The following is a 276,953-nucleotide window of genomic DNA, read 5'->3' on the forward strand; positions in this document are numbered from 1 at the left end:
GGCCCAAAGGAGCCACATCATCAAATGCACACGGGGCGTGGACAGTCGAGTGCCCTTGGCCAGGGGCTGGTGGAGCGCTCACGGGCAGGGCTCTTCAGGTCCCCAGAGGCAGCCAGTCATTTGGTCACCGTCATGCTGGCCAGTTTGCTCATGAGCTCAAGTGCAGTCAGGTTTGGGGTGTTTCACTGGCAGGTGGAGATGACTGTGAAGCTGACTTCCAGAGTCTGCCAAGGGGAGGAGTCCTTCGGTGCACGGTTAGCTACCCTCGCGTCTGTGCGACATCTCACCGTGGCACACACGGCTGGGGGCACAGACCCAGGCCGCCTCCACCCCCAGAGCTGCCGTGGTTTGAGGCTGGCTGGGGTCAGAGTGCGGCCAGGGGAGGCTGTGGGAGCCCCTCCTCAGAGCAGCCCTTGACTTTTCCTGCCTGCCCCACCAGCGCCCGGCAGAGGCCTCGCCCGGCCAGGGCGTGAACAGTAGAAACGGGTCAGAGGTCCAAGTAGGACCTTGGGGAGGATCTCCTGACTCTGAACAAGAATTGAGAAAAGTCACCGCTCTCTCTCCCTTTTCACTTTGGACTCCCACGTTATTTCAGCAGCTCCGAGATAGACGCGTCGCAGGCAGACGTCCCTGCTTAGATGTTTACGCTTGTTAGAAATAGCACTGTGAATGTAAAACTGGGAACCATTCCCCTTAGGAGTCATAGCACCGGGCTCAGCTGAGTTTGGTGGGTCCTCCTTGTTACCACGTGACCTGTAACAGCCAGTGCTTAACGAGGGGGCTTGAGCCCAGCTCTGGCCCTAGGTGCCAACCCAAAGACTTGCCGGTGTGCCCCCGAAGTGGATATGAGTTTATGAGTGAGATCACTTTACCCGTGGATGAGTACGTGTGTAATGTGTTTGTATGTATCTGTATTCATCAAGACAGACAGGCGAGGCCTCTGAGAGTGGCCATCAGTTCTCTGTAGAAGCCGACCTTCCTTAGACCTGCCCTGTGGAGTCGGCTGCATGGGGTCATTAAAATCCCACTGAGAAAACAGTCCACCTTGTCAGCTCTCTGCAGAAGGGACTCACTTGACCAAGTTCCTGAAAGTCTACGGCGAGCACCAGTCCTACTGCCCGTCCACATTTTGTTGAAAGTATCGTTGATGTGATCGTCAGGTTTGTTTTCTGTTTTTTTTGGGGGGTGTTTTTGTTTTCCTGCTGGTGACACAGGAAAGATCTGAGTGAAACCAGGGTAGGGCTGGTGGGCGATGTGCTTGCGCGCCTTCTCGGAACCGTGCCCCCCGGGGCGGCCCCCTGAGCCAGGCAGGGGCTCTCCAGCCTCCTAGTGCCCTTTACCGCGGGCTCTCCCACTCCTGCAGCCTTGTATCCTCTCAGGAGGAAAGAAGACGCTGAGGCGCCTCCAGACACCCACAGCGTGGCGTCAGAGGACCCCCCCTCTGAACCCCAGAGGGCCCCCTTCGTGGCCGGGTGTCACTGCCCAGCCCTGGGGCGTGGGCGGCTCATCCGTGGAGCCGAGGGGAGCCCCTGCTGTCGGCGCGGGTTCACAGCTGCGCGCGGCCGTGCCGCAGGGAAACTCCTCCGGGGCCGCGTGGCGTGGGCCACTTGTCTGTGGTTTGCAGGTGTGGACTCGGTTCCATCTCGATAACGTCTCTTCCCGGCACGTGGCCTCGCTTTGGCTTTTGTCCCTCTGCGCCGTGGCCGAAAGTGTAGCTCCCGGCCAGGGTGAGACTCAGGGCCGTTCTGCCCGCTGGAGCAACAGGCGGGGATGCGAAAACCACCCCGAAGGCCACCAAGGCTCGCTGGGGAGCTCGGGGTGCCCCCGCGAGGAGGGGACCACGGGCCTGGGCATGCGCTCAGGTGGCGGTGACAGCCGGAAGGGGCCTGGAGGGTTCAGGGGCACTCTTTCCCCGTGCCTGGCACCTTCTAAAGCAGCTGAAGAAACCCACTTCCCTCGAGCACATGTGGGAGCATCTGGCCCCACACAGTCACGGCAGGGTGACCTCTGGCCCTGGAGGATTGTGGCCGTCGTGGACCTGCCGAAGGTGGTTGGGCTCTGAGCTCAGTGGGGCCACCTGCCTGTACTCGCTGCCTCGAGCCGCGGCGGAGTGGCCGTCGGCAGGGGTTTGAGCTCATGCTGTGCCACCGCCACTGTCCCCGCCGTCCCTGCCACGCTGGGCACCAGCAGGGCTGCGATGGCTGCGTCCCGGAGCCTGGCCCAGACGTGACTGTCTGCGAGAGGAAACTGCTACAAACATTGTACTTATGAATTAAAAGAGAAGAACTAGGCGATAACTTGCTGGGTGAGGCCTGCTTTGCTTGTGGAGAGCCTAGACCCCGCGGCGGGGAGGCAGGGATTGATACCACACCAGCACGAGCCCAGTGCCTCGGTCGGGGGCCGCCGGTCCGGGTGGCTGGCCGTGAGGGGCTGAGGAGGCGACCCGCGGGCCGCCTCACAGCGGGCCTCCTGCCCGCACACGCGGCCGCGAAGGCTGCGGCGGTTCTGGCGGCATCTCCCAGGGGCCGTGGGGTTTCGCCCGGAGCCCTACCCTGGAGGGGCGGTCAGGGCCGGCACAGGTTCTGGGGGGCTCACTCGGGGGCCGCGACCTGACTTTTGAGCCCCTCACGGTCTAGCTGCCCCTTCCGCCTCATTGGCCATTGGCCCCCGTGCTCCTGGGCGACAGGGTGAGGCGATGCTGCCCTGTCTATTTGAGCCGGTGAGTTCTTCCCGCCTGAAATGCTAGCTCCTCCTGGAAGTCTTCTCCACTCAGCTGAGTGGGCACCGTCCTTCCCAGCCCCCGGGGACCCCGGCAGTGAGCATCTCGGTCATCTCGGGGCGCTGGTGATTGCCCACCAACCTGCAAACACAGAGACCCTGGGCCGCGGGCTGCCCCGGGCAGGCGCTTCACAGTGTCTGCTGAAGTCCCCCCAGTTCTGGGAAGTGGGCGGCCCCGAGCCCGACCGTGGTGGGTGCCCCGAGAGACGGCCGAGCGCAGGTGGACTGGCCCCTGCCTGTGGTCACGGCCGTGTGACCGCACACGCCTGCGGACAGGGTGTCGGGATGTGCGCAGGCGCCGCAGGTGCGGGCAGTGTCGGCAGGAAGCTGCTTGGAGAGCGTTCGGCTGCTGGGCCTTGTGGACGGGCCGCACGGGTTCGTTTCCACCTGAGTTGCTCTATGCGTTTGGGAAGACCATGTCGCCTCCACAGGTGTGTCTCCTCTGCGACACACCTCCAGGGCCCCTTCAGCTCACCCTTCAGAGCTGCCTAAGCTCTACCCGCCCCTCCCTGGTCCAGGCGAGGCAGCCAGACCCTGGCTGGTCCACCTGGTCCACCTGCTGTTTCCAGAAAGGAAATGCCCCCAGATCCCCTGGAAAGAAGCGACGGCATGTCCCCCACTCACCCTCCAGCCACCGTGCACAGGTGCCCTCGGTAAAGGGCAAGACCCCTCTTGTCTTCAGAGGAAGCCCTTGCTTCCTGACCTGACACCTGAGAGCCCTTCTGGGTCTGGGGGTGCCCGGCCCAGCCTCACCCCTCAGGGTAGCCTGGCCATGGGCCCAGGCACCGCCGGACGGGGCATTCTGCCAGGGCCCGGGGCCTGTGGGCACAGGGTGGGCCTGCTTTGTGGGGTCACCAGGGCTCTTGGGAAACCGTGAGGGTGTCCCGCAGTTTCCATGAGCTTGGGGGCCTCAACGGCCTGGCTTCTCCATCTGGACGGCTCATCCCCACTGGCCTTCCAAGCAGGAAACCCAGGGCCCGTCACGGCCACGTTCTCTAGGGGCCTGACACTCCCAGGCCTTCACCCCGTGCTGTGGATGGGACGGACCACTGGCCAGGCCTCCACTCACCCGGCCCAGGGTGTGCTCGGAGGCTGGCTGGCCCGGTGGAGCCGTTGGGTCGGGGTTGGGTTATGCGTGCTGAGGCGGAGGACTGAAAGTTATGGTCTGGGCTCCCGTGCACGCGGGGAGAGGATGGTGGTGCCGGCACGGTCGTCGCCCCCTGGCACCAGGGAGTCCATCCTCCCGACCTGCCCTCCTTCAGCTCTGCCCTGCCTGCGCCCGGGCCTGGACCCATCCCCCACACTCCCTGTGCTTCCCTGCCTCTGCCCAGCTGGGGGGTCTTCCTCGGCCAAACCCCTGCCTTCGGAGACGGGCTCAGCTCACCGCTGCCTGCTCCCAGGAGGTGCTGGAGGCCCCTGAGAGACGCCCCTTCCTGCCCTGAGCCTCCGCGGGGGGAGACGGAGCCCTGTGCCGAGGTTCACAGCCCTGCCCAGCCGAGGGCACGTGGGCCCACCCGTGGGGCCGCTGGGAGCTGTGCCTGCCTTCCCCACCTGCCTGGCCCCTCCTCGTCCTTGGACGCCGAAAGTGAGGGCTCTGCTTCCGGGAGCGTCCCCCGGGCCCCCCTCTCCAGGGCTTCCGGTGCCCCTGAAACCTGAGAAGAGACGGTTGGAGCCCAGCCTTTTACCCTGACTCTCCTGGACGTTTGGCTGGAGGCCTAGCAGGGGGTGTAGATGCCTCCTCCGAGCCGCCTGGCTGCCAGGACCCTGAGCACGGGCAGCGATGCCTCTGGGCCACAGCTGCCCTGCGGAGGCATCGGGACCCGCTGTCCTGGGGCTGACCAGGCCGGGTGCCCTGGGGCAGCAGCTTTTCCTGATGACAATTCACCAGCCCCAGCCAGGCCAGCACATGGGCCTCTGCCCTCTCCCAAAGCTCCAAGGAGGGTTTGGGTCGGGGGAGGGAGGGGGCAGTGGGAAGGGGTCCCAGGGCCTTGGAGGTGCAGCCTCCAGCCGCATGTCTGGCGGTGGATACTTGTCCAGAGGGGACGACTCCTGTGCTCTGAGCTCCACTGTAGGTGAAGACGGGGGCTGGGGGGCGGGGACGACCGAGTCACAACCCGAATTGGTGGAGCTGGGTCTGAGACCCTGAGCCGGCTTTGCCTGCCTCTCCCTTGGTCCCCCTGCCCCTGGTGCTGGGATGCACTGAGGCAGCCCTGCTCTGTTCTTGGAGTCGTGGTTGAAGAAAGGTCCACCTGGAGGATGGTCAGGTTTGGCACACGCTCTGGGGGACAGAGAGCCAGCGCTAGGGCCACTTGGTAGGTTGAATCCTTCGTCTAGGGCGGGGCGGGGGGGAGGTTTCCTGGAGGAGGTGGGACTTGCGGTCACTGGTTCACTTGGCAAGCACTACTGAGTGCTCTGTGCCAGGTACCCAGGCCGGAGGAGTGCAGCAGTTGTCAGCCTTCCTGGGCGGTGCTGTGTGGTGTCCCTGTGTCCCTAGAGAGGGAGGGGCCTCCGCCAGGAGCTGATGGCAGGCCCGGGCCCTGACCCAGGGACCCCTGCTGCCCTCCCCCTCTGCACCCCAAGTTCTGACTGTGGGGGAGGGAGGGAGCCCCAGCCAGCCCACCCCATCCTGAGCACCTCCCCTCCTTCCGCCTAGGGCTTCAGCCCGCCTCGCAGGGTGTCAGAGGGCGAGCTCTGGGCACGTGGGTGCGGGGGTGGGGGCACCTGGGCGGAGACTTGGGGACGCCTCGCATCCCAGGCTCAGCTTCCCTGTCCTGGGACGGCTCAGACCGAGAAGCTCCTGTCATAGTCAGGCCCGAGGAGGGTCCTCTGTTGAAGGTGGAGGTTTTCGGCCTGGACTTTGTGAGCCCTTCCCCCTGAGTTCAGGCCACCCCAGAACCCCGAGGATGCCAGGCAGGTTCACGGATGGGCACGCTGGCCCGTGGGCCTGGGGGTGGGGTGGGGGCACCACGTGGCCATTGCGGCCCGTCCAGCAGGTGTGAGGGCCCTTGCTGGCAAGCCACCTGCTTGAGTTTTACCTTCAAAATGTTCAGTCCCGATGCCTTAGGTGACCCTTCTCTCTGAAGCCCCCGCAGGCTCCACTGCTCTGGTCTTCTGCCCGGCTAAGGCTTGGTCCCCTGGCCAGTCCCGGTGGGCACTCAGTCCCTAGGCCCTGCCGAGGTTGGCGGCCCATCCCCAGCCTGGCTCTCAGGCCCTGCTGTCCTGCCCTCCCCGTTACAGCCCCACCACCTCTCACTGCCCGTCCTGCACGTGCTCTGGGCCGGGCGGCCTTGCTGCCTCTCTTGGCCGGTCCTTCTGCAGAGCTCTCCTTCATCCTACACTGCACCACCTGGCTGGTGCTGGAGGTCCGTGTCCCTGTCCCCTGAGCCTCAGTCAGACACTGGCAGAGGCCGGCTGAGGGTGGGTGGCCGGGGACCCCAGCCAGTGCCAGTGGTCGCTTTGTCCAAGGTCAGCATTGGGGGGCCTCCCATGAGAGCCAGGAAGCAGCAGGGGCGTTTACCCAGGACCATGGGCAGAGGAGGCGTGACGGTGTCCTTCACGGGGAGCCTGCCGGCCACTGCACGACACAAATCAAGCCCAGTCCCGAGCCAGCCTGCCTGGGTTCAGAGCCCAGCTTGGCTCCTTGACCACAGCATGACCTCACCTTTGTCCGTCAGGCTGTTCATCTGGAAAATGGGAATAACAGCAGTGCCAGCCTCCCTCGCAAGGGTGCCGTGAGGATCAAAGTAGAAGACACAGACGTACCAGACATACTGCACTTAGAACAGTGCCCAGTCACCTTAGCAAGCATCACAAAGCTGGAAGGCAGAAAATAAATGGCTGGCTCAAGGAAGGTCCAATTTGCAGGAGGGAAAAAGGGAAGAAGGACCAAAGTGTATTGAATAGGAAGACTTCAGAGAGGAGCTGATGCCAGAACAGGGTTTTGAAGAATGAATAAGAGTTTGCCAGTAAGTCCGAAGGTGAAGTCTAGGCAACCTGCTGGGAAGGGAGGGGATTTACTTGAGGTCAGTCCTTCGTTTGTTCACTCCTTTATACAGCAAGGCTTCCCCAAGCTGTTTCCTGCGGGGTCGTGGGGTACAGGAGCAGCCCACCCAGCCAAGTGGACCAGGCAGGTCTGGGTGTGGATGGTGCTGATTGATGCAGGGCGATCAGGGCTGCGGTGGGGCTGCCCATGGTGAGAGGGATCCACACCACCCGCTCCCAGCTACTCTCTGGCCTCAAGCACTGTGCCGGCTCCTCAGCCCACCCCATGTGTCACCCAGGCCAGCAAGCATCCCGCCTGCAAGGAGGGGAGCAGGCAGACAGTGGCCGAGCCAGGGGTCTGCTCGGGGCCGGAGCCCTGCCCCCGCCCAGCCTGGTGGTGGTGGCGTTTGTACCGTAAGTGTGAGCGTGTTGGCCGGAGGATGGCTGTGTGCAGGGCATGCAGGTGGGTGGGTGTTGGTGCACACACGTGTCTGCGGGTCCCCAAGAGTGTGTTCCTGTGTCAGTCTCCCCGTCTGTCTGTCTCTGCCCCTGCCACCCCTCTGTCTGCCGTCTCTCCTCCTCTGGGTCTCCTCATTTGTTTGCACCCCAGTCCCTTACCCTGGGCCCTCCCTGGGCCCCCGCCTGTGTGAGCCGGGGCGGGGCAGAGGCGGGGGCTGCGGCCTGGACCCCACCTCTCAAGAGCCCGGTCTGCCCAGCGGAGGTGCCTCGTTCGGTGGCCTGGGCCGGCCAGCCTGGTGACAGGGCTGGGGCGCGGGGCGGGGCCGGGAGCCCGGGCCGCCGGTTTGGGGTCTGGCTCGCTCACTGCAATGTTGATGGCCCGTCAGGGCGGCCCTGATTCCTGCGCTTTCAGTTAAAAGGTTTCTGTTGTTGTAGCTTATGCAGTTGCTCTGTTGCTATGGAAACGTGACATCAAAATGACGTTTCCCGTTTAAAAGCTTTTAACTAAATTCCTGCCTGTCAGATGTAGGCCCCATTTTGAGCGAGGAGCTGCCTTCCAGGAGCGGGGCTCCCGCCGCCGTGGTGCGCAGGCCCCACGCGGCCCGGCCCGAGCGCGCTCTCTAAGCCCGCAGGTGCCCCCGGCATGGCAGCGGCCGAGGTGCCCGGCCGCCTCGTGTCCTCGCAGACGGAGAAGCACCGGCGGGCCCGCAACTGGACGGACGCGGAGATGCGTGGCCTCATGCTCGTCTGGGAGGAGTTCTTCGACGAGCTGAAGCAGACCAAGCGCAATGCCAAGGTGTACGAGAAGATGGCCAGCAAGCTGCTGGAGATGACCGGCGAGCGCCGGCTGGGCGAGGAGATCAAGATCAAGATCACCAACATGACCTTCCAGTACAGGTAGGCCCGCGGCCACCGCTGTCGCCGCCACAGAGCCCCAGGGCGCCCCAGGCTGGCTGGGCAGGCGGTCTGCACAGGGACACCGCCCCCCCCCCCCCCCCGCCCCCGCCCTGGCCGGGACATCCCCAGAGCTGAGTCGGGGGGCGGGGGGGAGTCCTGGCTTTGTGTAAGTGAGAGGGGACCTGCAGAAGCCATGGGGGAGGGGAGGGGGGAAACCGAGGCACAGGAGGGCCGGGCTGGGGCTGACCCCAGCTCCCCAGGCCTCGGCCAGGGCACCAGCCCCCAGGCCCACGGGCGACTCCCACTCGGCCCCCCAGGCTTGGCTGTGCTCCACAGGGTGGCGGGTGCTGCTGTGTGGGCGGGAAACTGAGGCCGGAGGAGGCTCAGCCGCCAGGCCCGCGACCCGGCCTGTCCTGCCGCTCTGTCACCTTCAGTATCCGCTGAGCCTGCTGTGAGCACAGCACAGCGCTGGCCTTGGGGCCTGGGCGGGGCGTGGGGGGCTCAGGGAAGCCCTGAGTGCCCAGGAGGGTCCACTCCCGGGAGGAGGCCCCCTGCCCTGGCTGCCGTGGGAGGAGCCCGGTCGGGGCCAAGCGCGTGGCTCCGGCAGGGGAAGCTCTGGCGTCCCGGACGGAGCCCTGTGGCCCCACGTGCCCAGCACCGTGGAGTGTGAGGCCAGGCCTATCTGCAGGGGCTCACGGTGAGGAGAGGGTCACAGGGAGGACAAAGGTCAGAGGTGTGGCGTGGGTCAGGGCAGGTAAAGGTCAAGCAGCAGCTGGGCTCTAGGGGGAGAGTGGCACCGAGAGCATGGGCCCTGGGGGCGGCCTGGGCAGCCCCTGAGAGCCTGTCAGTGTTGGTGGGGGGAGGGTGCCGTCTAGGGGGCCGTGCCGGGACCCAGCTGGTCCCAGCCCAGGCCACCTCTGGCCCTCCTAGTGGCCGCCGTGGGCAGGGGCACACAGCTGCGTGTGGACGAGGCCCTGCAGGTTGGCCTCAGGCACCTTGAGCCACACCGTGGGTGAGAGGACCCTCACCCCGACTCCCATGCCCACCTCGAACAAGCAAGGAGAGACCTCACCCCTCCTGTCCTGACGCTCCCGGCCCGTCTGGAGCCTGGGGACGTGCAGGGGCTCCCCAGGGCCCTGGGCAACCAGAGGCTGTTTCAGTTGCATCCATTTAACTTTTTCTGGTCCTTGGAGCTCCTGAGCCTGGCCTGTCCGAAGGCCCATTTCTGACCCCCAGCTTGGCCCCCAGCCAGGCCCCGGGGTGGAAAACAGGCGGCTGCTGGGGTCCAAAGGCATCCGAGGAGTCGCTTAGGTAAAGTCTGTCAGATTCCAGTCGCCGGCTCCTGACGGAAGGGCCGAGTAGCACGTAGGCGCACCTGCCCCCCGCCCCCCCACCCGCCCCCGCCCGGTGAGGAGGGAGCTGCGGAGGTGACGTAGGCTGTCTTACGGGGCTCCTGTCTGACTCCATAGCTCCAGGGCCCTGACTGGTGTCTAGCCGGGTCATTCATTATTTATCCTGAAAGCTTCTTCAGAGTCCCAGGGGAGGGATTCTGTTCCATTCCTGGAAGAGGGATGTGGGCCCCAGAGGCCACAGGAGATGAGGGTATGGCTGAGAGGGCCCAGGGCCCCCTCGCGGACAGCACTTCACAGTTTAGGAAGCACTTGCACACCGTGGTATCTGTCAGCTCCCGTACACCGATGGGGAAACAGAGGCCCAGAGCAGGAGAGGGACTTGCCCAAGGCCACACAGCCCCTCACAGGCCAACGCTTTAGCTGCACGACTGGTTCTTTCTCCCCCCGCCACCCAGAGCCTCCCACAGCAGAGACTTTATTTTTTCACGACAGCTTTTTTTTTTTTTTAAACAATCCTTGTTTGTTTATTTATTTATTTATTTATTGGCCGCACCGCAGGGCTTGCAGGATCTCAGTTCCCCGACCAGGGATTGAACCTGGACCCTCGGCAGTGAAAGCACGGAGTCCTAACCACTGGACCGCCAGGGAAGTTCCGAGACAGCTTTGTGTGTGTGTGTGTGTGTGTGTGTGTGTGTGTGTGTGTGTGTGTGTGTGTGTGTGTGTGGCATGTGGGCCTCTCACTGCTGTGGCCTCTCCCGTTGAGGAGCACAGGCTCCGGACGCGCAGGCTCAGCGGCCACGGCTCACGGGCCCAGCCGCTCCGCGGCACGTGGGATCTTCCCGGACCGGGGCGCGGACCCGCGTCCCCTGCATCGGCAGGCGGACTCTCAACCGCTGCGCCACCAGGGAAGCCCCGGAGACAGCTTTTTATCTATTAAGATTGTCGGGGGAATTCCCTGGCGGTCCAGCGGTTAGGACTCTGCGCTCTCACTGTCGCGGCCCAGGTTCAATCCCTGGTTGGGGCACTAGGATGCCGCAAGTCGCTCAGTGTAACCGGAAAAAAAAAAAAAAATGCTGGTTAAGGAAGCCTGGGGGTGGCCAGGTTCCGTGGGGGGTGTTTTGTTGGCACACCGTTCAGGTGCTCCCCACGCCAGGGCGGGCCTTTCCTTATTTCTCTGAGGAGTGGGCTGGCTTGAGTTGACAGACCAGGAGCTGGGGGGGACGCCTGCGGAGGGCCTGGGCTGGGCCCCGAGCACCATCGTCCACCCGCTGTGCCCATGTCCGTGTTGCCCTCCGCGGGACGGACGGTGGTCCGTGGTCAGGAAGCCGGAGCGGCCTGCTCGTCCCCACGTGGCCTGTCCCGGGCTTCCTGCCGAGGACAGTCTGCTTGCTGGGTGCTGCTGGAGGGCACGTCCTGCCTGGCCCGCCTCTGCCTGCTGCCCTGAGCCACGCACCTCTGCGGGGGGCCACTCTTTCAGGTGGTCAGCTCGTTATCTGCAGTGACCAGTGTGACCGGCGGCCACACCCTGGCGGGGAGCCCCTTGTCAGAGACAGAGGCCATCTGGCCACGGGGCGCTCTGTTGCTCAAAGGCCTCCCCACAGCAGGAAGAGCGAGGGGCAGGAACATGGGGGCTGGAAGCTGAGGCCAGGGGCCCGGGAAACCCTGTGGCCTCTTTCCTGGCCTGGCTGGTGCTGCCCAGCTGTCTTGCGGCCGCCTCTCCCCATCCCTCACCTCCCAGGGGACAGCCAAGGCCCAGGGACCTTCAGGTTCCGTCTGCAGGGGAGGGGAGCATGGTGCAGGGCCTCGGATGGGCTCAGGCCCACACTGGGCAGAGCTGTGCAGTGCAGACCCTGGGCCTGGGGCCCGAGTGGGGATGGGGGATGCCAGGCAGTGTGGGAAGGGACCCCGTCCGGCCCAGCCCGGGTCCTCCTGGTACCTTCAGCCGAGAATATCTGACAGCTTGCTGTTTGCCAGACACCGGGCGTTGTCTTCTTAAATCTTCCCGAGAGTGACGGCCACGTGAGGAGCTTACTTTGATCATCCCCGTTTTACTGATGTGAAAATGGAGGCTCAGAGAGGTTAATGGACCTGCTGATGGTCACACAGCAAAGCGATGGAGATGAGAGACAGACTCAGATGTGCTGGACACTGAGGCCTGTGCTCTTACCTTCTGAGCTTCTTGCTCCCCAGGGCGTCCTCTTTAGAGAAGCGCGTTTATTATATGACCGTAGTTTACGTTTGCATAACACATCATGTTACATTTTATTCCCATGTTGTTATTATACCATATATTTGGTTATTGCCGGTTAACTTGTTAAAAAGCAGCATTTGTTCATTGCAGAGAGTTTAGAAATTCCAGAAAAGCAAAGAGAGGATGAATGAGCCCAAGGTCCCGGCACTCACGCTGGGGCACGTGCATCCTTTCCAACATCCAAGGTGGTGTAGGTCCCGAGCCCGACTTCTTGCTGAGTCCCATGTCACCTTGGCCCTGGGGCCTGGCCGATTTTTCTGGGGAGGCCTGGCTGCCACGTGGCTCCCCCAGGTCCGGAGCCCCCGAGTGCCCCTCCGCCGAGGGCCGGGCGAGGCAGGGCCGGGAGCAGCTGTTTCTCACCCTTGGCTCTTGTGTCTTTCGTTTCAGGAAATTAAAATGCATGACAGATAGCGAGTCCGTCCCGCCCGACTGGCCCTATTACCTAGCCATTGATAGGATTCTGGCCAAGGTCCCCGAGTCCTGTGATGGCAAACTGCCGGACGGCCAGCAGCCGGGGCCCTCCACGTCCCAGACCGAGGCGTCCCTGTCGCCGTCTGCTAAGTCCACCCCTCTGTACTTACCGTATAAGCAGTGCTCCTACGAAGGCCGCTTCCAGGACGATGGCTCCGCCAGCTCCTCCAGCTTACTGTCCCTTAAGTTCAGGTAGTGTGTGTGCTTCCCTCTCTTGCCTCCACACCAGCGGGGCCGGGCACCCGCCCTCCGGAGAGGGGGCTGAGGGCCGCGAGGGGGCTGTCCTGGCGGCGGCATCCTCTACTGGCCCGGGCCGGCCGCGGAAGCCCGGGTAGTATATGCACCAGCCCCAGGGGCAGGGAGGCCAGAGACAGGAAGGCAGGTGGTTCCCGAAGCTTGGGCTGTCGTGTCCACAGACTGGGTGCATCTCCTGCTCCGTCACCGCTTAGCTGTGTGGAAAGTCCTTGATCTCTCTGGGCCTCAGCCTCCCTCTGTGAAATGGGGATAAATCAGGACCTTCTCCAAGGAGGGCTGGGACTGGAGGCGAGTGCTCCCGCCTTCCCTCAGCTTCTGGCTCTTGCGCTCCCCCTACCCCAAGCAGACTGTGCCCTGGGGTCCCCTTCTCCCTGGCCTGGCCGGGCCGGCTGGTCTCTCAGCACCAGGGAGGGGGTGTCAGGCTGAGCCTCCAGGGTGTGCTCGGAGCCTGGCTGCAGTGGGGGGACGCAGCCCCTCTGCCGTCCACGGCGTCCTGCCAGGCATGTGCTGACCTTGCCTAAAGATACCCTCAGTCAGGTGTGCGGGAGACACACCCCTGTGGTGTGGGGGCCGGGGAGCCAGAGGAGGTGACGTTTGGGCTGGGCTTTCACGGATGAATAGGAGTTGGCCAGTGGGGGAGAGAACAGGAAGAGTGTGGATTTGAGCCGTGGCCCTGCCTCCCCTGAGCCTGGTCTCAGGTCTGTCAGATGGGAGTAGGGTGGGGTGAGGAAGGCATCTCCGGGGGCCCCTCCAGTCTGACACCCCCAGTCTGGGGGGCTGCTGCTCCGTTTGTTCTCAGCAAAGACCCCAGACAGAAATGCCTTTGCTGGTGGCCAGGCCGAGTTGCAGGGAAGTCTGAGATTTACGGACAGTTGTTTCCATGGATTGAGCCCAGTTCCCAGACTGACAGCTGCCTCAGGCATTGCACCAGGACTGGGACGTGGGGCTGTTCTCCCTCTCGGGGCCGAGCTCTGCTCTCTGCCCCTGAGGTTGGCGGGGGTCACGAATCTTCTGCACAGAAGCAGAGGGCCTGGGCTTGGGGACGGGCAGGATCTTGGGGCCTGGTGGGGTTTGGCAGCTCCCTGCCCACCCGTGGGGGCCGGTTAGACCCGGGATGCCCCACCCCCGAGCAGAGAGCCCAGGGCACGCCCACCCAGCTCAGCGGGTTTGGGGGTGCTCTCGTGGCAGGGAACCCCCGCCTCCTAAGCCCGCGCCCCCTTCGTGGTGGGAGGGCCCGGCCCTCATGTGCGTGGACGGTAGCCCAGCACCCCGTGTGCCCGGTGGCGGCCGGGAGGGTCGGGCAGGCCCGGGCTCCGTGGCCAGCCGTCCACACGCTGGCGCTGTCCTTCCAGGTCGGACGAGCGGCCCGTGAAGAAACGCAAGGGACAGGGCGGCCACTGGCAGAGGAAGAAGCTACGGCTGCTGGAGACCATGCTGGAGGAGCAGCGCCGGCTCAGCCGCGCCCTGGAGGAGACGTGCCGCGAGCTGCGCCGCGGGCTGGACCAGCACAGCCTCCTGCAGGCGCAGGGCCTGCAGCTGCAGGAGCGCACGATGAGCCTGCTCGAGAAGATCATCGCCAAGTCCGGGGTCTAGGCCGCCCACCGGCCCCCCGCCGCCGCCGCCTCGGCCTCCAGCGTTAAAGCCCCCCGGGCACGCGGCCGGGGCCCCGGGCTCAGTGCAGGGCAGCTCCCGGGAAGAGCCTCCCGGAATCTGCTCTCCAGTATCGTCACTGTCGACGGTACTCGGAACGGCTTTTGATGTTAAACGTGTCATTTTCATCACTGCCTGGAAGCGGAGGTCACGGTGCAGCCTTGGAGGGAGGCGCAGGCGGTCCCTCCCAAGACGAAGCGGGTGGACACAGCGCGGGGGCAGGTGTGTCCCCCTCCCTGGGTCTGCTGCGTCGGCCCTGAGAGCCTCGAACACCCGGGCCAACCCCAGAGGCCCGCACCGCCTTCGGCGGCCTTTTCATCTGTCCCCCCGGGACGTCGGGCGTCCCGACGGCGCTAATAACAGCGGTGGCCCTGCCCGCTGGGGACACCCTGTCCTGTTCCACCATCTCTGCCCAGGGATGCAGCAGGGATGAGACGAGGCCCAGCCTCAGGGAGCTGACCCTCGGGGGGCAGGCAGGCGAGTGAGTGGAGAAGCCAGGTAAGAGCAGCTTGTGGAAGTGCTGGCAGGGCAGGGCCGGGCTGGCCGTGGGCACACATAGCCGGCAGCCATCCAGGGGCTGCCTCCCCGGGAGGGAGATGGGCTGGGGGTGGGAGCCTCAGCACTGCGAGATCTGCCAGCAGGAAAACCCTTCCAGAGCGCCCCCCCCCCCCCCCAATTCCTCCTGAGTCTCATCCGGGCCCAGGTGGCTGAAAGAAGGCACCACAGGAGAGCTGGGGGTTACGTTTTGTTCAGGGCCTCCCTGGGGACGTAGCCTGGGACGCTGCCACTCCGTAGCTCTGAGGACGCTCTTCCAAAAAAGTGGGGAGAAAGAAGCCTCTTGATATGTGACTTTTGGTAGGAGATATGGCAGTCAGGTCCCAGTGAAAGGTCACAGCTAGTCACAAAGAACAGACGTCTCAGTTAATGGCTGTAGCGCTTTTCTCTGTATGGGAAGAACCGGATTCATTAAAACTTGCTGAGATACACGTCTACCTGTCCGAGGGCCTGATTGTTTGTCCAAAGCACAGAGTACCCCGTCACGGTCTTCACGTCCTCTGTCTGGAGTGTGGAGGGCTTCGTCCTGTCACCTTTTTTGGGGGGTGGGGGCCACGCCGTGAGGCGTGGGGGCTCTTAGTTCCCTGACCAGGGATCAAAGCCGGGGCCCGTGCGGTGGAAGCGCAGAGTCCTAACCACTGGACTGCCGGGGGAGTCCCCATCCTGTCGCCTTGATCCCCTCGCAGGGTGCACTGCGGCCCCACCCCCGTTGCTCTCTGTTCTACAAGGAATGCCTGGTTCACCCCTGAACTAGCAAGTTGCTGCCACACAGCAGGGTTCTGAGGAGACACGGTGGGTGGGGTAGAAAAGCTCCTCTGACTGTCGCTCAGCAAACTGCTGGGATTTTTTGTGGGGCTGAGGGGTGGGGAGTGGAAGCCGGGGCCCTGCAGGGGGCTGCCGCAGTCTCCCTGTGTGACAGCCACCAGCTCATCTGAACCTCCATGACCCTTGAGGGCAGCCAGCCAGTAACCAGGGCTCTGCTGGTGTCAGAGCACCCCCGGTGAGCCAGGCGGTGTAGACGCCTCTCTGCTGGAGGGAGGGGCTGGGTGTCCTGTGCAGCGTGGAGGGCGGGGACGGCCCAGCGGGATCCCCTCGGAGAGCACGTGCTGTGGACTCAAACCATTGCACTTTGGGACTGAAGAGGTGGTGTGTCTGGGGAATGTTTACCCGGCTCTGCAGCAGGGGTGGAGCCCTGCCGTGTCAACTTGCAAGTATTCCCACGAGCCCCAGCTGCCGGGAGTGCGCTGCCGGGTGTGCACGGTGGCTCCCGCATCCACCACAGAGGCCCAGAGCCTGGAGGCGCCTCATGTTGAAGGCCTGTGTTTGGGGGCTGCCCTGGCGAATTTCTAGCTCTTAGACAAGGCACCGGCACGAGAGCTCACTCAACTGACACTAGGCCCCGGCCAGGCTGGGCCTGAGAGGGTCTGGACTGAACCCCGACAGGCAACCGACCCCACGAGGGTGGTCATGCCCAGAAGCCCTCCAGGAGGGGTGGATCGAGTCATGGGGCAGAGTCTTCACCTTAAACATCTTTGCGTTCCTAGAATCAGGGTCACGAAGTATCAGTATTTCAGAAACCGCGAGGCCTCAGTTACAACATGTAATTTTGCTTTTTTGCATTTGTATTTAGAGGTAATCTGGTCTGTTTTCTTTTCCCTGCTCTCTCCATCAGAGTTTGTAATTAATGTCCCTTCTCCGTCCTCGGTGGAATCAGCTTATCCCTGTCCTTGGTCTGGACAGAGCCATTTAGGGTCCAGCGGAACTCAGCTGAGAACCGCCCAGGTCGCGCCCTTCATAAACAATGTGTCTTCAGCCACTTTCCAATGTCTTCTACAGGTTATTGGTCCGTTAAGGAAGGAAAAGTGGCGATATCAGTAAATGCTAAAACATGTGATAAGATTCAGCAAAACAACATGTTAACGATGACAAGTAAAATCAAGAACCAGACAGATGTGCTCACTTTCACCATTATTATTTTGTTCCTTGACACTTAGCACTAATGCATTAAGACAAACAAAATAAGCAGGATAAGAGACGAAAAGAAGAAATTAAAAATACCTTTATTTTCAGATCACGAAAGTATAGAAAAGATCAAGAGCACATTAAACTACCTTAAACCCGTTAAATATGCGGATGGAAAAATTCACAGTTACGATTCAAAGCTATAGAATATCTACAAGTGGATTTAAGCAGAAAGGTATAGGATTATATGAAGAAAAACTATTCGGTCTCATTGAAAAATGTAAAACAGGCCTCCGCCTTCTGAGATGGCCCACACTCTGTATGTGAAGTGTGTTTCTCCCAAGGCTGTCTTACCACTTTTTTTTTTTTTTTCTTTTCTTTTTGCGGTACGCGGGCCTCTCACTGTCGTGGCCTCTCCCGTTGAGGAGCACAGGCTCCGGACGCGCAGGCTCAGCGGCCGTGGCTCACGGGCCCAGCCGCTCCGCGGCATGTGGGATCTTCCCGGACCGGGGCACGAACCCGTGTCCCCTGCATCGGCAGGCGGACTCTCAACCACTGCGCCACCAGGGAAGCCCTGTTCTCACCTTTTGAGACAGACTGCATTATGTCTATGGAATGTGTATCTCTCTAAATAAATCCACTTCTTACCTATCCAAAAAAAGAACATTTAAGACAATATCTGAGCATGTGGAGAGATCCCAGAAACTCCAAAATATAATATAATTTTATTAATGTAATCCCAACTCTGCTCTCAATAACACTGCACTTCTTTGTTTTGAAATGGGTGGAATTATTTTAAAATTCACATGAAAATGGAATAGGGCAAAATCTCCGAGGCCGATAAAAGTGGGAAGACGTGCTCAGCTCCAGGAGGCATTGGGAAAATATGAAATTAAATGCGAACATGCATTTCACACTCGTGAGATGGGGAGAACGTCAAGAAACGACTCGGACACGGCCGGTGGCCATATAGACTGATGCAACCGTTCCGAGGAGCCATCTGGCATTTCCTAGTAAAGCTCGTCAGCCGGGCCGTTCCCACACGTGCCAGCCCAGGGCTGAGTTCTCAATCCGGGGCCTCAGGACCCCCATAAATAACACTCTTCAAAATTATTGAAGATGCCAAGAGCTTTTCGTTTATGTGGGTTCTAACTGCCAATATTAATACCTGTTAGAGTACCTTATTAGAAATTAAACCTAAGATTTAAGAAATATTCACTTCAAAATAACAATAAACTCACTACCATGGTAACCTAAGTAACAATTACATGGAAAATATGTTTTCCAAAACAAGAAGTTTTAGCGAGAAGAGTGGCAGCATGTCACATTTCCTCAAATCTCTGGCTTCAGAGAGGTCAGCGTCCTCTGTGGCACAGGCTTGGTTGGAAAATGTGAGAGAATCTGGGAAATCCAGACTCACACGGTTACACGTTTGGGAAAGAAAGGAAGGTTTAATAACATCTTCAGGTCACGGACCTTCTTCCTCGTGACGACACCCAAACTCAACAAGCGGTGGTCCCTCTCAGGCTGGTTGCAACGTGGAGTCTGAAATCATATCGATGAACTTTCACTACTGTCTTACTGGCATCCATCTGTCCGTCCTGCGCCTGGACCAGTCCTTATGCACACTTGTTTCCTGTGGGATCACACACTGGGCATTTGGAAGATAACGGATCACCAAGCAATGGAGGTGACAGTCATGTATCAAAGTGTCACTTTTGTGAATGTCACCATCGGTCTCGGCAGAAAAGTCTTTAGTTTGGTAAGTTGGCGAGCTTATGGTGGCGGATGCAGGTTTTTCACAATCCCAGTCTTTGCATGAAAGTTTGAATTTTATTGTTGGTCACAAACACTCCGTTTTCCTTGAAGGGACAGGCTCACTTTGTCGTTTTCAAGAAAATGTCTGCCAGGTCTGAATACTCGGAGCTTCTATCAGTCCTTCCTTCAAGTAAAAAGTTGTTGCATTAAAATGTGTGTGTATTTTTTCAGCCAGCAGCTCAAACAGCGGCACACGTGCTTTTCCCCAACCTCCCCTCAGGCCTGGAACTGAAGTGCTTTGTGTGTATCTGCCATTTGGTCACACGGCAGATTAAGCCATGGACTCGAGGGCCAAGATTTGATAGAATTAACCCTTCTCCAGCAGGTGCTGCCTCTGAGGGCCCCAGGCAGCTGACACTGTCTTCTGGAGTGTTCCATTGGAACCGTGCTGGCCAGAACTCCTCACCCGATGTGGTCCCAGGGTCCCAGGGTCAAGGGTGAGGTTGTGTGAGGCTGGGAAGGCGGAAGTGAAGGGGAGGCCAGGATGCTCTGAAGGCCGCAGTGGCTTGCGGTCGTGGGGGGTTAGGGGCATCGACGCAGCAGGGGAGAGACACAGCTGTCTCAGCTGTTCCGGTTTGTCTGGTGCAGTGTAACCGGCCACGTGAGCCATTTCGGGGAACCGGTTCCACGGCATTTTGGGGGCACCTGCTCAGGCTCAGGTGCTGTGATGCTGTGTCCCTGCCCTTGAGGAGCTGAGGACAGACCTCGATTCCTTCATTCAGATCTATGCTGTTCGGTGTCAAGGTTGATTCAGGTCTTCCCCTGTAACAGACGATGCACCGAAGACCCTCCCTCCCCTCCCTCGTGGCAGAGCCTGCTAAAGGCCCGTCAGTATCCATGCTTTCCTTCCTCAATGGCAAAATGCTTATATTATTCTGGGCAACAATGTTCCAACTAAATCTGACCAAAGTCCCTTGCAATTTAGGGTGGCAAGTAAGGCATCTGAGGAAGTTAGGTGCAAATTCTAGGAAACCTCCTTAAGAAAGTAATAGGCAGGTATGTGGGTTTTTCTTGCCCTTTCCCCACTTTCTCCTGCTTCCTGCCCAGCAACAGGGGAGATGGAGGAGATGTCTGGCTCTCCAGCAGCCTTCCAGGACTATGAGGCCCTCTTGAGGATGAAAGCCACAAGCCCAACACAGCAGAAAGACCGAGGGCCCTGGCATCTGTCTGCACCGTGAAGCTGCTGTGTGGGCCTGGCTTCTCTTATGTGAGAGAGAAATAAAATTCCATCCCATGTCAGTGTTATTTCCAGCCTCTGTTTTTGCAGCCAAACTCAATTTTAACAGAGAATTTAGTACCAGAAAGGGGAAAGGTATTGGCAACAGCGGCTCCTAGAACCATGTACCAGCCAAGTGGAGGCAGCTGACTGGGGGGCAGAGGGGTCACGAGGGCCTACCCATTGCCTCTGGAAAGCCGTGGCACGCGCCATGTCACGGGGATCGTGGTGGCCAGACTGCCACCCACCTGGCCCACCTTGGCAGGCAGACACACACAGGCATGATGGCAGCGCTGGGGGGATGGGGGGAATACTGTGCAGAACCCTGGTGAGAGCTGGGCCCTCTTGGCACCCTGAGCAAGGCCCCAACAGCAGAAGGGGAGCCCGGGGGGTGCGCAGCCTCCTAGGGCCAAGGCCCCTCACACCATGCGTGTACGGGGTCCCCGAGTCGGGATAGGGGAGGCCAGGAGGGCCGCAGGTGTGGGCAGGGCCCCGGGGACCTGGGCTGCTCTCAGCTCAGAGGCCACAGTCAGCGTGGGGGCCTCGCTCCCCGGGGAGGGCCTGGCACACAGACCCCGCCCTCCCTCCTGCTTCAGCTGCTGTCATCATTTCACATCCACAAAGTGCCCTCAATGCCTGCCTCGCCCCCCAAGCTTTCCACCAGCTTCTGGAACTTTCCCATCTTATTACACCGGTGTGTTACTACTCCTCCACTGCCGATTCCTCGTTAATCCGTTGCACCCACCCTCCTCCTGTCAAGCCCACAGCTCAGGCTGCCGGCGGGTCTGGGGGCCCGCCTCTCCCCAGCTGCTTGCCCCGCAGGCCACGAGCTCAGCTCACAAAAGCCCATTACTGTTGAAATTTAGATTCCGGCTTCATGCCTGACCCCCACCTCCCTTATTTTCCAAAACGCCTTCGTCTTTTCCTGTTCAGAGAACTTCCAAGAGACCTTCCACGTTCTCCGGGAACAGTGCGGCTCCCCAGGGTGCCAGCTGGTATCTCCTGCAATTATCCTTAAATTATAGGGACAAGTTTAATTTCACAATAATTAGAAATATCAACTACAGCTCAAGCCTTCGAAACTAATGGAATTTTAATGGGCAGCTGCTCAGGTTACAGCCAAGGATAGTAACGCTCCACCACTGTGCGGAGGGGGCGGCCGCAGGCGTCCGTGCTGGGGGGCGCAGGGCGGGCTGGCCGATGCTCTGGGGCCGCCCCGGAGGCTGGGAGGTGATGGGCGTACCCGGTCCTGTGGACTATAGCCTGCATCCCGGACTTTGGGCCCCAAGCTCAGTGTATTTCCCTCCTGAAGATGCATCCCGGGCCCGGGTCCGCCCACCGGCAGCCCCCGACCCGCTTGGATCCGAGCTCCTTCCCCCCCAGGCCAGAGCCCACCCCACCCTGGCGCCCACAGGGTGGGCCACGGGGAGCTTCCTCTGAGGGATCTGGGTGTCTCTCCTCTCAAGGATTGCAGTCCAGTGTCCGAAAACGATCGTTTCACGTGTTTGGTCCAGTTTTCAGTTGTTTGAAGTGTGTGGGCGCGGGTGGGGGAGTGATTCCATCCAGACCTGTGACACCACCGGGGTGGAAAGTATAAGTCAATGGTGCCTTTAGGTAGGCAGAGGTTTGCTTTTGATAAATCAAAATAACCTAACGTTTTTCTTTTATGGCTAGAGTTTTTGTGGCGTAAGAAATCTTCACCAAGGTCATGAATTTATTTTCCCACATCCTGTTCTAGCAGCTGTGATGATGTTTGGATCTTTGATCCAACTCAGATTAATTATTGTGTATGATGTGAGTCAGATATCAAGGTTCACTTTTCTCCATGGTTATCCAGTTACTCAACACATCCCCCCACGGAATTTTCCTGGTGCCTTTGTCAAAAATCAATTCACTGAACACGAGTGGGTCTAATTTCTAGACTCCGTTCAGTTCCGCTGGTCAAATGTCCACATCATCGTGATTACTGACTGTAGTTTATAGAAAGTCTTGAGGTCAGATAGTGTGAATCTTCCTAACTTTACTTCTTTTCTGAAATTGTTTTGTTTACTACAGGTCTTTTGCGTTTCCTTATACATTTTAAATCAGCTTGTCAGTTTGTATCCACAAAAGAAGCCTGCTGAATTTTGATTGACACAGCATAGATCTATAGATCAACTTGAAGAACATTGACATGTTTACCAATCAATATTGAATCTTGCAATTTTTGAAAGAGATATATCTCTCCCTTTGGAGAAATCTAATGCATACTTTATTAAATCTATTCCTCAGTATGTAAATTCTCCAATTATTTGTTGGTAGTATATAGAAATACAATTGTCGTTTGTATCTGTAGCTTGCAACCCTGCCAAACTTGCTTATTAGTCTGATAGCTTTTTAAATAAGTGCCTTAGGACTTTCCAGGTTTATAACCAGGTTTTCTGTGAATAAAGGCAGTTTGCTTCTTGTCCTGTAACAGGTATGCCTTTTATTTTTGTTTCTTGCTTTATTTCTCTGGCTGGGACCTCTAGGACAATGTTGAAAAGAAGTTATGAGAGTGGCATCATTGCCTCATTCCTGAGCTAAGGGGGAAAATTGTCTTTTACCCATGAGTATGATGTTAGCTATAGGTTTTTCATAGATGCTCTTTATTAAATTCGGGAAATTGACTTCTATTTTTAGTTTGTTTAGAGTTTTGAATCACAAATGTGTACTGAATTTTGACAAGTGCTTTTTCTGCATGTATTGAGATAATTGCAAGATTTTTTCCCTTTATTTTGATAATGTGGTGAATTATAAGGGTTGCATTTCAAATGTTAAATCAACCTTGCATTCCTGGGATAAGCCGTACTTGTTCATGGTTTTATTTATAGTAATATTTTGCTGACGATTTTTATATCTATGTTCATGAGGACATGGGTCTGTACTTTTCCTCTTCTCATTATGTCCTAGTCAAGTTTTGGTGTCAGAGTTATGCAGACCTCACAAAATGAGTTCAAAAGTGTTCCATCTTTCTTTGTTTTCCAAAAAAAGTTTGTGTAGGAATGGTGTTATTTCTTCCTTAAATATTTGATTCACTCCAACAACATATGTTTCTGGGATTTTATTTGTTGGTATCTTTCTATATAGAAAATGCTGGCTTTTTTCCCTAAAAACTTATTATGAAAATTTCAACCACTCAGAAAAGTGGACAGAATTGTATAATGAACAGTCATATCCATTTCCTAGGTTAACATTTTGCTGTACTTTCCTTAGCAGGTATCTATCCATCACACCATCTTATTTTTTGATGCATTCCTAAATCACAGACATCAGCACATTTTCCCTTAAAGATTCTTAATTCTTTGTTCAATTTATTTAACTGATATAGGGGTAGTCAGACTTTCTACTTCCTCTTGTGTAATTTTTGTTGTGTTTTTAAAGGAATTTTTCTATTTTTATATAAAAATTTATTGGCAAGTTTATTGTCATCAAGTTGTTCATACAATCCTCTTACTATCCATTAGATATCTGTGGGCCCTGTCATGATATTCCTGACATTAGTAGTTTGTGTTTCCCTCTAACCTTCATTTGTCTTACTAAGGTTTGATAAATTGTATTAATCTCTTTGAAACACCAACTTTTGGCTCTCTTGTTTATTTGTTTGTTTTCCCTGCGGTTTGGCTCTTCTGTATCTCACTAATTTCTGCCCTTATTTTTTTTTTATTTTTTTTTTCTCGCGGTACGCGGGCCTCTCACTGCTGTGGCCTCTCCCGTTGTGGAGCAACAGGCTCCGGACGCGCAGGCTCAGCGGCCATGGCTCACGGTCCCAGCCACTCCACAGCATGTGAGATCTTCCCGGACCGGGGCACGAACCCGCGTCCCCTGCGTTGGCAGGCGGACTCTCAACCACTGCGCCACCGGAGAAGCCCATCTGCTCTTATTTTTATTATTTCCTTCCTTTACTTCATTTCCTTTAGGTTTAATTTGCTCTTTATTTTCTTGCCTCTTAATGTAAGGCTTACATCATTAATTTCAAACCACTTTTTGTCTGTTTAAACACTTGAAGTTGAAACCACAATTGTTGATATACTGAGTTTTTTACAATTCAGTTTGATATATTTTTCTAATTTCTCTTGTGATTTCTTCTTTGACCTTTGGATTATTTAGAAGCGTGTTACCTAATTGTCAAAAGTTGAGTGATTTCCTAGGTATCACTGTTGATTTCTGTTGTCAGAGAATATATGCTCTATGACTTCAGTCCTTTAAAATTAACAAGATTTATCTTACGGCCCAGCATATGTTCTCTCTTGGAAAATGTTTAATGGACCCTTGAAAACAATCTCTATTCCGTAGCTGATGGGTGTAGTCTCCTATACACTTCCTGATTATTTTGATTTTTCATCAATTTATGATAGAAAAATGTTAAAATATTGCTGTAAATCTATTAAATTATTTGTCTATTATTATTGTCTCCTCTTAGTTCTCACAATTTTGCTTCGAATATTTGAAGATGTAGCCACTCCAGATTTCTTATGGCTATTTTTCCATGGTATTTCTTTTTCTATCCTTTCACTTTCAATCTAAATGTGTTTTTCTATTTAAAGTGTGTCTCTGCTAAACTAGAATATAGCAGGTTTTTTTAAAATCCAGTCTGACATGTCCTGCCTTTTAATTGGAGTGTTTAGCCTATTTATATTTAATGTAATTAGTGATATTGTAGGTTTAAGTCTACTTGTAATCTTACTAATTGTTTTCTGTTTGTCCTATTGGTTCTTTGCTCTTTTGTTTCTCCCTTTCCTATCTTCTTTTGTATTAACTGATTTAAAATTTTTAAAAATTTATCTCCTCCATTGGCTTTTTAGCTACAATGCTCTTTGAATTATTTTTTTAGAGGTTGCTCTAGGGATTCCAATATGTATCCTTAATCTACTTTTTTTTTAATCTTTTTTTAAATTAATTTTTTAAAATTTATTTATTTTTGGCTGCATTCGGCCTTCATTGCTGCGCATGGGCTTTCTCTAGTTGCGGTGAGTGGGGGCTACTCTTCATTGCCATGTGCGGGCTTCTCATTGCGATGGTTTCTCTTGCTGCGGAGCACAGGCTCTAGGAGCGCGGGCTTCAGTAGTTGTGGCATGTGGGCTCAGTAGATGTGGCTTGTGGGCTCTAGAGTGCAGGCTCAGTAGTTGTGGTGCACGGGCTTAGTTGCTCCACAGCATGTGGGATCTTCCCAGACCAGGGATTGAACCTGTGTCCCCTGCATTGGCAGGCGGATTCTTAACCACTACACTACCAGGGAAGTCCCCCTTAATCTACTTTGAAATCATATTATACTACTTCACGTATCATGTAAAGACCTTTCAACATACAATTCCATTTCCTTCCCATCTTTTGTGCTACTGTTGCATATAATTTACATGTACTTTTATTATAAACCTCATAAAACATTGTTATTATATTTGCTTTAAATGTTCAATTGTGCTTTAAAGAAAGGAAAAACAGGGAAATAGGACTTTCCTGTTTACACATATATTTACCATTTCTAGTGCTCTTCATTCCTTCGTGTAGATCCAAGCTTCCATCTGGTATCATTTCCCTTCAGCCAAAGAACTTCATTTGGCATTTCTTGCAGCATGTGTTTACTAGCAACGGATTCACTTTTGTTTACCTGAAAATGCCTTTATTGTGCCTTTATTTCTCAAGGCTATTTTCACTGGATATAGACTTCTCAGTTGACAATTTTTCCTCCCAGTCTTTTAAAAATGTTGCTCTTTTGTCTTGGGGCTTCCATTGTTTCTGATAAGAACTCACTCATTTTTATTATTTTGGTAATGTATGTAATATTTTTTTCTCTAGATGTTTCTAAGATTTCAGTTTTTGTTTTCAACAATTTGTGTCTAGGTATGTTTTCTTAGTATTTATCCTGTTTGGAGTTTGTTGAATTTGGAGATCTATGGATTGATTTTTTTAAAAAATCAAATTTGAGAAAACCTGGCTGCTATTTCTTCTAATGTACTTCCCCCATTTTATCTTTCTGGGACTCCAGTTACACATATGTCACACCACTTTATATTATCCCATAGGCCACAGCACTCTTTTCCTTTTACTCAGTCTTTTTTCTCTCTTTGTGATTTAGTTTAGATTATTCACATTGATCTGTCTTCAAGTTCACTGAAATTTTCTTTTTCAGTGTCTAGAAGCCTAGCCAATCATTTTTTATTTCAGATACTGTGATACTGTAGTTTTCAGTTATTAAACTTCTTTTGAGATTTTAGAATTTCCATTTGTCTTCCCAAATACCCCATCTCTTTATCTATTCTTTCTTTCTCTGTAAATTCTCCTACATATTCATAATTTTTTTAACATTATGTGTCTGTTAATTTCAATTCCTGGATTATCTAGGGTCTACATCTTTTGACTGTGTTTTCTTTTGATTATAGGTCAAGTTTTTCTGCTTTTTCACGTTTCTTAGAAATTTTTATTCTGTTGGAGACATTGTGTGTAAATGAACAGTGGTGACTGATATGTAATGTTTTGTTTTGATTTTGTTCTGTTTATTTCCCACAGAAGGCAAGCTGTTTCCTCAGTTTGGGTGGGGAGCCTATCATTCAGATTCCTACAAGAGTCAAGGTGGCTCTGGAACTGGGACACACCTGCTGTCAAGCCTCTCCTTTCACTTGCTTTACAGCATTTGAGTCTGGGTGGGACTTGGTGATTTGTCATCTAAGACGGCTGGTTTCTCTCCATCCCGGCTCCTCCATCCGCTGCTATGTTGACCAGACCCCTGTGCCAGGTGTGGACATTGCTGCCATAGTCTGTTCTTTATTTTGCTTTCTTTTTTACATTTTAAACTTATTTTATTGAAGTACAGTTGATTTACAATGTTGTGTTAGTTTCTGGTGTACAGCAAAGTGGTTCAGTTTTATATATATGTGTATAAAATATGTATATATATATTCTTTTTCATATTCTTTTCCATTATGGTTTATCATAGGATATTGAATATAGTTCCCTATGCAACTATACAGTAGGACCTTGTTGTTTATCCATTCTATAAAATATTTTTTATTGAGGTATTTTTACTTGTCATAATATTCATCCATTTCAAGTTATCCAGTTTAACAATTTTTTTTTCGGCTGTGCCACGAGGCTTGTGGGATCTTAGTTCCCCGACCAGGGATTGAACCTGGGACCACGGCAGCGAAAGCGCAGGGTCCTAACTACTCGACTGCCAGGGAATTCCCTAATGATTTTTTAAAGTAACTTTACTGAGTGATGCAACCATCACCATAAATTAGTTTTGTTTTCGTTTTTGTTTTTTAATTGAAGTATCGTCGAATTACAGCGTCTCAGTTCTACAGCAAAGTGATTCAGATTTTTTTTTTAGATTCTTTTCCATTATAAGTTATTACAAGATACTGAATATAGTTCTCTGTTCTATACAGTAGGTCCTTGTTATTTATCTATTTTATATACAGTCATGTGTATCTGTTACTGTAGTCTGTTCTTGATAAAGAGCTGTCTTTCTCCGGAATTCAGTTCATAAAAGTTTCCTTGTACCTACTGGTCTACTAACCCCATAGAAAAGTATAATTATTTTTTTCCCTGGATTTTTCTTGTTGTTACCATGGGCGTGGAAGCCTTTGCCACCTTCTGCACCCGAGGTGGAGGAAGCACCATTTTCTTTCCTTATTATGCTCCATGTTGAAAGTGCTTAAGTTAAGATAGAAGACAAATTAACACATTTGTCAAATCCTTCCTCGCAGGTGGAGTGAACGCCATAGATTCTCACATAATAAATGCTGTTTCCCGACAGTGCTGATGTCCGTTTGCCTTGCTTTCCTTCCTATTTCTATTCACGCTTGTTTCCAGAGGTTCCCAGAAGTTAGCAGAGCATCTGCTGCAGTTTCCCTGAGAGCTGAGGGGCATTTGCAACACGGAGTGTCCATAGCCCCGTACACGTAAGTACATGTGGCACGGGACCTGACCGCGACAAGGGACCCTCATTGCAGACCCCCGGCAGGGTGGACACTGGACACCAAAGCTGTGAATTGTTTATTTAAGAAGATTCCATTAAATTTTCAACTATCAAATACAGCAATTTTACCCTCACTTAAATACTTTAAAAGATTGTTGGGGGAAGATTGTGAAAATGGTGCTAGGATGACGTATAAAGGAAAAAGTAAACAAACCGAAACCATGGCCAGAAACCCAGAAGCCCTCTTTGTGCCAGCTGTGGCACAGAGTCTGAATTCCTTATCGGGAGATGTGGCTCTGAGGGCGCCAACAGTGACATCACGCTTGGGAATCAGACAACCATTGTATTTGATGGTTTTTGCGCCTGCCCAAAGATAGAGCATCTTGATGAAATGTGTATCGTATTTGACCTTAAAATCACCCTCAGCAACACAAAAAGAACGTCAATTAAATGCTATTAAGGCAATTAAATTGAATGTATATAAGATTTAAGCTGCATTAGAAGAGTTCAATGAAATAGCAGAATATCCTCAGATAAAGATGAATCGTGGTCTTCAGCGGAAAATGAAACTGATTTCAGGTTTGCTCTGTTCAGTCATTTGGTACACTGATGGCTATTGATAACACTAGAAAATGCTTACCAAAAAAGTAAGTAAATAAGGCTATTTCATGTTTAAAAAATAAAAAACTTTTTATTTATTTTTTTTTTGCGGTACTCGGGCCTCTCACTGTTGCGGCCTCTCCCGTTGCGGAGCACAGGCTCCGGACACGCAGGCCCAGCGGCCATGGCTCACGGGCCCAACCGCTCCGCAGCATGCGGGATCCTCCCGGACCGGGGCACGAACCCGTGTCCCCCGCATCGGCAGGCGGACTCTCAACCACTGCGCCATCAGGGAAGCCCGGCAGGCAGATTCTTAATCACTGTGCCACCAGGGAATCCCTAGCTTCTTTCATTTTAGATTAAGAAATGATCTCAATTGAAGAGAGATTTGAATAAATTGAGTAATATTTTGTTATTTTAAAAATAATATCTCAACATGGAAAATTTGAAATAAGAACTTTAGAAATACTCCATGAAGCTAGATGTAGTTTTAAGAGATGGTGAAAATCTTCCTATGTTATAGTGATTTCTATGATGAGATTAAAGTAGTTTGTAATAATTTCTGTGATAACAATAATGTATCGTATGCCACCCCATAATATTTGAACATGATACGTAAAATCTGTGGTTCTTTTCCAACTATAAATATTTGCTCTAAGAATTTTAGTCACAGTTATGTTTGCTTCTGCCTCAGCAGAGAAAAGTTTCTTCAAATTGAAAATACAACACAAATTATGTGGAAACCTGAATTATAGCAACATAATTACAGATTTTGCTGAAATGAAGGCAGGAAAAGTTACTTTTGTAATAACTGTCATTTATGATAGTTGTCATAAATAACGTTTAATTAATCATTCATGAATAGTGTATTTTTTCTGTTATTACTCATCCATTCACAGCTGACCCATCAAAGTCCCTAGACATAAGCAACAATGCATAGTTTTGATAATGTGATATTGCGTGGTCATATAAAAACCATAGCTTTAGAAGATATACAAATGGCCAACAGGCACTTGAAAAGATGCTCAACGTCAGTAACCATCAGAGAAATGCAAATCAAACCCACAATGAGGTACTACCTCACACCCATCAGAATGGCCATAAAAAAATAAAAAACAAAAAACAGAAAATAATATGTGTTGGTAAGGGTGTGGAGAAATTGGAATCCTCGTGCAGTGTTTGTGGGTTGTGAAATACCGCTGTGGAAAACGGTGTGGCGGTTCTTCAAAAAATTAAAAACAGAATTATCATCTGACCCAGCAATTCTACTTCTGAGTATAAACCCAAAAGAATTGAAAGCAGGGACTGGAATAGATACTTGTACCCCCATGTCCATAGCAGCATTATTCACAACAGCCAAAAGGTGGGAGCAGCCCACGTGTCCGTGAATGGGTGGATGGACGGACGGATAAACGAAATGTGGTCCATCATACAATAGGATATTATCCAGCCTTGAAGAGGAAGGAAATTCTGACACATGCTAAACATGGATGAACCTTGAGACATTATGCTCAGTGAAATAAACCAGTCACGAAAAGACAAATACTGTATGATTCCACTAATATGAGGTCCCTAGAGGAGTCAAATTCACAGAGACAGAAAGTAAAGTGGTGGGGCCGGGGCCGGGGGAACGGGAGGTTAGTGTCCAATGGGGACAGGTTCCAGGTTGGGAAGATGAGGAAGTTCTGTGGACGGATGGTGGGGACGGCTGTACAACAGTGAATGCACTTAGCACCACTGAACCGTACACCTGAAAATGGTTACGACGGTGAATATTATATTTGCTTTTTCGTGTTTTGTTTTTTTTTTTTTTTTGGCCGTACTGCGTGGCTTGTGGCTTGCGGGGTCTTATTTCCCTGACCAGGGATCGAACCCGGGCCCTGGCAGTGGAAGCACGGAGTCCCAACCACTGGACCGCCAGGGAATTCCCTATGTTTGTCTATTTTACCAAAAAAAAAAAAAAAAATTGGAGAAAACCCCATAGCTTTAGCTCTTTTTTTTTCAATTTTGTTGTTTTATAGGAATTTTGTCAAGGTGGAAGGACAGAAGGAAGGCATTTTATTGAACATTTTACTGGCTTCAGTTTTAGTATTTATTAGTATTCAGGCAGATGTGGTGTGTGGTTCCCATCTGCACTGTGACTCGGGGGCCCTGAGTATTAGGCATGCTGTGGAAGAGCTGAAGGCTGGCAGGGACCCTGCCCCTGGGTCCTGGTGTCCCGGGAGGCTTTAAAAAACTCCTATAGACTGGGGGCTTAGGCAACAATCATTTATTCCTCACATTTCTGGAGGCTGGACATCTAAGATCAAGGCGCTGGCAGATCTGGTGTCTGGTGACACTTCGTGGCTCATAGACTGTGGCTGTCTTCTTGCTGTGTGCTCACGTGGCACCAGGGGTGAGGGAGCTCCCTGGGGGGGGGGTCTCTTTTCAAAGGACACTAATCCTATTCATGGGGGCCCCACCCTCAGGACCATCCACCTCCAGGACACAAACGTTCAGACCACAGTACCAGCCCTTAGGGTTCCTGCCTACGTATGAGCCACAGCTGCAGACACTCAAGTCACCCACCTGGAAGGTCCCACCTGTCTCAGGACCCTGACATGAAAGTCCAAGGCAGCACTGACCAGTGGGGCTCCGAGAGGGCCCTGGAGGAACCGGGGTTCAAGAGGAGGAGGCCCGGCGACCCTTTGGCCTCAGGTGAGACACTCCCCTTGGTCTCACGCAGAGGGGAGCACAGCCCCCTGAGACAGGCACGCAGGGCCGGGATCTGAACCTGGGTGGGCGGGTGGTCGTCTGATGGGCGGGTGGTTGGGTGGATCCCTTTCCTTTTTAAAGCAAAGGAAACATAGCAGCCTCCCCAGGAGGCCATGTCTCTCCTGGGCGGACACAGCCTGTCCTGGGGCCCTAGCAGGCCCCCTGCTCCTCAGGGAGGGAAGACCCAGAAATGCACCCTGTCACCTTGGACCTGAAAGGGATGAGATTGAAAAGCGTGTGAAAACTCCGAGACTTCCTGCTCTTGGGGGTGCCCAGGGCACCGACAGGGCTTTGTGGAATCGTCTATTCCTTCTCAGTTCTTGCCCTATCGCTGCCATATTAGCAGAGACATCCCGCAGCCCCGGGCTAGGGACTGCCTCTCAGGGCGAGCCAGGAAATCCCATCACAGGACTAACTGGGAAACGTGCAGAGTCCAGATTCCTTTAGGTGTGAGAGGCAGTGCCTTTGTCCAGCCTGGGTGTCTCCCTGGTTATTCGTGACGTCCGTCAGAGGTGGGGGGACTGAGGGCTGCGGGGGATCCAGGGACGCAGGACTTCCGATGCTAAAGCCTGGAATGGCCCAGGTGAACTGGGACAGCTGGTCCTCATAAAAGGGAAAGGTCAGACCTTCACCCCGCAGTCTGAAACGTTTATTTCCTATGCAGGTGGTGGGTGGGAAAAGCATTTCTCACCATAGAACCAAAATGCAACTTTCTTTACTTTCTCCCTCTTTCTCGTCGCAGCCCGTGCAGGGGGCAAACTTCCTAGGTCCCCAAAATTTTTCTGGTGGCATTAGGGTTTTCTGCTCACTCTTACATAAAAGGCAGCTAGCTTTCCATCACTTAAGTGGCAAATATAGTCTCAATTCAGAATCAGTCCAAATCAGTGATATCAAGTCTGAGATACTAATCAAAGTTCCACACTTGAAATCAAATCAAACCCTCCTGCCCTGGGCCAGCTGGAGGCTGGAATCCTGGGAAGGGCGAGGTGAGCGTTTCCCCTTCCCAGTCTCCTCCTCCCACTGTGCCCCAGCTAGTTGCCACATTTTGTTTTTTCTTTGTTTTTTAAAGAAAAAAATTTTTAAATATTTATTAGGCTGTGCCAGGTCTTAGTTGTGGCATGCAGGCTCTTTAGTTGCAGCATGCAGACTTTCTTAGTTGTGGCACGTGGACTCTTAGTTGCGGCATGCAAACTCTTAGTTGCAGCATGCATGTGGGATTTAGTTCCTCTACAAGGGATTGAACCTGGGCCCCATGCATTGGGATTATGGAGTCTTACCCACTGGACCACCAGGGAAGTCCCTAGTCGCCCCCATTTCTGTCCCTGCAGGTGGAATGGAGGGGGTGGGGGAGAGGGAGAGGACTGAGGGAACTTCTGGGGTCTGGGCCTGCTGGTACAACATTCCTCTCTCTGCAGGTACTTTCATGGGTCCTTGGGTGAGACCACGGGTGGACGGGTGGGGACCCCCCGGACACCCCCTCCTTCCTCGGCCCTGAGGAATCAGGGTTCACTCCTGCCCTTGCTGTGGGCCCTCTGCCTCTTGGGGTGGCAGGCAGACAGGACAGTGATGCTGGCACCACGCATGGTCCACGGGATTCCTGGGCATCCTTGTGCACACACAGTCAGGGTGTGGGATGGGCTTGGTGGCCCGGGATGCCTCCCGGGTCCCCAGCGCCTCCTCTGCAAGGGACACAGGACACAGAGTGACACCTGGATGTGGAGGAGGCATCAAGTATCCCCCATGCTGGGTGGGACCCGCAGCAGGACACCCCAAAGAATCTCTCCTCAAACCCTTCTCCACTCCCTCCGGTGGACAAGCGGTCCGGCTGTCTTGCCTTTGTAAGCTCCCCCTCTGCACTTCCCCGCCCCCTTACTCATCATCCATCACAGCTGTCACACTGTCACCTGGATGCAGATGGACCCTGGCTCTGCCCTGCCCGTGGTGCGGCTGGGGGCTTTCCCTCCTGCTCGGTCTCATCACCTGACAGGTGGGATAATACTAATAATACCCACTCCATGAGGCCGGCTGACTAGGTGATGCCCCAAAATTCCCCACGCACAACCCCTGTTGTCTCCATAGAAAACGCAGGAAGCACCCGTCCGAGGGGCGCCAGCACGGGGTGGGGAGCGGGGTGGGAGGCTCTGGGTCCTTACTGAGACGTTACCTTGGGGCTTTGTCGTCCCTGGAGGTGGACGTGGGCGGCCTTACAAGCAGGCGCGCGGTCTTGTTCCTCGGCTGGTGCGAGCGTCCTGGCGCCCTGATCCCACGCGGGGCTCCCCGCAGCCTGAGAAGGAAGCTGTCCTGAGGAGCGCGCCTATCCCCCACCTGCCCCGGACCTGAGCTCGGTGGCGTGGGTCCGAGGGTGTCCGGGTCCCAGATAGAGGAGGGCGCATGACGGACAGGGCGACCCTGCCGGCCTCGCGACATTCCTCCTGGGGAACAGCGGGAACAGCCTCGCGCGCCCCGTGGCCGCGCTCCAGCTCCTCTGGGGACCTGCAGGGCCACGGCGCGTACCGAGCACTCCCGAAGCTCAGAGCAGCTCAGGAGGCACGAAGGGCAGTGCGCCCCAAGGCTGGAGGCCCGGCCCGGCGCTGCACCCTGGAGAAGGCTTGGCACCATCTCCGGGAGCCCGGGTCCCCACCCATGGCTGTGAACGGGCAGAAGCGGGGCCGGCAGAGTAGAGAGGCCAGGCCGGGGAAGCACCCGGGGTGCCCGCGCCCAGAGGCGCCCTGACCTGGTGCTCAGCCTGCCCAGGGGAATTCTGCACAGGCCCAGAGGTCCCCCAGGATGCGGCCTCGCTGCGCCAGGAGCATGGGCTCGTGCACACCATAGAGAGGGATCAGAAAGGGGACGTCGCCGTTCGAAAAGGGATCCTCATCCGTTCCAGGTCCTGGTCTTAAAGGTGAGTTCCAGACGCTGCCTGCTTACCGAGGCCGCCGCCCGAGCAGTCTCGGAATCGCTGTGGGACTCAAAGTGCAGCGTTCAGAAATTACTCCCCCGACGTTTTCCTGTCTTGAGGGGGTGTTTCTGATTTATTTCTTGTCAATTTCCCGTGGAGGAAAACACAATCTCCTGACATACATTGTCCCCCCGTAGGTATTTTTCCAGCAGGAGGGGTTCTGTTCCAGTGTGTTTAGGCGGTTGGTGGAGAAGAGACGTTTCAAAGTGGGGACTGCCCAGGAGGGGACATTCACGCTGCACAGGGGCCTCCCTTTTCTGCTCCGTGAACTCGGCTGAGGCCAGGCCGCCAGTCCCCAGACCACCAGCAGCCCCGCGATCCTTCTGCGGGGGAAGCAGTGTGTTCTGGTTGATTATATGTTCTGTTTCCGGAACAATATGGTCTGTTTCGTTAGTGCGTACTATTTGGTAACAGTGCCCCTGATTAATACAAGTTAGTGACCATACGCTCTATTTAATTAATTTCACGTGTTCTGGTTAAAAACAACATAGTCCTTCACTTGATTTATTTCGTCTGTTCACTGATCCTAATGAATTCCAAAACACAGGGCGCCGAGGGAGGGTGGGTTCTGCAGACCCTCGGGGCTGGCCAGCTTGCCTGCCTGCAAGGGAGGGGCTCACGAGGGCCACTTGGGGATTTCAGGTGGGGACAACATGTGAGCAGGGCCCGAGCGGGGGGGGGGGGGGGGGGGGGGGGGGGGGGGGGGTGGGGGGGGGGGGCGCGCTCAGCCCCATGTCTAACTCGCTGGGGTCCCCCAGCTGCTCTAATCCACTGGGCTCCACACCAGCCTTGCCCCTTGGGTCTTGGCCCGGCGCCCCTGCCCCTCCCTTGCCTACACCACGGCCTCCAGTCTCTCACACCCACTGCTGCTCCTTTCCCAGGGCCCTGTCCCTCCCCAAGGTCGGGGCACTGTCCCCACTCCCCAGCATCACCACCACTGCCCCTTTCCTTTTGTCCTCCACCCAGCCAAGGCTCTTCTGGAAACACAGCTGCCTAGTATCCTGGACGTAGTTCCCAAACTCCTCCTGAAGTGGCCCTGCAGGCCTCTCTGCCGGACGGCCCCCACGGGCCATGGCACCTGCTGGGCTGGTCCACCTGGAGTTCCTGGAGCCTCTCCTGTCCCAGACGTTGTGTCCCCAAGCCTAGCACGTGCCTGGTATGCATGGGCACTCCCACCCTTCTGATGGTCCTTCCTGTCCAGGAGCTCCAGGGTGGAGGGGGGTAGTGGGAACTTGACCCCTTTACAGAATGTTGGGATGGTGGCAGGTGGGTGTATGGGTCTGGTGGGTGCATGGGAGGGGTGTGTGGGGTGGAGGCGGGTGTGACAGGTGATGGGTGTGGGAGCCGCTTCCCAGCAGGCCGGCCAAGGACAGGCAGGCGGGACGAGCACCGGCTCAGGAGGGCGGAGAGGACCTTGGACCCCATTGGAGCTCTGATCTGGCCTTGTGTCTGGCTACACCAAGGGTGCCTGGCTGTAAGGCCCAAGGTCCCGTCCCCTTGACTTCTTGCAAGGCAGGAAGGGGCCTTGTGGAGGGGAGCCTGGAACGCCAGCGTTGGACTCAGACAGTGGATGTCTTCCTGCAGACGGTGGGGTCCCCGGGAGATTCTGAGCAGGGATGGTACAGCAGACGCAGGCTGGGGAGAGCAGCCTGGCAGTATGTGCCCGCCAGACTTCCAGCAATGGCTCAGGGCGCGGGGAGGGGCTGCGTGGCACCGCGTCAGCTCCCAGCACCCTCCGCCTGCTTAGTGGTGACCTGTGCAGGGCCTGCTGGAGGGCTAGACTCACAGTGGCCTTGCAGGTCCTTCTGCAGAAGGGCTCTGAGCCCCTGAACTGAGATCTAGCGGCGGAGGAGGGGCTGCGGCTCTCCATCGGGGCCGCTGCGGCAGCCTCCTGCTCACCAGCCCTCCTTTCCTTTAATTGTGGAAAATGACCAGCACCCAGTGACCCGCCCATCTTTCTTGCCCCAAGAACACCATCACCACAGACCCCCAAGGGTCAGGCCCCGCCAGGCTGCCCATTCCAGGGGCTCCATCACCTTTCCGAGCTGTGACATGAGGGACCAGCCATGGCAGCACCTCCACTGTCAGCCTCAGCTTGCAAGGCAGCCACCGCCAAGCCCCTGGATGTGCTGTGCTCTCCAGAGAACATTTTTTAGGCTAAGTGACCATACGCTTTATCACCCCGCATAGGGCTCCTTGTGGAGACAAAGGGGTTAATAATATAGACTGGGAATGCAGCCGGCAGGTGTCGACGGGGCAGAGTCACTTACCTCTGCCAACCTTGAAAATAAAATACCCAGTCAGTTATTTTACCAGCAAGACAAGTTCATTCATGAACAGCGGAGGAATTTCAGTTCGGGACGTGCAAGCTATGCCAAAACCATGAGCAAGTCTAGTAAACAAAGGAGAGGAACTTTATAGAGTAAAAGGGAGGAAGGTGGGAGGGGCAGCTTTGAAAGTCCATTATAGGAAAGCCGCGGTTCAGGGTGGTGATGGTTTCTCATTGGCTGAGCAGTGGAGGCTTCTCATTGGCTGGGCTATTGCCGGGTGAAGAGAAAAGCTTCCTCCTGCTGGGGAAGTAGTGACCTTCCTGTTGGAGACGCAAAGTACTCTCTTCCTGTATGGGGCCTGTAGTCTCCCAACTGCATGAGAAGTCCCCTTCAAGGCTTCCCAACTCTGTTTTATTTTATTTTTTATTTTGTTTTGTTTCTGTGTGTCTGCTTTTTTTTTGTTTTTGTCGTTTTGTGTTTTTGTTTTTTTTGGCCACACCATGGGGGCGTATGGGATCTTAGTTCTCCGACCAGGGATTGAACCCGTGCCCTCGGCAGTGAACTGCTGGGGAATTCCCCCTAACTCTATTTTTTGTTGTTGTTAATTTTTTATTTATTTATTTTTGACTGCATCGGGTCTTTGTTTGCTGTGTGCGGGCTTCCTCTAGTTGCGGCGAGCGGGAGCTACTCTTCGTTGAGGTGCGCGGGCTTCTCACTGCGGTGGCTTCCCTTGTTGTGGCGCACAGGCTTAGCTGCTCCCCACGGCATGTGGGATCTTCCCAGACCAGGGATTGAACCCGTGTCCCCTGCATTGGCAGGCGGATTCTTAACCACTGGGCCACCAGGGAAGTCACAACGCTATTTTAAATGAGGTTTCCCTTTGCTAGTTTTCACATGTCCCAACACGCCTCGGCCTGCATCTCAGCCCAGTGACCATGAATGAGGGTGTGAGTGGTCACCGTGGAATCGCTTCCTGCTGTCATGCCACTCATCACCAGCAGCAGGGTCCACGCTGTCTTCACACAGGTTGGGAATCCAGTTCCAAAATCCTTTCCTGATGGTCTGCCTTCTGGAAGGGTTATACTGGATCTGCCGGCCTCGGCCGGGGCTCCCCAGAGCACAGAGCCTGCAGGGACGGGTGGAGGCATGCGGGACTGCCCCTACAGCTGGCGCAGCTCCTGGCCTTCTGCTCAGTGATGCAGGTCGTCTCTGGGCTGCCCTGTGAACAGCTCCACTTTGAGCAAGCTGACCCCGGGTGAAACCCAGACCCTTCTTTCTCAGTTCTCTTATTGCCCAGCTGTTGGCCCTTGGGAGGCTGGAGGGGGCCCACTCCCCAGGGCGGGGGCTTCCTCTGAGTCTGGATGTGGGGTCCACGCAGCAGAGCTGTATGGTTCACCCGCCCCAGACCTTCTGCAAGGCCGGCTTGGCCAATGCAGGTAGAGGAGGCTGCAGCAGTGCCGCTCTGGGCTGTCCCCCACTGTTCACGTGTTAAAGCCCTTACCCTCCAGGTGATGGTGTTAGGAGGTAGGCCTTAGGGAAGTGATCAGGCCATGAGGGTGGAGTGCCTGTGATGGGATTAGTGCCCTTATAGGAAGAGAGGTGAGTGAGCTTTTGTCCTCTCTCTCTGCTCTCTGCCATCTGAGAAGACAGCCATCTGCAAACTAGGAAGAGGGCGCTCACCAGACCGGGGATCTGTCCCCACCTTGATCTCGGAACACCAGGCTCCAGAACTGTGAGAAATAAACAATTGCCGTCTAAGCCCCCCAGTCCATGGTATCTGTCATAGCAACCTGAGCCGACAAGATAAGAGGCATCCAGCGCTCTCTGCTGGCTCAGAGCACAGGTAGGGCCAAGTGAATCTAGATACCACATGGAAGACCCTACGTCCACCCTGTTAACTGCTACGCCAATAATACTACAGACTGGTGGCTCAGAAACAACAGAAATTTATTTCTTGCACGTTGGAGGCTAGCAGTCCAAGATCCAGGTGTGGGCAAATTCAGTGTCTGGTGAGGACTTGCTTCCTTGTTCACAGACAGGTGTCTTTGGTCTGTGTTCTCACATGGCCCATCGGGTGAGGGAGCTCTCTGGGGTCTCTCTTACAAGGGGACTAATCACGTTCATGGGTCTCCACTCTTATGACCTCATCATCTCCAAATACCATCACATTGGGGAATAGGCTTCAACATGTGAAGTTTTGGGGGGGACACAGTCCATAGCTGTGCTGTTGTAGAGACCGTTGGTCCCAATGCCCGAGAGCTCACCACTACCTGCCCTCAGCAGAGCACGGCAGCCCTTCTGATGGCCAGCACACTTCTGCCAACACAGGTCCGCATCCCCGGATGCTATCGAGCTATTTCATTTGCAAACATAAGGGGAAGATGCATCCTGACAACATGTCAGGTAGTGGGAAATTTGTCCTCCGCTGCCCTTTTGGGAGCACTGAAGGGAATATGAAGCATAACTGAAGATTTTCTGATTTTCCACAGTCAGCCGAGGGGCTGGAAGTGTGATGGCTGGCGTATTTGTCACGATGATTTAATATACAACCCAGCAGGCTCCAGCCAGGTTTGGGTGCCGGCTGCATAACTGAAAGTCAAGGCCTGACTAGTCAGGAGCCCTGGGCTTGATTTTCCCCACACTTAGCTAGCTTGTACAATAAATGCCCAGCAGACTGTTTCCTGAAAATACTCTGGCCGGTCACTATGACTAACGGGAATAGGACTTCCCGAGTAGTGACCGCTGAGGAAGAAGACAGCTGGAGGGGAGGAGAGCCAGCCCTGGACGGTCTCCCCGGGCACAAGGCCCAGGGTCTGGACAGGTGGGAGGGGAGCAGGCGCCCTGGGGACCACCAGGGCAGCCTGGGCCGTGCTGGGCACCTGCCTGGCCTGCCTGGCCTCTGCCTCCTGTTGGGGGACTAGGGGGCGGCTGTGATCCGCGGGGGACACCACACTCCCTTCCGCAAAAGTAAAGCGATTTCCTGGTGGAATGCGGTCTGATGATCATCAAGGTCGCGGAAGGCAGTCGAGAGGAGGGGGCGGGGTCCTCGAGACGCGGGGCGCGGAGGAAGTCTCAACGCACCTCCCGGGACCGCGGGGGGCGGTGTGGGCGCGGGAGAGAACCCGGTGCGGGAGGGGATCCGGGCCGACGGCGCAGGGGGTCCACGGCCAGATCAGGACCCGCCACGTCTCGCGGGTAGCGGAAGTCCCGCCCCTGTCCGGGGGTCCCCGCCCTTCAAGATCCGCCCCCTCAAGATCCGTCTCTCGTCTCCTTCTTCCCTTGTCCCGTGGAAGCGCCGCCCCCATCCCGTCCACTGGACTCCCCGTCCCAGCTCCATAGACCAAGCACTCCGGCCCCGTGCTGAGAGCCTCCCACGACCTTGGAGGCCACGACCCCGCCCCACCTCCCTCCTGGAGGTCCCGCTCTTCCCACGGCCCCGCCCCCAGGAGGTCCCAGTCCTCCCTCGACCCCGCCCCATAAGCCCCTCCCCTACCAGGCCCCGCCCCCTCACAGGTCCCGCCACAGATGGCCCCGCCCCCGAGGGATACCACTCCGTCCACGGCCCCGCCCGCATTGGCCCCGCCCCCGAACAGCCCCTTAGCACCCGCCCACGCGCTGGTTTCCCCCCCCCCCATCGACCCCGCCCCTCTCCGCGGCCCCGCCCTCTCCCGGCCCCGCCCCTCGGCCCTGGGAGACAGCGGAGGCGACCGTTGGGCGCGCGGGCGGAGCGGATCGCGGCCGGAGAGCGAGCGGCCGGTAGGTTGCGGGCCGGGCGCTGGCCGCCCCGCCTCCGCTTTCTTTCTTCTCTGGGCGCGCGCTCGCGCCCTCCGCGGTCCGCCCCGCCCAGCGGAGCGGAGGGTGCTGGGGGCGGCCGGCTCCTCAGGGTCGGGGCCGCCCGGCCGCCGCCGCCCTCCTTTTGTTCCCGGGCCCGACTCCGGCCGGGTTGTGGGGCCGACGCGCGGCCGGCCCTTGGCGGGACAGGAGGGCCGGGGGTCGGGGCCGGGCTGAGCCGCGGGCCTGCAGTGCCCTCCGCGTTCGCTCGGACGGCGGCCGAGCCCGCGCGCCCCGGGCCGAGTCCGCACGGCTCCCGAGTTTCCTGTCCGATCTCTCGGGCGGCCGCATTGTTTGGCCAGAGGCCACCTCCAGAGACCCCAACTCTGGAAATCCACTGCAGCAACGCAGTGCATTGCCGTGCCGGCTTCCCGGTGCAGGCTCCGTGCTGCAGCTCAGGGGTGGAGGGGTGAGACTGGGAGGCCCAAGAGTTGTGGGTGTAGACAGAGCGGCCCGGAGTTGTGGGTGTAGACAGAGCGGCCCGGAGTTGTGGGTGTAGACAGAGCGGCCCGGAGTTGTGAGTGTAGACAGAGCGGCCCGGAGTTGTGGGTGTAGACAGAGTAGTCCAGAGTTGTGAGTGTAGACAGAGCGGCCCAGCGTTGTGGGTGTAGACAGAGCGGCCCGGAGTTGTGGGTGTAGACAGAGCGGCCCAGAGTTGTGGGTGTAGACAGAGTGGTCGAGTTGTGGGTGTAGACAGAGCGGTCCGGAGTTGTGAGTGTAGACAGAGCGGCCCGGAGTTGTGGGTGTAGACAGAGTGGCCCAGAGTTGTGAGTGTAGACAGAGCAGCCCGGAGTTGTGGGTGTAGACAGAGCGGTCCGGAGTTGTGGGTGTAGACAGAGCGGCCCAGAGTTGTGGGTGTAGACAGAGCGGCCCGGAGTTGTGGGTGTAGACAGAGCGGCCCGGAGTTGTGGGTGTAGACAGAGTGGTCGAGTTGTGGGTGTAGACAGAGCGGTCCGGAGTTGTGAGTGTAGACAGAGCAGCCCGGAGTTGTGGGTGTAGACAGAGCGGCCCAGCGTTGTGGGTGTAGACAGAGCGGCCCGGAGTTGTGGGTGTAGACAGAGCGGCCCAGAGTTGTGGGTGTAGACAGAGTGGTCGAGTTGTGGGTGTAGACAGAGCGGTCCGGAGTTGTGAGTGTAGACAGAGCGGCCCGGAGTTGTGGGTGTAGACAGAGTGGCCCAGAGTTGTGAGTGTAGACAGAGCAGCCCGGAGTTGTGGGTGTAGACAGAGCGGTCCGGAGTTGTGGGTGTAGACAGAGCGGCCCAGAGTTGTGGGTGTAGACAGAGCGGCCCGGAGTTGTGGGTGTAGACAGAGTGGCCCGGAGTTGTGGGTGTAGACAGAGTGGCCCGGAGTTGTGAGTGTAGACAGAGCGGCCCAGAGTTGTGGGTGTAGACAGAGTGATCGAGTTGTGGGTGTAGACAGAGCGGCCCAGAGTTGTGAGTGTAGACAGAGCGGCCCAGAGTTGTGGGTGTAGACAGAGCGGCCCAGAGTTGTGGGTGTAGACAGAGTGGTTGAGTTGTAGGTGTAGACAGAGCGGCCCAGAGTCGTGGGTGTAGACAGAGAGCAGCCCAGAGTTGTGGGTGTAGACAGAGTGGTCGAGTTGTGGGTGTAGACAGAGCGGCCCAGAGTCGTGGGTGTAGACAGAGTGGTCGAGTTGTGGGTGTAGACAGAGTGGTCGAGTTGTGGGTATAGACAGAGAGCAGCCCAGAGTTGTGGGTGTAGACAGAGCCCTTGGGCAGGCGACCACCCTCTCTGTGCCTTAGTTTCCCCATTGCTGGTTTGGGTGTGTAACGGGACCTGCCTGTGAGGCTGCTCAGGGTTGTGAGTGGATCTGCGTGGTCAGTGTCCGGTACTTTCACGTGCTGTGATGGGAAGGGCCCTTGTGAGGCCGGGGGACCTGCAGGCGGGACAGTGAGGACTGCGGGCAAGGCGCCGCTTCCCCAGAGACCCCCCCGCCCCGCACCCAGGTCTGAGACAGGAGCCCAAGTAGGCAGTGGGGAGAGGGTGGTGAGTAGAGAGAATATGTTTAAAGTTTTACTTTAGAAGCATAGTGGTCACAGCGTGAGGTTTCATCAGAACGCCTTCCGACCCAGGGGTCTTGAGGCCTAGAGATAATGGGCACGAGGTGGCCGGCACAGGACCTGGGCTTCAGGGATGCTCAGATGGGGACAGCCCATCGCTGAGGCACCCACAGCCAAGGCGCTGGGTGACCGCCTGTGGGCCGGGATGGGCAGAGGAGGACCTGGGCTGGACGGACGTGTGGAGCTGACCTGTTGGCGGGTGCTGGGTGGCAGTGTCCTGCGCAGGGTCAGGAGGTGAGAGGCGGGCACTGAGTGGGCCTGCGCAGCCGAGAGGAGGGGGCCTGGACACTGCTGCGCCCCAGGGTCAAGGGCAGGCCTCCTTCCCCCTCGTTCTAGAAGGAGGGCATCTGAGAGGAAGGGGCCGGTGGCCAGGCAGAGGACAGCTGCGGGCTGGGAGGCCGGGACCAGTGTGGCCCTGGTGGAGGGGCCGGCCGGCCGGGAGGCGGGGGAGGTGAGGGCGGTCAAGGCCAGCTGCCCAGTGGAAGGAGTGGCCCGTGCCGCCCGCCCGCATCTCCCACAGCAGAGGTGATAGCATGTTCGCGTTCTGATTATATTGTCTTTTGACACTTGTCTTTGTCTGAAACAGGCCAAGCAAAAGGGTCAGGATGAAGGAGAAAACAGTGTGTTAGTGAAGACTTAACACATGCTGTGTAGCAAGTACACAAAACACAGCGAAGCCAGGGCGTCTTACATTTTCTTTGGTGGAGTTCCCATAAACCTTTTACTTTCTAGTTAGCACGTGTATGCGTTTCCCGTGACCGCTGTAACAAATTACCACCAGCTTAGTGGCTTAAAGGGCAGAAATGTACCCCTCACAGTTCTGGAGGCTGTCCCACATGCCTCGGCCCTGGGCCCCGTGTCACACTGCCCTGGCGCCCCTGCTTCCATCCTTGTGTCCTGTCTTCACACCTCCCTCTGCCTCCCTCCCGTGAGGACACCTGTGGTCACACCTGCGTGGGGAACCCAGGGTCCTCTCCCAGCAAGGGCTCTTTAAAGTAATCCCACCTGCCAAGTCCCTGTTGCTTATGAGGTGACATTCACAGTTCCAGGGCCTCAGACCCGATGTCGTTGCGGACCCCCCTGACTACTTTTGGAAGGACTGTGGTCTTTCCCGTCCTGGGCTGGGGAGCAGCCATCTCGTACACCTTCCCCGACTGGGCGCTGCCGCTCCTGCAAGGGCCTCGCGGTGTCCCCTGCTGTGCGCCGGAGGAGAGGCCGCAGCTGTCCCGGGAGAGAAGATGAGCTTTGCTTGGTGTTCAAGTCTGGCAGATCACTCGTTTTTACTTTTGGGGGTGGTGGTTACCAGCTCCTTTGGCCATCTGACAAGAGCTGTAGTCAGTCCTCAGAAGTACACTTAACCCACGTGCACGTGCAATTTTAATACAGACACAAGTTTACCCGTGGCTTTTGGGGGTTCACCAGATTCATCCCCGAGATCATGTACTCCAGGCAAGTAAAATGCCTAGTTTGTCGTTTCTGCTTTCTTTGCTCTCTTTTCCTGTGGCCTTACTGTAATCAGGTGATATCCCGATGTGTCTCCCTCCTTGGTTTTTTTTTTTACACACACCATGCTGCACCATTTTTGTCCCTTGACAGTGGCCATCCTTTTAGGACACCAGATGAAGAGCTAAGCCTACTGATTAAAGAATCAGACAGCAGACACTCTCCTGTCCTGGTTGTCCCCATCTCCAAGGGGCAGTCATCTCAGGCATCCTATTTTCTCGGGCATTTACTGCCCATTTAAGCTGCTAGTCTTAAAATGTGTGTATTTGATTTCTCTCGAACGTGCGAGGGAGGGCTGGCTCTCCCCTCCGCTGCACCACTGCTCCCTCTCCCTCCATTTCCCAACTTCATCACATCGCCTTCTTTTGGTTAGACTAGTGTCCGCTGCTCACGTGTTTGTTACTGAACCACACGGTACCTGAGCACAACTCCTTTCTCACTCAACCCTGTCGCTCCCTTGTCAACCTCTCTCTCCTCACCCCAGCACGCGCCCTGCCACACCCCTCTTGTGGTGGCCCTTGTTGAGGACTTCGCTCCTGGCATCCTGCTTCCTGCCCCACTCTGTCCTGGTCCCCATGGGACCTGCACGCCTGCGCCCCCGTGTCCCCACGCTCAGGACCTCTATTCTCTGTCTGGGCTCACTCCTTGTTCTGTTGAGTGCATATTCATGATAACTAAGAAACATTAGCTAGATTTTTCTTTTGCCCCTGATTCTGAAAGTATCTTTGTTTCACTCTTCAGTTAACTTTTAGTTTAGCTGGGTATAGAATTCTACTGAAATTCTACTGAAAAGTATTTTCTCAGAATTTTGAAGATGTTGCTTCATTGTGTGTAGTTTCTGGCACTGGTGGAAGCTGATGCCATGGTGACTTCAGGTCTCTGTGTGTGATCTGGCCCCACAGGAGCTTCTCTTGTTCCCCATGTTCTGATCTATCAGTTGATGACGTATGTTCTCATCACTGTCCTGGGCCAGCTGGCCCCCTTCAGCCTAGGCCTGATATTTTGTGTTATTCTTAGTTTCCTTTCCTTCAGTTTTGTGTCTCTCTGGAACCCCTTTTATTTGGAGGCTAGAACTCCTGGGCTGACCTTCTAATCCCTGATCTTCCTTCTCCTCTTGTTGATCTCTTTGATGTTTGGTCTGCTCTTGGGAGATTGCTTTACATTGTCTTCTGACTCTTCTGTTAATTGTTTTATTTCTGTTATCCCTTTTATTGTTCAATAGTTCTTTTTTATTTCGATTTTCCTTTTATCTCTTAGAAGGTAATAATTAAGGATACTTTGAGTTTTTATTGTCTTTTTTTTTTAATGGTACAGTTACTTTTTAAAAAAATTATTTATTTATTTATTTATTTACTTTTGGCTGTGTTGGGTCTTCGTTTCTTTGCGAGGGCTTTCTCTAGTTGTGGCAAGTGGGGGCCACTCTTCATCACAGTGTATGGGCCTCTCACTATCGCGGTCTCTCTTGTTGTGGAGCACAGGCTCCAGATGCGCAGGCTCAGTAGTTGTGGCTCACGGGCCTAGTTGCTCCGCGGCATGTGGGATCCTCCCAGACCGGGGCTCAAACCCGTGTCGCCTGCATTAGCAGGCAGATTCTCAACCACTGCGCCACCAGGGAAGCCCTGTTCTGTCTTCTTATCTTTCTTTTTTCCCCCTATTTTTTACTAGACTATATCCTTCATGAGAACAAGGATTATTTTTTTTAAATAAATTTATTTATTTTGGGCCATGTTGGGTCTTTGTTGCTACGCGCTGGCTTTCTCTAGTTGCAGTGAGCGGGGGCTACTCTTCGTTGTGGTGCACGGGCTTTTCATTGCGGTGGCTTCTCTTGTTGCAGAGCGTGGGCTCTAGGCACGCGGACTTCAGTAGCTGTGGTTCACGGGCTCTAGAGCGCAGGCTCATTAGTCGTGGTGCACGGGCTTAGTTGCTCTGCGGCATGTGGGATCTTCCCAGACCAGGGCTCGAACCCCTGTCCCCTGCGTTGGCAGGTGGATTCTTAACCACTGCACCACCAGGGAAGTCCCTTGAGAGCAAGGATTTTTTTTTTTTTCCTCAGTATTATTCATGGCCGAATTCAAACACGTAAAATTGTGCCTGGCACATGGAAGGAACGCTTCAGATCTCCTATATTACTGATTTTTTTTGCGGGGGGTAGGGATTCTGGTCATTGTAATAATTGTTGAGAAAAGTGTTAAAATCTCCAACGTTGACTGTGGATAGTGTATTCCTGCCTTGAGTTCTTTCAGGTTTTGCTTTCTGTATCTGAAGCCCTGTTATTAGGCTTGTACACTTTCGGGACGATTTGTTTTCCTGATGAGCAGAGCTTTTGTTTTGAAGCTCATTTACCTGACACTGATGTGCTCCCCCAGCTGTCTCATGTTTACTGTCTGCACCTTATGGCTTTTCCATCCGTTTACTCTCAGCCTGTTTGTATGCTGACATTCAAAGTTAGCTTCTCATAAAGCCCATTTCATACTTTCTGCTTTTGAATGTGAGTGTTTTTCTTTTCCATTTCTAGTGTTTTAACTTCCCTCAAATTGAAAGTTTTTATTAGCTAATAAATAAACAAATAATAAACACAAACTTTTCCAAAGCAGTTTTGGGGGGGAAGGGGCATAAATAATATTTGGAACACTCTTAATACCAATTTTTAGAAAGTGTTCATTATAGAAATTATTTGAATAGATACAGAGTGAACACCCAGGTACTGTCACTCACCTGTGGACGTTCGGGCCTTCTAGTCTCAGCTTGACTCCGCCCGCTCCTCACTCCTCTTCTGTCGTAGCTTTTCATTTCCGTTCCACGTGCCTGTTAATAGGGCTGATTTGTATCTCCACTTGTCTCCTGTTTGCCCTGTTTTTGGTGGTGTTGCTGTTTTTCCTTTCCTGTCTTGTTTTGGGTTAATTGAATGCATGCATATATGTGTGTACATACACAAAGGTGTGTACATACACAAAGTTATGTACATGTTTGTATCTATGTATTGCATGTACCAGATGTGTATTTATCTGTAGTAAATATACACACCTATTTTCTAGTATTCCATCTTTTTCCTGTCTTGGCTTTTTGGCTGTACCTCTTTGCATTATTTTTTAGTAGTCTAAAATATGTACACTAACTTACTGCAGTCTGTTTAGAGTTAATTGTGTAACACTTTAGAAAAAGTGTTAAGAATTTTATAATAGTAATAAAAGTTCCATTTATCCCCCCTTTGAGCTATTTGCTGTCATTCGTCTTGTATCTACATATGTTATAAACCATACAACACACTGTTATAATTTTTGCTTTAAAAAGTCATACGTATTTTAAAGAAATTAAGAGAAGGAAAATAATATGTCACAACATTTACCCGCATATTCACCATTTCTGTTTGCTTCATTCCCTCTCGTAGATTTGATTTTCCACCTGGTATCCTTTCTCTTCAGCTTGAAACACCTCCTTTAGCATTTCTTGCCTGTTGGTGACAGATTCTTCCAATTTTGGTTTATCTGAACTGTCTTCATTTCCCTTCAGTTTTAAAGGATCTTCGTGCTGGCTGTAGAATTCCGGTTTCTCCTTCCCAGCCCTCTGGTTCGCTTTGTCTTCCGGCTGCCGTTGTGTAGATGTCAGCCTCGCCATTGCTGCCTTGTCCCCGTGTGTCACGTGGCGTCTTCGCCTTTGACTTCTAGCACTTGGACTGTGATGTGCTTATGAGGGTTTTCTTTGTATTTATCCTGCTCAGGGTTTGTGGAGCTTCTTGGATAAATAAGTTGATAATTTTTTTACCAAATTTGGGGAACATTTGGTCATTGTTTATTCAGATATTTTTTCTGCCCCATTTGTTCTCCTCTCCCTCTGGTACTCCTATTACATGTATGGTTGATGTTTGTTATTGTCCTACAGGGCATTTAGGCCCTGTTCTAATTTAAATTTTTTCTCTTTCTCATCTCCTTTTCTTCCATCTCCAGTCTAAATTAAGTCCATTTCATTCGATGAGTTTTAAAATTTCAGTTACTGTAGTTTTTATTTCTAGAGTTTCCACTGGCTTCTTTCCTATAGTTTCCATTTCTCTACTGAGATAGGCCACCTGTTTATTTGACTGTATCTTCCATTAAATCCTTGAACACACTATATTAGCTGCCTTAAAGTTCTGATCTGCTAATTTCAACTCCTAGGTTACCTCAGGATCAGTTCCCACTGGCTTCTCTGTCTCTTGACTGTGGGTCGCACCTTCCTGTTTCTGTGAACATCTGGTAACATTTGATTGTGCACTGGACATTGTGGGTGATCCACTAGCGGTTGTTTTCTCTGAAGAGTGTTGACTCGTCGGGACTCACACTGACCTCTCTGCATCACGTCTGCTGCTGTGCCTGGACTCCGGCTTCCTCCTCGGAGGCTCTCTGTGCACAGGCTGCTCGGGGGCTGGCCGAGGGCCTGGGCAGAGTTTACCGGCAGATTTCAGGGCTTCCTCTCTCCCCAGCTACCTCCTGTCTGAGACACTGAGATGTTCCCCTCACTTTACAGCCACCTGCCATGCCCAGACTCCATCCTGTGACTAGAAGCTGGAGGATTGCAGCTTCCACCTGAGCTCCAGACGTGTACAAACACACACCTTACCCAGTGCAGCCCTCTTCTTATAGAGGATAACTCCCTCCGGTTTCTGCCTGCTTTCATAGCTCTTCAAAGGGTGGGTTTTTATATTTTGTGCCTGGTCGGAACCTGATTCAGCCGCACAGGCGGATGCGTGAGGCTTTCACTTCCCTGACGGACCTCCTGGCACTTTGGTTAGTAGCCAGGCGTTGACCTTTGGGGTTTACTTGTTTCTCATCTAGAGAATCAAGTAATTGGGGAGTGAGCCACTCCAGCCTAGGAGAAAGCTCTTCCTTACCAAGTCCTGGATGAGATGAAGTCCAGGGCGGCTCTTCTAGGATGCCTTCTTAGACACACAAAGCAGTGTGGGGAGCGTGTTGGCCGGTGTGCACCCCTCGCTGCATCTGTCCGACGTGAGCCACCGAGGGGTGAGGACGGGGGTTTTGTCCGCTGACCTCTGGTGGGGGGGCGGTCCTGCTGGTGCGGGTTCCCTCGACGCAGGGCTCTCTTTGGTACCTGCTCTTCACCCCAGCCCGGTGTCTAGCTCGACCTCGGCGGACTGCTTTTCTGTGCCAGTTTCTGTCTGTAAAATAGGGTTAATGATAAGGCTGTCGTGAGGACGAGCTAGAATAACGAGTGCGAAGTGCTGGGGGCCGCATGGCCCGTAGGATGTTCCTGGTGCCGTTAGCGTGGCTGCTGTGACTGGACGTGCGCCTGTGGGCACATCTGCGTCCAGCCCCTACTGCGGGCCAGCCTGTGGCTCCGTGGCTCGTGAGTGCAGTCCCGAGGAGCCCGGCCTGGGACACACTTTACCTGGAGGCATTTGGGCAGCGTGAGGTGCCTAGACCGCCCGCTCCCCAGAGCCCCATCCCTAGTGGCCTGGAGCCCGGCCAGGAGCGTGCACCTAGCGTTTCACAGCCAGTCCACTCCGCACCGCGAGGGTGGGGCGGCCAGGCCCGGGCTGGGGGGCTCCTGGGCCCAACTTGTGTGAGTTTCCCGGGGCCGTGGAACAAAGCACTGCCAAGTGGGGGCTTACACCAGCGGGGGTTTATTCTCGCTGTTCTGGAGGCAGATGTCCACATCAAGGTGTGGGCAGAACCTGGCTGGGCTCCCCCAGGGGGCCCCCGTTGTCGGGAGATCCTTCCCACCTCTTCCGGCTCCTGGTGGCTGCTCGAGGCCCCTACGCTCCTGTCTCTGCCTCCGTCTTCACGTGGCCTCCCCTGTGTCTCAGCTTCCCTCTGCCTCCCTCTTATAGGACACTTGTGATGGCATTTAGGGCCCCCTGGGTAACCCAGCACTGTCTCCTCATCTGAGAATCCTTCACACAAGCCCACCTGCAGAGACCCTTCTTCCAAATAAGGTCACATTTGCAGGTTCTGGGCATTAGGACCTGATGTCCTTGGAGCCACCATGCAGCCCACCACACCCTGTCTGGACCTGGAAGGTGAGGAGCCCTGTGGGATCGTGGGCAGGGGATGCGCCTCCTGCCACGTGGCCTGCTCTGGCCACGCATCCTGCGTTGATTTCTGAGGGCTCCGCCCGCCGCCCGCCCGTGTGCAGGCTGAGCCCGTGTGCAGGCTGAGGCGGGTACTGGGACTCTGTGCGCTTGCAGATTTCTGTCTCCCTGAGAGTGACTGAGAGAGACGCCGAGCACAGAAAGGTTCCCGTCTGCCCCACTGAAAAAGACAATAAGGGCAGTGCAACACCCTGTGGCTTCCTCCTCTTGACTCCTGTAGCGAATGACCAGATTTGTACGTGGCGGGATGTTCTGTAGGAGGCCTGAGAAAAGACCCACTTCTTGGAGAGGAGAGTGGTTCTCCGCCGGTGCCGGCCTTGGGGTGAGCGAGGAGGCGGGGACCAGGCAGCCAGGTGGGCGGAGGGTCTGGCTGTGCCTCCTGTCCTGGCCCGCCAGGAGGGTGGCGGGACAGCCAGGTTCCGGCGGGGGGCTGCTGCCTCAGGACTGGGGGGCTGTCCCTTCATAGATAGATTCCCCGGATAAAAACTGCTGTGCGATATTTGGGACACAGTTATACTAAAAAGTTATTTGTCTTTTATCTGAAATTCAGGTCTAACCGAGTGGCCTTCCTTTTCATTTGCTACATCCAGCAACTTTATTTATAGTACCCCCCTGCCCAGGTTTAAAAACCACAAACAGAAATATATACCAAGCAGAGCTGAAAAGGGAAAGTCAGATAGCAACAGGAATGGAAAATTGAGATGGTTTAACCTTCAGTATTTCAATTTGTAGAATTTGTTTCTGGAATCAAAACTAGCCCCGCAGTTCCATCAGCCGTAGAGCCTGAAACATTGTAGCCCCAGCTTGTCCTGTCTACTTTCTGGAATCGGTATGGCCGGGCTGGCGCCCCGAGCAAGCCGGGAGCTCGAGGGCTGGGTCTGCCCGCCGATGGCAGGGGTAGGGTGTCACCGCTCTCGGGCCCCTCCGCTCAGCCCTGGCTGCGGGGGGCTGGGTGGGGGCGCGGTAGGGCGCCCGGCCCGCCCGAGCCTCTGCTTGGTGTGCGCTCTGGGCAATCGGGATTTCCGGGGCTTCCGGCCTCTGTGTGTTCTAACCTTGTGGCAGGTGGACTCTGTGCTGGCGTTCCTGCCACTCCTTACGGCTGTCTTGTTCCGCTTCCCCTGCCCCCTCAAACCTGCCTCCTGGCCCCTTCTCCCCCACCCCCGACTGTGCACCCACAGTGGCGTGTGGACCACTGCCCAGGGCTGGGAGGGGAGGGGCTGCTGAGCGAACGGCAGGCGTGGCCCAGGTGTGGGTGTCCTCCGCTGGGCTGCCGGGTAGCTGGGGGGTGATGAGGCTTGGGGGAGTTCGGGGGGTCTGGTGGGGGGGCTACCTGAGCCAAGGAGCGGCGGAGGGAGGGAGTGGGAGAGGGCAGGTTCAGGGAAGAGCAATTTTTCAAATGGAGTCAGGGCTACCGTTGCCCTCCTGTGGGTCCCTCCAACTTCCATGTGTGATGGTACTGGCCCGTTGAGCTGTTTTGTCCCCCAGGGTGGCTGGCCCTGGGAGGGCGGGGCCGTCACTGGTCACCTGATTGTAGTTGTCTACCCGGTGCTGCTGTAGAGGCCACTGGACAGTCATTGAATGAATGAATGAGTGAATGAATGAATGGGCGAGCAGGGAGGTCATGGGTGGTGAAGGTGGACCTGCCCAGGGTGAGCGTTGAGGTTTGGACTGGGACCCTGGGCGGCAGCCGGGGAAGATCCCGGGCTGGAGCAGGACGGGCTGTGGAGGTGCAGCCGGCAGGTGTGAGCAGGGTCTGCTGCAGGTGCTGGCAGCCCAGCCAGCCTCTCCCCTGCCCGTCTCCTGCCCCTGTCTCTGCCGCCATCACGCTGCCATCTCCCACCTGGATGTCCGGCTGCCTGCCTTCTGCTGAGCTCCTCCTTTCCTTAGTTGAGACCTTTCTTAAATTCCTTCCTGTGTAGAAAGGGTTCTTATTGTGATGGGAGTTTAAAAGTTACTTCCTGATGCACCTACCTCAGTATCTTCGTTATGCCCATCACACTGGAGAGTGGTGCAAAGTGGCAGCAGAGGGCCCCTGGTCAGCCAGCGATCAGGCCCCACGTGTGCTCGGGAGACGGTTTTTAGGGACACAGGTGCCTGGTTACAACATAGGTGTCTTTTGTGTCCCCTCAGGCTGCAGGGTCTGTGCCCCTCAGTGCCTGTGTGAGCCTAGCTTGTGTGAAACGATGCTGCCTTCTGCTTGTTGGAGGTCTTACGCCTCTGAAAAAAAAATTTTTTAATTTAAAAAATTAATTGTTTTATCGAAGTATAGTTGATTTACAACGTTGTGTTTTACGCTTTTATTTATTTCTTTTAGATGAGAGAGATCTCACGCATTTGTTTCTCTTAACTGGTTATCATTTGGATTTTTCGTGATATAAACTTTACAAAGGATTAGAATCACTCAGAAAGATGTAATATAGTAATATTTTTGCACCAGTAAAATGGACCTTTGTAATTTAAAATAGTATCTTTTCTGCTAAATCTAGACTTTCTTCTCCACACTTTGAGAAAAGGAGAAGTGCTGGTGAGGGGGCTGCTTGGTTGAGGCCTGGCGTAGGCAGGGGCACCGGGGACAGAGATAAAATATTCAAGCCGCCCTGCAGGTATCCTGTTCCCACAGGTCCTTCTGTTCCGAACGCTTCGGGCGCTCGCAGGGGTCTGTGGGTCTCCCTTCCTTGGGGGCAGCCCTCTCCTTCCTCCGCAGCTGAGCTGTACTCGGCCCGTCCCCTAGAGAGAGCTCAGTGCTGTTAAAAGGAACACCCCGTGATGTGTTCTCTTGAAAGAAGATGGAGCTAGATGAGTTTTATTTTTAATTAAAATTCTTTTTTCCTTTTTGCATATTTTTAAAAAATTCGTCTGTGCCAGGTCTTAGTTGCGGCATGTGGGATCCTTAGTTGTGGCATGTGAACTCTTAGTTGCAGCATGTGGGATCTAGTTCCCTGACCAGGGATTGAACCTGGGCCCCCTGCATTGGGAATGCGGAGTCTTAGCCACTGGACCACCAGGGAAGCCCCTGGAACTAGATGAGTTTAAAGCTAGTGTTTTAAGCTTTCTTTGCGTGGTAAGTACGACATCGGCAGAGCTGTGTGTCTTCAAGCTCACATTATGTTCGGAATTCCATTTCCTTTTAATGTTATTAGACTGTGAGTAATAATTCAGTATACATTTTCCTGATGTGTTTAAATGTTCTTAAGGTTGCCAGTCTTTCATTTCCCCTCTTTCTTATTTTTTCTCCTCTTTCCATATTACTTGTATTTGTCGTATTTCCTAATTCTAAGTAAGTTCTTGTCTCCATCGCTAGTCGATGGGTGGCTGCCTCGTGATGACCTAACTCTTGCTGAGGCTGACTTGGGAGCAGGAAGGGACGTGCCCCCGGAGGCCAGAACCCAGGCATCTGCTCCGTGTCCCTGCAGCCTGGCCTCTTGGTTTCTCTGGGCTTAAAGTGTTAAAACCCTAAGAATTGACATTTTGAAAAAAACCCACGCAAAACTCTCTGCATAATAACAAAATGCTGAGCTGGAACATTTTATGTGTGGCGCTCTTCTGTTCAGTCTATCAAATTATTCAACAACCACGCATCCTGATAATTGTAGGGGCTGCTCACCTGCTTCCTAAACTTAGATTAACGTGCAAATTTGGGAGATGAAGCTCCCAAGGAATTGAGATAGACTGTTCAAGAACCAGGTGGATAATTTTTGTTAGCAGAAATACTTCAGGGGAGGCCAGTTTCTACACAGGCATTTGCTCGTGTGCTAATAGTAAAAAGTGTGGTTAAGAGCCCAAACTGGACCTGGTCGGCCTGAGTTTGAATCCTTACTCTTCGGACGTGGTTGTGGGCGAGATGCCTGAGCCTCGGTTTCTTCATTTGTCAAACGGGACTCTGTTATATTTAGCTTGCGAGACTGATTGATTAGGTGGTCATCCGAAAGTAGTCATTTTCACTAGCCAGTTTTTCCCGTTCCTGGTCAGTTTGCCTCCGATTTATGCAGCATGATTTCCTTAATCACCTCATCACAGATTAGATTTGAGGGAAAAATACTTAATCATGCATTGTTGCTTAGAAATTGATATAGCGCTGTATTGTGTATATTTACAGCAGGAATGGTGACAAATCAAGTGATAACATTCATGTTTTGGATCCGCGGTGCATGAGTTATCGCTGCCAGGTAACAGGTCAGCCCCTGGAACGACAGTGTTTTCTGTCTCCCCGTTCCTGTGGTCAGGAACCCGGGTGTGGCTCAGCGGGGTCCTCAGTTCCAGGTCTCACACAAGGTTGTGGTCAGGGTGCAGTGGGTGAGGAGCCACTCCTAAGCTCACTGTCGTAGCAGTTGGTGGCCTCAGAAGATCCACTTCCAAGGTCACAGTGTGACTGTGGGCAGGCCGCACGACCTTGCTGGCTGGTGGCCAGAGACGTTGTTCTTTGCCATGTGGGCTGCTTCTCAGGGCAGCTCACAGCCTGGCCGCTGACCTCCCTCAGAGCGAGGCGGGCAGGGAGGCAGTCTTTGGGTAGCCTGTCTTGGCAGCTACATCTCATCCCTTTTGCCATATTCAGTTTATTTGAAGCGAGGCACCAGGTGGAGCCTGCACTCGGGGAAGGGGGCTGCCAGGGGTGGGACTGCTTGGGGGCAGGATCGTTGGGGCCATCTCAGAGGCTGCCTGTCTGTGTCCAGCCCACGGCCCCAGTGGTTCACGTCCCTCGCACGTACAAAACACACTGCCCCCAAGATCCCTCCACGATGGCATCAGCTCAGAGTCCAGAAGGCCGTCATCCGGACGGGCTCCAGGTGTGGGTGAGGGTCCCCGGCTGTAGTTGCTTGAGTGCAGCTCCGGGGGTGCCCTTCGTCTCCGTCTGTAGACCGGAACTGAAGACCAGCTATCAGCCCCTCCCCAGAACAGTGGTGCCGCGTTGGGACAGGCATAGGGTAACCACTGTAGACGCTCCTCAAAAGGGAGGGGAAAGGGAAGGCGTCAAGGAGTCACAGGCGCGCAGCAGCTCTGTAATCCAGCCTGGAAAATGTTGGAAATCGCTTCACTGGGTCTGAAGATTTGGGGGGTGGCTTTCGCTCTGCCTTCTGCGCACCTTGTTCTTCTCCTTCCCTTTTCGGGAAGGCAGCGCGCGTCTGCAGTTGAGCCATTCTCTCAGCCTCCTTCCCGCCAGCAGGCTTTCTGGGATCCAGTGGCCAGTTTTCATTTTGTACTGCCTGTGACTCTTTCAGCTCAAGCTGACAGTGTTTTCACGGAAACCGTTTTCTTGAAAACTTTGTGGGCCTCCTGTGAGTCTCATTGGTGTTCACGCCATCAGACAAGAGCCATCCCTCAGATCTCTCTGGGATAAGCCCTTCTCTGCCTTGGGCCCCTGCAGGGTGAGGGACGGTGCCTGTGGGCATCCTAGAGGCCCAGATGTTCAATGAGAAGGTCTCTTTATGGGGCGCTGTCCGTCCCTTCCGCCTGTCCTCACACGCAGCAGCCTTCACGCGGCATCACATGCACTAGGACTCTGCCCTGAACAGAAGGGGAAGGGGAGGTGAGGCGTTGGCGTTCGGGGACATTCGGGTTCTTGTGGGTGGGTTGCTCGGAAGAGAGTCAGGTGGCAGGAGGTGACAGTGATGACGAGTTCAGAGCAGGTGTGGAGAGGAGAGGAGGTGGATGCAGGCGAGCTTGCCCAGGGGGACAGCTCAGCCATGCAGGAGGAGTGCAAGTGGGGTGAAGACAGGGCCGCTCTGGAGGTCATCCTCATGGCAGGTCCGTGTCTCCCCTCTCCTGTGTCTCGTAGATTCGGTTAGGCTAATTGGATTTTAATTTGGGGGCTTTCTGTATGCATTGCTTGTGAACATGTGACACCGTATACTCAACAAGTTCCTGGCCCTGTGGTCTGAAAACTCCTGACCGTTGTTTCCCTCCTTAAGTAGAAATGTGTCAGTCCGCTCTGGCACGTGAACCTCAGGACCATCCCTCAGGGTATAGGTCGTGTACTTGGAAGAGGCAGGTGACCCGAGTGGAGAGCGACCTGTGGTGCTGGCCGCCTTGACCCAGCCCACCGTGGCTCCCTGCTTCTCTTGGGTTGGATGTTTGCAGGGACTTGGGTGCCTGGAATCTCTGCGTGTCTCACCTGATGGGCGGTTCGGCTGCCAGCTGTCCTTGGAGGTGTTGGGCTGGATTCAGGGGTTCAGGGCTGATGAGCTTTGGGAATAGGGAATGAGGGTGGGATTCTAGCTTCATTCTAGGGAAGCAATGTGCCAGAGTGGATTTTCGCGTTTTCTGATGTCTGGCTCCCTCGGATCCCTTTCCCTCTTCTGAGCTGGTGCTGATCCAGACCTCTGTTGATGGATGTGGTGATGGGGCGAGCCTCACCTTCTGCCCTGGACTTGCAGTTGGACGTGCTTTCGTGCGACCAGGGCAGGGGTTCTTGCTGAGGTCTCACCCCCTTGCTGATCCCCATCCCAGCTCCGGCAGAGTCTCCTGAGACCCCACAGCAGTGGTGGAGGCCTGCCGCAGGGCACAGGTCTCCTCTGTTTTGTCCCCACGCTGGGGCAGGATTGATGTGGGTCTGGAGAGAGAAGGCAGCCTTCATTTTTGCACAGCTGGGAATTAGGTGTTCCTGATGACGGTGGCCTGTGTAGAAAAACCCATTGCCCTCTTCAGTTAACTCTTTTTTTTCTCCTTACAAAAGTCATATCTATTCTTTTTAGAAAGTTTAGACATTGTGGACTAAAGTAATTAAATTCTAACACTTAGAGACAGCGAGGCCATGTCCCAGACAGTTATCGGCTCAGCAGGTGCTCACTGAGCCTTATTCCCGCTCCAGCGGGCACAGGATGTGAGCGCGGAGACCTCCCGCTGCACCTGCACCCCCCCCCCCCCCCGCACACCTGAACCTGCACCTGCACAGCTGCACATGCTCACCACGTGTCATCTGGGCTAGTGGGGTCTGGGGGGGGGACGTTCCAAAGGGGAGGGTGCAGGCGAGGCTGATGTAGGGGTGAGGGGCTCGAGCCCTCGGGGAACTGCCTGGGGTCCTACGTTGTCCACCGGGCCCTGTGACTCCTCAGACCGTGGAAGAGTTAGGGTGAGCCTGGCTTCTGCCTGCCCCCCAGGAAGGGTGCTCTGTGGTCTCCATTGTACAGGAGCAAGGTCATCATCTGACCAGTGTCACACGAGTGATATGGCTGGGCCCCCAGCCTCCAGCTCCGCAGTCCAAGGGCCCTGACTGGAATGGTCTGCTGTGCTCTGTCTCAGCTATTTTGCACAGGCAGAAGGTAGGCCCCCCAGTGTGGACTCCCCAGGACGGGCTGCCCCCAGGATGGGCTCCCCCAAGATGGGCTCCCCCAGGGTGGACCCCCTAGGATGGGCTCCCTCAGGATGGGCTCTCCTAGGATGGGCCTCCCCAGGATGGGCTTCCCCAAGGTGGGCTCCCCAGGTTGGCTCCCCCCAGGATGGCTCCCCCCAGTATGGCTCCCCCAGGATGGTCCCCCAGGGTAGGTCCCCCTAGGATGGCCTCCCCAGAATGGCCCCCCAGCATGGGCCTCCCTAAGATGGGCTCCCCAGTATGGCCCCCCCACCCAGGATGGGCCCCTGGAGGATGGGCCCCCCCAGGACGGCCCCTCCAGGACAGGCTCCCCCCGGACGAGCCCCATTGTCTCTGTTCCTCTTCCCAGAACAGCACTGCCTGCACAGCAAAGGCTCCCTACGTGTTTGTGGGGCGGACATGGACAGACGGCTATCAGTAGAGCTATTTTAGTGCCTCTGGTGTTCCGGAGAGGGGTGTGAAATTCTGCACGCAGAAGACACTGCCCGACCAGAGGTCCTCTTATAAAGAGCCCTCCCTTCTTTTTTCAGAGGCCAAGAAGTCCTTTCGGGGGAGTGTGGCACGTGCTTCTGGCCTGGTGTATCCGGACTCCGGCCACCGACCAGCAGGCGGTGGAGGGTGGGTCCGGAGCACCGCCCGCAGCGCACCTGTCTGTCTGTCTGGTTGTCAAATTCAGTCTGTGCCTCTGCTGCCGTGTGCGTGGAGGCCAGGGCCCAGCCCTCCTGGGGCCACCCCGACTGGGTGGGAGGCTGTGTCATGGGTGAATAAAAAGAACCCCCCGAGTCAGGCAGATGGGGACTCTGCTTCCGGCTGAGGGGTGTCCGGTCCCTCTTGACGGCTGGCGCAGGGGTGGACTCGCAGTGCCTTGTCTCAGCGCCTCCCTTGCGTGTGCGTGGCCATCACACTCAAATGGCCGGACTGGACGTGCTGCTGTTTCTGGCTACCCTCACCTTTTAGAGCTGCCACAGGCTGAAGATCTGGCCGGGGGTACGTTAATAGTACAGCTCACTCACGTAAGTGCCTGGTGAGCATGGCTGGTGTACCCGCACCTGAACACCCAGCCTTGGCCTCCACCTGCCTGTTGCCTATTCAGCAAGTGTGCGGCAGCCGTAGCACCTTGAGGGCTGGGCTCTGCTGTCCTCAGACACCTGCTGGCAGGTTCTCTTCCTTCATACGAGACCTTTCTCTCTGAAGGTTTGGTGGGACTTCTTCACTTACCCTGCTTAGCACTTGGTGGGCCCTTTGAATTGAAAGGTTCTTGTCTTTCTGTAGCTCTGGGAAGTGTTCCATTAATTTTTGGACCAACAAGGCAGAGAGGTGTTATTGGGCAAACACTGACCACCACAAATGAATTTAGTCTATCTATCCACCCACCGTTCGTCCATCCCCCAATCCCCATCTGTCCATCCCTCCATCCATCTATATATTCATTATCCCCATCCCACACCCACTCATCCATCCCCCATCCATCCATCCATCACCCCATCCACCCATCCATCTATTTATTCACCCATCCCCCATCCATCCTTCCATTCATCCCCCATCCATCCTCCCATCCCCCATCCATCTCCCCATTCCCCATCTGTCCATCCGTCTACCCATCCACCCATCCACCCGTCACTGGCGCTGTGTCCACTGGCGCTGTGGTAACCAGTTTCTTGTGCAGAAACAGCCTGGTTGCAAACCATTCCTTGAGATTCGGCATAACTTGTGGCTTGAGACTTGGCAACGAAACCGCAGTGCTTTTCTCTGTTTTGGGGACCTGAGCACGGTGGCCTGTGTCCCCTGAGTTGTGGGGGGTGGGACTGGGGGGAATCTTACCTTTGTTTAAGCTGCTATTGGATCCCTCTGCTATTTCTTCCAGTTTCTTTCTCTCCTTTCCCACTTATTTTTTTTTTTTAAAGTCAAATGAGGTCAACTATCCCACCAAATGCTAAAATCTGGCTTCAATTTCAGCTGCCTCCAAAGTTCTCCAAAGAGAATTTTGTGTTTTCCACATAAGCTACAATTTAAGTCATCCAACCCCAAATATACCCTACTCGTTTGGGAAAACCCTTTCTGGCTGCCCTGTGGGTGATGCAGTGACAGATGAACAGGGAAGCTTTTCACTGAATTTATCCACTGCTTTCCTTCCCCCGATAGCCCCTGGATCCATCCTCCTGGTCTCTTAGCTTTCCTGTGGTACTCCATCTCCTGGTCCTTCTGTGGAAACTGCCCCGGACTGTCCTCCAGCCCTGGGTTATTGTGGATTTTTTCAGACTCTGTTGCCATGGTTGTTTCCTGTTTGTGATAACCTTTGCTTAAGGCTGCATCTTTTTGTTTTGCTTTATTTTGTTTTTTGCAGGGCAGATATTTTATTTATTTAATTGAAGTATAGTTGATGTACAATATTATATGTTACTGGTGTATAATATTATATGTTACAGGAGTACAGTATAGTGAGTCACAATTTTTAAACGTTATACTCCATTTATAGTTATTATAAAATATTGGCTGTGTTCCCTGTGTTGTACAGTATATCCTTGTAGTTTATTTTATACATAATAGTTTGTACCTCTTAATCCCCTACCCCTATATTGCCCATCCCCACTTCCCTCTCCTCACTAGTAACCACTATTTTGTTCTCTGTATCTGAGTCTGTTTCTTTTTTGTTATATTCACTAGTTTGTTGTATTTTTTAGATTCCACATATAAGTGATACTTATTGTAATATAAATGATATTCTGCATGTAAGTGATAAGTATTTGTCTTTCTCTATCTGACTTATTTCACTTAGCATAATACCCTCCAAGTCCATCCATGTTGTTGCAAATGGCAAAATTTCATTCTTTTTTATGGCTGAGTAGTATTCCAATGTGTGTATATACCACATCTTCCTTATCTATTCATCTATTGACGGACACTTAGGTTGCTTCCATATCTTGGCAATTGTAAATGATGCTGCTACGAACATTGGGGTGCATGTATCTTTTCGAATTAGAGTTTTTGTTTTTTGGGGGGTATATACCCAGGAGTGAGATTGCGGGATCATATGGTAGTTCTATTTTTAGTTTTTTGAGCAACCTCCATACTGTTTTCCATGGTGACTGCACGAATTTACATTCCTATCAACAGTGTACAAGGGTTCCCTTTTCTCCACATCTTCACCAACATTTGTGTTTTTTTTTAATTTTTAAATTTTTGGCTGTGTTGGGTCTTCATTGCTGTGCATGGGCTTTTCTAGTTGCGGTGAGCGGGGGCTACTCTTCGTTGCAGTGGCGGGCTTCTCATTGTGTGGCTTCTCTTGTTGCAGAGCATGGGCTCTAGGCACGCGGGCTTCAGCAGTTGTGGCATGCAGGCTCAGTAGTTGTGGCTTGCGGGCTCTAGAGCACAGACTCAGTAGTTGTGGTGCACGCGCTTAGTTGCTCCATGGCATGTGGGATCTTCCTGAGCCAGGGATCGAACCCATGTCCCCTGCATTGGCAGGCGGATTCTTAACCACTGTGCCACCAGGGAAGCCCCCAACATTTGTTATTTGTGTTCTTTTTTATGATAGACATTCTTTTTCTAGAATTAAATTTTTTTTTTATTGGAGTATAGTTGCTTTTATAATAGCCATTCTGACAGGTGTGAGGTGACATCTCATTGTGATTTTGATTTGCATTTCCCTGATGATTAGCAATATTGAACATCTTTTCATGTGCCTGTTGGCCACCTGCACGTCTTCTTTGGAAAAATGTCTATTCAGGTCTTCTGCTTATTTTTTTTTTTCTGCTTATTTTTTTAATCAGCTTTTTTTATGTTGAGTGTATGAGCTGTAACCCCTGATTGGTCATATCATTTGCAGATATTTTCTCCCATTCAGTAGGTTATCTTTTCATTTTATTGATGGTTTGCTTTGCTGTGCAGAAGTCTTTAAGTTTAATTAGGTCCCATTTGTTTATTTTTGCTTTTATTTCCTTTGCTTTAGGAGACAGATCCAAAAAATATTGCTATGATTTATGTCAAAGAGTGTTCTGCTGTGTTTTCATATAGGAGTTTTATAGTTTCTGGTCTTACATTTAGATCTTTAATCCTTTTTGAGTTTATTTTTTTATGTGGTGTTAGAGAATGTTCTAATTTCATTCTTTTACATGTAGCTGTCCAGTTTTCCCAACACCACTTATTGAAGAGATTGTGTTTTCTCCATCGTATTGGGTTGGCCAAAAAGTTAGTTTGGATTTTTCCATAACATCTTACGGAAAAATCCAAATGAACTTTTTGGCCAACCCAATATATTCTTGCCTCCTTTGTCATAGATTAATTGACCATAAGTGTGTAGGTTTATTTCTGGGCTTTCTATTCTGTTCCATTGATCTATGTGTCTATTTTTGTGACAGTACCATACTGTTTTGATTAATGTAGTTTTGTAGTGTAGTCTGAAGTCAGGGAGTGGGATTCCTCCAGCTCTATTCTTCTTTCTCAAGATTATTTTGGCTATTCGGGGTCTTTGTGTTTCAATACAAAATTTAAAATTGTTTTATTTCTGTGAAAAATACCTTTGGCATTTTATTAAGGATTGCTTTGAATCTGTATATTGCTTTGTGTAGTATGGACATTTTAACAATATTAATTCTTCCAATCTATGAATATGGTATATCTTTCTATCTGTTTGTATTGTCTTCAGTTTCTTTCATTGGTGTTTTATAATTTTCTGAGTACAGGTCTTTTACCTCCTTAGGTAGGTTTATTCCTAGGTTTTTTATTCCTTTTGATGCAGTGGTAAATGGGAGTATGTTTCCTTAGTTTCTCTTTCTGATAGTGCATTGTTTGTGTATAGAAATGCAACAGGTTTCTATATATTAATTTTGTATCCTGCAACTTTACTGAATTCATTGATGAGCTCTTGTAGTTTTCTGGTGGTGTCTTTAGGATTTTCTGTGTATAGTATCATATCACCTGCAAACAGTGACAGTTTTACTTCTTCCTTTCCGATTTGGATTCCTTTTATTTCCTTTTTTTTTTCTCTGACTGCTGTGTCTGGGACTTCTAAAACTATGTTGAATAAAAGTGGCGAGAGTGGACATCCTTGTCTTGTTCCTGATCTTAGAGGAAATGCTTTCAGTGCTTTCAGGAGTCAACTGAGGGGTTTTACTTCTTTTAGGGCTAGAGAGGCTTGGGTGTTTTCAGACCCAGGCGGGCGGTGTCAGCCCCCCGAGGTGGTGGGGATGGCGTCGAGGGCCTGGGGGAGAAGCTGGCCTGACGGAGGGGGAGGGTGTGCACTGCAGAAGGAGGGCCTGCGGGGTGTCTTTCTTCTCTGGAAAGGAGGGGACAGGCCACGAGCTGAGGGCAGGGAGGTGAAGGCCGGGTGGGTTTGGTTGGTCGTGAGTGACCAGAGGAGAGTTGCGGGGTTGACGGGAGTGCTGAGAGCCCCGGGGCTGGGAACGTGGCTTTGGACAGGGGCCCGGGCGCCCTATGTCGTGGCGGCCCCGCAGCACATGCTGTGAAGAAAGCCCAGGCCATTCCTGCGGGGGAGGGGGTCCCCGGATGGGGGCAGAGGACATGAGTCGGGGGACAGGAGCGTCCCTCGGCTGATGCCTGGCGGGCGGGGTGGAGGGAGCAGAGGTGGGCGGGAGAAGCAGGACGGCTGAGGGGGCTGGTGTGACGGGGGGCTCCGGGGCACAGGGGCAGCGTGTGGCCGGAGAGGAGCAGGCTGGACAGGGGTGACCGCGAGAGCGGCCGCTGAAGTGAGGAGGAGGGGGGACGGAGAAGGCGGGGGGTGGGCCGTCCAGGTGGGTGGAAGGTGTTGGGGACAGGGGGACGGTGCGGCGGGGTGGGACGGACGGCCTGGAGGGGGAAGTGGGGATGACCAAGGCACTGCCTGGTGCCTAGAAGGGTGGGTGGGCTTAGGCGGATGTTGGGGCTGAGGAAGAGGAGAAGGGTGCTTCCAGCAAAGGTGTGTTTGGGTGTCGACATGCAGAGAGAGGTGATGGGCGGCTGAGAGCTCAGGAAATGGGTTTGGCGCTCAGGAGAGAGTTCGGGGGTCAGGCCTTGGGGTCACCCATGTGGGGGCTTTGAGTTCAGAGAGGAAGTGGGTCCTCAGGGAGAGGGGACAGGGACAGTGGAGCTGACAGTGCTGCCCCATGCGCGGAGCGCAGCAGCTGGGCTGCCTCCCTGGAGGGTCCCTTGGGAACCGCTCACCAGGCCGCGTGGCCCGAGCAGCAGCTGTGCAGACGCCCTCGGGAAGCTGCTGCCGTCGGAGCCTCCAGGTCCTGGTCCCTTGCGGAGAGGTCTTCACAGGAAGGGACCGTTCCCTCCTGAGGCAGCCCCGTGTCTGGCCCAGTCCCACACACAGTGGGCGCCCGGTGACACCGATGAACAGGTGAAGGGTCTCCCTGACGTCGGTGGGGGGCGTCAGGTGGCAGGCAGTGGAAAAGGGGCCCTTTCAGGAGGAAAGCTTGGCGAGGGCGTTGGTTGTTGGTGGCAGTAAGGGGCCTGGAAGTGGCCCTGCTGAGCGGAGTCCACCCGCGCATCCTCCCGGGTGGTTTGGGCACTGCTGCAGGCGGAGTGGCCGCCTCGGGAGGGCTTCGCAGGGGTCGGGAACGGGCGCTGGAATGGACCGGGGGGATGAGGTGGCCGGAACACAGGGACCACCAGCGTGCATCCTGACGTGTGTCTGCCGGGGGTGTGCTGGGTCCTCCGTGCGCGTGTGTGTCCCTGAGGGTTGTCAGGGGAGGTGGTGTGTGGCGGGTGCTGGCGCTGTGGGCACTGCTGGGGTGGTGGTTGTAGGTAGCTGCTGGGACACAGTGGCTTTGGGGATGGGTTTGAGGAGCAGGGGTCTGCTGCTGGGCGCGTCCCACCACCGCTCCGCTTCCTCTCTGAGCCCCTCTGCATGGGGAGAGAGGAAGCCCAGAACAGCCAGGTTCAAGTCCACCTCTGACACTGATTAGCTGTGCAGCTGAAGACAAGTTACTTCACTTCTCTGTGCCTCCGTTTCCTCATCTGCAAAATGAGAATAATAATCGTACCTACATCATAGCGACGTTTCACTCATATGAGTTATTAAGTGTAAAGCCCCCAGAGCGGCGTGGTGCACGCCGTGGACCGTGCAGCTTCCCCACTGCTGCCGTTCCGGGGCTGTCTTGCCCTTATTCCTGGACTTCCCGCTTCTCCTCCGTGCGCTGGGTGCTTTCTGCCTCCTGGTCCTCAGTTTCTCTCCCTCCCGCTCGTTTCTGCGCCCTGTTGTGGTTGTTCTTTGTTGCTTTGGTCTTTTGACCCCGTGCTCAGCTCGGCCTGTTGCCCCGTGAACATCTGTCGCCTTTGCGGCACAGCCATGAGACCCGCAGCGCTGTCCCCACAGATCGCCCATCTCATGGGCAGAGGTGGAGGCTGAACTGCGGCTGTGCCAGTCGCCCCCTCCTGGGATGGCTTTCCCGGCCCATCTGCCGCAGACTCCTGGGCACCCGAGCATAGGGCCGGGGCTGGCACTCGCCCTGCTCCGGAGTGATGGCTGTTCGCCTCCTCTTGCCCCTCCCTCTCTGGGGACGGCGGGCTGCTGGGCAGGGCTGGGACCCTCTCTGTAGCTTTTTGGTCTGGGGCGCTGCCTGGCCCAGGTAGGCATTCACTCGGTGCCTGTGAGTGGAGAAATTCATCAGGACAGGACTCATTTTGTGCCAGATCTAAACCGTGGAAAGGGGTAGGCACCTGGTGTTTATTTCTAGATCTCGTTGGTTTGAAGGATGAGTGGCTGATGGTGGTAGCGGGGTGTGCAGAGAGGGGAGGCCCTGGTGTCCTAGCTGACTGAGCCATTGGGAGGTGGCCCTTGGAAGAAGCACTTCTTTCCGACCTGGTTACCTTTTCTGCGAAACAAGGAGGCTGGCTGATGAGATGATGTCTTCGTCCGCTCCGCTGCTGTAGCAGAATTCCCTACACCGAGGGGCTTAAACCCCAGGCATTTATTTCTCCTAGTTCTGGGGCTGGAAGTCCGAAATCAAGGCGCTGGCAGATCCGGAGTCTGGTGAGACCCACTTCCTGGTTTCTCACATGGTGAAGAGCAGAGCGCAGGGGCTCCCGTGTCTCCTCTGGAGCCATAAGGACACTAGTCCCATCGTGGGGGCTCCACCCTCATGACCTCATCCAACCTGATCGCTGTCAAAGGCCCCGCCTCCAGATCATCCCACTGGGTTAGCATCTCCACGTATGAATTTGGGGACACAAACATTCAGCCCGTAGCAGACGGTCTCAAGTCGGGGTGTTGCAAGTGCTGTCACCCACGTGTGGATCACCTGGGCCGTGCGCAGTGGGTCGGGGCTGGCCTCTGCTCAGAGCTCGGAAGCCGGGGCCTCTGAGTGCAGGAGCGAGAGCGGGAGCCCGGGTGGCAGACGTGCTGGGTGAGGTTGGAAACTAGCGCCCAGGGGTTTCTTCTGAATTTCACTGTTCCACCAGTTTTACTATTAACTGGTACAGTTTAAGGAAAAATTAACCTGTAGGTTGGATTACAAAATGTGATTATTAGGTATCAAGATATTACTAGTATGAATTAGAAACTATTTTTAATCGATAGAAGAACATGACAGTAAGAGTCTAATAGAAATGTTTGGGTAAACCACCTACAAGACTGTCATTGAATATTGTGTCACACAGTATTGTGACTCCACGGTGGTCGGATGAATCATGGAGTAATTCTGCATATAAAACTGGGAAATTATTTTTTTTCATACAGGCAACATCTGTTACTGTTTGGAAGAGAAAGCCGGGGGTTTTCTGTTCCTGGAGGAACCAGGAGGGCCTCGCTAACCCTGTCCCAGTGAGTTCACGGTGACAGCCTACACTGCCGGGAGCCAGACGCTGTTGTGAGCATTTTTCAGGTGGGATGTGTCACGCGTGCACTGCATCCCCTCTCCCCACCAATAGGGCGATTCCCCTTTTGCGAGTTTTCCAGTGGTTGCTGAAACAAGTGACCACAAACTCAGTGGCTTGAAACAACTCAGATTTACGCCCTTACAGTCTGGGGCCAGGAGTCCAGAATCAGTGCCGGGTGCAGGCAAGGCTGGTTCCTCCTGGAGGCCCCCGGGGAGGCCCCTTCCCCCCCTTCCAGGCCCGTTGCTCTGCTCTCTGACTCCTCCCTCCCACCGCCCTCCCATCTCCCTCTGCCAGGACCCTGTGATCACGGCCCCCCTCCCCGCCCCCGGCGAATCCAGGGTGACCTCCCATCTCGGGACCCTTCACTCCATCACATCTGTAAGGTCCCCTCGGCCACATGAGGTGACAGGTTCCAGGGATCTGGATGTGGCGCCTCTGGGGTGTTGTGTAGCCCACACCCCTTTAGAAGATCCAATGAGAAGACCCTAAAGCATAGTTCATGGCAGACTTTAATATACACATTTTTAATGGTGAATATTAAATAAATTCCAGTCCTAATATTTAAATGATTAATTTAGTATCACTTAGATATTGAATAACATGGCAGTTTATAAATAAATTGTCTTTCCACTCTTACTGTCATGAAATAATTCTACTCAAGCATGCGACCTGCATGTCAGTGTTTTGTCACTTGCAGCTGCTGCTGGAGTCATCGAATAGTATACTTGCCATTTTGTCCAGTTCTTTCACTTTTTGGTGTGTATACATCAGTTACTCTGAGTTACGCTTCTGTTACTGGAAACTTTATCCCAAGACGTGAGAGTTTCTCCTGACAACTTTAAAACAATTATTTAAAAAACATATACTCTTTAAAAAACATGTTCTCTTATGTTTTGGATCTTCACAATACAATCATTCACTGTATTGCTTTTCAAAGTGATCTCTAAAGGGTTTTGTGGGGAGAGGAGTCCTCCCAGCGGGCCTGGCTGCTGCCCTCTGCGAGGCCTGTGTGCGGGGCTGGCCCTGGGCTGGCGTCCGGGAGCTGGGGTGTTGGGATGGGGGGCTCCCTGGGCCTCCCCTGCTATGTCTGTGCTGACACCCTTCCCCCCTCCCCGGGGCTGGAGTTCGGTGTGTGCCCGGCAGAGGGGCCCGCGGAGCCTGCGGGCCCGCAATGAGAGCCCTGGTTCTGAGTCTCTGACGAGCTTCCCTGGGGACAGCGTGTCGCTCGGGGGTGGAGTGTGGCCCGCGTGACTCCACGGGACGGGGTTCTGGAAGCTAGTGCCTGTTTCCTCTGGACCTCGCCCCCAGGCCCTCTCCCTTCAGTGGTTCTGCTTCACAGCTTTTCACTGTGATGGATCAGAGCCTTGAGTATACGTGAGCCCTGCGTGTCCTCCTGTTGGAAACCCAGCGGTGGTCTTGGGGATCCCGACATGGGTTTTTTTTCAGTGACAACCACTACTTTCTATTGTGAAGTCATCCCCCTGGAACAGTTAAGTTTAAATTCCTTTGCTCTTTTTGGTTGTTTCCTCTGTGCTGTCAGGCAGCCTCTATAGTATCAGGTTGGCCAAAAAGTTCCTTTGGGTTTTTCTGTAACATCTTATGGGAAAACCCAAACGAACTTTTTTGGCCAACCCTATATTTCAGACTAATGTGTTTTCTCCACGCGGTGCTTTGTTCAAAATAAATTACTTGAGCGAGGGTGGTGGATATGAGGGAAAACAAGCTGACAACCCTTCCTGGGGGAGAACTTTGCGTGGAGGGAGCTTGTGATCAAAGACGGGGCTGGACTAGGGGTCACGCAGCTGCCTTTCCACCCTCGGCTCTGCCCCTGGCTCAGTGCATGGCAGGGAGCTCCGGGGAGCTGGGCACTGGTTCTTGGACCACACCCTTGAGTGATTAGGGTCCAAGGGCTCTCCTCTTTCCATCCAGACAGGGAGGAAGCAGATTCTGCGGGAGTCCTGTGTTCCTCAAACCCGGGGTGGGATTAGCCTTGGCGAGATCCGAGTTGGGGAGGACAGCAGCCCTGGGAAAGGCCTTCTGCTCTGGAAGATTTCTTCGGCTGACTTTAAGATTTGCACAGAGGTAGTGTGTCTCCTTCACGTTGACATTTGTGTGGCAACGAGAGACTCTTCCTGTGATGGTTTTTTTTTTTTTTTTTTTTTTGCGGTACGCGGGCCTCTCACTGTTGTGGCCTCTCCCGTTGCGGAGCACAGGCTCCGGACGCGCAGGCTCAGCTGCCATGGCTCACGGGCCTAGCCGCTCCGTGGCATATGGGATCTTCCCGGAGCAGGGCATGAACCCGTGTCCCCTGCATCGACAGGCGGACTCTCAACCACTGCGCCACCAGGGAAGCCCCCCTGTGATGGTTTTGTTGTGAGTTATCTTTTTATGTTTGGGTAGTAGCAGTAAGCAGTATAAATATGAGATCTTTAACAACGAGCTCTTTATTCTTCTTCCTTAGGGCATTATTTCAAGGAGAACTATGGTAGCTTCCAGCATTCCCTGAACCACGGATCCGCCGGCGTAGTGAGCTATGCTCCTGGTCTCGGAAGCACTTTGAGATGTACAGAGCGGGGGACCTGGGGGAGCGGCCGCTGCTCGGGACGGCGCCCCCCCGGATGCGGAGCGTGGAGGTGGCCAGAGGAAGGGCGGGGTACGGATTTGCGCTTTCCGGGCAGGCGCCCTGTGTGCTCAGCTGTGTCATGAGAGGCAGCCCTGCGGATTTTGTGGGCCTCCGTGCTGGCGACCAGATACTTGCTGTCAACGAGATCAACGTGAAGACAGCATCCCATGAGGACGTGGTGAAGTTAATTGGGAAATGTTCTGGTGTCCTGCACATGGTGATTGGTGAGGGCATCGGCCACCTGGAGTCCTGCTCCAGTGATGAAGAGGTTGGATTTTATGAAGGAAAAGGCTGGCTGAAGCCCAAGCTCGACTCGAAGGCATTAGGTATAAACAGAGCAGAGAGGGTCGTTGAGGAAATGCAGTCCGGAGGGATTCTCAGCATGATCTTTGAAAAGCCCGGTCTTCGGGCAAGCAGTTCAGAGCCCTTGAAGCTGAAACAAAGATCCCTTTCAGAATCAGCCACTGGGCGATTTGACCTTGGCCATGAAAGTGTAAATAATCCAAATACCAGCCTGCTATCTAAGGAGGAGATACCGGGAGTTGTGAATGATGACTCTGTTTTCAGCGTTGGGCTGGAGACTCACGAAGACTTTGGGGTGGACGCGAGCATTTTGAACGTGGCCATGGTCGTGGGCTACCTGGGCTCCATCGAGCTGCCGTCCACCAGCTGCAGCCTGGAATCGGACAGCGTGCAGGCCATCCGGGGCTGCCTGCGGCGCCTGCGGGCCGAGCAGAAGATCCACTCGCTGGTGACCATGCAAATCATGCACGACTGCGTGCAGCTCTGCACGGACAAGGCGGCTGTCGTGGCCCGATACCCGGCCGAGAGGCTGGCATTCAGCGCCGTGTGCCCAGACGACAGGAGGTTTTTCGGGCTGGTGACCATGCAGGCGGCCGACGACGGGAGCCTGGCGCAGGAGGAGGAGGGCGCTTTGCGGACGTCCTGCCACGTGTTCATGGTGGACCCGGACCTGTTCAGTCACAAGATCCACCAGGGCATCGCCCGGCGCTTCGGGTTTGAGTGCACAGCCGACCCTGACACCAACGGCTGCCTGGAGTTCCCTGCGTCCTCGCTTCCAGTCCTGCAGTTCATCTCCGTGCTGTACCGGGACATGGGCGAACTGATTGAGGGCGTGCGGGCCCGGGCCTTTGCGGACGGAGACGCAGACGCTCACCAGAACACCAGCACCAGCAGCAACAGCGACAGCGGCATCGGGAACTTCACCCACGAGGACAGAAGCAGCCGGGTGCTCGTGCTGGACCTGGGCGCCAGCTCGAGCAGGCACGGCCCCAGCGGCAGCGCCTGGGAGGGTGTGGTCGGGCGGGGCTCCCAGCCCCGGGGCGGCCCCTGGAACGGGGCCTTCGGCCACGACCCCGAGGGGGCCCCGTTTGAGGCCGCTCCGCAGGCCGACAGGTGCCGGGACCTCGGTAAGCACCTGGGGCCCACTCCTCACGTGGAAGGCCCCCCGGCATCCTTGCGGTGCTCGGTTCCTCCTTCCAAGAGGGGCGCTGCGGGCCCCGGTGGTGGCTTTGGCCAGCGGTGGCTCCCGGTCCACGTCCTGCAGGAGTGGCAGTGCGGGCACACCAGTGACCAGGAGTCTTACACGGACTCCACCGACGGCTGGTCCAGCATCAACTGTGGCACACTGCCCCCTCCCATGAGCAAGATTCCCGCTGACCGCTACCGGCTGGAGGGCAGCCCCGCGCAGCCCGTGCCCAGCACCCAGAAAAGGGACTGGGCCAGGAAGGCTCTCGGGATGCAGAACATTTTTGGCCCCCATCGAAATGTTAGAAAGACTAAGGAAGACAAAAAGGTAAGCCTGTTAGGGGAGGGTCAGGAAAGGTGAGCGTGCTCTCATAACTCGGTCAGTTACTGATGTGCGACGGCACCTTCATTGCCCAGCTCCCAGTCCTGCCTTCCTCTGGCTGCCCTGGCGGCCTGTGTCGGCTTCAGGGCACGTCTGCCTGGATTTGCCCTGGCTCTGGGTGGGGCGGGGCGGGACGTCAGGTGGGACAGGTGGTGGTGGAAGAGATGGTGACCCCCTGGCCAGGGGGAGGCCCTCCTCCCCGCTGCCCACCCTTTCCTGCTGCCGTGGGTGCTGGAGGGGCCTGTTCCGGCAGCCCCTTTGAAGCCCACTTCGTCTCTGGCCCCAGTGGCTGAGGCCTCAGGCCCTTTTGAAGTGAGAAAATTCTGAAGCACAGAGACTGGTCGCTTCAGGACGGGGAGCTTCACCTTGGTGTTTCCTTCATTGAGAAAGTCCTGCTACGAGAAAAACGCCAGCTGAAGTTGGCAGTGGCTCGTGGCTTGAGCATCAAACAGCTGGGGGCGGGGCCAGGAGCTTGGTTCGGAGTCGGGGGAGGGACTCAGCACAGCAGGAGGGCTGGCCCTGGCAGGCTGGGGCGGTGCTGGCATCTGTGCTGGCGGGGCAGGCTGAGACGCAGCCGCAGTGAGAGGAGGGCTGGCCCTCAGCTCGGCTGGCTTGGAAGGAACCGTTCTCAGAGGACCTTTGTGATTTAAAACACCTTTTCTGCGTTTGCTCACATTTTTGTTCCCAGCAGCTGAAAATCCCACAGGAAAACCCTCCAAAGACTGGAGGAGCGCTGTGGCCTGGGCTGTGGAGTTTGTTGAACGTTTTGTTCAGGATCCGTCCCCTTCCCAAGTCTTACTATTTTTCATCGTAGAACACCTCAGAGAAAACTTAAAGACGAAGGAAAGGACAGGTCTCCCATAGTTTTAGCTCCCCTAAACGACCATGTAACACTGTGATGTATCTAAGCATAGATTTGTGCTTTTGTGTAAAACACAGTTGTAGTCATGCAGGTTTTGACTGAATTCCTACAGTGGCCGGGCTAGCGGGACTTCTGCCCTTGTGCGCACCTTCCCTCCCGTTCCCTCGGTGGAACTGCATGGGCTGGGGTCTCCTTTCACCTGCGGTGTGGGCAGTGTGGGCGGCGTGGGCGGCAGCTTCGGCCTGGGCTTCCCTGGTTGGGGGAGGGCTTAGGGAGGGAAGGCCCTGGAAGGTGGCTAAAATGTTATCAGAAATTGGGGAATTCACCACCTCTTTGAACAGAACCCACAAATGGGTTTTCTCCATTGCCACTGTGCCTGTGAGTTGTTACACCGGCAGGAATAAATGGTGTTTGTCTGGCAGACTGCGGTGCACCCTCATGCCCGTTCACTTGGTGGCAAGCCTTAGACGCCCCACAAGGGCCTCTGACCTCAGGAGGCCCAGAGACAGGGTGCCGCGCTCCCTGCTCTCCAGGCGAGGTGACCGGTCCTTGAGGGCTGAGTGACTTGTCTAAGGCTCAGCAGTCAGGACGAAGCAGGCTCATGAGTCAAACCTTGGGCTTCGTCGTCTCTCTTGTCTTAAAGACTATTTTTAAGAGCAGTTTTAGGTTTATAACGAAATTGAGAGGAAGGCACAGAGAGTTCTCTCTACCCTCAAAGGCGTGCAGCCTTGCCACCATCAGCATCCCTCACCAGAGGGTACCTTTGTCACAGTCAGTAACCCCGGAGTCCATAGTTTATGTTAGGGTCGCTGTCGCTGGTGCGCATTCTGTGGGCTTGAGCAGATTATAGTGACGTGTATTCACCATTGTAGAATCAGACAGGGTGGTTTCACTGCCCTAAAAGTCCTCCGTGCTCTGCCTGTTCAGCCCTCCCCTGCTCTCCCCCAGCAACCACTGATTTTTTTCCCTGTCTCCGTAGTTTTGCCTTTTCCAGCTGTCGTATAATTGGAATCATACAGTCTGTAGCCTTTTCAGATTGGCTTCTTTCACTTCGTGATATGCATTGAAGGTTCCTCCATGTCTTTTCATGGCTTGATAGCTCATTTCTCTTTAGCACTGAGTACTATTCCGTTATCTGGAGGTACCACAGTTTATGTATCCATTCACCTTCTGAAGGACACCTTGGTGGCTTCCAAGTTCCGGCAACTTGAGTAAAACTGTTATAAACATCTGTGCGCATGCAGGTTTTGGTGTGGACATAAGTTTTCAACTCCTCTGGGTAAGTACCAAGGAGTGGGATTGCTGGCTCGTGTGATGAGAGAATGTTTAGCTTTGTAAGAAACTGTCTTCCAAAGTGGCTGTGCCGTTTTGCATTCCCACCAGCAGTGATGAAAGTTTCTGTTGCTTCACATTTGGGCCCCAGTTTAGTGGTGTCAGTGTTCAGCGTTTTTGCCGTCCTGACACGTAGGTAGTGGCATCTCACTGTTGTTTTACTTTGCATCTCCCCTGATGACATGTGAGGTTGAGCATCTTTTCATATGCTTACTTGTCATCTGTATATTTTCTTTGGTGAGGTGTCTGTTGAGATCTTTGACCTATTTTTAACAGATTGTTTGTTTTCTTACTGTTGAGTTTTTTTTTTTTAAAGAAATAGGCCTTTAGTTCCTTTTTTTAATATAAATTTATTTGTTTTTATTTTTGGCTGCGTTGGGTCTTTGTTGCTGTGTGCGGGCTTTCTCTAGTTGCGGCGAGCGGGGGCTACTCTTTGTTGTGGTGCGCGGGCTTCTTATTGCGGTGGCTTCTCTTATTGCGGAGCACGGGCTCTAGGTGTGTGGGCTTCAGTAGTTGTGGCACACGGGCTCAGTAGTTGTGGCTCGTGGGTTCTAGAGCGCAGACTCAGTAGTTGTAGTGCACGGGCTTCATTGCTCCACGGCATGTGGGATCTTCCCGGGCCAGGGATTGAACTCGTGTCCCCTGCATTGGCAGGCGTATTCTTAACCACTGTGCCACCTAAGTTCTTTGTTTATTTTGAGTAGCAGTCCTTCATCAGATGTGTCTTTTGCAAATATTTTCTCCCATTCTGTGGCTTGTCTTTTCATTCTCTTGATATTGTTTTTCACAGAGTAGAAGTTTTAAATTTTAATGAAGTCCAGCTTATCAATTCTTTCTTTGGTGGATCGTGCCTTTGGTGTTGTACCAAAAAGGCATCACTAAACCCACGGTCATCTGGGTTTCCTCCTGTGCTATCTTCTAGGAGTTTTTTTTTTTTTTTTTTTTTTTTTTTTTTTCTTTTTTGCGGTACGCGGGCCTCTCACTGTTGTGGCCTCTCCCATTGTGGAGCACAGGCTCTGGACGCGCGGGCTCAGCGGCCATGGCTCACGGGCCCAGCCGCTCCGTGGCATGTGGGATCTTCCCGGACTGGGGCACGAACCCGCGTCCCCTGCATCGGCAGGCGGACTCTCAACCACTGTGCCACCAGGGAAGCCCTCTTCTAGGAGTTTTATGGTTTTTTATTTTACATCCGGGTCTATGATCCGTTTTGAGTTAAAGGTCTGTATCTAGATACACTTTTTTTTTTGCATGCGGTTATCTCTTGTTCCAGCACCGTTTGTAGAAAAGACAATCATTGCTCCCTTGTATTGTCTTTGCCCCTTTGTCAGAGAGCAGTGGACTATACTTAGGAGGGCCTTGGGCTTCTTTTTAATGTTCTTTAACCTTCAACAAAAATGTAGTGAAAACGAAGGTATTGGCTGTTATTGCTTATACTGTAACAAAAGAATGAAGTGCTTGACGTGGGACTGATGCTCCCAGTGCTGGAAAGTAGCAGTGTAGCGTTCAGTGTTTGCAGTGTGCTTTATTTCCTTATTTGCCCTATGAGCTCATTATCTTACTGACAAGGAGAGTAGGGTTTATACCCATCTAGCGACTTGCCCACAGCCAGGTGGCGTTCCTTTCATGACGTGATGGGACACATGATTTATCTAAAAATAAGTAGTAATAAATTGTATTGTATTGCGTTCCAGCTCTAATCTCTGGAAGTGTATCCATTGGTCTTTGCTAACTGGGTTCCCCTGCATTATTAGTGCAGTCTAATCCCACAGCCCCTGCTGGAGCGGCAGAAGCTTCCAGGATCCTAAGGTGGGCCTCCTGGTGTCCCTCCTGGCCTGGCTCGAGCTGGCTGGCGGCTTGTCAGGATGAGCGGAGGACAGGCCAGGAAGGGATGAGGAAGGAAGTGCTGGAAATGCGAAGAGGAAGAGGCGTTAGGAGCAGGACGGGGAGGGGCCAGAGGCTGTGGAAGGTCGAGCAGTCGGTGTCCGGAGTTACTGTCAGTTCCTCTCCGTGGTGACAGTGGCTTCAGTGTCTTACTCTGTGCAAAATCAGGCTGTGTCCGCCAGGATCTGTCCAGGAGACAGAAAACACACCAGCGATTTGAACAGGGAGACGTTAGCCTGAAGAATCGGTAGCCAGACCAGAGGTGGCCCACTGCCAAGCGAGTGCTAACGGAACCCCAGGGAGGAAGCGGCAGAGGGGCAAGGGTGGCAACAAGGCGGAGGCTTAGCACCAAGGGGAGGAGGCCGTGGGGCTGCAGCCAGGGCTGCCCGGGGAACAGGCTGCCGGAGAACGATGGCCCTGAGCAGGATGCGGGCACAGCCTGCTCCCGCCGCCCGGAAAACAGCCCGACGGGAACCAGCGCAGCCCCGCTGGCAGAGCCGGCCGTTGAGCCCGCGCCGGCAGAGCACCGTCTGCAAAGCCCAGCTCCAGGGTCCGACGCTGGCAAAGAGGTGTGCGCTGGGCACTAAGAGGCGAGAGACTCGGCCGCCTGGCTCAGCCCAGCATCTGGCGCCCTCTGCACACAACATCTGATCTTCGCGCAACCCAGAAACTCAGCAGGGCGCCCCGCGCAGCGCGCAGCTGTCCCGGGAGCGGAGATGCGCTCTCCCCTCCTTGCTGTTTGTTGTTGTTTGTTTAGGGGCTTTTCTGAGCAAATTCTGTCCGGTGCATTCTTTGTTGTGTGTGGCCACGAGGTCTCGGCTTGGTTCGCTTAGAGGTCAGCTAGTGACGGACGGGGCAGAGATCTCCTTCGATGCCTGGAGCCGGTCCGTCTCGGTCTTTGCCGAGGGGCCTGTGTGTGTGGAGCCTTCAGTGCTCAGCCAGGCAGCTGATGGCCCCGCTTGGGCCTCCACTCCTGCCGGTGCAGCCGCAGCGCTGCGCGTGGGCACAGCCCTCCATGGCCTCGTGGGTTCTGGGGAAACCTTGGAGCTTTTCACACCCCTAGTGGACTTCTCACCCCCCCTCCCAGCTTCTCCTTTTAAGCCAGCCTTGGCCGCCTGTGCCCCTGAGGGGTGTTGCTTGTGACCAGTGAGGGGCAAGCACACCTGACCCCAGGCCTGGGGAGCGGCCACTGCCAGGACGCCCTCCCCATAGCGCCCTCGCTCTCTTCTCTGTTTCTGTCTCTGTCTCTCTTGCAGCCCTAGGATGGTCTTTAGTGGTCTCTGTGTTTATGATTGCTTCCATGTTATACTGACAGCTCTTTGTATTAAACGTTCCCTTTGAACGTCTGGCACGCAGCCTTTCTGTTGTGTCCGCACAAAGCAAGCCAGCTCTCAGAGGGGCTACAGCACTGCACTCAGTCACCAACTGGTCTGAGTCCTACCAGTTCTCTGTCCAGTCAGTCACCTTTGCAGGATGCTCCTTTACGAGGGCTTTGTCACTGTCTTCTTGGTCCTTTATACCCTAGCTCAGGCCAGATCCCGGCTTTCTGGGACCCCTCACTCCTGTGGAAGCCTGGAGGGAAACCGGCCAAAGAGAAGGCCCACTTTTCCCACCTCCTCCCAGTCACATCCAATGCTCTGACTCCTAGTGCGCTGACCCGGGCAATGCTCCTGAACTGTTTCCTCCTTGGGGAGCCCTGAGATATTGGGCTGGGGGCTGGGAGGGCATCACTCGTAGACTTAGCCGAGTGTATGACATTGTTGACGAGAGTTAAATAATGTTTATAAATGGATGCTTTTCCATTTTATTAAGTTTGTTAAGAGTTTGGGTGGGGCTGCCCAGGGCTGGTGTGGAGGCTCCCCGTTCATCAGGAGCCAGGTTCCCCGGCTGTGCCTCCACTTGAAGGTGCAGACAGAGACACAGCTTCCGCTACATTCCAACCTGCAGGAGGGGGGAGCCTGCAGGAGAAGGGGGGAGCCTGCAGGATGTGGGGGGAGCCTGAAGGAGGAGGGGGGAGCCTGCAGGAGGAGGGGGGAGCCTCAGGAGGTGGGGGGAGCCTGCAGGAGGAGGGGGGAGCCTGCAGGAGGAGGGGGGAGCCTGCAGGAGGTGGGGGGAGCCTGCAGGAGGAGGGGGAGCCTGCAGGAGGAGGAGGGAGCCTCAGGAGGTGGGGGGAGCCTGCAGGAGGAGGGGGGAGCCTGCAGGAGGGGGGAGGGAGCGGTGGAAGGGGGAGCCTGCAGGAGCGGGGAGGGAGCAGTGGAGCCCCAGCAGAAGCTGCACAAGCTCTTGCTGCTTCTCATTGTCCAGGCCTGTCACGTGACTGCACCCTGCTGCAAGGGGGGCTGGGAAGTGTGGCTGCACAGGCAGGTGTGCAGCCCAGATGTCCATCACTGAGAGGGGACTGTGGCTCTGGGCTCTGCCATGGGGGGTGGCGCGGGGTATTACCCATGTGGAAAGCTCCCCAAGACGCCCGAAGCGAAAAAGCAGGTCACATGTACATATTTACTATGATCCCGCTTTTGTGTAACGTATTTCAGTACCCTCCAAATAAACCTGTGACATTTTAAAGCATGCATATATTTATATGTAAGTATACAGAAAAAATTAAAAGGAACTCCAAACAGATAGTAGTAGTTACCTCAGGTTAGTAAGTGAAAACTGGGAAGCGTCCAGGACACTATAATTTTATTTTGTGTTGTTTTGATTTTTTTATTATGGGAATATGAACATATTTTACTTACTAAAAATAATGCCTTCGGAGAAACAAATGAAAATTACTTTCTTAATTCTTTTAATGAGAGCAAAGTGAGGATTGGTACTGGAAGCTGTAGTGGTATTTCTATGGCATTGCTAATGACATCATCAGCTATCCAGCCAGGAGAGTATTGGATTCAACAGACAGATCTTGCGCAGTTTTTCTAGTACAATGAGAGGAAGTTTTAAAATAGATTCTAAAAAAATTCTGGAGAATACTAAAAAGGCCAGGTTAGGGCCCCATGATATAATTCCCTCTAAAAACAGCAGCTTTGATCTTCATGCCTTGTAAACAATGCCCTTGGGCAACATTGCATCACTCTCTGCCCAAGCAAGAGGAAAGGAAGCGAACAATGGAGAGAGAGTCAGCGGTCTGGGGAGACAACACCACCGGGCAGAGGGGCCAGGGCCGGGCTGGGAAGGGCACTCTGGGCTCCTTAGCTCCCTATGGGCTCGCTCTGCGCAAGGCCTTCCTTCTGACCACGTGCACTGAGCGCTCTCTGGGGGGCTCGGTGCTGCGTGTGGACCTTGAGACCCAGGCCGGTGGAGGCGCTAGGGGGAGCAGGGGAGAAGCGCTTGGGCCCTCCTGGAATAGGCAGGGCAAGGCTTCCCAGAGCTGGACGCAGTCTGTAGGACAGAGAGTGGGGGACACTGAGGTGAAGGAAACGGGAGCAAAGGAGCAGAGACACAAAGCAATGCCACCCCTTACTGTTCTTTGGTTTTGTATAGTTTCCAGGAAAAGGGAGAATATTCAGAGCTAAGTGGCCACTGCCAGAATCAGAAGTGTTTGAAGTGCTTGAAGCCCTTATTGATTAGTTTTGCTGTTTCTTCAGCTTTATAAAAATGGCTTTAATAACACAGTCTCATGCAACCTGTTTTGAAATCACTGAATATCATTTCAAAGATTTATCCATGATACCATCTGCAGCTGCAGTTCACCATTCTAACTATGTAACATTCCATCGTGTGGGCGTACCACCATCACACACCCACGCGTGTGCGCGCACACACACACAAAATGACTATGATGCGTTGGTGAACATTCTCGCACACATCTCCAGGCGTGTATATGAAGGCATTTCTCAGGGTCTATCCAAAGAATGGAACGGCTGGTTTGTATCAGGGCCGGGTGTTAAGCTTTTGGTCTCTGTATCCGTTCATATTGACAGTAGACAGGTCTCTGGAGCAGACACAGCTTTAACTACTGATGTACAATACGACAGTGGTTCCCCCATGCCCAGTCCTTGCCCTGGACTGGAGCAATGAGAACCACATTGAGTATCACCCTTCAACTCCCCAAACAGGGATCCAGGAGATTATACACGTGCTGCCCCCTTCCCCTCCTTAAGGGGGAGAGAAACCGTTACTCTAAGCAAATCCTCTTTCTAGACAGGGGAAAAATCCTGGGTCTCTCCTCTCACCCTTTGCAGTGCAGGTGGGTGTCTTCAGGAGGGACAGAAGATCAGCCTCTTTGGGAGGTGTTCCAGGCCTCATTCCTTTGAAATGTCAGTCTCACCTGGAGTTCTCACCATCTCTTTGGTCATAATTTAACTGCTGAGTCCCAGGACGTGGAAACTTTTAGTACAGGTCCCAAGTCTCAGTACAATTTGCTCAGAATGCTGTAACTGTGCAGAAACGTGCTGTTTTCCTGGCAGTCCCGTCCCAGCTACTGTAAGAACTCAGATCGCTCCACATCCTTGCCGAAGCTTGCCTTCGCCAGACTCCTCCAATTTTTGCCAATCTATTAGTTGTAAAATGGTATCTTGTTGCGGCTTTAGTTTGCATTCCCTCGAGCACCGAGATTTGATTTCCTCTTTGTGAGGGACCTACTGAAAACTTTGCCCATTTTTCTGTTGGGTTGTCTTTCTCTCTAATTGGTAGGAGTTACAGATTTTGGCTATTAACCTTTGCCGATTACAAGCGTTCCATGAATGCCCTTTCCATGTTCCGTGTGCTGTGGCTTTTTTTTTTTTTTTTTTTTTTTGCGGTACGCGGGCCTCTCACTGTTGTGGCCTCTCCCGTTGCGGAGCACAGGCTCCGGACGCACAGGCTCAGCGGCCATGGCTCACGGGCCCAGCCACTCCGCGGCATGTGGGATCCTCCTGCACCGGGGCACGAACCAGCGTCCCCTGCATCGGCAGGCGGACTCTCAACCACTGCACCACCAGGGAAGGCCTGCTGTGGCATTTTGATGAACAGAAGTTATTCACTTTAATGTCATCCAGCTTGTCAGCCTTTATCTTGCACTTTTGACCTAACACATTCACTACTACCCTGAGGACAGAAAGATTTTCTCCTTTTTTTCCCCTAAAATTTTTTGGAGTTGATTTTTGTGAATGGAATAAGGTGGTGGCAAGTACATTTTTTCCTCTATGTGGACGACCAGTTGTTGGAGCACTAAATTCAGGCTCTCACGAGGCCCAGTGGTGCCCTCTGCCGTGTGCTGTATGTTCACATACGTGGGTCTCAGTTCTCTGTCCTCCACTGTCAATACCCCAACTGCACTTTACCTTCAAGATTGTACCTTTGTAGTAAGTCTTCGTATCTGATAGGCCAAATCACCTTATCTGATCTTGGCTTTGCTTGAGCCTTGCTCTTTCATATAGATTTTACAATCAGCTAATAAATTCTCCAAAAAATAAAATGCTATTGACTTTTTTTATTGGGAGAACTGACATATGTAGGATATTGAGTCTTCCTATCCATGAAAATGGTACCTCTCTTCATTTATTTAGGTTTTCTTTATTTTCGTTCAGTAAAGTTTTATAGCTACCTTCATAAATGTTGTTAATTAGATTTTTTTCTTAGATGATTTGGCCAGATTTAGTCCTAGGTACCTTATACATTTTCTTACTATTGTAAATGGGTACCTACTTAAAAATTGTAAATGTTAACTTTTGTGATATATAAAAGTACAATTGATTCACTGCTTTCTTTGTGCAGCTGCCTTGCCAGGATTACTTCTGTTCGTATTTGTTAATACTTGTCATCATGAATGGGTGTTGAATTTTGGCCTTTCTTTTTTGGTTCTTTTTGTGTTCATTGAGACAATCAAATGGGCTTCCTCCTTTAAAATGCTAGCGTGGTATATTACACTGATAGAGTTTTGAATATTGAACCATGCTTGCATTCCTGAGATAAGCCTAACTTGTGCTTATCTTTTTTTTTTTAAACATCTTTATTGGGGTATAATTGCTTTACAATGGTGTGTTAGTTTCTGCTTTATAACAAAGTGAATCAGCTATACATATACATATGTTCCCATATGTCTTCCCTCTTGCGTCTCCCTCCCTCCCACTCTCCCCATCCCACCCTTCCAGGCTGTTACAAAGCACCGAGCTAATATCCCTGTGCCTTGCGGCTGCTTCCCCCCAGCTATCTACCTTACTACGTTTGTTAGTGTGTGTATGTCCATGACTCTCTCTCGCCCTGTCAAAACTCACCCCTCCCCCTCCCCATACCCTCAAGTCCGTTCTCCAGTAGGTCTGCGTCTTTATTCCTATCTTACCCCTAGGTTCTTCATGACATTTTTTTCCCTTAAATTCCATATATATGTGTTAGCATACGGTATTTGTCTTTTTCTTTCTGACTTACTTCACTCTGTATGACAGACTCTAGGTCTATCCATCTCATTACAAATAGCTCAATTTCATTTCTTTTTAAGGCTGAGTAATATTCCATTGTGTATATGTGCCACATCTTCTTTATCCATTCATCCGATGATGGGCGCTTAGGTTGTTTCCATGTCCTGGCTATTGTAAATAGAGCTGCAATGAACATTTTGGTACATGACTCTTTTTGAATTTTGGTTTTCTCAGGGTATATGCCAAGTAGTGGGATTGCTGGGTCATATGGTAATTCTATTTGTAGTTTTTTAAGGAACCTCCATACTGTTCTCCACAGTGGCTGAACCAATTCACATTCCCACCAGCAGTGCAAGAGTGTCCCCTTTTCTCCACACCCTCTCCAGCATTTATTGTTTCTAGATTTTTTGATGATGGCCATTCTGACTGGTGTGAGATGATATCTCATTGTAGTTTTGATTTGCATTTCTCTAACGATTAATGATGTTGAGCATTCTTTCATGTGTTTGTTGGCATTCTGTATATCTTCTTTGGAGAAATGTCTATTTAGGTCTTCTGCCCATTTTTGGATGGGGTTGTTTGTTTTTTTGTTATTGAGCTGCATGAGCTGCTTGTAAATTTTGGAGATTAATCCTTTGTCAGTTGCTTCATTTGCAAATGTTTTCTCCCATTCTGAGGGTTGTCTTTTGGTCTTGGTTATGGTTTCCTTTGCTGTGCAAAAGCTTTGACGTTTCATTAGGTCCCATTTGTTTATTTTTGTTTTTATTTCCATTACTCTAGGAGGTGGGTCAGAAAGGATCTTGCTGTGATTTATGTCATAGAGTGTTCTTCCTATGTTTTCTTCTAAGAGTTTGATAGTTTCTGGCCTTACATTTAGGTCTTTAATCCATTTTGAGCTTATTTTTGTGTATGGTGTTAGGGAGTGATCTAATCTCATACTTTTACATGTACCTGTCCAGTTTTCCCAGCACCATTTATTGAAGAGGCTGTCCTTTCTCCACTGTACATTCCTGCCTCCTTTATCAAAGATAAGGTGTCCATATGTGCGTGGGTTTATCTCTGGGCTTTCTATCCTGTTCCACTGATCTATCTTTCTGTTTTTGTGCCAGTACCATACTGTCTTGATTACTGTTGCTTTGTAATATAGTCTGAAGTCAGGGAGCCTTATTCCTCCAGCTCCTTTTTTCGTTCTCAAGATTGCTTTGGCTATTCGGGGTCTTTTGTGTTTCCATACAAATTGCGAAATTTTTTGTTCTAGTTCTGTGAAAAATGCCAGTGGTAGTTTGATAGGGATTGCATTGAATCTGTAGATTGCTTTGGGTAGTAGAGTCATTTTCACAATGTTGATTCTTCCCATCCAAGAACATGGTATATCTCTCCATCTATTTGTATCATCTTTAGTTTCTTTCATCAGTGTCTTATAATTTTCTGCATACAGGTCTTTCGTATCCTTAGGTAGGTTTTTTTTTTTTTTTTTTAACATCTTTATTGGGGTATAATTGCTTTACAATGGTGTGTTAGTTTCTGCTTTACAACAAAGTGAATCAGCTATACATATACATATGTTCCCATATGTCTTCCCTCTTGCGTCTCCCTCCCTCCCACTCTCCCCATCCCACCCTTCCAGGCTGTTCCAAAGCACCGAGCTAATATCCCTGTGCCTTGCGGCTGCTTCCCCCCAGCTATCTACCTTACTACGTTTGTTAGTGTGTATATGTCCATGACTCTCTCTCGCTCTGTCAAAACTCACCCTTCCCCCTCCCCATATCCTTAAGTCCGTTCTCCAGTAGGTCTGCGTCTTTATTCCTATCTTACCCCTAGGTTCTTCATGACATTTTTTTCCCTTAAATTCCATATATATGTGTTAGCATACGGTATTTGTCTTTTTCTTTCTGACTTACTTCACTCTGTATGACAGATTCTAGGTCTATCCATCTCATTACAAATAGCTCAATTTCATTTCTTTTTAAGGCTGAGTAATATTCCATTGTGTATATGTGCCACATCTTCTTTATCCATTCATCCGATGATGGGCGCTTAGGTTGTTTCCATGTCCTGGCTATTGTAAATAGAGCTGCAATGAACATTTTGGTACATGACTCTCTTTGAATTTTGGTTTTCTCAGGGTATATGCCAAGTAGTGGGATTGCTGGGTCATATGGTAATTCTATTTGTAGTTTTTTAAGGAACCTCCATACTGTTCTCCACAGTGGCTGAACCAATTCACATTCCCACCAGCAGTGCAAGAGTGTCCCCTTTTCTCCACACCCTCTCCAGCATTTATTGTTTCTAGATTTTTTGATGATGGCCATTCTGACTGGTGTGAGATGATATCTCATTGTAGTTTTGATTTGCATTTCTCTAATGATTAATGATGTTGAGCATTCTTTCATGTGTTTGTTGGCATTCTGTATATCTTCTTTGGAGAAATGTCTATTTAGGTCTTCTGCCCATTTTTGGATGGGGTTGTTTGTTTTTTTGTTATTGAGCTGCATGAGCTGCTTGTAAATTTTGGAGATTAATCCTTTGTCAGTTGCTTCATTTGCAAATGTTTTCTCCCATTCTGAGGGTTGTCTTTTGGTCTTGGTTATGGTTTCCTTTGCTGTGCAAAAGCTTTGACGTTTCATTAGGTCCCATTTGTTTATTTTTGTTTTTATTTCCATTACTCTAGGAGGTGGGTCAGAAAGGATCTTGCTGTGATTTATGTCATAGAGTGTTCTTCCTATGTTTTCTTCTAAGAGTTTGATAGTTTCTGGCCTTACATTTAGGTCTTTAATCCATTTTGAGCTTATTTTTGTGTATGGTGTTAGGGAGTGATCTAATCTCATACTTTTACATGTACCTGTCCAGTTTTCCCAGCACCATTTATTGAAGAGGCTGTCCTTTCTCCACTGTACATTCCTGCCTCCTTTATCAAAGATGAGGTGTCCATATGTGCGTGGGTTTATCTCTGGGCTTTCTATCCTGTTCCACTGATCTATCTTTCTGTTTTTGTGCCAGTACCATACTGTCTTGATTACTGTTGCTTTGTAATATAGTCTGAAGTCAGGGAGCCTTATTCCTCCAGCTCCTTTTTTCGTTCTCAAGATTGCTTTGGCTATTCGGGGTCTTTTGTGTTTCCATACAAATTGCGAAATTTTTTGTTCTAGTTCTGTGAAAAATGCCAGTGGTAGTTTGATAGGGATTGCATTGAATCTGTAGATTGCTTTGGGTAGTAGAGTCATTTTCACAATGTTGATTCTTCCCATCCAAGAACATGGTATATCTCTCCATCTATTTGTATCATCTTTAATTTCTTTCATCAGTGTCTTATAATTTTCTGCATACAGGTCTTTCGTATCCTTAGGTAGGTTTATTCCTAGATATTTTATTCTTTTTGTTGCAATGGTAAATGGGAGTGTTTTCTTGATTTCACTTTCAGATTTTTCATCATTAGTATATAGGAATGCCAGAGATTTCTGTGCATTAATTTTGTATCCTGCTACTTTACCAAATTCATTGATTAGCTCTAGTAGTTTTCTGGTAGCATCTTTAGGATTCTCTATGTATAGTATCATGTCATCTGCAAAGAGTGACAGCTTTACTTCTTCTTTTCCGATTTGGATTCCTTTTATTTCCTTTTCTTCTCTGATTGCTGTGGCTAAAACTTCCAAAACTATGTTGAATAAGAGTGGTGAGAGTGGGCAACCTTGTCTTGTTCCTGATCTTAGTGGAAATGCTTTCAGTTTTTCACCATTGAGGATGATGTTTGCTGTGGGCTTGTCATATATGGCTTTTATTATGTTTAGGAAAGTTCCCTCTATGCCTACTTTCTGGAGGGTTTTTATCATAAATGGGTGTTGAATTTTGTCGAAAGCTTTCTCTGCATCTATTGAGATGATCATATGGTTTTTCTCCTTCAATTTGTTAATATGGTTTATCACATTGATAGATTTGCGTATATTGAAGAATCCTTGCATTCCTGGAATAAACCCCACTTGATCATGGTGTATGATCCTTTTAATGTGCTGTTGGATTCTGTTTGCTAGTATTTTGTTGAGGATTTTTGCATCTATGTTCATCAGTGATATTGGCCTGTAGTTTTCTTTCTTTGTGACATCCTTGTCTGGTTTTGGTATCAAGGTGATGGTGGCTTCGTAGAAGGAATTTGGGAGTGTTCCTCCCTCTGCTATATTTTGGAAGAGTTTGAGAAGGATAGGTGTTAGCTCTTCTCTAAACGTTTGATAGAATTCACCTGTGAAGCCATCTGGTCCTGGGCTTTTGTTTGTTGGAAGGTTTTTAATCACAGTTTCAATTTCAGTGCTTGTGATTGGTCTGTTCATATTTTCTATTTCTTCCTGATTCAGTCTTGGCAGGTTGTGCATTTCTAAGAATTTGTCCATTTCTTCCAGATTGTCCATTTTATTGGCATAGAGTTGCTTGTAGTAATCTCTCATGATTTTTTTTATTTCTGCAGTGTCAGTTGTTACTTCTCCTTTTTCATTTCTAATTCTATTGATTTGAGTCTTCTCCCTTTTTTTCTTGATGAGTCTGGCTAGTGGTTTATCTATTTTGTTTATCTTCTCAAAGAACCAGCTTTTAGTTTTATTGATCTTTGCTATTGTTTCCTTCATTTCTTTTTCATTTATTTCTGATCTGATTTTTATGATTTCTTTCCTTCTGCTAGCTTTGGGGTTTTTTTGTTCTTCTTTCTCTAATTGCTTGAGGTGCAAGATTAGGTTGTTTATTCGAGATGTTTCCTGCTTCTTAAGGTGGGCTTGTATTGCTATAAACTTCCCCCTTAGAACTGCTTTTGCTGCATCCCATAGGTTTTGGGTCGTTGTGTCTCCATTGTCATTTGTTTCTAGGTATTTTTTTATTTCCTCTTTGATTTCTTCAGTGATCACTTCATTATTAAGTAGTGTATTGTTTAGCCTCCATGCGTTTGTATTTTTTACAGATCTTTTCCTGTAATTGATATCTAGTCTCATGGCGTTGTGGTCGGAAAAGATACTTGATACAATTTCAGTTTTCTTAAATTTACCAAGGCTTGATTTGTGACCCAAGATATGATCTATCCTGGAGAATGTTCCATGAGCACTTGAGAAAAATGTGTATTCTGTTGTTTTTGGATGGAGTGTCCTATAAATATCAATTAAGTCCATCTTGTTTAATGTATCATTTAAAGCTTGTGTTTCCTTATTTATTTTCATTTTGGATGATCTGTCCATGGGTGAGAGTGGGGTGTTAAAGTCCCCTACTATGAATGTGTTACTGTTGATCTCCCCTTTTATGGTTGTTAGTATTTGCCTTATGTATTGAGGTGCTCCTATGTTGGGTGCATAAATATTTACAATTGTTATATCTTCTTCTTGGATCGATCCCTTGATCATTATGTAGTGTCCTTCTTTGTCCCTTTTAATAGTCCTTATTTTAAAGTCTATTTTGTCTGATATGAGAATTGCTACTCCAGCTTTCTTTTGGTTTCCATTTGCATGGAATATCTTTTTCCATCCCCTTACTTTCAGTCTGTATGTGTCTCTAGTTCTGAAGTGGGTCTCTTGTAGACAGCATATATAAGGGTCTTGTTTTTGTATCCATTCAGCCAATCTGTGTCTTTTGGTGGGAGCATTTAGTCCATTTACATTTAAGGTAATTATCGATATGTATGTTCCTATTTCCATTTTATATATTGTTTTGGGTTCGCTACTATAGGTCATTTCCTTCTCTTGTGTTTCGTGTCTAGAGAAGTTCCTTTAGCATTTGTTGTAAAGCTGGTTTGGTGGTGCTGAACTCTCTCAGCTTTTGCTTGTCTGTAAAGGTTTTAATTTCTCCATCAAATGTGAATGAGATCCTTGCTGGGTAGAGTAGTCTTGGTTGCAGGCTATTCTCCTTCATCACTTTCAGTATGTCCTGCCACTCCCTTCTGGCTTGTAGGGTTTCTGCTGAGAGATCAGCTGTTAACCTTATGGGGATTCCCTTGTGTGTTATTTGTTGTTTTTCCCTTGCTGCTTTTAATATGCTTTCTTTGTATTTAATTTTTGACAGTTTGATTAATATGTGTCTTGGCGTGTTTCTCCTTGTATTTATCCTGTATGGGACCCTCTGTGCTTCCTGGACTTGATTAACTATTTCCTTTCCCATATTAGGGAAGTTTTCAACTATAATCTCTTCAAATATTTTCTCAGTCCCTTTCTTTCTTTCTTCTTCTTCTGGAACCCCTATAATTCGAATGTTGGTGCGTTTCATGTTGTCCCAGAGGTCTCTGAGACTGTCCTCAGTTCTTTTCATTCTTTTTTCTTTATTCTGCTCTGCAGTAGTTATTTCCACTACTTTATCTTCCAGGTCACTTATCCGTTCTTCTGCCTCAGTTATTCTGCTATTGATCCTATCTAGAGTGATTTTAATTTCATTTATTGCATTGTTCATCGTTGCTTGTTTCATCTTTAGTTCTTGTAGGTCCTTGTTAACTGTTTCTTGCATTTTGTCCATTCTACTTCCAAGATTTCGGATCATCCTTACTATCATTATTCTGAATTCTTTTTCAGGTAGATTGCCTATTTCCTCTTCATTTGTTAGGTCTGGTGGGTTTTTATCTTGCTCCTTCATCTGCTGTGTGTTTTTCTGTCTTCTCATTTTGCTTATCTTACTGTGTTTGGGGTCTCCTTTTTGCAGGCTGCACTTTCGTAGTTCCCGTTGTTTTTGATGTCTGTCTCCAGTGGCTAAGGTTGTTTCAGTGGGTTGTGTAGGCTTCCTGGTGGAGGGGACTAGTGCCTGTGTTGTGCTGGATGAGGCTGGATCTTGTCTCTCTAGTGGGCAGGTTCACGTCTGGTGGTGTGTTTTGGGGTGTCTGTGGCCTTATTATGATTTTAGGCAGCCTCTCTGCTAATGGGTGGGGTTGTGTTCCTGTTTTGCTAGTTGTTTGGCATAGGTTGTCCAGCACTGTGGCTTGCTGGTCGTTGAGTGAAGCTGGGTGCTGGTGTTAAGATGGAGGTCTCTGGGATATTTCCACCGTTTAATATTATGTGGAGCTGGGAGGTCTCTTGTTGACCAGTGTCCTGAAGTTGGCTCTCCTACCTCAGAGGCAGAGCCTTGACTCCTCGCTGGAGCACCAAGAGCCTTTCATCCACACAGCTCAGAATAAAAGGGAGAAAAAGTAGGGAGAATTAGTAGAAGTATGAGTAAAGAAAGAAGGAAAGGAGGAAAGGAAGGAAGGAAGAAAGAAGCAAAGAAGGAAAGAAAGGAGGGAGGGAGGGAGGGAGGGAGGAAGGAAGGAAGGAGGGAAAGAAGGAAAAAAGACAGAAAGAAAGATGATACAGTAAAAATAAAATAAAGTATAATATAGTTATTGAATTAAAAAATATTTAGAAAAAAAAAAAAAAAAAAAAGGGACGGATAGAACCTTAGGACAAATGTTGGAAGCAAAGCTATACAGAGAAAATCTTACACAGAAGCATACACATACACCTTCACAAAAAGAGGTAAAGGGGGAAAAATCATAAATCCTGCTCCCTGAGACCACCTCCTCAATTTGGGGTGATTCGTTGTCTAAAGGAGGGAAGGAAGGAAGGAAAGAAAGAAAGAACGAAGGTAAAGTATAATAAAGTTATTACAATTAAACTTAATTATTAAGAAAAAGAATTTTAAAAAAAAAGTCATGGACGGATAGAGCCCTAGGACAAATGGTGGAAGCAAGAGTATACAGACAGGATCTCACACAGAAGCATACACGTACACATTCACAAAAAGAGGAAAAGGGAAAAAATCATAGATCTCGCTCCTAAATTCCACCTCTTCAATTTGGGATCATTCCTTGTCTATTCAGGTATTCCACAGATGCAGGGTATATCAAGTTGATTGTGGAGCTTTAATCCGCTGCTTCTGTGGCTGCTGGGAGAGATTTCCCTTTCTCTTCTTTGTTCTCACAGCTCACAGGAGCTCAGCTTTGGATTTGGCCCTGCCTCTGCGTGTAGGTCGCTGGAGGGCGTCTGTTTTTTCGCTCAGACAGGACGGGGTTAAAGGAGCTGCTGATTCGGGGCCTCCGGCTCACTCAGGCCGGGGGTTGGGGGATGGGGGTAGGAGGGGCACTACGTGCGGGGCGGGCCTGCGGCTGCAGAGGCAGCGTGACGTTGCGGCAGAGGCCGGCGTGATGTTGCACCAGCCTGAGACCCGCCGTGCGTACTCCCGGGGAAGTTGTCCCTGGATCCCGGGAACCTGGCAGTGGCGGGCTGCACAGGCTCCGCGGAAGAGGGGTGTGGAGAGTGACCTGTGCTCGCACACAGGCCCCTTGGTGGCGGCAGCAGCAGCCTTAGCGTCTCCCGCCCGGCTCTTGGGTCCGCGGTTTTAGCCGCGGCTCGCGCCCGTCTCTGGGGTTTGCGCTTTCAGCCGCGGCTCGCGCCCGTCTCGGGGGCTCGCGCCCTCAGCCGCGGCTCGCGCCCGTCTCTGGGGTTCGCGCTTTTAGCCGCGGCTCGCGCCCGTCTCTGGAGTTCCTTTAAGCAGCGCTCTTAAACCCCTCTCCTCGCGCACCAGGAAACAAAGAGGGAAGAAAAAGTCTCTTGCCTCTTCGGCCGGCCGGTGCAGGCTTTTCCCCGAACTCCCTCCCGGCTAGTCGTGGTGCACTAACCCCTTCAGGCTATGTTCAAGCCGCCAACCCCAGTCCTCTCCCTGAGCTCCGTCCAAAACCAAAACCCGAGCCTCAGCTCGCAGCCCCGCCCGCCCCGGCGGGTGAGCAGACAAGCCTCTCGGGTTGGTGAGTGCCGGTCGGCACCGATCGTCTGTGCGGGAATCTCCCCGCTTTGCCCTCCGCACCCGTCGCTGTGCACTACTCCGCGGTCCCGAAACTCCCCCCTCTGCCTCCCGCAGTCTCCGCCCGCGGAGGGGCTTCCTAGTGTGTGGAAACTTTTCCTCCTTCACAGCTCCCTCGCACTGGTGCAGGTGCCGTCCTTATTCTTTTGCCTCTGTTTTTTCTTTTGCCCTACCCAGTTACGTGGGGAGTTTCTTGCCTTTTGGGAGGTCTGAGGTCTTCTGCCAGCCTTCAGTAGGAGTTCTGTAGGAGTTGTTCCACGTGTGGATGTATTTCTGGTGTATCCGTGGGGAGGAAGGCGATCTTCGCGTCTTACTCTTCCGCCATCTTCAAGGTCCCCCCTCCAGTCAGTCTCTGTGCTTATCTTTTTATACATTAATGGGTTTGGTTTGCTAATATTTTTGTAAAATTTTTGAATCTGTCTTTATGAGTAAAACTGTCTTATAGTGTTCCCTTCTCTCATTGTTTTTGTCTGGTTTTGATATCACGTTTATTCTAACCTCATAAAGTTATAAAATCAATGGTGGCATTTTTCTCCCCCTTTTCCTCCTCTTCTTCCTCACTTTCTTCCTTTTTGGTGTATTGAATCTCTTATTTAAAAACCCTATTAGGGATGAGATCTATTTTGTCTGTTATTAACATAGCTACACAAGCTTTCTCTGAGTCAGCATTTTCTGTCCTTTTCTTTAAACTTTTCCATTTCTCCATGTTCTAGGATTGTTACTATGAGTGGCAGGTAGTTGGATGTTTTTCCTGATCCAATTTGACATTCTGAGATTCAAGAGTAACGCTGTAAAAATTGGCAAATTTAGTCCATTTATATTTATTGGGATTACTGGCATGTGTAGTTTTGGTTCCGTGAGGTTACTGTGCACTTTCTGTAAGTCTGTTTTTTCCTAGACTCTCTCCTCCTTTCCTGCCTTTGTTTGTGTTTTGTTTTCAAGGCTGTTGTTGGTTTTCCTGCTTTCTTCATCACCTCCTTTATTGGCTTGGAAGTTTTGCCACACACCTTGTTTCTGTCTTTTTAAGGTTTTCACTCTTGATGACTGCCTGGCTCTTAGATATTTATTGAATAAACAAACATATTCCTTAATTTTCTGTCTCGAGTTGGATGTCCTTTCCTACATATTCACCCTTTTCTTCCTTGAGCAGGACACCCAGTCTTGGCTTCTTTCTCGAGAAGGTGATTCACTGTGACCAGGAGCCCTTCTTCAGCCCCCACACGTTATTCTAGAGTCACCGCTCTGTGTTTGTCCAGTGTTGTGTTGGAAATGGAATTTTGTTGATTTTAAAATTGATTTGATTTGGGGCTTAGAATTCTTCCTGATATGGAGAGTTTTGTAGCAACCAGATCTCACAAGTTGTGCTTGTTACTCTGCTGTTGTCCCTCAGCCCCAAGCCCGCCTTCTGTGATGGGCTCTGGGAAGGGAGTCTGTGCCCTCTTCCCCTTGCCAGGTGGGTCCCCACCTGGCTCTGCTCCCAGCGGCCAGGCGAGAGGAGGAGGGTCCTCCTGCCGCTGCCGCTGAGTCCAGTTTGCGGTTTCCCCGCCTTGTCCAGGGCCTTGTCACCCCCCAGACACCAGCCATTGCCTGTGCCCCCTCTGAGGTCCGAGGTCCGGGTCCCACCTGCCCCTCATCTGGCTGCAGAGTTAAAATAAGTCCTCCTCTTCCCATACTGTCCCAGCCCCGGGGGTGCAGCCGCTTCCCGTCCTGGCATCTTGGAGTCTCTTTCTGCCCTTTCAGTTCTCTGATTCCTGGTTAGTAGTTCTTTGTGGGAAATTCTCTGTGGACCAGTTGCTGTGGTTTTGCTTTCTGACTGATATGACGGGAGAAGTAAGTATGTCAGCTGGAAATCCTACTCCTCGGCTTCTCTTGGGCAGGTCTTCAGATGGTCTGGTCTCCGTTTTAAGCTAAATGGCATCCCTGGTTAATTTGTTCAGTAAGTGTTTACTGAGCACCTGCTGTGTGCCAGGCACTGTTGAGGGGGGACACAGCCCTTGCCCCACTAGGGCTTCTGGTCTAGTGTTTATACCCTTAAGTTAGGAGTTTCTGGTTCTGACTGTGCTGCAACGAGATCTGGGTCTGGGCCCTGCTGGCCGTGTGGGCCCGAGCAGGCCCTTCACTGGCTGCCGGGTTCTCATCTGTAGGTTGAGGAGGCTGGACTGGCTGGTCCAGGTCACTGCTTGTGCTAAAATGAGACCTCTCCCTGGGCGGTGGGCAGGCGGGCAGGCGTCAGCGGCCCAGTTCTGCCCTCACTCCATCTGCTGGCTGTTTCTCCTCTCGAAGGCTTCCCTCAGGGGCCCCCTGCCCTCCTGTTCTGAGTTGACCATCCAGAGCAGGGTACCGGAGCGCAAGGGGCTCACGCTGAGGTCCATGCCGGCAGCTGGCCCTCGTACGGGGCGCTTGCGGGCAGAGAGGCGGAGCTGGGGCAGCCCTCAGCCCCTCGCCTTCCCAAGCAGTTAAGATGAGTTGTTTGCGATTTAAGAAGTGGAGTTGACTTTGAAGAAAGCGGATTTGTGGCCATTTTTGCCGAATCGCTACTGTTTAGTTCTGTCTGGGGAGAGTGAGTGATGTAGTGCCAGCAGGGGGCGCCAGATCAGCGGGAATTTTCCAGCAGTTTCTTGATGCACAGCCGTCTTCATACACCGGGGTGGGGGGCAGGGACTCTCGCTGAGGAGCAGCCGGAGAAGAGCTGAAGCTTCTCCCTGTTGGTGAGATGTCACCACGGGGTCGATTCACACCTCCGTAGGCGTTATTCCTCCTCTGAGGCCCCAGTCCCGCAACGCGCCCGTGCACGGCCACGTGTAGACGGCTGCTTTCCTTCCGGCCGCGTGGACCCCCTGTCCCCAGTGATGGGCTCCCTGTTACTGGGCGCCCAGGTCCCCACGCAGTTTTGCTCTTGTGCGTTCTCTGAGCAGATGCCACCCGGCCAGGCAGGTGGTTCCAGAGGGGAGCACACACAGAGCAAAGGCCCCTGCTGCTCCGAGGGCATCCAGGCAGCTGGGGAGATGGTGCAGGGGGGTGGTGCTGGGGATCTGTGGTTCCAGTTCCTGCTGAGAGTGGAAGCCTCGGGACCCCCCCCCCCCACAGCAAGGGGCTGAAGCGGGCTCTTGAAGGGGGCTCTTGAAGGGGCGCACCGTGCGGCGAGGAGGGGCCCTGGGGCAGGGGTGAGGGTCTCTAGAGAGATCGCTGGGCTCCAGGTACATTTTGCACATAGACTCAGCTTTGGGCGTATTTTTTGAAAAAGATATTTCTTAGACAAATCTTTCTCGAGAATATGTCAAGTTTAGTGACTTGCTAACAAGGCCCCGCAGTGAGCAGAGGCTGCTGCTCGCGGGGGTGGGGTGGGGGCGGAGAAGGGGTACGTGGACACAGGTGCGGGGAAGGGTGTGGGTCTTCACAAGGCCTGAGTGGGCTTGCCAGTGGTCACAGAGCAGCCCTGTGGGGCGGGGCCTGGGGCGCCTGTCCCCGGGAGTGGAGGCACAACTGGAACCACAGGCTCACCCAGCTCGGGGCAGGGGTGGGGTTCTCGGAGGCCAGGCTCCGAGCCACACGCGCTCTGTAAACAGGCTTTTCCTCAGCTTTCGAGCGGCAGTGTGACCGGTCCCCCGGGCCCATTTGGGGACAGGCAGGTCGTCTGTGCAACTTGATTTCTTAGAGGCATCCCGGCCAAGCCCTAGCCCAGGTGCAGCTTCACCTCTGCACGGCTCCATGGCCATTGTCCCTTTCAGAGTGACGCTCTCGAGCCCGTGGGGGTCTGGCTGTGGCCAGGCACCCTCACTGCCTTCTTCCCTCCGGTGGCCCCCGCCTGCCCTTAGCCCCAGCTCCACGGCAGCCCCGTGGGGCGTCTGTGTTGCCCTCTGTGCTCCCAGCACCCTCTGTGTCACCCTTGTTTTCCGCCACCGGCCTGGGGACTGCGGGTGGGCAGGCTGGCGGCACATCACCGCCTGGTGTGGACACGCGGAGACAGAGGATGCGTTTGCTGGGACAGTGTGCACACGGCTTCTCTCTTGGGCTCTTGCTGGAATGCTAGGGTTTGCCGAACACATGTGGTGACGCGATACTACGCCCGGGGAGCCCTTTGCTGGTGGTGACGACGCATCTGAGATGGAGCCTTGGCTTGTCTCTGTGTCTTCTCTCCCTGAGTCGGCTCCTTTCTCCCTGTGTCTACCGCTCTCTGTGTCTCTGTGTCTCCCTCCCTCCCTCTCTTTCCCTGTTAGTTCTTCTGGATCTTTCTCTCCCTCCGCTTGCTCTGCGGGGGGTGGTGTCTGCGAGGTTGGCTGTGCAGAAACTTAGCCCAGAGAGCTTTATAAGGGAGTGCTGCAAGGTTTTGTCTTTCTGCAAGATGCCCGGGTCCCTACGCAGGTGGGGAGCAGAGAGTGCCTGAGGCCTCGCAGTCTTTAGAAACCCCCGTAGCTTCCTTTATGCCTGAAGCCGGTCATTTAGGATTCTGAGTACCCAGGAAGTCAAAGATTTTCAGCTGTGATGCTTTTTATTTTTAAAATGTGATGACATTTGCTGGAACCACATTTGGGGAGATGTCTGGCGTAGTGACAGTGAATTAATTCTGGTCGTTTCCCAGAGAAAGAATAAGATGTTTTAATGGCTGGTTATTTCATGCATTTGGGTTGGTCTGGTCTTCAGACACCAGCTGAATGTCTAGAGATTCTTTACTTTCCTAAAATGCTTCTAAAATAATGTGAAAGCACGAGCTTGCTGAAAACCAGCCTTTATATTACTAATGATTTCCTCCGCCCACTTGTGCTTTCCCAGACATGCGCACATGTTTTTCCTTTGCCCTTGGACGAGGAGTTTGAGGCTGGGGTTGTCCTCTGGACACATAGTTGGAAGTGGCACAGCAAACACTCGGGGGCCCTGGGATGACTCTTTTTTTCAACTTGGCGTTTTTGGTTGTGGTGACTCGTTCGTAATGTGAGGTTGACCTGGACGGCCTTGAGGCCTCCTCTCCTCCGGTCTCTCCAGGCGGTGTGTCAGGCAGAACTTGTGTCTCCTTCCAAGAGGGTAATGACGTCTTTTTCTTGTTTTAGGGCTCAAAGTTTGGGCGGGGCATTGGACTCCTGCCACCGGCTCAGCGTACCTCTGCCCGGAGATCTTTCGGGAGGTCCAGGAGGCTGAGCATCACCCGCTCCCTCGATGATCTTGAGGTAACTTCATTTTAGGGTTTCTTCTTTCATTTTCCAGGTTTTAAAAAACGATACATCTGAATCTCCCTTGAATCCCACCCATTTTCTACCACCTCTCCCTCTCCTGTAAGCTCAGTCTTCAAGTGGGGCTTCTATGCACACCCACCCCCTCCCCTGCCCCACCCGCTCCTGCCGCATCCGGACCCTCTTCCTCTGCTCCTTGGTCTACAAAGCATCACGGTGTGTCCCGTCCTCTCTTACGTGCCAGATGCCGTAATAGACACAAGAACCCTCTGGGGGCCTATCATTGCCTGTTACCAAACCAAACTTGGGTCCGTTTGCCCAACGCACAGAAAAGCTAATCTACTGACACTGGGTTGTGGGGAAGGAAAGTACAGGCACCAGACAAGGAGAACGGGTAGCTCATGCTCAAAAGACCCAAACTCCCCAATGGATTTCAGGGAAGGCCTTTTAAAGACAGTGTGAGGTAGGGGGTCATGGAGTATGTGGTCAGCTTGTGCACAGTTCTCTGATTGGTTGGTGGTGAGGTCACTGGGTGATGTTTCAGGAATCTCAGCCATCAACCTTCCAGCCGGTTGGGGGTCTACATGCTGGTGGGCAGCCTGCATAACTTCTTCCACCTGGTGGGGGTTTTCGTATCTGCAAAACAGCTCAAGGACACAGCTCAGATGTTATCTAGAGCCCTCGAGGAGGAGCTAGAGCTCCTTGACACTGTTCAGTGGCTAAACTGTTATTGTTTTGTCTTGCTCGACTGTCTTCTTTTGATTCTGCATTTTCTCACTTCTCTGGTTACATTTGCAGTTTGGAATTTGGGGAGGGCCTAGGAGGCTAAAGCTTTGCTACAAACAAGAGGTAGGGGGAGGTACTGGGGGATACGTCCCCAGGAGGTCCCCCAGGGTCCTGCTCTGTTTCATACCCACTTTATTTTTTTTATTATTTAAAAAATATTTATTTATTTATTTATTTATTTATGGCTGCGTTGGGTCTTCGTTGCTGCGTGTGGGCTTTCTCTAGTTGCGGCAAGCGGGGGCTGCTCTTCGTTATGGTGCGCGGGCTTCTCTTTGTGGTGGCTTCTCTTGTTGCGGAGCATGGGCTCTAGGTGTGTGGACTTCAGTAGTTGTGGCACGTGGGCTCAGTAGCTGTGGCTTTTGGGCTCTAGAGTGCAGGCTCAGTAGTTGTGGTGCATGGGCTTAGCTGCTCCACAGCATGTGGGATCTTCCCGGACCAAGGCCCAGACCTGTGTCCCCTGCATTGGCAGGTGGATTCTTAACCACTGCGCCACCAGGGAAGCCCCATACCCCCTTTAAAGATATTATACTGATCCACACATATCGAGAGTATCCTCTTGTGTGGTTCTCTTCTTTGATCTGTAATCCTTAAAAAATTAATAGACTTTACTCTCAGAGCAGTTTGGGGTTTACAGAAAAGCTAAGCAGGAAGTACAGAGAGTTTCCATGTACCACTGTGCTGGGTACATGATTAGTTTAGGTTGCATGGAGGCCACTCCTTGTGCTGTACATTCTAAAGGTTTGGACAGATGGATTGAGGTCACACAGCCACCATCACAGTGTCACACAGAGCATCTCACTGCCCTAAAATCCTAGGTGCCCGCCTGGTTGTCCCTCCCGGCTCACCCTGGACCTTGGCAGCCGTGGTCCTTTCACTGGTTCATTTTGTGTGTTTTAAGATTTTATACACAGATGTAATCATACTGCATGTCTTATTCTGCCACTTTTATAACATTGTATTATACTTTCAAGCTTTACCTTGTAGTTTTAGTTTATTTTACTTGTTAGGTAGCATTCCATTATGAATATGTCACACATTTTTATCCATTCTGCTATTCCGGCCACGCGATAGAAGGTTGGGAACAGACCCCTCAGAGAGGAGCTGCAGCGGACAGTGTCATGCAGGTGCCCGTGTGCACAGCCGGGGCTGTGAGAGCGTGTTCTGGGGAGTCAGTTGCTGTGACAGTCTCATCCGAGCCTCACCCAGGCTCTGGCCGCCAGCAGGACCAGGGGCCTTGCTACCCTGCTCACCGACACTTGGTACCGTCAAACTGAAATTTTCCCTGTTTCAATAAAATGCCAACTCATTTTAATTTGCATTTCACTGATTGTGAGTGAGAGTGAGCATTCCATCACGGGCTCTTTGGCTGTTCAGGTTTTCTCTTTTATTTATTTATTTTTGCGGTACGCAGGCCTCTCACTGTTGTGGCCTCTCCTGCCACGGAGCACAGGCTCTGGACGCACAGGCCTAGCGGCCACAGCTCACGGGCCCAGCCGCTCCGCGGCACGTGGGATCCTCCCGGACCCGGGCACAAACCCGTGTCCCCTGCATCGGCAGGCAGATTCCCAACCGCTGCGCCACCAGGGAAACCCAGGTTTTCTCTTTTTTGAATTAGTAGCCTATTCATGTCCTTCTTGTAGTTTTTAAATTTTTATTTTATTTATTTTATTATTTTTAAAATAGATTTTGTAGTAGTTCTTTACATTTTGGGGATACAAATCCTTTGTCAGATAAAGGTTTTGAAAATATCTTCTTTGTGGCTTTTTTCTGCCTTTGTCTAGGGTGTCAGTAGATATATATTTTAATTGTAGTAAAATAGAGCATAAAATTTACCATTTTTAAGTGTGCAGTTTGGGGTAATAAGTACATTCACATCATTTTGCAAAAATCACCCGTCAACTCCGGAAGGCTCCTACCTCCTACAGCTGAAACTCGGTGCCCATCACTCACTCACTCACTCCCCCTCCCCTCCCTCAGCCCCTGGCACCCACTGTCCTGCTTTCTGCCTTCAGGAATTTGGCTTTTGTGTCTGGCTTTTTTCACTTAGTAGAGTATCTTTGCAGTTCACCCATGTTGTAGCAGGTGTCAGAATTTTTTTCCTTTTTAAGGCTGAATAAGATTCCACTGTATGGATGGACCACATTGTATTTACCCATCTGTCTGATGATGGACACTTGGGGAGCTCCCACCTCTTGGCTAATTGGCTAACGCTGCTGTGAGCATGAGTTTGCAAATATCTGAGTTCAGTAATGTTTTAAAAATTAACCATAAATTCTTACAAGCTCAATAACAATTTTCTGGAATAAATTGACTCGGGGTTTTTTTTTTGCTTAAAACAGTAAGTTAATTTGTGTTCTGATGCTAAGCTGGAATCTTTGGCTGTTAGAGCTAGAAAGGGCCTTGAAATCACCTCATTATCCACATGAGAAGGGGGACTGATTCCAGAGGGTTTTCAGAGAGTCCTGGGTGGGTGTTTTTGTTTTCTCTTGCGGTACGCGGGCCTCTCACTGTTGTGGCCTCTCCCGTTGCGGAGCACAGGCTCCGGATGCGCAGGCTCAGCGGCCATGGCTCACGGGCCCAGCCGCTCCGCGGCATGTGGGATCTTCCCGGACCGGGGCACGAACCCGCGTCCCCTGCATCGGCAGGCGGACTCTCAACCACTGCGCCACCAGGGAAGCCCCCTGGGTGGGTTTTGGGGTGGCGGGGCACATGGTACTGGGAGGTGGGAGCGGGAGCGGCCGTGGGGCAGCCCCCGGGGGCCCTGAGGCCGGAACAGGCCCCTGCTCAGGGCCTTGGGGCTCCGGGGTGCCAAGAAGGGGGGTCCCCGCCAAGCCTGCATTCTCTCTCTGGGAGTTTGGCCAGGTGTCGTCTCTGCATCGTCCTGGGAGAAGGGTCTCTGCAGGGGCCTGAGCCCCTGGGGACCATGAGCCAGCACGTGTGGCTTGGTGGTGGCTTGAGGTCTGCTTCCGGACAAGCGCTCCAGGCCCTGCGGTCACCGCTTACTTCTCGTCACGACAGACACCAGGGGTCTCCTGTTATCTGCGTGGCTGATTGAGAGCAGGCCGGACCTCCCCTCCCCTTTCCCTCTGAGTGTCCCCATTTCACAGATGAGAAGCCACGTGCAGGCACAGTGTTCTTTAGACCACGGACTGCAGGGCACACGATCTTTCTATCACCTGTGAACCTCTTTTGTCAAAATAGTATGTTAGAGACGTGGGACTCAATCTTTGCGACCTTTTTGCCTGAAGATTTCAAAATGTAGAAGCACAAATAACTTTAACACTCGCCTTCGGGAGGCCTGTTGAACTCCCTGTCTGTCTGTTCTTCCCTCTGTTCCACACTCTTCGGCAGGTGTGCTAGGCAGCCTCTGGGCCATCCCCGTTCCTGGGCCTCACACCCTTGTTTGGCCCCCTCCCCAGAGGCACCAGCTTTCACATCTTGCCTTTAATTGTCCCTGCCGGGGCCTCTGCATGCGGCTGCCACCAGCCCGGCTCCTCTGCACGAGGCCAGTTCTGAGTCCATTTCCTGGGCCCTCGGGACACCGTGTCTTAGGCTGAGCCTCCTGGAGCAGACTCGGACGGAGGGCCCTCTAAACGCTGGGCGAGGAGGACCCAGGAAGGACCACACAGGACACGGCGAAAAAGTGGTGAATGTATCAGTCAATCCAAATGAGTGGTGACTGTAAAACAAGAGGAATTGTGTTTTGTTTGGTTTGAAAGTACGTGAAATTAAACTACAGCACGGCAGGATGAGCACTGGCAGAGGGGAATGGAGGTCAGCTGTTTCTGGGAGCTTATCTCCACTAGGAAGAGGACAAAGGTGTGATGAAAATTTGAGTTTTATAAGGTAAGGTTGCATGTTGTAATCTCCAGGGTAACCAAGACAATAAAATAATAAGTAAATTTTAAATTAATAGAAGGAAGAAATGGAATAATGAAAAATGTTGAATTTGAAAGAAGGTGAGACAGGAGGAAAGGAGAGACAAAGGGCGGAGAGCAGGAAGGACAAGTAGGCAGCCTCCGTGAGGGGGTTCAGTCCAGCTGTGCTGGTAGTTACAGTAACAGTAAAGGGGTCAAATATCCCAGTTAGAAAGGAGAGACTGTCAGGGCAGCACTGAAAGTCTGGTTACGCTGTTTGCTAGGGACACATCAAACGCGAATGGAAGAACGGAAGAGGAGACAATGTGCAGTGCTAATCAGAAGGCTGGTAGCGGGGCTGCACTGATCGCAAAGTGGTCTCCCAGGCAGAGCGCCCCACAGATAGACAGGAGCCTTCGTCATAGTGAGGCAGCAGGGAGCTGCAGTTATAAATTTAGTTTGCATTCAGTTACACAGTCTCAACATGTCTACAGCAAAAACTGACAGGAGTAGGAACAGAACTGGACTAATCTGTACTCAGAGTAGGAGATTTTTTAACTCCTTCCTCAGTAACTGGCAGACTGAGCAGGAAAAGTTCAGTAAGAGGTAAAGGATCTGACCAGCTTGACCCGCTGGACTCATGTGTGCGGCACCCAGTAAATCCATCCTTTCCTCCTCGTGGAACATTAGGGAAGCTGACCATGTGCTGGGCCATAAAGCAAGTCTCAACAGGTATGGACATCTCTTCACCCAGAGTCTGTCCTTGGCCACAGGCAGGTGTAGCAGAAACCAGTGGCAAAGAGGAGATACCGCACTCACATCCAGAGTGAGAGGCTGAGTGATCTAGAGTTCAAAGAATCACTGTGGAAATTAGAATATATTCTGAATGATAAAATACATCTAAGCCTGTGGGATGTAGCTAAAAGTGAGCTTAGAGGAATATTTGTAGCTTTACGAGCGAATGTTAGACATGAAGGAAAGTAGGAAGTCACCTCAAGAGGTTAGAAAAAACTGTAAAACAGACACAAAGGAGGTAGAAGCTGGACAGTGATGAAGGTCAAAGCAGAAATTAACGAAACAGAAACCTATCAAAACAATCAGTAAAGAGGCATTACTTCCTAACTCATTTTATGAGGCCTCCAAAACCTTGGCACCAAAACTGAGACACCTTAGAGGAAAGGAGGGTTATGGGGCAGCTCGCTGCCAAGAGAGGTGGGAGGTCCTAAACTACATCATGTCTCCTGGGTCCAGCTGTTCATGTTTGTTCCAAGGACAGTGCTTTTCTAACATTTGAAAATCAGTCAGTGTAATTCACCACATTAACAAAGTAGAAAAATCATATATCATCTTAACAGAAGCAGGAAAGGCATTTGGTAAAATTCAATATCTGTTCATGGTTAAAAAAAACCTTAACAAAATAGGGATTAAGGGGAACGTCCTTAACCTGATAAGGATATGAAAAAGCCTATTGCATGTGTCAGACTTAAGCTTTCCCTTTGAGATCGAGCGAGGAAAGATGTCTGCTGTTACCATTTCCATTTAAATGTTTACTGCAAGTCCTAGTCAGTGTACTAAGAAAGTAGAACAATGGAAGTTAAAAAACGGGGCTTCCCTGGTGGCGCAGTGGTTGAGAGTCCGCCTGCCGATGCAGGGGACACGGGTTCGTGCCCTGGTCCGGGAAGATCCCACATGCCGCGGAGCGGCTGGGCCCGTGAGCCATGGCCGCTGAACCTGCGTGTCCGGAGCCCGTGCTCCGCAACGGGAGAGGCCACAACAGTGAGAGGCCCGCATACCACAAACAAACAAACAAACAAAAACGTGCAAAGGAAAATTCTCCCACGATGTGATCGTAACATGGAAAAATGCAAAAGAATCTATGGATTCTTAAAATTAATGACTACGTTTAGCAAGGTTGCTGGATATATGATCACTATACAAAAATCAGTTGTGGACACAGTTTGAAAATGACATGTAGATTCAATGTAATTTTAACCAAAATCCCAACAGCTGTTTTGTGGAACTTAAGATGATTCTAAAAATTTTGTGGAAATGCAAAGGGCCAAGTGTAGCCAAGATATTCTTGAAGAAGAATAAGGTAGGAAGACTTCCTCTATGAGCTGCTGAAACTTATTATAAAGTTAGAGAAACGTAAAACTGTGGAAGTGGCGGCACACAGATAGATGGATAGACAGATAGACAGCGGAGTGGGAGAGAGAGCAAGAAACAGACCCAGCACCTGTGGACGTCAGGCCGTGTGTGCAGAGCAGGGGTGAGTGTGGTCTTTTCAGTGGTGCTGGGGTAAGTAGGGGTCTACGTGGAAAAAGAGAGTGAAAGAGAACCTGATTCTCCCTCACGCCGTGCAAACGCAGTTAATCCAGCTGTGTCGCAGATCTCCCTGGGAAGGGCAAAACGCGAGTTAGTAGGGGTTAAAGTAGACGCACATGTCCGTGGTGTTGGGGAGGGAAAGACTTTTTAAGCTGAACACAAAAAGCACTAACCATAACGACCAAGGCTGACTCTGACTCAGCGAATACTCGGAACCTATGTTCACGCAAGCGCATCTTCCCTCGAGGGCAAGGACGGGGCGGGGGGACACGAGTGCGGTGACCCACGGAGGCTCCTCACAACACCTACCAAGGCAAAGTGGGCAAGAGATTCAAACAGGCCTCTGATGAGAGATGATCCACAGTGGCAAATGCGGCCTTGGAAAGGCTTCCAACCACATTAGTCACCAGGGGGGCAAGTTGCAGCCAGTGAGGTCCACATCCCAGGAGGTCTGGAGTGGAAGAGACTGGCGGACGGCGTGAATGTTGGTGCAGACGTGAAGCAGCCGGACTCTTGCCAAGCACGGGGGAGTGTTTGCTGTCACTAGGGACACTGAAGACATAGATGTCCCGAGACTCAGCATCCCTCGTGTCTGAGACGGCACCGTGTGGACCAGGAGGCAGGCAACAATTCAAGGCGGCGTTGTCGTGAGGCTCCCAGACGAGGCCACCTCTCCTACCCACAGTGTGATTGGCTCGTGCTAGAACGCCCTGCGGCTGCCTTGTGGTGTGCAGGTGTCACGGGAGCAGATGGACACCAGAGAGCGCGTCTGCACAGTTCCATCTGTGTGGCCGTGGCTCGTGGTGGCATGTCCAGTGCAGAACCGTGGCGAGAAGCGGCGACATGGCTACGCTTTCCCTGTGACTTGGTGGGGCAGCGTCGCGGGGGACGAAAGGGGAGGGAGGGGAGGTGAGCTGGTGACAGGTGGGGGGAGGTGGGGGCCGTGGGGGGCGTCCTCCCTGAAGGGCTCTCGAGACGGGAGGTGTGCAAGCATCGGGTGGGTTTCTGTGAGTTTTGGTCCTGCTCACGGCGGATGGTCGCCAAGGAGGGCGGGACCCGAGAGGCGGGGCAGGAAGAGTGGAGTCTGCACTGCAGGCCCGCCTCTGCCTGCAGTGTGTAGAGCCGGTCTCAGAAAGAGCGCCTTGCGTTTGTGGGACATCTTCAAGGCTCCCAGGGCCTCGAAGTGGGACCCGGGTGCAGGGGTCCCAAGCTGAGCAGTGCAGGCCTAAAAGGGAACAGTGCCCCAGCCCAGTTTCCGGGAGCTGCCCCTCCCCGTCACCCCCTGGAGGGCTGTTGACCCATGTTGTGCGTGGAGCTGGCTGAGCCACTGCTGGCCGTTGGCAGGAGTTTCTCCGTGCCTGCCTCCTCCGGCCGTCAAAGGCAGCCTGTGCTGGTTGCTCTCACCTGAGCGGGCCCAGGGGTTGTTAGCAGGACTGGCAGTGCCCGGCCTGGACAGCAGGGGGCGCTGAGGCCACGCGGTTCCCTGCCTGGCCACTTGTCCAGACTTCTCTGCTCTGGAGGGAGAGGGGGCTTTGGGGGGTAGGGGACTTCGCCTGGTCCCTCTGATGCTGAGGCTGAGGTCGAGTGAGCTGCTTTGCACCAGCTCCCTGAGCTGTGCTGGGCTGGCCCCTGAGACTGACCCCCTACAGCAAAGGCAGCAGGACCCCAAGCTGGGCCTCAGACCTGAGACTGAGAGCCCGGTTGCCGGCTGTGGCCACTTGTCTGGTTTGGTTCACTCCTTCCCACCTCTGGCTCACCTCTGGGACACTCTGGGCGATTTCCAGAAGTCCCATTATCCAGGGTGAAATCTACTCAGGCATTTCAAAACAAGCTCTTTTTACCCCTTTCTTACTTTTGCTGTTTTCCTATTTCTAGGGGAATTTAACTTTGAAGTTTTTGCTTATTTTTTAAAAAATTTAATTTAGTTTTTTGTTTTTGGTTTTTTTGGTTTTTGTTTTTGGCTACACTGTACAGCGTGTGGGATCTTAGTTCCCCAACCAGGGATTGAACCTGCTCCCCCTGCATTGGACGCACGGAGTCTTAACCACTGGACCGCCAGTTTTTGCTTTTTTTGGTTTTTGACATGCTAGTCTACTCTTTAAACTATGCACATAGGAAATTATCTTAATTCTCTTTAAGATCCTATTAACTCAGGGCCATATACTAGGTTTTCTCAGTACCTTGAGTGTCTCCTCATTCGGTGACTGGTTTTTGAACGCCTACCGTGTGCTGACGTTATTCTGGCTCTGTGGACAGCACTGGACAAAACTGACACCAACCCCTGCCCCGGAGGAGCTGGCCTCCCAGCAGGGATGGATGGACATGAGGGGCGGGAGGTGGGGCACGGGTGCTGCGGAGAGTAGGAGGTGGGCAGGGCAGCTTCAGGGTTTGGAAAGGGTCCCTCTGGCTGCTAAGCCGGGAATGAACAGTAGGGGTGTCGGGGCAGGAAGGGGGACAGTTAGGATTACCCTTTGGGCCGCATGGTGGTTCGGGTGAGGGGAGGGGTTGGGGAGTGGGGGGCTTGGGCCAGGTAGATGGCGCATGGTCAGACTTCTCACCTCGGCAGCGCTGTGGGGAGACTCGAGGGTCCCCACCCACAGGGGTCACAGCCGAGGCCCTGAGGCGGCCGCGGGAGGCCTGGGGAGAGGAGCTGGGATGGCAGGTGAGGCCGCGTTTCCTGAGCATCTCCCCATGGCGGTCACCACGGTCGCTGTGCACCCTCCTCCGGTTGTGCCTTTTACCCACTTAGCCTCTTCCTCGGGAAGTCTGGGCATCCCCGAGTGAGGGTGGTCTGGCCCTCGCCGGCGTCCTTGCCCTCGTGAAGGGGCGGGGGGCCGGGCAGGCTGACACAGGCCTGTCTCTGAGCTTGTCTGCGCTCATCTCCCTTGGTTACTTTGAACCTTGAGTAAAGCGCGTGTCTGTCCCCTCCAGGCCCAACTGTGCCCGGGGCTGGGCGGAAGCCTCGGGAAGCCCTGGTGGGTCCAGGGTATTAAGGAGAATGTGCCCTCCCTTTTGCAGCACTGGCGTGGGGCGGGGGATGGTGACTGGTGAGAGGCTCCTGGGGAGACAGGTGACTCTGCAAGGAACCCACAACGAAGAAGGAGCTCTTTGGCCCTGAGACCCCACCCGCAGCCCCTGGCCCTGGGATGCAGCTCGCCAGGGTCCCCAGTTCCCGCTGGACGCCCTCCCCTGCCTCTCATCTGTCCCTTCTGGCCGGAACCCCTCCCCAGCATACTCCCTGAGCTGCCCTGACCCGGGTCTGCGCACCCCACAGGGACTCTCATGCCATTTTTAGCTCAGGACGGACCCCTGGGCAGGTGCGGCCCCAGGGAATAGAGGCCTCTGTGTTCCTCCAGCTGCAGGACTCGCCCGCGGGTGCTGTCGTTGGGCTTCCAGGCCGGGGTGCCCCCCAGACCCCCCCTGCTTTCCGGCCATTTGCTCTCTTGTGGAGGTGCCAACAGGATGGCTGGCCTCAGCTCACAGAGGGGGCTGTCCTGTCAAGGCCGAGCTGGGCAGCTCCACGCCGTCCGTTGCCACCAGCCTTTTCTTCTCCTGCCCGAACCAGCACTTGCTGGGTTTGTCAGGGGCTGTGCTGGGCTTTGTGGCCCCGGGTCTGAAGCCGCCGCCCCCTGGCCCCAGGTCAACACTCCCACCAGAATAAGGAGGATGCAATGGTGGGTGTGGTTGGTGCTCAGAATGTCCTGGTCACTTGTTCCAGGAGCTCCGGGCACCTCTCTTTCCCCAGGAAGTGAGCTGGGCTCTGGGCTGCCCAGGACACCATCTAGTACCGGGGATTCTGTGGCCAGATTCTCGCCCCACCCCTTCCTCTCCTTGCCTTACGGACAGCAAAGGAGGAGACAGAGAAAGCCTGAGGGACAGAAGAACCCAGAGGGGACAGCTGCACCTGGACCCTGATGGTCCTGGGCTGCTTTTTGGGCTGAACGTGATAAACACGCAAAGTGAAATTGTTCTGCTTCTGCAGGGACACATATATTTCTGTCTGAAATGATTAAAATAAAGACAAGTTTGACACCGAAGTGGTAACCTGGGCGGCCCAGCACCTGGGTGCTAGTTTTCCCAGGGTCACAGGAGGTCCTTTGCTTGCCCTGTGGGCGTGGCCTGTCCTGCAGTCTGTTTCCCGTCTTGGTCCCTGGTGGTCATCTCCAGGGTCTGTCTGGTGGGCCTTTGGGGCTAGGATGCTGCTGGCCCCCGCTCTGGCTGGGAGGCCAGCACCTCCGCCAAAACCCTGTGAATCGGAAATCAGCGAGGAGGATAATCAGGTCACAGAGTCACGGGCTCAACTGATCACTGAAGACCCCATGGTTGTCATTCCAGAGCCCTCCAGCGGGTTTTCTCTGGACATGTGCTTATGTGCACGTGTGCACGTGGATGGGTGCATGCAGGTGTGCACGTGGATGGGTGCGTGTGCGCGTGTGTGAAGGTGTGCACGTGGATGGGTGCGTGTGTGCAGGTGTGCACGTGGATGGATGCGTGTGTGCGTGTGTGAAGGTGTGCACGTGGATGGGTGCGTGTGTGCGTGCTGGAAGGGGAGGCTGGGCAGTGGAAAGGATGTCGCTGTGTCTAGCCCCGTGTCTCAGCCCTGCAGGCCTGCATCGCATACCTCACAGCTCCTCCCGCCATGACGTCTGTGTGCCCAGAGGGCCTCGTTTGTAAGGGCACCCCCCCTTTCTTTAAAGGTGAGGCCCTGCCAAGGAGAGGGTTCGAAGCCCCTCCAGGCCAGGCGGGCACCGGGGACCCCGGGAGCTGGAAGGAGTGGCTTCTTACGTCCTGGAGCCCCCCTCCCGGGGTGGGGGCAGCTGCACAGAGGGAGAGGCGGGGCTGCGGGTCCCCTCCCTGCCCCTCCACACAGCCCTCCCCCCCGTCCGCCAGCCGGCGAGGTCTCCCCCACCCCCTCGCTGACTCATCACAGCCCCCGGCATCCGGCATCCCCCGTTGGCCTGTTCCTGTGCTCCGTGGTGGCGGAGAGGGTGACCGTGGCAGCCTCTGCTCCTTCCCCTCTCCTGCTTCCGTACATTTATTGTGTGAGAAAGCCTGTCTGAGGAAGCCCGAGCCAGTGCCCGCTGGTTATCTCTGAGAGTTCTGCCCGTGCACAGAACACTCACGCTGGCCGTGTGCGAGTTTCTCCCACGGAAACAGAGTAAGGTGGGCTCGGCGCGTTCCGGCTGGCGGCCTGACCCCCAGCCCATCATCCCCGCCCGCTGGCCCATGGGCACCACTGCGCCCACAGCCCGGGACAGGATGTGTGCCGAGGTCCTCCCGGTCTAACACGCCAGGAGCGAGGGCCGTTCCTGGAGCCCCTCAGACGAGACCCCGGGCACCTGCTGCGGAGAGGTTTTGACAGGGAAGCACCTTGGGGAGAGCAGTTTATCCCGAATGTCCAGAAAGCTAGCAGGTAGCTCTGCAGTGATACCTAGGTTCTGGAAACAGTTTTCTTTTTCTTTCCTTCTTGCCTTTTAAAACCAGGACCTGCCATGGCCCCCTCGCGTTCAGGTTGTGTCAGGTGCTGGGAGGCAGACGGCAGATCGTGGAGCGGGGGCCGAGGCCCCGAGACAGGTCTTAGGAACACGGCAGGTTCCCAGGGCTGGCCCTGCACACGCGTGCACGTGGAGCTCACAATAGACTCGTGAGCCTCTGTAATTAGCCGGCGCACTGCACCACGCTGCTAAAAACAAGTTCTCTGCAGCTGCTGTGCCGACTGAGCCGTTACCCCATCAGCTGAAGGTTTATTCTTCTGATTTGGTAGAGGAAATACTTTTAAAATGATCTCACAGCGTGATTTATATAAACGGGTTTTTTTTTTCTTTGTACGAGACAATTGAGATAGAGTCTGAATCCCTGGCAAACCACAGCTTCCTGCAGTGTCCTGTTGCCATGGGTTACGGAGGGAGCGGGATGGAACTTCATCTGAAATGTCTTTAAACTTTCTGACGTGCACAGGCGTGTGGCGGGGCTGCATGGTGTGTTTTAGAGCTGCGTGCCTGGTGCGGGTCAGAAGTTCTCCTGTCTTAAGATGAATTTGGAAAAAGGGTTGCCAAAGGAGACTCACGTTTTAAACAGTCAGCAGGTAAGCTACTCCAGATGTTTCTCGTCACTTAAACGGAATTGTTTAAAGGAAACTTGGCATCTTGGTTACTGCTTTATTTTCAGCCTGTTTAGAGAATGGTAGCTTTTAAGTGTAAACTTTGAAAATGTCTTTCTTGTGTCTACATCATGGAGCCTGAAGTGAGTCCCGTGGAGGTAAAAGCCCGGCTCTGGGACCACAGACCAACACCCAGAGCGAGGCTGGGTTGGGGGTCGGTCACACCGGGTCCCCCCCCAACCTTTCGGGGGGACGCTGCCCGCATCCTAAGTCAGCCTTACAGAGAGCATCCATGTTTCCTTGCCCTTACCATCGTGATTGTAATAGATTTTGAAGATGAGTGAATTAATTTTGTTGAGATATTCAGTTTCGACCAGATACCTGTATTACAGTTTTTCTTACTCTTTACTGTTTCATAGCTAACATTTTCTCTTGTTTAAAATTGAAGTGTAGTTTTCTTTTTTAAAATGGATTTACAACGTGTTAGTGTCGGCTGTACAGCAAAGTGGTTTGGTTGCATATATCTAGCATTTTAAAATGTAATGAGCTGGTTCCGCTTCATATACATACATGGGGAACTACTTACCGGCAATCGTGTGGAATGATTGATTAGTATCTAAGCTTATAGAGTTGAACTTACTATAAAATGTTTTTAAAAGATTTGAGATTAAATAAAAAAAATAATTTTTAATTTCCTCTTGTGGCTGTGCTGTGTTGATGTAAAGGCAAACATAAATTTAAATTATTTACAAAAGATTGTTCCCAGTTACTGGGTACCAGTTGAAATTCATTCTTTTCTGAGAGTTGTTTCATCTTAAAATGTTCTCCTGATGTCTAGTTAGAGCCTTCTGTCGAGAACAGCAGGAGGAACTCCTTGCTCAGAAGTGACTGGTTTGGGTGTTGGGTTTAGGAAAATGACTGCATCATTCCCTTTAAATAGAAAATAGAAGTAGGTCTGCTGGACAGGCCAAGAGTCCTGCCTGTGAAGGAAGTGCAGATTTTAATGGATTTTAAAAATATTTACTATGTATTTTGAAAACTCCTTGTACTGATAAAACTCACTTGAGAGGGTGGGCTGGTGGCTTCGATGTTTACGGGAGAGCCTGCTGCCTGCCTGCCTCTGGCCCTCTCTGCGGGAGTACTGACGTTTCCTGTCCATTCCATTTCACGTCCTGGTGGAAGAGGGAACTTTGGATACACTGTGTCCGATATATGCACTAATTGACCAGTTACTAACTTGTACATATATGTAGGCTGCATTTTCGTTCCCATGGTATATAGAAGCAAGTTTTAGAAAATGTTTTTTGAGTGAAAAAAAACATCACTAGAAATCTGCCTTTTCCTTGCCTACATAAACGATTTGGATTCATTTTGAAATTTTGCAAATGCTCAACCCAGCAAATAACAAAATCAGGTTGGTAAGGTCATATTTTAAGCAATAGGAAATGGGCTGGAAGGTGGCAGGGCAGTGTGCAGTCCTCCGGCTCTGGCCGGCTCTGCCCGCGGGCCGGTGGGAAAGGGGGCAGAAAGCACCGTGGCCTCCAGGTCAGTCCTAGTGAGAGACGTCTTGGGGTGAAGGGCAGTAGGGCTGGGGGCCCGTGTGGGAAGGCCGCCCTCCCCTTGCCGGCTCTGTGCCTCCCCCGAGCCTCAGATTGTCCATTTCTACCATGGGTGTGTCACGGGAACCCTAGGGCCCCGTCCACAGTGTGCACGTGACTTGGGAAGGGCGCTGTGTCTCTCGTAGCGCCTTCCATCTTGGAGAGGAGAACCCGTGAGCCTTGAGAGGAGACATCTCCCGTAGCCATCTAAGAAGCGCACAGGGAAGCTGATGGATGCGGACCTGGCAGGAACGCAAGGCCCTCACTGGCCAGATGAACCTGTTGGTTTCCCCATCTTTGTTTTTTTTTTTTGCGGTATGCAGGCCTCTCACTGCCGTGGCCTCTCCCGCTGCGGAACACAGGCTCCGGACGCGCAGGCTCGGCGGCCATGGCTCACGGGCCCAGCCGCTCCGCGGCATGTGGGATCTTCCCGGACCGGGGCACGAACCCGCGTCCCCTGCATCGGCAGGCGGACTCTCAACCACTGCACCACCAGGGAAGCCCTCCCCATCTTTTAGGAATGAGGTCCAACATAAGTAGACTTTGAAATGTATCTGCCCCTTTGCCAAAACAACGCGATCTATCATATTTAAACCACACTACGATGGGCTGTTACAGCCTCAGGGGCTAGTAAGATCGCATATTGAGGAGGCACAAGAAATTGTTGCGGGAAGAAGGAAAGCTTAGTGGGCTCCCGCTCCCTTGGAGCGGTGCCCGAGCGCCCCTGCCGTGTCTGACTGGCTCACTGGGGTGGGGGGCCGCGGCGGTGCTCCGTGCTGTGGCCGGGCTGCGGCCCAGGAGGGCTGCGACAGAATTGGCCATGTGCCGTCCGGCGAGGCAACCCTACCAAGCAGAGGGCCGGGCCGGAGAGCTTGGTGACCCCGCGCCACCGCAGCCCGCGGCAGGCTCCACACCACCTTCTGGGCTGTGGGAGCAGCCCCCCGTGAGGTCAGGGCCCCGGGCACCGCCGTGGGCACCACCTCGGCCGACCTGACCCTGCGTCCCCGCTCTGCTCTCTGCGCCAGACCCACAGTCCGTGTCCACAGCACCCAGTGCCGCCGGGCGGAGATGTCTGGCCTGCTTGGGCGTCCACTCCGGTGGCCCGGCTGCTCCGGGAGGGCGCTCAGCCCTGTGGGTCCCGGGCGTGCATACAGGTTCTGCCGCGTCGCACTTGGGCGGTCTTTGGGAGAGTCGGGTGTGGCAGCTCCGTGCGGCCTTCCCTCTGCCCAGGCAGGTGCCTCTGGGCTCTGGAGTCCCGGGGAGAGAGCTTGCCTGACACCAGGGGCTTTACCCCTGCGTGCGCTGGGCTCTGGGTGGGATTTGAAAATAAAGGCTGCCCTGTAAAAAACGGTACAATAGTCTTTTCTGGGCGGCGCTGAGCAGGGAGGTGTCAGGACCGGCCGCAGCGGGCGGGCTGCATGGCGGTCAAGGCTGCGGGCGCCCGCTGAGGGGATGGCGCGGTCCAGGCGCAGCTGAGAGGATGCGAAGCTGAGCAGTGCGTCCCAGGGAGGAGCCCCGGAGGAAGGCAGCTCCGTGTGCTGGGGCAGTGAGGACCCAAAGCGGGAGGCGCAGGGTGGCCAGGCGTGGGCCGCTGCTCAGGGAGGAGCCCCGGAGGAAGGCAGCTCCGTGTGCTGGGGCAGTGAGGACCCAAAGCGGGAGGCGCAGGGTGGCCAGGCGTGGGCCGCAGCTCCCTTCCCTGCAGAGCGCACGCCAGGACCCCGGCTGGCCCTCTGCTGGTTGCGGGCGGCGTGGGCAGGGGCAGGTCTGAGCTCGCGCCCTTCTGTGGGCTGGCGTGTCTGAGGCGCGGGGCCCGCTCTCTGAACCTCTCCGGGAGAAGCTTGCTGGGCTGTCGGGGAGCCCTTCAGTTGACAAGTTTCTTTTTAGCTCAGATGAGCTGACCTGTGCTCACTGGCCTCTCCCCCCACGTCGGCTTCTCCTGCTTCTGCCGCCCTGGGTGGTCCTGACCAGAGCCGGGGTGGCACTGGGCTGCGTGCCCAGCGGTCTTTGCCAGCGGGCATCCCGTCGTGCTGGGTGCACCCCAGTCGCTCAGGCCTGCTCTGCCCCAGGTCTCTTCACCTGAAAACTGCATGGGGCAGTGGCTTTGGTCTGTCCAGGACCGTCCACTGTACCCCACTTGATCTGTGGGCTGCACAAATTCTTTTCTCCCTTTTTAACGCTCTGATTCTTGTTATCTGTAGAAGAAGAAGGCCTCCTAGTATACTTGAGGGAAATGACCATCTTCCCTTTTGTTCACATCTTCCCTTTCTTCTGTAAGGGGCTGGGTCACCTGGAACTGGGCTTCCCCTGCGTCCTGTCCCTACTTTCTCTTGTTTGTTTGCGTGGCCGCAGGCGGCTCCTTTCTCCCGGGTCCCCTCAGTGAGCGCTTCTCCCCTCGACTCTGAGCACACGGTTCTCATCTGGCAGGTGTGGAAGCTGGGCCCACCCCCTCCTGAAACAGCAGGACCTGTCTGCGTCCCAGCGTCCTGCTGCTACTTCGAGGCTGCCCTCCCCACCCCCCCTCTGCAGATCTGGAGATGCGTCCCTTAGGACGTGCGGGAGGCCTGGGGGAAGGGCCCAGCCCTGCTCCTGCCGGGGTCCCCGACCCCGGAGCCCTGCGGTCAGCAGGCCCCTGGGCTCGACCCTTCGAGACCCTCCAAGTCTGTCTGACCTTATACTTCCTCGCCCGCTGGCTCTCCCGCCTGGGGCCTTGGGGGCCCTGCTCGCTCTGCCCCACGTTGGCCCCCTTCTGTGCCATGCGCTCCGGGACACCTGCCTCCCCGGGACGGTGGGGACTTGACTTTCTGGATTAATCTCCAGCCCCTCGCATAAGCTCCTGGGTTGCAGGTTTGTGGTAGGCACCCTGCGTCTGGAGGAGTGCGCGTTTTGTTGAGTGAGTGGAAGCCGTCTCAGCGCGTTCCCCACTTCCCATGCTCCCTGACCCCCAGGGCCGGCGCCCCCTGCCACTGCCCCTGGCCCGCCTGGGGAGCAGGGGCTCCAGCTCTGCCGAGTAGAGGTTTTCAAGCGGTGGCTGCATCTTGGCCTCCATGAGAAAACGTTTCAAACGTTTCCTGGGTTTCGGCTCCAAGTTCAGAAGAGAGGGGGCTTCGGATTCTGTGGACTCTTTATCCAGAAGGAGCTCCCGGTGAGCGAGCCTGTCTGAGGCTATACTCAGTGCCACTTCCTGCCCAGGGCATCCCAGGAGGCCAGCGTTTACGTTAACTTGACTTGCAGGAGTCCGGCTGTCCTGTGGGGATGCAGACATGAAAGTTGTCCCAGACCCTCTGAGACTTCCCGCCCTGTCTACACGGTGGGGATGCGGATCTTTCTTCCGCTGGGCTGGCCAGTGTGGAGGGGGTCTTCGTCTTCATTTCAGCAGTGAGGCCAGAGGGTTCTCGTGTAAAGTTGGATGCTCACCCCAAACCCCTAGCGTTGGTGTGGCACCCGTGTGCTACCTCGTCCGTGTTCCTTTGGACTTTTAAGTTTTTGTAATGAATGGTCTGAGGCTTCTCCAAGGGCACAGTGGAAATACTTGCTGTTAAATTCTTAGGAAAATGCTGTGATTGTGGGTTTTCGGTTTCTTCTGATTTTATTGGAGATTGAAGAGCTCTTTGGGACACACACACACACACACACGAGACGCACAGCTTGCATTCTGAGCCGGGGCCCCTGCGCCCTCCGACTGCAGGCCCCCACTGCCTGTCCCCACCCCTCACAGGAAGCGCTGTGAGCTGCCTGGTGAGCCCCGGCCCGCCTTGTGTCCGGCCACCCCGCTGGTCGCTGGGCAGCGCTGAACACACCTGTGGTGCTGTCGTCCTGCTGTCACCACAGCCTCTGGATTGCAGAGACCCTCTGCTGTGAAGTCGTGGTTTGAACCTAGAACTCTTCCTTGCTGCACGTGAGCCTTGTGTCCAGCTACCTCTGGCTGAAGCTGCTGGGAAGGAACAGTGCGGGGGGTGTGTGTGCAATGCTGTGGATCCTGGGTGGGCTGGGGCGCGGGCACTGCCCCTTTGGTTCGGGCCCCTCGAGGTCTATGGGAGGTCAGCCCTGTGTCCTGTATGTAACCGGAGTACTGGGCGTCGTGGCTGTGGAAGGCTTCTCTGGAGAAGGCGTGGGTGAAGCTGCAGCCCAGGTAGTGGGCTCTCCAGGTGAGGCTGCAGGTGAGCGCTAGGGACCGGTTGGGGTGCTCCAGGCCAAGGGGAGGGAGAGGTTGCCTCTCTGCTCTCAGAGCCGTTCACACACGGCTTCCCCACGTTTGCACAGGTGCTCTCCACGCACCACCCCAGGACTACAGCCTGCGCAGGAGATGCGTGTCACATCAGGACACACGGGGTGTGTGTGCTCGCGTGCGCGTGAGGCCGGGCTCTAAAACAGCGGAGACCCCGGGGCATTCGTGGTGTTTTGCTTTCACGTTGTTCTATCCCATCTTATCTCATTTCTTCACAAATGCTGCTAACGATGCAGTGAATTGATTTGATAGCTCCTTGGAGGGTCGTGGCCTGCTGTGAAGGCCTCTGAGCTCTCGGAGCAGAGGGCAGGCTGGCATGTGGGTGGGACCAGCAGAGTGGCCCTCCGTCCCTTGTCCGATGGCCCTTCATCCCGCCCCTTGTGGTCTTCCTGCCCCATACCACCTGCTGTCTTCTGTGCTCCGTCCAGCGAGCAGTCGCTTTAAAACTTAGACGATCGGGACTTCCCTGGTGGTCCGTTGGCTAAGACTCCGTGCTCCCAGTGCAGGGGGTCTGGGTTCGATCCCTGGTCAGGGAACTAGATCCCACATGCCGCAACTAAGGGTTCTCATGCCGCAACTAAAGATCTCGCATGCCACAACTAAGACCCGGTGCAGCCAAATAAAAATCAAATAAATAAATATTAAAAAAAAAACAACTAAGAGGATCAAGCTTTTAAAAGGCCAAATAAATATCAATTAGATGCAAATTGAATTGTTAGATTCTTAAGGCTTTTCATCATTGGGATTATCTCTTTTTTTCAAAATGTTTAGGCAAGTTACAAGCCTTTGGTCTCTTATTTTAAGAACCAGAGATGGTTATTTAATATTTCTTATGTTCAAAGTAGGAAATTTTGTCAGTAGCTCAAAATTGAAAATATATATCTGTATATTACTATGTATCGCGTCATTAGAAAATGATATATTCTCATAACTGCTATTGTCAAATGTTACTGACAGACTCGGCCTTGGTAAACCAGAATCATATAGCACTCTTCATAGAAATTATCTAGAACGTTCAAAACATTAATTAAAAATAAAATATCTGTGCACATGTGTGGCCCAGACACATTTCCTGCTGGGAATAGATCCAAATCAGCTAACACTGAACTATCAGGTTTAAGAGGCTGACCTGAGGTATGGAGATTGTTTGAACTTAAATTACGTATCGAAAATACTTTGTAAGCTTTTAAAAGCAAATGTATTTACGTTAGTGTAAACCCCAGTCTTGGAGACATATCATAGACCTTTTTAGAGCTGTTTAGTTATGGTATGTGTTTAAACTGCAAGCACAGAAAAATGCTCACTTTCCGGCACCTTTTAACCGGCAGCTTGTTTTCTGCAGCTGCAGTTTTTGTAAGAAGAGCGTGTGATATGGGAATGTGGGAAGAACCCAAGAAGTACAGGCTAATGAAAACACGTTGATACAAATTATACTGAGTAACAGAACAAACGTTAGGCGAGTTAAGTTTTAGTTTGTGAAAATGTTTATAGTGCTCTAAGCAGGCCAGGAAATTGGGGGATGCCTGACTTTAAAAGCCACGGTGAGCTGCAGTTAGTGCCTCTCACCCTTTGTGGGGGATCTTCTTTGGGAATTATCTATGGGGCTTTCTGAATGTTTGCCATTTTCGATGCTTCCCCCGTCAACCAGGATGTGCTTGAAAAGTGCAAGCCAGGCTCAACAAGGGCAATTGGGTCAGAATTGGACGTGCCAATCCCAAGGTCAATAGAAACGATTTGGGGGTGGCCTGCCTTTCCCCCAAGGCTGTCGTCGGCAGGTTGCTTGCCTGCACCGTCTCATCTGCCCCTACGCCAGGCACTGGCCCCCTCCCCCGCCCCCTCCCGTGACGGCATCTGTCGCCCTGTGCTGCGCTGTGTCACCTCTTTCAGCCTCACCTCCTCTGATACTGAAGCCCCTGCGATGTGCTCCGTAGCCTGCTTCCGTATCCTTCTCAAAACGGCCAAGGAATCAGACGCTGACTAGGGATCCAGCGGGCCCTTTTGGGGGATATCTCATGTCGGTTCACGTGATGGCCCAGCTCTGTCACTCCCAGGTGTGTGCTTATAAATAGAATAAATATTAGAGAGTAAATGGGAGAATTAGGTTAATGATAATTATACATTATTTGCAAATTAAGTAATCTGGTCAGGAAGTCATCATCGACTTCCCAAAAGTATGGAAACTTGGAGGGGGCAGTAGTTTTGTGTCCAGGTGATATTAAGGTGCGTCTCCATAGAGCTCTACTTTCCGATTAACGTCTGGTTGGGATGGAGACAGTTGCCAGGATAACAAGTCGCGAATAGAGAAGGTGGGAGACGCGAGGCAGGGCTGCGTACCTAGTTCCGGTGATCCTTCTGCATTGATTCGTGTCAGGAGCCATCCCAGAGCGAACTTGCCTCTCGTCAAGGATTTCTGTGCAGAGCTTAGGGCCTTGGGTGGGCGGGGATATCCGGCCGCTCGGGGAGAACCCTCAGCACACAGAGGCCACCAGCCTGTGGCTCCACAGATGCCTAGTACTTGGAAGGCACTCTTGGCACAGCTACCCAAAGTGGGGAAAGGGAAGGAAGTACATGCTCTGAGGCTGTGGCTTGTAGACTTTGAGTCCCTCCCGGAAAATGCGGAACAACTGAGACTTGGACCCAGGATGCCTCTTCCTGGTGGGCATCGTGGAGAAGTTCCCGGAGGGATGGCCTGTGGGCAGAGCAGCTCTCACTCCTGAGGGGGTTTCGCTGGCCCTGCTGCAGGCTGGCCAGGATTTCCTCTCTGTGCACCCTCCCAGTGCAGCCTAGTCTCTGCTGCTTGTTTCCTGTGCCTCCTCTCTGTGCTGCCATCCGTGTGATTTCTTTCAGGTCTGTCTTCCAATCCCCAAATTTTCTCTTCAACCTCTAATCTCTGTTAACCTCTCTACTGAGTGTTTAATTTCAGCAGTTGTAGTTCTCATTGTCAATCATTCTGTTGGGTTATTTTTCATATCTACCACCTTACTTCCTCTTTTCTTTATTGCAACTTTTATTTCTTCACAATTTCAGATGGTTATTTGACATCTGTATTAGAACCTTCCAGTGTCTGAGATTCTGTTAATTGCTATTTCTGCTGGTTCTTTCTTGTGGTGGGGTTTCCTTGGGTTTGGGGGGGGATTTTTGAATTGTGAGCTCACGTCTGGGCAGGCTCACACTCTTGGAACTCCTGTGGGCCTTCCCGGAGGATTTGGTTTGTAGCTGCCGGAGTTGGGGCTCTTTGCCCCACGAGCGTCCGAGTGAGTGGACACGCGCCGCTCAGCCCTGCGTCCCGTCCCGCCTGGCGGCCTTGGCGTCTGCCGGCTGCTCTCCGTTCCCTCCCCCTCTCTCCTCCCTCAGGGGTTCCCCTTGCTTCTGTGGAGCAGCAGTACGTTAAAAAGCATGTTTGTTTCTGTGCTAGCTTCACAATGCGTCTATAAATCTAAAATTGCTCTAAAAGCACGTTTGGGGAACTTTACCTGGATCTGTTCACACTGCACCAGAGGGCCCCCCACGCTGGAGTCTGGTGACCCCCCACGCTGGAATCTGGCAGCCCCCCAGCTGGAGCCTCTTCAGATGCGCTGAGCCCGCCCTGCTCGCCGTGTCCACGCTCCCCAGCCCACCCCGCCTCCCCGTGGGCTGCCTGCACTCAGCTGCCACCTCCTTCTTGGCTTCAGGCACACTCCTGTTTCCTGGATCTTGAGTTCAGTTCACTTTGGGGATACGTGTGAGATTTTTTAGTGCATTTTGTTCAGTCTGCTAAAGCCTGAGACTTTAGTTTTAGTCACGATTGTAACATGAAGTGAGCCACGTCCTTCACATTCGTGGATTTTGCATTTTATGACTTATTTTTCAAAATTATTATTGATAGTATTTCTGCTTTTGTGTATGGCCTTGCAGATTTTCTTCTCATAATCTCAAGGGAGTAATTTGCCTTTGATATTATTTAATTACAACACGTTTGTAGGTGATTTGTTGTGAGCACGGGCAGAAGGACAGCCTCCCACAGTGCACTCATCCGCCCTGGGAAGGAGACTCACCCTGCGCTTCTCCGGTGAAAACCAGACCCTTGGTGTGTGAGGGCTGGTGGCTCGCTGGGGCCTGCTCACTGCCTGCCTGTCTGGCAAGATGAAGGTTTCAAAGCTGGACGCACGATAGCCTGTGTGTTTACTATTGAAACATATACGGATAAGGTACCAGGTTATAGTTCCAGAGTATTTCTGACCGAGGGCTCATGATGGTATGAAACGCTGACGAGCCCCATCCTAAAACCGTCAGGAAGCCTCTTCTTCTCGCTGTCAGAGGACAGACCCTTGGGGGCAGGAGGGTAGGTGTAAGTCCCACAAGGTGAGGGGCTGCGACCAAGAGGGTCCCTTGTCTTCCGTGAAGTCGAGGAGGCAAGGTCTGGGGGGCCCTGGCGCTGGCGACGGGAGGGCCAAACAGTGAGTAGGGGATGCAATTGACGTGGTGGCTCTTTTCAAAATTCGGCCACAAATACGTGCTTTCTCTCCCCCCGGGGGGATGGGGCTTCCACCGGAAGCAGCTAATCTGGGGCATCTCTGTCCTCACTTGTTTGGCTTTGGCCTTAGGGGTCTTAAAACATGACCTCTGCTTGTTGGGGGGGCCCAGAACTTGGGAAGGGGCTCCCCGTTCACCCCCGACGCCATGCACTCCGGTCTCCCTTCCCTCTGCAAAGAGGAAGGCGTGCAAGGCCTGGGGGTTCTGCAGTGGGTTTATTCTTAGGGCATGGCTGGGAGGTTTCCTTGCGCCCAGCCCAGCGCTGGGCAAAGACGCAGAGGGCAGCACGTCCGCTCCGGTGCCCGGCACCGCACCAACGGCCCGCTGGCCCCTGTTCCTGCCTTGGGGCCCCGCCTGCCCGCTGCTCTCGGAGCTGTGCCTGTGCTGTGACCAGGACATGTCAACAAGGCAGCAGGTTGCCCTGCACTGAACCCGCTCCCCTTCCCGCAGTGAAGGCTCCCTGGTGTCTGTGCCACCGACACCCTCTCCTGCCTCCGCCCAGCTTTTCCCTTTCCCGACTCCTTCTCTGGAGCCCTCTCCCTCCATGTCCCAGGTGACCTTCCCTAGGTTGCAACCTCAGAACTGTTGACCCGCAGGTGGGTCCCCAGGGGGCCTTGCTCAGCTGTCCCCATCGGAGGATTGCTCAGAGCTCTTTGGGAGCCCAGCCCGCCTGTCGTTCCGGGACCTCCCTCGATGGCCTCCTCCCTCCAGTCCTGGCCTGTCCCCATCCGTCTACTCAGGGTGGCTGGGCCTGGTGGTCGGGGTTGGCTGTGGGCGAGCCCCTACTCTGCTACCACCGGGGCGGTTTCACCCCTGCGCGGGCCGGGCCTCGGCGTGAGAGCGCCGAGCAGGGCTGTGATGTGCCCAGGGCAGCGCCTGGCCCTGGACGGACAGTGGGCAGGGTGCCTGCCTCCTGGACGTGGGTGCGCCTCACGGACTCCAGCCCGGGCTGATCAGACTGAAGTTTGTAACACTGTTCTCACTGAGGTTGTTACTAAGACGGCGACGTCAAACGTGTTGGGATTTGTCCCCAAGTGGAGATGGGCTGCTTCCGCCCGGCCTGCTCCCTGGCTCGCCCAGGAAGCGCAGGGACGCGCCCCAGTGAGGCGGCTGGTCTCCTGGACACCCGCTCCCAGAACGGGGACGGCCAGAGTCTGCTTTTGCTCCTCACGTGGACGTGCTGTCATCTCCTGACCTGTCATGAGGCCCAATTAACTCATGTCTCTCTCTCTTTTCTTTCAGTCTGCAACTGTGTCTGATGGTGGTAAGTCACAATTTCTGATGTATATTTTTATTATTTTTAACAAAGTTTTCAAATGTGGAGTGTATTTGCTGTTGGCTCACTTGTAACGATGTTTTCTTGGCCATTCTGCATCCCTGGGTGGGGGGAGGGTTTAGTCGAGGCCAGTTTGGGGGCAGCGCTCCATTCCTCCCAGTGGCTGCCACCTGGGGTTTGGAAGCAGTTTATGGCAGGGACGTGCTGGGTGTGACAGCACCCTCGCCCGTCCCCTCGCATTCCTGTGCCAGCAAGTAAAGACCTGCTGCCTGCCTTGTAGAACTAGCTTGTAAACCAGCAAGTGGAGATTGTAGAGCTCTCGCTGAATTTGAGCAATTCTGCAAATTCGGGTGAGACGCTCAGTTGCTAAACTTCCCTTTCTTAGGAAAAGTTTAGTAGATAATTGGAGAGGTGTGGGATGAAGAGGAAGCTTACTTTCTGCCTTTAAATGATTTTGTTCAGGGGATTCTTTTAATGGGACTTCCCCGAAAAGCAGATGGCCAGAGATGTCCTACTTCACTTGAGATACTTCTCGATGTAACCCTTAGCATTTTAGTTCCGTGAGTTTTAAAAACCCTCCAAAATGATTTGGAGAGTTTCTTCCAAATGTTCCTTATTTCTTATAATACTCATAAAGGTCCTATGCTCACAGTTTTGGTTTTTTTTTACTTGTTTTTAATTACTCTGTTCTGTCTGTTGAGAGTTGAATTTTATAATTTGTCAAAATGTATCAGCACTTCATTTTCATTTATTTGCTGGCTGTGGGTCCCAAGTACTGCCAGAGCTGGGGAGTCACGGGGTTCAACGTTACCCGCTTTATTGTAAGCTAAAGAGAAATCAAGGCTTTCTGTTGTCCAACAACTACAGACTTCAGTCATGAGCCTTAGACAGGGTGGCAGATATGTGGCGGGGCTCGGCCTGGAAGGTGACGCCAGTCACCGTTCGCCGGCTGGGGTCAGTCCAGCCGTGGGAAGTACAAGAAATGCGCAGATACCTGAAGCTGAGGCCAGACAGATCCTACAGTCTGTGTCTGGGGATTTACTTTTTTAGTAACAGGACTTATGTTGCCTGTCTTATGTACAACAATAATCATGTCATTTAATCAGCTTAGGCTAGGAGTGGGAAAAGCTTCCCTAATGAAAGGAGATAGGGCCTGTAGCCTACTCCAGGGTCAAGTGAGCGGCTTTCACAGTGTTCTGTTCACGTTCACCTTCCTCCTGTGCACTCATTCATCTTTTCTGCTAGAAGGCATTCATTTCTGCAGGACATTTATACATTTGAGAAGTTTATTTAAAATGTTCAATTTAATCATAATTATTAAGCTTTATTCATCTCTAAAGTTTTCTTCTATCAGCGGTAGATGCAGGAACCCCGGGGAGTTTTATTATATGCTTCATTTTACAATTTTTGGAAAGTTAAACTTCCCAAGTGTGGGAAGCCCCAGACTCACAGCGCTGTGTCCTTTCTAAGGAAGTGGTGTCCTGGCTGGTGGCAGTGGTCCCCCTGCCCTGCTGGGGCTCCCCACCCCCAAGTCCCTACTTCTCTTCCTGCCTCAGGCCCCGGGCCACTCAGGATGGGCCCCTCCCTCATTAGTCCCTCTGTGGCAGAGCAGGGAGGGGGCAAGGTCGCTATTTCTTGAGCACGCCTTCAATTTCAGGGACTGCACCAGACAGTTGTATGTGTCCTATTGAGTTTTTCCATGCTTTTATTATTTTCCATCTTCAATTTCTTTTCTGATTACAAATAAGAAGAAAAAGTGATCTCATTTATTTTGCACGTTAGTTCCAGGAGGTATGTATTATATTCAGCCATCTTTACAGGTAAAAGCACGCAGGCAGAAAGAGGGTCACATAGACACCAAGTTAAGAGGCTGGGGCCCAGGCTCTGAGGTCTGCCTCACTGCAGACCGAGGCTCACGGTGCCCTGCTCCGCATCTCAGCCCTGGACCCTCCAGTTCCTGACACATGCTTCCTGGGGTCACCTTACCCCATCCACGGTCGGGGCTGGTGAGAGGATCCAGGCACAAACTCAGAACGTGTGTCCACAGAGACGTTTCATGTTTGTGCTGAGCAGGAGATTCCGGCTCCTGGGGACCTGGGAGCTCCAGGAACAAACTGTTTCTATGGGAAATGAGTCCTGCAGTGACTCAGGACCGGCGTTGGGGAGCAGCCTTTTCACAAGCTGCACGGCCTCACCTAGTCGTCGGCCTAGTTTGAGTGACTAATAAATCACCATTCAGAAATATTTTGTGTTCAGTTAACCTTGTCGGTGAGATCATTTGGACTCATTTAACTGTTGGACTCATTTCACACTTTATACTTTTATTATGTGTGTTCTCACCATATAGTTAGTTTTGTGGCTTTATTTTAAGGAAGTTGGACAATGCTACTTTCGCAATCTTTGTCAACCAGAAGTGTGTCTTTTCGATTTCTCAGGAGAGTGGCCCAAAGCCAGAGACCACCCTGTGAAGGAAGGATTAGAGTTTGGTCTCTGTGGAGGGCAAACCAGGACCAGGAGTGAGTCCAGGGAGGCAGATTCTACCTCAAGAAAAGGAAGAACATCCTAGCACGTGAGAGAGGCTTAAAAATGCAATGACCTGCCTTGTGGCAAATTGTCCAAACGCTTATTCACACCGGATCCCCCAGTGTGGGAACGGAACCCTGGGGAGCTGGTGACCATAGCTTGGTGGCATTGTAAGGCCTTCCCAAGCAGAGGGGAGAGAGCCTTCCGGTCCCTGAACCGGGGGTTTGGCACAAGGCAGCTTTATTGTAATTAAAGTTTACTCTTATTTTCTTTCTTTTTTACTTTGTAGTACCAAGCAACTTCGCCAGGACTTCCCCTCCCACCCAGCTCCCACACCCCGGAAGGGCCAGGCTGTCTCTGCCGATACTGGACCCGCCCTTTGAGGTTGGGAAGTTGGGGCATTAAGGAGCTTTCGAGTAAACGCCTGCACCTGCAGGCACGTGTCGGGCTGTGACCATGGGGGACGTGGCTCTGGCTCCTGGGGTCTGGGGTCTGGGGTCTGGGGTCTGGGGCACGGGGCACGTCCTCTCTAGCTGCTTCATACACATACCAACCTAGCCTTTCCAACCTCGCTCTTTCTTCGCAAGCATGCTGTGGCCCCAGGGTCTCCCCGTGACCGTCCTCCGTCTCCGCCCCCTGCATCCAGGCCCCTCCCACTTCCGCCGCCTAAACTCCGCCCCTCGCGGTTCGCTCCGGCCCCCGGGCTGGCAGGCTTCCTCCCCTAGTCTCCCGCGGCCCCTCAGACGCATGGGGTCTCGGTGGGCTCCCCCAGCACTGTCCGCTGCCAGCGTGGTCTCCCCGGCCTGGGGCAGCGCCCCCCGGAGCCCTGCGCTGACCACCCCGGCCTTCACTTGAGCGTCAGCCTAGGCTTCATCTCCTTGCGACACTGCCGATGACGTACCATCATTTTAATTATTTATCGGTGTCACTGGCTTGTCTGCTCCCTCCACCCGCTGGACAGTGACCTTCGCGCGGTGGCTTCAGCACAGCGATGGCACGGAGGTGTTTGTCAAGTGAATATTGAATTCGGGCATTTACAGTATGGCAAACAGCAGCCAGGGCCTCGGGGCTAAGACCTGCGTTAGGCCGTTAGGGCGGTGGCTTTCAGTTTTTCCTTTTTCGTGAAATCCTCTCAAAAAACAAGCAACAAGCTTAGTGGAATCCCATTCTGTGAAACATGGCAGCAGAGCTGTCTGCTGGACTCGTGGGGTGTGGCCAGGGCTGTAGGATGCTCCTGCATCCGAGGCCCGAGTGTCCACGGGGACACGTGCAGTTTCTTTCGTCTGACAAATCGTTTTGAAGTAGATTTTAAACTCTCTTGCCATAAATTAATAAGCAGTACTTTGTAATATTTCTGATTATTGTTCTAACATAAAAACCGGGACCTTTTGAAATCAGAAATAATATCTGAGATGAAAGACGTGCATTCTTTGATTGTTGTTTGTTTTCTGAATGGAGACGGCCTTTGATTTTATATCTATCTGCCCTGCTTTTCTCCGTCTGCCCCTTTCCAACGAAGTACAACTTCAGCCAAGCGATAGGACATGAGGAAGGGGTCTGGCAGGTTAGGAAGTGACAGGGAAGGCCGAGCGGTGGGGCTCCTTGTCACCTGGCAGCTGAGGAGCCCTGGCCACCGAGCCTGGGTGTCACCAGCCTGGGGCACTGACGTTGGCTCCATAAACTCTGGGCCTTGCCTGAGCCGGCTCAGTCCCGGGACTCAGTACTGGGAGAGGGGGACGGGGGTCTGGTGGAGGCTCTGTGCTTGCTGGTTAGTTCCTTTGTAACTGGTAGCTGAGAGATGTGCTGGCAGGTTAGGATCATCAGTAGTTACAGTCAGCGTGGAGAGCAGCTGAGTATGTATGTGGTGTCGAGCCAGTGGTCCTTCAGTGACCAGGACTACGTCATAAGCCTGGGCTGTGGGATGCAGCCAAAGAGAAACCGGTTATAGGCGAGGCCAGCGCCCTAGGTCGTGCTCGGTACCCACCCGTGCGTGTTGTTCGGACTCACTTCTGATATCAGTAACCGCTTCCTACGCGAGGCTTTCTTTTTCCCTTTTAAAAATTATTTTACTTTTTTCCAGCTTTATGGAAGTATAATTGATAAAAAAAATTGTATGTTTAAGGTATATGGTGTGATATTTTGATGTACATACACATTGTGGCATGATCAGCACAATCAAGCTAATTAACACATCTGTCACTTCACATAGGCACCTTTCGTGTGTGTGGTGAGAACACTGAGATCGACTCTCTTCTCAAATGTCAAGTGTACAAAACACTACGATTATAGTCACCGTGCTGTACTTACTCATCTCACAGCTGACACTTTTCATGCCTTGACCCATGTCTCCCCATGTCCCCCTCCCCCCAGTCCCTGGCAACCACCGTTCTACTCCCTGCTTCTATGAATTGGACTATTTTAGATCCCACATAGAAGTGAGATCATACAGTTTTTGTCTTTCTGTGTCTGGCTTATTTCATTTAGCATGTCCTCCAGATTCATCTATGGTGTTGCAAAGGCAGGATTTCCTTCTTTTTTTTTAAGACAATAATATTCCATTATATGTAATATATATATATATATATATATATATATATATATATACACACACACACACACACACACACACCATAATTTCCTTATCCGTTCCTCCATGGGCACTTAACTGGTTTCCATATTTGTCTATTGTGAATAACACTGCAGTGAACATGGTGATGCATATATCTTTTGAGACCCTGTTTCATCTGGATGAATAACCAGGAATGGAGTTTCTGGATTTTATAGTAGTTCTAGTTTTAATTCTTTTGAGGACCCTCCATACTGTTTTCCACAGCAGCTACAGCAATATACATTCCTACCCACAGTGTAGGAGGGTTTCCTTTTCTCCATACCCTCTCCAGCACTCACCTCTAGTCTCTGATAATAGACAAGGCTGTCGACTAATGGGTGTGAGGTGACATCTCATTGTGGTTTTGGTTTGCATTTCCTTGAGATCAGTGATGTTGAGCATCTTTTCATGTACCTGTTGGCCATTTGTATGTCTTCTGTGTCTAAGTATATATTCACCTCAGGTCTTTTGCCCATTTTTTAACCTGCTTATTTGGGTTTTTGTTATTGAGTTGTATGAGCTCCTTGTGTATTATGTTTATTAATCCTTTATCAGATGGGTTTGCAAATCTTCAGAAGGAGTTCTGACCACGTGGCCACCGTTAAGCAGGTCAGACCCTCGGCCTCTTTGCTCTCACTCACCAGGGAGGTTTCTAAGAGCCCAAGAGTGTTCTCTTCTCCTTCTTTGAGAAAGTCAGTCAGTTATACTCAAAGGCAATTTAGTTGTAAAAGGTTTTTTTCTATGTTATTAATTTGATTTTTCAGACATATCTTGCCTCTTCTTTTACTTTTTATTCATTTTGTAATAGTATTGATTTTGTCCTCAATCTGTTTCATCAACTGTGCTTTCTCCCCTTTCTCTCATAGAACATGAAGAATTTCTAAAGCTTTTTAGGCTGCGTTTTCTTCCAGACCAGACTTTGTGTTTGCTTTTTTCGTATTCTATACCTTCTTTCCTCTGTCCGCCCACTCATCTACACATCCATCTACCTACCCATCCATCCACCCACCCACCCACCCATCCATCCACCCATCCATCCGTCCATCTGTCCATCCACCCACCCACCCATTTACCCATCTATCATGTCATCCTCCCATCTGTGGATGTCAGCAGTCCCCATGGCCCTTATCACTGTGCTTTCTGGCACTGACATTCTTGAGCCCAGAGAGACCACAGTGCTGAGTTCCCGTGTCCTTCCTGCCTGAGCTGACACCCTCAGCACTAGTTGGGCTCTACCCACAAGGGTGTATCCTTGACTTTCCCTGTTTTGTCGGTGCACCTTCCTTCCCCAGGACACCTGCTGGGGACTCAGGGATGGGTTAGACTCAGAACCTGTCAAAACGTTTTCATTTTTTCTCTTTTCTTGGCTTCTTTTCTTCCTCTTTTTCTTGTTTGAAGCTTATGGCATCAGACTGTACCATCTTTTTTGGTTGCTTTTGCTAAGTTTGTGGCTGATTTTTAATCCCCCTGTCCCGCCCCCGCCTGTGCTGGACGTGGGGAAAGGAGAGTCGGTGGCTCGTCTTCACTTTGCCCACACTTACCTGGGCAGCTGCCATGTGCCGGTTTGTTTTGTCTTGTTTTGAAATAACTTTCAGTAGGAAACGAAAGAGCAAAGTAGGTCGTCACAGACTAGAGCCTCCAGTCCTCTCCAACCGTTCCTCCAGGTGCTGGGTGGTGAGTGGTCTCAGGCCCAGCAGATCGCTTTCCAGGGCCCACCAGGGCTCTTTTCCCAAAAGTTTGTACACACCTGGCCAGGGCTGAGCGTAGCTCAGTGGGCATGGCTGCGGGCCCACATCTCCCGGTTCTGCCCGCTCCGTGACCCTGCTGGACACCCGGGGAGCCATGGTGAGCACAATCTGGGTCATCTCCAGCCGAGGGTCCTCATTCCCCACCTCCAGCCTTGGGACCCCTCCCACCTCTCGCCTAAGTCCAACCCTCAGCCCTCCATCCAGGTCTGCCTCTCAGCTCTGTTTCCCTCACGCTTTACTAAAGTTCACAGTAAACTTTGGTTTCCAGAAGTGACTGTTACTGCTTCAGGTGTTTGGGGTTTAGAGGGTCTCTCCCTTACCACCATCGTGTGTGAGAGAATACATCAAAGCACAGAAAAACTCCTGTTGCTTTCGTCATTCTCTGGAAAGAGCTGACTCCCCCCGGGCAGCTCTTGGCTAGCCGCCCGCCCCCAATCCGCTCACACCGTGCGCTCCGCGGCCATGGAAGGAAGCTCACAGGCCGCCGTCCTCTCTCTCTCTGTGTCTTGTCTTTTCTCGAGGCCTGATGGCACCTTCTCTGCCTGCCTGGTGGGGTCGCGGTGCAGGAGTGGGCCCTGCGGTGCAGGAGCGGGCCCTGCGCGTCAGGCCGCTTCCGGGGCTCTTACAGCAGCTGCCTGGTGGTGAGGGTTACGTGCCTGTTAATTGAGGGAGTTAAACTGCACCCTTCTTTAAAATACTAGGTGTTGGGTCTTCCTGGTGGTCCGGTGGTTAAGACTTCGCCTTCCAGTGCAGGGGGTGTGGGTTCGATCCCTGGTCGCGGAGCTAAGATCCCACGTGCCTCGCGGCCAAAAATCCAAAACATAAAACAGAAGCAATATTGTAACCAATTCAGTAAAGACTTTAAAATTGGTCCACAGCAAAAAAAAATCTTTAAAAATGAAATATGAGGTACTATAATCTCTAGTGTTTTTGGCAATGAATTTGCATCCTGTAAAATTATGAAAGAGAAGGAGAAATGTAAAGGTTTCAGAGTGGTGTCATGGGTATTTGTACAGAATTCTGTTGACGCCGTATTTTCCTCATCAGAAGAACAGTGCAGCCTAATTGCACATTTTCAAAAATGTTTGCTAACTAGTAGAGATGGAATGTTAATTTGTTATTTGCTGTGTGAGAGGGGTTGTTTTAACCAGAAGTCTTTATTTCGGTTTAATATATTGTAACATACCTTATGGTCTGCTTTGAACCTAAAAATTATACCCAGAGTTGCATAGTGTATTTATAGGGTACGAAGTACTAAGTATTTTGTAAACACTAGTCAGACTTGGAGTTTAGTTTTTGGAAGGATAGAGACTTGATTTCTGCCAAGATTCTTTGCAGTGTGCTGATTTCCTTCCAGTTCTACAAGATATTTGGAGAGAGTTTTTATTAGTAATTATTTATACTGTGAAATTTTTTTCAAGCAAACAGAAGTTCAAAAGTAATAAACCAGTGACCACGTACCTTCCTCCTAGAAGCCACGCCGGCTAACATTGGGGCGTATTTGCCTGAGGCCTTTCCTCCAAAGCACTGCAGTCACTGTGGAGGGGGGGGGGTCCCCTTTGTGACCCCCTCCTGTGTGCGTTCCTCATCCTCCCCCCAGAGGCCCCACCCGGAAGCAGGTGTGTCTCCTTCCACTCCAAGGGGATGGATTAGTTTGATTCTTGGGGGGAAAGCGTCTCTTAGGAAACCGTAGCATGCAGAGCAGTGTAAAGACTGGTCTGGTAAGCCGTGTGTCCCGTCAGGGGAGCAGTCACCCTGAGGCAGCTCCCGCCAGAGCCCGTGTTCTGCCTCTCACACGAGTTCACTCATGATTTGTGCCCTTTTTTGGTATGTATTACACTTCAATGAAGAGTTTACTAAAATAATATTGTTTTAAATGCTTGAAGCTTTTTACCTAAGGACTTGCCAAATGGCTTGAAAATTTTATTAGATTCACTCTCAGGAGAATAGGTATAAAGCTGCTCAGAGAAAGTATTACACAGATTGGGTTGAAAATCTGATTGGCCAAAATAATTTAGGGGAAAGGTCTAGAAGTCGACCTTGAGGTTGGGGAGGACTCAGTGGCTTTTTGCAAGAGCTCTACCTAAGCAGCTTTTATGCAGATTAAGAAAACTAAGGAGAGAAAGTAGATGCCTTTGGGCCTGCCTTCTCAGCTTGTAAGATTTTCTCTCTCGCTGGTTTTCAGCAACTTAATTATGATGAGTCTTGGGTTGGTTTTGTTGTGTATCTGCTGTTTGGGGCGTGTTGAGTGTCAGATACTGTTTACCCCTCTCCCACTCTGGGGACTTGGGTTTTTCCTATAGGCCACTGAGACTTGTTCATTTTCAGTCTTTTTTTTTTTTTTTTCCTCCATATGCTTCATAGTTTCTTTTGTTCTGTGTTTAAGTTCACCGATCTATTCTTCTACAGTGTTTAATATGCTGTTAATTCCATCCTGTGGACTATTCATTTCAGAGGTTTATTTTTCACCTCTAGAAGTTCCTTTCAGATCTTTTAGAACCCTTCGCTTCTCTCCTGACATATTCACGCTTTCCTTTAAACTCTAGAGCGTGTTTACAACATCTTTAAGCGTCTTCAAGTCTCTCACTGCTCACGTATCCTCGCTGTCACTCCTGGGTCTGTTCTACTGCCTAATTTTTCTCCTGGTCGTGGGTCACATTTCTGCATCTTCTCATGTCTAGTGATTTTCGACTGGCTGCAGGATTTTGTTGTCTTCCCTTGAAGAGTATAAGGCTTTGTTTTAATTGGCAGTTAAGCTACTTGGGGCTTGGCTTGGCCCCTTTGAGGCTTGTTTTTCCGTGTTTTTTTTTCTAGGGCAAATCTAAAGTAGCTTCCACTGTAAGCTAGCTTAGCCCACTACTGCAGCCTGACACATATGGCGTCTCCTTTGAAGGCCAGGCATTCAAGCAGAGCTAGTGGGGACTCAGAAATCTCACAACCCTGTGTGAGTTCTGGGAACGTTCATCCTGCAGCTCCCAGCTCTTCTTTGCCTGGCCTCATGGGTTTCGCCCCGTGTGCACACACCTTAGAATTCAGCAACAGACTCCAGGGGTCTCTTTTGAGATTTCTGGAGCTCTTTCTTCACTAACTTTCCTCCTGGTACCTGCAAATTCCAGCCTGGCCTGGCCTCATTCTAATCTCTGTCTCTTTAACTCAGTGCTCATGCAAGACTTCTGCCCATTTTCCTGCTAGATCATCTACTTTTCCTTATTGGTATGTAGGAAATTTGAAAAATAGATCCTGGATATGATTCTTACATTGGATTTACGTATTCAGGTGAGCTCCCCCACAGCTTACCTGTTCATTCTCTTCGTGGTCTCTCTCTTTTTTTTTTAATTTATTTATTTTTGGCTGCGTTGGGTCTTCGTTGCTGTGTGCAGGCTTTCTCTAGTTGCGGCGAGCAGGGGCTACTCTTCATTGAGGTGCTCAGGCTTCTCATTGTGGTGGCTTCTCTTGTTGCAGAGCACGGGCTCTAGGCGCGTGGGCTTCAGTAGTTGTGGCACGTGGGCTCAGTAGTTATGGCTCACAGACTCTAGAGCGCAGGCTCAGTAGTTGTGGCGCACGGGCTTAGTTGCTCCGCGGCATGTGGGATCTTCCTGGACCAGGGTTCGAACCCATGTGTCCTGCACTGGCAGGTGGATTCTTAACCACCGCGCCACCAGGGAAGCCCTCTTCGTGGCCTCTTTTGATGACCAAAATTTTTAATCTTTGTATCATCCAATTTATCATTTTCCCTTTCTGTGATGCTTTTTATATCCTTTTAGAGCAGGCGTTGCCCTTCCCAAGTTCATGAAGGTAAAGCCATCATTGTTTCATCTTCTGTATTGAAAGCTCTGATGATCTGCAGCTGATATTTGTGTATGATGTGAGTTAGGGGACAAGACTCATTTTTCCTGTCTGGGACCCAGTTGATCCCGCTCCATTTATTGAAAAGGCGATCCTCTCCCCACTGAAAGGAAGCAGCACCTTTATCAGGTAATCGTATATTTGTGGGTCTGTTTCTGGCTTCCAGCTTCTGTTCCATTGGTCTCTCTGTCATTGGATCAGCACCTCGTGTCGTCATTACTGTCGTTCTGTCGTGCGTTCAGAGATCTGGTTGTGTAGTCTCAGGATGGTTTTGCTTATTCCAGGCCTTTTGCATTTTCTTATACATTTTGGAGCCAATCTGTGAGTCGCTGCCAGTTTTCCAGAGTCACCTTTGCTTCTTTCTGTCTGAGCTGGTGGAGATACAGCACTTTTGGAGTTTGTGTATGATGCTTTCACTGGAAGTGTAGCACAAGCCACTAACAGCCATTGATATTAGGGCGGTTGGGTTTTTTCATTGTTTTGTGACTGTACATTTGTGATCTTCATTATGTAGCCACTTACTGTCTTGCTCTTTAAAAATCTTCAGGTCATTCCCCCAGGAATAAATACTAAATCTGGCTTTGTTTGCCTTTTAAAAAACTGTTTCTTTTAGATGAGTGACCTCTTATCAGTATCTAAAACCAGCATTAATCGAGATTACTTCAGGCCAACGTGTCACCCTCAAACAGATGCTGTTGTTCAGAGAAGGGAGGGAAAGCCTTGTAACGTACAAGACTTTGCAGGGACTTGCGTGTAAGGTGACCCGAGCATCCGAGAGAGGCTGGTGGACAGGCCGTGCTCGCCTCTGGGAGACGGCGGATTGTCGCGGGATGTGCTGCTGCTGGTGGTGGGAGAGATGGAGGCGGGCGGCAGGGCCTGGTCCATCCAGAGGCCCGCGAGTCCAGCGGAGCCGAGCCCTGAGATGAGAGCAGAGGCTGTCCCTCATGTGAGTTTGGGGAGATGGGAAGAGCCAGGAAAAAGCCGAGAAGGAGCATCCGGGGTAGTGGAGACCTGAGAGAGGAAGACTCTGTGTCTGTGAGGAGACCTCCACTGGGGGGCGGTCACCACGTCGGCAGGGGTGGGAAGGAGCAGGGTCGGGAGATACAGATAGCAGGGCAATAACAAGAGCTCTGCTTTGGACCCGTGACTTTTGAGATGGTTCGCAATTTCCAGGTGGAGATGTGGTGTAGACAGTTGGGTAACTGAGTGTGGATGCCAGAAACGGTTGGGCCTGGAAAGCATGAGCTTAAGGGTCATCAATCCACCAGTGGACTTTAGTGCCTTGGCAAGCTTGAGTAATTAGAGATCATGCAGAAAAGAGAAGTCTCAAACCTATGAGACAAGTGGGAACTGGAAGACGGCTGGAGACGTGAGAGGTGATAAGACACACGAGTCAGAGCATGGACTGGGTTAAACCCTGACTCCGCCACCAGCTGGCCACCTCAGTTCTCTGTCTGCAAGGCGGGTACCTGGACCCATCTTACAGTGCTACTGGGAGAATGACAGGAGCTGATACCTGTGGTGCATTTAGAACAGTACGTGGCACATAATGAAAAGCTACGCAAATGATAGCTGCCATTATTATTGTCAATACCACTGTTGCTGTTTTAATTGCATTTCCAATATAAATGGTACTAGGAGTGGATAAAATTGCCTAGAAGAACTACATAGAGAAAAGAGCCTAGGACAGGCCCTGAAGAAGATTATAAGAGCAGTGGAAGAGAAAGGACATCAAAGGAGAAAACTCTCCATTTAGATTGTTTAAAATTCAATTTTGAAACAAAAGGACACAGGAAGATTGAAAAAATTAAATGAAATTAATTATTTTCTTGGGTAGATACTAAGGAAAAAGCAAATTGGTATGGCAATATTACCACCAGACAAAATAATTCAAGTGAAAAAACAATAAAAAAAGAGGAAAGCAGGCAGTGTGCACCAAAAATAGAGTCTCTCACTTGTAAACAAAGTTAGATGAACTACAGTAAAAGTGGACAAGTATTCTTAGGGGAAGACTATAATATACCTTTTCAGAAACTAAGAAATCAAGTGATAAGAAATAGAGTAAGATCACAGAATGTTTGAATTATAAAACAGACAACTTAAATTTTATATATATAAAATTTTACATCCAACAGAGAGTACACTTTTTTCCCAAAGATACATGAAGTATTTACCAATGTTGACAATATTCTACTCCAGAAATGCAGTTGCTACAAATTAAAAATATATTTATAGCATACAGATCACATCTACTGTCTGCGGGGTAATTAAATAGAAGTCAATTACAAAAAGACAATACAAAATAAACTGTACATTTGAAAGTTTAAAACTATATTTCTAAATAATTCATGGGTCAAGGAGAAAATTAAGATGGAAATTATAATACAGTTTAGAACTGTTCAGTAATTATAGTGCTACATATTAACACCAGTGGGATATAGTCAAAGTGGTTTTCAGAGAAAATTTTGTAGCATTAAATGTGTATATTATAGAAAAGAAAAGTTGGGAAATACAGCAAATAAGCTTTCAAAATAAGGTAGGGAAAAACATAAAGTAGAAATTAACAAAACGGAAAACAAAACAAGCAGTATATAACTGATTAATAAAACAAAAAAATAAGTCTTCAGTACGTGTGATCAAGAAAAAGAGGGAAAAAACATTAAGAATGAAGAAGAAAGAAGACAAAGATGACTTCAAAGATAACAGAGAACTAAAGTTATAGGAAAATTCTACGAATAACTTTATACTAATGCATCTGATGACCAGGTCAGTTGGACAACGTTTAGGAAAATATGGTTGGCCTAAGAAGAAAAGGAAACTTTGGTTAGATAAATCAACATAAGCAAAAATGATCTGGAAGTCAAAGATCTGCACCGCAAAAGGCAACATGCCCAAACCAATTTATAGGTGAGTATATCGATCAGCTTGGGATAAATGATGTTGCAAATAACAAATAACTCCAAAATCACAGTGGCTCTAAGAAAGCAAAATTTCTTTTTTACTTACATTATACACCCACTGCAGTTTGGCCTTGTTTTACTTTGCGTGTTTTCGCTGTTGCAGCAGTTCCTCTATGGGACACTGTGAGTCTTGTGACAGAGCCGGGCAGTGCTTCCTTCCCAAGCACTACGTGCTACGCTCTGTCACATCACAAGGCCAAGCCTGACACTGAGGTGGGGGGCACGGGTAACCCTCCCGCAAGCAGGGGCAGCAAATATTTTGGACTTAACGTGGTCTACCACACAGGGTATAGAAGATGGGAAGCTACCCTACCCTGCTCGTATCAAGCCAGCATAACCTTGATACCAAAACCGGACAAGGATGGCACAAAATTTAATTACTGGCCAATTTAACTTAGTGAACAAATATGGAAACTTCCTAAATAAAATTTTAGCAAATTGAATCCAGCAGTGTTTTCATTTTTTAAATGCATCCTTATGAAGTGAGGTTTATTCAAGGAGTGCAAGGATAATTTAACATTAGAGGATTTTCCACTCAAGTCACCATTTATTCATTCGACAGTTATTTTTAGAACTCCTACTTTCTTCTAAAAACTGTTACAGGCACTGGGGATACATTGGTGAACAAAGCAAAGTCCCTGCCTTCATGGCGCTTACACTTCAATAAAGGAATATCACGGTCACATAAGCAGATTGTATTATATTAATAGATTAAAGGGGTAAAACTGTATGATTATCACAGTGGAGGCAAAGGAGTATCTAATAAAATTAAGTCCCCATTCCTTTTTTTTTTTAAATTGAAGTATAGTTGATGTACAATATTATATAAGTTACAGGTACAATATAGTAGTCCACGGTTTTTAAAGGTCATACGCCATTTATAGTTGTTACAAAACATTGGCTATATTACCTGTGTTGTACATTATATCCTGTAGCTTATCTTATACACAGTAGTTTGTACCTCTTAATCCCCTACCCCTATATTGCACCCCCCTTCCCTCTCCTCACTGGTAACCACTAGTTTGTTTTCTATACCTGTGAGTCTGCTTCTACCCATTTCATTTTTTTAAAGTTATACTTAATAGTTAAACATTAGACCCAGGAATAAGGCAAAGATGTTTCATATCTTAGCAACTATTTAACATTATATTGGAGATTCTGGCCAACACTATAAGGCAAGAAAGAGAAATTTTAAAACTTGTAAAGGAAGAAACGAAATAATCATTATTTACAAATGACGTTCTCATCTAACTAGAAAACCCACAGCATATCAGTCACATGGCCAGGCCTGACTTTTAGAGCTAATGGAGTTCAGGAAGATGAAAAGTAGCAGCTTTCCTAAACAATATACATTGTTTTGATAGAAACATATATACGTTCGTAAAAGCATAACAAAAAATTTGGATCAACACCAAATTAATAAGGTGGGTTTCCTCTAGGGAGGGGAGATAGGACTAGAATTTTAGGTAATGATCAATAAGGGATTTTATTTTTTATGTTTAAAATTTTTAAGTAGAAAATATTTTATGAATTGTGCATTAAAAGTGCAAGATGTTTATAATTTGAAGTTATATGCCTTTCAGCCTGTGCCATCTCATTAGCTTGTATTTGGAACACGTGATCTATTTATCCAACCAGTATTATTGAATGCCTACTGTGTGCCTGGTACTGCTTGTCACAATACTCTTAGGATGCCAGTATACAGTTACTACTGTGGCTTTATAGAAAGGTGAGGTGACTTGGTGAGGAGTGGAGTTCTCACAGCATCCCTGTGACATTAGTACACGGTTGTGACTGCAGCATTACAGAACAGGGAGGACAGTGTGACTCCAGAACCCACACCGTGAACCACCACAGCTGTGCCAGGTAGAGCCGGGCTGGAGGCTCTGGCTCCCAGGACAGAGCTTGCCACAAAGTAGACCTTCAACAGATGTATGTTGAGAAATGAGGAGGATGGGGTGGCCCCATTTACCTCTTACTCGTCTTAACGGCCCGTCCAGTCTGAGGAGGAGAACATGGAGGCTGTTGGGTTCCCCCGTGTAGTGGAGCCCTGATCTATTATTATTCCATAGAAGAGTCAGGCTCGGCAGACCCTCAGGGCAGGCGGGGGGAGAGAGGGCGCACCTTTATTTTTATTTATTTTTTGCACCATGTAATTTGTTTTCGAAGTCTGAAACTATGTCAGACTTTCAAAAATTGCAGCTGTAGGACAAAGAACTTTTCCTGTACCATTTGAAAGTAAGTCGCTGATATGATACCCTTACCATCTTGAATACTTTAGAGTGAATTTCTTACAAATGAATACATTTTCCTGCATAACCAAAATACAGCCATCAAAATTAGGAAATTAACACCGATACATTGCTACCGTCTTATCCTCACACTCTGTTCATTTCGCCAATTCATAGTAAATGTCATCTTTATGGTAAAAGGATCCAGTTCAGAATTACATTTGGCTTTTAGTTGTCATGGTTCTTTTATCTCCTTCAATGGAACAGTTCCTCCTTCCTCACTTGTTTTTCGCATTCACGCCGCTTTTGAAGATTGCAGACCCCTTAGTTTGTCGATGCTACCTCAATTTGGGTCACCTCTGCCTTGAGCGCCACCCACTGGAGACATCCAGACCAGGGGTGGGGCTTTGGGAGCCCCACCGCTCAGCACCGCCTCCTGCAGGAGAAGGGGCAGGAGAGCTGCCTGCCTTCTTTGGGGGTGAGGTGGGGGCGAGGTGAGGACCCCTCAGGAGCCAGCCTGGTGACCAGAATTTTGGAGGCCAGTCTGGGACAAATGACTTTCTGAATTTGATTGCTTTATTTGGAAGTCACATAAAAGACACAGGTATTACATTCATTTAGTTTTGCACCTGACATATTATCTTCATTATTAAAATTATGTGAAATCATAACTGTTCCAGAATCCCAGGCTATGGATGCCATAGCCAGAAAGTACAGTTTACACCTGACATAAAAGTAAGTCTCTCTTGTGTCTCGGTATTACCTCTTTTCCACTGACAGGAGTGACCTCCCAGTGCCATCCCTGATGAAGGTGGTACCTGCCCCGTGCGTCCTTGATGATCTCATCCCCTTGATCCTTTTCCTTCTCTCATGGTCAGCCCACTAGCCCCCTGTCCTGTTGGGGAGGGTGCCCGTTGCCTGCCCCCCCACCTACACGGTCTCAGTGCAGGCCTGGCGCCTGCAGCTGTGCCTTTAGTCTCATGTGCCTCGTCTGCAGGCAGGGGTGAGCACCAGTTTTGAGTCTTCCTTGTGGAGCCCCCACTTGGGGTCCTTGGGCTTCTGCACCGAGCAGTGGCCTCCAGACAGGGTCAGGCCACAGCTGGAGGGTTCACACTTCACGTGCGGCTCTTGGCCCCAGAATAAAACGAGGTCTTCACAGAGTGTATGTATTTTATTCACTGAGATGAAATACACTAATTCACTAAGGAATTAGTAAGTGAATAATGTGAATTTTTTTTCATTCAAATCAGCATAATAAATGAATTTGATTAGGGCTAATCTTTGAAAAGCGTCCCGCGTCCCTTTCTGGTGAGTCCTGGAGGCCCCCTGTGGTCAGATGCCGGCTAGTGGGCAGCCCACGTGTGGTCACAGTTGCTAGCACTGTGCCTTGAATCCTGAGCAATCATGTGACAAGTGACACGTCCCCTTTGCATGTCGCGTTACTTCCCACGCTGACCCTTTTTGGCTACGGTTCTGCCCACTCACACGGCCTCACGAGCCCTCCCAGCATCTCACCCCCATCTGCTTGGCATTTCAGTCTCCAGAAGGACTTGTGTCATTTCAGACACGGAAAGTTTGTTCTGCTCTGCTCTGCCAGAACAGTTATAAATCGACTCTCTGGTAGTGACTCCAGGAAAGACTCAGCATTTAGGTTTCTGGTGTTTGCGCCCACATTTCCTGTGGCCCTGGGAAGTATATGGAAGGATACTGTACACTGAGCGCTGCCCTGTAGACTTGGGAGGCGTTTGCCTGCTCTCCAGGGCTGTGACATCTGGCCAGGAGCTCATGAACGGTGACACTGGGAGCGTCCCTTGGAGCACATGGACGCTGTCTCAGCACCTTCACCAGCTAATCTCAGGCTGGTCTAGGAGGGCTTCACACTTCAGCAACTTCCTTTGTAAAATGGGCTGATGGATCAATAGTTTGCAGACTCTGTGCCGAGGAGGTGCTGTCAGCCTCCATAGACATTTCATTCTCATCGTCAGAAGGGCTCTGTAAATAGTGGCAGATCTTTCACGAAGGAGGTGCTAGGCTGCCTGCCCAAGGCCGCACCAGGTCAAGCAGAGCGCGGCCGAGGTCTGTCCCACCTGTTCTTGTCTGTATCTTCTTCCTTCCCAGTGGCCCAGCCCACACACAGGGATTCCATATGCGATTGCTTTGAGAAAAAAAAAGGCCTGCTGCTTTAAATTTGTCAAACGTGCCAGGGCTGCAGCTGGGGAATGAAGTGAATACTCTCAGGGAGCCTACTGTGCGGCGTGGGCAGGACGTGGCAGACTTGGACGTGCAGCTGAGCCGGGTAGGGCGGGGGTGGGGGGAGGGCCGGGCAGCCCTCCCTGTGCATCCACCTTTCAGTGCAGAACTCGGGCAAGTTCCAGAATTCTAAGTTCAAGCCTAGACTTCCAGGGCGTTTGAAGAGAGGAGAATGGAATATATCTTACTTAATAGCATGTTAGCTTCTTTGATATTTTTTCAGTATTTAGATGCGTGCTGTAGAGATCTTAACTTGGACTCTTGTGCCAAGCCCTGCAATTGTTAATTTCTCCCCTAGTGAGAAAACCAAGACATAAAGATATCCAGGCCCATGCAGTCTATTGCATTATGCCACCCAGAGCCAGAATGACCTTCATGGGCCTGAGTCTCCACCTGGGTTTTCCCCCAGAACTGAATTTTACCGTTGAAATGGCCATATGGCAGATATTCTCAAGGCCTGCTTTGAAAGGTGGACCAGTTCACTTGATGAGCAAGTACAGGCTTTAAAAAGTAAATGACGTGGGCTTCCTTGGTGGCGCAGTGGTTGAGAGTCCGCCTGCCGATGCAGGGGACACGGGTTCGTGCCCCGGTCCGGGAAGGCCCCACATGCCGCGGAGCGGCTGGACCCGTGAGCCATGGCCGCTGAGCCTGTGCTCCGCGATGGGAGAGGCCACAACAGTGAGAGGCCCGCGTACTGCAAAAAAAAAAAAAAAAAAAAAGTAAATGACGTGACGCTAAAACTCATGGAATCCTGAACCTAAGACTGTATATTTCACTGTATGTGGATTTTATCTCAAAAAGAACTGTAAACAAAGATTAAAGTCTAGTTAGTGGTTTTGTTTTTGGCAGTGTATGCGTTATCAGTTCTTTTTTTAAAATAACTTTATCTGTCTATTTATTTATGGCTGTGTTGGGTCTTCGTTGCTGCGCGTGGCTTTCTCTAGTTGCGGTGAGCAGGGGCTGCTCTTCGTTGCGGTGTGCGAGCTTCTCACTGCGGTGGCTTCTCTTGTTGCAGAGCACGGGCTCTAGGCGCATGGGCTTCAGTAGTTGTGGCTCGCGGGCTCAGTAGTTGTGGCGCATGGGCTTAGTTGCTCCGCAGCACGTGGGATCTTCCCGGAACAGGGCTCGAACCCATGTCCCCTGCATTGGCAGGCGGATTCGTAACCACCGCACCACTAAGGGAAGCCCCAGGCCGGGAGCTTTTAAAGAGACACAACCACTAAGCGATCCTGAATTGGACCCTGGACGGGGAAATAGCCAGAAAGGACATCGTTGGTGAAACTGGAACTCGGACTGTGTCACTTTCTCCAGTTTTGATGGCTGTGCTGTGGTCATGAAAGAAAATGTCCCCGTACTTCAGAAATTCACACTGAAGTATTCAGGGGTGAAGAGGTATGCTGTCTCCACCTTAATCTCAAATAGTTTGGGAAAAGTTACTGGCGTGTGTGTTTAGAGAAGGAGACTGGGAGGAAGGGAGTGAAGGGGAGAGGAGAGAGGATGACACGGCCGGTAGAGCAAGATGTAGACGGCCAGTGAATCTGGGAAAGGGTGTATGGGAGTTCCTTTAACTGTTTTTGTAATTTTCTGCAAGGTTAATTTATATCAAAATTAAAAGCTGCCCCCAAAGGATGGCACGTGTGGCTCTAAGAAAGGGGCAGCTTTAGGTCCAGTGGAGGTGTTTTCGGACCTCGTTCAAAGTCCTGTCTCCCCAGTTTATCAGCTGTGCTAGTAGCTCTGCCTTTCTGAGCACTGCCTGAGTCCCTGGGCAGATGAGGGGCCCGACGCAGAGGGACTGGGACCCCACGTCCCGGCCTGACTCTGCCTCTGCGCGCCCTGAGCTCTGCTGCCTCATTGGCAGATGGCTGCACTTCAGAAACGTGAGGTCAGAAAGGACATTGATAGGAAAGTGGGACCCACTGGGGCTCTGCTGCATCGTTAAGCACTTTTCCTGCATTGTTTTCTTGGAAAATGTTGAGATCGATTTAACACCTTTTGAACAGAAATGTCACCTAGTTGTAGCTGTTTATGCAGCAGTGTCCATCCAAGGATCTATGGCCGCCGGCTCAGCCTGAGAGCCAGATCCAGCCCCCGCCAGTTTTTATAAACAAAGCTTTCATGGAACAGCCACGTGCATGCTTTGCTTTGACCTCAAAGTGCTCCTTGCGGTTTAAAAGTGGTTCAGTTTGGGGTAGTTGCTTATTACTTAGTGAATACTTATTCCTGATACTATGCAATTTTGGTGATCACCTTCTCATTAAAAAGATAAGTTTTATGTTTATGGGATTACAATTTTTTAAATAGGGAAATTAAGAGTTTTCTTATAAAAAGTTTTTTTTTTTTTTCCTTTGCCACTGCTAGTTTAACAGAAAACAAATGCCCAGAGGCCCCCGGGGCTTCAGCCCCAGCATTTGTGCCTCTGAGAACAGCTTCTGGAGCTGTGCTCTGCCCGCTAAATAATTCACATCCGTCGGCAGCAGCAGGCTAAAGGTCTGCTCTAAATTATGGATGCGTCTTCTGTGATGCTTTGTGTTAAGTATACTGGTGGCTCCTTCTCCGTGAGCTCCAAGGGAGAGACTCGCCTTTGTCAGCCTGTGGCCTGGGATCTCTGGAGAAAGTGCACTAATTTACCTCTTTGGGGAGCGTGAGCTAAGCAACAATGTCTCTGTGTGTGGCCCGAGCCTGGGGCCCCGGGGGCTGTGCTGGCTGACCCTGGTATGGATTCAGAGGGGTGGTTTGCGGTGAATGGTTGGAAGTATTTGGTTAAATGGCATCACAGTGGCTCTTATCGGCTCTGCCCAGGTAAAGTCCCTCTGGTCGGTGCCTTGTCGTGGTTGGCGGGGGCAGGCAGACTGCGCGGTCTCCAGGTATGTGTGCCGAGGGGGCCCGTCCGCTTGGAGGCCGGTGGCAGTTAGCCCTATTACCTGACCTTGAGTTGTGATTTAAATATTTAAAGTGCTGGAGGTTATGGTTTGGATGAGATATTCTGGTGAGATAATGATGGGTGAAAGCCTTGAGTTACAGAATTATCTATAAAATGTTAATAGTAAGGCATTCTTCAAGTTATTTGCAACACGGTAACCTGCATGTTTGTCCGGCCAATGTAAAGGTGGTGGCTTTCCTAGTTTTCAGCAGATCTGAAACAGACTTCAAAAACTTTCTCACCAGGAAAGCATTTCTCTGACTTAAACTGGTGAATTGAAAGGAAAAAAAGAAAACCAACTGCAACAACAGAAACCAGGAAACGTTCTCTAAAGTGAAGCTGTAAGGTGGGATGTGGGGTGTCTTCCATGGACGTCTTTTTCTTTGGCTGGAGGATGAGTGTGTTGTTTTCCAAGCACCTGACACCCCAGAGAGACTCAGGCAGTGGCTTAGACACAGTGGGGTTTCTTCCATCACCTGTTCTGGCCTTGGAGTTGGGGTAGGAATCCTGGCGTTCGAAGGAATTTCATTTGTGTTCAAGGGCAGTCCTCCCACACATGTGCACTGTTTTCTGTGTCGAGAGCAATTCCAGAGTGAGTTTAAAGGTGGCGTGAATTATGAAATTCAGAACTTGACAATGGCTGTCAAGGCCCAGGTGACTCTCCGGTGTCATGGACACACGGAAGTGCTAGGATCTTGTCATCCCCGAGGGGCTCTGCACCCACCGCATGGCTCTCCACGTTCTTCTGCAAGAACCTGCCACCTAGAGATTCACCAGCAGATCTCACGATGACAAGAGCTGTGTACTGACGTGCTTTACGCAGCCAGGCATTGTCTCTAGTTTTCCCACTCTGAGGGGTGTGCACATTCCCAGAGATCTGGCCGAGGTGGAGGGAAACGGCCGGGGCCGCGGCCTCAGGCAGCGTGGTCTGGCCCTGGAGCTGCTCCTGCAGGGTCACTGCTGTCCCCTCTCGAAGCTCCTGATGCCCAGGGAGCAGGCATTCAGGTCCCAGAAGCAACAGTGTGGGTGTGTCGGGCAGAAGAAACAAAAGGAGCCTGTGGGGAGGCCCGGGGAGCCAGCGCACGATAACTTTCTGACTTCGTGGGTCAGATGAGAGCTGGGGTCCCAGGCCTGCGTCCCCAGCGGAAATGACTCTTCCCAGGAGAGGCTCTGTCTGCAGGCAGAGCCCAGCCCAGCCCTCCACACCCCCCCACACCCCCGCCCCTTCTCAGGCCCAGCGCATCTTTCTGTGCAGGACACCAGTGCCCCTAAGACTCCACGGCAGGAACCGCCTTGCTCCCACCAAGGCATCAGAAGAGGCAGGCCTCAGGGTGTGCCTGCCGCTGGCCGGCTGAGCCGCGCTGCCCACAATGAGCGGCCAGGGGGGTCCTTTCTGTTTTTAATTGTAATGTTTAACGTTTCTTTACCGATTAGACTTTCAAAGTGTCAGTTATTGGTCTGTGAGTCTTCAAAAATAATTCATATTGGCTAAATCTTATAAAAATGAATTGGTATATGGGTCGTCTTTCCCTTAACACGTGTATTCGGTCAACGTTCATTTTTCCTTCACTCAATCCCTCCACAAACTTGCAGCATTGGGCAGGGCAGGAGTGGGCACCTGGGAAGCCTGCCCACACACCCCCCGCCTCCCTCGTGTCCTGTGTGCACTGGTCTACATCGCTCTGCCTGTTGCGTGTTGGAATCCACACACCTTTTGTTTGACAAGTAAAAGCTGCAACACCCTTGATGGGTTCAGCTGCTGTGTCTGCAGTTTGCCCCCCACCCTGTCCTCACCATCCAGCCTCAGCCGGACCTCTGCTGGCCGCTCTCCACGTGCAGCCAGAAGGACAAAAAGTCCCTTCTTTTTTATTATTGTTATTAACGGAATGTTTTATTTTTAGCATAGATGTGATGGCTTTTTTTCAATATTTTTTATTGAAGTATAGTTGATTTACAATGTCATGTTAATTTCTGCTGTACAGCAAAGCAATTCAGTTATACATATATATATATATATATATATACATTCTTTTTTTTTAAATATTCTTTCCCGTTATGGCTTATCCTAGAATACTGACTACAGTTCCCTGTGCTGTACAGTAGGACCTTGTTGTTTATCCATTCTCTATATAATAGCTTACATCTGCTCATCCCAAACTCCCACTCCATCCCTCCCCCAACCCCCTCCCCCTTGGCAACCACAAGTCTGTTCTCTATGTCTGTGAGTCTGTTTCTGTTTTGTAGATAAGTTCATCTGTGTCATACTTTAGATTCCACATGTAAGTGATATCATATGATATTTGTCTCTCCGTCTGGCTTACTTCACTCAGTATGATCGTCTCTAGGTCCGTTGATGTTACCGCAAATGGCATGGTTTCACTCTTCCTTATGGCTGAGCAGTACTCCAGTGTGTATACATGTACCACATCTTTATCCATTCACCTGTCGATGGACATTTAGGTTGTTTCCATGTCCTGGCTATTGTGAATAGTGCTGCTGTGAACACAGGGGTGCATGCATCTTTTCGAATTATAGTTTTGTCTGGATATATGCCCAGGAGTGGGATTGCTGGATCATATGGTAACTCTATTTTTAGTTTTTTGAGGAACCTCCATACTGTTTTCCACAGTGGCTGCACCAACTTACATTCCCACCACCCGTGTAGGAGGGTTTCCTTTTCTCCACACCCTCTCTAGCATTTATTGTTTGTAGACTTTCTAGTCTGACCAGTGTGAGATGGTACCTAATTGTAGTTTTGAAGTGCATCTTTCTAATAATTAGTGATGTTGAGCATCTTTTCATGTGCCTATTAGCTATCTGTATTTCTTCTTTGGAGAAATGTCTATTTAGGTCTTCTGCCCGTTTTTTGTTTGTTTGTTTGTTTTTTTGCGGTACGCGGGCCTCTCACTGCTGTGGCCTCTCCCGTTGTGGAGCACAGGCTCCGGACGCGCAGGATCTGCGGCCGTGGCTCACGGGCCCAGCCGCTCCGCGGCATGTGGGATCTTCCTGGACCGGGGCACGGACCCGTGTCCCCTGCATCGGCAGGCGGACTCTCAACCACTGCGCCACCAGGGAAGCCCTGCCCGTTTTTTGATTGGGTTGTTTGTTTTCCTGTTGCTGAGTTGTATGAGCTGCTTATATATTTTGGAAATTAAGCCCTTGTCGGTTGCATTGTTTGCAAATATTTTCTCCCATCTTGACATTCCCTTGTTTATCGCTGTCCTCCAGGGTGAAATTCACACAGCTTGGGTGCCCACCTCCCGGCCGCACTGGCCTTGCCTGCCAGCTCTCACAGCCACACGGTCTGTGAGCCGTGTTTCTTCTGCCACAGGGCCTTTGCACGTGCTTGTCCCCTTGTGGAAGGCTTTTCCCGCTTTCCTGAGGTCGGTTAGGTTCTGTTCATCCCTCAACTCTCAGTTCAGCCATTATTGCCTTAAGGGGAAAAAGCTGGAGGAAAATGTTTTGGTGCTCATACTTTACCGAGTGTTTTTAGAATAGACTGTTTCATCTTTTGAGGATGACCCTGTTTATCAGCATGAAACGTAGCAGGGAAGCTTCTCTGCTCGGCCCCTGATGCTGCCCCAGACGCTGGTTCACGGTTCATTCTCTTTGGCTCCGTGTGGGGGTCCCCGGGGCTGGCGGCATCTTAAGCCTCTACTTAGTGACAGATCATACTCCTCCTCCACTTTCCTTTGGTTTATTGATCTTTTTTTTTACTGATGTGTAGGTGCTCTTAAATATAAAGAAAATTAGTCCTTCAGCTGTGTAGTGTGTTACGTGTATTTCCCATAGTTTCTTGTTTGTCTTTTGCCTTAGCTCACAGTGTTTTTCACAGAGATTTGATTGGATTTTTTTGAGGTGTAGTTGACGTACAACGTTTTGTTAGTTTCAGGTGTACAACATAGTGTTTCAGAATCTGTATATACTGTGAAATGATGGCCACAGTGAGTCTAGCTGACTCCCCTCACTGGGCACAGATGCAGAATTCTTTCTTGTGGTGAGAACTTCCAAGATCTCCTCTCTTAGCTCCTTTCACGCGTGCGATGCAGTGTCGTTGCTTACACTCGCCGTGCCGTGCCGTCCATCCCCAGGACCTGTTTCTCTTACGTCTGGACGTTTGTACCCGCTGATCCCTCCACCCACATTGCCCCCCACCCCGCCCACTGCCTCTGGCACCAGCCGTCTGCTCTCACACACAGAGGCTTCAAGTCTGTCTCTGACGGCTCTGGGCGGGAGCCTGCCGGATGCCCTCACTCAGGTATCTCAGAGAACTGTCCCATGCTTTCTTCTAGTATTTCTCTGACTTCACTGTTTACGTTTAAATCTTTGGTCCATGTGGCGTTTATTCTAGTGCGTATCGCAAGACCCCCCACTTGGTCACTCTCCAGCTGGTCACAGTTGACCCTGTAGCATGTATTGAGTGATCCGGCTGTGTCCTGTCCCAGTGGCACGTCTGCTTCTGCAGCGGCATCGTTCAGGATGCGGCGTGTGACGTATGTAACATTGGGTGGGGCTGGCCCTGCCTCCGTGCTTTTGTTTTGTGTAGTTTTCCAGCATTTCGTGTTTGGTTTTCCACGTGAACCTTTACACTCAGTTTGTCTGGTTCTAATAGAATGTGTACTGGGAAGTGTGTTGGGAGGAGAGGTTAATTTGGGGGGATGGGAGTCTGTGGTGTTTAGTCCTTTGTTGCCCCTGTTACTGGACACAAATCACACGTGAAGACGTGGGGTCTTCCAGGACCCCAGCCCCAAGGAGAGAGAGGAGGAGAGTGTGAGCGTATGCCTGCCTGTGAGCGTGTCAGGGTGCGTGTGTGAGCGTGTGTGAGCGTGCGCCTGCCTCTGAGTGTGTCAGCGCGCGTTGAGGAGCGGGTTTCCAGTCACATACGCACAAAACCGAGAGCTGTTCTCGCAGGGAAGTTTTGTGTGTCGGGGTCTAAGCAGAGCATTTCCAGATGGTTCCGTGTGCCCTGGTCCTCAGCTCCCTGCCTGGGCACTGCGGCGCACCTAGCGACAGTGCGTGTTTCTCCGGGTCCTGGGAACCCCACCGGTGCCCCTTTCTCTCTGCTCAGCCCACCTGTCACCCAGCCCTGGCTCCTGGCCCGTCCCGACCTCAGGTGGACTCACTCGGAGCCCCTGCTGTGCCCGCGGCCAGGGCGGCCGCGACCTGTGACAAGCATCCTTGTCGGGTGTGCGCGTGCACGGCCTCAGGAGGTGGGTTCAGTCTCGTTCCCACTCGGCCCAGTACCCAGGGTGCCCAGAACGATGCGGCCACAGTGTGGGCACTCGCCGCACTGTGTCGGCTGAACACACCTCCTGTAGAAGACAGACGGTGAGGGCCCCGTGGGCAGGAGGGGGACAGGCCCGCAGGTGAGTGAGGTCTGTGCTGGCCCCACAGAGCTGAACGGCGCCGACCTGAAGGACTGCGTGAGCAACCACAGCCTGAGCAGCAATGCCAGCCTCCCCAGCGTGCAGAGCTGCCGGCGCCTGCGTGAGCGGAGGGTTGCCAGCTGGGCCGTGTCCTTCGAACGGCTTCTGCAGGACCCGCTCGGAGTTCGCTACTTTTCTGTGAGTCTCATGGGCAGCGGGCACCTCCTGCAGCCGGCCCCAGGGCAGGGCTGGGCAGGGCAGACGTCTCGTCCTCCTGCTTCTACCCCGGGCGCTCAGGCCCAGGGGCTGGAGGGCGCCTCTCTCTGCTGTGAGGGGCATCAGAGCTTCTTGTGAGCCCTTGGTAGCAGCTGCCTGCTAGCCGGGCCGGCTACTAGGAAGGCTTGCTCAGCTTCTAAGGAAACAGCTGGGAAGGCCCAAGTGGTCCCAGTGAGGGCAGCTTTTAAGTTCGCTCCCAGGTAAAGTCTGGAGAGGCGCTTGGCACCCCTGGTTTCTGTGAAAGATGAAAATAAGAATAAAGTGGGAATAATGAAACAGCACAAGAGGAGGGAGGTCCCACCGCCACTACTGACGTACCCTTTTCCAAGGATTGTGTGAAGGTCAATCTATGGTGTTTTTCTTAGGATTTTCTAAGGAAGGAATTCAGTGAAGAAAACATTTTATTCTGGCAGGCCTGTGAATATTTTCATCATGTTCCCGCACACGACAAAAAAGAGGTACGTTTCTTCCGGCTGGGAAGTGGGAGTGGTTAAAGGGCAGGGTGATTTGAGCGTAGGTTCACACATAGTGCAGTTTGAAAAGTCCGTGTAAAAATATTTTCACACGATTAAAAAAATTTTTTTCAGAATGTTTCTTAATATATATGATATTTAATTTTGCCTAAACATAGCTTGCATAAATGGCCCTAAAACTTTCAGCACATGTGCTGCCACTCCGTGTGTGGAAGGGGATTTAAGAGAAAACCCTGGGCCATCCTAAGGATGCCCATCCATACGGCCCCCCTTGCAGGCTGCGCGGGGGCAGGTGAGCCCCCGCTGGTGTGGGTGCTGACCCGCGGCGTGACCCGCTCTGAGGCAGCCTGTGCCCCTCCGTCAGAGGAGGCCTCTTCTGTGCTTCTCACGCTCCGTGCTGCCCGGACCTCCCTCCCACTTTGGCGAGACCACACCATGCGACAGCACCCGCGCCGCCCACACCCGGATGCCCCCGTAGCAGCAGCACAGCCTCGGTCTTTGGAACATTCAGATTGCGCTTTGACAAAATTTGGAGAGGAGCTGATTTATTGAAAAGTTTCATACTGGCTGGTACTTTTAGTTATTATCCAAGCAAGAAATATTTATTAGGCCCCAAGAAAATGTGTCTCCATTGCCTGGACCCGTGTCAGAAAACACGTGTGTGGTCTGCATGTCCCACTCACGCGCTGTCCCGTCAGCTCTCCTACAGGGCCCGCGAGATCTTCAGTAAGTTCCTGAGCAGCAAAGCCACCACGCCGGTCAACATCGACAGCCAGGCCCAGCTGGCGGACGACATCCTCAGCGCCCCGCACCCCGACATGTTCAAGGAGCAGCAGCTCCAGGTGACTGCCCGGGGCACGGGCAGAGGACTCGGGTCCCGGAGAGCACCCCCCGCAGGCACCAGACTGCGAGGAGAGTGCTGGTGGGACCCCCACCCCTACCCCGCCCCACTCCAGCCCCTGGGCTCCATCTCAGAGCCAGGGTTCAGCAGGGCCCTGGAGCAGGACGTCCCCACCGCGGTGTACCTGACTGTTGACACTCTCCCTTATGCATCTGTGTATCATCACAGGTTCGTGGGCGGTGATATACATAGAGATCGATGGACGTTTGGATTTTTTTCAGTTTTAGGACGTCACTGTGATGAAAAGTGTGCCTTGGACTTAATGTGTTTTAGAGCACATGTCCACTGGCCTTAGCAGGGGTTACTTCTGTTGCTGAGTCATATGAATGAGGTTTAAGAAAATGGAGGAAGGTATTTTCAAGACAGGTCTCACTTCCTTTAGGTTTCCAGTTGCCCTTGGTTTCATTCTTATTTAACAAAGTAAAGATTCTCCAAGATTGCACCTTGGCTGTCCTGAGGCCGCTCAGACGCTGGCTCTGTGTGGGTTGTTGGAACTGGCTGATCATAAGCACGGCCCCCGAGGGCTGGCGTGTTGTAAGTGTGATCAGACACAAAGGAGCCTGGGCAACAACTCCAGGGGCGATGAGGGGCTTTGGGAACAGGCCCTGCTGCGCGTGCGGCCCAGTGCCGCCCCGCACCTTCACGGCCAAGTGTCCGGTTCAGTGTGTCACTGGACAGCGCTGTTTCCTCGGCAGATCTTCAACCTGATGAAGTTCGACAGCTACACTCGCTTTCTGAAATCACCGCTGTACCAAGAGTGCATCCTGGCGGAGGTGGAGGGCCGCCCACTGCCCGATGCGCAGCAGGTCCCCAGCAGCCCCACCTCCAAGCACAGCGTCAGCTCCGACCACTCAAACACGTCCACGCCAAAGAAGGTGCCTGTCCCGGCCGTGCTGGCCCCCCCCAGATGAAAGCTGTTCTGCAGAGATGACAGCAGATGCCCCTGTTGGCTTATCCCCTCACCCGCAGGGAATGCAAGGCCCTCTTAGCACTCGCACCTCCCGTGCGTCTTGTCCGAGGCTCTGGTCAGGGCGGGGGTCTCCAGCTGCCATTTCTGGAGAGGCTGGTGGGGCTGCGCCTCTGGCCTTGAGGGACCTGGACCCTCCCGCGGAGCACGTGTCTTGGCGGCCTGCTCCAGCTCCCTTCCCCATGCATTTCATGTGATATTAAATTAACTTCACACTGTTTCAACGACGTTTTCCGTTTGACGGCAGTTGAATGGAAAATCGAAATCAGGACGGTCCCTGAATGAAGAGTTGGGAGATGAGGACAGCGAGAAGAAACGAAAAGGAGCATTTTTCTCTTGGTCAAGGACCAGGAGCGCCGGGCGGTCCCAGAAGAGGAAGGACCAAGGCGACCGTCCAAGCGGTTCGTGGTTTGTCGTGTGAGGTGGTGGTGCGGGGGCGAGGCCCTCTCGGGGACAAATGAGGACGTGTGGGCTGTGCTTGTGACGTGGCCCTTTGGGGCGGCCTGCCTGGGGAAGCGGGGCTCTAGGGCCCTCTGAGAGGGGGCACGGTGCATTCTAAACCCCCAGGCTAGGGCGCCCGACGGGTACCACCCTCTTCTTGCTTGAGCAGTAATGGGTGCTCTTGGTAGAAAATTTGGAAAATACAACCAAGTGAAAAGCAGAAAATACAGGTGTCCTGCCCTCTGTCCACCCAGACTGCCTCTTGCTTTTCTGCCATGTGCAGAGAGGTACACGAGCTTTTGTAATTACTTCAAGAAAATGTGACACCATAGTTTGGGTACCAAGCATTTTCAAAATTGTAATTTTATTATTGTAAATTTTAAAGGTTGCCATCCTAGATCTTCTCTCCCTTGGTTTCTTTCTTGGATGTGGCTGAGAAGACAGTGTGAGAGGGACAGGGACGAGGGCTGGGGCGCGCCGGGAGGGAGGTGGGTGGGCGGGTAGCAGCCTGGGCGGGGTGGGGGGGTGGACGGGGCAGAGAAGGGCGGGGCGCACACTGGGCGCGGGAAGCACGCGCGGGAGGGTTTGGCAGCCTTTTCTTCTCCACAGGCTGTCAGGAAAGGGATTATTTTCTGGGAAATAACCTGCAGGCTCCAGACCCGGGCCCCAAGTTTAGGTTGGGCAGCCTACCGAGGGAGCTTGGAGCACCTGAGGGGGTGGTGCCTGTGCTGTGCCAGGCACTTTAGAGGGTTCATCTCCTGCTCAGAGCCGGCCGCAGGCAGGTCTTATGCCCACTTTGCAGAGGGCAGTGTAGGGAGGCTGTGGGCCTCTGCCAGTGCCCTGAGGCTCCAGGGCCCTGCCTGGGGCGGCCGGTACAGCTATTCTTCCACAAGGAAGGGCAGCCGGAGCTGGGGGTGGGAGCGGTGTCGTCAGTGTGGCCAGGGACCCCCAAGGACCAGAGATGGGGGAGTGCCTGCCTCTCTAGGTCTGTGTCTCCGAGCGGGACCCCAGGAGACCGGGGTCCCCATACCCGGCACGTCTTTAGAGAGCCACCCGGAAAGGCCCTAAGTCCTGACTCCAGGACGCTCCCAGGCATCCTGACTCTCTCGCCTGGCAGTCGGTTGCTTTTGGCAGGTGGGTCAGTGGGGCCTGGGGGCCTCCGTGTAATCAGGCCCCCTGCTCCACCCCCAGGCCCCGGCACAGCGGCATGATCGGGGCCCTAGGCCCTGTGTTTTTAAAGGTCCTTTCTATGTCAGAGTTCTCGCGAGTTTTAGATTGCAGTTAGCTTAGTCAGTGACATCGGATGGCGCGATTGTCAGCTCATTCAGGACTTTACAGGAAGACGGGACGTGAGCCGTCGGCAAAAGATGCCGTAACCGGCTGGCACGTGAAGCCGCGTGTTGAGATGACAATTCCAGATTAAATGGAGGGCAGGGAGGCCCTACACTTGCTTCCGTTTTGACCTGCGATGAGGCAGCGGGAGCCGGGGGGCTGCGCGGCCGCCAGCAGAGCAGAGCGCGGGCCTGGGCGGTGGCTCCCGGCTCCGGCTGTGTGCCAGGGGCGAGGCTGCGCCGCCGAAGGGCCTCCGAGCCTGGCTCCCGTCCTTCGAGCGTGTCTGTTCAGCCTAAAGGAGGTGTGGGGCTGTGGGGGACGTGACCACACTCGGGGGGTTTCTGCGCTTCTGCGTTAAGCGAGCAAGCGTGAAGCTGGTGCCGTTGGGTGTTCTGAGTCCCTGTGTCCCTGCAGACCCCGTGCACACCAACGGAGGCCTGGGCCGTCGGGAGTCGCAGGGCTCCATGACCTCGGCCGGGAGCCTGGACCTGGTGAGTCCCCGCAAAGCCGTGTCCCTCGTAAGGGAGCTGTTGCATGGATGGGGAGGGCGCCCCTTGAGCTCTAAGAATATCTCTGGGTTCATTTCTGAGACCTTTAGTTCCCGTTCAGGCACGTTTCTCTGGACGCCCACGGGAGCAGGCAGGTACTCCTCTTCGTCTCAGCACCTGCACGTCCCGTGAGCTCAGACACCCCTGTGTCTCTGCCTGTGCGCTGGGGGCTGTGCCGACAGGGCTCTTCCCCGCCGGCCCCTGCTGTGGGCCGGGGGCCCGGGTCCTGCCAGGCCCTGCGCTCTCCCCTCACGCCCCGCTGAGTTGCTTGTCTGGCCCAGTTTCCAGTTAGGGGGAGGAGGCACTGGGCTCACCTGCTAGCTGCTTAGCTGTCGTCTGATGGCAATTTTGGAAAACCCTATTGTTGCCGGCCTCCTAGCCACTTGAGACGGTCAGGCAGTAGTGAGTGTGGATGTCATTCTTCTTCAGTTATCACAATACCAGTTAGAGCCGTGAGGGTGGACCACGCACCAGTCAGCCATTGATGCCTGACGAGCATCCCAAAACCCAGTGGCTTAAGACAAAGGACATTCATTATTGCCCGTGCCTCTGTGGGAAGGGCATATTTGGGGCCATTTTGCAATCAGTCTACCACCTGCAAACTAGTTTTCTGAAGTAATATTTGGGAGAAAGAGATTTTCAGACCCTCGGAGGACAGAGTGGTAAGGAAGTGACAACCAGGGCAAGTCGGGCATTAGAAGGAGGCATGCGGGGAGCCGTCTGTAGCCAGGAAGCGGTGCTGTAACTCAGGGACCCAGAGGTCTGGCACGGGGCGCGCGGCCGCGGGCTGGCCCCGGTCTGGCTCCTGCCCCGAGCACGTGGGAGCCCTGCTCCGCGCAGTGGGGAGGGGCCGCCTCCCGCTCCTGCCCAGTCCACCCGCAGCGCAGGCATCACGTCGCAGGTGCTGCCGCCCTGGAAGGCTCGCTTCCCCATCCTGCAGGCGTGTCCCCCGCCGCAGGGCCTGGCAGTGGGACAGGTGGGCTAGGCCACATCCCCCGCGCCGGGCAGAGGTGGTGGGCGTTCTCTGGGCAGAGGGCACCCCAGGCTGCAGGCTGCCTGCAGGGCGCACCCCCTGGCAGCCCCACGGAGGAAGGAGCTGAGACTCCCCCGTGCCCCTCACACCTGGCCTCCCCATGCCGCCAGCTCCTCGTGACCTGGGGGCCAGGGTCTGAGGGGCCTCACACCCTCAGGTGTGTGCCGCTGCCTCTGAGCCTTGGCCTGGCCGTCCCGGCCCCTCTCCCAGCCTCTTCCCTCCGGCCCACCTGCTGTCTGTCCGTCCATTCCTCTCGGAAAGGCCTTGGGCCTGTGAGGTCGGGCAGAAAGAGCCAGAAAGGTGACCAGAAGCAGCAGAGGCTGCCTGCCTTGTCCGTCCCCGGCTCCTAGGCTGAGAGATGGGCGAGGCAGCTCCTGGTCCCCAGATGGCCTCAGTGGGCTCTGCAGGGTGACTCCACGTGCTTCCGGGTCAGGGAGGCCAAGACCGGACCCCCGAAAACAAAAGTGGGAAGGCCCATCCTATTCTAGTAGGAAAGCTAGTTAGCATGGCCCTTGTAAAAGTTTAGACTCAGAGGTTGGAGGCTGGGACTGCAAGGACGGTGCCTGTAGTTGAGAGGGGGTGGCTCTCTCTGTCAACTAGCAGCCCCACAACGTAGCGGCCATGTGCACACAGCGCACTGTGCCTTTATCGGAACGTGTCTGCATTGTGGAGCTGGGTGTGCACAGGGAGCCACACTGCTGGGCCCCCCACGCGTGTGCAAGCTACGATGGCCCTTCCCCGGGGCCTCCCCGCACTTTCCCTGACCTTTCGCCCGCCCCCATGTCTCCCTGCCCCCCAGCCAGAGGCCTGCAGGACCCTGGCGCCCGAGAAGGACAAGGCCGCCAAGCACTGCAGCATCCAGCTCCCCGACGGGACGGCCTGCGTGGTGCTCGTCAGGGCGGGGCTCTCCATCAAGGAAGTCCTGGCCGGGCTCTGCGAGCGACACGGCATCAACGGGGCTGCCGTGGACCTCTTCCTGGTGGGCGGGGACAAGGTACAGGGCTGCGGAGACCGAGGGCGTTTCCTTCGGGGGCGTCTGCCCTGTGGGAGATCCTGCCGGTGGGGGAGCCGGCTAACCTGTGTGTGTTAACCTGAGCGTGCGGGTTCCCTGCCGCCTTGGCCTGTGTTGGGCCTCACGGCCGACTCTGCTCTGTGCTCCATGCGTGTGGCGGGGGTGGGTCCCGAGAGCGCCGTCTCGCTGCGCAGAACCTTTGCGGGCTCACAGCAGCTGGTCAGAGAGCTGAGGCCTTCTCTCCGGCTATGGTGGGCCACGTTCGAAGCTGCACTTTGCTCCGTGCAGCCGTGCGCCCTGGCGCCCACTGACGCCCATCTCTCTTCCTTTCATGTGTTCCGTAGCCTCTGGTGCTACACCAGGACAGTAGCATCTTGGAGTCTAGGGACCTGCGCCTAGAAAAACGCACTTTATTTCGGTAAGAGAAATGCAATTGCCATTTTCGTGAGGTTTCCAGAGCCACAGGCTGTTTCTGACCACTTGCCCCGCTGGCCTCCGCTCTACTGGGGGTGCCGGCACCCCCACTGTGAGCTCAGAGGGGCAGCCGCACGTGGCCCCAGGCACCCCGGGGGCCAGAGGGTCACGCTCCCCGCCTGCCGGCGACCACGGCAGGGCTACACCCGGGGCAGGGTCGACCCGTGGGGAGGGGCCGCTCCTTGTCGGGTGTGACAGTCCTGGCTCAGCCCCACGAGACCCTAAAGAAGCCCCCTGTGGGCTCTCTTCTCGTGCAGAACCTGGGGCTGCCTTGGTGATGCCCGTGGGTGCCATGCTGCTCTGCTTTTGGGACGGAACGTCCACATGACAGTTGCCACGTGTTCGTGGCAAACGTGCTCCTGTTTCTCCCCCTCCAACCAGGCTGGATCTGGTGCCGATTAACCGGTCTGTGGGACTCAAGGCCAAGCCCAGCAAGCCGGTCGCGGAGGTGCTGCGGCCTGTGGCGGCCAAGTACGGCCTGCGCCTGAGTGAGCTGGTGGCCCGGCTGGTGAGTGAGCGACATGGGGCCCCTGGGCCCCCGAGCCGCCCGCAAGCTCAGCGCTGCCTGCTGGGGCCCAGCCTGTCCCCGTTGTCCGCGAAGCGAGCTGTGGCTGGCGTAACGGGAGGACGCCGTGGGGCCGACCCAGCGCCTGTGTGCGGCTTCTGCACCCAGCAGGCCCTGGGGAGGACGTTGCCGCTGCCCTCCTGTTTCCCGCCCTTTGGTGGAAATGCTTGCTGCTTCTTCGTACCTTGGTCGTGCCCTCTGGGATTTGGGTTGGTATTTGAGATTTGGGGGTTTGGGCCCAGGGAAACCAAGAAGAGAAACAAATGAAAACCTTGCAGCCTCCCGCCGTTTGCAAATCTGATCGGATGACGGCACGCGGTGGCGTGCGTGACCCGATCTGCAACAGCCTGTCGGGCATCCGCTGCTTCCCGTGCAGCTTCCCGTAGGCCGTGGGTCTGACAGCTCTCTCTGGTGTTTCGGAGCCGGGCCGTCGGGTTCCTCCGTGCATGGGTGAAGCAGGGATGAGAGCAGAGTCCCCGTTCCTACAGCCGGAGGGTGGTCCCGCACCTCCACACGTTTGCTTTGAAATGCGGTGACTTATGACCCATTGGCCTGTGTTCTCCTTTCTTTAGAAATTATACTTTATCAGGGCTACGATTTCAAGTATTTTAGGATTTTTATTTTCTCTGAAATGGGCTCCAGAATTGTTCAAGACTTCGACGTGAACAAGAGGACCAGTTAAATTGTTTTCAGACTTCCCGAGGGTAACCCGAAGCCCTCCGCCCAGCTCACTGGGGGATGGGGGTGCCGTCCTAAAGTCTAGAATTTGCCGAATGGAGAGGGACGTGGCCTGGGTTCCATGTGGCCTCCCTGCTCGTACTCTGTTGAGATCCTAAGCGATCCTTAGTCCCCGTGCCTGTTTCCCCATCTGTAAAGTGGGGTGAGTCATGGAAGCGTGCTCGTGGGGTCGCTGGGAGGCTTCAGTCCCAAAGGGCTGGCCAGTGGTCGGGGCTCCTTCCCCACTGGGCTGCTGAGGCCTGACCGGGAAGAGTGGTCCAGCTGTCTCAGGGCTCGGGGCCGGGAGAGTCATGGAGGGTGGTACGGGGCGTCCTGTGGATGGGCTGTGAACGTGTGGCTTTCCTTGGACCCTCCTGCTAACCCTCCTTAGTGAACTGTGGGCTGCGAAGTCGTGAGCCAGGCAGGACCCTGCTAGCCTTGGTCCGTTCCGCACTCGGCCAGAGCTCTGTCTGGGCGTTTGGTCGCTTAGCAGTTTAAGAGCCAGGCTACAAGTTCAGATTCTTTCTTCGACAGAGGGTGTGGGTCCTGAACAGCAAGATAGTCTCCCCAGGAGAGAAGGGCAGGATCCCGGGCCTCAGATGCGCCTGCTTCCTGCCCACAGGGGGGCATCTCCCCCCTACTCCCACGCCTCCTAGTGCATTGAGGACCAGTGAGGTGGGCTTGAGGTCCCCTCCTCCAGGTTGGAGGTAATGCTGAGACTCAGACCAGCTTGACTTAACGCCTAAAAGCACCCGACTTGTGGACGCAGGTGGGACCGGCTCCCACCAAGCGCTCCTCCAGCCCCGGGGCCTCGACTCGGCCCAGTGCTGCCAGCAGCCGTCACTTGGGGGACGGCCCCGTCCCGCGGGCTCCTCCCGGCGCCTGCGTTCCGGGCAGGCCTGCTGGCGCTTGGGATCCTGGTTCTTGCATGTCAGGCGTCTGCGGCTGGCCCTGCCGAGGTGACAGGACCTGGGGTCACCTGGCGCGTGACTCCATCAAGCCTGGGATGGTCCTGCTGGCCGATGCGCCACACGCAGTTGTTCCGGAAAGCTCCAGCCTGGGTGAGCCGCTCATTGCACCATCTCTGCCTCTAGAGTGGAGAGAAGGAGCCCCTGGACCTCGGAGCCCCCATCTCGAGTCTGGACGGACAGCGGGTCATCTTGGAGGAGAAGGACCCCTCCCGAGGGAAAGGTGAGCAGGGTGACGCTGCCCGGGTCCTTCCGGCCTCCTGGGTCCCTGGGCTCGGCCCCCCCGAAAGCTCCCGGCCCTGCCGCCCCGTGGTCTCAGAGTGACACTGCAGATGGCCTCACTTGGGTTTAGGGTCTCACGGGGCCCGGCGACCCCCTGCCATGTCCGAGTCCAGCCGTGGCTGGGCGTCTGTCTGCGGGCAGGAGGCCCTGGGACCGGGAGCACGAGGGCCTCTGGCTGGGACCCATGCACGTCTTCTCTGCCATAAGAAGGGGCGCAGGCCCTGCGAACGCCCTGCGGTCGCTCCGAGGGTCCAGCATGCCCTGGAAAGTGCTCTCTTCCTGGGAGGCCTCCCCATCCCTCTGCACAGGGACCCCGGGACCCTGGGGCGTCGCTGCCCCATGTCGGCCCAGCAGCGGCTGAGGTCGGGGGCTGGGGCCCCCTGTGCCTAGTGCACAAGGAATCGGTGGTTTACAGGGCCCTTTCCCATACGCTGCCTCAGCCCCGCAGCCCTGCCCTGGGGACGGGGACCTGCACTCCCAGGTGGGGGCAGCGGGGGCGTGCCTCCTGGAGAGAGCCTTCTGGAGCCTACTGAACAGGGCAGGGAGGTGGCCACGTCAGGAGCCGCCCTTCCCTTCCCCGGGCTGGCTCCGCTCTGAAAGGGGCTACCCATCACTCGTCTCCATCCCCAAGGGTGACCCGGGCTGCGGTCGCCCCTCTGCCCTCCGGCTCCCGTGCCTGCTTCCTGTCCCCCTGTGGGCCCACCTGGGTTCTAGAGGACGCTGTGTGCGCTTCTCCCGCACGGTAACCGGCCTCAGGGGCCGAGCGGCCTGAGCGGGGCATGGGTGCTCAGCACCTCCCTCCAGGGTCTGATAAGGTCGGACCTCCCGGCCCGCTTGTGCGCAGGTGAGTCTGAAGGCACAGTTGCGGGCAGGTGCGTGCAGTGTGTTTGGGACGCTGCTCACAGGCAGGAGAGCTGGGACTCCGCCAGCCCATCCTGGGCCAGGGAAGTGGTCTGTGGACCACAAGGGCCAGCGGGGGCCAGCCTGCAGCCCTGACTTGGGGCAGTGGCCGTATTTGAAGATACATAATAAATGTGAGACTCTCGTACTTTCTAAAGACATTCGTGCCAAATAGTACCCGAGGGGCACTTTCACTCACCACGGGACCACAGAGTCCCCGTGGGCACAGTCAGCCGCGAGCCTTCTCCCCGTCGCCGTCATGCACAGCTCGCCCAGACGCGGCGGGTCGAGGAGGCTGGTCCTCTGTCCCTTGACCCCGCATGGGTGCTCAGGCCTGAGCGCGCATGTAGATAAGGGGCCTCTGATACCTTTGGCTTCTGTACAGCTTTGATCTGGTGATTGTGTTAAATGTTGAGACGGGTCTGCGATTCACTGCAGTTTTATAAAGCTTGTCTCACTATGTTCGGTACCCACAGATAAGCAGAAAAGTGGGCCCACCAAACAGAGCGCAGCCGTAAACGCCAGCTCCAGAAACCACTCGGCGATGGTAATTCCCCTCCTCACCCCGCCTCGCTCCTTGCCTGCAAAGCTCAGGGGCGCGCGGCCCCAGCGGCTCTCTGCCCTGGTTGGGCCTGCACCCTGGGTTGGGGGGGTCTTCTCAGGGTCCCTTTGTGGTGCCTGCTCCCACTAGCCGGGGAATCGCTGGGTGGGTGGGTGTGCCTTGCGTGCTGTTCTTTTTGCAATCCTTATCATTGCGATTGATGTTTCTGCACGCATGTGAAGTCCAAATCAATGCAATCTGTGTTTCAAAGACCCTTTTTATATAACTGATGAACTGTGTTGTCATGTGTCTGAAATGTGAGTGGAACTTTGACTTTCCTTCTGACGCAGGGAGAGGAAAGAACACTAGGCAAGTCTAATTCTATTAAAATTAAAGGAGAAAATGGAAAGAATGCTAGGGATCCCCGGCTTTCAAAGAGAGAAGAATCTATTGCAAAGATTGGGAAAAAAAAATATCAGAAAATTAATTTGGACGAAGCAGAGGGTATGTGTACTTTTTAAAACTTCCACGTTTTTCGTGAATGCAGTGTCAGTTTTCCAGTCCAGTCACTAGAAGCTTCTCTGAGTTACTGACATTGGGGTGGCCGTGACCCGTCACATTGAGCACTCGCCCCTGTGTCTGTCTGCAGCTGTTGGTGTAACTCTACTAAAGCCCCAGTTTTCAGACTGAGAGCCGGGCCCTAGGAGTCAGGGAGCCCCCGTGTGGGCTGCAGCAGGAGGTCTCACAGCCGGGTCCCGGCTAAGAGAGGGGCTCGGGACCAGGGTCCACGTCCCTGAGGGTCCTCGCCAGGAGGAGGCCGGTGGGAGGGCCCGGGCCTCGGTGGCCCCTGCTGTCGGGGCCCTGAGGAAAGGCTGTGCGTTCGGCCATGGGGGCCGGACGCCCGAGCCGCCCCCGGGCCTGCAGGACAGAAGAAGGATGGCATGAGAGACGGAGAGGAGGCGTGGGGGACTTCCTTTTCTTCTGAAAGCTTGTGACAGAGGGAAGCTCTAGGAGCTGTTCTGCGCCTGAGCTGTAACCCAGGGAGCGCTTCCTGGGCAGGTCAGCTGGGCTAGTCACTGCTCCCTGTGGCGTCCGGCCACGGGCCAGAGTAAAACGCACGCCTGCTCTGAAGTTCTCGCGGTTCTGAGAGCCGTTAAGATTTGAGCTTTTAAGCTCCTTGCTGGTCAGAAGCTCAGAGTGTAACTTAAGCCTCGAGAAGGCTCAGTGTAGACACCATCTATTTTGGATGGTGAACTCTAGTTACAACTGAGAATCCACCCAGGTAAGAAAAAGAAGAGCTCTGGGGAGCCAGCGAAGAATCTGGACGTCCCCGGCAGGGCGGAGGTGCCGGGAGGGGGCGGCCTGGGGGGCCGTGGAGCTCCCGGGGCGGGGTGCGCGGCAGGGAGAGGGGTCGAGGGCCGGGCGCTGATCACAGGTCCCATCAGGACCGCCCTCTGCCCCGGCGTGGTGCCCCTGAGAGGCCTCCCACACACGGGTCTAGGCTGGTTCACCAGCTCCGGGCACCAGGGGCTCCTGGCTGTGTCAGGCCGTGGCCCCTGGTCAGCGGCCTCCCTCCTGCTCAGAAGGTGGTAGGTTTCAAACGCGGGCGGAGCGCAGACATGGGCCGCGGGCCGTGGCGGCCCGGAGCCGGTCCAGGAAGGAGCGCAGCTGTTCGCGTGGCCCGCGGCCTCCCTGTGGCTGTGCGGGGTGGCGGGGGAACAGGAGGAAGGAGGGGGCCTGGGGCGGCGGGACAGGGCTTTCCAGATGCGCTTTTGCTGTGCTTGCCGGAGGGTAAACGCGATAACACTTGGTCAACGTGGGTTTTCTTCCAACAGAGTTTTTTGAGCTCATTTCCAAAGCTCAGAGCAACAGAGCAGACGACCAGCGCGGGCTGCTGAGGAAGGAGGACCTGGTGCTGCCCGAGTTCCTGCGTCTGCCACCTGGACCCCCGGGGCTCGCCCTCTCCCCCTCGGCCGCCCCCAAGGCCTTCTGCACGAGACCTGCGACAGGCCACAGCGAGGAGAGCGCTCCCCGGTCCCGCGAGAGCCCGGCCACCAGCCCTGGCTCTGCCGACAGCCCGCCTCTCTGCTCCCCCGGGACCCCCAGCCCCCCGGCGCAGGCGGCGGAGGCCGGGGGCGTCCAGACCGTGGAGGGCGAGCACGTGGCCGACCTGACGCTCACGGGGGAGGGGCACCTCAGCAGCCCTAACAGCACGTTCCTGCCGCCGCCCCCCACCCCGCCGGGCTCGGCCGCACCTCCGAGACCAGGTACCTCTGGGCGCGACGCCCCTGCTCCTCTCTGACCCCCTCCTCCCTGCCCGCCCGCCCGGGGTCGCCTGCCGGTGCTGTCCACCCACTTAGAAAGCGTCAGCGGTGCAAAGTTACCCCTCCGCCCCTTAATCCCTCTAAGGGGGTTTCAGCGTGCCAGCCCCCTCAGGTACTGTGTTGGTCGTGGCGGCCTCTGCCTTCTCTAAAAGGACCCTGCGGCCGCTGAGGTCAGGGTGTGGCCAGGATGGGCGGCGGGGGTCTCGGAGGCGGTGTCGCCCCGTGGCGTGACGCTCGTGAGCGGGGCCCGCACTGGGCCCGGCGGTGCCCTCCCGCCGTCTTTCCCTGGGTCCCCGGCAGTAATGCCACCAAGCAGGGCCCTGGGAATTTCTGCAAAATGTACGTATTACTTTTATTACAATCTGGATAGCTAGCGGTTTTAGTATTTTCATCTCAAGGCTGAAAACAACAGTGTTTGTCTTGAGCAAGTGGGTGAAGCCCGTGTGGCTTAGAGCAGGACGGCTGCGCTGACCCTGCAGGGAGGGTGCTCACCCTTCGCCCATTGGTCAGACAGCGGGTGGGGGCCCTGCACGCTGGGCGCCGGGATCCGCATGGGGTGCCCTGACCCTGGGCGGTCACGGGCGGCCTCCAGACGGAGGCACGAGCGCGTCAAGGTGAGCGGGGCTGGTGGTGGAGCTGCTCCTTAGCTGCGTGAGCGTTAACAGCCGGCGAAGCGGGCCCCGGCCTCCCGGGGAAGCGGCTCCCGCCCCGCACTCGGGCCGCGGCCTGTGCGCCCGGCCCCGAGGTGTAGGGGAGGAGCCTTGTCCGCGCAGGCCTGTGCCCGTGGAGCCCCTGGGTGCCGCCGTCCTCTCTGGCGGGCTCCGTGGTGGGCAGACACTAGCTGTGGCTGCTGTTGGGGGTGGCGGGAGGCCCCCTCTGGTCTGAGTCCTGCCCCAGGACTGGGTCCTGTCGGACCTGCAGCCGCATCTCCGTGGGGACCCAGGGCGGCTCTGTACCTCTGGCTCTGTGCCTGTGGGGTACTGGCGCTTCGGGAACTGGCTCTGCGGGCCGGGCTCCCGGCGCCCTCCCCACGGAGACAGCCCGCGGACGTGAAGCCGGGAGAAGCCGCGGCCTTCCTTGCATGTCTCCTGCACTTCGATCCGACTTCCCCTCTGATCTCCCCGTAGACACCTGTGTGTAGTTTCACCTGTGTTTTGAGTCTGTGCTCTTCCAGGAGAAATAAACTCTGCATCTCCTCACTGGACTGGTTTAAAGCGCTTTCCTTTCTCACTTGAACATCTGTTTCCTCTTTAGAAAACTACAGGTGTATTTTAACCCGGGAAAACATCGCACATCTTAATGGAATTCATTGGGTTTACTTTAATGTACTGGCTTTCGAAAGCAGACCTTCACTCACCAGACATTCTTGAGCACCTCATGCACACCCGCAGACACAGCTGTGTAAGGGCGGCAGTAACAAGCTCCACCGGGAGGCTGGGTGTGACAGTGGGGACACCGCGAGGGGCTGGCATGGAGCGCTCGGGGCCATGGCTCTCCCCTCCCTGAGAGTTCCGGGGTCGGGGGCCGGGTGGGGTGCCAGGTGCTGGTGGGTGAGCCGGCCGGGCCGGATCCCTCCGACTCGTTCCCCGTAAACCCGGAGCCCCGGCTCGCTGGCTGCCCGCTGTCCAGCCGTTTCCTCCGAGCTCCCGCCGGGCTTCTCCAGCTCCACATTCCGGGCTTGGGGCATTGGGCCCACGTGGCTTACCCAGTGCGGGGCTCTGCCTTCCCACCTGTGGCCCGGCAGCGTGGGCAGTGTGACCGGCGAGTTCCTGCATTTCCGGGGTGTGTCGCCGTTGGTGCCCCACCGTGCACTGGTTGTCCCTGATGAGTAGGAGGCCAGGTGGAGACCCTGGATGCTTGGCTCCGTGGGTGTCCTGAGCAGGGAGGACGGCAGGGGGGGCCGTGAGGGTCTGTGATCAGACGCGTCCTCCTGGAGCTGGGAAGGGCCTCCGCTCCTCCTGTGTGGTGCCCGTTCGCCCTGCGAGGCCCTCGGTGGGACGGCCTCCACCTTGGGCTCGCCGGACGGATCCTCTGCTCGTCCTGTGAACCTTGCGTCCACCTTTGTGACGCGGAACCGGACCCGAGGTTCCCCCGCCAGCGTAGGGCGCCGCAGACACCCTTGGGCCAGCGCGCGTCTGGACCCGGCGCTGAGCTGTATCCTCGGGGCCCAGAGGGCAGGTCTCGTCCACACCTCCTGCTGATTCTAGCTGCCGTGAGCTGTTTCCTAGGTGGTGGCCACCGTGGCCCCTCCGTTCAGGGCGAGAGGCACAGCGTGCTCATGCCGCCGGACCCTGGGGCGGGGAGCCGGGGCCACGTCTGGGCCGTGCAGCCCGGGGCAGGTGGGGGGCTGCCCGCAACGCGTCCCCATGTGCGGAGGGTCCCCTCAGAGCCATGCTGCGCCTGCACCCTGGCCCTTGGTCCCCAGCACCCTTGTACGGGGAGGCCTGTGAGTGCCCGATGCGGCCGAGGGATGGAGGTCTTTGAACGGCCGTGTGGCCCAGGCGTGGAGCCTCCGCTGCGGGACGCAGCCTTCCAGTGTAGCCTGCCGTGGATTTGGTCCTAATCCGGGCCACCTTCCCCACTGTTACCTGTTTGGTTTCCAGCAAAACTCTGGGCATTGGTGGGCGTTGGTGGGCATTTCCCGTCCCGGGGAGGACCAGCTGGGTGGCGGTGTGAGTCCTCTGTCCCAGCAGCGCGTCAGGTTCCGAGGTCAGCGTCCACGGCCCTGCAGAGGGCGGAGCCAGCCTCAGGGCTCACTCACCCAGCAGGCGAAGACCCCACGTCCACATAGGCAGACGTGGAGAGGGCGTGGGAGTCGCCCCCAAAGGGCACCTGCTTCCCAGGGAGAGAGAGGAGCTGTCTTCAGGGCTGACCAGTGGGCGGGCGGCCCCGGCCCAGCAGTCCCCCTCCCCCGGCCTCCAGGTGTCCTTGGGCTGGACGGGTCCTCACCTTGGCCCCCGGCTGAGCACTCAGATGGACACGGGAACCCCAAGTGCAGGGCTTGACCTTGTGGGACCTGCTGTCCCAGGAGGTGTCTGGTGCCCTTCCCGGGCCCTTCCTCTGTCCAGTGGGTGACCGCAGCCCCTCAGCCAGGCACTGGGCAGGCTTTCCCTCCCTCTCACTGCCGCCTGGCCGTGCTGGTGTTGGACGCCCGGGTCAGGGTCCTGGCCGGGCCTCTCCCATCCCCCTCCTGCAGGAACGCGGCTGCCAGCAGGGCCACCCGCCCTTCCCTAGGAGTCCTCACCACCAGTCCTGGCCTGGGGTCCCGGGGCCTCAGTGCAAAGAGATGCTGCTCACTGGACGGGGCAGACGTCGCCCGACTTGGGGGCCTCGTGCCACAGTGTCCAGGGTCCCCAGAGGCACGTCCAGTTACCAGAGTGGGGTCAGGAGCCCTCAGCTCGCTTCCTAGCAGGTGCGTGGAGCTGTCCCGCTTGCCGGGGGTCGCTGTAGCCTAGTAAGTTGGTTTCCATGGGAACGGGGCTGGAGTGTTAACCAGAGGCCACAAGCCCAGATAAGGGCCACACCCTTCACCTTGGCAGTGAAGGCAGCCAGACCACGTGACCTTGCTTTGGCCGTGAGTCCCAGGAGCCCCTCTGCACCTGGCTGCTCAGTGGTCAGCCACCCCCCCTTCGCCCCCAGCCTGGAGCCCCAGCCAGTCTCGGCGTTTCACACCTGCTCAGTCCCAGGTGAGGCGGAAGCCCTGGGCTGGGGACAGTAGGGGAAGTGCAGCTGTGCACGGGACAGCAGCCACAGTGGGGATCTAGCTGCCCGTCCCCTGGGGCGTCAGGGCCTCCCGGGACAGGCGTGCGGATCTCCCCAGCCCGGGCCCCAGCCTCTTGAACCTGCATCGCCACCCCACCACTGCCAAGTTTGCACTTGTCCCTTCAGATGTCCCCTCTCTCCAGCAGAGCCCTGGCCCTCCTGTCTGGGCGGCAGGGGGACACCTCCACCGTGCACACCTGCCTTCCAGGAGGATGGGTCAGCCTCCCCAGTGCAAACCGTGATGTGCATGTGGGGGGCTGCCTGGCCTTCTCGGGGTCACGTTGGTGCCGGGGGTCCCGGCGAAGGCAGCCCTCTGCCAGGGCTCTCTCCAGAACCCCCCTTCCAGCGGAGCATGTTCTGGCGCTCTGGCCTTGCCCTGGCTAGAATGCACCTGAGTCCTGCTAGGTGTCTGGGGGCTTCTGCCTGCACCCGGCCCACTGCACAGGCCTCCACGGGCTTCCCAGAGCTGACCCAGCTGGCCCAGCACCCCTCCCCAGACCCCAGCACGGGTTGCAACAGCTCCATCCTCCTGGCTGCTCAGGCCGACGGCCCCCAGGTCTCCCCTCGCGCGTCCATCCTCCTCGTGTCCCCTTCTCCGTACGTCTCCCCCATGTGCCCTGCGGCTGGTCTGCTCCACCCGGCCCCTGGGTCTCTCAGAGTGGAAGCCACGGGCCGCCAGTGGCTGGCAGCGTGGCCTCCCACACCCTGACCTGGGGCCGGCACTGCTGCAGCCGCTGCCCACGTCCCCTCCCCAGGCTCCGCCCATCTGCACGCCTGCATTCGGTATGGCCGTGACTGCCCGGTCACTGCCCGCCTCTTTTACCCTGTACTGCCATGAGCGGGGGTCCTGGCATCCATTAGGTGTTTAGCACAGATCTGCTGGATGAGGAGCTTTGCTTCGGCACCCAGGGAGAACTGCAGATGGCCAAGGGCTCAGGCTGCACCCACCGCCCTGGCTCCACCCGTGCAGCCCTGCACCCGCCGGCCCCAGGAGGAGGGTCCTGACTCGGCCTGCACCTTCTCCCGATGTGGAGCCTTGAGGGCCAGAGCAGACCTGGCCGCTGGCAAGGGGCTGATAGGTGGGCTCTCGGGAGGGGTTCTTGGGGTCCCGATTGCCTCGAGGCTCCAGCAGGGCGCCCTGCGGGAGGGCCTGACTGTGCAGAGTCGGAATCAGCCGGGGGGGGCAGGGCCCGTGGTCCCTGGGGAGACGAGGGGTCAGCAGGGCAGCCTGAGGGGCGGGGGATGCGGTGCTGGCTCCGGCCCCGCGTGCGCGTGTCCGAGGGACGTGGGACAGAGGCCCAGGGGGCGACCCTCATGAACAGGGCAGACCCGGCTCCCTTCGGAATCGGCGGCCCCTGAGCCCTGCAGGGTCCCCCGCGCTGCTGCCCCCGCCAGGAGAGCCAAGGGGAGCCTCGGGAAGCTGGGAGGGCAGGTGCCCCGGGCAGGCCCTGGCACGGAGGCCGTGACGCCCGCCCGCCGCGTGGGGCTGGGTCCCTGACGCTGAGTCACAGGCCTGGGGCTGCCACTTCCTCAGGAGAGCGAGTCTGGGCGGGCAGGCAGGAAGGGCCTGGACTGCAGCCACCCTCCCTGTGACACGCCCGTCCCTGGCCCGGGGACGAGCTTCCCGTCCACAGAGGCAGGCGGCCCTCCGCATCCTGAGTGCACCCGAGCTGCCCAGGCGTCCGAGGGGCCGTGGCTGAGGCCCCTCCCCCTCGCCGGCCTCTGTCCTCCTGGGGGGTCCAGACGGGGCTGGACAGGAAAGGGCCGTGCCCCTCAACCTGCGTGGGGTCACGGGCCTCCTAATGCTCCAGACAAATACCCCAGATGGGGATAAACGGTTGGGGAGCAAAGCCCTGTCTCTCTGCACAGCCCCCATCCAAGCGCAGACCAGCCCCACCCCATCATCTGCTGGCCCTGGGAAGCCGCCAACAAGCAGGGGAGGAGTGGGTCCCGCAGGCCCCGGGAAAGGCTCCTTCTGCCGCCTCTGTTAGATCAGAGAGGACGCAAGGCCCTCTCGCAGGCTCGGACCTGCCCCGGGGGTTCTGGGGGCCACAGAGCAGCTCTTGCAAGGGGAGGTGAGGCTCCTGACCCCCACGGCCGTCCCCACTCCCGCACGTTGGCCTCGGACCCACGCAGGGAGCAGAGTCTTCGCCTCCACCGGCAAGGCCCGGGAGGGGCGGTCACCAGAGCAGGACCCTGTGTCCCTGCGCCTGGACTCCTCCAGCCTGTCCACTGGGAACCTGGGGCTGGGGCTCCCCCTGCACCCCAGGCACCTGAGGGTCCCTGGCTCCCAGGCTCACTGAGAGCACCCCACAGGCATGCTAGCCTCCTGGCTACACCTGCCCACACCAGGGCCTGGGGCTCTGCCTGGCCCCTGGCCCCGGGGTGAGCCCTGGGGGGGCTCGGTGGAGGGAGCCGAGGCTGAGGGCGCCTGCCGAGCGCCCTGTGCCCTGCCCACAGCGACCTGGTTCCTGGGGACTGCACCTCTGTCCCCCAGGGCCCACCCCCGGGACCAGCCAGGGTGACAGCGCAGTGACAGCCTGCTGGGGTGGTTGGCAGGGAGATGTGGCTGCCCAGCCTGGGATCAAAAGCTTCCAAGGCAGTTTCAGGCAGCCTGGAACTCCTGGGGCCTAGGTGGGGACTTGAAGACAGAGGCCTGGCTGACCACTGAGCAGCCTGGGGGCAGGCGGCAGGGTAGGGTGGAGGAAGGGGCACTCGGCTTGGGGTGTTGCTGATGGGGTAGGAGAGCGTGAAGGACTCAGAATTTGTGTGGCTGAAGAGGTAGGCCCGGGTCGACGGGCAGGTGGACAACTGCGTGGCCAGGTCGCGAGGGCCCTGGGGGGCGTCGGTGGTGGGGCTCAGGCCCCTGCCCCACTGGGAGCCGCAGCCCTTAGAGACACCGGGCAGTGAGCTCTGTGGATGGAGACCCAGAGTGCCCTGAGGGTCCGGCCCCGTCTGGGTCAACCCACACCCAGTGCTTGGTCCTCCCTCAGCCCAGCAGCATGCCTCCCCCTGGAGCCCCTCCCTGACGGCCCCTCGGCTGCGGACAGCCCCACGAGGAGGAGTGGAGGCCCGGCCCTGAACCTGAGCCGCAGTGGGGTGCGGGACGAGCTGTGGGGGTGTCTGAGAGGCGCAGCGGAGGTGGCTGGGAGGTTTCCCACGAGACCGTCCCCCATGTGGCCCTCCTCGGCCACCCCCCACCCCAGGGGCGGCTGCATCCCGCTGAGGGGCCCTGGGACTGCCCCCCCCCCCCGCCCCAGCTCCTCCGCCATCTCAGCGCCCGCCGAGGGGCAACACGTGCTCCTTCCCGTGACGCAAACCCACACACAGCCACGCACCCCTCCCCCCCCACCCTGGCGAGGGGCAGTGCGGTGTCGTCTGGGGGCGGGCGCCCCTGATGCCCCCAGGGCATCAGTGGGGAGCTGCAGGGCTCGGGTGCCGGGCTTCTCCCCAGAGGGGGCCCCAGCTGGGCGGACAGCACCCTAGTGGGTGGGCCGTCCCCACTGTCCTGGCTGCGCCGGGTGAGGACAGGGTGCAGGGTGTACCCGTGACAGATGAGGGGCCGCGCCGGTCCCACCACGCGGAACCTGGGCCCTGCGCCCTCAGACCCCTCCCCCAGCTTGCTCCCGTGCAGCCTGCAGCTCCCTCGGCCTGGGACCCTCCCCACTGCAGAGGGCTCCCTCCCTGCGCCAGGCCTCGGGGCCCCAGGTCAGAAGTTGCCTGCCCCTGGGATGCACGTGGGGGTCTCAGGAGCCCCTTGCCACCATCTGTGCCAGGAGGGTGGGGTGGGGTCTCCAGCCCAGGGTGTGGGCAGGTGGGTGACAGACTCTCTCTTCTCCTCGCGGCAGGAGGTGGGGCCCGAGGCAGCCGAGGCCTCCCAGTCAGCACGATCGTCGACGTGGACCGTGTGGCTGGCTCAGCACCTGGGCCGGGCAGCAGCATCCCGGGGGTGTGGACGGGCCCCCGGAGGTCACGGGCCGGCGGGACCCTGACATCAGACTGCCCCGGCCTGAGCCCCGTCCTGGGGGGACCTGCCAAGCCCAAGGCCGGCCCACACCACGCCACCTTCGTCTGAGGCTGCCGCCCGCGCACCCGACCCAGCTGGCCGGCCCTCCCTCCCGTCCCGGCGTCCCAGCCGCCTGCCTGGACACACGTGTGGAGAGCAGAGATCCTGAGGGAGCCGCTGAGCCTATCTCGAGGGCCTCGGACGGGCCTCCTCAGCCACCCCTGGGGGCCGAACCAGCAGAGGGCGGGGAGGGTCCTGGCCGCGGACACTCGCCAGCGTTGGCTCGGGGCTCCCTGGCCCCCGCCCCAGCTCCCGCTCAGCGTCCAGCCTTCCCGCAATAAAGCGTCTTTGAGGACCAGATCGTCGGCCTCGTGCCTGGTCCTGGGGCCCGGACCCTGCCCTCAGGGAGCCGTTGTTCCTGTGGCCCTGTGCGCGTATCGGCAGGGGGCTGGGGAGAACCGGCTCTCGGGGGTGAGGTCGGAGGTGAGCAGGGAAATAAGGCTGGCCTCGCGGGGCGCGAGGCTTAGCCTGTGGGCAGTGGGACGTGGTCCTGCCCCGTCCAGGGCCCTGGTCTTGTCCACGTCACAGCGCCTCGTGCAGCTCGGTGCAGGGTCTCCTCTTGGGGTGGCCGCCGGTGGGGGCAGAGCTTGGCCTGGGGACCCTTCAGGCCACTCTGACCCAATCCCCCGCCCTTGGCCTCATTTAGGGAGGTGGTCTGGCAGGGCCTGTCTCTGGAGGGACCACCTCAGGGGAAGCCTGACTGCCCTGCCCAGAAGGCCTGGGAAAGAGTGTCAGCCTGTACAGAGGTCCTGAGGCTTGAGCGAGCCGGGAGGGGACGGGGTAGCAGGCCAGGCCAGTGGGCAGGGCTGCCGTGTGACGCTGGGTGGGCAGGGCAGATAGAGACGGCGCCATCAGCCCGGGTGCCTCGGCAGAACCCCGGCGCTGAGCAGCTGAGGGGCCCCCGGCACCCCTCCCTCCTCCGAGATGCATGTCAGGTTTGTCAGAAGGGCCCTAGGCCTGAGTGCGCCCTGGGCCGCTGGGCTGCTCTGGATCCTCCCAGGGAGCTGTGCTCTGAGCTGGGGGTGCCCGCGTGGAAGAGAGGGCCCGGCACCCACCGCGTGCCAAGCTGGGTACCCACTCGGTTTCTGCTCTCGCTCCGTCTGCACAGAGGGGAAAACGGGGGCCCAGAGAGAGTGCGATTTGGGGGTGCACAGTGAGACAGCTGCAGTGCCAGGCCCATCCCCAGGCCAGCCCTTCTCTCCGCCCCATGCAGGCAGCTGAGCTGACTCACGGGGACCAGGCCACCCACCACCACCGCCGCCGCCGCCTCCGCGGCCCCTCAAATTGCAGAAGAGGTTCCCGTGGCAGCTCTGCCTGCAGCTGCAGTCATGAACCAGGGGCCAGCTGGGGCGGCACCCCAGCGTCCGTTCACAGACCTGGGCAGGACCCCAAGCCAGGTCTCTGTGGCCCTGGTGCCTGGCCGGGGCTTGGGATGGGAAGGAGGGCAGCCCAGGACAGAGGCGGGATGGCACGGGTGGTCCCGGCTACGAGGGGAAGCCCAGGGGCGAGAGGGCTTCCTGAGGGGGTGCCCCAGCGGGTCCAGGAGCAGCGGGGGCGGGGAGCTAGGACAGCAGGCAGGGGCTCTGGTATTGCCCACCTCCTCAGCTCCACTCCGCCTCCCCCTGGAGGCCCCACCCCAGGCTCGTCCTGGGAGGCACAGGCAGAAGTGCTGTAGAGAAGGGCAGCAGAGGTCCCTGTCCCAGGGGGCATGTGTGCAGCGGTGCACACACCCTCCTCTCTGTGCCTGGCCTCTTGCAGGCCAGGGGCCACATCCCACGCTCCAGGCCTGGGCCCTCAAAAGGGCTCCGCACGTGTAGGTGCTCTGGTTAGTATAGCTCACAAATGACAGTGGCCAGCCCTGTGGCCAGGTAGGGACCGGAAGCTGGGGCTGTGGGGGTCCAGGCCCCTTCCTGCCGTGTCATCCTGGAAGACTTCCTGGAGGAGGCGTCGTAGCTGAGACTCGAGGACATTGTCAGGTCCAGGACCAGCATGGCTGAGGCCAGAGGGGCCGGCTGGCTCAGGCAGGGTGAGCTGGGCAGCAGACATGGGGGATGTGTAGGCCTGGCACGGGAGGCGGCCAGGGTTAATCATTTCCAGGCGGCCTTGACCCCCACCTGCCCTGGCCACTCTGCTCCCGCCTCCTGCTGCTCCTCACGCCAGCCCAGGAGGAGCCATGGGGCGCTGGGCCTGGGTCCCCAGCCCCTGCCCCCCACTGGGGCTGTCCCTGCTTCTGCTGCTGCTGCTGCTGGTGCCTCGAGGGGCTCAGCCCCAGGCTGGCAGGGTGAGCACTGACCCCACTGCACTGTGATCATGGGCTCTCCGTGCCCACTCCGGGTCCTGGGGCTGAGGCCAGGGCAGGGTGTGGGGTGGGTGAAGGGCCCAGAGTGGCGACGGCCAGCCTTCCGGGGGTGAGGTGGGCGTGCTGGGCTGGCCTGGGGGACGGGGGGCCTGGGGATCCAACCTGCTGGCCCCCACCCAGGGGCATGGAGACTGTTCACCTCTCTGGGCCTCTGCTGGGTCCACGTATTTGAGGTGGGGGCGGGGGGGGGGCTCTGAAGGCCTCGCAGCTGCTCTCGTCCGTCCCCCAGAACAGACCCCCAGGGTTCGAGCCTGGAGGGCAGTGGTGCCAGCCTGGCAGACCCTGAGCCAGCTCAGACTGACTCCTTGGACTCGGTGGGAGGGGAGGGGACAGGGTCCAGCTGAGGCCGTGGGAGAGCCAGTGTCCCCTGGTCCCTACTCCAAGACCTCAGGGCCCCAATATGGAAACTGAGTCAGGGCCTGAGTGTGAGCGGGGTCCCTCCCACACCGACCCCATCACAGGCCTCTCGGCTCTTCCTAGAACCCAACGGAACCCCCAGAATGTAACGCCACAGTGATCCCTGGGACTCCCGCGATCCCTGTAACCTCGGTGACCCCCAGGACCCCAGCCACAGCGACAGCACCCAGGGCAGAGGGACCCCATGATGGAGGGCTTACCCACCTGCCCAGGGCAGCCCCCTCCAATAGCAGCCCTGGGGGCACAGGTGGGTCAGGAAGGCTTCTTGGAGGTGGCAGGCTATACCTAGATGGGGGGTCTGGAGGAACACAGCAGCACTTAGGGAGTGGGGTATGTGATGGGGGTTGGGAGGTGACCAGTGCGGGAGCCCTTGATCCCTGTGTCTCCTCTAGCAGTGCTCACCGAGGCCGGGCAGCCCTGCAGGTTCCCCTTCCGCTATGGCGGCCGCATGGTCCACTCCTGCACCACAGAGGGAAATGCCCACAGGAAGTGGTGGGTCCCAGTCCCTGTGCCCCGTGCCCGCCCTGGAGACGCTTCCGCTCCCTGCCCTCCGTACTCCACACTGAGCCTGGCACACAGCAGATGTAGTGAATGAATGAATGAGGGAGTGAATGGGAGAAAGCCCCAGAGTGGTCAGCGTGGGTCCCTGCGTGAGTTGGGGTTAGGGTGGGCGGGTCTCTGGCCTGGGACCCCCACGTCACCACATGCGTCACCCCCAGGTGTGCCACGACTCACAACTATGACCGGGACAGGGCCTGGGGCTACTGTGTGCAGGCTTCCACTCCCCGGGAGGGCCCAGGTGGGTGCCGGGGGTCTGGGCCCGAGCGCAAGCTAGGAGGGGGCTGGGCCGGTGGTGGCGGTGAGCTTGAGGGGCGTCAGAGCTGACCTGGGGCTGGGGTCCTGCCTGGTGTGCAGGAGGGGGCTTCGGGGTTCATCCCACTGCAGGCCTCGGGGCCTGAAGGAGTGGGGAGTGGGGAACACCCTGCCCCGCAGGTCCTGCCCTCTCGGGGGGCCACATAACTGCTTTGGCCATTGCCGGGGGTCATAGCGCCCCCTGGTGGTCAGGCTGGGCCCTGCGGCTGCACAGGAAGAGCCCTGGACGTGGAGGGGGCCAAGGGTCTGCAGGGTGTGGTGCTGGCAGCCCCGCCTACAAGGGTCCCAGGGCACACGGAAAAGGACTGCGCTGCCCGATGGGGGTCGGGCTTTCAGGGTGCTGGATGGCAGAGCCAGAGGCCCACTTGCCCAGGGTCTGAGAGCTGGGCAGAGGATGTGGTGAGGAGGGGGAAGACCTGTGCTCACTCCCAGCGCACGTACACACCACGGAACTCAGGAGGGGCAGCTTTAAGGTGGTGGGCCCTCGGCAATGAGGGAGAGTCACGGCGTGGGGAGGGAGTCATGAGGCCCGGCCAGGCTCTCAGACACACCCCTCCCTGCTGCGTGTGCCCAGCTGCCCTGGACCCATGTGCCTCTGGCCCCTGCCTCAACGGGGGCTCATGCTCCAGCACCCAGGACCCCGAGTCGTACCACTGCACCTGCCCCATGGCCTTCACTGGCAAGGACTGCGGCACGGGTGAGCAGGGTGGGGGCTGCAGGGCAGGGGGGCGCCAGCCGCACGCGCGGGGAGCAGCGGCTCACTGTGCCGCCCCCAGAGAAATGCTTTGACGAGAGCCGCTACGAGTACCTGGAGGTGGGCGATCGCTGGGCCCGCGTGCACCGGGGCCAAGTGGAACAGTGCGAGTGTGCGGGGGGCCAGGTCCGGTGCCAGGGCACCCGCCACACAGGTACGGGGGGGCGGGCCGTATCGCTGGGCCTCCCACCCGGGGAAGGGGCTCGTCCAGGGCCACCCAGAGACGGGCACTGGGTGGGAACCAGGCCCTGCCCCTGCCCCTCAAGGCCCAGCTTCTGAGCCCTCCCCCCAGCTTGTCTGAGCAGCCCCTGCTTGAATGGGGGCACCTGTCACCTGATCGTGGCCACCGGGACCACTGTATGCGCCTGCCCCCCAGACCACGCCGGGCGGCTCTGCAACATTGGTGAGTCGCTCGACTTCAGAGCTGCGTGGCCCCGCGTCCTGGGGCCCAGGCTCACCACGCACCGTGCCGCCCGCAGTGCCGGCCCAGCCCTGCTTTGTGGGGAGTGGCACCGAGTACCGAGGCGTGGCCAGCACGGCGGCCTCGGGCCTCAGCTGCCTGGCCTGGAACTCCGACCTGCTCTACCAGGAGCTGCACGTGGACTCCGTGGGCGCCGCGGCCCTCCTCGGCCTGGGGCCCCACGCCTACTGCCGGTCAGCACCGGGCGGGCAGGGCCTGTCCCTGGGTCCTGACCCCTCGGCTTGGGAGGCTGTGTGGCGAGAGGAGCCCAGGGCCAGGGATTGGAACCACCTGCAGAAGGGGCCAAAGGCTGTGGGGTGGGGGTGGGCAGAGTGCCAGGAGCCGCACCCAGCTAGGGGTCCCCAGCTCTCTCCTCCCACCCGTCACTGAGGAGCCGTGACTGACTCCGCTGCCCACCTGCTTCTCCCTGCACCCCAGGAACCCGGACAAGGACGAGAGGCCCTGGTGCTACGTGGTGAAGGACAGCGCGCTCTCCTGGGAGTACTGCCGCCTGGCAGCCTGCGGTGCGCGCAGCTAGTGGCTGGGTGGGAAGCAGCAGGGTGGGGGCAGCACTGGCCCCGCCCCCGCTGAGATCACCGTGGTTTCCCCGTGGCCCAACCCACTCCACCCGCATGCCAGGCCTCCTCTCTCCGGAGGACCACGGCCCCATCGGAGAGATGGGGAAACTGAGGCTCACCAGAGCAGGGCTGGTCCAAGGCCACGCAGTAGGTTGACACCAGAGGTCAGAGCAGGCGAGCTGGTCACCGGGTCCTTTGGGTGGTCCAGCCGGGCTGCACTGTGCCAGGACGGTCCCCAGAGACAGGGAAGTGTGGGTGCATGTGGATAATGTGAGTACCCTGGAGTCAGACCCTGGCAGTGGGCTGCTCCATGAGGCCAGCCCGCCCCCTGGCCCCGTGCTCCAGGCCTCTCTGACCATCCCGAGTTGGCTCTGGGGTCCCAGGCTGCTGGGAAGGACATGAATACCTGCCAGGTGTGCCAGGCCGCCCTGGTTCCCACAAAGCCTTGTGGCTGGGTGTGGTTCTCACCATCCTGCAGATGAGGAAACTGAGGCTCAGAGTAAGTCATGTGCCCACAGGGGCAGAGCTGGGGACCCTCTTTCAGACGAGCTGCCTAGGTTGGGTCAGGAGGCAGGTGAACCACGGGGGACCTGAGGATGGTGGACGCAGCCAGTATCCTCTCTGGCCTGGGGTGTGCAGAAGGGACCCGGGGTGTGTGAGCGGGTAACCTGTGTTCCCAGGATCCCTTGCCAGAATTCAGCCCCCGCCCACCGAGGCCCTGCTGAGCCTGCCTGGGCCCGCGGCAGCTGGACCAGCCGGACGCCAGACCTGTGGCAAGAGGCACAAGAAGAGGAGCTTCCTACGGCCACGCATCATCGGTGGCTCGTCCTCGCTGCCCGGCTCCCACCCCTGGCTGGCCGCCATCTACATCGGGAACAGCTTCTGTGCCGGGAGCCTTGTCCATACCTGCTGGGTGGTGTCTGCCGCCCACTGCTTCTCCAACAGGTGAGCGGTTCTGGCCCCAGTGTCCACGACCCCTGCGCCATCCTTCAAGCCATCCACTTCTCCACCCACCGCTATCTAGGCCTCCGCTCCCCCACCCGGCCATACACCCATCATCCACTCTCTACCCGCTACCCATCTACGCACCCACCCGCCTGTCCTAACCATCACCCATGTGTCCCCACGTTCCGCCACCTACCCGTGTAAACCCTGTCCTTTGGTCCCTTCGTTCCCCGTTGCCCCTCTGACTCAGGTGGGACTCAGCGCTCAGCCCAGTGCTGGGCATGGAGACTGCCGAGACCCGCCCCATTCCTGCCCCGGGGTGCTGTCCCTGTCCCTGTCCCTGCCCGTGTGGCCGCGCAGCCCCGGTCCTCGCCCCGAGAGCTCCAGGTCTCCCCGCTCAGGGAGGGGCGGGGCGGGGCGGCCAGCGCGTGCGCGGCAGGGTGGTGGGTGTGGCCCGTGCCTCGGAGGGCCCGCCCCTTCCGGCCCCGGCTCCCCCCCGGACCGAGCTGGTGGCGCCGCGGGGCGCAGGGAGCCCGAGGCCCCGCCCACTCGGCGGGCTACCGGAGCGGAGGGCCGGCTGGGGCTGGCGGCTGGGGGAAGGGTCAGGGGTGCGAGGTCCACTACCACACCCCAGGGTGGGGAACAGCGAGCTCAGAGCGAGAAAGGCCAACCCGTCCCCCGTTCCTCACGGCTGTGATGGGAACAAGGCTCTGCCGGGGGGAGTGGGGGGCTCACTCTGGGGGGGGGGGGTCAGTGGGAGGGAACGGGCCTGACAGTGGCATCCCAGGGAGTGGGACGTGAGCGGGGGCTGGGGGCTTGGCAGCGTGAGAGTCCGACGGTGAGTCCCCATCAGTCACCCCAGGGACTACAGCGTAGGGGTGGGGGGCAGTGGGCATACGTCCTGCCCTGTGCTGACCGCTGTGCGACCTGTGAAACAGGACTCCTGAGGCCTCCCCAGTATGGATGGGATGGGGGCGGTTAAGAGGCTGGAGAAGGGGAGCAGGCATTCTCTGCTCACGTCCAGGGAGGGGCTGGGGAGGGCCAAGCTGGATGGAGGGGCCCGTCCCCTGTGGGCTGGACCCCAGCACCCTGGTCCCTGGCCTGGGCCAAGCAGGGCTGGAGGAGGTGGGTGGGACAGGGCATTCGTACGCAGGTGCGGGGGGTGAGGGGAGTACTCAGGCTCCTGGCCCCACGGGTGACTTCACAGGAGGCCTGCCCCTGTAGCAGGGGCGTGGGGCAGAACCGGTGCCCAGAGCTGGGATCCGCAGCAACGTGGGTGCATGTCAGCACAGACCCCACCTAGACCTGCACAAGGCCCCCCAGGGTCATTCATGCCGCTGCCTTAGAGGCGGTGCTGCCAGGATGGGGGCTGCGGCCCTAGCTCCCCACTCCCTACTGCACTACGGCCCACACCTCAGCCCCTGCTCAGGTCTCTCCCAGGGCCTGGTGGGGGCGGGGGCCCTGCACAGCGTCACCCTCCTGGGATCGTCTACCGGATGCTCTGTCCCCGTGGGTAGGGGGCGAGCTGACCTCAGGGGCCCGAGAGTCATGCTGCCACCAGCTCCCACTGCACAGCCCCCCCAGGGAAAGTGTCTCTGTGGTGCTTGGCCAACACTTCTTCAACCGCACGACGGCCGTGACGCAGACGTTCGGCATAGAGAAGTACATCCCGTACCCCCTGTACTCAGTGTTCAACCCCAGTGACCATGACCTCGGTGAGGCTCGGGACCGGTGCTGTGTGCTGTGTGCACACCCAGGGCCAGAGCCAGGAGAGAGGCTGGGAGTGGGTGCCAGGCAGGGGAGGGTCCTCAGACACTCAGGGGACTGGTGGGAGGGAGGGGGAGGGGAAGGAGAGACAGAGCGGGGAAGGGCGGGGGGAGGGCAGTGAGAGCAGCTCGTGTGGCCGAGTGGCCTCGGCGCGGCTGGAGGAAACCCTGGCTGGCCAGCATTGCTGGCCCTCCTGTCGCCTCCTGGGCCTCCCAGGCCGCAGCCCCTCTGCCCGGTGGGGCTGGACCCCGTGTGACTCAGCAGCCACCTTCGGCCCATCGTGGGCCCCCAGGCCGCAGGCTGACCCCCTGCCTCTCTCCCGTCCAGTTCTGATCCGGCTGGAGAAGAAGGGGGAGCGCTGTGCTGTCCGCTCCCAGTTCGTCCAGCCCATCTGCCTGCCTGAGCCGGGCAGCACCTTCCCCGCTGGGCACAAGTGCCAGATAGCGGGCTGGGGCCACCAGGATGAGAGTGAGTGGGGTGGGCGCGAGGGGCCAGCGTCGTGCCCCCCCGGAGCAGCGGCCCGGCCCTGCAAGCCTCGCCCAGGCTGAGTGCCCCCTGTCGGCCGTCAGATGTGAGTAGCTACTCCAGCGTGCTGCGGGAGGCCCTGGTCCCCTTGGTCGCCGACCACAAGTGCAGCAGCCCGGAGGTGTACGGGGCAGACGTCAGCCCCAACATGCTCTGCGCCGGCTACTTCGACTGCAGGTCTGACGCCTGCCAGGTGAGCTGGGATGGCCGCCCTGGGAGCGCAGGGCCGGCCGGGAGCACCCCCAGGATGGACGCTCACTGTTGCTGGAGGCCCGGGGGCCAGGAGTGGGGTCCCTGCTCACAGGAGGCGGGGATTGAGGCCCGGGAGGGGCCGACTCCCAAAGCCCAGGCTCGGGCCAGCCGTCCAGCCAAGGGCAGGGCTGTCCACGTGATGTCGAAGGCCAAACCCCTTTTCACCCAGAGTTCTCCCAAATGGGCTCGAGCGATCGGCCGATCCCAGTGTCCCGTTTCTCAAGGGCTCCTCGGGTCTGCACGTCAGTGCTGAGTTGGAGAAGCTGCTCTACTCCCCACTTTTATAGGTGGGGAGACTGAGGCCCAGAGAGGTCTGCTCAGTCTTCCCAGGTCACACAACTCACAGGTGGCAAAGGGGGGGGGGGGCTCGGCACTCAACCACGTGGTACAGCAAGCGCCCTGGGGGAAGTCAAGGGTGGCTTCATGGAGGAAGGGGCGCTGGCACTTGTCCCAGGGGGTGAATAGGGGTTTGCCAGGTCTGCTGGAGCGCGGGGCCGCCTGGTGCACATGGTGGGTGGAGGGGGGACCCAGATGGAGGAGGGCTCTGCTGGTTGTGGAGGCGAGAGGGGGCCGCAGCAGCCCACTATTGGGAGGGCGCCCTGCCTATGCGGTTGGGGGAAGGGGGGCAGCCCCCTTACTTGGAATACCCATGTCATCTGTGCCCAAGCTCTCGGGAAGCCCACCTCGAGGGTTGACCCCTCTGGAGGCATGTTCCGGGTTGGGGCGAGGGAGCCTGGAGTGAGGGGGTGGTGGACTATTTGAGTGTCGAGGAGCTGAGCCGTGAGTCTCCTGAGCCAGGCCCCAGGCTCTGACCGGCCGCTCTGCGCAGGGGGACTCAGGCGGGCCCCTGGCCTGCGAGAAGAATGGCGTGGCCTACCTGTACGGCGTCATCAGCTGGGGTGACGGCTGCGGGCAGTTCAACAAGCCCGGCGTCTACACCCGTGTGACCCGTTACGTGGACTGGATCAGCGACCGGATTCGGCCCCCCAAGCGGCCCGTGAATCCCTCCTGAGACCACCCCTGCGGACATCGTGCCTCCTGCCGTTCCCTCCTCACTGGCAATAAACATGTTTCCAAAAAGACCCCGGCCCACACTGCCTGTCCCGCTGCCGCCAGCTCAGCCTTCCCCACCCCCAGGCCGTGACCCCCGACCCAGCTTTGTGGATGCTGTGGCTTCAGGGCTGGGGGCCCCAAGCCAGCACCCCAGCTGCTCAGAGGAGAAGGGAGCCTGTGACCCCACAGGGAGGGTCTGGCCTCATGGCCTGGGCAGTCAGGACGGGGATCCAGACTAGACCTTCTCCAGAGCAGGAGCTGTACCCAGCCAGACCCCTCTCAGACCCTCCCCCAGGCAAGTGGGGCTTGGGTCTGGGCACCCTGGGCTGTCCCACGGCAGCGGACGCTAGAACTTAAGACAGGTTATTCGGGAAAACCCCTGGCTATCATTTTGCTTCAAGGAGGCAGCCCGCCCGACTGCAGCTCTCCCTCAGCTGTGTTTTCTAGGCGGGGAGAACTGGAGGCTTCCTCTGAAGGAAGCCAGGGGAAGGGAGGAGCCCCAATGCCAGGGTGAGTGGAGGGTAGTGGGTTGCACCAGCCAGGCAAGACACTGTGGGCACGGGATCTGAGATGCCCAAAGGGCCCAGAACCCTGGGCCAGAGGAAGCAGCACATGCAAGGGTCCTGAGACAGGAGGCTGGTGGTGGCTCATTTATTTATTTATTTTTATAAATCTGTTTACTTGTTTATTTATGTATTTATTGGCTGTGTTGAGTCTCCGTTGCTGCGCGTGGGCTTCCTCTGGTTGCAGCGAGCGGGGGCTGCTCTTCGTCGCAGAGCACGGGCTCTAGGTGCGCGGGCTTCAGTAGTTGCGGCACGCGGGCTCAGTAGTTGTGGCTCGTGGGCTCTAGAGTGCAGGCTCAGTAGTTGTGGCGCACGGGCTTCGTTGCTCCGCGGCATGTGGGATCTTCCCGGACCAGGGCTCGAACGCGTGTCCCCTGGATTGGCAGGTGGACTCTTAACCACTGTGCCACCGGGGAAGCCCCTGGTAGTGGCTTATTTGAATCAAAGTAGGGAAGTGTGGCTGAGGCCAAAGAGGGTGGGATTGTGTGTGTGGGGGGGGTGGGCTGTAGTGAGGTGCTGGGGGTGTCCCAAGTGCCCCTGATGGGACAGCAGGGTGGGGATGTGATGACATTTGTGGTCAGGAGAAGAGGCCTGGGTATATGGGGGTGGGTCAGAGCGGTGCCCGGTGCTGGGACCCCTGGTCTCAGGGAGGGTCAGGAAGAGGGTGGCATTCAGCGCATCCAGTCCAGCCCCACCCATCCTGCTCTGGGCATGGGGCTCCTGTCCAGAGCAGCCCAGAGGGTGGGGTCCTTCTCCCCACAGTCCCTACTCCCCTCTGCTGTCATCTCCACAGCTCCACCTGGACCAGGTCTCGCCACCTGTCCGGGTGACACACCAGGGCTTCCTCCATGTCACCCCTCCCATCTGGGAGCCTACCCCCAGTCTCTGTGTGGTCTGACTCCACCTGCCTCCAGCCCCTCTTCTGCCCCCACAACTACACTCTGACCACTCGGGCCTCCTTGTGTTCGTGAAACTGACCAGGGCCCTTGCGGGCGGTGCTCCCACTGCTGCCTAGAACATTCCCTCCCGTACCGCCCCTCCCCCTTCACTCAGCCTTTGGAGCGCTGAGAGGCCTGACCAAGGGGGCCTGAATGGGGTCCTGTGGCCACACCCAGCTGCAGAGGAAGCTGGGAGGGCAGGGAACAGGGTTGTCACGACAGGACCAGACAAATCACCAGGGATGTGCACTGCCCCCAGCAAAGCCGGAGGAAGAGAGACGGGCACTGGGAGGACAGCAGTGTGTGTGCCCATCGCCCCAAATGCCGGGGGTGGGGCTCAGAGCCCTTGAGCGGACCGGGACGTGCTGCTGAAGCCCCAGCACGCTGACTGCAGCCAGGACAGTGGAGGCTGGTGCCGGTGCCCCAGGAGCGTGGAGGGTGGAGCGGCTCCCACTCGTGAATCTCGGACCTCCGACCACCTGTTCTCGGCCTCCAGGAAGCGTGTTGCTTCAGTCCCACTGCACCTCTGCCTGATGTGAGCTCTCCCTGACCTCCTCCCCTGTGAGTGCTGAGCGCGGATCTGTTAAAGAGGTGACGTGCATTTACAGATGGTCTAACGTCAAGCCAGCCTTGCATTCCTGTAGTGAGCCGTGCTGAGTCAGGGTGGGAGCCAGCTACCTTCCGTCGGCTTCTCCACATTTATTCCCCACCTTGCCCTGTGCCCCATAGGCTGATCTTGATGGGCTGTGTCAGTGGGCTCCTGTGCCCTTTGGGGGAGCCTCAGCAGAAGGTCAGAGGAGGGAGGAGTGTGAGGCTGGGGTGTTGATTTCCCTGGCTCCCTCTTCTGGGGTCGCCTCAGTGTTATAGGTTGGATTGTGTCTTCCCCAAGCTCGTATATTGGAGTCCTAACCCCTAGGACCTCAGAATGTGACCTGATGTGGAAAGAGGATCTTTAGAGAGTGTGGGCCCTGATCCGATATGACCGCGTTCCCCTAAGAAGGGGAAATTTGGACGCAGAGACATGCATAGAAGGAAGATGATGTGAAGAGACGCAGGGGGGAGACGGCCCCTCAACAAGGCAAGGACAGAGCCTGGAGCAGGTTCTCAACCGTCAGAAGGACCCAGCCCTGCTGGCCTCCAGAATGGTGAGACGATTTCTGTTGGTTAAGCCCCCGGTCTGTGGTGCTTTGTGACGGTACCCCAGCAAGGGATACACCCAGATCCCTTAACTGAAGGCCGTGATCCTCCCAAGATGCAAATGACGCCCCTTCATGGTTCAGGGAACCCCCCCACCTCAGGTCTAGAGGTGGTTCCACGGCTCTCTGACTGGCCGGGGGCTACACAGTCACGTACTGTGCCCCTTACGTACAAAGGTGTGGTTCCTCCCAAGAGCACACCTTTGTGAATAATCCCTCCTTGAATTGTCCTAATGTAGTGTCAGCTGCTGGGGCCCTGGCTTACACATTCTGTCATACTTGTTATAAGCTTTTCTTGGATTGACTTAAAGTTTGTTTAGGGTTTTACATTTACGTTCCTGAGTGACACTGGCCTGTAATTTTCCTCTCGTATACTCTTGGAATGACTGTCTTATACTCTTTGAATGGCTGTACTGATCTCATAGAAAGAGTTCAAGAATGTCCCTTCTTTCCTGATCCACTGGAGGGCTGCAGAAAGCTGGAATGATCTGTGTTTTGAAAGTTTGGTAGAATCTCCTATAAAATTCCCTGGGCCCAGTGTTTTCTTTGCAGGATGTTATTTAACTACAGAGCCATTTTTTCATGCTCTGGGACTTGTGGAGAACACTGTTTCTCCTTGAGCTAGCTTTAGGAAGTTACACTTCCGTGAGTGTATCTGTCTCCATTTCCACGTCTGTTGCCGTAAAGCTGTTCGCTTGGCATTGCACCTCGCACATCAGCAGTTACTGGCTGTCAGCACTTGGGTGGTGGTCCGCCGCCTGCTGAGAAATCCGCTTTAAGTCGAACTGTTGCTCTCTTGCCATGACTCCGCCCCCCCAACCCCACCCGGCAGCCTTCGTGCCTTTGGTCTTTGCTGTGCTGCGGCCTCCACCACAGCACGTGCGGGTGGGGCGTCTCCCCGACTCATCCCGCCTGCTGTGTGTGGACTCCTGTTCAGCTTGGACGTTTGCCGGTGCCGTTGGCCGTGGCGACTCGGCGGGGTCCAGGCTCCTTCTCTGCAGAGCTTCCGGACATCGTGTATCAGAGTGCTGCTGCGATGACACAGATGACGGCCAAACGCAGCGACGTACAAGCAGCCACGTACTGAGCTCACGACGCCGGGCGGGTTGGTAACGTGGCCTTGCTTGGCGGGGTGCTTCTCGCCGCCTGGGCTCGCTCCGCCACGTACCTGGGTCGTCAGTGGGTCTTAGGCGGTTCTGCCCCCGGGGGCTGGCTGGCTCTTGGCTGGGGCTGTGGGGTGACCGGGCCACACACGTCTTCTGTCATCCGGCAGGCTAGCCTGGGCCCGTTCACATGGTGGTGGCCGGGTTCCAAAGAAAGAGTGGACGTGAGCTGCTCAAAGTGGATTCCGGGGTAGAGAGGCAGGCTCCACCTCTCGGTGGGAGGAGGTCGCATTTCAAGGGGTGTGGGTGCAGGTGAGGGGAATTTGCAGCCATTTACTCAATCTTCCATACTGTCTGTACCGGTCTGCTCGGGAGGCCTTAACAGAAGGCCACAGACTGCAGGGCTCACGCAACAGAAATTTCTCGTGGTTCTGGAGGCAGAAGTTCAAGATGAAGATCCAGTAAGGTTGATCTCTGGGGAGGCCTCTCCTCCAGGCTTGCAGACGGCCGCTGTCCTGCTGTGTCCTCACGTGGCCTTGCCCTGTGTGTGTGCTGAGAGACAGAGAGAGCTCTGGTGTTTCTCCCTGTGTTTTAAGGCCACGGTCCTATGGGATTAGGGGCCCACCCTTATGACCTCATTTAACCTTAATTACCTCCTTAAAGATCCTATCTCCAGGGACTTCCCTGGTGGTCCAGTGGTTAAGACTCTGCACTTCGATCCCTGGTCAGGCAACTAGATACCGCACGTCACAACTAAAAGATCCCGCGTGCCACCAGTAAGAGCTGGTGCAGCCAAGTAAATAAATAAATAGATATTTAAATATTAAAAAAATCTCATCTCCAAATACTGTCATATTGGGGGTTAGGGCTTCAACAGATGGATTAGCGGGGACACAGTTGGGGCCATAACACCCCGTCTCGCCCTGCAGTGGATGAGGAGAGTGGCAGACGTGCAGGGCGGGGAGGTGGCGGTCATCACCTCCTCCCACTCTGCTGGCCAGAGCCCCTTCATGTGGCCCCACCTGACCGAGGGGAGCTGGGAATTGTGAAGGAGTGACACAGGGTATCGCTCGGGTGGACACAGGCATAGAGTTTGCCACGATCAGCTGGTGTGTGTCCTTCTCCAGCCTCACTGAGCACCTGAAGATACAAGACAAGGCGGCCTGGCCCTGGTCCCCATCATTCCCTTGTGTTTGTAAAACCCGTGATCATTTTGAGAGACCCTCACATACATCATCTCATTTGGGGGCTCATCATAATAACGTCAGGCTGGGAGGGGAAGCAGGCCAGAAAAGTCGTGTGATGGCTAAAGTTCGTTTGGGTGGTGGACGGCAGGTGCAGCGTCTGACGGCAGGTCCCTCGGCTGCAGAGCCACTGATGGGGTGACACTGCCCTGGGGCCGTGGAGTCTGGCAGTGGTGGCAGTGTCCTTGGCAGTGATGTCCAGCAGCAGTGCCCGTGGCTGTGTGGCCAGCCGGTGGTACAGCTCTGACCCACGGTCGGGGGGCTTCTTGGAAGGCGGCTGTGGAGTCCGGCAGGGCAGTGGCGCAGGGCGGGCGTGGCGTCCGGTCTCACGAGCGTGGCTGTGCTCCCCTGGCGCCCTATCTCCTGCAGCTCCCGCTGGATCCCCACCTCCCCTGGGTTCTACTCAACACCTGACATTCTTCCAGCAGATTCCTTCCTGCTTCAGTGGCCAGAGTCAGCTTCTGCCACTTGCAACCAGCAACTCTGGCTGCAACAGCTGGGGAAACTGTCTTAGTCCGCTCGGGCTGCTATAACAAAAACACTGTAGACCGCGAGGCTAAAACAACAGGTTCATTTCTCACAGGTCTGGAGGCCAGAAATCAGAGATCAGGATGCCAGGCTGGGGTCAGGTGAGAGCCCGCTTCCAGGCGTGCAGATGTCTGCTTTCTGGCTGTGTCCTCAGTGCTGGGTGAGGAGAAGGAACTTGTCCCTCATGCCTCTTCTTATAAGGACAGTAATCCAGTCCTGGGGACCCCACCCTCGTGACCTCGTCACCTCCCAAAGGCCTCACCTCTTCATACCACCCCCTTGGGGGTTGGGCTTCAACGTGAATTTGGGGGGTGGGGACACAAACATTCGGTCCACAGCAGGAACTTAGGAGAGAGAGGCCAGGAGCCCAGCCAGGGTCTGGGAGTGGGAGCCAGGCAGGCAAATCCCACCTCTAAGTAGGCGGCGTGGGGCAGGGGGAGCCGTCTGTCCCCAGGGCGGCCCGCATTCTCTCGGGCCAGTGTCGGAGCAGGTGCAGCTTCCAGGCACGGCAGGAGCCTGGGTCGGATCCAGCGCTCAGGAATGCAGCGGGGCACTGACCCTCCCTGCAGGGATGACCAAGTGCCAGGCGCCTGGGGCGGCGGATGCGTTGGTGGCCACAGCCCCCAGCGCCACCGGGCTCCACACCGGCTGTCCTGGGCCAGCCCCTGGGGGCCTGAGATGTGTGGGGAGCGTGAATGGGGCTCTGTAGTCGGGCAACTGCTCTGCAGAAGGCGGCTGGTGGCTGCACAGGTGCCGCTGGAGGTGGTGCTGGAGGAGGGGACACAGGAGACACAGAGCTGCTTCCTGGGCCTGGCGTGACGCTGCTCTGTATTACGCCCTGGCAAGACATCCCCAGGGCATCTGAATGAGGGTGGTGCCCACCAGGGACCTGCCTTCTCAGCTCCCCAGAGACAGTGAGGAGGGGGAGTGGGTGCCCAGAGAGGAAGGACCTGGCCCTCTCTGTGCCCAGCATGGTGGCTGCTGAGCTGGGACTCCAGCCCAGGGCTCTGCCTGCCCCCACGGATCCTGTGCCCCACTTGGGGCTCAGCCAACGTGGGTCAGTCCTGGAGGCGCCCGCAGCTCTGAGCGTTAGTTCCTTCTCCGTGAGAGGCAAGACCTGGATGGGATGAAGATGCGCACACTTGTTTGGGAACAACAAGGCAGATTTCAGGGTAACAAGACACCACTGAGCCCTCCCCTCTCCTCCCGGCGGGACATCAGCTCCCTTAGGGTGGGACCTCGAGTAGGGTACATTGCTTCTCCTAGCTCTTCTAGGGAGCTGCCCCATCTCTGCCACTGGCCCCTCGCCTTGTTGGTTGCTCCTGAAGGGGTGAATGTCAGAGGTTGTCTTAGAGATAGATGGGGGCTGAAGTCTGAGATGTCGACCTGCCAGGTCCCCCAACCACCTGGGTTCCCAAAGAACAGTGGGCAGCTGGACTGGAGCTACAGGGTGGAGGAGGGGAAATCCGGAAGGTCAGAGCTCCCCCACTGCAAAGGGGACTCTCGGGGGCCTTCATAGAGCAGCAGAGAACCTCTGTGCCATCCTTGCCCGGAGGGATAGCTCTCAACCCCGGGGCGGGGGTAGGGGGGAAGGGAGAACCAGACATGGAGACCGCGGCACTGTGGTCCCACTCACTACTGGGCAGCAACCTGCCCTGGGATTCCTGCTGCCAGGGGACGTGAATGAACCCCCGTCCATCACCCTGCCTGGGGAGTGGGGGTGGTCTGGGGGGAGCAGAGAGGGGGCTCGGAGGGCTGGGGGGCAGGGCAATGTCTCGGCCAGGGTCGACCCACGGTCATTCTGTGGTCAGCGGTGTCTGGTGACAGCTCGGGGTGGTGGGAGGGACAGGTGCCAGAGGGCGAAGCCAGCTCGGTTGAGGCGCACTCTAAAATTGGGCCAAGCGCTTGGACGCGCGGACGCCCCCTTCCCGTCGGGCGTTTCCTTTGCTTTTGGAGGGGAGCCCGCTCCCCCCGCCCCCCGCCCCGGGGTGAGCAGTGCCGGAGCGCCAGCGGCCGAGCCCCGCAATGTGCCTGGCTCCGGAGGGCGCTCAGGTGGCCTCAGGTGCCGCGGGGCGCAGCGCCGGGGCGGGGCGCGGGTAGGGCAGGGCAGGCTGGGCGCGCACCTCGCCCCGCCCGCGCGCCGCCCCGCCCGCCCCGCCGGCCGGCGCAGGGCCCTCCCGGAGCTATTTTGAAAGTGACCCTGGGCTGGGCGGCCGCGGGGCGGCGGGCAGAGGCGCGGCGGGCGCGCGGGAACCATGACAGAAGATGACCGAGGCGGCGCTGGTGGAGGGCCACGTCAAGCTGCGGGACGGCAAGAAGGTCGGGGCGCGCGGCGGGCGCGGGTCGCGGGCGCGGGCCTCGGGGCGGGCGGCGGGCGCGGAGCGCGGGGCTCTGGGCGGGCGGCGGGCGCGGGGCGCGGGGCTGGCGCTCACGCTCCCTCTGTCCCTGCAGTGGAAGAGTAGGTGGCTGGTGCTGCGCAAGCCGTCGCCGGTGGCAGGTGAGCGGGGCGCGGGCACGGGGCGCGGGGCGCGGGGCGGGCGGCGGCGGCGTCCTGCGCCCGGCCGGCCCGGAGCGCGGCCAGCTCGCCCGAAATAGCCGGCGGCGCCGGGGCCGAGGACTGTAACCGGAGAGCGCTCCGGCCTCGCCTCGGCCTGCGCCTGCCGTGGACGCCGGGACGCGGGACCCTTCCGCGACCGCACCGGGCCCGGGAACCGTCATCTCAGACTCCAGGCCCGGGGCGGGGACCCCCTTGGCAGAAGGGCGGATTGAGGCTCGGAGGGGCCTGCGGGAGCCGGTGGAGGCCCGAGGGGCGAAAGGGCAGGAGCCTGTCCTGGCCCCCTCCCCCATCACGCGGCAGGGAGCATCCCAGAAAGTTTTGCCTCAGTTGGGGATTGAGTCGTGTCTTTGAATCCAAACGCGGATGGGTGTTCCGGGCAGCGCTGACCCCGGGCGGCCCTTCCACCCTCCCCAGGTGGAGCCGAGGCTGGGCCGCCAGGTAGGAACGGAGAAGAGTGAAATCTACCTTGTGTGTGGGATCCGTCCCGGGAGGAGAGGACGGCCCCCTCCCAGCCCCCTGAGCGGAGCCGGCACCCCAGCCGGGAGGAGCCGGCTGGGAGCCCTGGAGCCGGGCATCTCCAGCTCAGCGGCCGGAGGCTCCGAGCTGTGCAGCTGCAGCTGTTTCCGGAGACAGGTGCCTTGGAGCCGGCCCAGGCTCCCGGGGGTCTGTGTGGGATGCTGGGGGTGTGAGCGCACGCTGCCTCACACGTGCCAGGCTGCCCGAGAGTCTTCCGGGACGCCTGGGGTGTCTGCCATTTCCCAGGCAGGGTGTGGAGGGCCCCCTCCCTGTGCCCCTCCCGGGTCCCCTCCTCCATCCCTTCTGCTGAGCTGGCTCTGGGAGCCTCGTGGTTGCGGTAGAAGGGTCTGCTTTCAGCCGCGGACACACTCACCTCCTGCCTGGGCCTCAGCTTCCCCTCCAAGGGGGCCTGGGCGCCGTGCACCCTTCGCTCAGCCGATCAGTCTTTCACGCCCAGCCCCTGCATCTGGAGCTGTGGGGTCCTAGTCCTGGGGAGCTCAGGGACGCCTGGTAGGGGTGGGGGAGGGTCAGAGCTGGGGAGAGGGGGCCCCCAGCCGGCAGGGAATGGAGGCACCGGCCCCTGAGGGTGGCAGAGGCGGGGGTGAAGGCCGTGCTGATCCAGGAGGCTATGGCCCGAGGCAGGGGCTGGCTGCTGGTTGGGGGTTGCTTGCCGGGACGGTGGTGAGCCAGGGCCTGTGCGGCCTCTGGGACAGGTGGCCCACCCGAAGAGCAGTCCCGGGGTGGGCCTTGTCCCTCTTGGTAGGGGGCGTAGTGACCTGCAGCTCCTGGTGGTGGATTTTATATCAGTATCCGAGAGCGCTAGCTGAGAGGTGAGCTCTGGCCGGCCCTGGAGGACACCTGTGGAGGGGGCCCTCGTGCACTGCAGGGGAGACTGCAGTGGGTCCTCAACACCGTAGACTCTGAGCCTGTAAGTGGGCTTGTGGTCATCGGGCCTTTCCTGGGTCTCACCACGTGCAGCCCAGCGGTAGAGAGCGGGGGCGTCGGGGAAGAGCCTCTCTGCCAAGGCGCCAGGGCTGGACTGGAGGGGAGTCGCGGAGAAGAGGGGTAAGGCGCTCGGGCAGGACTCGGCCGGGGACTGGGGGCGGGGAGGGGATTAGGGGTGGTGGAAGGTACACGCGGCCCCTCTAGGCTGCTGTCTACTCTGAGCCCTGCATCTCTCGTCCTGGTCCCCAGGGTCTCAGAACCCCCGCTGGCGCTGCCGGTTATCTTAGCAGCGCCCCCTTTATCCTCACACTGCACTAGGGCTGCGGTCATCCTCTTGCGGGTGCTTGGCCTGAGGCGGAGTTGCCAAGCTGACCCCGCAGGGCCACTGCCTGGCTCTCGCCAGCCCTCCCCCTCTCTCCCTCCCGGTCAGTGCCAGTGGCCATGGTTCCCCACGGGTCAGAGGCTCCGGACCCTCCTCGCTCTCCCTTCCCTGGCCCCTAGCTGATGAGCTGGCCCCTCTCTAGTGTGTTGGGGGGCCTGGCTGGGAGAGGTGCAGCCGCCTGGCCCCCCTTATCCTGAAGACCAGCTCCCTCGGGTGGCCTTGGGTGTTGGGGGCAGGTCCTCGTACTTGGGGTCCCCACAGCTAAGACTCCCCAGATCCTGGCTGCAGCCAAGGGGGAGCCTGGGAAGGAGAGAGGAGGGGCCGCCCTGCCTTCTCGTCATGGAAACCCAGGGCTCTTGTTTTTGAAAAGTATTTCCTTCCCAGGAGGGCCCACGAGGAGAGGTTAGGAGGGAATCAGGGGCTGCAGGCGGGCGGGGGTAGGAGGGCCCCTCTCCGCTTTGGGTCTTTTCTCCTGTTTTTGCTTTTCTTAACCAGGACCACTTGTTCTCCTTACAATAAAGTTTAGTTAGTGGAAGGAAGGAAAAGCTCTGATTTTTTTTTTTTTGCGGTACGTGGGTCTGTCACTGCTGTGGCCTCTCCCGTTGCGGAGCACAGGCTCCAGACGCGCAGGCTCAGTGGCCATGGCTCACGGGCCCAGCCGCTCCGCGGCATGTGGGATCCTCCTGGACCGGGGCACGAACCCGCGTCCCCTGTATCGGCAGGCGGACTCCCAACCACTGCGCCACCAGGGAAGCCCTGATTTTTTTTTTTAATAGATTTTTATTGGAGTATAATTGCTTCACAATACTGGGTTAGTTTCTGCTGTACAGCAAAGTGAATCAGCTATACCTATACGTGTATCCCCATATCCCCTCCCTCTTGTGTCTCCCTCCCACCCTCCCTATCCCACCCCTCTAGGTGATTCCAAAGCACCGAGCTGGTCTCCCTGTGCCGTGGGGCTGCGTCCCACTAGCTATCTATTTTACATTCGGTAGTGTATATATGTCAATGCCACTCTCACTTCACCCCAGCGTCCCCCTCCCCCCGCCCCCGTGTCCTCACTTAAAGTGATGAAAGGGAAAACCTCTTATTGACAGAAGTAACAATCTTTATAAAAGGCAGTAATACTTCAGCGGGATTGTGCTCCTTGGGGTCTCGACCTCTGTCCTGGCCAGAGAATTCATGCCTGGATCCTTTCCCTTGAGAGGAGGGTGGTCTGGGCGCCCCCCTGGTGACCCTGGGCAGCCCCTCTCTTCCTCCCCAGGTTGAGGCTTAGGATGGTGGGAGGGGTGTCTCTCGCGTGGCTGCCCTGTGGAGGGGGCGGCCCACCCACGGGTGTGGCACCCAGAGGGTTCCTGAGCAGCCAGGGCAGCTCCCCTGCCCTCCGCTCCGAGGGCCCTCAGAGCTCCGAGGGCTTCACCAATTCCTGTGCAAGCTGTTGGGGCTTTATTCAGCCCAGAAAAGCCCCCGGGAGGGACCCTGACTCCTGGAGTTGGCAGGGCCTTTGGGGGGTCATTATAGGCACAGGGGCTGAGACTTGCTGACCCAAGGGGTCTGACCCACAAATGACTGGGTGCTGCCTCCTGCCCACAGCCCCTTGGCCGGCTGGGAGGTCAGCACCCGCTCCTGCCACTGAAGATGAGGTATTAGTTCAGTACCCCCTTCCTATCCCTGCCCTGAGACAGGTGCTGAGTTCCTGGAGGGCAGGGTCCCTGACGCAGCGTCACCCCTCACAGGCAGCCTGGCGGGGGCTGGGGCCTGCCAGGTGAGGTGCCGTGAGCCCAGCCACTCTCGGCAACATCTGGCCCTGCAAACTTGCCCAGGAACCGCGGCCTCGGGACACCTGCCCCTTAAGCCGCCTGAGCTGTCCCACTGGTCTGTACCCGTGCCTCTCCTGTGCGGTGGCAGCTCTGCTCACTGAGGTGGGCGCATTCCGAGAGGTTGGGCGTCCCAGGTGGTGATGGTGGGGAGGGTCCCTTCTCCGGTCCCACCTTCTGGCCTTGGATCTGCCGTGTCCCCCAGGAATGGGCGTGACTCCTCAGTCCTGTGCTGGGCAGGCACTCAAGGACAGGGTGTGGGTGGTGGCCAGCCATTCCGTCCCCACGGAGACCTCGAGAAGGGGGCCAGGGCTTCCTGCAGCCCCTGGTTCCGGACCGGGAATCGGAGCACCTGGGCTCAGGTCTCGCCTCTGCTCGGACCAACTGTGTGCCCTGGACGAGTCCTAGCCGGTCCCTGCGGAGGGTGGACGGGTGGGTGGTGGGCGTGCATTGGGCCTGGGGCACCGTCCGTTCCCGCTGCTGCCGGCGAGGTCGGGGTAGCCTGCCTGTGGGAGCCCGTGAAGCCCCCTTGCGCCCTGCGTACACGGTGAACGTGCTTCCCCCGGAACTGGATCGGGAACAGGCCTGGACCAGTGGGTCAGAGGGAGCCCTCTGGGCTTCAGCCTCAGGCTCCGGCTGGCGGCCCAGTCAGCAGCCCCCATCCCCAGTGCTCGGCTGCCCCTAGCCCGCTGCCCAGCTGCTCTGCTGAAGGCGCTGCCCAAGGTCACTGTGACCTCTGAGGGCTAAAGCCAACAGCCGCTCCTCCGGCTGTGTCCCGTGGGTGGGCGTCAACCTCTGTCTCCTCTCCCAGCTCCCCCTGCCCCCCACAAGGCCCGGAGGTTTGCGTCTTCCCGGCCACCCGCCCTCCCCAGGCTCTCGGCCCCGGGCTGTAAACGCCTCTGAGTGCCCATGACTGACTCCATGGTTATTTTTACATCTTCAGACGCGTGTGTCCAGCTGCCTGTGTGCACGCCGCCTGGCGTCTGATGGGCCTCTCAGGCTCACGTGTCCGGGACTGAACCTCAACCCCGCCTCCTGCCCCCGGCCCCGCACCCCCTCCCCAGGTGCCCCCCTCCCCAATCCAGCATCGCCCTCCTCTTCCTTCCCCTCACCCCATCATCCACCCACCAAGAGGTCCCATGAGTTAGCGCTGCCTCCACAGAGGGAAGGCCCCTCCCGCTGTCACCATGGTTACTGCAGAGCCTAGCTCTGGGCCCCCTTTCCTCTGCTCGGCCTAGGCCAGCAGCTTCTCTGGCCTGGACAGCTGCAGGGACCTGGAGCTTTGCTGTCACCCTGTGTCCCTTCGCCACACGCAGCCAGGCTGGGCCCCCTTTGCTCACAGCTCTCGGGGCCCCTGGTGTGTGGGGATGTGGCCTTGGCCTGGCTCAGCGGGCCCGCCTGGCTGGAGCCCGCCTACACCTTGGACCACTCTTCCCCTCCCTTCCTGCCAGCCCTGCCCATGGCGCCCCTGCCTGTGGGCTTCTGCACTGGCTGTTCCCTCAAGCACAGTGCTGTTCCCTGAGGTGCTGCCGGGCTGGCGCCTTATATCCCTTGGGAGTCCGTTGTCCCTTTGGGAGAGGCTCTGACCCCCGTGCTCAGGCCCCATGACGGCCGCTGCCATCAAATGCCGTCCACCCCCACGTGCCGTCCACCCCTGCCATCACATGCCGGTCCCCTGAACAGCTCTTCCTCAGAGTTTTCTTCTTTATCGACCTTTTTCAGCGTTTGACTGTCTCCCCTCTTGGGTTTCAGCTCCGCAGAAGCCGGGCTGTGTTCCCTGGGTCCCCGGGCTGTTCGCGAGCAGAATGAACTGGGCTGAGGGCTATGGGGGAGGCCGCCCCACTGAGGGACGGAAAAGGAGGTGGGGTGGGCTCCGAGGGGCCCCACTGGGGGTCGTTCAGTGGCCCTTGTGGTTAGCAGGGCCCACTCTGGGCAGAAGAGGGCAGGGGTGGGCTGACCCCAGAGGCGGGCACGCTCCCCCGGGTGTCATGGTGATGGGGAAGGCCCCAGGCCCCAGGCTGAGGCCCCTGCTCATCCCGCTCGGTGCTTGCTGGCGTGTGGCATTCACCGAGGGCCTCCGTGTGCCAGGCTGGGGCTGTGCTGGTGCCTTGGCTGCGCAGGGTGAGTGGCGTCCGTTGCTCAGGTGGAAAATAGAGGCTCTAAGAGCTGAGGGACGGGTTCCCGAGCACGGATGTGGGACGTGAACCGGGTCAGCTGGTCCCCACTGTGGCGCCCGTGCACAGTGGTGGAATGTGTGCGTGTGTATGTGTAAGCGTGCAGGTATGCACGCGTCAGCACGTGTGTGAGCACGCAATGACCCCGGCCCCCTCCACCCCTGGCCGAGAGCTGCCCCGGCAGCGAGCCGCCCAGGCCCTGTGGCGGCTTCATCTCCTGCCCCTGGAGTCCGGGCGCCCAGGGCTAGGTTGCAGCCTGGCTGTGCCCCTGCAGCTCCGCGCTTCAGCTGGTTGGGTGCTGCCGTGAGCGGGGTCCTCAGGCCCTCGTGGCCCGGCGTGGAGAGAAAGCGGCCACGTGAGTGGGTGGCCCAGAGCGCGGGGTGGGAAGGCCAGTGAGCTTCCTCGGCAGCTGACCGGGACACCTGGCCGAGTGACCAGCCTCACTGGGCTTCTTGCGAGGGGCGCAGCCCTGGGTGCTCCCAGCGAGGGTCCCCTGTGGAGCTGGCCAGTCGGTGCAGGCTCCCGTGTCCCTCTGTGTGGCGCGTCTGTGGGAAGGGCTGGTGGTGTCACTGCTCCCTGGGGGCACTGGTGCTGTCTCTCCCGGACACGACCTGCTTTGTCTCAGGCCCAGACCCGAGAATTTCTGTTTCTCCGGTGCCTGGTACTGAAAAGCTTTCCACTAAACAGCGCTCCTCACAGAACAGGTTTTAAAAATAGGATCAATTCACGGCCCGAAGTGATGGGGAGGGAAGGGGGTGGAGCAGCTGCCCATCAAAGGGCCCCACCCACGCCCCTCCCAGGAGCGGAGCTAAAGGAGCCCAGTGCGGGGGGCTGGAGGGTGCCGGCTGAGGGGCTGGACGGCAGCTGCGCCAGCCGTGGCCCGGCTGTGATTCTGGGCAGCTTCCACCAGGCAGAAGGTGGGGCTGTCACACAGCCCTGACCCTCGCCCTGTTCTGTTCATATGTAAAATGAAATCAGTGCCGCTGAGGGTGTGTTAGCTTCCTGGGGCTGCAGTAATGAATTGCCACAAACTGGGGGGCTTAAAACAACAGAAATGTGCTCTGGAGGCTGGAAGCCCAGAATCCAGTAGCGTTCTCCCGCTGAAGGCGCTGGGGAGCACGCTTCCCACCTCCTCCGGCTCGGGCGACTCCAGGCCTCCTGGGCTTGTGGGCACGTCACTCTGTGACTTGGTTTCTCGTGGCCTCTCCTCTGTGCATCCATGTTTCCTTTTTTGGCTCTTATAAAGACACTCGTCTTTGTTTTTTTAAAATATATTTATTTATTTTTGGCTGCGTTGCTGCGTGTGGGCTTCTCTCTAGTGGCGGCAAGCGGGGGCTACTCTTCGTTGTGGTTGGCGGGCTTCTCACTGCGGTGGCTTCTCTTGTTGCGGAGCATGGGCTCTAGGTGCGCGGGCTTCAGTAGTTGTGGCACGCGGGCACAGTAGTTGTGGCTCGTGGGCTCTAGAGCGCAGGCTCAGTAGTTGTGGCGCACGGGCTTAGTTGCTCCGCGGCATGTGGAATCTTCCTGGACCAGGGCTCGAACCCATGTCCCCTGCATTGGCAGGCGGATTCTTAACCACTGCGCCACCAGGGAAGTCCCAAGACACTCATCTTTAGATTTAGGGCCACGCGGATAATCCTGGGTGACTCATTTTGAGATCCTTACCTTATTCATATCTGCAAAGACCCTTTCTCCAAATAAGGTCATGTTTGCAGATTTGGGGGGGTCGGGACGTGGAAATGTCTTTTGGGGGCCCGCATTCACCCCAGTGCAGGCGGGCGAGGGTACGCATTGATTCTCAGATCTCTGTAAGGAGTAGGATGTGAGCTGCATTTCAGTTAGAGCCAGGATCCAGAAAGATTGCACCGGCCCAGGGAAAAGGGTCTCGGGGACACATGCTGGCTCTTGCATGTAGGTCCCCAAGCCAGCCTCGCAGGTGTAGGCGTCCGGGACGGCAAGACCTGCTTGGCAGCAGGAGGCGTCTGAGGAGCGTGATGTATGAGGCGACACAGGGGCTCGTAGCAAATGAGGCTCTAGACCACGAGCCGGCAAACCAGGGCCCTGAGCCAAATCCGGCCCGCTGCTTGTTTCTGTTATAAAGTTTTATTGGAACACAGCCATTCACTTACGTGTGATCTGTGGCTACTCTCGCAGTTCAGTAGTTGTGACAGAGACTGCGTGGTCCACGTAGCCGAAAACAGTTACTGTGTGACTCTTCACAGAAAGGGTTATGGACTTTGCTCCTGGCTATATCACTGGGAGCATAACTCCTAGAACAAAGGGGTGACAGTCTGGCCCTGCCTTGCTGTGAAGGCCACAACTAAAGTGAATGGTGTTTCCTGTGACAGAAGGCCCTCACCCTCACCTGTGCCAGGTGATGGGGCTGTCACTGCTCCAGCAGAAGAGGGCCTGCCTTCGAGAGCTCACCTTCCAGGGTGGGGAGTGGGGAGACTGGAAATAGGGGACAGACAGCTACCTAGAAAAGCCACCGAGAGAGATGCCGGCCTTCCCTGGGGAGAGGAGTGGCAGGAGGGGTCGGCGTGTCTGGGGATGGGGCAGCCCGTGTGGCTGGCAGGGCTGTCCTCATGCCCGTGGTCCCTTCCCTAGCTGCCTCGGTGGCTTCCCTTTGTCCACACACATTTCTACTGGGAGTCTTTCTGTGCTCACCGCCTCCCCAAGCTTTTACCTCTTGGGCCTCTGGTGACACATCAGGGAACACTTCCATAACAACACATGCCCTTCATGCCACGTGTGTGACTAATTTCTCTCCGGGCCGGGCCACGAGTTTCCTAAGGGAGCCATGCTCGGGAGAGAACACGCTGGAACCCTTGGGTGGGCAGATGGGTTTTTGTGGGTTCTGGGGTTTTGTTTGTTTCCCTCAAAATGAGAACATCTTTGCTTTTTTCTGACATAAGCATTTCAAACACTACAAACAGGGTGTCAGATAGGAAGTGGAGCTCCCCCATCATAATCCCCGGATTTTGAAATACAGGCGTGTTGGAGCCCAGTCACCCAGGCTGGTCTATGTACTGCCTGGGGCTGCTTTCACACCCGATGGCAGAGATGGGTGGCCGGGACAGACTGTCCACCCTCTGCCTTCATAAGGAAGGGGCTGTGACTGTGGTCTGATGGCAAACAGGCAGGAAGCACCACCCTTGTTCTCCGCTGGTGGCAAAGATGAGTCTTGAGTCAAGCTCGTAGGGATCTGGTTGTCACTTGGGTCTGTGGGGCTGCTTTTCCAGGGTTCGGGGGTTGGGCTGGGGGAAGCAGTTCATCGCTTCATCCCACGCCCGCCCCTCCATCCCCTCCTGCCCGGACGAGGGGGCTTGATCGTCGAGCGTGCGGGGCTCAGGGCTGTCCGACACTTCAGTGTTCACATTAGGCCCCGGACCCCTCACCTTCATCAGAGACCGGGCGGCGGCCGCGCCGGGCGTGCTTAGGAGGGTCACTCGTGCTCTGATCTAGGGCGGTTCTCCAGGGCCACACAGGCGGCCAGGAGCGGCGGGGATACCAGCACAGCGATTAGGGTGTTGAGGGAAATGGGAACTTGAGACAGACTCCGGCGCGTCCCCTGCAGGCTCTCAGGGGCGGCTTCTGTCGCGTCTGGCAGAGGGACCCAAGCCCAGTGGCCCTCCTGCCCTTCCCGGCGCTGGAGTCCGGCTCACACCCTGGAAACGGAAAAATCCAGGAGGTGAAGTGGCTCTGGGTGTGGCAGGAAGCCACCCTTGCAGGGCCGAGGCGGGAGGCCTGAGTCCCTGGGCAGGTTCCGGGCAGGCTCCGTGCTGTCCTGCCAGCAGCCTGACTGTGGCCCCCGTGGCCCCAGGGTCTGGGGCAGGCTGGAGGCCCTGGCGGGGGCCAGGGTCAGGTGGGCGGGCCAGCCAGGGGGTGTTCTGAGCCCACTTCCGCTGTGTGGCCGGGGCCGTGTGGGTGGGGTCACCCTCTTGCACACAAGGGGGTGGAGGTGCAGGGTGGCCGGGGCCCAGACTCTCGGGCGAGCGGGTGCCGGGGCCGGGGCGGTAGCTGCGCTGGGCCTGCGTGCCTGACGGCCCCCCGCGCCCTCCGCAGACTGCCTACTGATGCTGGCCTACAAGGACAGGTCAGAGCGAGCCCGAGGGATGCGGGAGCGCAGCAGCCTCGCGCTGGAGGACATCTGCGGCCTGGAGCCCGGCCTGCCCTATGAGGGCCTGGCCCACACGCTGGCCATCGTCTGCCTGTCACAGGCCGTCATGTTGGGCTTCGACAGCCGGGAGGCCATGTGCGCCTGGGACGCCCGGATCCGCCACGCGCTGGGTGAGGGTGAGTGACACCGGTGCGGGGCTCCGGGGGCCCAGCCTCTGTCCTGAAGCGTCCCGCGGGCCCCGCCGACGGGCTGCAGAGGCCAGGACGCGACTCCAGGCCGCGGAGCCCAGTGCTTGCTGAGCGCCCTCCGCTTGGCCGCAATTGGGGCGGGGGGCTGGGGGGCTGGCCCCTCTTGAGCTCCCTAACTTTTGACCCCATTCATCTGAACTAGAGCTTTTAGCCCCAGCGGGCGGCTGGCTGAGCAGTGATCTGCAGGTGCTACCCTTGGCTTCTCACGGGGCCGCCTGAGCCCGGTGTCGGGAGCGCCCTCCCCCGCGTGTCCCTCAAGGGGAGTAGCTCTCGGGAGATGGGGGGACCCAGCCCACCTCTCAGCCCCGCTGCCCACCCGGCTGTGTGAGCAGAGGCGGGCGGGCCCCCAGCTGAGCCATCAGAACCCATGATATTTTTAAAAAAATTTAAAAAAATTGAAGTAGAGTTAATTTACAATGTTGTGTTAGTTTCAGGTGTCCAGCAAAGTGGTTCAGTTATACACATATACGTATATTCTTTTTCATGTTCTTTTCCATTATAATTTCTTACGAAGAGTAGAGTTCCCTGTGCTGTACAGTAGGTCCTTCTTGTTTACCCATTCTATATATAGCAGTGTGTATATTTTAATCCCCACGTCCTAATTTATCTCGAAACCCGTGATATTTTAACACCGTATTTTAAAAATTCAAAATTAAAGCCAAAAGCCCGTGACGAACAAAGTGTCAGAATTTAGAGTGAAGCTGGGCTCCGAGCCACCCTCAGACGTTCCCGTCCTCAGCTGCCCCAGCGCCACAGCCAGCCTGGTCTCGATTCACACATTTGCTGTTTCGCTCACCGTGGGCATTTTGCATTAATTTTTGTTGTTTGAATAATCACTAAAATGTCAGTGATCTTGGCCACTGTTTTGTGCCCAGGTAAGGCCCTTGCTCACCTCACACCAGCCCAGCCCGGCTAGCGGGCTGCGGCCCCTCCCACCTCCGGGCGCCCCCAGAGCGGTCCCCTAGTCTGGGGACATGTGGACGGCTCAGTGAGGGGATGCAGTGGCAGAAGGGAAGAGCCGCGCCTTTCCAGAAAGTTCTGCGGTTGGGGGTTCCCGCCAGTTCAGCCTGGCTCAGGGCACGGCTCCTTTTCTGCTACGGGGCAGGCAGGGCCCTTGCACAGAGGCAGCTGGCGCCCTGTCTCGGCACCTTGCCAGAAATCACCAGGACACTGATGGGTCGCTGACCCCCAGCCTCCTTGGGCCGGGCACTGCAGGCCCTCAGGGCTTCCTGCAGGGGCTTGGGTGGGGCTCAGGGAGGAGGAGGTGGGGCTGGGACTGGGCCCCTCTGGGTTGGAGATGAGGCTGGTGGGCACGGGTGGGTAGGCTGCCGTCCACTCCTGGGCCCGGCTACTCCGGGGTGCACCCTCGTCCGAGGTGGGAGCCATCTGGGGAGAGAAGACCATCCTTCTGAGGGGCTTCAGGGCAGAGCACTGAGCGAGGTAGTGGATGAGATCTCGGGGAGCAAGTTGTCCTGCTCGGTGCCAGGGAGAGCCCCTAACTGGAGAGGGAAGGGGGTCCACGGTTTCCTGAGCGTCCCTGCGGTCAGGCTGGGCTGTGAGGCAGACCTTAGACTCTCCACGGACCAGCGGGAGGCTGGGCCTCCTGGGCCTCCGTTTCCCCATCTTTGAAATGGGACCACAGCAGCTACCCTTGGCGGGGGTTCTCAGAGGACGTGCTGTGAACAGGAGTCCTGAGGCCACGGACCTACCAGGGGTCACATGTGAGCTTTTACTGGAGCTCGCCGGGGCCAAGTTAGGATGGGGAGGGGGCCCCCTGAGGATGGGAGAGGTGAGTGTAGTCACCTCGGGGCTGGACGCTGCGCTGGGAGGCGGGGTGGGGCAGACCTGCCCTCTGAGCTGACCCTGGGATGCTGCGCCCCCCTCCCCCGCCTCTGCCCCAGCGACGCCCTCTCGCCCCTGCCCCGCCCTTAGTGCACAGGTTCCACGTGACCGTGGCTCCAGGCACCAAGCTGGAGAGCGGACCCGCCACCCTGCATCTCTGCAATGACATCCTCGTCGTGGCCAGGGACGTCCCTCCGGCCGTCACGGGGCAGTGGAAGCTGTCGGACCTCCGGCGCTATGGGGCCGTGCCCAGCGGGTTCATCTTTGAAGGAGGGACCAGGTGTGGGTACTGTAAGTATGTGGGCCGTGGGGACCCTGGGCCGCGGGCAGCCCCAGACCTCCCAGCTTCCCGGCCCGACCGTGGTTCAGAGCCGACCCTCCTGCTTGCAGCTGGCCTCTCGGGGACACGGCAGGGTTATGTCTTTTAACGTCGAGCCCAGACCCTCAGCCGTCTCTGTTCTTGCTGTTGGAGGGTGGGTGCTTGGAGGCTGAGAGGAGGGCCCCTCCCCCAGGAAGCCTGTGCAGGGGCCGCCCGGAGGCAGCTCATGGGCCTACGTCCCAGGTCACAGAGCACCAGAGCGGCTCAGGTTGGCTTTAAAAAAAAGGGGGGGAAGAAGAAGAATAGATGCATTTATTGAGGATGTGCTGAGAAACTCCGTAGTGGACCCGCCAGCTCCCTTGGCCCTCCCAGGCTGGACGTCACAGGTGGGGGCCGAACGCGAGGGCCCAGCAGTGAGGCAGGGGTCCCGAGGGCCGAGGTGGTGTCCGAGCTCCAGCAAGCTGTCCTCGAGGCCGGGAGGGGCGTGGTGGGAGTGGGGGATGTTCCAGTGCCCCCAGCCTGCTGTTCTCCGAGTTGGGGGCCGCTGTGGACCTGCTGTCACCGCGGGGAGCGAGAAGTCCCTTCCCTCCTCTCCAGCGGGGCCGAGCCTATCTGCGTGGCCTCCCCGGGCTTGCGGCCGGCCGAGGGCCTCCTGCTGACCAGCTGGGCGGCCTCGAGGGCCATGGTCAGTGTGCTGGGCTGTGCATCCCCACCTCCGTTCAGCCTGGGACCCTGGTCAGGGGGATCATCGGCCCCTCCCTCGTGTGCAGGGTGGATGGAGGCTCTAAGCCGGGGGCGACCTCTCTCCACCTCTCCACCCCCGTAAAGGGGCATTAACCGCCCCCCTCCCTGCCGCCCGCAGCCTCATGAGAGCACGCAGATGGCCAGGGCCTACCGCAGGGTCTGGCACACGCTCGGTATGGCCAGGATGGGGGTCCACCTGGCTCTGGGGCCTTGGTCGTGCCTGGATTTCTCTGGACAGAGGACGCGGTTGTGCTGTGTGCTGGGCATCTGGCCCCCTCATTCCGCAAGGGGTGTGTGAGGCGGGACAGGCTGATCCGGCCCAGCCGGGCAGCCCGCAGGGCCCTGCCTTTGAGGGGACAAGATGTAGGCTTCAAAGGCGCTTAGCAAACAGGTGAACAAGCAGGTGAGGGCGCAGAGAGGCAGGGAGGGGCGATGTGGCGGAGGCGAAGGTAGACCTCTGGGGCGGGAAGTTTGGCGCAGTGGCCCTGGAGCTGGTTGGGCGGCCGCAGACAGCGCCTGAAGGGCCTTGACCGCGGCTGGGCCTGTGCATTTCCCACCTGGAGTTTTTGAGCATGAGTGAGGGGTGAGCGCAGCTGTCGGCCTGCCTGCCTGGGCTGTTGTGGAAGGGCGCACGGGACATTGGCCAGAGTCCTTTCTGCTGGACAAGCCGTGGGCCACCTCGTCTTTGGTACATCAGAGGTGACAGCAGCGAGTGGTGCAGGGGACCCTGGCCCAGCTTTGTTTCCCTCCCTCGCGTGGCTGGCCGGGAGCAGCGGGTCACAGCGTACTTGGCACGTGGCGGCCCTTCCCTTCCGAGATCTCCACGTGGGGCCCTGGAGCTGCTGGGGGCACCCCGGAGAGGGTCGGGGGGAGAGACCAGCGTCCTGGCTGGAACTGTGGAATCCCTGCGCGCTGAGCCTCAGACAGGATGGCTTGTGGCTCTTTTGAGGACTGGGGTTCAGACCTGGGGTTGGTGCTGGCGTGTGCCCTCGAGCGGGGGCAGGCCAGGAGGACCGGTTCCTTGGAGACCATTTTATTTGCCCGGACATAATGTAATAGAGCCCTCTAGATATTTCTCCCCTGAGGCCTCAGGGTTGAAAATTCCGACTCTTGGTGTGGGTGGGCTCCTTCTGTGATCGTCAACAATTCCAGGCACTGGAGCAGCTGAACCTCGAGCCGCTGTGCCTTCCCTGGGTCCCCAGCGTGAACTGTGACAGGGCCACCTTGTTGCTTCTGCCTGAGGCCTCGAGTTAGCTCCGTCCACAAACCCGGGCTGGCCCAGCGGATCCGCCTTGACCTGCAGGCTGCAGGCCAGACATCCTCCCTCCCGCTGAGGGACCCTGGACTGAGAGAGAGTCCCTGTTGGGCATCCTCATCTCCCCTCCAGGCTGTCTGGAGGCCCCTGGCCAAACCCACCCGGTCAACGGTGGCCGAACACGGTGGTGGGCGGCTAGGCGAGCCTGTCCCGACCCTCTGCCCCCGGCAGGTCCCACTGGGCTCCGTTCTCTTCCAGGGACAAGCTTGCCGCTGCTCTGCTGGTGTAAGCCAGTTTTTAGGCTGTTACCGGACTCGATGCAGGGCTGGGTGGGAAGGGACGGTGCACCCCTGTGCGTGTGGTCAGAGCACCAGGCCACTCAGGAGCCGGGCCGTCCTGGGAGGAGGGCGACTAGTTCAGGTCCAGGAAGGGTGTGAGTTAGGGTCCTGGGGCCACGTAGCAAATGACCACAAACCGGGGCCTTAGAACAACACAAATTTGTTCCTTCACCGTCTCGTTCAAAGTCAAAGTCGGGGAAGGGCCGGGCTCCCTCGGGGGTCCAGGGGAGGGTCTTCCCTGCCTGTTCCAGCTCCCGGGGGGGGGTGGCAGGTGTGCCCGGGCTTGTGGCCGCGTCACTCCCGTCTCTGCTCCGGCATCACGGGGCGTCTCTGTAGGACACCAGTCGTTGGATTTAAGGCCACCCCACACTCGGGGATGATCTGTCTGACAGCCTTCACTTGAGCGCACCTGCAGAGACCCTTTTCCAAATAAGGCCACAGTCATCGGCTCCAGGGTGTGAACCTATCGTTTGGGGCCACCGTTCATTCAGCCCATGACAGGGGTCACCTGAACTGTGACGGTGCCAGCATTCAGATCTCGATGAGTCTGTGGGCACCGGGACAGAGAGTGGATTAGAGTCCCCAGAAGGCCCTGGAGGGTTTTGGATGTAAGGAATCAACATCTTCTCCCCTGGGGCAGGTCCCAGCCTGGACCCTGGGCCCCCCAGGCCACACCCCCTGGGCCCTCAGCCTCAGACCACTCCAGAGAGCAGTAACTCGACCCTGGCCCCCTTCACCCATCCTGAGGAGTGGGTGACTGGATGTCAGGAGAGGGCCCTGGAGCGTGTGGGGGAGGGGTCGGGCAGGTGTGCGGGGGGCTCCGTGTGGCTCCGGGTACCGCGTGGGTGGACATGTCCTCTCTGTGGCCTCCACGTGGACGATAGCCTGTGCGGATGATTCGGATGGGGGTTGGGCTTGGTGGCCGGGAGCTTGAGGTCCCTCAGCGTGGCCCGATTCTCTCTCTCTGGGGTGGTCACGGCCCGCTGTGTGTGTTTAGGGCTGCAGGGCAGGGGCAGGGCATGCTGGTGAGGGTGGCACAGAGGTTTGGGGGCCCTTCCCCAGCAAGAGGCTCAGCAGGCAGGGAGAATGGTGGGCCCGGGAGAGTGGGGTCTGTCCGCGGTCTGGAGCCCGGGGAGGGCTTTGGAGAGGGCCAGGGGGCATTTGGACAGGGCCTAAGCAGGAACGGAAGTTTCTAGGATGAGGGGCCCCAGAGGAAGTCCCCGTCCTTTACATTGGCAGGTCCTGTCAAGGGCACTTCAAGGGCATTCCCACATCCGTGTGAGCCGGCTGCGGACAGGATCGGGGTCCTCGGATGCTGAGGAATTCAGCAGGTGGTGGAGGGCAGGGGTCCCAGGCTGGCTTCTGAGTCTGTGCAGGCTGCTTCCCCTCTCCTTCCCCCTAGCTCCTCGGGGTCCAGGCCATCCTGTCAGCCCCTTGGGGCGCAGTGAGCATTTTAAATTGATTTTTATATGTGCGTAAAGGAGAAGCTCTGAACTAGGGAGAGACCGTCTTGCCACGCCTGTCCAGCTCTGAGAAGCCCTTATGTGCCTCTTCTGTGGTCCAAATGCTGGTCTCGCTGGAACTGCTGGAGCCCTGGTCTTGAAGCCCAGGAATCTTGGGGAGGAGGGAATGCATTCAGGGGCTTCTCTGTGGCCTGCACTGGGTGAGGGGTTGGAGCTGGGAGCACACAGCTGGGAAGACTCAGCCTGTGTGGGAGGACACAAAGCGTTTAGAATCCTCGGGGGCACAAGGGGAGCCGGGGAGGGCCACAGACCCCAGCCTGGGAGCGTTGGGGAGGCCCTCTAGAGGTGAACCTGAGTGGGGCCTCTGCGGGGTGAATAGGAGTTGGCCCAGCCGCCGAAGGTAGGGAGGGCTGGGGGGAAGAGAGAAGGTGCTCCAGCCGTACATTAAGCGCGGCTGGGTGACGGGAACAGTGTGTGCGGGGTGGCAGAGGTGAGGTAAGAGGAGGAATCTGGACCAGAGCTTGCACTGTGTTCCCAGGGTAGCAGGGAGCCATCAAAGGTGCTAGAGCAGGACAGTGCCACCCACAGACCTGTGTTGAGGGCGATAACTGTGGCCCCAGGGTGCAGACGGGATGGAGGCAGGGGCCGTGAGTGGGCGTGAGATGCGGATCCGCTGAATCAGGGTCCTGCTGTGGGCGGCAGCTGGGTGGGTGGGCAGGGCCTGTGGGTTCAGGAATGTTAAGGCGGTGAGTGAGAGGGGGAGGGAGGGAGGGCCAGCCTGGGGTGGGCGAGGAGGAGGGCGAGGCCAGGCGAGGGTCCCAGCAGGGTGGGCCTGGGCTGAGCGGTCCCGTGCTTTGCCGGGAGTGTTGGGTAGGCCCTCTGGAGGTGAACCTGAGTGGTGGGGCAGGCGTCCCAGGCTGGGTTGCAGCCTGTGCAGAGGCCCCGTCAAGAACCTGTTCAGGTTTATACTTGGTGGTCGAGTCTCCCCTTGGGGTCTAGGGCCCCTGTCACATTTCTGACAGGTTTGTGGTTGATTTCAGCCCTCTGCCCTGAAGTCTCTGCTCCGGGGGTGGGAGCTGGGCCCGGAACCTGTCACCCTTTTGTAGTCCACTATGGCATTTGCATACGGGGATGGTTCTGGGCGCTCTGCGTGTCCAGGGAGGTGACGCTCTGGGTGTCCAGGGAGGCCTCGGTTGCACAGGGCCAGGGAGAGATGGGGCTGGGGTGATAGTCACCCCAAGAGACCCCCCCTGCAGGGCCCCATACTTTGTGGGGTTCTAGGTCCTCACACCAACCCTATGTGGTGTGTGCACATCCCCATCTTACAGGCAGGGAAACTGAGGCACGGAGCTGTCCGTGAGTTGCCCTGGCCTGTCCCTCTGAGCGTGCTGGAGCCGAGGTCTGGCCCTGGGGGGACCTGACCCCACACTGCGTGCCCTGCCGTGCTGCCAGCCAGCCCAGCGCCCGCCTGGCCCTGGGGTTAAGTGGGGCAGGACCAGACACTTTTCAGCTCTCAGCAGACTCGGGGATTCCTTTTTGGGGTGTTTTGCTTCAGTCTGTTTCCCCCTAGGCAGAAAAGCAGGCCCCGTGTCCTCCTGTCCTTGGGGACCTGCAGGGTGGCCTCTTGGGACCATCTGGACGTGATGGCATGCGAGCCTCATCCCACATCTCCAAGTGGGAGATGCCCGCTGTGTGCAGGCGGTGTTGTCAAGGCAGGCGGCTGGCATTGAGCAGCGGCCGTGAGGATGTGAGGTGCCTGCACCGCGTGGCTGCCTCCTGCTCGGATGGGGATGGGATGGGCTGAAGAGGGTGGGGAGGCGGCTCCCTCGAGGATGGGACAGGAGGAGTTGTTTGTTTTTCTGGTCTTGTTTGTTTTCGTTTTACTGTGGCAAAATACACATAGCACAAAATGTACTATTTAAACCACTTTCAGCATGTAGTTCAGTGGCAGCGAGCACATTCGTGCATGTGATTCTGCCCCCATCACCACCCCCATCCCCAGAATCTTTTCGTCTTCCCGAACCCTGTCCCCATTCAACACTCTCTCCCCATCCCCTCTCCCCGCCCAGCCCTGCACCCTGTATTCTACTTTCCATCTCTGAGTTTGATGACTCTAGAGACCTCATATAAATGGCATCATGCAGGATTTGTCCTTTCGTGACGGGCTTGTTTCACTCAGTGCAGTGTCCTCGGGGTTCATCCACGTTGTGGCAGGTGTCACCGTTCCCTTCCTTTTTAAGGCTGAATCAGATTCCGCCGTATGGATGGACCACGTTTTGTTTCTCCATCCATCTGTCGATGGACACTTGGATTGCTTCCACATTTTAGCTATTGTGTGTGAACGTGGGTACGCAGCTATCTCATCAGGACCTTACTTCTGATTCTTTTGGGTGTGTGCCCAGCAGTAGAATTGCTGGATCAGATGGAGGTTCTCTGTTTAATTTTTTGAGGATCTGCCACACTGTTTTCCACACGACTGCCCCGGTTTACATTCCCACCAACAGTGTACGAAGGGCCCAGTTTCTTGCACCCTCACCAGCACTTGTTTTCGCTCTCATTTTAGTTTTCTTTTTCTTTGTTGTTTAAATAGTAGTCCTCCTAGTGGGTATGAAATGATCAGGTGAAATTTAAAACTTCATTTCGAATGAACTTATTTCATTGAACTATGCTTCTTTCTCCCCAGATAAGGGCAGAGACAAACGAAACATTAATTACCAGATGTTTTACTCTATTAGGAAGCTCTGTGCGAAATAATATCCCAAGGGGCTCAGTCAGCTGTGCCAACTTCCTGACTGATAATCAGTGCTGTCTGGACTTGAGCTTTCTAGAACCTTCTCGGTGGGAAAGTCCTCCAACGCCTTCAGACTCTGTCCTCGACTGGACTTCACCGTGGGGTCTTTGTCAGCAAAGGGTGGAATGCTTGTTCTCTGAGGAGCTGGGGACTGAGCTCTTAATGGGGTCCAGTGACCAAGGTCTGGAGGCCGCAGATTAAAGACTAGCTTCAGATGGGACTCGGCCAGGATCTAACTGGGCTCATTGAACGTTTGAAGGAAGGCCTTTCTTTCTCACGGCTGGAGATATTTATAACGCGGGCGAGTTTTGCTGCACCCGAGGATCCACAGCGTCTGTGTCCTGATCTGCAGGACTCTCTCCTCCGTCTGTTAATTTCCCGTGTTATTTATTGCTGGGGGACAGACACCCCAAACTTAGTGCTGTTTCCTGGCTTGCGATTCTGTGGGTCAGTGGTCTGGGCAGGGCTCTCAGGGCTCTCTCTGCTCTGCATGGGGTACTGGGGTCACTCGGGCAGTGGCGTTTGGTGGGTGGCCTCAGGCACGGCCTGGGGCCCTGGTGCTGGCTGTTGGCCGGGACGCCTCAGTTCTCCTCCGGGGCCTCGCCCTCCAGCAGGACAGCCGGGTTTCTCACAGGGTGGCTGGTTCCAGGAGAGCAAACGTGGGGGTCTCCAGCCCCTAAGGCCTCGGCCCCAAACCCTAAGGAGCGTCCCTCGGTTACTTCCTGTGGCGCAGACCCCGGGAGAGAGCCCGCCTCGGGGTGGAGCCTTCACGGACGTGGTTGAGAGGAGGCACGGGGGGGCGTCGTGACAGTGACCACACCGGTACAACGTGGCAAAACGGGTCCAGGCCCTAGCTTGCCTCCCCTCCCCCAAAACAGACAAGCAAACAAGAAATGCGGAGAGCCCTTCCCTGGGGAGGGGAGGGGGCCTGGCTGCCTCCACGCCCCCCTTTGCATCTACACTGAGCGCGGGGGTCTCCTGGGCGCCTGGCCCTGGGTTAGACACAGGGGACTGCGGACGACTCAGAAGTGGTCCTGCCTCAAGGTGCTGGGCCTGGCGGCCGGGACAGCGTCAGACCCGGGAGGTAAAAGGTCGGGGGCTCTGCCCCAGAGGAGGTGTACCCTGAAAGCATTACCGGGTGAACCGTCAGGGGTCAGGGGTCAGGAAAGGCCATGTCACCCGAGCAGAGTCTCAGCAGGCGAAGGGGTGTCACGGGTGGCTGCGGGGAGTCGTGGAGGGGGACGGCCGCGCCAGGGGAGGTGCGTCAGGCGGGCCGGGCACACCTGGGGAGCTTGTTGTCCCCAAAGCCTGGGGTGGGGAGGGGAGCCACGGGGCAGCGGTAGGTCGCTGCTGGGTCCGGGAGGCCTTGTCCCTTGGTTGTGAGGCTCAGGCTCGGGAGCTCACAGACTCCCGTGGAATGCCACCAACTCCGCTCCCCCTGTAATGTGGTTTTTTATAGTCGGGGGACTGACTGTGCCGAGGCCTCTGCCAGCTGACCGTAAGCTCCGGATTAGAGGCCTGGCCCCGGGGAGCGGGGGTGGCCGGGACGGGGCCTCCTCCCCGCCTGCCCGCCGTCGGCCAAGGTCCCGGGCTCGAGTTCTAGGTTGGGAGGGACCATCCCCCAACCCAGCCCCTCTGGGCAGCGAGCCTCGTGGGGGCCCCTGGGGGCGCCCAGGGTGGGCCTGGCTCTGCGTCTGCTCAGACGCTCCGTGGTGCCGGGACGTGGTCCCTCTCTGGGCGTCCGCTTTCTCACCTCTCGAGCAGGTGTGTCACCGGTTTGGGCCCTGGTGGCCGCCCAGGGGCATGGCGGCCTCACCACGTGTGGGACTGGCCCGGGTCCCTGGGATTCGGTGCCAGCGAGCGTGACCGGGACAGTTTCAGTGCGCCGCTTCCCCGTCTGCCCTGGGCACCCTCCTTCCAGAGGGAGCAGGCCTTTCTTTGGGCAGAGGGAGGAGGGCGAGGCACCGAGGGATTCCTGTGTGGTGACACCACGCCGGGCGTCCAGCCCCGGTGACCCGGCGTCCCCATTCACTCGGCCGCGGGACTTCATTCACGCTGGCGGGGCTCTGGCCCAGCGCAGGGCCCTGCGGCCGCTCTGCGCCCTGGCGTCTTCCAGGCCCACGTGCCCCCTCTAGCCGAGCCCCCTGGTCTGGGATCCCAGCCGGGCCTCCCCTCTGTCAACGAAAATAATCAATAAACCATCAATAATAAGAATAGAAAAGAGTTTTATTTGAGCCAAACTGAGGACAAGCCCGGAAACCTGCTTCCCAGATGACTCCGGAAAAGCAGGGTTTTCAGCACAGCTTTATATCTTGTCAGAACACAGACCATCAAAGAAGTCAGGGTGACGTTTCTTCAAGGTTTCAAAAAATAATAAAAATAAAAAAACAGACCAGCGCGTACACAGAGTCAGCGTGGCCTTGGCACCTGGGAGGGAGGCTTAGCATCGACGGAGGAGGGGCGTTTATTTAATCTTTACGTTTAACATGGACAGTCTTTATTGCTGGTCGATGTGCCCTTTTCTCTAATAATTAAAGCAGATGTACAATTTGATAGACCACAAATAGGCTATTTTAGTTAGCATCAAATTCAAGTGAACTCGTGTATAAGCCACGATGACTTTCCCGTATCTCAGTATGTAAGCGTGTCTTTTAAAGTCACCTCTGTGGGTGGGAGCCCCGAGGCTGGATCTCAGCCCTGCAACTGCGCACCAGGGGCTCCGGTGCCCCCCACCCAGAAAACGAGCCCGGGAAGAGGGGAGGGGCTTTGAGGTGGGCCAGGCCGCTTCGTCTGCAGGGCAGGAGCCACCGCCTGTATTTTGCCAGCTTCCCCTCACCACAGCCCGGGTGAGGAAACCAGGTCTCGCAGCCGCCCTCCTGGATGTGCACCCGCCGCCCACCCCTCAAAGGAGCGTGGGCCAGAGGGAGGGGCTGCTGGGCTCTCCACGCAGCCGGGACGCCCTCCTCGACCCACTCTGTGACCCCCGTCCTCCAGAAGTCGCCCCAGCTCCTCTTACCAGCCTGGGAGACGAGAGATGGCTGACGGCTTGGGGCCAGCGGGCAGGACACCCTCTCCCACCTTGCTGAGGCCATGCAGCCCGGACTCAGGCCGGGATGGTGTCCTCAGGCCTGGGAGAGCCGGTGTGTGGCCTGAGCCGCCTGCATGGCTCACGTCACCACAGTGCGGGGGCGGGGGGGTCTCACGGGTTGGCTCAGGCCTCTGTGGGCAGTCCCCGCACAGCGGCCCTGAGCCCGCCCTGCAGGGGCCCCACCGACCCGAGCTCTGGCCAGGCTGACACTGGGGTCTGTCCTCCCTCTGCAGGGGCTGGGGTCTTCTTCCTGTCCTCGGCCGAGGGAGAGCAGATCAGTTTCCTGTTCGACTGCATTGTCCGCGGCATCTCCCCGACCAAGGGCCCCTTTGGGCTGCGGCCTGTCCTCCCAGGTGGGTGCCGGAGTTGGGGAGCCCGGCCTGGCGGGAGGGTCAGGTGGGCTGCTTGATCTCGGGTTCCACAGGGTCTGAGCTGCTGGGACGCTCAGAGGCGGAGGCTTTCGGTTGGGACAATTACTGCAGCTGCACCAGGTGGGCCAGCAAGAGGCCCAAGCCCGGGACCCTGAAGACCTTCCGAGCCAGCTCGTCTCCCAGACCTGGGCTGGGCCCTCGCCTGCGGTCGCTGGGGTCAGGGCTGGCCCCGTGGGAGCCAGAGTTCGGGCTGGAAGTCGCCTTGTGAGCTGGGGCCTCAGCGCATGGGGTTGGTAGGTGCCAGGGCTGCATGAGCTGGCCTGGCCTTCTCTCCCACTTCCCTGGCTGTGGCTGGGACACTGCTCTTCAAAAGTCCTGGACCAGGGATGGCGCTGGCCCGCGGAGGGCCACGCTACCTGGGCATTTCTTCCCTCGGGGAGGCCGGGGAGGCCCAAGCCCGTGGCAGGGACAAAGGCTGGTCCTTGTCATCGCAGCTTCCTTTGACTGAGGCCCTCCGGGTGGGTGGCACCCAGGGTCACCGATACTCCCCTCGCCCCAGTGAGGCAGCGCTTGTCCCCTTGTCCAGGTGGGAGACCAAGGCCTGTGGCCGGGCAGCAGGTGGGCAGTGAGCTCACATCCGTGGCCTCCTTGCGTGGGCACCATAGCCAGGGCGGGGGCAGGTGGACTTCCTAGGGAGACAGGGGCTGGCGACGTGCCAGGTCCCCTTTCTCCCAGCGTGGGCCCCTCAGCCCCGCAACCCCCCCCAATTGGGCCCGGGGGGCGGGGTGGGGGGCGGGCTGGGGAGGAAGGAGGCAATTCCTGTGACCGGAGCCTCGCCGCCCGGGCTCTGCTGGGTGGTGCGGCGGCGCCCTCTGCTGGCGTCTTACCGCATTGCAGCCGCAGGTAGTGGTGTGGGTGGCCGGGATCGGAAGGGGCTGGCGTGGATGGGCCAGGTGTGGACAGCTGGGGTGTGGACAGGGCTGGCGGGTCCCTGCTCGCTGAGCCTGGCCGGTGTCGTGTTGAAAGCCTGTGATCTCTGGGGACTCTTGAGATGTGGCCTCCATTGGGTCAGCAGCCTTAACACTCTGAGATTTGGGGGTGTCTTCTCAAGCTGACCGCTGCTCGGTCAGACGCACTTGGGCACCAAGGCCCAGAGGCAGGACCTGCCTCACATACAGTGGGGAGGGGGAAGGGGAGAAGATAGAGTTCCGGGGTCCACCCTGCCCCAAGCAGGTCCTGTGCGTTCCCACCTTGGTCCCATTGCGCGTGGCGTGCACTGTCTCTGCTCCCACGTTTTGCAGTCATGGCTGTGAGGTTCAAGGAGGGCAAGTGGTGGGGCTGTGAGTTCGTCCAGTGCCAGCGTCCTGACCCACTGCAGGGACTGTCCACTTTGGGGCACGGGGCATCTGCTGGTGGTCGGGGAGGGGCTGTCCTTGGGCCCGGGACACAGGATGACGGCCGGGGACCTGGACGGGGGTGGTGTGGGTACCCTGAGCTTGGTGTCTGGCAGCTGGGGTGCTGGCGTGGGGAGGAGCTGGGGCTCCCAGGGGCTCTGTTGTGGTGCTGCGACTGGACCGAGGTCCACACGGCCCTGGCAGTGCTGGGGTAACTGTGATGTCCTGAGCAGTGGGGGGGCCGCGGGGACGGGGCTGGGGCCGCTTCCTCGCTGACCGTCTCCTCTGCTGCAGACCTGAGCGCCGGGGGCCCTGCCGTGGAGGAGCGCGTGGCCCAGGAGGCCCTGGAAGCCCTGCGGCTGGAGAAGCGGCTCAGCCTTCTCTCCCACTCCGGCTGGCCAGGCAGCGCAGGTAGGGCCATGGCCTGGGCCGTGAGGGGGGCCAGTGGCCCTGGGGCCGCAGCTGTCCCTTTAAGGCAACCTCCCAGCTCCTGTTCATTCATTCATGCCCCGCCCTCTGTTGGTCCATTCGTGATGCCACACTCACTAAGCTCTGGCCTGGATGCTGACCGTAAGCACGGTGCCCCGTGGGTGCCGGCTGGGGGGTTGGGTTCGAATTCCTTCCCAGCCACCGGGGTGTGGCCTGGTGAGGCTGTGGCTTCACCGTCTGTGCCCACACAGAAGGCTCAGGGGTGCTGGCTGCCGGGAGCGAGGCTCCTCAGCTGCTGTACTCCGCGGGGAGACGGACAGAAAGGGCCGGCAGGCCCTCGAGGGGACGCTGCAGCTCCCGGGGGTGGTGGGTGGGGGGCTGCACCGGGGTCTCCTGGGCCAGAGGCGGGGGAGCTCTGCGGGCCCTTTGTCCTGTGTGATCGTTGCCAGTCCCACGGGTGCAGAGTGGGGACGGCGGCCTCTCCGTCCAGGCCCCTAGAGCCGGGGGCTCAGGTGCGCAAGGGCCGCCACCTTCCCGGAGGAAGGGCTCACGTCTGGTTCCCAGAGGGACGGCAGGGAGGAGACTGGTGTGGGCAAAGGGGCCGTCCTGGGTGACGCTGGGCGTGGAGGTCCAGGCAGGGTGTGGGTCTGCCGTCCCAGGGTGGCGACTGGAGACTGGAGAGCGCAGGCCCTCAGCAGGGCGGGGGCGTGGGGGGGCTAGACGTCAGCTCCCACCTAGGCTCCCCAGCCCACCCCGGGCAGCCCAAGCCCCACAGGAGTCTCAGCCCCTGACTCTCCGTTCAGGGGACGACCGCAGCCTGTCCAGCTCGTCGTCAGAGGCCAGCCACTCAGACGTCAGCGCCAGCAGCCGGCTCGTGCCGTGGCCAGAGCCGTCCCCGTCCTCGGCGGGTGCGTCACCGGAGGGTCTCGGGCTGGCGGTCACCCAGGCCCCCGGGGAGGCCACAGCAGGTGCCTCAAGGCCACCCCCCAGGCCGCTGCGGCCACGGCAGTTGCAGGAGGTCGGCCGCCAAAGCTCCTCGGACAGCGGCATCGCCACGGGCAGCCACTCCTCCTACTCGGGCAGCTTCTCGTCCTTCGCAGGCAGCAGCCTGGACGTGTGGCGCGGGGCCGAGGAGTTGGGCTCTCTGCTCAGCCTGCCGGGAGGCGTGGTGCCCGAGCCCGGCCTGTGCGCCTGCGCCCCCGGGGCGGCCGAGTACCAGGTGCCCACGGCGCCGCGGCCCCACTACGACACGCCCCGCAGCCTGCGCCAGGCGGCCCGGGACCCGCCCCCCGCCACACAGGGCAGCGCCAGCGATGGAGCTGCCGGGGACTCGGGCGGCCGGCTGGCGGCGGGGTGTTCCTCTGGCTGGCTGGGCGAGCGACGGCGGGGACAGGCGACAGAGGCCCCGTCGGGGCCGGGCGAGCCCTGGGAAGCGGGCGCCCCCCACGCGGGGCCCCCTCCGGCTCTCTTTTCCGCGTGTCCCGTCTGCGGAGGACTGAAGGTAAATGCACCTCCCTGAGGGCGGCGGCTGCGGGGTGGGCGGTGCCCTCGTGGGGCTGCCCTCGTGCCGTGGGGCGGCCTGGGGGTTCAGCCTGCAGGGAGGGCCGCGGACGCAGCTGGAAGTGCGTTCTGGAAGGTGGGAGGCTGGTGGGGGGCCGGGTCCGGCGCAGAGCCCAAGGACCAGGTGCCCAAATCAAACAGGAGCCTGAGACTAACCTCCCTGCGCGTTGCGTTGTGTCCGAGGGGCTTCACCTGCTTGCGCGCACAGGTGGTCTGTCCTTTGGGGGGTTTGCTGAGGCCCAGGAGGCCCCGAGGACTGCTGGGGGTCTGGCTCTCGGGACCCCGGGACCCCGACGGCTCACTCACAGACGCCATTTTCTGAACCTGCACGCTCCAGGGGGAGGGGCGGGCGGGGAAGGACAGGGTCGGGGTCACTTGCCGGGAGCCCCGGGACAGCGCGGGCAGCGGGCTCCCCCCTCCGCCCTGCTGGCTGAGCCAGGGGCTGGTGGTCAGGACCAGAGGACGCAGGGTTCGGGCTGGCGTTCGCATTCGGGGCCCCAGGCACTGACGGTGGGCCGCCTGCGGGCGTCGCGCTTCCTCCACGCCCTCCGCGGTCGGCTCGGCCTGCTCTCCTGCATGGATTTTGGCTGCGTGGCCTGGTTTGTCCATTCGCGCTACGATTCCAGGCGCCCGCGTGGAAGGCGAGGCCCGTGTCCGTCCGATCTGGGCTCCGGCCGGCTGCGTCCCGCACACAGCTCAGCTGTAACTGTTTCGCTTTGTACCTTCACTGCTGGCTGAAGCCGTTTGTTGCTCTTCACACCTGACACTGTTTGTAATACATTCTTAGACTGGAAATAAAATTGTTTTTTCTTATCGTCTTGTCCTTTTCCATGTGGCCAGCTGTGTCCACCTCCCCCCCCGCGGCCCTCCCAGTGGGGCCTTTAACTATCTCTGAAATCCAGGGGCTCGGCCTCCCTTGGCCCGTGGGTCACAGAGCAGGGAGAGGCCTCGCCTGTCTGTTCAGCCTTAAGCCCGACACGCCGGAGCATGAACGAGGAGAACAGCCTCAGACAGCGCACAGGCCTCGTGCACGTGTGCATGTGTGTGTGGTGTGTGTGCCAGCGTGTGACGTGTGCATGTGAGTGCCTTCATTTGCATGCATGTGTACCGCGCGCGAGACGAGCACACACGTGTGACATGCGTGTCGTGGCGTGTGCGCATCCTGCGTGCACGTGTGTTACATGTGTGATCTGTGCTTGGGTGCCAGGTGTATGGGTGTGCCCACGCACGTGTGTGGCCTGCGTGATGTGTGCACACGTCCACTGGAGACCACAGTGTGGTCCTCAGTGGTCCCTTAGGCTCAGGCAGGGGGGCCCAGGTCCCTGTGGACGCTGAGGACCGGGGTTCTGGCCCGGTTCCTGCGACACTGCAGTGCAGGGAAGGGCAAGCTGCGCTGGGCAGCCCCCAGCAACTCGTTGCCCCTGTCTGGGCCTCCTCCGTAGATAGGACAGCAGTCCCGCCTGCCTGGGCCCCAAGGGGCCTGCTGAGATGTTGTATGGAAGTGCTCGGTGGCTGCCTGTCAAAGGGGCTCGACTCACTGCTACTGTCGCCTCCCCAGAGGGGCCCACCAGCCTTGTTGCAAAAGAAAGAGGCTGGGAGGTGCTGGTGCTGCGGGCTGTGGGGAGCGGCCCTGGAGGCCTGGGCAGCCCGCTCCCGCCAGAGCCCTCATCTTCCAGGCCCAGCCCCGCTGTGCTCCCACGTGCCCTGCCCGCAGACGGCCCTCCCTCCACCAGAGCAGGTGGTGGCCCCGGCGGCCGAGGGACTTGCCCTCCACGTGAAGCCGGGGAGGGCTGGAGCTGGGCTTTCGGCCTTCCCCTGGCCCGTGCGGGCACCCTGGCTGTGACCTCTGGTCTCCTGGACCGAGGTCGTTGGCCGGGACTTCAGGGAAGAGCCATCTGAGGGGCGCAGCGGGAAGGGTGGACCGAGGGCTGCCAGGTGAGGGCTCTGGCGCGGTCGGAGCAAGTTTCCGGAGGGGACGGGCTCTGGGCTGGAGGGGCGTGGCCAGGGCCTGGGCCCAGAGGAGGGAGGGGCCCTCCATGGGAGTGGCCACTGACCACCACGGCCCTTTGGGGAGGCGATGGGGCGGCTCAGGAGGAGGGCCTAGCCCCCAGGAGGGTGTGCCTCAGTTTCCCCTGCAGCCCAGGGCAGCCCAGAGGCACGGAGCCTCTCATCGGGTGCGGCCAGGTGCGCCGCCAGGGTAGCCCCGTGGGAAGCTTTTGGCCTCGTCCCCTATCTTTCCGGAGCTCACGGGGTGGGCCTCGCGTCCCTGGCTGGGAACACCTGCTTCTGCACTCCTGGGGCCACCAGCTTCACTCACCCTCCCTGGGGTGGGGTGGGCTTCTCAGGTGCCAGGAATGGCAGGACTGGGGGCAACCAGAGAGTCGTCCTCGCCTCCCCAGGCCCCGTGCACCCACCTGCCCCCACCTGGCCCTGGCGCCCAGGGGGAGGGGACAGGAGGCGCCGCGTTTGCTCATCTCCCATGGCACGTGGTTTCGTCCTTTGGGTCTGACGCTGTGCCCGCAGGACTCGCCACCGGCACAGCAGGTGCCGCCTGTGGGTGGGGCTCTGAGCAGCTAGTGATGGGGCTCCTGAGGGCGGCCGGCTCTTGTCCCAGGTGTTGGAGGTCAGACACACCCTCCCCAAATCCCCAAGCCTGCCCAGGTGCCTTTACACAAGGTGATGGGTTAGGCCAGCCCAGGTGCCCAGCAGCCTGGCCGGGACCAGGGTCGAGGTGCTGTGTCCTGAGTTTGGGCAGCCCCTTTGACCTCCCAGAGAGCGGGTCAGGCTTCTGCACCCCTATGCCAGCCCACGGCCCCCCATGAGACCCCACTGCCGGGCTGTCCTCCTCAGAAGCGCCGGGGATGCCGGACCCTTTCCCGTCAGGTGCCCCTGGCCCTGGCTGGCCCATCTCCTACTGGTTTGGGGGATGGAGGCTCAGGCAGCAGTGAACGTGCCGGCAGTGGACCACCGTCCCTCCCTCCCAATCTGCCGGCAGACACTGCCCCTAGCTCTGAAGCCCCCGAACCCCTTTCCTTCTCGGAGTCTTTCTGCACCTCCAATCAGGAACCTCAAAGTGGCCACCCTGCGGTCTGGGGGCCTTGACCCATCTCACGGGGCCCCCAGGAGTGGCTCAGCCGGGGTGCCCTGCTTAGAGCAGGCCGGCAGTGCCCGGGGCCAGGGGTGACGTGACATCCCTCGTGCATCTCACGGCTACAAACCCTGCCGCACAGCTGGCCACCAACACTGCCGAGAGCAGCCAGGCCAGATGTGTTCTGGAGGCCCGAGCTGCCGACGCCTCAGCCCAAGTGGGTTTGTGGGTGTCAGGGTGGGCAGGGACCGCCCCTGGCTGGTCTCCCTGGCGGGTGGCCCTTTGTGACTCTTGGGTAGCATCCTGGCTCTTGGGCTGGGTGCCGGATGGACAGACTGACACGTGTTCTCCTTGGTCTAGGGAGCTGCTGTCTCACGCCCTGGGCTCCTGGTGATGCACTCAGGTAGGCCTTGGCTTTGGCACGGTGCCAGACAAGACAGCGGGGGGGGGTCAGTGGGAGGAGGGTGCAGCGGGGAGGGGGTGACAGTGGACAGCAGGGCGGCAGTGTGCAGCCGGGGTGAGCCCTGGCTGGGGTGCGATGGTGCCCGGCAGCGAGCTGAGGACAAGGTGGCCGGGCGTGGCCAGCCTGCCCGGGACGGTGCGTGGTCAGAGCGGGCGGGGTCAGCTCTGGCCTGGAGCTGCAGCCTTTAAGAGGGGGGCTTGTCCTCCGGGTGACAGAGAACAGAGAGGACGATGCTCCGGGGACCCAGGAGTGGGCGGGGGCATTGGCGACCTTGGTGGGAGGAAGCCCAGGCGGGGGGCCGGGGGGAGACGCGGGGTCCGCTTGGAGAAGCCCCCTTAAGAGGTGACGGCTGGGCAGATGCTGGCTCTGACCCAGGGGAAGGCCTGGGAATCTGGGAGAGGCTGCAAGTCGGGGGAGGCTGGCCTCGAGTGGCGTGGCTGGAGGTCGGGGGTGTGCTCTGTACCTCATTTTCTCAGTGGAGTAGAGGCCACCTCCAGCCTGGGGCGGGATCTTTTTATTTCCTCTTCAGAGGCGCATGGTGCCTGTTTGGGGCTAGACCCTGTGGGCCAAGCAAGGCCCAGGCCCGTCCAGAGTGGAGGGCGCAGGAGGGGAAGGGCAAGGCCACGGGCATGCAGGGTCAGACAGTGGCCACGGGAAAGCCCCATGCTGGCCAGCCTAGGGTTCCCTGGGTCAGGATGGGGCCCTGAGGACCACTCCCTGATGACGCTGGGCAGTGGGCAGCCTTCCCAGATGGTCCTGGATGCCTCCTGCCTGCTGTCCACCCCCCCCGCCACTCCCCCTTTTACCCAGACCGAGTGCGTGTTCCGGGGAACAGGCAGGGGACAGGCGTCAGGATCTACTGGAGGACAAGGAACCTTTCCTCTGGGGTGGGGGGCCTGGGGGAGGAGGGGCCCTGGGTCTGGTGGAAGCAGAGATGAATCAGACCCAAGACAGCGTGGCCAGAGAGCGGTGATGGGTGAGACACCCAGTGTGGTCGGGCCGGGTCTGCTGTGTGGCCAGGGGGAGGTCAGGACAGACCCACCTGATCTCCGCTTGGCCCAGAGAGTATTCGAGACAGCTCCCGAGATGCTGGCAGGAGGCTCAGTCTGAAGGATCAGGGAGGGAGACGGGAGGTAAAGGGGAGCCTGGGGGAGCCAGGGCTGGGGAGCAGCCACCAGAGGGGCGCACCCCTGCCCCCGCAGGCAGGCGCTGCTAGAGGCCAAGGCGCGACGGAGCAGCCTCCCTGTGCTGCCTGATGTGGCCCTGGAGATGCGGGGCTGCCCCAAGCCCTCCACCCACTCTCCAGCTTGCACTGTGGAAAATGCGGATCCAGCCCTAAAACCAGCTGCTGAGCCACAGGGAGCTTGTCCACGTGACCTCAGGTCAAGCCACGGCCCTCCTTTAAGCTTTCAGGAGGCTGGGCCTCTTTCCTAGTCTCCCCTCAGACCCCGTCTCAGCCCCTGATGGGCTCTCCCAGCTTCAATCAGGCCTTCCCGCTCCCCGCTCCCCAGCTTCACCCCTCAGCGTGTGCCCCCTTCTCCAGGCAGCCTGCCCAGATTTCTCCTGGACCCCTGGTCTAGGTGCCTCCCTGGGCACCTCTGCCTGTCATCTCGGGTTACACGGGAGAGGGTCTGTGTCCAACAGAAGCCTTCCTCCTTCCCTCCCTGTCGCCGCAGGTCAGCCCCAGGTACAGCCCGCTCTGGCTGCCGTCCCCACCCCCAGCTTTGGCCGTTCCCACCAGGCTGGCTGATTTGGGAACACAGGGTCTCTCTGGCCTCAGTCTCCCTGCTGAGCAAGTAGGACCCCCTCTGGCCTTGCTGGGGCGGTAAAGGGATGAGGTGACAGGCTTCTGTGCAGGTGCGGGCCTCCAGAAGGTGGTGCCCTGTGCCAGTACATGGCAGCGAGTGGGGTAGGGTCTGCCCACTGAAGCCCCTTGGGCTGGTTGGCTCTCCAGTGCCCGGTGCCGGCAGAGCCAGGACCCTACCGGGCTCAGCTTCCCCGGATCTGTGGGCAGGTGGCCAGAGACAGGCTGTCCTGTGGGAGCTTCAACCCCCCACCTGATCCCACCCCCCTCCTGACTCCTCCCTCCCGGAATCCCACTTCCCCCAGATCCCACCCCCACCAGAATCCCAGCCCCTGAATCCCTTGGGGCCGGGAGCTGGCCAGGTGGATCTGTGCGAGTCCCTAGGCCTGGCTGTGTTGCGAGATGGGGCCCTCAGGGAGGAGGGAGGACCTGGGCTCCTGCCCTCTGGTATGGCTCTGGCTCACCACCCCCTGTGGGTCGGCTGCCGGTGAGTGGCCAGACAGGGTCGTGAGCCTGGTCTCCTGCAGCCGGGGTCCTTCCCTGTGGGATACCAGGGCCCAACAGGCAGCGCTCTTGGGCAGGTGGGGGGGAAGGTGGATCGGGTGTGCAGCCAGGCACTCTGGGTCCCCCCCCGCCCCCCGCGCTCCTGTTGCACCTGCCCGGAGCCCCGTTGGCAGGTGGGGGGGAAGGTGGATTGGGTGTGCAGCCAGGCACTCTGGGTCCCCCACCCCGCGCTCCTGTCGCACCTGCCCGGAGCCCCGTTGGCGTTTGCTGAGTAAAACCATCGACTTCTCGGAAATGGGGGAGGCAGGGGGCAGTTTCTTGGATGGGGGAGGGGACTTGAAGTGCCTGGGGCCACCCTGGAGGAGGTGTCACAGTGGATGGAAGTGTGGGCCTGCGCTCAGGGAACGATGCGCTGTGGGGACTCACCGGTCCAAAGAGGGTCCCTGAAGCAGATGGGGTGAGCCGGGAGCTCAGCCGAGGGGGAGGGGCATCCTGCCTGGGAGGGGCAGGGCACCTGGAAGCCAAGGAGGAAGTGGCCGGGAGGGATGTTTGAGAGTGGGCGGCCAGGGGCTGAAGATGGACGTGTGTCCAGCGGGCCATAGGGGGCATCCCTGGTCAGCCCGTTGTGGGGGGCAGGGGCACCCCGGTCAGGGAGGGACGCGGGTGGGGTGGGAAAAGATGGCCAGGAAAACGGGGGATTCGGGGAGGCTCCCCAGGCCCTGCAGAGGAGGAGAGCGGGACACTTGAGGGGTGGGCAGTGGGGAGCTCTTTCCCGAACAGTCTAGGGGGTCAGCTCAGCCTCGGCCACCGCCTGGGGACTCACAGCCCCTCTCCCCGCAGGACCCGAGAGGCCGTGCAGTGAGGCGCCCACATATGTGAACGTCCCCGCCAGCCCTTCCCCCCCAAGGCAGCTGCACTACTTGGGCCTGCAGCTCCAGGAGGGCGGCGCGGGCATCCGAGGTGGGTCCGCAGGGGCCTTGAGCCCCGGGCGCATCGGCCCTGGGCCAGGGGCTCGCGGGCACCCCCTCACAGCCCCGAAGCCGGCGTGGGTGCGCCCCCGCCGGCTCACCTGGGGCTGCTCGCAGGGGCCGGTGCTTCCCGCTACGCGCAGATCGACATCTTGGCCACAGAGGCGGCGCACAGGGCGGGGGCCCGGCACGCGCAGGCCCGGGAGGAGCGGCTGCCGGCGCTGGAGCAGAGGCGGAAGGGGACCCCGCGGTGAGGCGGCCAGACTGCGACGCGACCCGTCGGCTCGAGGGGGCGGCCCCGCGGCACCTCTGCTGCGTCCCGGCGCTCAGGCTCCGAGCCGAGGGTGGGCGCGCTGCCCGGGCCTGGGGCGGGGGTGGGGGCGGGTGGACGGCTCCGGGGCGCTCCTCTGACGCCTGCTCTGGTCCCCAGGCCGGCGGGAGGTGCCGCCTGGACAGGTGTCGGGCGGCTCCGGGTGGACCTGAGGCGGCGTCTGGCGAGCAGTCTCCGGTCCTGGGATGCGACCTGCCCGCGCCTTCCCTGGAGGCGGCGGCCCGGTGACGACGATGTGTCCCAGCCAAACGCATGTCCCCAACCACGGGGGACCCGGCCAGGCCCCACCACGTGGCGCCCTCTGCAGGGCCCCCGCTGTCCCCTCTGGGTCACTGCTGCCCTGCGCCTGGATGGCATGGCCCTCGCGCGCTCAGCTGACTGCCCGCTTCTTGGGACCCATTTAGTTCGTTCTGTAAATGGTTTAAAATCACTCGTGTTCCACTGTCGACCCGGCCAGTTATTTCCTGAGGGTGAGGGCTCGTGCCACATGCCTCTGGACACACGGAGGGACTCCTGGTGGCTGGGTGGGGCTCTCCCTGTGGCCTTGGTGGGTCGTAGGGCATTTCCAGGGCTCAGTGGGCCGGTGGGCTGGTTCCCCCTCCACTGGCCAATGGGAGTCCGGATGGTGGGAAGTTCCTGGAGTTGGCGGTGGGCTTCCTGTCCTCCTTGCCAAGCCGGGCTGTCCCACTCGGGCCTCAGAGATGAGATGGGGCCCTGCTCTGCCTGGTGGGGATCCCGACCAGGGCCCACGCAGACCCATCCCTCCCTGCCTCCTGCCGTGATCCCAGCCCGGACCCAGCGAGCCGTGGTTAGCCTGTCCGTGGGGAGCCCAAGCGGCTGCACCCCACACCTCCTCCTCCTGGCGGCGGGTCCCTCAGGCCGGTGGGGCTAGAACTTCAGTCCCCCTCCCCTGCCGAGCCTGTGGCGGCAAAGTGCCTAGTGGGATGCAAAGGCCCCGGGGCTGCTCAACAAACAGGTCCGGTTTTCACACGCCCTGGATGGGACTCCAGGGTAGGAGGCTTCCCTTTTAAGGCACAAGTGGGGGCAAAGCGTGGCCAGCGCACCCCAGTCCGGGGCTTCAGCTGTGTCAGGGTTCCCTCGGGTGGGAGGGGGGCCGACCTCCATGCCCCGGGCAGGCTGCACGCACCTGCTCGGGGACAGGCAACTGGGGGTCCCGGGCCTTACCAGTGACCTTGAGTGGCTGGCGTCTGGGGTCTCCCGTTTTCCAAATAAGATGAGCCTGCTGAGCTTCCGTGAGGCTAACCCAGGGCCGTGGATGTGTGGGGCATCGAGGAAGGGTCTCCGCGCCCCCCTCCGGCGCTGTGGGTGGCCGAGGGGTTTCCTGGGCAGCGTGCACCTGCAGCAGCATGGTCATGGGAAGCAGAGCGGTTCCCTGCGGGGTCAGCCGGGCCTGGCCAAGGGCGCCACGAGAGGGGCGGTCGGGGAGCCGGGAGTCTGTGGAGGGGCCACGGAGCGCGAATGCCAAGGGTTTGTCCTGACGTACGATGGCTGCCCTCCGGCCAGCGAGGCTCAGGGGTGCTAGGGCTAAGCCAGCTAGGGCGGCCACACAGGGCCAAGTGGGGACCAGACAACTGCCTGCCCTTCCTCCAGAGCTGCGAGGGGCGGCTAGCCAGCACTTGGTGGCCAAGTCCACCAGGGTCACCTCGGCAAAGCTGTTGCAGCCACCAGGGGTGAGGCCCATGGGCCACCGTGTGGTCGTGGAAGGAGGTCTCAGGGACCCTGGACCCTCACTCAAGTCTGGGAAGGGCTCCCCACCTTTGCTGAGAGGGAAGGGGCATCCCTGGCCCAGCACCCCTGCAGTGACACCCCCATCACTGCCCTTCCCACTCCCCTCATGTCCTGTCATGCCCTGTGCCCTCAGGTCCCCAGGCTGGACCCTCCTCAGGCCTGAGCTGGCCTAAGGGAGACTGTGCAGGGCGCTGGACACAGATCCGGCAGAGAGGTGCCCTGGAGGCTGGGGGGCCTCCAGTGCTGTGCTGGGTTTAGCGTCTTAATTCTGGAATATCAGTGTCAGACACAACACCTTATTATTGTTTTGTTGAAGTTTAATTGACAGATTATATTAGTTTTAGGTGGACAGCGTAATGATTCTATATTTGTATATACTGCGAAACGATCGCCACGGTAAGTCTACGTAACATCCAGCACCTCACAGAGTTACGGAACGCGCTGAGAACTCTGAAGACCAGCTTTCCATCAGCTGTCAATACACACTACAGTATTGTTAACTGCAGTTGCCGTGTTGTACATTACGTCCTGTGACTTAGTTTATAATCGGAAGCCTGTGCCTTTTGACCCCCTTCGTCGCATCATCCACTCCCTACCTTCCGCCTCTGGCTACCACACATCTGTTCTCTGTATCAGTTCAGTTTTTTTTGTTTTTTTTTTAAGATTCCACATACATGTGAGATCATATAGTCATCTGTCTGTCTGTCTTACCTCACTTAGCACAATGCCATCTAGGTACATCCATGTTGTCACAAATGGCAGGGTTCCATTTTTTTAATGGCTGAGTAACATTCCATTGTATGTATGTACCACACCTTCTATCCATTCATCCATGGATGGGCGCTTCAGTTGCTTCTATATCTTGGCAGTTGTAGATAATGCTGGGATGGACACAGGGGTGCAGATATCTTTCTGAGTTAGTGTTTTCATTTCCTTCAGATAAATACCCAGAAGTGGAACTGCTGGATCATATGGTAGTTCTATTTTTAATTTTTTGAGGAATCTCCACAGTTTTCCACAGAGGCTGCACCCATTTACATTCCCACCAACAGTGCACAAGGGTTCCCTTTTTCCACATCCTAGTCAACATTCATTATCTGTTGTCTTTTCGATAATAGTCATTCTAATATGTGTGAGGTGATGTCTCTCTGTGATCTTGATTTGCGTTTCCCTAATGATTAGTGACGATGGAATTCCCTGGTGGTCCAGTGGTTAGGACTCTGCGCTTCCACTGCAGGGGCCACGGGTTCAATCCCTGGTCAGGGAACTAAGATCCCGCATGCCTCAAGGCGTGAGCAGAAATAGGAAAACCAACAAAAAACAAAACTTAATGATTAGTGATGTTGAGCACCTTTTCATGTATCTATGGGCCATTTGTATGTCTTTTTTGGGAAAATGTCTATTCAGGTCCTCTGCCCACTTGTAACTGGATTGTTTGCTTTTTTGCTACTGAGTTACATGCGTTCTTTATATATTTTAGATATTAACTCCTTATCGGATATGTGGTTCACAAATATTTTCTTCCATTCCGTAGGTTCCCTTTTCATTTTGTTGATGGTCTCCTTTGCTGTGCAGAAGCTTTTTAGTTTGATGTAGTTCCACTTATTTATTTTTGCTTTTGTTGCCTTTGCTTTTGGTGTCAGATCCAAAAAATCATCGCCAAGACCAATGTCAGGGAGCTTACTGTTTTCTTTTAGGAGTTTTATGGTTTCAAGTCTTAACGTTTTTTAATCCATTTTGAGTTAAATTTTGTACATGGTGTAAGATAGTGGTCCAGTTTTCCCAACACCATTTACTGAAGAGACTGTCCTTTCCCCATTGTATATTCTTGGCTCCTCTGTCGTAAATTAACTGACCACATAAGTGTGGGTTTATTTCTGGTCTATTCTGTTCCATTGATCTATGTGTCTGTTTTATGCCAATACCATATTGTTTTGATTACTATAGGCTTGTAATATAGTTTGAAATCACAGAGCATGAAGCCTTCAGCTTTGTCTTTCTCAAGATTGACTTGGCAATTCGGGGTCTTTTGTGGTTCCATAAAGAGTTTAGGATTGTTTGTTCTGTTTCTGTGAAAAATGTCACTGGAATTTTTAGAGGACTGCACTGAATCTATAGATTGCTTTGGGTAGTACGGGCATTTAAACAATATCAATTCTTCCAATCCATGAGCATGGAATATCTTTCCATTTATTTGTGTCTTCCTCAGTTTCTTTCATCAATGTCTTACAGTTTTCAGTGTACAGGACTTTCACCTCCTTGGTTAAACTTATTCCTAGGTATTTTATTCTCTTTGATACAATTATAAATGGGACCGTTTTCTTCATTTCCCTTTCTGGTAGTTTACTTTCACTGTATATAGAAACACAACAAATTTCTGTATATTAATTTTGTACCCTGCAACTTTACTGAATTCGTTTATCAGTTCTAACAGTTTTGGGATGTAGTCTTTAGTTTTTTCTATGTATAATTTCATGTCATCCGCAAGAAGTGAGTTTTACTTCTTCCTTTCCAGTTTGGATGCCTTTTAGTTGCCGAATTGCTGTGGCTAGGACTGCCAGTACTACGTTGGATAAAAGTGGTGAGAGCGGATATCCTTGTCTTGTTCCTGATTTTAGAGCAAAAGCTTTCAGCTTTTCGCTGCGGAGTATGTTAGCTGTGGGCTTTATTATGTTGAGGACACCTTATCTTGAAAAAACACATTAGAAGTAACTGCCCATCAACAGGGACCTCGTTAAAGCACCTGAGAGAAATCCAGGGGAGGAAAGTGAGGTGCTTGGGAGGCAGCAGCTCCACGCCCCCACGAATGTTCACCAGTCATTTCTAACTGATGTTACATACAAAACTGAAAACTCAAGTGTTCAACAGCAGAATGGAGTGAAATCAAAGTGTGATGCGCCCATAACGGAATACTACGTAGCAACGAAAAGGAACAAATTCCTGCTAGACATTGTTGAATCTCACCAGCACATCTACTAGAAGCCAGACAACACACACACACACACACACCCCGATAGACACAGACACATCCCCCAACTATAACTGCATGTTTATGAAGTTTGAACAGGGAAATCCAACCTTACTAAGAGTGGTTTCTCAGTCCACTGGACCACTGTAACAGAAAACCATAGCCTGGGCGTAAACAGCATCCGTTTACTTTCCGTTCTGGAGTTCAGAAGCCCAGGAGCATGCTGTGAGGCTTGGTGTCTGTAGGGCCAGCTTCTTGGTTCTGTGTGTCCTCACAGTGGAAGGGGGCGAGGGAGCTCTGGGGTCTCTCTTATGAGGGCACTGATCCTGTTCACGAGGACCCCAATCTCATGACCTAATCACCTCCCAAAGGTCCCACCTCCCGGTACCATCACCTTGGGGGTTAGGTTCCAATATACAGATTTGGGAATGTGTGCAAGTGGTTAGCTCTAGGAGAGAGGAGTGCTGGGGAAGGGGGTCCTGGGGAGCCCGGGGCCCTGCACTTCTCGAGAGGGGTGGGGCCCCAGCACCGTGGGAGCGCTCGCTGAGCCACAGGCACACGTCCGTGCCCTCGCACGAACACCCCTTTACTTCAGTGAGCGTTTAGGAGCTGCGGTTGACAGTGCAGCCCCCGCCCCTGGATGGGGGGGCTTCCGCCTCGCCCATCTCCTCCCGCGCCAGAGCAAACCACAGTAAAGGCCCGTTTCCTTGCACACGTCTGAAGCCAGGAGTTGCCTCTAGGCTGCCAGCTCCACGAGGGTAAACCGAGTCAAGGGTCACCCCATTCGACTCCATGTCCTGGGCCAACTTTGCACTGCCCCCCAGCGTGAGCCTGGCTGGGCCATGCGTGCACACCGGGGGACCCAGTGCCCGAGCGCGTGGCTGTGAGCTCTGAGCTCCCAGGAGCAGCCTGGAAGCCCGGCACCGAGTCCTCCCTTGGGCCCAACAGGTGTCTCAGTGCATTTGCCCCAGCCCTGCCCGAAGCCTGGCCAGGGCTGAGGGACACAACAGCCGGTTGGGCCGGTGGCAGACATGACATGAAGGCCCAGGTTAGGGTTACCTCCTGTGCTGGACAGGCCTGGCGCCGGGCCGAACGACCCATGGAGGAGCGAGGCTGCACCCAAGCTGCCTGTCACGGGGCCACCTCTCCCCTCGTGTTCGCGGTGCCCTGACACAGGCCTGGCGTGCTACCCTTGGCTTTTCTTCTAAGCACAGCTAACGGGTATCTGCACTTGGCAGGTCCCAGTGCTGGAGCTGAGATCAGACGTGGCCAAGATGGGAACACAGCACCCGGTGGATCCTCTTGGAACCATGCGTGCTGTGGACCTGACCCTGAGCTGGTCCCTCTCGCCGCACATGGAGCCCCGTGGGCTGTCGGGCTCTTGCCAACCCTGACCTGCAGGGCCAGGAGCTCAGGTCAGAGGCCAGGGCACCGTCCCCTCTGCCCTGCCGTCTCTACCCCATAACTTCAGCGCCAGACCAGGGAGAGCCCAGCCAAGCCTACCAGCCCCTCCTCCATCTCATGCCACAGAGGTTGGGGGGGGAAGGGGTGGAAGAAGGGCCTTGGAGCTGGCACGGCGGCCTGGAGCCGCTCAGCTCACCTGAGACTTAAGTCCCCTGGCCCAGCAGACACAGTGAGATGGGACCCAGTGACGCCTCAGTGACCTCAAGGTTTAATTAAATACTGCAATGTATTTGTAAGGACTTCTGTACATAGTATTTCCAGTGGCAGATTTTTAAGATTTTGATGCAAACTGTGACCGTGTAGCATAGGGGACCACCACTCCATGGGCAGCTGGGAACTGCATTCTCAACAGAGGTGACGGCTGGCTGTGCTGAGGGCACAGGGCCACCAGCCAGGGGTGGGCGGGGAGGGATCATGGGGTTCCTCTTCCCGGCCGGCGGCATTATCCCTCCTTCTCAGGCCCCTCGTGGCCCGTCCCCCTCGCGCCCACCCTGAGGTTCTGCTGGGGACAAGCCACCCCTGAGCACCCAGGCCCGTCTTCAGGAGCCCCAGGCAGCTGGCGCCTCCTCTGTGCCGCCGGCCAGGCTCCGGGGCCTCAGAGCTCGTTGTGGCGAGCCCTGGAGATGCGGCTGGACAGGTCCTGCAAATGCTTCTTTACCTGCGGGGACAGCACAGGTGAACCAGTTAGCAGATCTGCTCATGACCCGAGACACGCAGCCTGTCGCCGAAAACTCTCAGCTGGGTGATCCTGCTGTCCAAGTACCCACCCGTCTAGAGCTGATCATAAATAAATCATAAAGGCGGCTCGTTAGCCACAAACAGCCCCCAAGGCACATCGGGAACAGCGAGGAGCGAGGAACAGCGCTGCTCCCGCTCTCCACCCCCTCGTCCTCGTTCCCGCTGTCGTTGATTTGGGCCCATTCTCGTTTGCTTCTTGATGAGTCCGGATAAAGGTTTATCAGTTTTGTTTATCTTTCCAAAGAACCAGCTCCTAATTTCACTGATCTTTTCTGGGTTTTTTTTGTCTTTATTTCTGTTCTGATACTCCTGATTCCTTTCCTTCCACTAACGTTGGGTTTTGTCTGTTCTTTTTCTAATTCAACTGTAAGGTTAGGTTGTTTATTCGAGATTCTTACTTCCTGAGGTAGATCCGCATTGCAATAAACTTCCCTCTTTTTTTGCTGTGTCCTCTAGGTTTGGGAAAGTTGTCTTTTTGCCTGTCTTCAGGTATTTTAAAATTTCTTTCATTTCTTCAGCGACCCACTGATTGTTGAGTAGCGTACTGTTTAGCCTCTATGTGCTTCTGTTTTTTGGAGTTTTTTTTTTTCTTGTAGTTTATTTCTAGTCTCAATCTCTTGTGTTGGAAAAAATGCTTGATATGATTTTCTTATATTTACTGAGGCTTGTTCTGTGGCCCAGCATGTGATCTGTCCTGGAGAATGTCCTGCGTGCACTTGAGAAGGACATGTATTCTGCTTTCCGATGGAATGCTCTATAGGTGTCTACAGCGTTCATCTGGTCTAGTGCGTCGCTCAAGGCCTGTGTTTCCTTGCTGACCTTCTGTCCGGATGATCTGTCCACTGATGTAAGGGGGGTGGCAAAGTCCCCCACTATTATTGTTACCGTCAATGTCTCCCTTTATGCCTGGTCACAGTTGCTCCTATGTTGGGTGCATTTACATTTAAACAACTGTTACGTCGTCTTCTTGGATTGATCCCATTATGTAACGTCTACCTGTGTCTCCTGTTAGTCTTTGTTTCCAAGTCTGTTCTGTCTGGTGTGAGTACTGCTGTCCTGGCTTTGAGTCCCATTGGTGTGGAATACCTTTCTCCACCCGCTTACTTTCAGTCTGCACACCTCTAGGTCCGAGGCGAGGCCCCTGCCGGCAGCACACATACGGGGCTCACACAGGAGACGTCCTACAGGGCCCAGCACCATGGTCCCCTCCGCTCACCAGAGTTTCATGCTCTGGAGGTGACCCCGTGGGCTGAGGGGCCTGTCGTGGCGGGCTGTCTACAGCACGTCATTTCAAAAGCAGCAAATGAAGACTCCGACTCGTCCGCGGCTCCTGCCAGCTTGTCCTCATCACGTGATGGCGGGTGCCGCCGTGGCAGCCCGAGGGCCTGGGCTCTGCTCTTTCTGTTCCTAGTTCACAGAGCCCCGTGGGCCGGTGCTGCCGGCCTCCCGCGCAGGAGCCCGGGCCGGGCGGGGACCTGGGGAGGTCTCCTCCAGCAGCCCCGGTGCTCACAGCGCGTCAGAGCCCCTTCTCCACGGTCGGGGAAGCCAGGAACCCCAGTTCCCTCTTCATCCCCGCTGTACAGTCCGCCACGGTGTGATCTGCAGGTGGACGCCCCACGAGGGGTGCCTGGCTTCGCCCCGCTCGGCTCTGCCAAACACAGGAAAGAATCCACATGCTCTCTTCCTTCTCGGTACTTTGGTCTTCTTTCACTTTTTAAGTTTCGTTTATTTTATTTATTTATTTTTTGCGGTACGCGGGCCTCTCAGTGTTGTGGCCTCTCCCGTTGCAGAGCACAGGCTCTGGACGCGCAGGCTCAGCTGCTCCACGGCATGTGGGATCTTCCCGGACTGGGGCACGAACCCATGTCCCCTGCATTGGCAGGCGGACTCTCAACCACTGTGCCACCAGGGAAGCCCCGTTTCACTTATTTTTGAATAGATAACACATCCCTGCGCAAAAGGCACAAAGGAGGCTCCCTCCAGGGCCCGGCTCCTCTGTTCTGAATTTCCTGGGCGTCTGTGGCGACGTACCTCGCTTGTGCTGCTGGCTCTGCAGAGGGTCCACACCACCCGCCCCTCCTTTCCTCTTAACCTGAACCAGAGGCTCTGCTGCAGACGGGCCCTCACGTCTTAGTGGCTGGAAAGTGCCTGGATTTGTGGGTTCACCACGAATGAGCAGGGGAGGGCGGGCAGCGGCCCTGCTGGTGCTTCAGTCTGGATGTCCTGCACACCTGAGCATTGTCTGGCGTTCACACGTCACCCCGTGACGGAGCCAGCGCCCCCATTTAGGGTATTTGCAAGCCCCACTGAGCCGCACGTGAGGAGCGCCCTGCGTGAGACCCTTGCCGCTACTCTGGAGCCAAGTATGGTCTCCTTGCGCCCCAGGCCGAACGCTTGGGAAACCGCTGGCTCCCGTGTCCGCTCAGGAGCCTCCAAAGCCACGTGGGCAGCTCGCAGGAGCACAGGACCTTCGGAGCCAGTGTGAGGCCACATGTTTGGGGGCCAGGATGCCAGTGGTGCGGCTGGAAGGGCCCGGCTCCAGCCCTGGCTGCCCGCCCACCCGCCTCGCGCGTGTGCGCCTCTTCCCTGCTCACCTGGTTCAGAGCCCGGCCCTAAACAGACCCAGAGGCAGGTGGGGGTGGGGAGGCCTGGGCAGTCCCTGTCCCCCCACCCCCCGCAGCTGAACCCCTTCAGGGCTGCACAGTCCCCCAGCAGGAGCAGCTGCGTGGTTGCTCCCACCAAGCTCCGCGAGGGCGAGACGATCCCGTCCCCTCTGCAGAGGGGGGGCCGAGGCCCAGGGAGGGGCGGCCGGGGGGCCAGGGGGCCGGCGCGCCGGCGCTGACGGAACTGTCACGTGCCCGCTCCCGCGGAGGCCTGGCCGGCGGCCGCACACCCACCTTGTAGCCCAGCTCCTTGGTCTTCTCCTCCAACACGGCGTACCGTTCCCTGTTCCGGCTGACGTGCTCCTGGTCTCCTAAGCTCTCCACGTGTTTCAGTTTCTGATGAGAAATTTCCAGCTGCTTCTGGTAGTGGTTATGCTTTTCAATTTTGGCTTCAAAGTGCTTAAGCTCTTCCTAGGATCATGTTGAAGCAGCTGAATTACCCCAACGCACTCTCACTACCACCCTAGGGTCCCTGATGGAATCTCACAGCTGCTTCGGGAGACCACCCAGGGCAGGTGGCTGCACGCTTAAGTTTCGTTTATTTTCGAATAGATAACACATCCCTGTGCAAAAGGCACAAAGGAGGCGGGCCAGGGCCGGGGCTCCCCCGCTCTGAAGGCTGCACACCCTGCGCCCATTCCCCGTGCAGCCCGCCCAGGGTAGCTCTGGGGGCCGAGCGGGACGGCAGGCTCCACCCTCCCGGCTGCCGTGCCAGCATGAAGCAGCACACGTGGAAATCAGGTGAGCAGCCCTTCTCTCTAAAGGGACCCACCAGAAGCTGACGGCCTTCAGGGGCCAAGGATCACAACGCTATGCGCTCCCTCCCCACTCCCAAGATAAATGGCACCTGCCAAGCATCTGGTCCCCTCTGGCCCTGACCCCATATCCAGCCTGACATGTGGCACCTGAGCCCTGCACTGTCCCCCGTCCTCTCCACCCCCCAGGCCTCCAGGCTCCCCCCACCCCAGCGCAGGTGGGCCTCCAGGCCCGACCCCTACACTCCCCCAGCGCCCCCCAGGGGTGCCTCCAGGCCCACATCAAGATGCCTGCTGAATGTGTCGGCGATCCTAACTCCCCAGGCCCCGGGCAGGCTCCCCTCTGCCTACACTCCTGTCCAAGGAGACGGAAGCTTCACGCCCACGGGCCTGTGCCCTTCCTTGATCCCTGACCCCCTGCCCTGTGGCAGCTTTGCCACTGCAGAACCCACCTGGAGGCCCAGGGGACCCAAAGACCCTTCCTCCCTCCGGGCCGAGCACTGCGGCCCTGCAGGGTCCTACTGGCTCCCCCTCCAAATCCCTGTCAATCCACTCATTCCACAAGCCCCAGCTCGTGCCCAGTGCACCCAAAGCTAAGCAGATGCCCTGAAGCCACTCTGTTCACTGGAGGCCAGCTTTGCCCCACATGGGCCGCCAACCGGGGCAGCGGAGGGACGCAGACGGCAAGGAGAGAGAACGTTCCCGTGGAAACGCTGATCTGCTAGGACTAAAGAAGAGGGCCTTCCCCACATTATCAGAAAGTCCGCTGGGAGAGACGCCGCCACACCCCGTGGCCGAGAGGCCGTCCCTACCCGGAAGGCCTCCAGCTCCTTCTCGGTGAAGTTGGCTGACTGGGCCATGTCCCACAGGTCCAGCACCCGAGGCTCCTCGAAGCCTGTGAAGGAGCAAAGGCAGGCTCGGTGACCTGCACGGCGGCAGCCCGGGACGCGCAGGGCCACACAGACCACCTGCACGGTGCACGGTGCTTTGCGCGCGACGCCAGCGTCCTCTGGAAGCCGACCGGAGCACACCTTCCACACATGTTCAAGTCTGCGGTTCCCGGGGCCCGCTGGGTGGGGCCTCGGCGATGCCCTCACCAGCCCCTGGTCAAGCCGCTGCTGCCCGGGCGCAGAAGCCCTTGCGCGAGCGAGCAGGAGTGCTCGGGGGGTGGGGGGCGAGGTTCAGACCACGGGTCCCCTACCCACGGTTCCGGGCTGAGGCTCGGGCGCTGCCTGTCCCTGTAGCTCTGAAGCCAAGTAAACCCAATGGAAGGGACCCTGTGACTTCAGCCGCCACGCCCGAGAGCACGTGACGACGGCGCAGGCTTGCCACCCACCTCCCTCCCGCGGCTGGAGGCGGCTGGGACCAAGTGGCCACGGCGGCCTGCCGGCGGTCATCTCACCAGCTGTCCCACCCCCCACCGGCGGGCCCTCCCTGCTGCCCGGGGCCCTGGGGCGCTGCTGGCAGGACTCGGCAGGCCAGCAGCAGGGTCCGGCTGGATGCAGCCCCGGGAGCGGAGGGGCCGAGGCACAGCCTCAGTTGCCCCGCTCCTCTGCACGGCCAGGCCCTTGGGGTCCCTGCTCCATGGCAGTTGAGCAGATCAGCACAGCGGCTCCACACGGTGGTCTGGTCCCCTCTCCATGGCAGACGGGGCGAGCCCGGCAGGGCAGAGTCGTGCCCCGGGGCAGCCGGGCCACGCGGAGGAGCAGGGAGCCCACCTCGCGTCCCCACTGCACGCACCCCGCGTCGACAGCAGCAACCCGCCAGGTGGCCTGGTGCTCAGGGAACAGGCCGGAGAAGGAACGGACGGGTGACAGAAGACGGTACAAAGAGCACCTGGCCGACTTCCGGCAAGCCCGCACCACACACGAGCCGCGGGCTCCCGCGGGAGACGCGCGCAGAGGCCCAGGCCATCCTCCAGGGGGCGGCACCCAGCGAGGAGCTCCGGCCTCGGCCCGAGCAGCCAGCTGTCTGCACAGGAGCAGGGAAGCCATCCCAATGCGCGGGGCGGGGGGCCACCGTGAGGGTTAAAGGACGCCGTGAGGCTAGAAATAAAGGTGCGTGCACCTTCCAGGAGAGAAAGCAGCCCAGGTGTGTGGCCCTGGGAGCGGAGGGGCTGGAGAGGCTCTGCTGCCGTCTCCCGGGCCGCCAGGCAGCGGGGCGCAGGGCGCAGGGCTCACCGGCCTGGTCGCCGTAGCCCTGGTGGCTGACTCTCCGCAGGCGGTCGAAGCCCTGGCTGATGTCCCGCAGCTTGTCCTTCAGCTCGGCGTGGCCCACCTGCAGCGCGTCCTCCTTGACGCGGCTCACGTCAACGGGGCTGATGACGTTTTCGTGGATTTCTGCGGGAGCCAGAGACAGGAGGTCTAGATGTCATGGAGCCACCGCAGCCCCACCCCCGCTGACTCTCTCATGGCGGGTCCCGAGCCCCCCACAAGTCCCCCTGAAGTCAGGCCGGCGGTGACAGGAGAGGTGGCCCGTGTCACCGCAGAACGGGTTCATCTGAACCCACGCTCACAGACGTGCATGGGCATCCCGACGGGCTCCTAAACGCCGAGATTCCTGCTCGGAAAGCAGGGAGGCCTGACAGCACGGCATTGCCCCCAACCCCCCAGCAGCTCTGTTCTGGAACGTTCTGGAGCCAGGGCTGCCTGCGGGGGCACCTTCGGTCCTGCTCAGGGTCTCCAGCAGGACGTTGTACTCGTGGACCTTCTCTTTGTGATGCTGGAGCTCCCGCCACAGCTTGTCCAGTTCTTCACTGGAGAACTTCCCAGAGGTCTTCGCCTGGAAGGAAAGCCACCTCCAGTGAACACCCCCATGGGCTGTGCTCACCTGTCCACGCCTCGGGGTCCCCCCATAGGCCGAGCCCACCTGTCCACGCCTCGGGGTGCACCCTGCCCCCCATGCCCACCTGGGGTTAGTTACACGGGTGCCCCTGTGGATCACTCCCGCAGGCCAGGCAGGACCCTTGCTCCCAGGTGGAGTACTCAGGCCCAGCTCTCGGCCTTCACTCCCCTTCACTAGGGGATGCAGGGGCAGAAAACCAAAAGCCAAGGCCTGACGCCTCCAGGGCGGATGGCAGTGCGAGGGTACCTTGTGCCACAGCTTCTCCAGCCGGGGGTCCTCCAGGCTGTGGTCGGCGGGGCCGTGGCTGATGGAGTTGCTGCTTATGGCCCGGGCGTCCTTCCTCCCGTCCAGACCGTACTTGGCCAGGATGACTAGGAGGGCACGGGAGGGGCTCGAGGCCGTGGTCTGGGGGCCGCCCCTCCGCCGCCCGCCCAGCTCTCCTGCCCACTTGGGACCCAGCGGAAGGAGTGCGAACAAACCCGGGGATCCTCCTCCAGCAACGCCCCCGCGCACACTGGCGGCCTTGGGGCCGCGTGCTTCCGGCCGATCCCTCTGTCCCGACCCGCGGGGGAGAGCGTGGTGCGGCAGGACGGGCTCAGCATCCCCGGGACTGCCTTTAGGACCAGCTTCACAGGTTTGCTAAACCAAAACCTGCAGCCCGTTTGTGTCGTGGGGCGAACTCCAGCGAGGGCGGGAGAGGACGACGGTCCACAGAATGGACGGGGCGGTGGCCAGGGGAAGCTCTGCCACGGCCTAAGTCACATTTTTATTTGCAGAAAAGATTTTCTACAAGGAGAAACCTCAGAGTCGGCAGCTTCCGGTGAAAAGTCAACAGCGGTAGCCGGGAGGGGACACTGGCTCCAGCTTGCTGCTGGCCGGTCACCGTGGGACAGCGACCAGGTGTCGTCTGTCAGTAGCGCCCAGGACACAGTGCCGCCCATAGCCTCTGCGCCAGACGGGGGCCTGCGTCTCAGCACCATCGTCACCAACGTGGTGCGGCGGATGCCTACTGGACCCGGAAGGAGCGCTCCTCAGCGGGGCCGGGCTGCTGGGTCTGCCCTGGAGGACGCCCCTCCCAGCATCTCCTCGCGCCCCACACCTACCTCCTGAGTTGGGAGTGGGCCTGCCCCACCCTCCCGGCTCTGAAGGACGGGGCGTCCTTCCTCCCATCTGCAGACAGTCCCCATTGTCCCTTCCAGGCCTCACCCGGGCCTCTCTGGATCCGGGCTTCCCGTTCCCCTGTGCTCCACCCCTGAGGTCCTCATCCGAGCAGTGGCCCACCTGACCCCTGACCCCCAGCACCTCCTCTGACAAGCGGTGGACACAAGTGGTCCCCACGGGGGCCCACCTCAGCTGAGCCAGCCCAGGGAGCGCCCCGCTCAGCCTGACCTCACCTCCTGCGGCTTCACTTCCCTGTCTACACTGCCTGTGCCTCAGAACGCACCCTGCCCAGAAGCTCAGCCCACTGGAAGCCTTGAGAGTAAGCTGTGAAGAGTGTGTGTTCCTGGTGTCCAGCCTGCGGTGCGGGCATCAGGGGCAGGGGGCTGACCACCGGCTGCCTCTCCCTGCCCCCCACCCTCCTCCATCTCCCAGCCCCGGGCCACCTGGACACACTGGGAGCCCTAGATGCAGGGTGGGCCACAGGGGCCACAAGGCTTGGACTGGCGGGGGCAGTGCTCTTCACACGGCCAGACCCTGGGAACATCCCTGCTTCCTCGTGCAGGTGACCGCGGGCACCTGGCCATCCCAGCCGCCTCCCTGGACCAAGCAGCCCTGGTGGCTCGTGCGCTAACGCGGCCACACGTCCTCGCCCTGGCCCTCCCTCCCACGTGCCGAGAGCCTGCACAGGACAGCCCGGCAGCTGTGCCTGCCCGCGGCTGAGGGTCACCTTGCCAGGGCCAGGCTCACGAGGACAGCCCTGACTCTTACTCAAACCAAGTCCGGGTAAGAAGCTGGGGCCCGAGCCTGGGCGACCGCCGCCCTTGGGCTGAGAAGAGACGTACCGCCGAGCCCGCGGGCGAGCTTCGCCTCTTTCTCTCCGTCTTCATCCAGGCCTTCAGCCTTCAATTTCTTCCACTTGAACTCGTCCCGTTCTTGTATCTTCAGGTCAGCATGGAGCTCGGACAGCTTTAAAGGAGGTAGATCAAGCTACGGGGGGAGAAGAGAGGACATGTGACCCCCAGCTGCATGAGGACCAGCGACAGCCTGGGAGACGCCGACCTCGGAGAGCAGACGCCAGCGACGGGGAGACCGTGCCGGGGTCCCAGGCGGCCAAAATCCCGCACGTGCCCCCGCAAGAGAGCCTCAAAGGGACCTCTGCCCGCAGCCTGAAAACCACCGGCCCTTACACCCCGAGGCCGCTCTCCAGCTCGTCAGATCCCAGGTCCCCGGGGAGCCGCCCGCCACTAGCAGCCTGAGTGTGCAGGAGCTGGTGGCCCAGGGGCTCCTGTCGCAGGACGCCTCACGTTCCCAGCCGGGGCCCTGGGGAGGCTGCGAGTGCGGGGCTCCCCCCAGGTAGCCCTTGGGCGCATCAGCTCCCCAGATGGCTGTGCCACCCCAGGCAGGCGCTCCCCACAGATGACAGGACAGTGGGCGAGGGCGCTGGGACCTGACCCCTGCACACCTTCCTGGCTGTCCACCTCCCCAGGCGCCAATGTCCGGGCCGGAGCCCCGAGCTGCAGACTGGTGCCCAGCAGCGTCCGAGGCTCTGCGTCTCACAAGGGTGAGTCGTGATCTGGTGCCAGCCTTCCTCTGAAACGTGGAGGCCCGCGGGCTCAGGGCTGGAGATGCCCAGGGTGACAGTGGTGCCCCCAACAGCAGGCACAGAGCCCAGGCAAAAAAGGCCACTCTCCGGACCCTTCTAACCTCCTTAACTTGAAGTTAAATGTTAATGGCTCACATGAAAAGAAGTGGTTAATAGACTCCAAATGCAAAGCAGCCTCTGTCAAATATTAAAGCGCAGTAAATCACCTACAGCCACGAGACAAGCAGCTGGGCGGGAGGAAGCCGCTCATCGCCGCTGGGCCCGCATCCCGGACACCCTTGGCCCAAGGCTCAGGGTGCGCACAGCGCCCTCCACGGAGCTGCTCTCAGCCAGGGGCCTCACGAGCCCGGTACCTTCTCCTCTGCCTCTGCAACTTTCACAATCACCCTGCAGGCTGCTCGGGTAAACTGAGGCCCAGGGAGGTTAAGAACTGGCCCAAGACACATGGCGAAATGTCACTGGGTACTTTATCATTTCTGCTGCTACCGTAAATGGGATTGTTTCGTTAATTTCCTTTTCAGAGAGTTTGACGTTGGTGTACAGAAATGCAACCCAGGCTTGTATGTTGATTCCGTATCCTGTAGCCGCGGTGACTTTGTTAACTAGATCTAAGTTATCTCGTGAAGTCTTTAGGGTTTTCTGCATAAGATCACATCACCTGCAAACAGACACTTTTACCTCCTCCTTTCTGATTTGGATGACTTTTATTTCTTTTTTCTTCCCTAGCTGTTCTGACTAGAACTTCCACAACTACGTTGAATAGAAGTAATGACCTGATTTTTAAAACATAGGTGAAGACCTTGAATAAATACTGCTCCAAACACAACATACAAATGGCTGACAGGCACACGGAAAGATGCTCCGAATCTCCACCCATCGGGGAAACGCAAATCCAACCCCAGTGAGGTACCGCCTCACACCCGTTAGGACGGTTACTATGGGAAACAAACAGAAAGCAACAACTGTTGGTGAGGATGAGAAAAGGGAACCCTCGTGCACTGCTGGTGGGAATGCAAAATTGGCGCGGCCACTGTGGAGAACAGTACAGAGGTTCCTCAAAAATGAAGACGAGAACCATCAATACACTGTGATCCAGCAAAGCCCACTTCTGGGTATTTATCTGAAGGAACTGAAATCAGGACCTTGAAGAAAGGTCTGGGGTCCCATGCTCACTGCAGCACTAGTCACAACAGCCAAGAGGGGATGCAAGGTGCGGGTCAAAGGGCACAAAGGCAGTTACGCAAGTCCCGAGGCTCACTGCACAGCCCAACACCCTCCACTATTTACACTGCATACTTATTATTTAGAAATTCGCTAAGAGGGTAGATCTACCTGAAGTTCTTATCACTCACACACACACACACACACACACACACACACGCACACACGCACGCACGCGCGTGCGCGGCAACCCCGGGAGGGAGACGCCAACCAGACATCTCCACAGGGGCACCCCTCGGGACGACTTCCCACGGCTTCACCCACCCCCCAAAGCTCCAAGGACGGCTCCGGCCCCTCCCTGCTCAGGAGCCTTGCAACACCCCGGGAGAGGTCACAAGACCCACGGGGCTCTGGAAGTAACCCTGTACCTGCCGTCTGGCCCACAGCTCTTCTAAAGCGCCTGGATCTAAAGGCACTGCAGTTTCACAGCAAGTCAAGACTGGAGGTGCTGGGCTGTGATGAAGCAACAGCAGCAGTTCCCTGGTCTAGTCTCACGGTGGGGAGGCCCCTACCACGGCATCTGTGGACCAAGGCGGCACTTGCCCCCTCCCCCGTAGAAGGTGGGCTGGAAAGAGAGGGCGAGGCGGGCGCCTTCATCAGACTCCTCTCCCTCACCCTGGGTACACACTAGGCATGACATGCTATGAGATCGTTTCATATTTAGAAAACAAAGAAACATTTGATGTTTCCAGAGAGCAAATTATCCAAGGCTGAGAACCCTGGCACAGGTGTGCCGGGTGCCCCACACCGCCCTGGGCACCGGCTCTGAGCAGCGGCAGTGCCCACCCCAGCCCGGCACCGGGAGGACTGCACAGCTCGCCACCGGGGACCAGCTCCGCTGCCGCCCTTGAAGCTTCTCAGCGTAGAGAGCCCAGGACGGGTCAGCTTGTATTCTGTGGGTCTGCCTACCCACGCGAGGCGTCCGGATGTGAGGAGGGACCCGGAAAGTGCCAACAGGCATGGACCCCACCCTGGAAGGTCTGCACATTTCGTTCAGCAGAAGAGACTTATACGTGCAATTGTAGAATTCAGGGCCAAGGGGCCCGGAAAGGTCATCCAGTCCAAGGCCCATCCGTCCAAGGCTGGGCCAGGGTTGGGGTTCCTGCAGAACCGATTCAGACTCTCTCGGACAGATGTGACCTGAGGCTGCCCAGGTCAGCAGTGCACTGAGCATGGGGGTGGGGGGGCGGATCAGGTGGGTGCAGCTCGAGGGCAGGTGACAGCCAGGTGTGAAGAGGCTGCCCAGGCTGGTCAGATGCAAAGCAGCATCTGGACGGACAAGGCGGGGCTGACCAGGACAGCCCTGCAAGCAGAAGGGCTCAGGGTAGGTTCCTGGACACAAGGTCCCCTTCCTCCAGGAAGCCCCCCCTGCTTCTCCAGCCCAGAGTGCTCTCTCTTACCGGGGAAGGCTGCACACACACAGTGGGCCCTGACAGCTGGGCCCCCAGCAGGATCCTCAGGGCCACTGGTCTGGGAACAGCGCTGGGCCTGGGGGCATCCACCCGCCCCTGCCTGCCCTGCAGTCCCCCTGCCACATCCCTTCCCCAGCCCTTACCCCTCCCCTCTGCCTTTCCTTCCCGCCATTTTCCCCTCTCTTCCAAAACTCAGTCCTTACTTTGTTTTACTCTCCTCAAGGACTCAGGAATGCTTAAAAGTGGAAGCCTGGATCTCATGAAGACGCTGTGGCCCAGAGGGTTGGGGGAAGTTTGTAAATACCCATTTCACTAAAAACAAACCCCACCCAACCAAGGAGGGGCCGCTATGTTAAGGAGGAGGCCGCGGGGTCCAGGTCACACCCCAAGCAGCAAGCTGTAGTCCCAATTCTACCCCCAGGCGGAGTGACCTTGGAGGCGCCCTTTGCCCTCTGGGCTTTCTTGCTTTCTTCTCTAAAATGAGGACAGTTGGATTTAGATTTAGTTCACCAGCGTCTTAAGTTTCGGGTGTTCTCCTCTCACCTCACCATAACCCCTCACCCGATTTAACAAGAACTGGCTTTTGCTTCTAGGATTTCCTCTGTCCTTGGGCTCGTCTCCGTGCTCAGCGTCACCTGTTTCTCTTGTTTCTCCATACAGAGAAATACAACGTAGGAGAAAAGGCAAAAACGTGCAAGGCAGGAGACCTGGGTCTGCCTGCAGGGAGGGATCTCGGCCTCAGCTGCAAAGCTGCCAGTTCAAACTGGCGGGGCGGCCCTTCTGCCCAGGCACCAAGGCCTCCCAAGTCTTCGCCTGTCATCACCAGGCCAGGGTCCCTCTTCCCGGAGGCGCAAGGCAAGGGGTACCCACACCTACCTCTGCGGGCGGGTGTGAGGCTGTCAAAGGCTCAAGGAAGGCTCCCAAAGTTAGAGAAGACCCGGGCCCCGGGGACCCCAGGATTAGAAGAGACCCCGGCCCGGGCTCCGCCAATCCCAGGATTAAAGGAAGCCCCTGCCCCACGGACCCCCGAAACTAGAGAAAGCCCCGGCCCCGCGGACCCCCGAGGTAGAGGAAGCCCCGGCCCCGCGGACCCCCGAGGTAGAGGGGCCCGGCCGCCGCTCACCCGCTGGGCCTTCTCCCACAGCTGGTTCAGCTTCTCCATGCGAAACTCCCCCCCGGGCTGGCGCTTCGAAGAAGGCTCGGGCTCATTCTTCTCCCGCGAGTACTTGCCGCCGTGGCCCGCCGCCTGCCACGGCCCAAGGAGCAGCAGCAACAGTAGCAGCGGCGGCGGCCGGAGCTCCCGCAACCAGGTTCGAGCCCTCCCAGACGCCATCTTCCTCCTCCAGACGCGGAGACCCTAGGAGCTGCGAGAGGGAAGAGGCCCTAGGCCGGACCCGCCCACCAGGACCCGCCCCGCCCCCAGGACCCGCCGCGCTGCCTCCTGGGAGTTGTAGTCTCTCCCCGTGTGGCCGGTCCAAGAGAGGCGGCCGGCGGACTACAAGGCCCGGGGAGCCCTGCGGAGGCACGCGGGCGTTTCCTAGGCAACCACGCCGCGGCCTCATGACAACGGGAGCGGCCAACTGCGGCTAGGGCTGCCCTAGCTGGGATTGCGGGGTTGCTAGGGACTTGGTGGAGAAAAGAGCCCCGACCCCGCAGCCAGGATTGACCGGAGCGCCCTTTCCCTTCGACTCCGTAGAAAGAGTAAACAGTTCAGAAATCGGGAGCGTGTCTGCCGCACCTTAGATTGTTTCTGTGTCATCTGCCTTGGTCTTGAGCCTTCCTTGTCATTATGGTGGCCTCTGCTCGGCACTCCAGCGTCAGTGTCTCTGTCAGGAACCCTAGACCCACCCAGCCCACTCCTTCACTTGTCAGAGGAAAACAGCCTTCTCGCTCCCGTCCCCGCGAAGCTTTCCCTGTGACCCAGGGAGCGCTGGCACCCCAACACTTGTCTTTGAACTGCATCCCGCTTATCTTCCATGCACTTGTTCTGTATTAGAGATACTTGTGTACCTGTTTCCTTTCTTCCCACCTGCTGTTTCGTAAATCGAGCAAAACTGAACGTGGCCAATTTGATGGGGCCAGTGAGCCGGTCAGTTCCCTGGGGGAAGAGCAGGAAACGGGGAAAGAGTGAGAAGCAGATTGCGGCCCTCAAGTAGCTTATAGGGTCGGGTAGAGGCACCCCCTAGGTGCTTGGATGGTTTGAGAAGCGACAGGGTGAATCCATCTGGTAAGGACGCTGGACTGTGCCTGGCAGGGAGTGCAGGCAGATGGGGGACAAGGGAGACCCCAAAGAAGGAGAACCAGGCATGGCTTCTTGACATAAGAGAAGCCACTTTAGGTGTAGGCCATGTTGTAATCTAAGCCTGGCCACAATGCTCACCTTTGCGGAAGAACACGTCTCAGGAGTTAATGATTTTAAGGAAACAAAAGAATGTAAGAGCAAACAGCTATTTCCAGGCCAGGAAAATCATTTAACCGTATCGGAGATACTAAATCAGTCATAAAGACTCCCAGTTCTGTTTCAAAGGTAAAGATTATCCTGATACATATTCTCGAGCTGTTTTTACAGCATCCGAACCTCCTCGGACGATTGGCCACCAGACTAACTGGAGCCAGAGAATGGACGATATTGATCTTTGCTGGCTTCAATCAACTAAGACCTGGACTGTCAACCCAGGATGACTCTTGCCCCAGTTCTATGCTAAATTCCTCCTGCACAAGCCCCCTCATGAATATGCATGTTCCCTTAGCTTAAAGCTTCCCCAGTTTTGCTGTTCAGGGCGACACTGCTTTGGGAAGTAGCCTCGATGTTCTCCTTACTTACTGCAAGTAATAAATCCTTCTCCCGCTACTTGACTTGATTGTGTGTTTTGGCTTGACACCCACTAAGAGGCAAACCCAGTTTTCAGGTAACAGGAGAGCATTCCAAGTGGAGGGTCGATGAGGACGCCGGCTTGCGGGATCTTAGATCTTAGTTTCCTGACCCAGGATTGAACCTGTACCCGCTATGGTGGAAGTGTGGAGTCTTAACCGTTGGACAGCCAGGGAAGTCCCAGGAATTGATATTTAGTTACTTTTTTTTAATTGAAGTATAGTTGATTTATAACGTTGTGTTAGTTTCAGGTGTACAGCAAAGTGTTTTAGTTTTATATACATATATATATATTCTTTTTCAGATTCTTTTCCATGATAGGTTATTACAAGATATTGATTATAGTTCCCTGTGCTATACAGTAGGTCCTTGTTGTTTATGTATGTTATATATAGTAGTGTATAACTGTTAATCCTAAACTCCCAGTTTATCCCTCCCCCCTCTTTCCCCTTTGGTAACCATAAGTTCATTTTCCATGTCTGTGAGTCTATTTCTGTTTTGTAAATAAGTTCATTTGTATCATTTAAATTTTTAAAAATTTTTATTATTTTTAAAAAAATTATTTATTTGGTTATGCTGGGTCTTAGTTGCGGCAGGCGGGCTCCTTAGTTGTGGCACGCAAACTCTTACTTGCCCTGTGGCATGTGGGATCTAGTTCCCTGACCAGGGATTGAACCCGGGCCCCGTGCATTGGGAGCTTGGAGTCTTAACCACTGCGCCACCAGGGAAATCCCTGTATCATCTTTTTTTTAGGTTCCACATATAAGTAATATCATATGATAGTTGTCTTTCTCTGTCTTATTTCATTTAGTTTGCTAATCTCTAGGCCCACCCATGTTGCTGCAAATGGCATTATTTCAGTCTTTTTCTCAGCTGATAGCCTGTGTTATTCCAGAAAAGGGTTTAAGGTGCCTGGAATTGAGGTGATCTGCTGTCCTTCCTGCCTCATGTCCAGTATCTCGAGAACCATTGTTTCCTATATTTTATCCAGTTGTTTAGTTGTTTCAGGCAAAAGGGCAAATTCAGTGCCTGTTACTCCCTCTTAGGCAGAAGCACCAGTTCCCAGCTGCTTGGCTATTAACAGTTAATGCACTTGTCCTGTTCATTAGTTACATTAGGCTAACTACTATAACAAAATACGTATAGCAAACTGCATAAAGGCCCCCAGAGGAGAGATGTTTCTTCCTCCTCCTGTTCAGATCTGAAAGGCAGATGCTCTTGATCTGCAGGCAGTGGTCCAGGTGGTGATGCAGGGACCCAGCCTGCCCCATCTGCGGTGCAGGACTTCCAAGATGGCTTCCCTCTGCAGAAGCGGGCAGAGCACGGGGGTGTGTCTTGTCTCCGTTCTTCCAGTCGGACGCCCACATTTTAAACACTCCTCGGTGTGCATTCGACATGTCAGAATAGGAAGTCTTCCTTTCAGTGAGTGAACTGCACTCAGAGCAGGCCTGGCACCGAGCAGGCGCTCCGGGTGAGGCCCGTCTCTGCCCCTCGGCTTATCTCCCAAGGTTGGACGTTGGTTTTCAGCAGCTGCCGACTCGACTTCTTCTGCCTCGGTTCAGGGCACCCACCCTGCCCGGCCCGGGGTTGGGTGCTGAGGACCCCACATGGAGCAGAAGCCCCTCCCTGACTGCTGTCCATCCGCAGACAGACACAGTGCTGGGGGAGCCCTCGACCTGTGTCGCAGGAGTTGGCTGCATCCATTGCCTACTGAGGCAAAGGGAGGCTGTGCTTGGGGGACGCTTCCCTGAGCAAAGCGCCGTGCTCACCTTGGGGGCTGTGGCGTCCGGGCTGGGTCCGCTTCCAGGAGCAAGTGTGTTTAAGGGCCGGCTGACTTAGCTGTTGGAGACGTGCCTCGTTCTTCTGCTTCTCCCTCTGTATGTCATGTTCAAGTCTCCCAGGCCATACTTGCCTGTTCGGCTCTGTACATCCCTCCTCTGACCCTTCCCCCACGGCTCCCTGACCCCCGAAACGCTCCAGCTGTGCCCTTCTGAGCCATGACACCACCATATCCTAGACCTTTTGTCTGAACCTTGACCTCCCTCTAACTGAAAATGGGGCTCCCCTGTCCTTCAAAGACAGCATCCCTCTTTAACCCTCTCCCCTTATCATCCTCAGTGATTTCAATTTCCAGGTGGGTGATCCATCCACCTGCTCTCCTCTGATGAACTTGACCTCCAACCTACCCCAGCCACCTACTCCTATGGTCAGACCACTTTGTGACCCATTACGTGAACTCTACCTGCCTCCTGAACACAGTTCCAAGCACCCATGCAGCAATCACACCACCCGTCTTTCCAGTAGACCCTCCAGGGCCCTGCCCCAAGAATCCTTCAGCTGCTGGGATTTATGCTCTGCTGACCTGGTAACATTTTTACTGCTCATCACCGTCTCTTGTTCTTCTTCTCCTCTGCCAGCTATTGCGGTGGGTACCCAACAGGTTGCCAATTCCCTCACATCTTCTCTTTATAACGCCAGTAACTCCAGTTGTCCCCACGGGACGTGGAACACGAGCCACAGCCTTGCTTCTGTGTCTTCGTCTTGTGCTTCTGTCCATGTCTTCTTCCCTCCTGGACCACATGTCCTCTGAGAGCAGTGACTGTGTTTCCTGCATCCTTGTCTCCAGCACAGGGCTGGACTCAGAGTTGGTGCTCAATGAAGGTGTGTGGAATGGATGGATAGATGGATAGATGATGGATGTATGAATAGATGGATGGGTAGATGTGTAAGTGGATGGAGGGATGGAAGGACGGATGATGAATGGATGCATGGATAGATAGATGGAGGGATGGATGGATGGATGGATGGAGGGAGGGATGGGTGGATGGATGGATGGATGGATGGGTGGATGGATGAGTGGAGGGATGGGTGGATGGATGGATGGATGGAGGGATGGATGGATGGATGGATAGATGGATGGAGGGATGGGTGGGTGGATGGATGAGTGGAGGGATGGGTGCATGGATGGAAGGATGGAAGAAGGATGGAAGGATGGAAGGATGGAAGGATGGAGGGAGGCATGATGAATTCTTCCCTTGTTCCCAGACTGGTCCTAGAATATGCTGCCTTCTCTTCAAAGCAAGGTGTCACAAAGCCCTTGGTGCTGATGGGCAAAGGAATAGATGGTGAAGATCTCGTACCCACTTCAGATCCAGAACATTCCTGGGGGAGACCTCAGCCATCAGGATCTGCGGGCTAATGAAGGGGGCTGGGGCTGGGGGTTGGGGGAGAGAAGGCAGCTCAAAGCTCTTTCCAGGCTCCAGACAGCTCCCCACTCCCCTCTGCCCCCCAGTGTTTCTTTTTAAAAATTTCTTAATTTTTTATTTATTTTATTTTGGGCCTGTGTTGGGTCTTTGTTACTGTGTGCGGGCTTTCTCTAGTTGCGACGAGAGGAGGGGCTACTCTTCCTTGCGGTGCGCGGGCTTCTCATCGTGGTGGCTTCTCTTGTTGCAGAGCACGGGCTCTAGCACGCGGGCTTCAGTACTTGCAGTGCACGGGCTCAGTAGTTGCGGCCCCCCGGCTCTAGGGCACGCGGGCTTCAGTAGTTGTGGCTCGTGGGCTTAGTTGCTCCGCGGCATGTAGGATCTTCCCAGACCAGGGCTCGAGCACGTGTTCCCTGCATTGGCAGGCGGATTCTTAACCACTGCACCACTAGGGAAGTCCCCCCACCCCCGGTGTTTCTGTAGACTCTGGCATCCTGGTCCCAAGGGGATGGGGGCTGGTCTGAAGCCTCTCCCACCCAGGTGTGTCCCGTGGTGGGGACATGGGGACCCCTCCCCTGCTTTCTCCCACCCCCTGCTCCCGTGCCCTTTGCTCTCCCTGGGGTCTCCCGCGCTGGCAGCCCCTGGAAGCACCTCACCTGGGCACCTGGATCATCGCTCAGCACTGCACGCCTGCATGAGGATGATTAACCTGTCCGTTATCAACTCCTACTTAGTGGTTCCGACACGAAACTCCCACCAGGCTGAAACTTGGCAAAGAAAAGCATTTAAAAAAGTTGACGTTTTTGTAAGAGTTCATCCTCCTCCGTGCTCCAGCCTCCCCCAAAGAGACGTGCACTCAGGTACTTTCTGTGTGAATCCAACTTTGCAGCACCCGCTGAGGTGCAGCTAAATTGGCTCTGGGCCCAGCCCCTCGCCGTGGCCAGGACTCCGCCTCGAGACTCCTGCTTAGTCCCCCTGGCACGGCCCCTCCCCCGCCCCCCCCCCCCCCCCCGGCCACCTGAGCGCTTCCCTAAGTGGCCCAGTTCCCAGGATGCCATCTCAATGGGTGGTTGCACTTGGAGGGGGGGAAAGGACACCTTTTCTGATGACAAGAGTGACAGGTGCGTGACTCGAGAAGGTCACGCGCGTCTGGGACCGCAGCAGCCATCTGATGGGGACAGCACAGCTGGGCTTCCTGCTCTCAAGAGAGGGAGTGAGGACCTCTATGCCTAATGAGTGCTGTGTGGGTGTCTGGCTTTCTGCTAGGAAGTGTCCCGTAAACACCCCCATTTACAGAGGAGAAAATTACGGTTTGGAGTGGTGAGGTCACTTGTCCAAGGTCAGACAGCTAGAAAGTGGCAGAGCCAGGATTCGAACTCATGGCGGCTGATCTAGCCCAGGACACGATGATTCCCCTTCCTCTCATCCTGCCCTCTGACCCCTAAGGTCAATTGCTATGGTATTTGTCATAAAGCCAGAGGTTCATTCGCCCACTAAGCAAGTACCGCCGAGCCCTCACGGTGGGTCAGGGGCTGTTTTGGGGGCCGGGGACACAGTGGCAAACAAACGACTAGAATCTCTGCCTTTGGGAGGTGTGAGGGCGTGCCCCTTCTAAGGCAGGTGCGTGCAGTGCTGTGCTGAGTGGTCACCAGGCGGTGCTGACGATGAGCTGTCCCATCACCGAGTGACCCGGCTTCCCTAAGCATGCATCCTAGACCAGGCGTTAGGAGAGTGTGTTTTCCACTCACGACTTGCTTCCTGCCTCCCAGGAGGCACTGTGTGGTATGTGGGACCTTAGCTCTCCACCAGGGATGGAACCCATGCCCCAGGCAGGGGAAGCGCGGAAGCGCCAGGGAAGTCCCACGAAACCGCCGTGGTGACGTGCCCTGGAGCCCTTCCTGCCCAGGCAGGTGAGATGCTGGCTCCGGCCAGGTTAAGCCACCCAGCAGAAGTGAGCCCGGGGACCCCTCCCTCCCCAGACGTCCTCCTCCTCGGCGGTAAGGTAATTGCCGTCCTATGTTTACTGTCATCAGTCCCTTGCATTTCTTTACAACACTGATTGCGTCCCTAAACAATAGGGTTTGGTTTGCACTTTGCACGCGTGGACTCACACCGCGTGTATTCCTCGCACCTTTTCCCCACCACCGATGTCACGATGTATCACGTTGGCGAGACGCGTCCCTGCCCCGAGAAGCTCTGGTTCCTGCATGCTTAGGACTGCACGGCAGACGTCTCAGGAGTATGCCTCACCTCCTTCATCCAGTCTAGTGATGACGGCCGCCCGGCTGGTTCCTGGTGTCTGGCGACTGTCAACAAGGCCGCTAAGAGCAGGTGCGCAAGCTTGCATTTCGTGGAGTATTTGCCCAGGAGTGGAATTGCTGGGTCCCTTGGCTTGCATGTCCACAGCTTGAACAGCCAAGCCCACCCTGTTCTCTCCGTGGCCACAGGCACCTGTGTGCCCACGGGCAGTGCGTAGCTGTGACAGGCTCCCTGCCTGGCTTCTCTAACAGCATTTTCCTGACTGTTAAGGCACTTCTCCGTCTGTATCAGGCATTCCGAGTTCCTCCTTTGTGAAGTCCCCGAAGCTCTTTATATAACCTAGACACTCGCGCTTCGTCATTTTGTGTGTTGCAAATGCCTTCTCCCATCCTGCGGCTCGGTTTTATTCTTTTACAGGCATCTTTTGATGTACAGACAGTTTAATATACCTGAAATTATCAGCATCTTCCTTTGATTGTGACTGCTTTTTGTGTCTTTCTTAAGGGAGCTCTTCCAACTTCAAGGTCATGAATACATTCTGTATTATCTTCCAAAGGCTTTGTAGCTTCGCCTTTCACCTTGGAGTCTTTACTCCACCTGGGATTGATTTCTGAGTGTGGCTTTAGGTAGGAGCACACCGCTCCCCAACCCCTACCGGCTTTGTCTTAAATCAAATGTCCGCATAGACAAGGGTCTGTTTTGGGGGTCTTTATTCTGTCCCACTTGTTTCTGAGTCTTCCCTGTGCCAACCCCACATCATCTTGATGACGAAGGTCCATCGTGTGCCCTGACGTCTGGTACAGGAAGACCCCACCTCTTATCACTTGGTGTTTCAGCCATGCTTGTGTCTTGCAAACATCCCTTCGGCCACCATCTGCTGGCTGCCCTCCCCGCCTCCCGCCCGCCCACAGCATCCTAACCTGTTCTGCTCTTCGTGTCCCCAAAGCAAACATCTACTATCTGGTCACACCGAGAGATTCGCTGACGTGCCGTGTTGAATGACAGTTCCGTTGGAACGCAAGCTGCATGAGGCTGGATCTTTGTTGATTTGATTCTGTTGTATCCCAAGTGGCAGGAGCAGTAAGTACTTGTTGAATTGAAGCTGTGTTTCCATGTTAATCTTGGAATCAGTATTTTAAGTTCCACAAAAACTTGGTTGGGATTTGGATACAAATTTCTTTGATTCTATAAATCAATATGGTAAGAATGAATGAGTTTGGGGAGGATCTATATCGAGCCGTCCAATCCATGAACACGCTCATCTCCATTTATTTAGACCTTTTTTTTTTTTTTTTTTTTTTTTTTTGCGGTACGCGGGCCTCTCACTGTTGTGGCCTCTCCCGTTGCGGAGCACAGGCTCCGGATGCGCAGGCTCAGCGGCCATGGCTCACGGGCCCAGCCGCTCCGCGGCATGTGGGATCTTCCCGGACCGGGGCACGAACCCGCGTCCCCTGCATCGGCAGGCGGACTCTCAACCATTGCGCCACCGGGGAAGCCCTAGACCTTTTTTTTTTAATGTGTCTGACAGTGTCTTAGAATCTCCTTTATAGTGACCCGCTACCTTATTCCTAGACTTTAGATATTTTTGATGCTGTTATAAATAATGTCTAATTATGAAATTTTATTTTTCCAACATTGCTGCTAGTATACAGAAGTAAAGTTGCATATGGCACATGGATTTTGGGTCCAACAACTTTGCTGAACTCTATTCATTATCCTAATTCCTCTGAAGATTTTTCAGATTCTCTCGCACATGCGACCGTGTCACCTGTGAATAAAGACAGCTTTGTTTCTTTCTTTACAAACCTGACCTGACTCACCGTGCTGCCCGCCACGTCCAGGCTGACCTTGAACGGCGGTACCAATGGGAACCTTTGTTTCTTTGCTGATCTGAAAGGGACAGCTTTCCACATTTCCCCATTAACTCGAGGTTTTAGGTAGACAGCCTTTATCAGATTAACAGGGTTCCCTTCTCTGAAGCAGCTAACATGCTTTCTTAAGGACAGAAATGGAATTTTATCGAATTCTTCTGCATCTGTTGAGATGCTCACCTGCATTGTGTCTTTAGCGTGTTAATGTGTGAACTGTCTTCGGGGGCCTGAGAGTACCTGTGGTTTTGGGAAGAGGAGTACAGTTTATTCAGAGGAAGTGGGGCAGCCAGAGGAATAAGCACCCCCAGATCACCCTCCTCCCACTGTCGGTCCCCCTGCCAGCTCCTCCCTTTCTTAAAAATTTATTTATTTATTTATTTATTTTTGGCTGCGTTGGGTCTTTGTTGCTGTGCGCAGGATTTCTCTGGTTGTGGCGAGCGGGGGCTACTCTTCGTTGCGGTGCACGGGCTTCTCATTGCGGTGGCTTCTCTTGTTGCAGAGCATGGGCTCTAGGCGTGCGGGCTTCAGTAGTTGTGGCACACGGACTCAGTAGTTGCAGCACGCAGGCTCTAGAGCACAGGCTCAGTAGTTGTGGCGCACGGGCTCAGTAGCTGTGGCTTGTGGGTTCTAGAGCACAGGCTCAGTAGTTGTGGCGCACGGGCTCAGTAGCTGTGGCTTGTGGGTTCTAGAGCACAGGCTCAGTAGGTGTGGCGCACGGGCTTAGTTGCTCCGCAGCACGTGGGATCTTCCCGGACCAGGGCTTGAACCGTGTCCCCTGCACTGGCAGGCGGATTCTTAACCACCGTGCCACCAGGGAAATCCTAGCTCCTCCCCTGATTGGTGTTTTCCTAGCATCTGTGTTTATCTGCTTGGCATCCATTAGCCATAAGGACAGACTAACAGATAAAGTTGTTTGCATCTCTCCTGTGGCCTGGACCCCATTCTCAGCACCACCTCTTTCCTTATCTCTCACTCACCAAACAAGTGTTCCCCTGCCCTGATCACCCAGGTCCCTAGGGCCAGGTACCAGACGACTAGGAACAGCCCCTGTGCCCCAGAGCCTGCTGGAATTACTTAAACTAACCAGTCCCAAGCGGTTCCCCCGCACTGCCTTGCCTTTCCTGCGAGAATCCCAGTTAGGGCTGTGGTCCAGGCCTTCCCCCTGCTCCTCCTGGGTCCCTGCCAGGTGTGCCGGCCCTCTCATTTCTATGAGTAACATCAAATTTTTGTTTCAGGGTCCTTACCTCTGTGTGTCATCACTCAGCCTCTTGTATAACTTAAGACCTGGGCACAAAACATCCCTTTGGCAGGGTGACAGGAAGGTGCAGGGCAAGGGCTATATGGGATGTGAACGCGTCCTGAGCGTCCAGCGCTGCAAGCACGCGGGTGGCGGAGGGGACACGACACGAGGGGTACAGACCGGAGGCAGCTGTGGGCCCTGCTAGCCGTCCAGACGCACACCACTGTACAGCTGATGCAATGCTCATCAACGCCTCGTCAGAACGGAAATGTGGTCTACCGTCCGTTGTATGCAGTGATAAACGTGCACCATGCATTGTTTCCTTTTTAAAAACGGGAATCTTAGGAAATGGAATTGACCAGAACTGCTGTTTAGGGCACAAGAAACTAGGCTGTCCTGCCAACAGTGCATGTGTGGGCAGGGGCCACATTCTACGCGTCCTAACTCTGAATAAGGCAAAATGAACCTCAGTCAGCCCCGCTGGAAGAAAGACAACTATATTTCTATTCCTTCTTTCAAACGTGACGTCGCATTGTCAGACGCTGAGATGGCTGAAAAGGATGCGGCCAAAAGGTGCCAGGAAGAGTATCATGGAGACGGATCAGGCAGCTAATGAACAAACGTAGGTTGTTGTTTTTCCAGATTTTGTACGTTTTGTCAGAATTTAAATTTGTCTTCGTTTTTTTCTCACTCTAAATAAATGTTCCCTTTCATACTTAATTTTGTGTCTGTAAGTTTGTATTCTTTTCTGTAAAGAGAGCCCCAAACTGTATGAGCTTCAGGGCCCACAAAACCTGCATCCATGGGCTTCCCTGGTGGCGCAGTGGTTGAGAGTCCGCCTGCCGATGCAGGGGACACGGGTTCGTGCCCCGGTCTGGGAAGATCCCATATGCCGCGGAGCGGCTGGGCCCGTGAGCCACGGCCGCTGAGCCTGCGCGTCCGGAGCCTGTGCCCCGCAACGGGAGAGGCCACAACAGGGAGAGGCCACAACAGTGAGAGGTCCGCGTACCGCAAAACAAACAAACAAACAAAAAAAACTGGATCCGACTTGCTCCCGACCTCCTGTCTGCTCAGCGGGGGGTGGAGGGAGGACCCAGAAGAGGTGGAAGGGGGTGATGGGGCGCAGCACCGGCTCTCAGAGGGCCTCGGGTCACTCATGCTCCCGTCTCTCCCTCCATCCCTCTCCCCACCCCTGCCCTTCCCCGCCTTCCTTCCTTCCTCCCCTGCTTCCTTCCCTCCCAAATGTGGTGCCCCATGATGTGGGCTTGCTTTATAAAGACCTGAGCAGGGCGAGGGCTGGGCCTGAGCTGTCCCAGTCTGGGGAAGGAGTCAGAGAGGGGAAAAAGGACAGTCTGGGCTCCTGATCGCTGGTTCTCAACTGGGGGCAGTTTGCCCCCGGGGACAGCTGGCAAGGCCTGGGTGGAAGCTGGTTGTCACAGCTGGGTGGAGGCATTGCTACCAACCTCTAGGGAATAGAGGCCAGGGATGTTGTTGAGGGCAGCCCCGCCTCACAGGCCCAGTGCGGGGTGGGGGGAGGGGGGCCCTGGTACCGAGCAGAGACGCTGGCTATGGCTGGGTGCAGTCCGGCCGTCAGAGAAGCAGTCAGGAGGTGGTGGCGGCTGGTGGGGCGGGTGGCAGTGCCATAGCAGAACAAGGATTCTCGTTCCCATTTCATACAAGGACAGAGTCCTGGAAGGTTGTGTCCCCCCTGGCAGCCGAGCCAAAGCCACAGCTCTGGATTTGAATCCCAGTTACTTTGCCAAAGAATGCTTTTCTTTTTTAAAAGTATTTATTTATTTGGTTGTACCGGGTCTCAGTTGCGGCTCGCCGGCTCCTTAGTTGTGGCATGCGAACTCTTAGTTGCGGCATGTGGGATCTAGTTCCCTGACCAGGGATCGAACCCCGGACCCCTGCACTGGGAGCGCGGAGTCTAAACCACTGGACCACCAGGGACGTTCCCGCCAAAGAATACTTTCTGTGTGCAGAGAAGTTTGACCTTCCCAAATCATGTTCTTACTTTGTCCTCCCAGCGTTTCCAAGAATTAAGAGGGAAAGTTCCTTTCTCCCCATTTTGCAGATAAAGACAATGAGGCCGGGACAGGAACAAAGCCCAGAACCACCGCCCCCAGCCCAGTGCTTGGCACTCGAGAGCCCCCCACCTCCTGCCACCTCCTACCACAGAACCTGTACCTCCAGACCCGGGGCCCACCTGAACTTACCTGGAGGCTGTAATTCCGGATCCTGGAGGCCTTCTAAGCTTGTCTGGTGAGATTCCAACAGTGGGATCTCTGAGACTATTTGGGAAGAAAATTACCTTATTGAGGTCTCGCGGGCTTCTTTGCATCTTCGAGGGGTGGTATAACTGAGCTGCCGCTGTGTGTGTGGGTGGGGAGTACGATTTGGGGTGCAGCCGGGCTCGCCCAGCGCCCCCCGCATCTCCTGGGCTCAGCACACTCGAGTGTGGATACGCCTTGCGTGAGTAAAGGAGCTGCAGCTCAGAAAGGCGCCCCCGGCCCCCTGGCCGCCCCCCACGGCCAGTCAGCCAGAGGCAGGGCTGAGATATGAGCCTGGCTGCCCCCAGGCCTGACGGCCCCCTGGCCTTGGCTGGTCTGGGCACTCCTTGGGTGAAGGGCTGGGTGTTTGTGAGAAGGGGGAAGGGCGGCTGCTCGGCAACCTGGCTGTGCCGCCTGGGTCCTGACCTAACCTCTCTGAACCTCAGTTTGCTCACCTGTGAAGGGGGCTGGGCTCTATTCCTGTCCTCCCCGCAGTGGAGAGTGTTCCAGTGAGAATGGCGCGTGGGGTCCTGAGGGGGAGGGGGGTGGGTGTGTGTCTGGGCCAGCCTGTGGGCCCAGCCAGGGTCCCTCCAGGGCAGGGAGGGCCTGGAGACAGGAATGCGCAGCTCCCAGGTGGGGCAGGGGCCCCTAGGGGTGGGTGGGGACCCAGCCTCCCCCAGGCTGTGCCCTTCAAGTGACCTGTGAGTCAGAACTGGCCGGGAAGGGAGGGCAGGGTCCAGGGCCCAGGGAGTGGTTTGGGCAGGTTTGGGGTGGGGACTGTGGTGTCCCGTGCTCACTGGCCGCACACTCTCCCTGCGGAGGCTTCTCCCGAGTGGAGGGGCCGGGCGGCCGCATCTGAAATGTGGTGTCAGGGGCCGGACAAGGTTGGCACGTGTGGGTGCATGAAACAGGGACACACAGGGTAGTGGGGATTCTTTCCTTCCAACTTTTTCCATGAAAGTCTCAGACTGAAATTCAAGGCTGATTCTGCAGTGAGAGCCGATGAGGTGTGGGGTTGCCTCGCAGCTTGAGGTCAGCCATGGTGGGCATCTGTGCGAACACCGCGCCCCAGCCTCTCCCCAGAGTTGGGTGTGCAGTCCGCAGCACACACCCTGAGACCTGGGGACGCCCGCACCCCGCCCGCAGCCTCCCTGACAGGGAAGCTCAGCAAAGGCGTCTGGGTGGGTCTCAAACCACGAGGCGGGAACGGAAGCCTCCATCCAGGATCTCCCCTCCGCAGCCTCTGCTCACACCCCCTCTCCTGGTGTCTTGGAGGACGCCAGAGCCCCGTTGCCAGGGGTTTCCAAGCAGCAGCTATGGCAACAGGCCTGGGAACCATCCCGGTCCCTGGAGGAGCCTCCAGGCTGGGCCCCGCCCCTTCCCTGGCCCAGCGTCTCCTACTCAGCAGCCTGGTAAGTGCACGTCCCCCTCTGCCCTGGGAGGGAGGTGGGCCCAGCTGCTCACCCACGCCAGGAGCCCCACTGCGGTCTCAGAGCCTGACACCCCCCATTGCTACCTGAGCCCCCAGGGTCCTGCTCCGTCCTGCTCGCTGCCAGACCCAGGGGAGGAAGGAGAGTTCGAGGGACTTAGCATCCCCTCGCCCGTGAAAGCCAGACTCCGGGCGTGATGACCCTTGGCCCTGACCCGTTTGGGGCAGAGTGTCCTGAGCTCCGTGGGGTCCTTCCATGCTGGGGGTCCTGGGGGTGCGGGAGGGTCTGGGGTTCTGTAGGGGTAAGGCTCCAGTCCCTTTGGTTCCCATGGGTTCCCCAAGGCCATGTGTCTGGGATGTTATACAGGAGACAGAATGGGGCAGAGCCCAGGATTAAAATGGGGGGACGTCTCGGGCCCGAAAAGAAGGGTTCACACGGGATCTGAACTTGTAGCTTCAGGACTGATGTCCACAGCTGGGCTTGTCCTGCTGGGTCTCTGCGTGGTCACGGCACCTCATGGGAAACTCTTGGGCGAGTCTGTCCGTGAGCCGTGCTTGGGGCTGCTGTCTGTCTGTGCTGGGGGCACGGGGAGCAGAGGAAGCCCAGCTTGTGTCTCCCAAATCCCCCTCCATCCTCCTTCACTCCCCACCTGGTCAGGAATTCTCTCTCCCTCTGTGTTTACCTCTGTGCTGCTGAATGTGGCTAACGGTCAGGTTCGCTGTCCTGTGCCTTCCAGCCCTGACAAGGCAGAGCCCCGGAGCCCGCTGTGTTTTCCCCTCACCTCCCCACAGTGTGTTGGTTTATCCTCGCTGCGCGGTTGGACCATGCCACGTGTGCGTTCAGCTTCTTAGGCTAGTCTCATTCCCATTTTTGATAGTTTTTTTTTTTGAGGTACGCAGGCCTCTCACTGTTGTGGCCTCTCCCGTTGCGGAGCACAGGCTCCGGACGCGCAGGCTCAGCGGCCACGGCTCACGGGCCCAGCCGCTCCGCGGCATGTGGGATCTTCCCGGACCGGGGCGCGAACCCGTGTCCCCTGCATCGGCAGGCGGACTCTCAACCACTGCGCCACCAAGGAAGCCTCTTTAAACATCACATTTGTTTTCTTCAATAGACATGGTATTCTTTATATTATCTATTTCTCTTGGGTGGGTTCTCATAGTTTGTCATTTCATCTAAATAGTGGGATTTATGGTCATAGAGGTGTTGTTAGTGATCCCTTGTCAACCTTTCGAAGTCTGTGTGCCCTACAGTAATAGCCACTCTTTTCTTGCTAATATTGATAATTTTTGCCTTCTCTTTTCATTTCTTGGGCATCTATGCTAGAGGTTTATTGATTCATGGATCTTTAAAAATCACTTGGTTTTTGGTTTTGATTTTTCCTACTGTTTTAAATTTCATTGATTTCTTCTCTTGTCAGTATAATTTCCTTCCTTCTATTTGCTTTGAATTTACTTTGCTTTGCTTTTTGTAGTTTCTTAAAGTGGAAGAAAGTAAGCTTTCTTCCACTTTAAGAAACTAGGAGAAGAAAAGTGAATAAAACTTACATTATTAGATTTCGGACCTTTAGTCTTTCCTAATGTAAGTGTTTAAGACTATACAATTTCCTTTAAGCACTGCTTCAGTTGCATTCCACAAATGTTGATAGGTTTTGTTTTCGTTTTCATTTTCAAATGTCCCTTATCTTATTTTATTTTTTTTCGGTACGCGGTCCTCTCACCGCCGCGGCCTCTCCCGTTGCGGGGCACAGGCTCCGGACGCGCAGGCGCAGCGGCCACGGCTCACGGGCCCAGCCGCTCCGCGGCACGTGGGATCTTCCCGGACCGGGGCGCGGACCCGTGTCCCCTGCATCGGCAGGCGGACTCCCGACCACTGCGCCACCAGGGAAGCCCCATAATGGATATACTATTGCTGATATTCAGCGTAACCTTAACCGCTCTCCTACAGAGGGACAAATGGAGGCCCAGAGAGGTCAAGGCACTTGCTCAGGGTCACACAGCTGGAAGTAGCAGGTAAGCCCTGAATGCAGAGAGGGCACTCACCGAGGACAGCTTCACAGAAGACAGGCGGGTGCAGATTCCAGACGCGCCCCTCCTCCCTGCCAGCAGCGTCTGCATTCCCCTGCATCAAAGGGACTTGTGACTCGTGACCCTGACGCGGCAGCCTGCGGTGCTCCACGCGGGGCGACGTGCGTGGGAGCAGAGCCATGCGGGTTCCTGTAGCTCCGTGGGCACTTGCTACTTCTGGAATGTTGCGGGGAGGGAGGGTTACTGGAGGTAAGATAACTGTCGTGTCACTTTGTGGCCTCAGCTGGGAGGGGGAGAGCGCGCGTTTAGGGGCACCTGCTCTGTCGCCGCTGTCACTCTATCTGCATCGTCACTCTGAAGGGAAGGAGACTCGCCCTGCCTGTGCGTCCTGCACACGCCAGGGCGGGTGTGGGTGTGTGTGGACCGGTCCTGCCCTGGAGAGCCTGCTTCTTCCCAGATCCTCCTGGACCGCAGCCCTGCCCCAGGAGTCTGTCGCTGCGCGAAGTCCCCGGTTTCTTAGATAATTCACTCATTCACGTGTGTTGGACGCTCACCCTGTGCCAGACCCCGAGCTGGGCTCCCGGAGGAGGCCGGGGGGACAGCGGCTGGGCTCCTGCACAGTCTGACAGTTCGGCGAGGGACACGAGTGAGGGGCTGAGAGCAACGGAGGAGAACTCTCCTCCGGGGGGTGGCGGCGGCACGAGACCCCCCTCCAGCTTCCCAGGGGAGCAGCTCAACAGGCAGCTCTTTAATGGCTGCACAGAAGTGAGAGTCTGTTCAGGACCACTGGGAGCTGTGCTTTGGGCCTCACGGTCGCAGCTGAAAGCCAGCAGGAGAGAGAACCGGTGAGGGCTGTGCAGGAGGAACCTGGAAGCAGCCCCAAGGCCCGGGCTGGGGTCGTAGCCATCAGAGTGGCTGGAGGTGGAGACGGTGGGCCTGAGGAGGGGTCCGGCCTGGGGGGTAGGCCTGGGGGTCATCTCAGTCCCTCTGACGGTGCTTTGGCTGGCTGCCTAATACTACCCAGCCCCCTCCCTCTGTGCCCGGCCCAGTGCTGGTGATGCAGGGAATGATAGAGCTTCCTGCAAAGCATGGCGCTGAGGCCGCTCTGTGATCACCCACCCATCCACTCACCCATTCACTCAAACATCCCTCTATCCATCCATCTGCCCATCCATTCAGCATCCACCTACTTATTAAATCAAAAATCAGTACATGCATCCTCCCATTCGTCCGCCCATCTATCCATCTACCACCTAGACATCTCCCTTCCTCCCTTCCTTCTTTTCTTTCGTCCACCTCCATCCCACATCCATTTTTCCGTCCATCCCCCATCCCTCATCCCACCCATTTATCATTCATCCATCTGCCCATCTATCCATCTCCCATCCATGTACCCACCCTCCCATCTAGCCATCTTCCTTCCTTCCACTCCCTCCTGTCCTACCCATCCATCCACCTATCTACCCATCCATCATCTGTTTACAGAACACCTGCAGTGCCGAGGTGCTGGGGGTCAGCCACCGCCCTGCTCTGGGCTGGGCTTCCTGATGGGGCAGACACTTAACGGGCTGGTTTCAGATGGTGATCAGTGCTGTGAAAGAAATAAAACACAGAGATGGGGTAGAGAGCTGCCAGGGTCTCCAAGGGGACCAAGAAATAGCCGACTCTTCCATTCTGAGTCCTGAACCCGTGGAGAAATGAGGCATGAAGGCAGTAGCCGGGCCCCCAAACCTTCTTCACCAGGGCCGTCTTCTCCAACGGGCACAACGGGCTCAGTGCCAGGGCCCTTAGACTTTTAGGGGCCATGAAAAATGTTTGAACTCCTTTCGTTTCTTTTTATTTTTTAAAGAATTAAAAACAAAGTCTTTATTGAATTTGTTACAGTATTGTTTTTGCTTTATGTTTCAGTTTTTTGGCCCCGAGACTTTGGCCCCGAGACCCGTGGGGATCTTAGCTCCCAGACCAGGAATTGAACCCACACCCCCTGCATTGGAAGGGGAAGTCTTAACCACTGGACCACCAGGGAAGTCCCTGAACTTCTTTTAAAACCGGAAGAAAGCATAACCCAACTTGGATTATCTTCATACCAACACAGTTGTAAACTATCATTTCCAATATTTGTGTGCAGAGCCGGGACCCCACGAGGCCACCGTGTGGGTCTGCCCTTTCTTCCTGACGGGCTGGCCAGAGGACACACCTCAGCGTGAAGGCCAGCTGGGTCTCCCACCCGACCCCCGGCGTGAGACCAACTGCCGGGCCCAGAGACCCCAGGGGGAGCCCCCAGCCTGCACAGCACAGCCCCTGCAGGCATGGGGGCAGGGATGGGGGGCAGTGGGCTGAGCATGCCCAGCGGACCCCCCACCCCCCCGTTTGCCAACCTCCTCCGTGCATGGGGGTCGGCGAAGAAAGGTGAGAGAGAGGCAGGAGGTGGAACCATTGGCTTTCTCCCTGGGGAAAGAGCCTCAGGGGTTGGGGAGAAGCGCGCCCACCTTCCCACACTTTGTCCCCTGGCCGAGGGCTTTGCCACCACGCCTGTGGTCTGCTGGGAGGGGGAGCTGCCCCTGAGGGGTGGGACAGCCCTGTCTCCCGTTCATGAGGCCACTCCCAGTGTTGGGGGCAGTTTGGGTTCACCCCAGGACCGAGGAAGCTGACCCCAAGGCCCCTTTGTACCAAAGCTGACAATTCACCCTCTCCTGGCCGACCCCACTGCATCCACCCTGCTGTCAGCTGAGCTGGGAGGGATCTGCGGCAGCTTCACGAGCCAAAGTCCAAAAGCTCTAAGTCCCCGGATTATCTTCTCCAACTTCTTTTATTCTCCCCCGCCCCGACCTCTGTCACAGCCAAGGGGTCCTCAGCGGCTGGGAGAGCTGGGCTGCTCTGGTCGCTGCAGCAGGTGTCTTAGGGAAGCGAGCGGCTTCGCTCTTGGGGCGGTCCCTGGGGTCCCAGGTAGCTGGGCGAGGGCTCGGCCACTCTGCACCCAGGCCACCCTCCTTCCTCCTACCAGTGGCCTTCCCAGCATCTCCCAGATGCCCTGGCAGCTGGGGTTCAGAGGTACCGGCTGAGGTTTTGCAGTGGGCAGGAGGCGGGGGTCCTCTCCCTGCCGCGTCCAGCTGCCAGCAGACGCGTGGTGCAGAGGTTGGACCCACGGGTGTCCGCAGTGGGTGCTGAGTCCACCTTTGCAGGAGCAAGGTCACCGCAGAGCGGGGATCCGTGGCGGCAGAGGTCAGCTGCGGCCGGTCAGGGTGTAGATTTTATTCCCGGTAATCCAGAAAGAGACAGTTTGCAGAGTCGTCTACTTTTGACGATAATTATTTTAATCTACACTCAAGAAAAAGAAACTTTGTGTTTTAGAAGAGTTTTAGATTAACATAAAAATTGGAAGATGGCGCCGAGTTCCCACAGCCTCTGCGCCCAGTTTCCCCTATTATCGATATCTTACATGAAGACCGTACATTTGTCACGTCATGGACCAATAGGGATGCGGGATTACGAACAGAAGTCCACGTTTTATTCAGGTTTCCTTTGTTTTTCCCTAACGTCCTTTCCCTGCCCAGGATCGCGCCCGGGACGCACACATGTAGCTGCTTGTCTTCAAGCTCTCCCTGACCGCGCCTGCTGGACCCTCTTCCTTTTACTAAGAGGCTGGGGCCATGGGTGCAGATGCGTTGGTGGCCCTGGGGCCTCGCGTCCGTGGCACCCAGCGCTGCTCGAGGCTGGCGGTGCCTGAGGACCCCAGCCGTTCCCCTCTTTCGCACGTGGCTTTGTAGCTCCCAGTTTGTTTCCCTGATGGTGGGGAGAGAGGCCTGGGGGCGGGGCAGACATGAAATGGGAACCTGTCACTCCCCGCGCCTCTGGGCGCCCCTCTTCTGCTCCCTCGGCCCGTGCCACCGCCCTGTCCCCTCCCCAGGACTGAGAGAGCCTCGAGGCAGGGGCCGGGCGGGCCTACCTCCCACTCCACTCCCCCCTGACCTCTGGGCAGGGACGCAGTGACCACCAGCCCACAGTTCCCTGGCCGCCTGGCTCTGACCTGGGCTCGCTGAGGTCTCGGAGGGAGTCGGGCCCGGTGGGGCGAGGCCAGGGCCTCTGGCTGGACACGCAGTGCTGGCTGGACACCTGCACGGGGTTGCTGCCGGCCGGGGGAAGGTCTCCTGCTGCTGGAAGTTCACGCTCCTTTCTTGAGGGTCTGCTGACCTTTAACTCTCTCAGTCCTGGGGTTTAGAAGGAAAGTTTGCTTCCCTGGGTCTTGGATCCCAGGCACCCTGAAGCTGTGATTCCAGCGTCTCTGGCTTCCGTTGGCGGATGAGAAGTCGATGGAGTCTGTCGGTCCAGGTGGACAGTCTGACCTGTTTTCCGGCTGTTTTTTTAAAAAATCTTCCCTTTGCCTTTGAGAGCCTGCAGTCCCACTGTGATGTTTGTAGATGAGGGTTTATCTTTACTTACCCTCACTGATCTTCCTTCCTCAGAAGCCATGTCTTTAAAATATTCTGGGGAAATCTCAGCTTAATAATCACTGATTATCGCCTACCCCCCACTGTGGGCCCTCTTCTCGGGTCCCCTGAGCCCCCCTCCCGTCTCCTGTGAGCTCCTCCGCCAGCTGCAGGGGCACCTGGGGCTCCCGTGGAGTCCAAGTTCCCAGGGGCAAGGGTGGCAGGTGTGAGAGCTGGCCCCCTTGTCTTAAGGCAGGACAAACTCAGAGGTGGATTTCATGCCCCAGAGCCCCCCGTGGGATCCGAATGAGGCCGGCACTGCCCGGAATCCCACCACTGTGTAGCTTTGCTGTCCTGTCTCCCCAATCCCTGACCAGGGTCCCCTGGGAGCAGGTGCCTGCCTGACCCCTGCTCAGCACAGGTTGTGCTGCTGGGGCCCTGGCTGAAGACCAGCTCTGTCCAAACTTTAATTAGATCCTGTTGCATGTGTCCCTTCTGGGTCTCTTAGCTTCTCCTGTTTCCCCATCTTTGCCTCTCTGTGCTGCGTTCTGGGTGACGCCTTCAGATCCAGCTTCCAGTTCTTGAATTCTCTCTTCAGCTGGGTTCCATCTTCTATTTAACCCACCTGGGTTTCTAATTTGGATCTCATTTTAACATCTACTCTCTTTTAAAATCTGCCTTGGCAATTTTGATAACCTCTCTTTCTTTTTCTTTTCTTTTTTGGCCACGCTGAACAGCATGCAGAATCTAGTTCCCTAACCAGGGATCGAACCCATGTCCCCTGCAGTGGAAGCTTGGAGTCTTAAGCACTGGACCACCAGGGAAGTCCCAGCCTCTCTTCTTCATCACCCTTTTAATATGCTGTATTCTTTTAAACACATTGAAGAGACATTGAAAAAACTCTACATATTCCTACCTGATAATTCCAAATCTTCTGTCTCCGTGGTTCTGATTCTGCAGTCTGTTGTTTTGGCTGACACACTCAGGGTAGCTGTTTGCTTGTGTGTTGGGTAGCTTTTTGTGGCCAGCCCTGAACCTTGGGCCTCTCTTTGTGGGAGTTCTTTTAGGTCTGAGTTTAAAACGTTTTTCTCTGGAGAGGAGTTGCCTTTGCTTCTGCCAGAGCTTGTGTGGCCAAAACTGTTTCAGACTGAATGTCTGGCTTGGGGTCCTTCTGTTCACCCAGCAAGTGGGAGCTCTGGCCTGAGTTGGGCTTGAGGCTGGAGTCCTCACCCTGCTCCTCCTTAGCCCAGGGGACATGCGCTACCACCTCCCCCTCTGGGGAGGGTCTCCCCTAGTCCTTCTGTGGAGGTGTCACCCTCCTTGGTGGGCATTTCTGATCCCCGTGCCCCTTTGCCTCCTGTTCCTTTTCTGTGACCCATTAAAACCAACTGAATACAAAACCAAGGATTCCATAGAAAAGTGGGTAAAAGACATGGACAGTCAGTTCAAAGAAAAAGAGAAATCAGTGGCTCTTAAACAAACACATGAAAAGATGCTTATACTAAATGCATATAAAGGGACTTCCCTGGTGGTGCAGAGGTTGGGAATCCGCCTGCCGATGCAGGGGACACGGGTTCGAGCCCTGGTCCGGGAAGATCCCACATGCCGTGTAGCAGCTAAGTCCGTGCGCCACAGCTACTGAGCCTGTGCTCTAGAGCCCACGAGCCACAACCACTGAGCCTGTGTGCTGCAACTACTGAAGCCCGTGCGCCTAGGGCCCGCGCTCCGCGACAAGAGAAGCCACCGCCATGAGAAGCCCGCACACTGCAATGAATAGTAGCCCCCACTCACCGCAACTAGAGAAAGTCCGCACGCAGCAACGAAGACCCAACGCGGACATAAATTAAAAAAAAAAAAAAAGCATATAAAAGCTGCACTCAGATACAACGTCTCTCGTATCAGATAGGCGGTGATTCAAAAGTGGCCCAGTGCTCTGTTGAGGAGCCTGGGAGCCAGGCGCTGTCACACGAGGTTGGGGGAGGGAAACTGTACACCCCCAGGAGCGGAGCAGAACGTGGACGCTTAAGAAAACTACATAGACGTTTACCCTTTGGCCCAGCCTCGCCATTTCTGGGAATTTCTCCGTGGCGGCTACTTGTCTGCAAATAGGAGACAATGCACGTGTATGGTGGTGCGTCGTACCCTTATGCATCACAGCAAAGTACTGGAAACAACCTAAGTGTCTATCTGTCATCTCTCTATCAATCTACTGCAAAAGAGAAGGAGGGAGAGAAAGAGTTTGATGTTGCACGAAGAAAGGAAGGAAAACCCAGATGCGGTGCATCTAATTGTGGTGAAACCTTGAGCTTCCCTTCATAGGTTTGTTGTTGCAGGGAGTAGCAGTACTTGTGTAATAATTTTGAAAATATTGTGTATGTATTGAAGGTTGGTCACACAAGAGAGATATTCCTGGGAGCCGGGGTCCTCTCTGTGGGCAGTGGGAGGTAAGGGAAGAAGAAAAGAGAGGGGCTTCCCTGGTGGCGCAGTGGTTGAGAGTCCACCTGCCGGTGCAGGGGACACGGGTTCGAGCCCTAGTCCGGAAAGATCCCACATGCCGCAGAACAACTAAGCCCGTGCGCCACAACTACTGAGCCTGCGAGCCACAACTACTGAGCCCACGTGCCACAACTACTGAAGCCTGTGCACCTAGAGCCCGTGCGCCACAACGGCTGAGCCCATGTGCCACAGCTGCTGGGGCCCACACGCCTGGAGCCCGTGCTCTGCAGCGGGAGAGGCCACCGAGGTGAGAGGCCCACACACCGCAGCGAGGAGCGGCCCCGACGCGCCGCAACCAGAGAAAAGCCCGCACGTAGCAACGAAAACCCAAACGCAGCCAGAAACAATAAATAAATAAAATAAAATAATAAAATAAATAAATTTATTTTAAAAAAAAAGAAGAAAAGAGTGTGGGGGAAGGTGATGAAGAACACTGGGGCTTGTGCTTGAACTGAAAGTCGCAGAATAATTCATGATCAAAAAGTTTTAAAAATCCATTTCCTAGGTCTGAGCACGGAAAGGAGCTGAAAGCAATGATACCCCAATAGCAGGCAACACGCCAATGGTTTCTGAAGCCAACCTACTAATGGGGCTGAGGGTCTCGCAAGAGACTAACTCCAGATGTGGGCCAAGGCGAGCCTTGAGCATCACGTCAGCCAGAAAATTCAGAAGCCCTCAAAGACCAATGGAGGCAGGTCAAAGGTCAAAGGACATGAGGGCCAGGCTGCCTTTGGGCCCAATGGCCAAAGTTGGGCGATATTATGATGAACATCAAACATCAAAGCATCCATGAGTCCACAGAGATACTAAAAAGAAGGAAGGATTTCTATACAGAACAATGCCAGCTAATCAATGCTGGAGAGACTATAGGTTTAGAAAAATCCCCATTTTTGCAACCCCCAGGCAATATTTATTCTTTTAGGTGAGGGTAGTGAAGGGATGCTCTGGTCAGTTGAAAAATGCCCCTAAATATGTCCCTAAATCCCCAAAGCTGCCTACATCCCCAGAGCCTGTGAATGTTGCCTTCTATGGTAAAAGGAACTTTGCAGAGGTGGTTAAATGAAGGATTTTAACATGTGGAATTATTCTGGGTTATCAAAACGCAATCACAAGTGTCCTTAGAAGAGGGAGCAGGAGATCAGTCAGAGGAACAGGTGATGCAGTGATGGAGACAGAGGCTGAAGGTGGAGTGAGGGCCACGCGTGAGCCAGGCACCTCTAGAAGCTTAAAAAGGGAAGGACAGTGGTTGGAACTCGGGCTTTCGCTGTCAGGGCCTGGGTTCAATCCCTGGTTGGGGAACTAAGATCCTGCAAGCTGTGCAGGGAGGCAAAAAAAAAAAAAAAAAAAGAGAGGAAACGCCTTCACTTTAGCCTAGTGAGGTTCCTTCAGGCTCCTGATCTACAGACTGTGAGAGAATAATTTCTTGTCGTTCAGGGCCACTGAGCTTGTGGTAATTTGTTTCAGCAACAGGAGGAAACTAATTCGGGTGCTAAGACCATTGAGTTAAAGGCTGTTGGGGAACAGGAAATTCACACTCAAAGAAACACCTGATGGTTGACTCACTAATTACAAAGGAAAATGGGAACTTTAGGGTGGAGGTGTCAGGGGGCGCCCCTTACCCAAATGATCCAACTTAGCGTCGCCTGAAAAGGGACAGATGGATGTCATGTGTCCCCACGTGCTGTGCCGAGAAGGACACAGCATCCCTTAGGGTGTTGGTGCCCCAGCTGAATTTGACCGTGGCCGGTCTGGATGGTGGCACATTCTACAGAAACCAGCCTGATCCCTTCAAGGCTGTCAGGGTCATTAAAGGAAAAATCAGACACACGAGCCCCAGCACCCAAACACCACGGGTGTTCGTTGTTGGATCCCAGATCAGAATATATGGCTAGAAAAGACATTGGGGTAATGTTGAGTGTTGATTATGTATTAGACAACATTACTGGGGAAGGAATTACGTGCATATACGGGTATTCACCGTACTATTCTTGCAACTTTTTTTCTTTTCTTGGGGGGGGAGAAGTATTAAAATTTAATTACCCAGATTTATAATAACAAGACACGTCTAGTTGTTTACTGAGTTTCAATCTCTGCCGTAAGTTTTCTTTTCTTTTTTTTAAAATTTTATCTTTTTATTTTTTTTTATACAGCAGGTTCTTATTAGTTATCTATTTAATACAAATTAGTGTATACATGTCAATCCCAATCTCCCAATTCATCCCACCCCTTCCCGCTCCGCTTTCCCTCCTTGGTGTCCATACATTTGTTCTCTACATCTGCGTCTCTATTTCTGCCTTGCAAACCAGTTCATCTGTACCATTTTTCTAGATTCCGCATATATGTGTTAATATACAATATTCGTTTTTCTCTTTCTGACTTACCTCACTCTCTAGGTCCATCCACGTCTCTATAAATCACCCAATATCTTTCCTTTTTATGGCTGAATAATATTCCTTTGTGTATATGTGCCATATCTTCTTTATCCATTTGTTTGTTGGTGGGCATATAGGTTGCTTCCCTGACCTGGCTATTATAAATGGTGCTGCAATGAACGTTGGGGTGCGTGTGTCTTTTTTTTTTTTTTTGAGGTACGCGGGCCTCTCACTGCTGTGGCCTCTCCTGTTGCGGAGCACAGGCTCCTGACGCACAGGCCCAGCGGTCATGGCTCACGGGCCCAGCCGCTCCACGGCACGTGGGATCCTCCCAGACTGGGGCACGAACCCATGTCCCTTGCATCAGCAGGCGGACTCCCAACCACTACGCCACCAGGGAAGCCCTGCATGTGTCTTTTTGAATTATGGTTTTCTCTGGGTATATGCCCAGTAGTGAGATTTGTAACTTTTTTCTAGGTTGTAATTGTTTAAATGTTCAAAAATTAAGATGCTGGGCAACCCCTCCCCCAGCTCTAGGCCCAGGATCTGGTGCTGACCCGGGGGAGGGGATGCTGCTCCAGGGCTGCTGGCCCCTCTGGACCAGCTTTTCCTCTGGGAAACCTCCTTGATTCTCAGGACAATTCAGCGCATAGAACCCAGCTGTTTCTCCCTTCAGTCTTCTCCTGCCAGGCGCCTTTTGATTCCAGTTTACAGCGTGACTGTGTACGTGTTCCCTGAGGGGCCAGGACATGCACGGGACAGAGGGTCGGGGTCGAGGCAGGAAGGGGTCAGAGGTGGGCCCTGTGTGACGGGGTGGGGATGGGGGAGCCATGCCTCCCCGCCAGGACCGCGGATGCTGTTAGCGCTGGGCGTGCGGGGACATCCACGTCCGTCACCCCCGGCCCGAGTCCTCGGGAGCCGCATTGCCAGCATGGCTGAGCCGCAGGGTCCTCTCTCAGGACCTGCCGTTCCCATGGTCGGGGTGATTTCTCCCCAGCACCTTCACTGAGGATTACTGCACCACCTGTTTTCCAGTTCAGAAATCTAGGTGACAAACGGCAGAGTATTTATTGTTACAATGTGGAATTCCTTATCCCGAGCAAAATCGACCCACTGAACTCAGGCACTGGATGAAGGAGCTTGGAGCCCAGCGCTCTGCCCGGAAGGTGGGGAGGGGTGTAGTGTCCACCTCTCCTGATGGACCAGGGTCTCGCGTTTAAGCTCACCCTCCAGGGCAAATAGAGACCCCGAGGAAGAAGGGACTGTGCCGGGGAGCTTTGGCTGCGTAAAACCCCTCAAAACTTAGTGGCTTAAAACGCCAGTGACCTCACCCAGCTCAAGATTCCCTGACCGAGTGGGCAGCTTCTTTGGTCCCAGCTGGCTTGGCTGGGCTCTGCGGTCAGTTGGTGGTGCGGCTGGAGCTGCGTCAGGTACGTGACCTCCCTTCGTGTCTGGTGCCGGGCTGCGGGTCAGCCGGCACGCGGAGGTGTGAGATCACGACCCCCAGGCACTAGTGCTTTTCAAGCCTCTGCTGGCATCACATTTGCCGATGCCCTTTGATTAAGAGGGCCACGTGGCCTCACTTCTATGGGGCAGAGAACGCGGCTCTGTTTCCTGACGGGGGAGCAGAGCTGAGCTGTGGGGGGTGCGCACAGGGTGAAGCGCGGGGGTCATGTTTGCTACTCACTAACCCCGTTCTCTCACTGCTTAAGTATCTGCGTGCCGGCTCAGCGCTGGGCGCCAGGCACGGGGAGGGTGCCCGTTCTCAGAAGGGTTTATTTTGGTGTGGAGACAAGCTACGTGCAAACAAACACAGGCAGGTCACGGACACACCTCGTGGGCTCCAGCTACAGGCAGCGTAACCGGCCCAGGGTCCGGCTGATACGCATTGCCACGTTCATGCCGATGTCATGCTTCCCACCGCAGCTCCCAGTGCAGCAGGGACGCTGAGGCAGGCCCATCCCTGGGGCGCCCAGACCCTTCTGACGGCAAGCTCGACTCGAGGACTCCCCATCAGCCTTCGGAACCTTCCTGGGATGCAGCCACTCTTCCTACCCTCTGGAGTGAGGTCACAGTGTTGCCGCTGATGCCCCCCGCCGCCCCCCCGCCCAACCTCCCCATCACCTCTCCTGGGCGTTTCCCTCAATAAAGTCCCTGCACGTCTAACCCCAGGACTAACGTGACATGAAAAGGAGAAAGGCCATGGGATAACGGAACAGGGCAGCGCGTCCCCCGCTCAAACCCCTGCTGCCCCTTCCTTCCTGCCACTTAGCACACAGCACTGAGCCTACATTTGTGTATTCAATTCCTTTTCTGTCTCCCTGTTAGAACGTCAGCTCCATGACTGCAGGGGCTTCCTGTGTCTGCTCTCAGCTGCGTCCTGAGCCCAGCCTGTGCCTGCGCGCAGTAGGGCTCAATCTGGTGAGTGAGTGAATGCAGCCAAGAGTGAAAGTGCCACAGTGACTGCGGCAGGGAGAGAGAATGACCATTTTTGGAAAGTGGCCAGTACAGGCCTCTGTGAGGCAGGGGGTGGGGCTGGGGCCGAGTGGGGGGCAGATTAAGGCTGAGACTCCTTGAATCATGAGAATGAGCTAGTCATGTGATGACCTGGGGAAGGCAGAGGGGTAAGCACATGCAAAGGCCCTGAGGCAGGGACAGAGCAGCTGGGCTGTCAAGGCCAAGTGTGGGTGTGAAATGGGAGAAGGCCCAGGAGGCAGGACCTGTGAAGCCCTGGCTGGAGGTGGGGGGGAACCCTTGGTGGTTGTAGGTGCCCGAGAGAGGCTGGGGGTCAAGTGGCCAGGCAGTGGTCACATCTGCCTGCCGCACTGCCCTCAATTGGACCAGTTAGGGGACAAGGCACAGAAGGCCCAAGTCAGCCCTCCTGCCCCCACGTCCCATGGGAGCAAAAGGGGGCAGGACTATGTCGGCCTAGGAGTCCCGAGTTAGGAAGCCCTTGATGCTGTGAAGGAGGTGCTGGCAATTCTGCTCAGCGTGGCTGGCAAGGGGGATGTTATCTCTTCACCCTGGAGGGTTAGCAGCTCTCCTCCCGGGGGAGGGGGAGATTTCGCTTTCATGGAAGAGCGCCTGGGGTCTCTAGGCCCACGCTCTCTAGCTTGCAAGTCTGTCTCTCGGGCAAATATCCTCGAGGTGGCCTGTGCTGGAGGCCGTGCAGAAATGCCAGCCTCGTGGAGAATCTCCTCCCGGCCCGCGGGAGCTGGGCAGGTGGAGGGGACGGTACGGAAGCCTCCGGGCTCCGGGCAGCTGTGGTGTAGGTCTGGGCTCAGAGCAGGACGTGGGAACAGCTCTAGGAATCTCCAGCAGAGACGGATCCAGTGCAGGGAACAAGATGCTCACGAACGTTCTGGAAGGATGGCAAGTGGGGATCCAGGGCTGGAGGCCGGTCCCCGCGCCCCTGCTCTGTCCGATCCTGGTGGGTGCTGCCCGCGGGTCCACCACGGCCGCCGGCCCAGGGCCCTCCCCGCCAAGCATCGTCAGCATCGGCCACTTGGGTCTTTTCTATGCTTCTGTGAAACTGCATCTCTGATTTTATCGTGAAAATCACGGGAACGCAGGGCTTACTGGACGGGGATCCCCATGTCTGCCTGTTTGAACGACGGGCGTCCTCCATCACCAGGAGTCTGACTCCTTGATGAGGGGCCCTGCCTCGCAGGGGTGGCGCATTACAACTCACAAAGCTCTTCCATGTGCACGGCCTGGCTGACCAGCCCAAGGCTCCCTGGAAGAAGAGACACGGGGGTCGACCTCAGGGGAGAGCTGGGCTCAGAGAGGCGTGGCGGCTTCCCCAGGGTGGCCGGGCTGGGCCTGGCCTGCATTCCTGGGCCCAAGTGTAGCACTGCCCCCCTCTGCTGCCCGCTGCCCCTTCACCTGAAGGCGCGCGTGTCCCTGGTTGTCCTCTGAGGACGGCATTGGCCTTCCCGCTCACACCCTGCCCTGGCCGTCCCGGGTGCCCAGCTGGTCCGTGTCGGAGCATGCCGTGGGAGGGGAGGGGCTGTTCGTGCCACGGCAGGAGGTGAGGATGGGCATTGCCGCCTGAGATGTCCCCAGGGACCTCTCGTCACAGTCTGCTTGATAATCAGCCGGCCGGCGCAGGGATGGGCCGTGTATGGCTGTGCTGGACTTCCGAACGCCCAGGGCACGGGAGCACCTGGCCTTGGGAAGCCGCCTCTTTGGGGACAGAGTCACTCCTTCCATGCTAACCAGGTCCCGGGGCAGGGGCTGTTCTTTCCAAAGCAGAGGGGCAAGTGGGGGGATTTGGCAAGGGTGGGGCGGGGGGGAGGGGGAGTTTGTCCCCGTGGAGAGAGTGGTCTGGGAGGTGTCTCAACACGGTGGCAGGAGTGACACAGGTGGTGCCTGGTGAGGACGGCCACCAGGAAGGACAGAGCAGTGTGTGCCCGAGATCTCCGGGCCCGGGGGACCCCTTATCTTGAGGGGCTTTGATGGGCCCTGACGACGCATGGTCCCAGCCCCCCGCCCCGCCCAGCAGGGGAGGGGGGCGTTAAGATGTGCAGAGATGGGGGTTGGGAGGGGCCATCCAGGACTTCTCTACCCTGGGGGGGTCAGCCTGGTCTGGGGGGGTGGACACACCTGCTCCAAAGCACCGTCCTGTCACCACCAGACACATCCCTGGTTCAATGCCGTCTGCTCCAGAAGACCAGTGGCCCCATGTGAGCACGGTGGCCAGTATTGGGGACGTTGATCAGATTGACTACTTGGGTGGGGTGCTAGGACCCCAGATGGGGGAGGGGCTCTGGAGGGAGGGACCCTGGAGGGAGCCTGGGTCGCTGGAAACACCAAGAGGGAGTGTGTGGTTCTGGGACTCAGTTTCCCCATCAGTAAAACCAGGGGACTGGGGCAGGTGGCCCAGGCACCCTTCCAGGTCAAGGCTGTGCGTTCAGCTGCGCTGTGTCTGGGGGAAGCAGATGCAGACAGGGTGTCGCTGGGCTGGGCCCCCCAAGGCGGGGTTGGCCGTGGCCTCGCTCCCCTTCGTTCCCTCTGTTCACACTCCCACTCACTCGTGCACCCAGGAAGCCCTTCCCAGCCCCTCCCTAGCCCCTCACCACGGCAGGAGAGTGAGCTTCGCCCGCATCTGCTGGGGGACGGCGTGGACAGGACGCAGGTGGGCGCCGCGTGACGGACGGCGTGGACAGGACGCAGGTGGGCGCCGCCTGACGGAGGCTGCGTGCGAGGCCTCGGGCGGGCCCGACTTCTGGTCTCAGCCCTGCCCCGTCCTGGCCGTGGCACCTGGGCGGGCCTCACACTCGGTCTCCTGGTCTGTAACCGGGCCTCTGGCCGCCCAGGACGCACGATGCCGACTCACACTCTTGCCTGACCTCCCGCCTGGCCTGCCAGCGTGAGAGGCCTGCTGTCCTGGGCCCCAGACCGGGCTCCAGTCCTGTGGACAAACTCCTCCATCTCAGCAGCAGCTCCTGTGACTAATTCTTGATTTACAGCCGAAAGGGCAGACGGGGGCACAGACGTGCATAAACAGCCGCCTCGGGCCACCTCCCGGGTCTGCAGGTCCCTCCAGCAAGGCCGGGGCAGGCGCCCGCCGACAGCTCCATGGTCGGGCTGCAGGGTCAGCGAGCGTCTGTCCCAGGGTGGAGCTAGCTCCCCGCAGGGGCAGACGGGTGGGATGCTGCCCCGTCTGCCCTCCTCTGGGTGCCAAGGGGCTGACTCATGGGCCCGGCGTCCAGTGACCGCCCTGGCCCTGGTCCTGAGGCCCCGAGGTCACCGTGGAGCCCCCCCACCAGGGTTGCCCCAAGCTGTCTGTTGTCTGACTGGTACCTTGGGCAGGCCGAGCCCTGTGGCCGCATCGGGCTGTGCCGCCGGAGGCCTTGCGTCTCCTACAACGTGGGCGCCCAGCCACTGGGAGCCAGGGGGACTCGGCCATGAGGGCTGCACCCCAGACGCTGGGCGGGGGGTTCTGTGCCTCTGGGACTCTCTGCTTCGGGCTGCACACACTACCTTTTGGGGTCTTGGGGGCCCGTAAGATGCGCACTCAGCCTTCCCCTCATTGAGGTATTGTCACAGGGACGGGCAGAGGGGGAGGGTGGCTGAGAAATCTGGGTCGAGGATTTGGCTTTGATGAGAAGCCCCTCCCACAACACCGGAGCTCTGTTCACCCACCAGCCACTGGCAGAGCCCTGCTCAGCCGTGCATGCGGAGTGGGGCGGCCAGAGCCCACATCTGGGGCCGTCAGATCTCCAAGGGGGGCCGCCAGCTGCTCAGCTGCCCCCTACCGAAACTCATGGTCAGAGATCAAGGGACAGAGACCTTGGGGAGGGGGCCCCCATCTCACCCCTGGGGCTCAGGGAAGGCAGCAGCGACACCAGGCAGTGAGAAGGAGCTGTCATTCCCCTGGGGCCTGCCCAGGAGCCCCCAACCCCGTGCTCAGAGCTCAGGGCACTGCCAGTCCCTCTTGGGCCCCTCGTGCTCTCTGTGCCCCAGTGGCCCTTCCTCAAATGTACCAACCCTGTAGCCCCAAGGCCTTTGCAAGTGCTGTTCCCTCTGACTGCGATGCTTTTCCCCCAGCTCTTTGCTTGACGGGCACCTCCTCCAGGTGGCCCTCCCTGACTACTGCAGTGGAAGGGGCCTTACCCCTTGACAAGACAGTGGCTGCCTAGCTCTCTGATTCCCCATCAGAAAGATCCAGAATCCTGTGAGGGCATCAGACTCACAGCAACTCAGAGCTGGCTGAGAATTTATAGACCTCACTATTCCCTGGGCTCTCCAACCTTCCTGCCAGGTGTTCCAGTGACCTCAACTTGCACCCTTCCAGGGACGGGGAGCTCACCATCTCATGGGGCAGGGGGTCCCAGTGGCCACCCACTCCGCTGGGTGTCTGTCTTCCTGCAGCCTTACCCCCCGCTGGCATGCCCCCTCCAGCCCCCCGCGCTCTCTGGTCCCACAGAAATGTCTGCCTTCTTTCCTGGTTATTATCGTTATCTGGCTCCCTTTAATGTCCCCTGGGTCCCCAACTCTCCTAAGGCTGGACCCTGTGCAGGCCAGACCGCCTCGAGGGAGCCCCATCAGTCTATTAGCAGCAGAAAAGGTTAGCCGGCTCTTGGGAAATGTCAGGGGGCAAGTCAGAGCTGGCCAGAGGCGAGGCCCGGTGATGCCCTGTCACTTTATGAGTCTCTTTCCTTGATCAGTCGAGGAGAAAAAACAAGCAGCCAGGGGTTTCCCGTAGCAACCACCAGTGGGCGGAGTCCTCTTCCGGTTGCAGCTGGTCCCAAGAGGATGGGCGCTGACCCTGGCCCCAGTGGCAAGGGCCGTGTCCTGGGGTGTGACTCCCAGGCACCCGGGCCTGGGCTGGAGGACTGAACGGGCACAACTCATTATGTCCGTCTGCTCCAAGACGCTCACGGAGCAGATGGGAGAAGAGCCCGCAGTGAAAGCACCAGGTCCTGAGCGCTGGACTGCCACGGAATTCCCGACTAGTCTTCTAAACTAGAGACTTCTGCGTTTCCTCCTTCACCATTCACCACCCACCCACCCATCCATCTTCTTCTGTCTGTTCACCCACTCACCTGTCCATCACCCACTCATCCTCCTATTCACTCATCCGTTCACTCACAAACCCACTGAAAGTTTCCTCCCATATTTCCCCATATTCATCGACCCACCCATCCATCCACCTACCCACTGCCTCATTCACCCACGCATTCCTCAGTCTACCCACCTGTGCAACGAACTCCCTATCAGTCCACACACCTAGCTGCCTCTCCTCCATCCATAGCCCCCCTCCCCATCACCCATCCACTCACCCATGCGTCATCCTCCTACACACCCACCCGCCCTACTGCCCACTCACCCACACACGCATAAAACTTCTATCCACCCACTTATACACCTGCTCTTACATCCACTCACCAACCCGTCTATTCACCAGATCACGGTTCACCCTTCATCCACGCATTCATCCGATGGGATGCGTGGTGGGATCTTAGAAGGCTTGTCCACAGACTCCAACTCAAGTGCTCTGAGATTTGCAGCATCCGATTGGCATCACCTTAGCACCCGGAATGTGTGGTCTTACCGGGAAGACTGTGCCCATCATGGAGGGTTTGATAAACGCAAAATCCAATAGAACCTCCGGGGTGGGGTTTGCAGATGTGTATGAGAGGACCGGGGTGGGTCTGTACGGGGTCAAGGGTTGAAGACCAAACTCTAAGTTCTGAAGTTCTCATAATAAAACACAAACAGGTCTCTGGGAGCCCCATCTGTGTGGATGGAAATACCATCAATGCAGTGAAACAACCAAGAGATGTGAAGGCCTAGTAGTCTGCAACCTCAGATATGCAAGATAATGGCCCCAAATCTCTTGGTTGTTTGCTTAGTGAAAAAGCACATTTGAAAACCCCAAAGCATATTTAGGATTAAGTACAGGAATATTTAATGGCATCAAATCCACAGCATTGATATTTTTATGTGAAGGAATCTGAGTGTCTTTGATATTGTAAGCATTTCTTTAAGAGAATTTGGGCCATCAGAAGAATAAGTCGACCTTTCAATTCAAATTTAAAATATACACTTGATTACTCGAGTTAGACTTAGGATTTTACGTTGAGATCCCATGAAGTGTCTACTACACAGTGTTGGAACATCTAACAGAATCTAAGATTCTTCATATTAGGGGGACCGCCCTGGCCATTCAGGGGTCAAGAGTCTGCGCTTCCACTGCAGGGGGCGCGGGTTCGATCCCTGGTCGGGGAACTAAGATCCCGCATGCTGCACGGTGCGGCCAAAAAAACCCCAAAAAACAAAACAATCGTATTAGGAAGTTATCTTTTTAGGTTTACAAGAATTCCTTAACATAGTGGGAAGGTTTATCAGATAAAATACAGTACATCAAGTGTGTGAATGTAATTGAATTTCTGAAGGTGTTTTTTTTTGTTAAGTAAGTTTGAAAGCGGGACCTCATGTTAATCAAAGAACCTTTAAAAAGAACTTTGAAATTTGTTAGACTTAAAAGTATGATAAGATTTGTAGATCAAATTCATCGTTTAAGGGGGACAAATCTAGGTTTCTGTAACATTAATAAATGAAAACTTAATGAAAAAAAACCAGATTTCTGAATAATCTTTCCTAAGTATAGAAAGCCAGCTTGAGGACATAAAAACAATCTCACATTAACACCACACACCCACTCATCCTCCCATCCAGCCATCTACTCGCTCACCCTTCATCCTGTCCAGCTATCCTCCAATCCTCCCACCTTCTCATTCACTTATTCAACTACCCATCCATCCATCTGTCCATCTGTCCATCCACCCACCCTTCTATCCACCCATCCACCCATTCATTCACCTACCCAGTCATCCATCCATTCACCCAATAAATATTTACTAAAGGACCTAGAAGGTGGCAGACCCTAGATAAATACCTACAGCTAAAGAGAGGCTGCTTCTGGACCCACAGAACGTGCGTGGCATCTCAGCATTGGGAGACCCTGGCCCTGCTCTCCCTCTGCCCTTTTTGCTTCATTTGTCCCACAATGTCTGGGATCATGGGTGCAGAGGTAGGTGTGTGGGTCCTGGTGCCAGTGGCCCCGATTCAAACCCCAGCTCCTCCTTCTGTGGGATGTTGTCAAAGGAGTTTATGAAAGGAGCACATTGAGGGCTCACAATGAGGGCTTCTGGGGTCCATGAGCTCGGGGCTCCCGGCCAGCCCTCGGTCCCAGTTGCCCCCGTTGGGACTGTTGCCAGGCGCCCTCCTGGATACCGCCTGCCCTACGTGTGTGTGCGCACTTATGGGCTGGGTGGCCTGTGGGGGGATAGACGCAGACAAATGGACAATTGCTACCATCGTTAGAGCTGAGGACGTGAACTTGGGGACTGTGAAAGGAAGAACAGGAGACAGCTCTCCGTGGGGGACAGTCCCTGTGGCATCAAAGGGAAGCCCGCCGAGCTTCCTCACAGCCCCCTCCAGGGCAGCACCCTCCAGGGCGACACCCTGCCTGACACGCCACGGCCAGGCCTGGACTGCAGGGGCCGCCCAGGGGTAACGAGCTGGCCTGGGAACCCATGCCAGCCAGCACAGCCCTCCCCTGGAGCACAGCACGCAGAGCAGAAGCAGCCCGGCCCTCACGTCTGGGACATGGGTCCGTTTGCTCTGTCTGGTGACACAGTGATGGCTGTGCCCAGTCCCAGGAAGTGAGCACCTTCCCCAGCGTGTCTGGCCTGGCTGCGTGGGTTCCGAGGGCCCTGTGACCCCTGGCATCACCTTGAATGCTGTCTGCGCCATGTTTGCCTGAAATCCTCTGTCCAGCCCGCCCCTACCAGATCCCACCGGGCACTGCAGCCTCAGGAGCTCCAGCTGTCCCGGTCCACCACCGTCCTCGGGGCCCACAGACGGTCCTGTGCATGGCAACACCTGGCCCTGCTGCCCACCCTCCTGCTTAGGACCACGGTCCCGGGGTGGCCCCTGGGTCCTTAGAGCCTGCACTTGGTGGGTGCTTTGTGGGTGTGTGCAGAGCAGATGCACTGGCTGGAGGGAGAGGGCACTGCTTGAGCTTCTACTGTATACCAGGCTCCAGCCTGTGTGTGGGTAGGGTGCATGGGAGGTGGGTTTTCAGGAGAGAGAGAGGGAGAGAGAGAGAGGGAGGGAGAGAGGAAGGGGGTGGGGGTAGAGGGAGGGAGAGATTCCCCGGTTGAGTGAAGCAAGGATAAGAAGTGACGGAAGGACAGAAAGTCCTGCAGCCCGAGGTCCCTGGGGGCGTGAGGAGGACAGTGTCCCTGGGTGGGTGACCGGGAGAAGGGTTTCCAGGGAGGGAGGGGCAGCACGAGCCCGAGGCAGCAAGGATTCCTGGACTTTGGCTGCAAAGGGGAGGTGAGATGGTGAGGGTTCAGTGGTCCTTCTTCCTGTTTAAGAAGGACCAGAGGAGCCCACGTAAGTGCTGCTGGGCAGGAGCCGGAGATGACAGGACAAGGGGACGGGGAGGGGGGCGGGGGGGTTAATCAGTCACTCACTCATTCATCCAGCAGATTTTCTAGGCTCTCTCTGCCACCTCCTGGGGAAACTGAGGCTGTGAGGGGTCGGGAGCTGCTCTGGGTCGCAGGACCAAAGGGCGCAGAGGACCCACTCCCCCTCCGGCACAGGGAGCTCAATCCCGGGCGCTCCGACCCTACAGACCTCTGGGGTCCAGACAGGACACTGAAGGAGGCCGCTTCTCCAGGTGACCTGGAGGTTAATTGGGGGGACACGGGAAAGGAGAAGGGGTGCTCACTCCAGCCACTGCAGCCCCCATGCCCTCCGTGGAGGTGGGCTGGTGCTGGGACCATCTCTCTGGCTGCAGTTCCTCAGGTGGGGAACTTATGTGCATATTCGTGTGTACACTGGTCAGGGACCAACCTCAGCTGCGGTTCACACGTATCCCCCATCTGTCCTTTTCTCTTCCCACCATCTTATTTAGGTGGGTGGTGGTGATGGGGTTCCCACACACCTGCGTTACAGGGTGTTGGGTGAGGCATCCACGTGCTCTGATGCACATGGGATGTCTGCCTGTGCTCTGGGGAGGACAGGTCGTCACTGGTATGACGACGGGGCTTAGGCTGGAGCTCGGGGTCAGGGTGTGGAGACTGGGAGGTCAGTAGGGTGGGGAGGGGCGAGGCGGCGGGGAGAGGAGGGGAAGCGGGGAGGGGGGCAAACAGTGGCTTCGTTCTCCAGTTCTCTTTCTTCCTCCTATCCGAGTCTCTGTGTCCCCAAAGCCCCTGGGCTGTCCGGGCGCTGACAGAGCCCGGGACCCCGTTCTCAGGTTGCGGTCTAACCCGCCTGACCAAGGACGGTGTCCTGCTGACCTTGTGTTCTGACCCAACTGGCTGTGCCCAGGAGTGAGTCCTCTGTGAGTCAGTGGGCCGGGGTGTGTGAATGTGAGTGTGAATGGGTGTGTGAGTGTGTGTGAGCACCTGCGGCGCCGGGCGGGGGGTGCCCACAGCACTTGGAGGCTGTCACTTCTGGGTTTCAGTTCTGGCTTACACCTTCCCGAGGTGACCTCGGCGTGACCTTGGAGGAGCCTCCCTGCTGCTCCCCAAGCGATGATGGAGCTGCCACATGTTTCATGGGGTCAAGCCTGCCAGGGGAGGCCTCCAGCAGACAGTGGTGTCCCCTCCCTCTCCCGGGTGCCTGTGGCTGGGAAGGGAACTCTAGGACAAAAGGTCCATCAAAGCGGGGTCTCTCCCACGCCCACCTGGGACCATAGCTATGGCCACACCTTGGAGGAGGAGGGATGCCCTGCCTGGGTCCTTCTCCCTCGTTCCCCTTAAGACAAGGTGCCAGAGAGGGGCCTGACCAGAGACCGGCGGGGTCCTTTCCTGTCCGGACAGGAGTCTGGCCAGGGCCTCTCTGGCTGACTGGGCGCTGCCCTGCGGGCGTGACTCCAGGTTGGCTGAGGTGCCGCTGAGGTGCCTCTTGGCGCCTGTGCTTCTGGGCACCGGGTTGCCCTGCTGATCCACTGCCCCCGTGCACCTGGACGGTCAGGTCGGAGGCCGTCCGGTCCCTCCCCAGTCCACTGGCAGAGAGGGGAGTCGCTGTGCACATTGATTTTGCTTTATTACCATTAAGTGCGTCACAGACACACAAGAACAGTGATGCCCGCCCCCTTGGAGCCCCCTTCCGCTTTGGAGCCCCAAACCCTACTTCTGTGACAGCTTGTTTCGGCTTTCCGCTACAGTTTCTCCACCATGTGTGCAGCCTCAGACCCATACCGTTTGGTTGTTCCTCTGTGTTTGAATCTGTTATAAATGGGGCCACGTGATAGGAATCCTTTAGTGACTTGCTTCAGTCAGGCTGGTGCCGGGCTACTGTTCACTCTCGCTGCTGTGTGTGTCCTGTGGACACCTGCGCCACACTTAACACGTTGTTGCTTCGGGCACTGAAAGCACCGTATTACTCATTTACTGAAACACCCAGAAGGGACCTGCTTTGTCCACGGTTTTCACCCCTTCCCTGGAACCGCTGGCTGGTGGCCGAGGGGCTGCAGCCGTGGCCAGGACCGGCAGTGTCCTGTGAGCCGGACCCTCACTCTGCGTCCCACCAACCCTTGGTTCTGTTGGATTTCAACATGTTTGACAACGGAGTGAATGTCAAAGAGGAGTCCCTGTGGTTTAATTTGCATTTTCTTAAGTATTCACCAGGGCTGCATCTTTGCTTGTGTTCCTTTGCCATTTGAATTTCTTTTTTTCTGAAGTACCCGTTCAAGTGTTTTGGGGCTTCCCTGGTGGCGCAGTGGTTGAGAGTCCACCTGCCAATGCAGAGGACACGGGTTCGTGCCCCGGTCCGGGAAGATCCCACGTGCCGTGGAGTGGCTGGGCCTGTGAGCCCTGGCCGCTGAGCCTGCACGTCCGGAGCCTGTGCTCCTCAACGGGAGAGGCCACAGCAGTGAGAGGCCCGTGTACCGCAAAAAAAAAAAAAAATATATATATATATATATTTTTTGTCTTTTCCTTAGAGAATAGTTAAGAGTTCTCTCTATA

The 276,953-nt window shown here is 56.3% G+C and overlaps 6 protein-coding genes across 16 annotated transcripts; 4 read left to right on the top strand and 2 right to left on the bottom strand.

Annotated features, from left to right (window-relative positions):
- Window positions 1-7,739: 7,739 nt before the first annotated feature.
- Window positions 7,740-14,037, top strand: MSANTD1 (Myb/SANT DNA binding domain containing 1). Its single transcript, XM_032633564.1, has 3 exons — window positions 7,740-8,115; window positions 12,106-12,381; window positions 13,797-14,037. Exons 1-3 carry the CDS (start codon window positions 7,862-7,864, stop codon window positions 14,035-14,037), a joined length of 771 nt encoding a protein of 256 aa, XP_032489455.1. The 5' UTR covers window positions 7,740-7,861.
- An 11,141-nt stretch (window positions 14,038-25,178) lies between these two features.
- Window positions 25,179-167,674, top strand: RGS12 (regulator of G protein signaling 12). Of its 5 annotated transcripts, XM_032632483.1 has the most exons (20): window positions 25,179-25,188; window positions 39,868-39,920; window positions 65,645-65,789; window positions 68,246-70,223; window positions 94,517-94,633; window positions 119,282-119,303; window positions 145,796-145,965; window positions 146,409-146,501; window positions 147,215-147,358; window positions 148,113-148,292; window positions 148,632-148,785; window positions 150,572-150,648; window positions 152,538-152,732; window positions 153,095-153,168; window positions 153,606-153,732; window positions 155,601-155,697; window positions 157,133-157,203; window positions 157,548-157,701; window positions 159,033-159,464; window positions 167,132-167,674. In XM_032632483.1, exons 4-20 carry the CDS (start codon window positions 68,346-68,348, stop codon window positions 167,356-167,358), a joined length of 4,212 nt encoding a protein of 1,403 aa, XP_032488374.1. In that variant the 5' UTR covers window positions 25,179-25,188; window positions 39,868-39,920; window positions 65,645-65,789; window positions 68,246-68,345; the 3' UTR covers window positions 167,359-167,674. The 5 variants fall into 5 exon arrangements, with proteins under 5 accessions (XP_032488374.1, XP_032488377.1, XP_032488376.1 ...); XM_032632485.1 differs by lacking the exons at window positions 25,179-25,188; window positions 39,868-39,920 and adding an exon at window positions 64,904-64,939; XM_032632484.1 differs by lacking the exons at window positions 25,179-25,188; window positions 39,868-39,920 and adding an exon at window positions 64,969-65,105.
- Window positions 159,507-169,360, bottom strand: LOC116754173 (basic salivary proline-rich protein 3-like). The gene is made up of 3 exons (XM_032632488.1): window positions 169,190-169,360; window positions 162,110-162,246; window positions 159,507-161,395 (listed from the first exon to the last, which is right to left on the bottom strand). Exons 1-3 carry the CDS (start codon window positions 169,338-169,340, stop codon window positions 160,871-160,873), a joined length of 813 nt encoding a protein of 270 aa, XP_032488379.1. The 5' UTR covers window positions 169,341-169,360; the 3' UTR covers window positions 159,507-160,870.
- A 156-nt stretch (window positions 169,361-169,516) lies between these two features.
- Window positions 169,517-177,361, top strand: HGFAC (HGF activator). Its single transcript, XM_032632489.1, has 14 exons — window positions 169,517-169,630; window positions 170,189-170,372; window positions 170,521-170,617; window positions 170,845-170,924; window positions 171,573-171,695; window positions 171,775-171,906; window positions 172,045-172,155; window positions 172,232-172,406; window positions 172,651-172,736; window positions 173,471-173,735; window positions 175,311-175,450; window positions 175,830-175,970; window positions 176,072-176,220; window positions 177,109-177,361. The coding sequence occupies exons 1-14, from the start codon at window positions 169,523-169,525 to the stop codon at window positions 177,289-177,291; spliced, it is 1,974 nt and encodes a 657-aa protein (XP_032488380.1). The 5' UTR covers window positions 169,517-169,522; the 3' UTR covers window positions 177,292-177,361.
- Window positions 177,362-185,112: 7,751 nt separating this feature from the next.
- DOK7 (docking protein 7) lies at window positions 185,113-218,338 on the top strand. 4 transcript variants are annotated; one of them, XM_032631767.1, is made up of 11 exons: window positions 185,113-185,223; window positions 185,356-185,401; window positions 195,361-195,591; window positions 197,596-197,796; window positions 207,737-207,856; window positions 209,563-209,679; window positions 210,501-211,198; window positions 214,706-214,748; window positions 217,824-217,850; window positions 217,942-218,076; window positions 218,202-218,338. In XM_032631767.1, the coding sequence occupies exons 1-11, from the start codon at window positions 185,170-185,172 to the stop codon at window positions 218,336-218,338; spliced, it is 1,809 nt and encodes a 602-aa protein (XP_032487658.1). In that variant the 5' UTR covers window positions 185,113-185,169. The 4 variants fall into 4 exon arrangements, with proteins under 4 accessions (XP_032487658.1, XP_032487659.1, XP_032487657.1 ...); XM_032631768.1 differs by lacking the exons at window positions 195,361-195,591; window positions 197,596-197,796; XM_032631766.1 differs by lacking the exons at window positions 195,361-195,591; window positions 197,596-197,796; window positions 214,706-214,748; ... (1 more) ...; window positions 217,942-218,076; window positions 218,202-218,338 and having other exon boundaries at window positions 210,501-211,342.
- A 6,443-nt stretch (window positions 218,339-224,781) lies between these two features.
- Window positions 224,782-238,384, bottom strand: LRPAP1 (LDL receptor related protein associated protein 1). 4 transcript variants are annotated; one of them, XM_032632828.1, is made up of 8 exons: window positions 238,117-238,384; window positions 233,600-233,744; window positions 231,843-231,967; window positions 231,413-231,533; window positions 230,933-231,091; window positions 229,565-229,647; window positions 228,232-228,333; window positions 224,782-225,254 (listed from the first exon to the last, which is right to left on the bottom strand). In XM_032632828.1, exons 1-8 carry the CDS (start codon window positions 238,324-238,326, stop codon window positions 225,192-225,194), a joined length of 1,008 nt encoding a protein of 335 aa, XP_032488719.1. In that variant the 5' UTR covers window positions 238,327-238,384; the 3' UTR covers window positions 224,782-225,191. The 4 variants fall into 4 exon arrangements, with proteins under 4 accessions (XP_032488719.1, XP_032488718.1, XP_032488717.1 ...); XM_032632827.1 differs by having other exon boundaries at window positions 228,232-228,357; XM_032632826.1 differs by having other exon boundaries at window positions 228,232-228,408.
- Window positions 238,385-276,953: the final 38,569 nt, after the last annotated feature.

This window comes from Phocoena sinus, chromosome 5 (genome assembly GCF_008692025.1).
Source record: "Phocoena sinus isolate mPhoSin1 chromosome 5, mPhoSin1.pri, whole genome shotgun sequence".
Taxonomy (NCBI): Eukaryota; Metazoa; Chordata; class Mammalia; order Artiodactyla; family Phocoenidae; genus Phocoena; species Phocoena sinus.

What these genes read in the sequence shown, in the direction of transcription:
- MSANTD1 (XM_032633564.1), top strand. Translation starts at nt 7,862, where the DNA reads ATGGCAGCGGCCGAGGTGCCCGGCCGCCTCGTGTCCTCGCAGACGGAG. An exon ending in AACATGACCTTCCAGTACAG is followed by an intron (nt 8,116 to 12,105) that starts GTAGGCCCGCGG and finishes CTTTCGTTTCAG; the next exon opens with GAAATTAAAATGCATGACAG. An exon ending in TTACTGTCCCTTAAGTTCAG is followed by an intron (nt 12,382 to 13,796) that starts GTAGTGTGTGTG and finishes CTGTCCTTCCAG; the next exon opens with GTCGGACGAGCGGCCCGTGA.
- RGS12 (XM_032632483.1), top strand. Translation starts at nt 68,346, where the DNA reads ATGTACAGAGCGGGGGACCTGGGGGAGCGGCCGCTGCTCGGGACGGCG. An exon ending in TGCAACTGTGTCTGATGGTG is followed by an intron (nt 119,304 to 145,795) that starts GTAAGTCACAAT and finishes CTGGCCCCACAG; the next exon opens with AGCTGAACGGCGCCGACCTG. An exon ending in GGACCCCTCCCGAGGGAAAG is followed by an intron (nt 155,698 to 157,132) that starts GTGAGCAGGGTG and finishes CGGTACCCACAG; the next exon opens with ATAAGCAGAAAAGTGGGCCC.
- LOC116754173 (XM_032632488.1), bottom strand. Translation starts at nt 169,340, where the DNA reads ATGCTGGTCCTGGACCTGACAATGTCCTCGAGTCTCAGCTACGACGCC. An exon ending in AGGGCTGGCCACTGTCATTT is followed by an intron (nt 162,247 to 169,189) that starts GTGAGCTATACT and finishes CGCCCTCTGCAG; the next exon opens with GGCCGTGGACGCTGACCTCG. An exon ending in TTTTGCTGGAAACCAAACAG is followed by an intron (nt 161,396 to 162,109) that starts GTAACAGTGGGG and finishes CTCCCTGCTCAG; the next exon opens with GACACCCACGGAGCCAAGCA.
- HGFAC (XM_032632489.1), top strand. Translation starts at nt 169,523, where the DNA reads ATGGGGCGCTGGGCCTGGGTCCCCAGCCCCTGCCCCCCACTGGGGCTG. An exon ending in CTGCCGCCTGGCAGCCTGCG is followed by an intron (nt 172,737 to 173,470) that starts GTGCGCGCAGCT and finishes CTGTGTTCCCAG; the next exon opens with GATCCCTTGCCAGAATTCAG. An exon ending in CTGGGGCCACCAGGATGAGA is followed by an intron (nt 175,971 to 176,071) that starts GTGAGTGGGGTG and finishes GTCGGCCGTCAG; the next exon opens with ATGTGAGTAGCTACTCCAGC.
- DOK7 (XM_032631767.1), top strand. Translation starts at nt 185,170, where the DNA reads ATGACCGAGGCGGCGCTGGTGGAGGGCCACGTCAAGCTGCGGGACGGC. An exon ending in AGCTGCGGGACGGCAAGAAG is followed by an intron (nt 185,224 to 185,355) that starts GTCGGGGCGCGC and finishes CTGTCCCTGCAG; the next exon opens with TGGAAGAGTAGGTGGCTGGT. An exon ending in CAAGCCGTCGCCGGTGGCAG is followed by an intron (nt 185,402 to 195,360) that starts GTGAGCGGGGCG and finishes CGCCCTCCGCAG; the next exon opens with ACTGCCTACTGATGCTGGCC.
- LRPAP1 (XM_032632826.1), bottom strand. Translation starts at nt 238,326, where the DNA reads ATGGCGTCTGGGAGGGCTCGAACCTGGTTGCGGGAGCTCCGGCCGCCG. An exon ending in GACCCTGAGCAGGACCGAAG is followed by an intron (nt 231,092 to 231,412) that starts GTGCCCCCGCAG and finishes TGGCTCCCGCAG; the next exon opens with AAATCCACGAAAACGTCATC. An exon ending in GGGCTACGGCGACCAGGCCG is followed by an intron (nt 229,648 to 230,932) that starts GTGAGCCCTGCG and finishes GCTCCTTCACAG; the next exon opens with GCTTCGAGGAGCCTCGGGTG.